General features: G+C 46.5%; 4 protein-coding genes across 6 annotated transcripts; 3 read left to right on the top strand and 1 right to left on the bottom strand.

The window, feature by feature from the left end:
* The first annotated feature begins 4,030 nt into the window (after window positions 1–4,030).
* Window positions 4,031–18,631, top strand: AMACR (alpha-methylacyl-CoA racemase). Of its 2 annotated transcripts, none has more exons than XM_045186369.3 (5): window positions 4,031–4,465; window positions 6,641–6,784; window positions 7,784–7,944; window positions 12,457–12,643; window positions 16,760–18,631. In XM_045186369.3, exons 2-5 carry the CDS (start codon window positions 6,646–6,648, stop codon window positions 17,167–17,169), a joined length of 897 nt encoding a protein of 298 aa, XP_045042304.2. In that variant the 5' UTR covers window positions 4,031–4,465; window positions 6,641–6,645; the 3' UTR covers window positions 17,170–18,631. The 2 variants fall into 2 exon arrangements, with proteins under 2 accessions (XP_045042304.2, XP_045042303.2); XM_045186368.3 differs by having other exon boundaries at window positions 4,036–4,651.
* Window positions 18,632–23,188: 4,557 nt separating this feature from the next.
* On the top strand, window positions 23,189–48,590 carry SLC45A2 (solute carrier family 45 member 2). 2 transcript variants are annotated; one of them, XM_024578568.3, is made up of 7 exons: window positions 23,189–23,679; window positions 25,633–25,809; window positions 34,557–34,882; window positions 39,976–40,119; window positions 40,799–40,922; window positions 45,663–45,877; window positions 48,209–48,590. In XM_024578568.3, exons 1-7 carry the CDS (start codon window positions 23,295–23,297, stop codon window positions 48,431–48,433), a joined length of 1,596 nt encoding a protein of 531 aa, XP_024434336.2. In that variant the 5' UTR covers window positions 23,189–23,294; the 3' UTR covers window positions 48,434–48,590. The 2 variants fall into 2 exon arrangements, with proteins under 2 accessions (XP_024434336.2, XP_053782821.1); XM_053926846.1 differs by having other exon boundaries at window positions 23,215–23,679; window positions 39,976–40,017.
* Window positions 48,591–52,639: 4,049 nt separating this feature from the next.
* Window positions 52,640–59,016, bottom strand: RXFP3 (relaxin family peptide receptor 3). The gene is given in 4 exon segments (XM_024578397.2): window positions 52,640–52,863; window positions 52,866–53,952; window positions 53,954–54,028; window positions 58,945–59,016. Coding segments are annotated over 4 exon segments (1,458 nt in total).
* Window positions 59,017–66,624: 7,608 nt separating this feature from the next.
* On the top strand, window positions 66,625–275,089 carry ADAMTS12 (ADAM metallopeptidase with thrombospondin type 1 motif 12). The gene is made up of 24 exons (XM_024578563.3): window positions 66,625–66,980; window positions 73,669–74,030; window positions 126,883–127,015; window positions 170,356–170,552; window positions 171,266–171,349; window positions 178,800–178,924; window positions 183,698–183,847; window positions 188,483–188,626; window positions 189,175–189,319; window positions 191,216–191,308; window positions 192,772–192,917; window positions 195,460–195,629; window positions 200,786–200,919; window positions 207,782–207,902; window positions 210,840–211,084; window positions 212,542–212,680; window positions 225,981–226,107; window positions 232,820–233,030; window positions 241,504–242,619; window positions 251,567–251,719; window positions 260,064–260,240; window positions 263,226–263,369; window positions 269,415–269,574; window positions 271,054–275,089. The coding sequence occupies exons 1-24, from the start codon at window positions 66,854–66,856 to the stop codon at window positions 271,230–271,232; spliced, it is 4,782 nt and encodes a 1,593-aa protein (XP_024434331.3). The 5' UTR covers window positions 66,625–66,853; the 3' UTR covers window positions 271,233–275,089.
* Window positions 275,090–278,195: the final 3,106 nt, after the last annotated feature.

Raw genomic sequence — 278,195 nt, 5'->3', positions numbered from 1 at the left:
AACTTTCAGTCTCAAAGGTTGTTGTTGAACAAACCCAATGGAGAAAGATAGGTGGAAGAGGGTAAGTGCAGAGATGATAGAATGTAAAAAAGAATGTTTTAATAACCACAGGAGGCAACGGGCGAGGGACTCACAGGGGAGAGAAACAACACCCAGCTCACAGCATCAGACAGCTGCGGGACAGGTGGTATTTTATGGCCAGAGAAATTTCATGCTTTCTTATACTTGGAGTGTTACTTTTAAAAATACCTTTTTGTTCTTTTTTGATTATACAAATACTGTAGAGATTTTATAAAATACATAAAAGCACTTAGTATAAAAATTAATCATCTCACCGAACATAATATCGGCATTTTGAAGTATATATGTCAGTGTTTTCCTGCATATCTTTCTGATTTTTATTTTCAGGAATATAGTATAGAACAAATCATCTCACATTATACTTTTTTATATATTTTTGTATCTTGCTATGGTTTGCCTTAACATATTAAGAATGTTCTCAAATACTATTAAGGATTAATTTATTTAACCTTTTTGGGGAAATATTTTTGCTGTTTCCAGTTTTTTTTTTTTCCGTTATAAATAACTTTATCTCTATCCTGGGTTGTTGACACAAAGCTCCTCAAACTGTTTTAAGTCGGGATGCTAGAAGAATCTTCTAACATTAATCTTTGACTCCAGTTCCTAAAACTCTTGTGATTTTCTAAGCATTAAGAGCACTAGAAGCATCTGTTGTTTTAATATTAGGGCTTTGGCTCTGGTTCCTGACTCAGAGGTCCTAAATCGCTTGGGATTTCTTGGTGATCGCATTTATTTATTTATTTATTTTTAAAGAGGTAACTGTTGGTGAGCTCCCAGATGGGGACCAAACCATGATTCAAAGCTTGGAATTCTCAGTCCCACACTTCCGCTCTCCAGAGAGGGGACAGGAGCTGGAAATGGAGTTAATGATCATATGCCTACATCATGGAGGGTCAATAAAAATCCCTGAAGAATGGGACTTAGAGAACTTCCAGGTTCGTGAAGATATCCACACACTGGGAGGATATCACACCACAACTAAGTATATTGGGACAGAAGCTCCTCTGCTTGGAACCCACTTGGACCTCACCATATGTATTTCTTTGTCTGGCTGTTCATCAGTCCCCCTCATTACATCCTTTATTCTATTATAAACTGGTAAACATGTGTTTTCCTGAGTTCTGTGAGCTGCTCTAGGAAGTACTGAACCCAAGTGGGGGGCCATGGGAATCTCCAATTTTTAGCTGAGTCAGACAGAAGTGGTGGGCAACCTGGGGACCTACTACTGCTCATCGGCATCTGAATGAGGCGCAGTCTCAGGAGGCTGAGTCCTTGGTCTGAGGGGTCTGTGCTGCCTCCGGTTGGTGTCTGAATTGAATTTTATTGTAGGACACCTCGCTGGTGTCCTAGAGGATTGCTGGTGTGGGGGGGGAAAAAGAACCCACACATCTGGAGTCAGACGTGTTATGAGTGTGGCAGTAGTGAAAGTAAAAGAGAAGCACACAGAAGAAGTGAGTTTTCTTACTCTCCCACGTGCGAAATTCATTCACCCTCCTGCAAAGTCCTCAGAGGTGTCATCCCAGTAGGGTGTTAGCTCAAAGTCCAGAATCTCCCATCTACATCAGATCCAGGGGCGGATCAGGCTTTTTGAAGGTAGTTCTTTTAGTTCAGCTCCTTGGGTGCAGCTCCTCTTGATCTGTTGATCTGTAAAATGAGCAAGACCAGGTGTTGCCCTCCAGCCTGATACAGTGGTAGCACAGGGAAAGGATGACAAGTGCAGACATTGCTACTCAAAAAGGGGGAAACGGGGGCACTGCTCCACGACAATCCTAAAATCTAGTCAGCCAGGTATTAGAGGTTCCTTGATTAGCTTTAAAGGCCTGTAAATGCTTCAGTATGTATTTGGAGAAATGAGATTAAGAAAAAAATTGTAATCCCCAAAAGAAAATAATTCCTTACTACCACTTAATTTCTAGTCAGCATTTTAAAGTATTCCTAACTGTCACATAAGTATCTTTCTAAATTATGTTTGTTTAAATCATGATTCAAAATAACATTTATGTCTCACAGTTGATATATCTAAGCCTTGAAATCTGCAATGATTTCTCATTTAATTAATTAATTATCATTTGCTTCCCAATATTGTGGATTTTGCTGCTTATACCTGCTGGTGTGATATGCCATCTTTTTCTATCCCCGTATCATCCTTCTCTGTCCTCTGCATTTACCAACAACAGATGATTGCTTGATTCGACTTAGGCTCAATCTTTTTGCAGGAAAACTTCATGAGTGGTATTATCCATTGCATCATACTAGGAGGTCCATAATATCTTATTGTCTCTTTCTGTGATACTAAAATTGATCAGTGGGTTCAGGGTATCTCAGCCAAATCCACATATTATATAAAATGCCCCCATTAGCTTTTTGCCTAATGTTTTCAGCGGCCATTGATGATTATAACTTAAATGCACTACTTCATTGGCAATTACAAAATAGTGACATTTTAAAAGAAAGACATTCTTTCACTAGCTATTTAGTTATCCTGAAATACTGATCACTTGGAATACAAGATAAATGCCTGATTTTTTCACTTTTATTTGCCAATTTTTATATAGAATGATGAGCTAGTACCCAGGGAACCTCCAAATGCAATTAATAAGGTCTTTTAAAAAGCATTAGTATTAACTTGTGATTTTTCACATATTTGATGTGTTTCAATCCACCACAGTCATTTGAATTTAATGGCCCCATTTTGCTTGTCAATGGGAAGCCTTTCGAGTTAGCACCTCTGTTCTTTTAATGTAGGCTCAGGCTGGTGCAAACCCCCTGCAGTAGAAATGGGGAGACCACTTTGATCACCTGCCTCAGCATTCGAGGCCTGTCCAGAAAGTATCCAGCCGAGCGCTCTGAAAAATGGAGACGTGTATTGAAGAGGATACAAGAAAACTGTATATAGGACAGTAACGTCTCAGCCCCTTCAAAGTAGGCACCTTGAGACACAAGTCTCCCAATTGCCCTCAGCTGAATCTCATCGATGGTCTAAAAATCTCTTCCCTTTCAAAGGTGATTTTAGTTTCAGGAAAAGCCAAAAGTCGAAGGGCATCAACTCTGGGCTGTAGGGAGGGCAAGTCCCCTGGGTGATGCACCGTTTCACCAAAAATCTCTGAACAAGATGTGACGCCTGAGCAGGCATGGTTGGGATGAAGCTGCCAATCAATAGTTACCAAGAGCTGCAGCCTTCTGAATCATCCAGCCAGTTTCAGGGAGAAATGTTTAAGCTTTCGGCAAAATTTGATGCAGATTTGTTGCTCTACTCACTCAGTTATTTTGAAGGAGACCAGGGCCACACAGTACACACGCTCACTCAATGGCGTCTACCACCCCCACTAACTAGTACAGTGAAGTCATCGCTGTTCACACATGCTCCAGTCCACTCTTCTTGGTTGCCAGGTTACATCCCATGTTGCTCAAACCGTTCTCATTTTATTAACAATGGCTGGACTTATTTCAGACAGACATCTTACATAAACCCATATTTATCAAAGGACTAGGGTAGAGATTGCTCTGGCACCCACTTTTGGGTCTATTAAAATTCCAGAACAGTCAAAAATGGTCAGGCCACCTATACAAAAGCTATACAGAGATGAGACAAAATGATTTGTAAATGTAATAGGGCTATTTGTGATGACTTATTTTATTGTACTTACACACAAAAAAGATTGTGCATTAAAATTAAAAACTGGGATCTGTAATTATCCATAGAAATGGCAGGTGACAAATCAAAAATATTTTTAAAGCGCTCTCATTTGGCTCTGATGTTCTTCTGATATTACACATTATACATCTTCCTTAATGTAGCCTGAGCTTTTTTTCTTAAAGGCATATAATCCACAAAGCTTATAACTCAAAATCGAGCGCATCTAGAAGGGATCTCAAGCTGTTTTGTACATGAAATCATCAGTGCCTAGTAAGTAGGAGCAATGAAGACGACAATCTGCAGACTACGGATGAAAATAGCATCGTTCTTATTTATTCACTGTTTATTTCTCCAACAACGGAGAGATGTAGGGGCTCTATGGCACAGCGGCTGGCATCAGAAAGGTGAGGGTAAAAGCGTCCCAAGAGGATGGAGTCAGGCTGGAGAACTTTCAAGGTCAAGCCGGGGGTTAACTCCATACTGGGGTGCGGAGAGAAAAGGAGAGCCACTGGGCGGACTAGCGGCCTTCCACTCTGGGGGGCGGGGCCAGGAAGAGCGCCACTGCGCAGACGCGGCGGCCGCGCCGGCGGAGAAGGGAGGGGGCGCGCGCTCGGCCAGGCCTCCGGGCCGGTTTCGTGGACAAGTCTTCCCACATCCTCTTCCTTTTGACAACAACGCGGGCTACCGTGGCGCTGCGGGGCGTCTCCGTGGTGGAGCTGGCGGGCCTGGCCCCGGGCCCGTTCTGCGGTATGGTCCTGGCGGACTTCGGGGCGCAGGTGGTGCGCGTGGACCGGCCCGGCGCTCCCGGCGAAGTGAGCCGCTTGTCCCGCGGCAAGCGCTCGCTGGCCGTGGACCTGAAGCAGCCGCGGGGAGTGGCCGTGGTGCGGCGCTTGTGCGCCCGGGCGGACGTGGTGCTGGAGCCCTTCCGCCACGGTGAGCCCCGGCCCTGCCCCTCCGCGGTCTCCGACTAAGGGAGGGAGCCCCACTGTTGGAGTCTGCGCACGCCACACCTTGGCCTTGTTAGCGGATGAACCTTCCGTGCCTGTCTGTCTAGACCTTGCGGTTGTACTTGACGTCCTTGGTGATTCGCCACTCGGCACGATCTTCCAGTCCTGGAATCCGAGATGACGGCTGTTGCCCTTTTTCTCCTTACGTCTCCCTCTCTCCGACTTCTTCCCAAGTGTCCCTTTTTCCTAATCGCGTATTTGTATCTGCCTCCTTTGGTTATTTGAGAACGCTATGAGAATCTAACGAAAGTCATAGGCGCTCTGCCCGGAAAACGGCAGAGAGGTACAAAGGCATTTGGCTACATTTCGGGGAGGAGGGGAGCCATCCGCGATCCAAGCTAACACTCCCTGCCTTGAATGCTGGTGTGCCTAAGCTCCGCCTTAATGTTACCTATACTGCTCCCTGGAGCCGCCTTCCCCGTTCCCGTTATTCTCACGTTTTACAGACAGGTGGTGCCCTAGTCTTGACCTGCACGCCCTCTGCGAGAGCTGTAGACTGCAGGAGTACACAGGGCCTGCGTATCTGCGACTGTCCCCCAGGCGCTGCAGCCTCCACGGGTGACCCGAACCCAGGGGGCAAGACTCCCTCCTAAAGTGGCATCTCCTGTATCATTTACCCCGGTGAATGGGACCAATATCCACCCAGTCACCTTCATCAGAAACCTGCGCTTCATCCGTAGCTACAAATCTTACTTTCACTGCACCCATTTTTCCCTCCTTTCCACCACTCGGGATTCCTTCTTTCCATGCCTTCTGCAGCCTGCCTGCCGCTGTTGTAACGACCCTTGTGAAGGTGCTGGCTGGGTCCAGCACCTCGCAGACCCGTGCCCCGACAGCTGTCGGAGTCATCTTGTTCCAGCACAAATCCAGAGCTTCGCCTGGTGTATGGGAGGAAGTCAGTAAACGTTCAGTGAATGGACTGAGTGTCTGTGAGGCACCAGGCATATTTAGATGTGTTAACTCATTTACCCTCACAGCCAGATTGCAGGATAATAATATAATTTAGGATTATATCATAATTTATCATGTCCCATTTGAAGACGAAGGAAGCTCAGATTGGTTGAATGATTTGTGCAGGGTCTTGTAATTAGGAGGGAAATAGAGGTGGGAATGCAGTTGTAACTGCCAGGTGGGAGGATTGTGGCTGCTGCTGAGGAGGAGGACCCGAATTCTTTTGTAATTATTGTCTTAGGAAGACTGCGACAGTGAACGTATCATGCAGTCTTTATTACTTTTTAATTCCAGGAGGCTGTAGGTGCCAGTTACCTGAGTTTCGTATAGTCAACATTGTACTTGCTGATGATGTAGGAGGTTGGAGGCTGTTGTAGCTAACCTTTCTTTCCTGGCTAGTTACCGAGCCTTTTTGTAAAGGCACGGATGCTTTGAAGCCTAGCTCGGACTCGGGCAGGAATCCTGCCAGAAGGAAGAGCTTCTGGGCTGATAGGGAAGATGGAATGTGTACATACCTAAGGGCATCGTGGGGTAGAAGGCGGCAGGCACGGAGGCGGGCATCAGAAAAGAAAAGGTCTGAAAAGGAAGAGCAGTTTTCAAAAGTGAATTGTTGGCCAAATAAAGACCCAGGGTAACTGTTCCGAGAGAACAAACCATTTCTAATAAATTACTATGGAGAGGATTTGAGAAACTAAAGGCACCCACGAAGGGGATGAAGTGCCCGCTATGGGGATGGAAGAGGGCTGGATGTGCCTGAAGGGAAGCGGGTGTGCTGGAAGGAAAGAGCCTTCCCAGGCAGAAGCCATGCATCCCAGAAGTGGTGGCCTCACTCTCTGGTTCTTAACCTATTACAAAACCTCCACATGTTATTACTTGAAGAGCTGTCTTTATGTTTGCCACAAAAAGGGGGGTATACCCACCCTCTGTTCATGTTCCCTTAAAAAGAAGTTACTTTTCTCTTAAGGTGTCATGGAGAAACTCCAGCTCGGCCCAGGGATTCTGCAGAAGGAGAACCCGAAGCTCATCTATGCCAGGTTGAGTGGATTTGGCCAGTCAGGACGGTTCTCCAGGGTAGCAGGCCATGACATCAACTTTTTGGCTTTGTCAGGTACGTTGAAAAAATACTTCCTCTGCACTTTTGTTTCCAGTCAAGATCTACTTAGTTACACCGATTAATTAAAAAGAACCTTTGAAGGTGACTATTTAAATCAGTAAGGAGGGTATGATTGTTTGAAAAGGGTTGGCTTGTCCTGGAGCAGTCCTCAGCTCTTTGCCCTGACTCAACGCACTCGATGGAGAGCACACTCTCACTAGTGACGCACTTACCGCGTTCGTGAGGTCGGTTTCCCAGCAAGCCCCTGCTAGGGAGCTGGGGGCGTGGCTGTAGTAGGGGTGGTTGCTCCACAGTTTGAAAATGCTGATGTAGTTTGATTCCGACACCCGTCTTCCCCCACCTTCATGGAGAATCGTTGCCCCAGTCACCACGCTAGTGGACACGGGACAGCTGTGGCTTTCAGGTCTCACTACCACGTCATCAGAATTTTTGCCAGTAAGAAACTGTTGTAGAGTGGCCTGATTCTAAAATTTAAGAACTGTGTGTTGTTGAGTAAATTGTCTCAAAATTTCCATGAGTACACATTTAAAGGTTGAGGAAAAGAGTGAATATAGAATTGGGTTTTCACGTCTATTTAAAAATTGAATTCCTTTTCTTCTGTGTTTGATTATTTTCTTGCATCTCTTTCTAAAAAGAACAGAAGTGTGTTATACTGTTGTTAAGCCATAAACTGAATTGATTACAATCTTTTTTTGTCCTGGAATCATTTTTCTCATTTTACTCAGTAAGGAAGAACTTAGAAATAAAATTCTGAAAATGTTAGGTGGAATAACGTTTTAGAAAAGAAAAAAACAAAAAACACAAGAAGGAACCTTGTTGGAGGGAAAGCCTATTTATAAATATGCTGAATATGTTTCGAATCGGGAAGGCTTTCTGTACTAGTTTTCACTTGCATCAGCAGCTAGAGACATTAGTTATTCCTCTGAGATGTTCATGTATTTATTCAAACGATACACGAAGTTTGCAGCTAGTGTGCCCTGACTTTCTTTGTAGGCGTCCTGTCAAAACTGGGTAGAAGCGGCGAGAACCCGTATGCTCCACTGAATCTCCTGGCTGACTTTGGGGGCGGCGGCCTCCTGTGTGCCCTGGGCATCGTGATGGCTCTTTTCGAGCGCACCCGCTCTGGCAAAGGGCAGGTCGTCGATGCGAGCATGGTGAGTGGTAGTGGGGGACCGCTAATCCCGCCGGTTGTTCCTAAGGACGACGTAGGGCTGCCTCAAGTCCTTTTCCAAACAAGAATCCAAGTTCCCAAAGATACCTTTGAAAACAACACACACAACTTCATATTCTTTACGTGAGTCAGAATGTCATATCTTGACCACATATTTTTGGAGTCTGTTTTCTAAAATTTGCATGACCCCCCTGATTCTTGAATTTTATTATTAATTTTCCCCAAGCTGTTTCTTGTGATTAGAATATAGTTTTCATGAAATCCTCATTCAGAACTGGGTTCAGGAAGTCTTCCTTAGCAGACAAGATTTTTTTTTTTTAATCCTCATCTGAGGACACGCTTATTGATTTTAGAGGGAGGGGCAGGGGCGGGGAGGGGGAAGAGAGGGAGAGAAACATCAATCCATTGCCTCTTGTATGCGCCCTGACCGCCCTGACCATGCCCCAACCAGGGACCAAGCCCACAACCCAGACGTGTGCCCTGACTGGGAATCGAACCTGTGACCTTTTAGTTTGCAGAACAATGCCCCAACCAACTGAGCCACACTGGCCAGGGCAGCAGAGGATTCTTAAGGATGTTAAGGTGAAATGGACCAGTCTGGACCTTCCTGCTGCACTTTGTAGGGGAGACTTGGACATCATAACCCTTTGCCTTGTGCAGGAGTTAAGTTAGGCACCTTCCCTGCGTGATTTCTTCTAATCCAATTTCATTTGGAATACATTGTTATTTTAAAGAGGAGGAAGCTGAAGCATAGAAATGTGTCCACGGTCTCACAGCTAGTTGGTAAGAGCCCAATCCAGTGCCACTACACATTTGCATCTGGACAGATCTTTGGAGGTAGGATGGGAGTCACACTTGAAGGAGATAAGACTGGAGGCCGAGATGGTTACTGGGTTACTGCCAAGAGATAAGAGCAAGCACTAAAGTAGTTAGTGGTAGAATGGGTCCGGATGTAAGGGACATTTGAGATGTTAAATAGCTGGGATTTGGCGGTGCATTGGCCGTGAGGGGAGAGGGAAGAATCAAGGATGGCTCCCTTATTGATGGCGTGGGTGACTGGTGGATGGTGTCACTGGCACCCTGGGGAGGATTACTGAAGGAAGAGGCAGTGTGACACAGTGGTCCAGAGCACAGATTCTGGTAGCCGACTTCCTCCCTCCCAGCTCTGCCATTTCCGAGCTCTGTGATCTTGGGTACGTTACTTAACCTCTCCGTGCCTCAGTTCTTTGTAAAACGGAGATAATAATAGTGTCTACCACATAGCATCGTCAGAGAACTTAGTGAGTTCAGTGAGTAAACAGTGCCTGGCACTCTGGAAGAATTTGTTGTTATTAGTATTTTTCTCAGAAGAAGAAAAAGAAGAAGAGGAATTCGGTGTCAGTGATTTCAAGTTTCACGTGCCTTTGAGATATCCAGGAGGGATACTTGAAGTTAGAGACTAGAAACAGGTTTCAGTCATTTGGGAGCCACGTGAGACTGTGGCCTACTGGGGGCAGCGGGGGTGGGGTGGGGCAGAACACCAGCATTTGAGGAGTGAGCAGGCAGGAGGGAAGCAAGTGCTGAGGAGAGCGGAGTGGGGGACAAGAGGGAGTGCTGTCAAAGCAAGAGAAAGCTCCAAGAAAAGGAATGGTCAAGGGTCATATGTTGGTGGTGACCTCAAGAGTTTTAAAACTGAAAGTCCTCTAATTGGATTTGTTGTCGGGGACCCTTTGAAAGCTGTTTGCTGCCAGAATCCCTCATCTCTGCAGCCTTGGCTTGCACTTCGCCCTCTCAGGCTAATCACTGGCAGCCTGGTACTGCTTCTGTGCCTTGTGATTCTGCCCTCTGGGTCCATCTCACATTGCCCTTTGTGTCCACTGACCTTCTGTCTCAGCTCCTCGCCCAGTCCCAGCATGCACTGGTAGCCACGGCAGTGCCAACTCCACTTACGACCAGGCAGGTGCAAGGCTAGGTGCTTTACGTCTGCCTCCCCTCCCGGTGCGCAGGCTGCCTGGAGAAGGCGTGTGCACTCTCATCTGGCGTTTGAAGACTTTCAGACTTGGGAGGATAACTGAAAAGTCTCCGTGGTCGGAAGCACTGCACTCTGGCAGGTTGACGCTGCAGCCCATGCTTTCAGTTACTGGCCTCTACTGCCCTCTACTGGTCCCTGTTATCAAAAGGACTTTTCTAAAGACAAACATGGGCCTTCGGAGTTTTGAGGAGAATTTAAGGCTAAGTACTTGCTTAGTAATAATTTGCTAATGGCATGCAATTGCTTATTTGTAGTCAAATATCAGTTAAATATAATTGCTACTTTCATCAGACTGTGTCTAACCAAAGTTCATGATGGTGAGGAAGATGGTCAGGTTTTAGTGCATGTGAGAATGGTGTGAGCTTTATTTGGGGCTTACGTTTGCATTAGGGGACAGTGAGTGTGGGGTAATTTCTCAAGGCCAGATGGTTCGGTCGAGCATCATATTCATTACTTCCCCCACCCCTGCGAACACATGTGATATAAATAGCTTGTAGAAGCTCAGTACCTTATTGTTTTAGGCCAGTGGTTTCCCGATGTTTTTAGCAGTAGCATCCTGTGATGGCCAGGCGTTGTCTCTTCACGGTGCTGTTTCCCTGGAAACTGTGGAGTTAGGATAACTGGAGGACGAGGGGTCTGAGTTGCTGCATTTATCCTTGGTCTGGGGGCGTGCACCTGGCCTGGGGCTGTGCGTTGGCCTGCGGCCTTTGGTCTATTCTACACCATGAGGCCAGCGTGAAAGGCCGGGGGATTGAGGCTGCAGTTTGCCCGTGTTACATGTCGCCACAAATACTGCGTGGGGGTGAGGGGGCAAGGGAGCCATGTGCCCGGGGAGCCTGGCGATCGGAGAGGATCGTACCTGCTGTGACTCTTGTCCTGTACCCTCCCACAGCGCTAAGGAACAGTGGGGTTAGACTAGAGGCTGTGTGTGCCCTGAGTGGACCAGACTGGACCCTAGCTCCATTGGTGCATCTTTTTTCAACAGATGCATCAGTACATCTAGTGTGTAAGAGATTATATATGTGAGTGTATTGTATATAATTGTGTATATCATCATATGTATGTACACACATATGTATAAAATGTGGATGCTTGCTAAGATCTGTGTAACACAGATTGAAAAATTTGCATTGCCATAGGCTACTTAAGCAAACCCCACTATTTTGGTGATGTCAAACATCAGAGCCATAAATTCAGGTGTGCATGAGATTTCAAGTTAAAAAGGAAAACTAGGGTGCATCCAAAGTGATAATTTGCATTTGTTTCACAGCTAGTGTGAGAAATTCCGCACTCACAGTTGGAATGGCCCCTCCATTGGTAACTTCCTGAGACAGGATGCTTTGATGTCTTTCTTCCTGGGGAGCTGGAATCACTGGGATGTAAAAGCCTTAAGGATAGGCAAGCAGTCTTCTCAGCGGCCCAGGGCGTGAAGCCTTGTGGTACTCATAGCTGCGGATGTGAATCCGTTTTGCTGACTTCAGGACCCTGTGGGAAGTTGGCATTCCCAAACTGGTTTGTCTGGACGTAGAACACCCCATACGCATGCCACCCACATTGTTATGTGTACAGGCATACCCTGGAGGAGTTGCGGGCTTGGTTCTCGGCCACGGCAGTAAAGTGGGTATTGTAACCGAGTCACATGAATTCTTTGGCTTCCCGGTCATGTAAAAGTTACGTTTACAGTGTACTGTAATCTATTAAGTGTGCAATAATAGCATTATGTCTAAACAACAGTGTACACACTTTAACATTTTGGTTAAAAAATACTTTATTGCTGAAAATGCTAACCATCCTCTGAGCTTGTTGGAAACATGGTAGCAGTAGACTCGTTCGACTCAGGGTTGCCACGAACCTTCGGTTTATAAGAACCACAGCATCTGTGAAGCGCAGTAGAGTGAGGTATGCCTGCATTTTGATACTTTCTAGTGATCGTTGAAGTTGAGATACAATAAATATTTAAATACAGTTTTCTTGCGCTTGGAGTCAGACTAGAGTGAGCTAAATTTTCCTGTAATGTGATAAACCTTCCAAATGAGATATGCTTCATGTCTGCGTGTGTGTGTTCATAGAGATTGAGACCAGAAGATGGACTTTTAAAAGCCTTTTGCTTTATTTTTAGCTTTTTATCTGGACAGTTTTTAACACACAAAAGTTGAGAGGGTATACTGTAGATGGACTTCCTACTCTGATGTACTTCAGAAATTATCAACATTTTGCCAGTCTTATTTGAAAGGAAGAACAAAAGTAATACCTTGTAGTTTTCTAAACAGTATTTTCTGAACTAAATAGTGTAGACACCCACTATACCAAAAACCTGCACTAATTTAGTTTCTCAAAATATCAAAGAAGTTGTATAATTAGGTATAATCTTCCTATACTCTTAACATAAACAGTTTTGCACAACCATTAAAAAAAAAACCTAAGTAGAAAGTAACCATGCTTTTACAGTTTAATGATCTGGATTTATATTCTGTTTCATTAAAGGTGGAAGGAGCAGCATATCTGAGTTCTTTTTTGTGGAAAACCAGTAAAGTGGGACTGTGGGCGCAACCCCGAGGAGAGAACATGCTAGACGGCGGAGCCCCCTTCTATGGGACTTACCGGACGGCAGACGGGGGGTTCATGGCTGTCGGAGCCCTAGAACCCCAGTTTTACAAGCTGCTGATCAAAGGTAAGGAGCGTTCACACCCCTCCCTGACCGCCCCCTCCTTTTCTGTGGTTGTTCTTTAGCCTCTATTTTGGGGCATTTTGAGATTCATGATGTCATTTATTCCATATCCACTTTATAAGTAACCTCATTATAGCCATCATTACATTATGGAATATTTCCCCCATCTTTTCAATTGACAGGTAATTTTACAGTTCTGGGAAATAACTCAGGATTTTAAAGAATTGATAATCTCTTTTGGGGGAGTTCAGGGTTTTTATTATATTTCACACTCCGAGGCACTGGATATTTATCTTGCCCTTGTGTGCGGTTACCCCGTTCTTCCCTACAAGTGACGGCGTGTTCATCCTGTTCTTTGGTAGACGCCCCTCATGACACTTCAGTGTCAGGTGTCAGCAGGGCACAGCGAGACTTTGGTGAATGCGACTGTGTTGGACTATGATGCTGGACTATGATGCTGAATGCTTCTGTAGTTTACCTTTCCGCAGATTTTTGTCTTGTTGGCACGCTACCTGAAGTTAGCAAGAAGATCTCCTGTCCCTCTTCCCTAATTAAGTAATTGAACTGAAGTTATTTTGTTCTGTGAAATGTTTGAATGTAAAGTTCACTTTACAGGTAATTTCGTATCTAAGAAGTTCTAGAAGATACTCTGAAGTGCTGTGACAAACTGATCACAGCGCACTTATGTTTCAACTTTAAATCAACTTTAAAAAACAGTTTCACTGTTGGGTATGGTAGCTTTCCAGGTGCAGTGTATTATTCAAAGTCATTTGCATATAGCTGAAATGAATGTTATTGCAAGCATCAGAGAGTGTCTTATGGTCAACTGTGTTAACTTCACCAACTTAAATATAGTTGGAAAAACTGTAGAACAGAATGGTTTATGTGGATCACAAGCCTTTTTTGTCCAGAAATTAAAACCAAGGGTAGAAAGGGTTAGTTCAGAATTCTGGACAGGACAATGCTGTACAAAGGGCTGAACGGTGGGAAGAAAACTTCTGCAACGGTGGTGGGTGGCCTTGGAAAGCAGCAGGGACAGAGCATGGTGGGGTTTGCACCTTGTTCACTTAATGCATCATCTATGGAGAATTTAAATATAATGCAAATTGACCAAACTTCAGCCAGCTTTTTAATATCACCATGCACGGGCACTTCTAAGCAAGAGTGATAAAACATACTCACTGAAAAAAAAATGTGTTGCTTTCAGTTCTAAACAATTGCTGCAATTATTGTTGAGTTCTAATAAATGTTAGCATGATTAGCACTTTTTAAAATACTTATCCTTTAGTAAACTTTGCACAGAGGTTGTTCAGGGTACTCCCAATTATACTGTCTCACCCCAGTGTTGTCTTTGAAGAGTTTTACAGTTTCAGGGCTCACATCTAGGTCTCTGATCCACTTTGAGTTTTAATTTTTGGAAATGAGGTAAGGCAGGGATCCAGCTTTGTTCTTTTGCATATGGCCATCCAGTTCTCCCAGCACCATTTGCTGAAAAGACTGCTTTCTCCAGTGAGTAGTCTTTGCATCCTCATTAAAAATCAGTTGGCCACAAATGTAAGGGTTTACGTGTGGGCTCTCATTTCTGTTTCGCTGACCCATGTGGTCATCCTTGTGCCAGCACCACACTGTCTGGATTACTGTTGCCTGTAGGAAGTTTGAAATCAGGAAGTGTGCGTCTTCCAATGCTGTCCTTTTTCAAGTTGTTTTGGCTGCTCAGGGTCCCTTTCATTCTCATACGACTTTTAGGATCAGCCTGCTAATTACTATGAAAAAAGTGAGCTGGGATTTTGATAGGGGTTGTTTTGAGTCAGTACATCCATCTGGGGAATATTGGCATCTTAACAATATTAAGCCTTACGAGCCCTGAATACGGCATGCTTTTCATTAATTTAGGTCTTTCAGTGATGCTTTGTAGTTTTCAATACACAAGGCCTGAGCCACTGTGGTTAACTTTATTATGAAGAATTTCATTCTTCTTGATACTATTGTAAAGATAACATTTTTCAGATCATTCATATAGAAATACATGGTATGTACTGACTTTTGTATTTGACCTTGTTTCCTGTGACCTCATAGGGCTTGTTTATTAGTTCTAGGTGTGGACCTCTTTGAGTTTGTCTTCCTCGACTTCCTTGAGATTCTTGGATGCACAATTAATGTTTTTCTGTCAAATTTGGGAAATTTTAGACATTATTTCTTCAAGGATTTTTTCTTGCCTTTTCTCTCTCTTCTGCTCTGAGATTCCTTAATGCCTATGTTGATATTTATGATGGTGTACCACAGGTCTCTAAGGCTTTGTTTATTTGCCTCTATTATTTTCTTTCTGTTTTTCAGTCTGGGTAAACTCAGTTTACCTCTCTTCAAGCTTACTGATTCCTTCTTCTGTCAGTTTATGTCTGCCATTGACCCTCTCTAATGAAGTTTTCATTTGGTATTGAACTCTTCAGCTTCAGAATTTCTATTTGGCTTGTTTTTAAGAATAATTTCTATCTCTTTATTGATATTCTTTATTTGGTGAAAGACTGTTCTCATGCTTTTCCTTAATTCTTTAGGGATGGTTTCCTTTAGTGCCTTGAAAATATTCAAAGTTGATGGTTGAAAGTCTTTGTTTAGTAAATCCAACATCTGGCTTCCTCAGGGACAGTTTGTATTCATTGATATATATTTTTTTCTTTCTTTTTTTTTTTTTTACTGTGTATGCACCATGCTTTCCTTCCTTTTTGCATGCTTCACAATTTTTTGTTGTAACTGGATATTTTAAATAATGTGATGTGGCAACTCTGGATATCAGATCTCTCCTTTTCCTTCCCCAATCCTGCATTTGTAGTTACTGCTGTTGGTTTATTTAATGACTTTTCTGGACTAAATCTTTATTTTTTTAGCATGTACAGCCACTTATGTCTGCTTGGTTAGCTTAGTGTCAGCTAGTGATTAGACAGACACCCTTAAGTGCCTTGGACCAACAAATCAACTTTCCTTTTCTGAGGAACTCTGCGCCTTCACCTTTTATTTGTTCAGAGACTCAAGGTCAGCCAGAGGTGAAAGATTAGTACCTTCTCCTGTCTCTCCTGGGCATGCTCACTGCCCTGGGCATCTGCATGGATTCTGAACTCTCAGGAATATGTTGGAGCTTTTTAAAGTGCCCTGTGGACATCCTATTCTGCACTCTTTTTTTAAAGTTTTTTTTATCAGCTTTATGTTACTCTCAACAAGTAGTGCCATCTCAGATAGCTATGATGTTAAACAGTTGACACTGATAAATATATATTTTGACAGATGTTCTGGGAACAGGGCTGTTGTGAGTGAGATCAGATAAAGACAGCCCTGCGAATGGAGCCTGTCAGGGAGCCTCCAGACAGGCTAAACAGTGAGATGGGATTTGGGGGGAGCTCCAAATTCACTCTGCCCCCTTCATGCTGGAGAGAAAAGTCTGTGTGCCCCACTGGCGACGGGATGACTGATAACTTTCTGTCCTGTTTGCTGTAAGAACAATTTGCAATGAGTCTTTGATCACTTTACAAGTTTTTGTTCCTAGTCCACAGCAGTGTTTTTAAGAGGGCAATGGATTAAATATCCCTGCCCTCCCAGAGCTCTTTAATTTGATAAAATCCAGAGAAATTAATGTTATTTATAAAATTGCAATCTTGAACTTAATCCTTTATCATTAGGCTTCTTCTTTGAAAATTGAAGGGGACACATGTAAATTGTGTAAATTTTATCGTTTGTAGGGTTTGGGAGCATTATATGCGATGTAAGGTTGTTGTAAATCAACATGACAGATAATAGCATCACAAGGAAACTTCTGTCTGAAAACCTATTCAGAGCGAAGAAATAGATTTCTGCAGACTAGACCATTAAAAGTAGACTACTTTTGATGAAGTGTAAGTAATAAAATCTTGGCGTGGAAAGTCTGTTCGGATTTTTGCTACCCCTACTACCTCTGTCCTCTGCAGCCTTTGGCTCCAGCTGCAAGCTGAGTTTGAATTTCTTCTTTTTACGCCTTTGAGAAGTCCTTATGGAACATCCTACTGGGGACAGTAAGCTTAAAACTCATTTTCACTGATTATAATCATTCCATCCAAAGCATAATAATTTAAGGAATTGTGTTTTTCCTCTCAGGACTTGGGCTAAAGTCTGAGGAACTTCCCGATCAGATGAGCATGACCGATTGGCCAGAAATGAAGAAGAAGTTTGCAGATATATTTGCAAAGAAGACAAAGGCAGAGTGGTGTCAGATCTTCGACGGCACAGATGCGTGCGTGACTCCGGTTCTGACTTTTGACGAGGTTTCCCATCATGACCATAACAAGGAGCGGGGCTCATTTATCACTGACGCGGAGCAGGGTGTGAGTCCCCGCCCTGCACCTCTGCTGTCGAACACCCCAGCCATCCCTTCGTTTGGAAGGGATCCTTTTGTAGGAGAACATACTGAAGAGATACTTAAAGAATTTGGGTTCAGCCAGGAAGAGATTAATCAGCTTCACTCAGATAAAGTTATTGAAAGTAATAAGCTGAGAGCTAATCTCTAAAGTCCAGGCCCCGCAGCTCAGTGAATTCGAATATTACAGTGTGGAACGATTCATACAAACGTATGCATGGAAACAAGAAAGAGCAGGATCACAGCATTTCCAGCTCTTCTAATCCAGAAACAAGAAAGAAGAAACCAATAACCATCACCTTCTGAAACGGTTAACATTAGGGCTTTTGATTTAGGAATGTTTTTCGTGTACCTGTACTAAATTGTGGCATTTTTTCTGCCTTCCATTTACTTGAGAGATTACATTTGTTGATATTAAAACACTTATATACTTATACTTTTAAATGAATTAATATAATGCTGTTTATTAAATAAATCCCCCGCCAAAGTTTACTTGTGAGCTTTTAAGTCTGAAAAGCTATCAAGAAAGTCCTGAAAGTAGCAGTTAGGTAGTGTTTTTTGACTCGTTAAAATATTTTTGGCTCTACTGTTTACCAAAATGAACATCCTTAGATAGAAAAGTCTGATCCTTTTAGTTTGATTAAGGAAATTATTCAGCCAGTGCCTCTGAATTAGAACTTTAGAAGATGTCCCTGAAGCTTCCTTCAGATAACTCCCACCCCTCCATGCAGACCCCTCCGTGGAGAGCCCGGTTCCTCTGTGCAGCTGTGGGCTAGCATCGCCCAGACGGTCCCGTGTCCCGTGCACTGCACTGTCATCCATGCCATAGGCCTGTAGACGCTTCCTCGTTTCCAGTTTCCATCCCCGTCATGCCTCCCTCTGCCCCCAGTAGGCCCTGGCTTACGACTCACTCCACTTAGGCCACTGCCCCAATGTCACCTTACGGGGAGCCCTTTCCTGACCCCCGTCTGGAATAGCAGCCACCTTATCGCTCGCTGTCCCCTCACCAGTTTTATTTTTCTTCACACCGCATACCACTACTGACACACTAACCGCAGCCCTCATTCCCTCTTAACGGGTGCATGCTGGAGTGTGGAAGCTGTGTAACGGACTTGGTAGGCTTTGTCCGCCGCTCAGTCCCCAGTTCCTAGAGTTGTGCCAAGCCCATAGTGAGCACTTTGGGAATGTTGACTGAAGGAGTGAAACTCAGCAGTGACGCTTTCTCAGTTCCACCTCCCTAGCTGAGTTTTTTTTTCAGTGAGAATGTTTTGCCGCTATCATATGGCAGTGCCAGTGCATGGTGAAATTAAAAAGCTGGCTGAAGTTTGGTCAATTTACATTATATTTAAATTCTCCATAGATGATGCATTCAATTAACAAGGTGCAAACTCCATGTGCTCTGTCCCTGCTCTTCGTCCCTCCACCCATCTCTCATTCGTTCGGGCCCCTCTTACTGCTCCCTGGCCTGCTGCTCAGCTTCTCTTTGACTTTGACCTCCAGTGTCATCTCCTTCATTTTTTTTCATTGTGTTTTTGACACCATACTGGTCTTTTTCAGTCCTGTAAAATTCTTAGTACTTTTTTCCCCTATACAATAAAATGTTAACTCATTTATATAGCATTTCAACCCTTTATTTGGTGGGGGGTTTTTTTGTTTGTTTTTTGGTTACTGTAATATACATGGTCACAGGCTAAATAATATATGCATTTTATTTTTATTTTTATTTTTTAATTTTTATTGTTATTCAGTTACAGTTATCTGCATTTTTTTTCCCATCCCTCCACCCCACCCCAGCCAAACCCACCTCCATCCCCCGCCTCCACCCTCCCCCTTGGTTTTGTCCAGCTGTCCTTTATAGTAGTTCCTGTAAACCCCTCTTCCCACTACCCCCTCCCCTCTGGCTATTGTTAGAGTGTTCATAACTTCAATGTCTCTTCAACCCTTTATTTGTAACAAGGCTTCTACCTAGCTGCCCAGGCCCATCCCCACCCCTCTTCTCCCCAGCACTTTATATCCGACTGCCTAAAGTTTCTAAATACACTGTGCTCTTTCTTGCTTCCATTCTTTCCCATATGCTGCAACATTTTCTAGGACTAACAGTGCTCCTGACCCATTTTGCTCCAGCAGACTGATCTAGCAAACCCAGACTTGGTTCAAACACAGTCTTCTTTGTGAAACTTCCCTCCTTTCCCAGCCCTAGGGTGGTTCTGTACAGCGATGATGAACTTGGAGCAGAAAGGCCTTGGTTCACATCTCACTCTGTCATCGTGACATCCAAGGCAATGCCGTGATGTGCCCGGGACATCCTGGGTGCCGGGTGTTGGCTCCTCGCCGTAGGCACTCTTGCTATGTTCCAATGCACCTTGCACGTATCTCCAAGGATAGCAGTTGTTTTTAGTGTAGTTTACGCAACTCTTCACTAGACCACAAACTCCTGGCACACAGAAGAGTCATCTGGAGATGCTGTTAAAGCACGGACTCCTAGACCCCGTCTGTAGAGGCTCTGCTGTAGTGGGTCTAGGGTGGGACCCCATAATTTGCATTTTTACCAGACTTGATTCTAATGCTTCCAGTTCAAAAGTCACACTTTGAGTAGCACTGTTCTAATGGATAGCAACCAAATCCTTTTATCTTTTTAATGTCAGAAGAGGTGCTAATAATCTGTTGAATAGATTGGTGATGAAAAGGATAAGAACAAGTTGGCAAAAAATCTATAAATAGAGGGACTAGCTTAGAGTATTAATTTCTGTGATTAATTAACTCGATGCAAAATGTTTGAATGAAAAATTGGTTTTTGTAGCGTGTGAGCTTTAATGAATAAAAGCATATAAATAAGGTCACTAGCTTTTGTTCGTCACCCATACTTTTTTTCTGGAGTGTAAGACCTTGTGCAGAAAGTGCTACACTTTCTCTCTTTTTAGTAATCTTTTGGCAAACTGTAGGTTTAGAAATAGCCAAGGGTGCAGGTAAGGAGATGGAAACTCTAGTGAAAGAAAAATTATGTTGTTTTTTCACTTAATTTTTAAAACTTAGGTTTATTGGGTAACACTGGTTAATAATATTATAAACAGTCAGGTGTGCTCGTATTGGACACCTGTGTACTCTGCAGCACGCTCCCCACCCAAAGTCCAGTTTCCTCCCATGACCCTGTGTCTGACCCCCTTTGCCCACCACACCCTCTTCCCTCACCGTCTCCCCTCCAGTAACTACCATCCTGTCATCTGACTCTGAGTGTGTTTTTGTTTTATCTGTTTTTTACTTTTTGTTTCATATACCACATATGAGTGAAATCACATGGTGTTTGTCCTTTTCCATGTAAATTATTCTACTTAGCATAATACTCTCAAGAGCCCTCCATGTTGTCGCAAATGCTAATATTCCATTGTATGTACGCACCACCTCCTCTTTCTCTAACCATCCCTCACAGACACGTAGGTTGTTTCCCTGGCTTGGCTGTTGTAAATAATGATGCAGTGAATATAGGGTCACATATATCTTTACAAGTCAGTGTTTTCATATTTTGGGGGTAAATATAGAAGAGGAATTACGGGGCCGTATGATACTACTTTTTGAGAAGCCTTTACACTGGTTTTCATAGTGGCTGCACTAATTTACATTCCCAAAGTAGGAGATATATACTTGAATGCATAGGGGTTATGTCCTTGAATGTATGATTCAGGATGCATTTACTTCTCTTTTGATCCTGCAGTGCAGGAAGTGATGGGGTGCTCCAGACTGTATGGTAATAAATAAAACCAGGCATGCGGAGCAAGGCGACTGTTTGCGTCAAGGCCTCTTGCCTCCGGGTTTCTGTCTTGTGTCTAAGCACATTGCAGGCTTCAGTCACAGTTACACCGGAGTAGTTTATAATTTGCAACATACTTTTACTTACATCAAATAAGGATGCCTTGGACTGCAAGTAACTAAATCCATAACCAGAAAGAAATGTTTTGAGTCACATACCTGGAACCCAGAAGTGAGTTTTTGGGCTGTGTGGATCCAGTCCCTTGGGCCCTGTCTGCACTGTCCCGGCTCTGCTTTGTCCTCAGCACCCTCCACGGGGTTGCCATATCAGCCTGGGAAGCGAGCTCTGGATCCCAGAGCCACACAGCAACGTCCAGAAGAGGAGAGGGAGCCCTTGCGGATCTTATCTCTTGTCTCCTTAGTGGGAGCTAAGTCACAAGCCAGCCCTACACCAGTCTTTGTCAGAGAAGGTAAGGGTATCCTTAGATAAAACCAGCCATCTCCTGGAGCACCCCTGGGCTCTGCTTCCAGGAAGCACATGGGTGTATGAGGGATGGGTGGATTCTGAAATCTAATCTAGGTTCCCTGAGAACTGGGGGAGTGGGGAATGGCTGGGCGGGCAGCCAGCGACAAGACCCGTTAGGTACAACATTTCAGTTGTACTTCCACAGTGGAGAGTCAGGCAGGTTCTCCTTTCACAGGTGAGGACGTGAGGCTCAGGGGGCCCTGACCTCCTCAGTTCAGGTCTCCCTTAGTGGCTCAGTAGTTTCTTCATGGTGCCCCAGGCCTAAAGAAATACCTAACCATTCCATTTATGATGGTGTCCCAACAACTGAAGTATTTATGTCCCAACAAGTAATTGGCTGTTTGAAAAATAGAATACACAAAAATAGAAGTCATATTTTAATTTTTATCTTGTTCTTAATCGCAATCACTAGTGGGTCACGTGCACCTGTACAGCACTACACAGCCTCACGTGTCTGGGAATCAGACACAGGCTACTCTCGCCTTCTGTAGCGTGACCCTACGTCAGACGCGTGAACCGCCTCACAAGTAGCTCATGTGGTGCCCTTGTGAATTCATTGTCGTGCACTGGGGTGCCTCGGTACACAGTTTGGGAAGTGGCATTTTAAGTGCTTCGTTCAGGGAAAGACAGCTAGGGAGAGGCAGAACCAGAATTAAAACTTATATATTCTGACTCCTGACTCCAGCTCTTGCTCTTAAACTATTTTTAGGGCCCTTCCTGTAGGATCCTGTTTTCCCCTGCCACTCAAGTGTTTTCATTTGAACTCAGGCTCCAGCAAGAAAGATAAGACCCACTCCAAGTCTTTAAAATAGAGGAGATTTGGTAGAGAGACCTACACTGCTGGGCAAAGAGCTGAGAGGCCAAGAGGACAGCGAGGCAACCCAGGGAGGAGCGGCACTGGGAAGCCAGGACAACTCTGAATGTCTGCAGTGCCGCATGGAAAGAGTGTCACCAGGGCGCAGGACATGAGGTTCCCTGGAAGAAACGACCCAGGTGGAGACACAAGCCACTTTCAGAGATCTCTCAGGAGAGAGAAAGGGGGCAGGGTGTGGGATTTCTCCCCTTCTCCTGCCCTTGTATTTCACCGATGCCCCCATTGACCACATCCACCTAATAGCCAGAGAGCAACAGAACCTGGGAAATGTAGTTTCTTATGACCCAGAGCAAGGGAGGAAGGGCAAGAAATGGATCTGAGCAAACAGCCAGTTGGCTGGCACTACAAACTATAGTGTATATACTTCATTCAGTAATTCCTTTAGCAAGTATTTGAGGACCTGCTATAGGTGCCAGGCACCGTGGTAGCTGCTGGGGATGCCATTATGGACAGAAAGCCCCTGATCACCACTCACGGGGACCGGAGACTGATTAACCCAGGAGAAATCAGAATGAACACAGACCATCTAACTATAAAGTGTGTTCAGTGCAATGCAGGAGAACACCACGGTGTTGAGATAGCCAGGGATTTTGAGGAAAGGTGCAACCTTCTGCCATTTCGAGTCTGGTTAATTGACTCTTCAGGTGTGTGTGTGTGTGTAGAAACCTCCTGTTAAGGAAAGAACAGAATATTTATATCTAGAAAAAGTTTTTAAAAGATCAACTTCATATTTTGACTCTACACCTGCATATAGGGCTTTATTGTCTCAAAGCTGCGTGTGTGAGACTGTGTGCAGTAGAATGTGCGCGTGTGTTTGTGTGCTGGGGAGAGAAGCAGAGTCGGAGACAGAGACAGAGAGGGGGAGAGCAGTGCAAAGGAAGATTCCTTTAGAAAAGCACTGTAAGGGGCCAGAGGGCTCACAGCAGCTAATCTCTAGCAGGCGTTCTAGGCCCCACCCCCTCTCCCTCATCATAACTTGTGATCTTAGAGGCATGAAAGAATTTGAGCCCTTCCCCCAGCCTCACCATCTCTCTTGGCTGCTCAGCCAGGCACCAAGTCAAATCCAGCGCCCAAACCTGAGGGGCCACGCAGGAGGTGGTGGGCTTGCAGGCAGGTTCCTCACCCAGTGGCCATGGGTGGCAACGGTGGACAGCCTGGTATTGACACTGCTACCTCCCTAGCTGAGGAGTGCCCCTTTGGCTGTGTGGAGCTGCCCAAAAGATCCACAGGCCAGCTCATCATGCACAGCATGGCCATGTTCGGCCGGGAGTTCTGCTACGCGGTGGAGGCGGCCTACGTGACCCCTGTCCTGCTCAGCGTGGGCCTGCCCAGGAGCCTGTACAGCATGGTGTGGCTCCTCAGCCCCGTCCTAGGATTCCTGCTGCAGCCCGTGGTGGGCTCGGCCAGTGACTACTGCCGGGCTGGGTGGGGCCGGCGCAGACCCTACATCCTCACGCTGGGCGTCATGATGCTCTTGGGCATGGCTCTGTACCTCAACGGGGACGCTATTATATCAGGTCAGTGCACTGCGCAAGGTGGGCAGGCAGGGGAAGGGTCCTGTTGTGCAACTCTGTAGAAGTATTTGAATTTCTTTACATGACCTTTAAAAAATTGGTTAGAACCGTTTCTCCTAGATAACAACGAACTTCCAACTTTGAATGACCCAAAGTCTGTGGCTATGGAGCCTTTGCTTTTAGGAACATCAGGATGCATTTTTTTTTTTATTGTGAGGATCTTAAAATAGGGTTCAATTTTTATCTATTTTATCAAATTAAATATTTTCACATATTTATTAATTGCAGTATTTTTGAGCCCAATGTACCTTATTTAGTGCTTTGTCAAATTAACCAGCTGTAACTATTTGTAATAAATTACTTGCGTGTCCAAATAAGGGCTAATTCCGTTCAGAGCACTTTGTAGAGCCTTTCCGTGGGTGCAGGGTATCTGTCTGCCAGCTCAGGGGTCATTCGGGCACTGTGCATCCTGGACAAAACCAAACCTGATGGCGGGCACTTTTTCTAGCCGTTAATCAGCCTCAGTAATCGGTGGTAGTGGATATAAAGTTGCACTGAAAAAAGAATCATGAACATAAAAATAGCACCCAGTTTTAGGCCTTCAAACTTCAGGCCAGCAGAATGTATGGCAATGAGGCAGGACAATTAGTTGTCATGGGCACAAATACATTAACATGGGATAGTTCTGGAAGAATCACAAAAAACCCGATAAGAATGTTGCTCCAGTACTAAAGGACTGGAGGTGAGAAGGGGAGGGTCGGCTTATTTTTACTTATTTTCATATTATAATTTTTTTAAATGTGCATATATTGCATATTGCTTTCTAAACGACTGAAAGCAAGGAAAATGGTTAAGACTGGGTGAACAAATTGTGGCATAGTCGTAGAATGAATGTTATTTAGCTGTGAGAAACTGTGAAACTGTTCTTCGTCAGCTGGGATGCAGATAGGAAGAGCGTTGGTTCTAAATGAGCACGCATACACGATCCTGTTAGAGCTCAAAGGTGTGGTCCTCCAGCCTGGCGCATCTCTGGGGCTCTGGAGTTGCAAGTTTCCAGGCCCCACCTCAAACCTACTGAAGAATCATGGGAGAATCACGGGAGATGGAGCCCAACAATCCATTTTAACAAGTCCCCCGAGTGTTGGCCAAGCAAGCTGAAGTCTGAGAAGCGCTGCGCTAAGGCCCAGATGCACACCTCTCTCTGGTGTGTAGAAGGGCCTAAAGGGAAGTGTGAAGGATGACCATCCCTGGGGGCTGGGCTCTGAGGCAGTGCCCCTGCTTTTCCATATTGTTGGAATGGTTTTCAACAAGCATGCATAATTTCTAAAACCGCTTTAAAGAGATATGATTCCTATACTATAGAAGTCACCATTTAAAAGTGTACAATGCAGTACTTTTTAGTGTATTTGCAAGCTTCTGCCACCATCACCACAATCTAGTGCCACAGCATTTTCATCGTCCCCAAAGGAAACCCAGGAACAGTGCTTATTAGCAGGCACTCCCCATTCTCTCTGCCTCACCAGCGCAAGGCAACCACTCCGTCAGCTCTATAGATTTGCCTTTTCTGGACTTTTACTTGCATAAATTTAAAACCTAAAAAATAATGAAGTTTTAAAAAAAGATTTTATTTATTTATTTTTATATATAGGGGAAGGGAAGGAGAAAGAGAGGAAGAGAAACATCAGTGTGTGGTTGCCTCTTGCACACCACCTACTGGGGACCTGGCCTGCAACCCAGGCATGTGCCCTGACTGGGAATAGAAATGGCAACCCTTTGGTTCACAGGCCTATGCTCAATCCACTGAGCTACACCAGCCAGGGCTGAAGTTTTTATTTGGAAAAACAAAACAAAATGAAAGCAACAGGAGATAATTTGATGAGAGGAAGTTTTGGTGGGAATGAAATGCGAATCATTCCAAACCAAGATTTAAGTAACCGACGTTCCTTTCTCATTTAGCCTTGATTGCTGACCCAAGGAGGAAGCTGATTGGGGCCATAGCCATCACCATGATAGGTGTGGTTCTCTTCGATTTTGCTGCCGACTTCATTGATGGACCCATCAAAGCCTACTTATTTGATGTCTGCTCTCATCAGGACAAGGAGAGGGGCCTCCACTACCATGCCCTCTTCACAGGTAGGGAATATTCCAGAAAGTCTCTCCTCCAGCTCCCAGATGGGGGCACTTCCGCTGAGGCCAGTCCACTTTCTCTGCACGTTGAGTTGTTTGGAGTGAACGGGTCAGTTGATGGGCTGTTCCCGTCACGCGGCCCCATCTCCCAGTGTATTTCTCTAAACAGAGTCAGCTTGTGACCAGGCTGCAGAGCTTTGCAGAGGAAGTTTACATAAAAGCTTTCAGAAGAACCATTTGTGGAGACATTCACAACCAAAATGAAAAGAGGCATTGTGCACTTTACTTTTTGGTTTCTCTCTCTCTCTTTTTTAAGTCAGTAATGTAGCATCAGCATTACTTTGGAGTCTTTTAAAATAGTCGTTTCCTGGGCCCCTCCTCCAGTTATTTTGATTCAGTGTGTTTAGGGTAGGGGCCCAGAAGTTTGCATTTTTAATAAATACCCCAGATGATTCTGTGGCAGATAGCCCAAGAACCACATTTAAAAACAAAAATAGAAACAAACTAAGAAAATCCCCCCCTTTGGAGATTTCTTAGTTATATAAAGAGTTGGCATTTCCTCAACCTCCTGGTTTGAAAGAGGCAGGGCCAGGAGGGTGATGGGGCTGCTCCTGGGGCTTCCTTGGGTTGCTGCTGTGCGGTTCATTTAGAGTTCTGCCACTGAAGTTCAACATACATGTGTAGAGCAGCAGTTAGCACTTTCTGGGACTGCAGCACCATCCTGGCCCATGAGGGGTTTTATACAGTGGGGGGCAGGCGGGCAGACTCTATCAGCCTTCCTTATCTGATCATATTCATAGCCCAGGCAACCTGTTTATTTCTATTTTGATATATGCAGTCTCCTCTGGGGGCTGGGTGTGTCCCATGAGAAGCAGGATCTTGAGTTTTGTGGTTTATGTCTCCATAGCCACGAGCAGTTCCTGCACATGGAAGCCACTGGGTTAATATTTGTTGTTTGAGCAAATGTTTGAATGGTGAATGCTGGAGGACAGAGAGGCCTCCACTCTGGCCCCGTTGACCTTACTGAACCTTAATTACCACCGTAAAGGCCCTACCTCCAAGTGTAGCCGCCTTGTGGGTTAGGGCTTCAACGTGGTCTCTCTCAGTGAAGATGGCAAAAGCTGTCCTAGGATCCCACAGACTTCTGCTTGTTCCTCACTGGTTAGGATTAGATTACACGAGCACCCAGGGCCTGGGAGGTTTGAAAAGTGAGAGGGTTTATTTGGAGGGGTGATGTCCTTAATTTTTGGAGCATGTCCTTAAATCATGCTGGGGTTTTGTTAGCCAGGATAGTTAGCCAATGGGTAACTATCACTGAATAGGCCAAAGTCACCATAGGGGAAATGGGAGGGGATAATGGGGGGAAGAGGGAGAAGGGTTTTTAGGAACAACTACAAGGGACACATGGACAAAACCAAGGTGGCGTGGAATCAGGGGAGGAAGGTGGGGAGGGCTGGGGTGGGGGAGAGGTGGGAGGAAAAGGCAGAAAACTGTACTTGAACAACAATAAAATTTTTAAAAAAGAAGCCAAAGTCAGTAATTGTCACATAGAACACAAACATAACTGCGTATGAGCCTAACGAGAACAATGAGACCAAGACTACTGTGAGAAAGTGATAGCCAGAGCTCCCGAAGCCCCACCTATTTACTAGAAGAATAATAACTAAGTAGTAATTATATCTGAAAGTTATACTCCTGTTCAGTTTTACCTGATCTGCACATTTATTATAGTGCTGTTCTCACTCTCCTGTATTGTAATTCACTCTGTGTTTATCTGACTCCTCTGCAAGACTTGTAAACTCCCCCACAAGAGTTCACCACAAACTCCCCAAGGCTCCTAACTCACTGCTTAGCTGCTGGCTGGCACTTAGAAATGTGAGCTGTGTAAAAGTATATCCTGGCTTCAAAATCCTGCTTGTGTTTTCTGCAATTTTGTATCAAGTTAAACGGCATGGCAAATTACACCAGCGAGATGAATGTGCTCGTTCAGTTACCTTGCATTGCCGAACGACTAACACTGAACTCTGTCTGAACCTTAGCCAACTGTCCAGTTATAGGGGGCCCCTGAGGGTGTGTGGATGGCTCAAAGCTAGTTTTTTCCCCTACTGGGAAAAGAAAGCTTAAAATGTTTTCCTCTTATAAAACAGTACAGTGAAGTCTCACCTTGTTTAAGGCTTAGATTCAAATGTCCCTGCTAAGTGACAATCACAGACGATCTAGATTATTTGTAAACTTCTCTCATATCACCCATGAAATACAATATGCTTTGTTTTGTTTATACAGACCTGCAGAGCGATGGATACATAAAGACAGATCTGTTAGTGTTTGCTCCGGGACATGGGCTCAATGAATGGAATAGCAGATAGGATCACCCATGTTATTAAAACTGTTATTTTGGCCCTGGCCTGGTGGCTCAGCTGGTTGGAGCCTCGCCTCGTAAACCAAAAGGTTGGGGGTTCGATCCCCAGTTGGGGTGCATACTGGCATACAGGAGGCAACCAACTGATGTTCTCTGACTTCGATGTTTCTCTCTCTCTCCCTTCCTGTCTCTCAAAAAGAAAAAAAAAAAATCAATAAGCATACCCTCAGATGAGGATTAAGTAAATAAAACAGAATAAAATATTCTTTTGTCTTTCTTGTATTCTTTCCCTCTCCCTCTTTTCAAAGGGTGAATCGGTAAATTCTGTCGGGTGAAGTGTGGCTGTGTGACTTCACCATAATCGCCTTGCTCTGAATGTCAGGCCACATGAAAAGACGGTGTGAAAAACAGCAGGCACGCTTTGTCAGTCTGCCCGTCTTTGCACACATACATACCAGAGCTCCTAAATTTGCATGAACTTGAAGAGATGGCTACAGCATTCTGCTAGAAACAAGCATCTTATAATAAAGCAAGTTCAGTGTCAGGGCCCATTTGATTTTCACCAACACTAAGATATCATTCCCCCAAGGAATCCAGTCATCTGAGTAAATTGAAATTCTTTTTATTTATTTCAGAGCTGTAGTCCAGGCCCAACAATTTCAAACGCTTTGCAAACAAGGCTCAAAGTGTTCATTGCCAAAATATGTCCTAGCATACTTCTGACGTTTTTATTTTTAAGAAAAGATTCTGGCTCCTAGGGGGACGTTTTTACCCTCCAGCTTCTTCTGCCTCTTATATTTACAGGTAACTTGACCTGCTGTCCAACCCTGGCATATGTTGTAGCCACAGTGGGTTTGGGGGTTCCACCCTTGTCTTCTCACCCCAGACCTTCACTTCTGTGTGCATCTGAGGATGCAAAAGCTGCACTCACCAGTAGGAAATCCCTCCTTTTGTCAAAATGCTTCTCATCACTGGTATTTCTGCTAAATCGAGCCCAAGGCTTTGCCATCCTTGGCAGCGGGCTCCACCTGGTAGTGGGAGGCTGGGATGAAGTATGATGGGAAAGGCTGTCTGGGTTCAATTTTGGGGTCCTCCTCTTCACTGCCAAGAGTTGTAAATATTTACATAATACTAGTTATTAATATTCTGGCAAATGATTTCAGGCCTGGAGCAAGGAACTATTTATAAGGAGTCAGTGCCAAATGTTACTATATATTTCATTTCCTCCAGGCCCACCAGGCTTGCAAAAGTTTTATTTGTAATGATGCATTGAGGAACTGGCTCCATAAATGTCTTTGGAAGAAGAATGGGTAATTTGTAAGGCTCAGCCTCTCGGAACTTTTCTCTGTTTTAGTACTGTAGAGCATGCCTGAGGTTGGCTCTGGTCCGAGTTTGACGACACAGCCTGCCAGCTAGTCCATTTTGGGCCCTTCTTTGTAAAGGCCATTATCTCATGTGGCAGCCGATGTCCTTTGGACGCTCTGGCTCATGGCTCACGGTTTGGCCACTGGCCTGCTGATTGATTCCAGGAGCCCCAAGGAGGCTCAAGTTGGCAGGAGAGATAAACACAGTCTGGATGTGGATGTGGGAGTTGGTGTCAGCCTTTGTTGCAGCTAAAATGACTGGGCTTAGTTCAGAAGACTATCTTTGAAGATGAAATCCTTAGCTTATGCAATGGAAGCAAAAAGGAAAGCATTCAATTAACCCCTACAGGCCCCTGCTGGCTTTTGTCTTATCTGGTGGGGGGGGTGGGGGGGGTGGACATAGCTGAACTCTCTGGATAGTTTCCCCAAGGGCCTGCTATTCCTTCAGGGTATATGTTGTTGTAACTACATCCCACAGTAGTTTGGGGGCAAACAGAACAGTTTCGCCCCTTTTGTCTTCCCACCCCTTCCCCACCTACCTACTCCCGCTCCGAAGAGAACAGGGCATTGGAAACTCTAAGTTATTTGTAGCATGTGTCAAGGTTGTGCTTAACTGACTGGTGAGTGAGCCGACAGGGAAGACATAAAAAGAATAGTTTCCCTGAGTTCTTGCACGGAGTGTGTGTGTGTGTGTGTGTGTGTGAGAGAGAGAGAGAGAGAGAGATTAGCAAAAGAAAAAAGTGCTGGGTTAGGTTAGATCTGATTAACCTTCTACAAGGCAAGAAAGCAATAACTCCTCTATAATTGTTTCAGGGTTATTTTTCTACCAGGCTACAAAAACAGAATACAAATCATAGATCCCTCTTAATATCTGCAAATTAGCCCTAATTTTACAGAACCGCACATCATTGTGCTTTGTCATTTGTGGATTGTTGGTCTAAGTCCTATGGCAATGAAGCCCCACCCCGCAAGAACGCCAGATGAGGGTAGAACAGGTGGACTGGAAAGCGCTCTAGCACCTGGCCACTCTGAGTGATATTTGAACCAGCGACGCTGGCATCATGGGGGGGCCGGAAGGGGATGCAGACTCTCACTCCCTGCCCCAGGTCTTCAGAGTCGGAACCTGTGCTATAGGTTGAATGTGTCCCCGCCCCCCAAATCCATATGTTGAAAATCTAATACCCATCACGATAGTGTGAAGAGGTGAGGCCTAGAGGAGGTGATTAGGTAGGGAGGACTCAGGAATGGCACTCGTGCCCTTATAAAAGAGGCCCTACAAGAGGAAGCTCCTTCCCACTTCCCCTAGGTGAGGTTGCGGTGAAAAGGCAGCTGTCCATGAGGAAGCGGGCTCTCCACAGACACTGGACCTGCCAGTGCCACAATCCAGCCTCCAGGACTATGGGCAATAAATGTGTGTTGTTTTTAAGCTACCAAATCCGTGGTATTTTTGTTATAGCAGCCAAAATGAACTAAGACAACCCACATGCTAACAAAATATCCATACGTGTGATTCATGTGCACATTGAAGTTTAAGAAGCATTGCCCTGGAATGATATTTTATTTTATTTTTTTTACTTTTTTTTATTGTTGTTCAAGTACAGTTTTCTGCCTTTTCCCCCCACCCCTCCCCACCACTCCAGCCCTCCCCACTTCCTTCCCCTGTTCCCCCCGCCCCTTGTTATTGTCCATGTGGAATGATATTTTAAAAATCAGGCACTTAACTATTTTTACTCTTTCCAGGTTTAAGGCACATATTTCTTCCACAATACTTGCCACATACTGCACTAGGTCAGTGGTAAGCCCAGGTCTCAGCCCTGGGCTTAGGTTTTCAACATATGGGTCTTCCCAGGTCAGGGACATGCAGTGGACACTCTGTGTGTGAGCTGTAGCCCCCGTCAGCCACACGGTCACCAGGACATTGCCCAACTGCAGGCTGACGCAAGTGTTCTGAGCACATTTAAGGTGGGCGAGGCGGAGCCACAATCAGTCTCCTATCAAATTACTGTGTTTTCAAGTTATGATGGCATATCGAGACATAACCCCACTGTAAGTCAAGGAGCATCTGTAGTCATTCTCTTTTGCTTCTGGGTGAGGCTTTGGAGTTAGGATTTCTGTAGGAAGTCAGCTGATCACTGGGTTTCGGCCCTGCTTCTGCCTCTGTGTGTGCTAGTGTTACACATGTGTTATCATGGTAACCTTCACAGAAGTCATCCGAGCATGCAGCACCCCCCCGAGTGGAAGAGCCCATCATCGCATGGTCGGAAAGCACACAGAGGGGATGGGAATCAAGCGTCATTCCAAACCCCTTCGTCTCATGCTGTCTCCCGTCACACAGCCCCCGTAGCCTGTGCATTTCTGATTTAACTCAACCTTCTGAGCTCCAGACGTCCTTCTGCCTCTAAAACCTTTGGGTTCATTGCTGTATTGAACTCTTATGAACTTCATTACTAATTAAGAGGAATCCTATGATAGTTATTAAAAATCAACATCATCTTGCTACCATTAACTAAGCATCAATATAAACTCTTCAGAACTCCTCTATACTCTCTAAATACCCAGCTCACAGTTCTAAGTTATTGTTTATTAAAGTTTTTTTGAACGTAGATGTTTACTTATCTGCTTCTCCCAGAATTACCTTCTGGGGAGGAGGGGATGGGGAGCTGTGTCTTATTTATGTCTATATCCACGGAAACTAGTAGGGTCCTTTACATACATTTAGTGTTCAACAAAAATTTATTGAAGTATACTCAACCAGTGGATTTCTAAATAGATTAGGGGATCCTCCAATTATAGAACTCAATTGATGTAGTGTAAATCTATTGTTATATTTATATCTGTACATTTATATTCATAAACTAAAATGACCATTCCATTGAACAGCGGATGATTTATTTTATATGTCAGTTCTTTCAGATGGGCACGAATGTTCTGTTCTATCCTTCCTCTGTTCAACGGAACAATAAGTTTCAAGGAAAGAGGCATAAATGACAGGAGAATTAAGTGACAATATGATAACCATTGATCTGGTTGTAAACGAGAAATAGTTTGAAAAAAGGAAAGTGTACGTTTTTCAGAGGGTTAATTAAGGTCAGGGGTTCTCAACTGGGGGTTATTTTGCCCCCTAGAGGACATCAGGCAATGTCTGGAGACATTTCCGGTTGTCATAACCGGTGGGGAGGAGTTGGAGAGGTCGTTACTGGCAACTACTGGGGAGAGGCCAGAGATGCTGCTGAGAACCCTGCCACACACAGAACAACGCCGCCTGGCAGAATCACCCAGTCCAGATGAAAGGTCGGTAGCGCCGAGACTCAGAAACCCTGACTGAGACAGACCCCTGAATAGTGATTTGCACTCAGGACATTCTGGGTGACTGCTTGGTCTACCGTCACCCGACTTCTGACACCTGGGCATCCCCACGGTCGCACAAGGAGAGTCCCTGTCTAGAGGTGATCCAGAGGTGCCACGGGTCCCGGAATGGAGCTCTGAATCAGCCACAGACTGTGGCTGCCTCGAGGGCCTCGCCTTTCTCTCTGATCCTGGGCACATAACATCCGTGGCAGGTCACCATACATGCCACTTACCTGTTTGTGTACATGCCCTTCAGCCATAACTGGACCACTTATCCCTGTTGGCAGAGAACGTATGTTTAACTCATTGCACACCACTGGCCACAATTTCCCATAATTCCACCTTAATATACACTTTGGCGCTCAGGGCGTGGTCATGATACTTGTTTTTGTAATTCAGTGGCTACAGAGTCGGTCATCTGTAAATGTCCTCTGTGGTAAATCGCAACTATCCAGAATGTGAGGTGGCCAGACTCACTCACTCTCCCACCACTCTGGATAAGTCAGGGTTCACAGGACTCATCACTTGGATTTGTGTTCCTGGGATCAGGGTTTATGTTCACTCAGGTGTTTAGTGTTGGAGGTAGAGAATACCTTGAGTTCTCTTTTCTTCCCCGATTGTCTGGTTTGTGAGAATGTTTTTTTATTTTGGAAATAGAATTAAGGCTTCGTCCACGCAAGAAAAACAAAAACAAAACTAAGCTGATGTGTCCAAGGAGATATTTGTGTTTGGTAAGGCATGATGGGAGGCTGACATTTCAAGGTGTCTGACGTAAGGGGAGGGTTTTGCATCCATCTCCTTACTTCCCTGGGCTTCCCTGAACCCCATGGTGTGTTTCTCCTTCACCCCAGAATTGTCAGAAGCCACTGGTGTTTGCTACCTGGAGGAACATCTGGGGAGCACTTACTGCTTTGGAGCTGAGTAGTATAAAGTCTCATCCTCGCCAGGAGGACAGTAACCTAAAAGAATGAATCACTAATGACAGAATTTCAAATATTATTAGACCATTAGGGCCCGCTCAGTTTTGAGTAGCCCTTCCTCAGGGTCTTTCAAGTCAGACCGTCTTCAATCATAAGCAGATAAAACCAGCACCAGAAAAACTTCAGGTTGGGGTCCTGTGAGATGATAATAGGTTTTGAAACAATCATGTTTAAATTGTGGTTCTTATTGGTTCTGTTGCTATCAACTGCTTCTGACAGAGGAAAGAAGACAGATTCCAAGGCTGTTTGATCTTTGCAAACGTGCGTTCCCTTAGAAAGTTTAATAGATAAGTAATAATACAAATAATTATTTTTATTGATGTCAGAAATTGGGTTTTTGGGGGGCTCCTTAAGGTCAAGTATTTTAGTTTTTAAGCAGTATAGAGAGTATCGTTGTAAAGGCCACAAGAATTCTGATAGTGGCAATATTTACTAAGCACTTGTTATGTCTCGAACCATTTTCCAATTATGACTGTACTAGTAGGTTACTCTTTTACTATGATCCCCATATCGTGAATGAAGAAGTCCAAGGCCACAGAAGTACATGCTAGAGCTGAGCCTTGGACCCACCCTTCCTAACTGTAAGTCTCTTAGCCACTCACTGTGTTACCTCTGCTGTCCACTGAGGGGAAGGGCCCGGGCACAATGGAAAGGGAAGGTGGTTTGCTAACTATGCTAACACAGCTCTTCCTTGCTTTCCAGGTTTTGGAGGTGCCCTGGGCTACCTTTTGGGTGCCGTCGACTGGGCCCATCTGAAACTGGGAAGAGTGCTGGGCACAGAATTCCAGGTCATGTTCTTCTTCTCTGCCTTGGTCCTCATTTTGTGTCTTATTGTTCACCTGTGCAGCATCCCTGAAGCCCCACTTAGAGATGCTGCGAAGCACAGTCTCCCACAGCAAGCCCCCCAGGACCCTCCATTGTCATCAGACAGAATGTACAAGTATGGGTCTGTTGAGAAGGTTAAAAATGGTTATATAATCCCAGAGCTGGCGATGCAGGGAGGAAAAAACAAAAATCCTGCTGAACAGGTAAAGACGCACATTCTTTTTTCTCGGGAAAAATATTCTTGTTCTTGTCCTTCTTATTTTTTATTGTTCTTTCTTTGTTTTGTTTGTGTATTTGATGTGAAGAGTTTTGCGAAGTATCACCGAACCTTCAGATCCCCAATAGCTATCTTGGCCCTAGGTGCTACGATGTTGAGCTTTCAGTTTGAGTTCGTTAACATTCTGTCTTGTTTGCTAACTTGTCTGTGTCTTCCCCACCAGACGGTGAGGGAACTCCCTGAGGGCAGGGGTGGCCTCAGTCCATTTCCCCATTCTATTTTCAATTTATTTTTCAATCACAGTTGGTAGACGACATTATTATATTAGTTTCAGGGGTACAGCATAGTGATCAGACATTTATATGCCTTAGAAAGTGATCGCCATGATGTCAAGTACTACACAGAGGATATAGCTATTTTCTCATTCTTGACATTCACCTTAGTGCCTGGCAGTAGGAAGCTGGCATCAATAGGAAACCAGCATCAGATGTTCTGTTAGTTGTTTGTTGAATGAGTGTGGCAGAAATGGTCATCTGAAATATGGATCTTGCTGGAATTTGTTTCAAATGGATTTGGATCTTGGATTGCAACCCAGGCATGTGCCCTGACTGGGGATTGAACTGGCAACCCTTTGATTTGCAGACTGGCACTCGATCCACTGAGCCACACCAGCCAGGGCTTTAATTTTGAGTCATTTTAAATTCACAACGAAGTTGCCAAGAGAGTAGAGAGAGTTCCTGTCTTCACCAGCTTCTCCCTAACATCTTATATAACCACGGTACATTTGTCAAAACTAAGAAGTTAACATTGGTACAGCTATAAAATAAACAGCAGATATTTCTATTTCATCAGTTTTTCCATTAATGTCCTTTTTCTGTTCCAGAGTCTGATCTAGGGTACCACATTGCATTTAGCTAAGTGATTTATAATGTTTGAAAATTGTGTTTTCTTTCAGTGGCATTTCAAGGAGATATATTTGCTACTCACAGTCAGTAGAAAACCTCATTTCCATTATTCAACTATGTATATGAATAAAGGCTATAAGTCTTAGCAGCTGGTTATGAAAGCCTGTAAATAGTTTTCTCAAGGTTAAGGGCTTTGTTCTATTAGTTGGCTTAGTATTTTCCAAAAATTAATACAAAAGTAAACCTCAATATTGCTTGGGTTTGAATTGGGCAGCTTCTTGCTTATGCAGGGTCTTTCGAAAGGAGCTGGCATGACTGTGTTGGAGTTGGGTTTTTGCAGTATATCGACCTGCCTTCTACCATGCCGCCCCGTGAGGAAATGCCATGGAAGGGGTTAATCTGTTCACCCCCTTCCACTAAGAGCTCCTATTGTGGCATAAGTTTTCCATTATAGGAGGTGTATGTGGAGGAAATAGAAGGTTTGGGGGAGGAAGCCTTCATTTTGCCTTGATCACACAGTAAATAGAGAAAGCATGAGAGTACAGGGCTCTAGAGCCTTGGCTAGTCCACCCTCCGTCCCCCAGGCTGCTTTTCGGGAGCAGCCCCACCTCCTGCCCGTTCTTGGCTAGCAGATCAGGACTCTGAGATTACTAGCTGGACTGCACCCCCTTTGTCGGGTACTTCTGTAAGGCAGCATGGGAATCCTGAGATATCCATGTGATGGGACCCATGCGATCCTCCAAAGGTGTGTATTTTTGAACATTTATTTAAAACAGAATAAAGTAACACACACATACACAGTGATCTCCATTTTGAGAAAAGCTACGCACATACCAAGAAAAAAAATGGATTTGTACCCAAAATGTTAATTGAAATTATTGTCTCTGGGTGATGAGGTAACAGGTGGTTTTAATTTTCTTTTCTATACCCTTCAGTAGATTCAACATTTCTATAATGGACAAGTATTACTTTGAGAGTAAAGAAAAAATGATGTCACGGTTTAAGGAACAAAACAAGACCGGGTTTTCTGAAAGATAAGTAGACATTACCCCGGTGGGTTATCACGGCGCCTTGCCCCATTGGCTGGCTGCGACTCAGTGGAGGCTGTTGCGAGGATCGAATGAAGTCAGCGAATGAAGCCAGCGAGTGGGAGCCCTCTGAAAGGCATAAAAGCCTCCACACTAGAAAGTAAATAAACGCATCAAGTGCAATTAACTTTCTAGCACAGGCCTCATACACAACATCATAAGCTCTGATTGGTTTCATTATTTGCTTTAAAGAAAAAAAAAACAGAGTAACATATCTTAAGCCCAAAGCCACACAGCTGACTCTTCTATTCCGACTGTGCACCTTGGGAGCCTCTAGCTGAGCAATGTCAGGGCCAGGGACCTCACCAATGTTGTTTGTCAAAGCCATTACTTCCCAAACCAAGGCTGGCTTTGCAATTTTAAAGGTGATATATATATTTTTTTAATAATCAAAGGCCTGAATTATTTCGGAGTTCAAACTATAAAATTCCTACCATAAAATTCCCCCATGCCATTATTACTCCCTTCAGTATCTCAGTAGTCTCCTTTTGAGTGTGCCCCTGTGAAGTTCTCTTCCCCACTGATGGCTCTGTGCCTTTCCACTGACAAACCCATCACCCCCAATCTCCAGTGCACAGAGGCACGCAATGCGCGCAGTCCATCCGCTCCCAGGGCGCAGAACCATTGAGAGGGCCTTACCAAGGGAGCCAATGAGTCAGACAATGAGATGCTCGCTGAATTTTCATTCTGAGCGAAAATGCCTGGAGGACCTTTGAATATTTATATTCCCATCTTTTGCAGAAATACTAGGCATAGTTTGAAAATTCATTTATTTTTGGAAGAAAGGAAAAATTAGGTTAACAATGCAAACAGGCTGAAAATTATGTATAAGAGAGAAGCACACTGTATTTTGTCGTGTATAATGCGCACTTTTTTGCCCAAATTTTTGAGGGGAAAATAAGGATGTGCATTATACATGGGTAGTACTAATTCTGTATCTATGTAAATGTTTTTAGTTCTTTTGTTTATGCTCATGCATTAAAAGCGCAACCCTAAAAAAAGTGTAACTCTATAAAGGAATAGCAATTATCTTATGCAAGATAATACCCTGGAATATGACCATAGGTTTTGTTTCTAAATATAAATAAATAAATAATTGAATTAAAAATTAGAACGAGAGATTTTTTTCCTGAAAGTTTGGGCCAAAAAACGTGTGGGTGCACAGTATACATGGGAGCGCATTATACATGTCAAAATAAGTTAACATTTGGAATGAGGCTCAACACTTGCTGGCCTGATGTCCTTTATAAAAAATTTTGCGTTTTGGGTGGAAGGGAAGGAAAGTGAAGATAAATCACTTAGTCTAAGGCATGACAGCCAGGCTGTTGTTCCTCTGACCACACCTTTAGCCGCTCCTTCCCGTAGCCCAGGGAAAGGCAGTCATTCCGCATTGAGGTTGTGCTGTGCTCACCATTTATTTTGACCGGTACCGTATTACATATTCAGAAAGCACTTGTTTTTCCTAGCTCCAAGGGAATACTGTTAAATATAAGGAAATCAGTTTGGTCACATCAGTAGATTAAATATGATAAAAATGATGAATTCAAAAAAATCAATTTATACAACAAAACTACCAATACAATTTTCTGCAAAAAGGAACTAAAAAGCATTGTCATATTAGCTTGAGAGCTATAAACACAATTTGCTGTTAATGTTAAAACAGAGAATCTCAGGAGACTATCTTGTAAATAAACTAGCCAAGATTACATGTCATTATGTCACGATCCAGAATAAATAAAAATCTGGCAAGAAAGACCCATAACCCCAGCATGGTTGATATTCACAGTCCCAGTGTCTCCAGGGCAGCCGACTGCTTGGTATTCCTGACGTTTCTTTTTCTCTTATAGAACAAGATATTCAAGGCTGTTTTACTCTTTGCATTTTAAAACAGCTGTGTCAATAGTTCAATTTTTTTTTATTCTCCATTAAGGCTCCTGATACCAAAAAATGAGAACTTCTGGTTTTACATAATTTTAGTCTAAATTAAAGAACTTTTGCCATATGTATTCAGTGTGTGTGTGTGTGTGTTCTTCAGTATTCTCACTTCTGGCTCAACATAGGGTTTATTTCCATGTGTTGGCTGATGGTGGGATCCATGGAAAGAAGCAGGGAGGAGGTATCTGGCCAAGAGCAGGGAGTCAATTGATTCTCCATATTGGTTTTCTATGGCTACATAACAAATCTCCACAAATTTAGCTGCTTAAAACCACGCCAATTGATGATCTCACAGTTCTGTAGATTAGAAGTCTGGTGGGGCTCCACTGTGTCCTCGCTCAGGGCCTCACAGGGCAGAGATTAAGGTGTCCGTGGAGCTGTATTCTCATCCCAGAGGCTCAGAGAGGGTGAATAGGCTCCTGAGCTCATTCAGGTAGAATCCAGTTCCTCGGGGTTGTAGGACTGAGGTCCCTGTTTTCTTGCTGACTATTGCTAGCAATCATTCTTGTTCCCTGGAGGCCACTTTCATACTCTTTCCATGTGGCTCCATTTACCTTCAAAACTAGCAATTTTCGTGCTTCGAAATGCTCTGACTTCCTCTTCTGCTCCCAGCTGGAAAAAACTCTCTAGTTTTTGAAGGGCTCACGTGATTTGGTTAGGGTCACTCAGATAATCTCCATTTTGATTAACTAAAAGTCCACTGATTAGTAACCTCAATTATATCTGCAAAATCCCTTTGGCAGGTAACAATACGTTAATAATGAGGCAACACCAAGAGATGGAAATCATGGGCTTCTTATAATTTGGTCTATCACATTTTCAGAGTCAAGGAATCTAAGAATTACAATGATCTTGTCCTTATGCAGGGGTTCTGTCATCAAAGATAGAATGCTAGATGTCTCTTGTATCTTAGCCCAAAGCAAGCTCAACTTCCAGTCCCTTTCCCCTGAGGTCCCCAAAGCCCCATTAAGTATTTACACATCCTTAACAGCTCCTAGAGAGCACACTGTGGAAACTTCAGTGCTGTGCACAGAAAGAGCAACTCCGTGTGATGGTTGACTGACAGATATATCACAGGGCTGTGTGCTCTGGCTCCCGCAGCTGGCTGTGTGTTTGTGCTGAGGGTCACACTTGTTTCATGTTTATTCCAGACTCAGAGGACAATGACCATGAAGTCACTGCTGAGGGCACTGGTGAGTATGCCTCCCCACTACCGCTGCCTTTGCATCAGCCACCTCATTGGATGGACCGCCTTCCTTTCCAACATGCTGTTTTTCACAGATTTCATGGGCCAGGTAATGAGCATGTCTGCACACACACTCAGTGACTCGCACACACATCTTTCAGGCAGTGCCCATGGAGCTGCTTCTGGGCTAACCTCTAGAGTGTGGGAAAGGAGCTTTTAAGGAGCTGGCTTACAGACAGATTCTAGAGGCAAGTTACTGCACCCTAGGCAACTAGCGGATACTATGGGACCAGTACTTGATCAAATACATCAAAGAGGGAAAAATCAGCGGGAGCTTTAGCACTCATGGCAGGCTCAATAACGGAGGTGCAGTCTGATCTAGGCCTTGAAGGATGAGTAGGAGTTGGAGAGAGGATAGGAAAAAAAATACTCCAAGCGGGAACAGGAGTGGCACTTGGGGAGATGAGTCAGAAGCCTATTGGCTGTACCAGAAATGGGTGGCAGGGCAGCCTAAGTTGGGTAGGGCCAGCTGTTGGGTAGAAGGACGGGTGTTAAGGATCCAGAGAGATGTTGTTTAGAGTTGACGCAGTAGCACTGGGACTTCCTAAAGGGCCCAGGGTGGCCGGGTGAAAGGATGGACGGGTCACGTGGTCATGGGAGGAGGCGCTCCGCGTCCCAGGAGGGGCCCCCGGGCAGGGCCACGTTGCTCCCAGGGTGGAGGAATAGTGTATGCGAAGGGGCCCCTACCACCCTGCCTCTGTAGCGCAACAGCCCCATCTCTCTCTCAGATCGTGTACCGCGGGAACCCCTACAGTGCGCACAACTCCACGGAGTTCCTCATCTACGAAAGAGGGGTCGAGGTCGGGTGCTGGGGCTTGTGCGTCAATGCCCTGTTTTCCTCGCTCTATTCTTGTAAGTCTCCTCCTCCTCAGGGCGTCTTCCGAAGGGCACTGGGCTAGCGGAATGTTGGATTTTATATTTCTGTATGTACTTTTTGCTTTTTAAAATACCAGAATCTTGATAAATATATGGAGATCAGGGAAAACTATTCCTGTAGAAAGGACCACATGACATATCCTTAGTGAACTCTAGGTGTCACTTTCCTCAGTGACTACTCTGTCCTTATAATCAGAGCGTTCACGGTCAAGGTTCTCTGGAACACAATAGGAAATCTTGCAAACAAGACGGTGAATTGTCGGGTGGACGAGGAACAGAGTCCCGGCAGAGTATTAACTAACAACAGGCCTGTGTTCTACTGGGGGGAGGTCACTGGTGGCATTTCATAGATACACTTATCAGATTTGTAGATGGCACAATGCCAGGTGACAAAATTAGCATGTGAAATGACCTTAGCTTGGGCAGGGTGGTGCGTCCCAGGACCCCTGTTCCGGATTGAGGACTGCGGCTTACCTTCTCATGCCCCAGCTTTCCATGGGCTCTGGGGCCTGTTAACCCCCACTTAGCGAAGTTTCAGCTGCGAGGACACTGTGACCAGTTTTAAATAAGTACCCACAGATGTACCCCAACTCTAGGGCATCACACGGGCTCATCCTGTGCTTGCTGATGTGTATGGAGATCTCCAAGCTCTGTATACATTGAATTAAGTGAAAACTCTTTGTAAAAATACACGCAGTCTGTCCAGAAAGTATCTGGCAATGTAATATACAAAACAGAGACATTAAAGAAGATACAAGGCACAAGAAACATGGTACACAGGACAATGACGCCTCAGTCCCCTTCACATTAGGCACCTTGGGACTTCACACAGTTCTCCCAGCATCTCTTCCACTGTTCAAAACACTGCAAAATCCTTTGCTGGGATCACCATCAGCAGCCCCGTCATATCTTCCTCAATCTCATGAACAATCTGAAATCTCTTTCCTTTCAAAGGCGGTTTTAGTTTTGGGAAAAGTCAGAAGTCACAGGGCACCAAATCTGGGCTGTAGAGGGGCTGAGTCATCTGCGTGATTTGATGTTTCACCAAAAATCTCTGCACAAGATGTGATGCATGAGCAGGCACATTGTTGTGATGAAGCTGCTGGTCATGTGTTGCATTGTCCCTAAAAGCCTTCTGAGTCATCTGAATAGTTTCCACGGAGGAATGGCGAAGCTTAACGTGAAATTTGATGCAGATTCATTGCTCTACTCACTCAGTCATTTTGAATGTGACGGCCACACAGTACACACGCTCACTGACCGGTGTTTACCGCCCCCACTGACTAGTACAGTGATGTCATCATTGTTCACGCATGTGCACTCCGGTCCACTCTCCTTGGCTGCCAGGTCACATCATTATCGTGCCAACTGTTTTCATTATGTTAACAGTGGCTGCACTATTTCCGGACAGACCTCGTGTGCAGCCTTGGCCAGGTGGCTCAGTTGGTTGGAGCGTCATCCTGAAATGCCAAAGTTGTGGATCAGAACCTCCCCCCCCACCCACTCCATCAGTGCACGTACAGGAGCCAACCAAAGAATGCATAACTAAGTGGGACAACAAATCAGTTTTGCTCTCTGCCCTTTCCTTTCTCTCTCTGAAATGAATAAATTTTTAAAAATGCAGATCTGCCATTTGAAATGGATCCCCCTTAGCATTGTGGCGACCTTGTCCCCTATGCAGAGAGAGCTCTAGGCTTTGGACAGGCCCTGGGGATAGCAGGGGCATGGCCCAGGTGAGGGAGGGTTGGCAGTGGGGGGGCAGTCCCTGTTACCATTCTCAAGGGCATTCTGTCATTGAAGTACGCTTGTGGGGGGTGAGGGTGAACTTATGCCATGACCCCTAGTCTGACCTTTAACCCTTTACCTGGTCTTGGCCCAGCAGGAAACCTGCTTTGAGATCAAGAGCCTCTCTTCAAAACGTAGCACAATTGGGAAAGAGGATCTGGCATAAACATATAAGGAATTCTTGAGCCCAGTAATCATAAAACTACAGAGTTCATTATTTTTAAATGTTTTATAACCAAGTAGTGATGCTTAAAGCTTACATTTCCTTAGCACACTCTTTTTCCCCTTCAGAGTATGTGAACTAAAATTCCAGGAGGAAAATTTTAAATACTTAAAATAGAATCAGGGAGCAATAGACTACAGAGTCCAACAGTCCCCCAACCCCTCTGTGCTTCCGAGAGGTGTGGGGGAGCTATTCACGACTACCCTCCTTCTTGTAAGAGGAACACAATTGTCCCCAAGTAATTACCACTTTAATTTCGTGTCCATTTTAACTTTTTCCTCAAAGAATTCCTACTAGTTAGCATAAGTCTAGTTTGAGTTCCTGCATGAATTTCATGGCATTGAAAATTTAAAAGCATATTTTTTCAGGCCCTTTCTATTTAAAAGCCCTATGTACAGCATAAACCATTACTTGAATAGTCTGTCGGAGTTATATTCAATAGCATGCGTGAGTCTCTGAGACCCCACCTAGCCCTGTGGAAGGATCTTCAGGGGCTCCTCGTGCCCACAGGGCCAGGCCTGAGCCCTGAGCCTGGCAGCCCAGGAGGGAGGCCGGGTTCACACTCCCACTTCTGCCACTCCCACTCAGGTGAGCTGCCCTCGTGACTCACTACAGCGACTCTCTCATCTCTGTGTGTTTGCTACTCTCTGGTTTCTTTTTCTAACTGAACTGTTCTTCCTGCCTCCCCACCTAGACCATCCCTAACGATGCCTTCAGACCCAGCGCAAATATGACCTCCTCTGTGGAATCATTCACGTGTTTCCCGCTGCATCCCTCCCCTTCCTAGGCAGAATCGAGCCTTTCCTCACCTCCAGAGCACACTAACAACCCTCTATTTGGGGCTCCTCACATAACATCAGATACAAATTCAAAATTTCTATCAGGATGGAGTTTGGCAATCTGGCTGCTGGGCTGGGGCCTGGGGAATTGGTGATAAGGGACTTGTTTTCAAGCTCTTTTGCATAGCAAGCATCCTTAGATCAGTGAGAATAGCAACACCGAGAACCGAAACATAACCAGCAGTTCATGTCACACACTAGTATTCATAGCTGCTGCTCTAATCCGTCATCTGCCTCCAGCCCGCACTAGGGGCACAGGGAGGGTGTGACCACTAGTGGGAATCTTTACGTTCATTGACTGCTCTTCATGAATGAAGCATTTTGTGCCAGGCTTACAGTCTTCGTACTGAAGTGGCTCCTGTTTCCGAATATCTCTTTATCCTTCTCCGCCTTCTCCTTGGCCGGGCTATATGCGCGGATAAAGAGAGTTTCCCTAAAGAATATTAGTGGTGTTTTTCAGGTACTGAGACACCTCAGATTACATATTCTGCATAAGTGTAATCATTAAGGAAACATCAACAGCCCTAGCTTTATACTGCTCTCGTTCTCAGCCTCAACCACCGCCCTCGGCACGGCGTGGATCTAACAGAGGAGGCAGTGCCACAGCCTCTGTCTTCCATGGATGACCTGCAACTGTGTTTAGTTTCATGGATGACCTGCAACTGTGTTTAGTTCCATGGATGACCTGCAACTGTGTTTAGTTTCATGATTGGTTCAAGTGTCGTACAGAGTAGGTTTCCTGTCTCTGCAGTGTACGTCCAGTAATTATTCACATAATATGGACAGTCTCACTCTTGACTAGACACATTTCAAGCAGCTGTCATTCACTCCCTGGGTTCATGTGACCTACACGTTGGGGCAGGGGAAAGATAAGAAATGTATGTATTTAAAATGACTGATTGAAAAAGGAAGGGATTTTCCCTCCATTGTGGAAAACAATGTAAAACATTTTAAAGCAGAATTTTCAGTTTTTAAGAATGAACTCTGGCACAGGACCTTTATGAGCAAGCCAAGCTTACTTGCTGGGAGGGAGCCCCAGCTGAGAGTCAAGCCCCTTCGGCCCAGCCTGTGTCTGTTGAAAAAACCACAGCCACTGTCAGCTGGGGGTCTTCTCTGTGCTCGGCATTGGGCTGGGTGATTTCAGACATTTAGCTCATTTGATGCTGACAACAGCCCCCCCCAAAGGGCTTTATTAGTCCCATTTTTCAGATGAGGAAGCCGAGGTTTTGAGAACTTCAGGAAGCTGTACATGGAGAGCAAGGGAGCTGGTGATGGGGAGGAGCTGGGGCAGTGGGAGGGGCCGGCAAGTCAGGGGAGGTGTCCGCAGTTGGTGCACATCTTGTACCTCTTTCTCAGGTGTGCAGACAGCACTCGGGTGGGGGTGAAGCAACATTCTGTAAGGCCTGGTTGTTCTAATTTCCTCCCACACACCTGTGGGCCACAGGGCCCAGAAAGGCCTGGGTTGTTATTTGGGTCTGTTAGGCTAGACCCCTGTAAGTCAGAGTGACCCCCCACTTTTCTCCCATGTCCTGCAGCCCCAGGGTCCAGAGCCAAGGCTGGCTTTGCACCACCTCTCCTGCGTCCCGCTGCTATTCAGCTGTCTGCTAAACAGTGCCCGATCCTTCCCTGTGGGAAAGTCAGTCCACCTACCAAGCAATTTCTAGCTCTTCTTTACTCAAGGGATTTAAAACTGATTTCAAAGCCAGCTGTTTTCAAGCACAAATGAGGAAGTTCTTTTGTTCCTTTCTCAGTATCAAACGAAGACTCCTTTGGGAAAAAAAAGTGAACCTTCAAAAGAATGGATTGCGTGAAGTTACTAGCGTTGTGAGGCTCTGCCAGCTGTAATTTCTCCCGCTCTTCTTCCCACAGACTTTCAGAAAGCGTTGGTGTCCTACATCGGATTGAAGGGTCTTTACTTCACGGGGTATTTGCTGTTTGGCCTGGGGACTGGACTTATTGGGCTCTTCCCGAATGTCCACTCCACCCTGGTGTTGTGCGCCTCTTTTGGAGTGATGTCCAGCACCCTGTACACCGTGCCCTTTAACCTCATGGCCGAGTACCACCGAGAGGAGCAGGAGGAGCAGGTGCGCCATGGACACTTGTGCTGGGTGACTCCGGGCTCACCTGTGGGCTGGGGGATTTGGTGGGAAGGTGTAGGGCAGAGCGGGGAAATATGGGTTCTTGAAGGAGCAGCACTAAGATGCTTAGCCAGATGTGACCATGGTCTGGCCAAGCCACGACCACCTGTCCAGCACCCTCTCCTTACTCTGGAGCCCTGTGCACCTGGGAGCAAGCACTAGGGCAGGTGCTGTGACTCCCATCTGTCAGATTGGGAAAAGGGGGCTTTTGGTCCTGCCGAGGGGTCAGCCCACAATCATACCGAGACACAGAAGGGGAACCTGGGGTTTCTAACAAGTGGCCCACATATCCAGGGCACCTGTGGCATTTCTGGGGCCCCAATGCCTGCAAAAACCCATGGTAGGATTTCTGGGGGTCATTGGTTGAGGGTAGGACATGCCCGGGCTACATTTTCCTCAGAAGTCCAGCTGTTGGTAAGTCAGACCCCAAGTGCACAGAGGCAAGCTGGTCGCAGGAGGTCGCTCCCACCAGCTGCCCTGAGGGAGCCCAGCTCCATCTCCACCTGGAGCTCAGGCCAAGGGGCAAGGCCTAAACCGCCCTGAAAGAACACTCGGTTGGGGGTTTCTGTGCTAAGACTCTCATATCCTCTTATCAAAACATGCAACCCTTCCCCCACAAAAGTCCGCTTATAGCCCCTCAATGGGAGCAGAGGTGTGAAACCGAGAGAGGTAACTTGGGGTGTAGTCCTGCTCAGCCTGAAACTGCAAGAACACCGAGCACATACCCCCAAGGCCGCAGCGCAGGCCTCCTCCCCACGGTCTGGCCTGGCCAGCGCCGCGGCGGGGCAGAGTTGCGCCAGGAGTGAACACCTCTGGAACCAGAGTGGTAGCTGTCCCCACCCCTGGCCAGCAGGTCCCCAGTGTTGCAGTGCATGCAGGGGCTTGCTGTTAGAGAGACCGCTGTCCCAGAGAACCATCCCTCCGAGGAGAGAGCTCGGTGGTGCTGGGGCAGAAACACGTGAGCTTCGCACTGAGACGAGCCTGGGTCAAATGCTGCCTCCCCACGCTGCGCTGCATGCCGCTGGGTGTTCGTCACTGGTCCGTTAAATGGTACTTGAAGTCAGTGAGCAGAGCGGCACATTCACAAGGTGCAGCGACCAACCACAGTGGTACATGGCACGGTGCTCTGGGAGCGGCTCCCGCCCGTTCTCTCCACTCTTCCCACCTTCCCTGACCCCTGCATATGACCACTCTTAGGTTCTTGTTTATATTTCCAGTGCTTTTTAATGAAAATTAAGCAATATGAGTGTTTTCTTATATTTTCCTTTATAGTCAAAGGATAATATGCACTTTTTGGCACATTGTTTTTTTTCTTAGTTAATAGTGGAGGAATCATCATTCCAACTCCCAGAGCCTCAGGTTTCTAACCCATCAAAGGGGAATAATATGCCCACCTTGGAGAGCTGTTAGAAAATTAAACACGATGGTGTAGGGGCTCTGCCTAGCAGACTGCCTAACTAGCACCCACACAGACTCAAAACACGGCCGTGAGTATGATTATTATCATGGGGATAATGATCATCTGTGCATCTCGGTGGGGGGGGGCGGTAAGAATGAAACAAAGTAACATGTGAAAGGACCAAACACGCCTGGCACGTGAAAAGTACCCAATAAATGGCACCATTATCGAACAACTAAGACCAAATATCAAATATTAATGCACTAACCGAACATCAGCCATATTCGGAAAGGTTGAATTCCTTTTTTGTGTTGCTTCTCTAATGCATGTCTGCGATTCAACATCCTTCTAAAGATGTTTGAGTTTTCAACACTAAGGGAGGAAAGGAATGGGCTATGTATTGAATTTTACTGTACTGTATTTATTGACCTCTAAGGAAGAGAATGTTACATACATTAACCATTTAACTCCCATAGGTGTTAGCCGTGGATTTCAGACTTTCTAGCAGCTAGGGAAGACAGCGTTAGGTGAGGGGTGGGGAGGCTCAGCGACCTTACAGTCAGGGGTTGGCAAACTGTGGCCAGCTACTTGCTTTCGTACCGCCATTGAACAAAGACTTCTTTCAGAATTTTAAAATGGTTCTTTAAAAAAGTCAGCAGAAAGATAATATTCTGTGACCAGCGAAAACAGCAGGAACTTCAAGGCCAAGGCCGCCTGGTTTCTGTGCTCGGCCGCTTTTGTGCTGCAGCAACAGAGCGCTGAGCAGCCGCAGCCAGCCGGGAGTGTGTGCCGTTGGGGTCTTCACGGAAAGGTTGCCCGCTTCGGCCAGAAGGACAGTTCCTTGTGGGTCACATGCGGTCCCTGTGTTTCCCTTGCAGAGGAAGCAGGCCCAGGGAGGGGGCCCGGACAGCAGCGGAAGAGGGCAGGGCCTGGACTGCGCCACCCTTACCTGCATGGTGCAGCTGGCTCAGGTCCTGGTCGGAGGGGGCCTGGGCTTGCTGGTCAACATGGCCGGCAGCGTCTCCGTCGTGGTGCTCACGGCCTCCTTGGCAGCACTGATTGGCTGTTGCTTTGTGGCTGTCTTTGTGAGATACGTGGATTAGGTCAATAAAGAGACATGTTCCCTAACCTCAGACCTGTGGAGCGCAGGGCAGCAAGTCCGTCTCTTCTTCAGCCGTGCAGGTTTGGGGGCCGCCCTCCGCCTGCCCCGTGTTAGGACCTCAGCTGCGGCAGGGTGCCCGCCCCTCCCTTTCACCCAGCCCTCTGCACAGCAGACCTCGGATTTCCGGCATCATGTGTCTCAGGAGACACTGGGCTATGATGCCTCCCTTCATGGGTGGCCAAGGGCAAGGTGCCGGGGAAACCTGAGAAGCAGACTAATTGTACACACGACCCTTGGATTTACTCCATGATGTGGTGTTTGTTCTTAATGAGGGGTCTTATATAGTCAGGGGCTCATTTTTGTATTCAAATTCACCAGTACTCAAAATGTGGCTGGTGATTTATTTTAGGACATTGATTCGCTCACATTGAATTCATAGTAAACTTGCTTGAAAGCAGTTCATGTCCGTTTATGATGTCCCTGGCGAGTCTGCTTGAGCGTCTCCTGCTGGAGCATCTACCACCTCACGACAGCTCGTTTCGTGGACACAGTGAATGTATTTCTCTCTAGTCTGCACCTCTGTCCCGTGCTCTGGAGCTCACAGGAAGGCCTGCAGAGAAACAGCCCTCGCCCCCATCTCCTGCAGTCTTCGCCAGCTGACGCTGCTTCTCACCAGCCGTCCCCCACCTCTACCCCCACTGCCTCTCACCCACCAGGCTGTCAGCAGCCCTGAGAGGCAGCGCAGTTGGGTAGACAGACCGTGGGCTTTAGAGCTGGGCTGGGTTTGAGTCCTGGCTTTGCTGCTCACTGGCAAACTGCTGAATGTCCCCATGGCACACTGTACATTTGGGGTGATGGTTCCTGCCTGAGAGAGTTGTGACCATTAATAATGCCTAACGCTGACAGAGTGCTTGCCGCTCGCCTAAATGTTCCACCCACTTCAACACAGCAGTCTTGGGAGTGGATGCTGTTGCTGCTCTCAGTTCGTGGATGAGGAAACTGAGGCAGGGAAGCATTACGTGACTCCTCTGAAGCCACACAGGTTGTGTGTGGCCGAGCTGGGCTTTGAACCCTGGCATTCAGGTCCTACGGCACTTAGCCAGGACGCTGGCGCTTGGCCTGCACTGGGTAAGTGACAGCTTTGTCACTATTTTTAAAGGCTCCCCGCCCTGCTCCCCATGCCTCGACCTGCCCTGGCTCTTCGTGTCCGTCTACACACCCCCAGGCCTGCCTGAACCGGGCAGGACAGAGCTCTGCCCACATGATTGTATAAGTTAAAACACATGCACGGCCCTTTTCCTGCCTCATCTCAGAGTCTGGCAGTGCAGTCGTTGCCTCAGATGAATTTCTAATTTACCAAAACTTTGAGTGACAGCGCGAACTTGGAGAAAGGAAATGAGCAGTTTGGGGAACAGAGACATTGGGGTTCGTGCTGCTGCTTCTGTTGACCTCATGTGTGGCAGGAAGGGTGGGTGTGGGCGCGCCCGGGCCCTGCAGTGCTGCTGTCTCGGGTGGTGGTGCTGAGGACAGGAAGCAAGCTCTGCCTGGTCCCGGGAGGCTCTGGGTTCTCTGTCACAGCTCTGCAGGGCCCAGAGCTGGGCCTGCCAAGGAGGGCCTGCATCCACAGCCCCACCCTTCCCCCACCCTCTGCTCTGCACAGCACGGGGAGAGCTTGTGTGTACACTGGCATGCCCCCCACTTCCTACACCTCACCTGCACACAGCCCCTCAGCCACCCTTCCTCACACCTAAGGGTGCCTAGGCTCCCGGGCGAGGTCCACCCTCTGGAGGATGGACTAGAAAAGAACCCATGACGCCTTGTGAACAGACTCTAGGCCATTTAGATAGAGAACTCTGAGGTCCCAGGTCCCAGGAGCATAATCTGGAATGCGGGTGGGGACCAGGCTCCCTGTGGACCCTTTGCCCTGTGGGGAGGGGTGCTTATGGGCAGGGCGGGGGGTGGGGGGGGAGGCAGGGCAGAGTCCTCTGAGAATCCAACACCAGGGCAGTATCAGCCTAAGAGCACAGCCAGAGAGCTGATCCCTCCTCACTGTGCTGCCACCTACCCCTCCCCTCCCTTGCTGTCTCAGACCACGCCTCTCATCTCCCTCATCCTCCTGTCGCTGCTGCTCCGGTTTGCAGGTGGCTGCTGCGGTTTTCTCGATTGCCCCCTTTTCGTTTTAGGAGCCTGGTCTCCGCTGCTACTGGGTTACATACCTGTGACTGGGGCAGTGCTGGGTGTGGGCATCTGGAACACCCGTGTGATCCCGCCACTTCTTTATGTGGGGGGGAGGCAGGGGGTTGGTGAAGGACGGGGCTTACACCCAAGTGGGCACTCCTTCCTGCCCAGTGCTCACACATGCCAGGCTTCTGCAGTCCATCCCGTTGTCTCCAGGTCCCTGATTCCTTCCAGACTGAGGGGTGCCATCTTCTCAAACTTGAGTGTGCTGTTGTTTCACTTAATCCCTGAGCCCTGCTCTCCTTCCCTCCACGTGGGTGCTTCTCATTTTCTGCCACCCACCCAGGTCCCCCTGCCTTCTGTTGGTGTATTCATTCCCAAAGGAAGTTGTCACTTGTTCTTTGGGGAGGGTCACGTGTCAAACTATTGTGTCTTCCCAAGTCTCAACTCCCCGCTGTCTCCCCCCTCACATCATCGAACTTACAGAAGCAAGGTCATGACTGACTCAGGGGCAAACACCAGCTCCCCACCCCTCAGGGTGGGACGGTGAAGGTCAAATGCCCAGAGGACCCCACAGGACACAGGACTCAGCATTATAAAAGAAAGAGCAATGGCCACCTTGCTTTGCCTGCCTGTCCTTGGCCTCTGCAAGGCTTGGAAATGGAATTATTTCCTGAGTTCAGGGTTAATTCCTGAACTGTCCTCCAAGGTCTCTTCTGGTCCTTGAAGATTTTGAAATGGATGTCTGGGCAAGCTGGGAGGGTGTCCTACAGCCGAGGGCCATTGTACCTGGGCTGGCTAGTGGTCAAAAGTAGTCACATCTGGCCAGCCACAAGGCATGGTCTGTACTACAAGTGAAACTCTTTTTCATGTGGAAGGCTGGATGGGCTACTGGGATAAGGAGGGGAGCTAGAGGGTGATATCTCTCTCTCTCTCTCTCTCCCCCCGCCCCTCCCCCCTAGTATCCAAAGTCCCCACTCCCAGTAGCGGGTCTACTCAAACCTTTTCAAGCTCCTTGTCCACAGGGCACGGCCTGGAGTGCAGTGTCCCCAGGCACCCGCAGGGGTCTCCGGAGAACCGGGGGCCCAGGCTGCCTAAGTGCGGCGCACGCACTCACTCTCCCCGGCCCCCCCTTCTCTGAGTGAGCAGTGAGCCCCCATTTCCTGTAGCCGCAGTAGCCTGAGGGGTCTCAGTTCAGCCCCTCAGACACGCTGCCTCCGCTCCCTTCCTCGGTGACTCCAACTCCCCGGCGAAGGCTCTTGCGGGCTGGATACGAGTGCTTTGCCCCAGGACGTTGAGCTCAGGGGTCGTGCGGAGTCCTGGCTGGGCTCCCTGCGAGCCCATCGCCCCGTCCCGGACGATAAACGGTACAGTGGCCCCGCGGGAGGTGCCTCTCTCGCGGTGCTTTTCTTCTTGGGGCGGAGATTATCACTCCTTTCTCCCAGCTCCGAAAAAATTCTTGTCCCCAAACTCTAGGCTGCTGGAGCGGCCACGCCAGCCAGACCTTGGCTCCGCAGCCGTCTCCCTGGCTGAGGCGCGGAGGAAAGGTGTTGGGGTCGGCTCCCTGGCTGGACGCACCTAGAGGACCCTCTCTCGGGCTCCATAAAAGTCGCCGGAATAAATGCGCTCCGTTTCGCTGAGCCCCACTTCCTCGCGCCCCAATTTCTCTACATTCCTGATGCCTTGTCTGCTGCTGGGAACCGCCCCCCACCTCCACTCCACTGCCCAGCGCTGACTGTGTAAGGCAAGGAGAAGAGGACAGGTGCGTGTAGAAAGGGACAGAGGCCGGTGGTCAGGCCCTGCGAGGCTAGTCTCGGCTCCTTTGCCAGCTTCCTCTCTCCTCCTGCATTGGAAGCCTCCCCTCTCGGAGAAAGCCCCCTGGCCTTTCCTCAGGCTGCCCCTCTACGCTTCTTCCCCATCCTTGCCCCACCTACCTCTTGATTTGCCTCCCTCCCCCATCCCCACACCACCCCCTGCGCTCAGGTAGGGCCACTTTGCGGAGACCACGCCCCCTAGGCCTCAGCCTGAGTCAGTCGGCAGAGCTGCTGGGCAGCGGGTCGTAGCGCCCCCCGCTGTAGACCACCACTCCAGGCGGGTAGTAGAGCAGGTCTCGCTCGGAGGCGGGATGGAGAGGCGCCAGGGCCTGCAGCCCCTGATCCTCCGGCTCGGGCTTGGTGGTGGCGGTGAACGGGCGCAGGCTGGCAAGCGAAGGCGACGCGCCGTCCCACAGGAAGCTCTAGAGCGCCTTGCGGAGCGGCGCACGAGGCAGTAGAGGACGGGGTTGAGGCTGCTGTTGGAATGAACCAGGCACACGCTCACGGGGAACGCGTACACCGGGCACAGGAAGTACTCTTGGCTGAACGGCACCGCCTTGAACTTGATGAGGATGCTCCAGGTGGTGAGCGCCTGGTTGGGCAGTCAACACAAGAAGAAGGACAGGACCACGATGGTCACTGACTTGGTGACCTTGGACCGTCTCCGGGCGCTTGCCCCTGCCAGGCCTCCCCCGGCCGCTGAGGCCCCTCCTTGGGTCCCCGCCACGCGGAGGTCGGAGATGAAGCGCACCGGCCGCAGATAACACAGGCTGACGATGCCCAGAGGCAGTAGGAAGCCTAGCGGCACCTTCTGCGAGTTGTAGAGCCCCGGCCAGAACTGCCTATCGCTGCCCAGCAACTTGTCAGGGAAGCGCACCAGGCACAGATCCTCGCTCCTCACCTTGACCGTAGTGGAGACAAAGGCATTGAGCAGCGAGGCCAGCGCTGCCAAAGCCCATATCAACACGCACAGAGCCTTGGCCGAGAAGCAGCAGCTGTCCCCCAGGCTCTGGCCGCTGCAGTCGCCCCAGCCCGGTCCTCGGCTCCGGTGGCTCTTGAGAGCCGAAGCCACAGAGTGGTAGCGCGCCACGCTCACGGAGATGAGGAAGAAGACGCTGGCGTACCTGTTCACGGGCGTCACTATGGATACGATCTTACACACGGCCCTGCCGAAGGGCCATCTGAAGTCGCGAGCGTTCTCCACCGCCCAGAAGGGTAGGGTGAGCACAAACTGAAAGTCCGTCAGCGCCAAGCTGGCCACGAAGAGGTCGATGGGGGACTTGCGCCAGCCCTGCTTGCTCTTCGTCAGGTTGCCCGCCAGCCCCAACGCGCAAACCACCCAGCACACCACGCTGACGAGGATCCGCACCCGGGCCTCGGTGTCCGCACGGTCTGCCCGGCCGCTACCAGAGGGATGCCCTCTCTCCGCGCCGTCAGGCAACTCCAGCCCTAACTCCCACCACAAATCCTGGAGCGGCTGCGACGCGTTGCCGCTCGTGTTGGCTGCCTGCGAAAGGTCCGGGATTGAAGAGACTGAAGAGTTCCGCGAGCTCTTCCCCGCCGGCAGCCGCACCCACGGCGGCTATTGTGGCTGCAGCGGCCACCTGCGTGGGCGGGTTGCTCTTGGTCACGTTCCGGGGGACGTCTTAAGACCTAAGGGAGTCCAGCTCGCCCGGGGTCCCGTTCCTGGGCGAGTGCGCAGGGCGTCCTTGGGAGCTTTCAAAGCAGCGACTGAAGACAGAGTCTAAGAACCGGGAGCCAAGTGCGCCCCGCGTCCCAGAGGTCTGGGGCCGAGACGGGAGTCTTGCGGGTCCCTGCTGCAGTACTCACCTGTCCCCCCAGCGTTTCCCGCTGTCATTTGGGCACCAGCGCACAACCCATCCTGCGCTCAGGACAGCATTGGGGGGCCTGCTCCTTCTATTTCAAATACCTTTGTTGGTTTCTCCAGTTTGGACGAGGTTTCTGTCCTTTGAGAGAAAGAGACAGAGATCCGTCTGCTTCGCTCTGACTCTCTGGAGGTCTGTCCATGTCGCCCTCGCGGCCTCGCGTCTCAGTCTCTCCGCCTCTGTCAACACCCAGCGAGTTGCCCGCCGGCGCTCACGCGGAGTTACACTCGCGGGCGCAAAGCCTAGGCTGGGGACTCCCAGGGAGCATGCGTAAACCCTTGGGCGAGAGGGGGCGCTTTCCGAGGTGCTGAACTTCACCGCCGCGGCCGCGGGGGAGGAGGGAAAGGTGAACAGCAGGCGGAGCCCACTGGCCAGCTCTCCTTTTCTTGCTCCAAGTTCCAAGAGGAAATGGTCCCAACATTTATTTTCCTATGTTGCTAGAGTAAGTCTGCTTTGATTTGCGATCCCCTTTTCCTTCTTATTCCCAAATGTGTTTATCAGATTTCTTTTTCTTCTTCAGTGCCTCTTAATCTTTGAAATCTCATGGAGTGTGGTTCTAACAATGCACGATCTTCTGCCCATTTTTTAAAAAAGCAATGATCATGGCTTCTTTTGATGCTCAGACCCTAACTCTGATGATGGGCTCCTTCTGAACACACAAACGCAAGCTCCTCTTTGCCTTCTTTAATTAGTTGGCCACTTTAATTGGGGTCTGACTGTCAGGATTTTCAAAGGTTCGAGTGTTGCCCTCTCTTTTGGTATATTTTGAGAACTTTCGCTAAGCAGAGCATAAAATCGGTGAGTGGAGCTCACAGACATCAGATACCACCTGTCTAGCTCTCAGCTAAACCATCTTCAACAAACAGGTTACCCACATACACCTGCACTCGCTTTGCCTTGGTGCAGTTGGAATGGAGGATTTCACGGGGCTGTTTTGGATCACTAGCTCCCCATTTCTGCTACTATTATGATAATAACTCTTTACCTGGTGTTTTTCAGACCAAAGGAAGTAAATTCTAAGGAATCTTCTACATTCCTTTGGGCAAAGGGAACTCGTGTAAACCATTTTAATTACTTCTCAAATTGCGGTTTGTTTCAATGAATGCTCAACTGCTCTAGTTTAAGTTACACTTTTAAGGGTAGACTTAAGAAACTTGAAATGTTTTCCTCACTGGAACTAAACAGAAACAAAGTTTCTTAAGCATAATTGTCCTCAGTCTTGATGGGCTGGCGACTTTACTGACAGAGATAAAGAGGTTGTGACTTTAAATCAGAGGATGTGGAAAAAACTTAGTAAAAAAGAAGCATGATACTCAAAACATATGAAGGGAAATGGAAACAATTTTGATTCCAAAGCAAAACAGTTTCAAATAGAGAATACGCTTTACTGTAGAATCTGGACTACTTATTGTGTCCGCTAGGGGGCGCCAGAGCCTTAGTAAAAGCAAAAAACCAACTGAAACCAAACCAAACCACCTCCTTTGAACAGTTCTAATATGGAAAAGCTCAGCTCTCCAATCAACAGATGGCTTCTGTGGACACCTCTTATCCCTGTTTTAATAGCCTCACCTTCAATGTCATTTTTCACTTCATTTTTTACTAGTTATATCTCTATTAAATTTCCATCTCTCTAATATTTCCAGGTACTGCAGAAAAACAAGGAAGTCTGGGACGTACTCTGAAAGCCCTTTGCCTCAGTTTTTTCATATGTGCATGGGAGGACTTGCGACTCGTAGACATTCTGAGGACAGGTGCTGGGCAGGTGACACCAGAGTCGGCTGGGGAGCCTGCAGCCCCTCCCAGCCCCAGAGCTTCTGCTTCTCAGTGGAGTTGGAAAGGCGCGCAAGAATCTGTTTTAAAAAATGTTCTTCCAGGTGATACTAATTTCCCTCAAGTTTGGGAACGTCTGAACTTTTATTCCTTTTCTAACTCTCTATGTTAAAAAAATTAAGTGCCAAAGAAGAATAAATATCCAATGATGGCTTAATGTCCAGTGATGGTTTATCACACCCTGGGGTTAGAAGCAAAGGAAGAGAGGGGGATCTTGCTGAATTTCACTAAAATCACATGTAAGTGCGGCAAGTGACCTTTCTTCATTGTTGGGCTAGGAGGGCCATGTGCCTGAGGCCCGCCAGGCCTTGGGCGCTAGCCAGCACCCGTTCGACAGGGCCCTCAGCAGGAGAGGCTATTCCCAATGTGCCCCTCAGCCAGTGCCACCAGAATACAGATAGCACAGGTCTTTTATCCCACCACAGTTAGGACCTGAGTTCCTACTCCGTGCAAAGCAAAATGTTAGGTGTTTGGAGAAATAACAACAACAACAACAAAGATACAATATAAATAATAACAGAAGCAATGATAACCATTCACATTACACAGCTATTTTGACACTGCATTATTTTCCCAGGGTTGCTGTAACAAATTACTCCACACTGGATGATTTGAAAGAACAGAGACTTATGCGTTTAACATTCTGGAGGCTGGAAGTCAGAATCAAGGTGCTGGTGGAGTTGGCTTCTTTCGCAGACTCAGAGGCAGAAAGCATCCATGCCCTCTCCTCACCTCTGATGGTTCTGAGGAAAATCCTTGGTTTGTAGCCACGACACTCCCATCTCTGTCTCTGTCCTCAGATGACAGTCTCCTCTCTGTGCCTCTGTTTCCTCTCCTTATAATGACAACAGTCATTGAAGTAGGGTCTGCTTTGATTCAGTATGACTTCATCCTACTTAATTGTGTCTGAAGGACCCTCTTTCCAAACAAGGTCACATTCACAGGTGCCAGGGGCTAGAACTTGAACATGCCTTTTTTGTAGGGGTGGGGGGAACGCAATTCTACCTACTACAGATAACACCTGTGTGCACTGTGCAAAAACTTTTATCTGTATTATCTCACTTAATGCTCACAACCAGCGAAGTTGATACTATGATTATTCCAAATCTGATTTCTAGCCCTTAATCCTCAGAACGCCCAATTTTCCATCTAACTGCTGCTTGAGAGTTCTACCTGGCGGCTGATCTTTCATCAGGTTTCTCAATCTCAGCAAATGGCATTGCTGTTCACGTAGATGCTCACGCTAACCCAAGAGTAATCCCTTGTTTCTCATGTCTCCTTGCTCCCAATCTAACCCGGTCTAGTAGGTCCTGTGGGCATGTCCTCAAGAAGGAAAACAAATCCCCCCAAACTGAAAAAGTCCTAAATTCATCTCCTTCTCATTGTTTCTTCATTTCTCTTTCTGTTAGTTATCTCTTAATGAATAAATAGCAATTTGTGTGGAAACTGTGAGGTGTGAAACCACCAGTGTTTATTATCTCACTGTTTCTGTAGGTCACAAGCCCAGGGGCAGCCTGGGCTCAGTGGCTCATGGTCTCCCGTGAGGCTGCAGTCTGCCGTCAGGCAGGGCTTTAGCGGCAGGGTGAGCAAGCTGCCTTGAAGTTCCCTCACATGGCCGCGGGCAGGCCTTGGTCTTTCAGCGGGCGGGATTCTGCACTGGGCTAATTCACAGCACAGCAGGTAGTTTCCACCAGAGTGAGTGATGAGAGAGAGAGAGAGAGCTCAGGATAAAAGCTAAAGTCTTCTTATAACCTAGCATCAGACGTGTCACTTCTGCCGTGTTCTGTTCTTTAGACAGGAGTCAGTAAGTCCCACACTCAGAGAGGGGAGTTGTACAATAATATGGTTACTAGGAGGCAAGAATCACTGGGGGCATCTTAAAGGGTCCAGGAGGGTGGCCGATTGTCAGGACATCCAGCGGAACCCAGGACTCGAAGGGCTGCCCAGATGAGCAGATATTGCAGCAACTCCACAGGGATGGGGCAGCAGGGGTCGAAGTTCAAGCCTGGTCAGGCGGAGAGGGAAACGTGAATAGTCCAGGCTTTCCGGGCGAAACCCTAGAAGGGGCACGTCCTAAGGTAAGTTCTATGCTCTATTCTCAAAAACCAGAAAATACACATTTTCTTTAAGAGTGTAATCACCAAAACAGGCCACATGCTGGGCCAAAATCAAGTTTAAACAAATTTCAAAGGATCGCAATCATGCAGAACATGCATTTTGAGCACAGTGGAATTAATCTAGGAATCAGTGAAGGAATGATAGTGAGAAGTCCTCAAATGTTTCAAAATTAAGAACACAGTTTAAACAACCCAGGATGAAAGAACTAACATTTATAGGATGTTATAAAATAAATCACAAAACTTAAGTAAATCATAATAAAAATATGAAATGTCAAATTTTGCAGGATGCAATTAAAACAGTGTATAGAGGGAAATATAGTTATAAGTTGTTTTTTAAAGGAAAAAGGGTTAAACATCAGTGATCTCAGCTTCCAACTCAAGATATTAGAGAAAAACAAATTAATGTCAAAGGAAGAAGTATGGATACATTAAACATAAGAGCAGAAATCCGTAGCACCCTCTGCTGTGTTGGGGATTAATATTCTAGTTGCTAAATCCTGGAGAGATGAGGGGTGGGGGTTTCAAGCGAGGAACAGAGCAGCCCATGGTGGGGTTACTCGGGGAGGTTGGAGCAGAGGTTGATCAACAGGTAGGGAGATTTGTAAACATTTTTTTAAACTTCTACTGTTATGCTTGCTCACATCAACTAAACACGAATGCGCGGTCTTCCCAGTTTGTTCCCACCTTCCATTGAATGGCAGTTGTCATCTTCTCTTCACCAGCTGCAACATCCCTCATGCTGAACAGCACTGCCATCGCCCCACTAGTCATTCTGGTGTTTTAAATTGTCACCTGAGGACATTTTTTTCATTGCTTTTAGAGAGAGGGGAAGGGAGGAGAGAGAGAGAGAGAGATGAGAGAGAAACACCTATCAGTTACCTCTCATACGTGCCCCAACTGGGGATGGAACCTGCAACCTGGGCATGTGCTCCAACCAGGAATCGAACCTACAACCCTTGTATCTCTGGACACCACTCTAACCAACTGTGGCAGAAGGACCTACCGATGCTTTGTTTCTTCGCAGTCTTAGCCGGGCTGGAGGGGCCTAAATGCACGTTCTGTGCCTTCTTCCCCCCAGGAATTCTGGTGGAGCAGGTCTGGAGTGAGAACCAGATGTTATTTTTGCAAAGTTCCCAGGATTACTCTTGCCTGAAGCCAAGGTTGCAAGACGTGGCCCTAGATTCCCTGGTTTTTTGTGGGGTTTTTTTTTCGTTTGTTTTTGGTGGGGGAGGGGGAGTGGGATGGCACTGGTCATCTTAACTACCTGTAAATTCTAGGCTTGCCTGTAACTATCAGGGACCAAACGGGAGCATCTGTTCCTCAGCTCCCCTCCTTGCTTCACAGTCAGCTTGGAGTCGACATTTCCGTTCCTCTCCTTGTTTCCTTCCCCGGGATCAGAGGAGCTCCCCTAGCATTCACACAGAGGTCAGACCTTTACAAATCAGAGTCCCACTCCCATCTTTGTCAGAGGTGGGTGATCTTGGTCGCCTCCCTGCCACCTTTAACAGGTTTCAGAGAAGCACGTCTCATAGAGAGTTCTGCCGTGCACATTTATCCGTGAGCAGAACCAGAAGAATCACACAACCCATTCTGTAGGTTTAGTGTTTTCATTTCCCCTCAGCCCTTTTGTGAACTTCAACCTCGTGTGCATTAGGCTACTTGAAGTTTTTTCACAGCTCCCTGATGCAGCAGGCTTTAGAAAAATTTAGTCTCTATCTGTGCGTTTCATTTTGTATAGTTCCTATGTCTTCAAGTTCACTAACTGCAGTGTCCAGTCAACTCTTAACACTGTGCAGTGTAGCTTTCCTCTCGGGCATCGTTTTCTTCTTTAACCCCAGAAGTGTGACTTGGGTGTTTCTCTCTCTCCTTCACGTGATCATACTTTCCTCTACCTGCTTAAACCTATGAAATGTAATTATTATAACTTTAAAAATATCCTCATCTGCCAATTCTATCTGTTTGGATTGACTGACTTTTCTCCTCATTTTAAACTGCGTTTTCCTGCTTCTTGCATGCCTGATCCTCTTTGTTTTAATTCAGTGACACATGTGGTGCATTTTGCCTTGTGCACTCAACATTTTTGTACCCTCTAAATATACCTGCACTGGGTTTGGGGTCACATTTAAGTCACTTGTAAAGAGTTTGGGCCTTCTGAAGCCTTGCTTTGAAGCTTCGCCAGCTGAGACCAGGGCAGCCTTTATTCCAGGCCTGATGTTGTCCCCTCCTGCGGCACTGTCCTTCCGATGCCCAGTGTTCTACAAACTCTCTCCCAGTTCCACTGGTGGGAGAGCTCACTGTTCCTGACTTTCCGTGACCCCTGGAACTGACCCACCCAACACTTCCCGGCATTTTCTCCTTCCTCCTGCTGCAGATAGTTTATCCTGTGCATGGGCTGAGCGATACTCAACTAAAGGCTCCAGGGAGCCCGCCGCAAATTTCTGAAACTCCCTCTGTGTGTGCAGCTCTCTCCTGGCCGGGCAGGTCTCCACTCTCTCAAAATCTGTTCTGCAACCTCCTAGCAACTTTGGCTTAACTGTCCCCTCAATTCAGAGACACCATTGAGCTGCTTGGGGTCCCTCTCCCTGCACTGCAACCTGGAAACTCTCACCAGGCAGCAAGCTGAGCTCCTGCAGGGCTCACACCACTAGTTTGCCTTCTCTCAGAGGTTGTGGCCCTGCGCTGCCATGTGTCCATCGTCTGAAAACCATTATTTCATATACTGCACCCATTCGTTTTCAGGCGTTTAAGCTGAAAGGGCACACTGCCTTTCGGTATTCCCATCAAGGCTGACAGTGGGAGTCTCTGGGGCTGGATACTTATGTCCTGTTCGTACAAGGTGGGGGAGTGCCTCTCCAATAGCTCCATCAAGCCACATTGCTTCAATATTCCAGTGAAGAAACATCTGGTGTTTATCACAGACAAAGGCAGATAGAGCACTTTCGGTTGCTGACTTGTGGTGTGAGCTCTTGATGAAATATTGCCTCACTGATCTCAAGGTTCACATTCTTTATAGAAAATAAAATATTTTGAAGGGAATTATATATAGCGTATTCCCTCTTCCTCAGTAAAACTGGGATTTTGGTCCCACTTGGCAAATGCTCACCAGCGAAGTGCCTGCCATCGATTCCTTTTTTTGGCCATATTCCGAGAGCACACGCTGGAGCCAGCACCACGTGCAGAGACGGCGTGCCCAGAAGGCCACCATCGTCCCCTGAGCAGTGGCCAATGTCCCGCCTCCTGCTGAGGTCACACAGCATTTCTGTCCCAACCAGTGTCCCTTAGGTCGATGTTAGCGAACCTCTTCTCGCTGTAGTGACGGTGATTTAGAGAGTTACGTTTGCTTTAAGCAAATCTAAAAGGAGTCCATTTTATCCCTGAGGGCAAAGAGAGGAGGGAAGGGTCCAATACTAAAACCAGAATCTATTTCCCAAGGTCAGATGGAGTTTGAAATACAGGGGTGTCTCCTTAGGCCTCAAAGTAGATCATTCCCCAGCAAGTTCCCCACTCACACCCCTCCTCTGATCAAATATGCATTTACCACTTTTGTCTTTGAGAGAAAGGCAGAAATGAATAAAACACAGTCCCTGAAGTTTATAATCAAGTGCAAAGTCAATCCTAATGAATACTGAGTTTCATTAAGTTCAACCTTGCTGCCTGACATGAGCTCAGTAGCCCACTCTCTGACTCCCCCCTGGGCAACGCCGCCTCTCTCCGCCAGCCCTTCACAGACTGTCCCACGAACTCGATAAACACGCCCCGGGGTCCTTGATTTTCGCACACCAGCCTTCACAGGCTCCATCTGGCTCCACCACCACACACATACCACCCTGCTCACCTTCAAGAGGTGAATCCCAGCCGCTGCATTATTGCAGGAAGCAGGGGACTGAGCCCACACACGGCTTTGCTCTCCGAGGCCTGTCAGGAGACATGGGGAAGGGTTAGCAGGATTTGCCCCGCTGCTGCGGCTCAGCGGACTGAGTGCGGACTTGAGAACCGGGAGGTCGCTGCTTCGTTCCCTGTCAGGACACATGCCTGCGTTGCCCTCCCTGGTTGAGGACCTTCGAGAGGCAACCAATCCGCGTCTCTCTCCTACATCGACGTTTCCGTCCCTCTCTTTCTCGCTCCCTGCCCCCTCTCTAAAAGGGAAACAACTAAAATCTAAAAAAACAGATTTCGCAGGATTTAGCAGGTCAGCAAGGAGTCGCCGTCATCTACCAGACTGGGAGGAGGATGAAGCAGCAAAGGGGGCAACCGCGGCAGGCGCATTGGGAACGCGTGGCCGACGTGGGTAAGGTGTTGGCAATGGCATCTAGCTCTTGGTCACTGTCCCCCGAGTCTCAGGAAAGGGTCTCGGAGAGCAGAGCGTCTGGCTTCCTGTGCTCTGGAGGATCGGGGAGCCGCAGACGCTCAGCTCCAGGCCGGCCCTGCGGGCGAGCTCTGCTGGGACTCTACAAACCCATCTTAGTCCAGGGTGGACTTCAAAGCCAGTCTTCAAAAATTATTTTGATGTGTATGTTTTAAAGTTACTTTCCCTTGAAGAGAAGCACATTCGGTCCCCTGAAATGCAGTTGTCAGACTTAGGGGCCTTGCGTCATTGGATGCAAGAAGAGATCTTTAACGTGACTTAGTGGTGTGTACACATCTGCCTGATTTTAGGCTCGGGGTCCAATTTTCTCTCCACCATTTTCCCAGGGGTCCACAGATAAACTAGAGACAAGGTGAATGATTTGCCCAATTGCGGTAGACCTGTACAATGGACTACTATGCAGAAATGAAAAGGAGCAAAGTGTTGGCAAATGAAACATCCATGAATCTCAAATAATCCTGAGTGAAAGAAGGCACACAAAAGGGAGTACGTGCTGGATGGCTCCATTGATAGGAAATTCTAGGAATGCTAACCAATCTCCTGAGACAGATAGCAGGACAGCGGCTACCTGTGGTCGGGGGTGAGGCAAGTAGGGGCAGGAGGAAGCCTCTGGCTGGACATGCACACACACTCACACACGGGCACACTTATTGTGGTGATGGTTTCACAGGTGTAAATATGTCAACACTTACAAAGTTGCTACTTTAAACACATGTAGTTTATCGTACGTCCATCATACCTCAATGACGCCCAAAAAGAGTGGGTACTGTAACGGGATATCCTTCTTGCTACCTGAACTAATCTCCTTTGCTCACTTCAGAGTTTCTTGGGGGCACAGCTGAAGTTCTGCTCTCAGGGACCCCTAAGAGCGGTAAATGTCAGGGCAATGGCCCTCCGGAACACTGTCTGCTCCTCTGTGAAGAGAGAAGAAGCCCAACCCAGGCCACTCACAGGCTCTGGCGGAGCTCAGCGGGACAAGGTGACACAAGGAGTGTGGTAAACTGGGGCTGTGGGCATTCTTTAGTACTTTCATCCCTCCCCCACACCGGCCTGCAGTGAGGCTCCCTACTCAGGTCGGATTTCAGGGGCACCTATTGAGCTGCATTTACTAGTGAGTGGAGTTCCTTTCTTAACCAAACAAGCTCAATCTTTGGTCTCTGCATCTCATTTTTATTTCTGTGCAGTTGAGTATGTAGAGCTAGGACTCCTTTCCTGCCCCCACCTCCAGTGTGAGCTAGTGAGTCACTCCTTAAAAAAATACCCCCCTTATAGAAGACGGGAGCTCATTTTCCTTATCAGCCCCTGTCCTCCTTAGCCTGCTTATTGTTCTCATCACTGTCTGACATATTACATATTTACTCGTTCTTTTCTCTCCATTCCTCGCTCTCCCACAACCCAAACCGGAGCATATGAAGCACGAGGAAAGGGTCTCTGACTGTTTTATTCATGGCTATATTCCTAGTGTGTGGACAGAGCAGGCAGTCAGGAGATAGTCTTGGGAGAATAAATGAAGTATTCTCTTTTGCTAAGGCAGTAGTGCTCCAAGTTTCCCTGATGCCTTTCATCCCTAATTTCTTCCTCTCCTTGGGAACTGTAGATCCACTCTTCTTAAATTCAGATTTGATCTTTAAGGCAGAATAACATAAAGGGGCTGGTGCCTGTGGGGCTCAGGCCCGACACAGGACCAGCCAGACAGTGGCCACACCCACTGCTCTCAGCCTGGGTGCTAGAGACCACCCTATGGGAGCACTTCATTGTCTGCTAGCTCCTCATTACTGCGCTTCTCTAACTTCCAATTCTATAGCATCCCTATGACGTGCTAAATTATTTTACAGAATGAGAACACATTGTTCCCTGATTTTTTTAAATTTAGAAACAATTTCAAAACTTACAGAAGAGCTGGACGTGAAGTTAAGGAAAGAGCATTTCGTGTTTGGAATCATCTGAGAGCAAGTTGTGCACAAAGACACCCCCCCCCGCCCCCCGCCAACCCTGAAATGTGTATCTCTAACCCATAAGGACATTCTTCAACACAACCACAACCACAGCTGTCACCACCAGGCACTTAGCGGGGGTACCATAGGGCCATGCAGTCCTCTCTCCCCTTTCAAGGCTCACTAATCATTGTTCCAACAATGGCCTTTGTCACCAAGGATCCAACTCGGAGTTGTGCTGCCTTTTGCGGCCATATCTCTTCAGTCTCCTTTAACCTGGAATAGTTTTTCAGTTTTCCTTTCGTGGTCAACTGAAGGGAAAAAGCCGATTAGTTTGTAGACTATCCCTCACGTTCCATTTGCCCCATGTTTCCTCGCAGCGAGAGTCAGGCTACGCATCTTTGGCAGAGAGTTCACAGGAGTGATGCTGTTTTTCTCGCTGAAGCCCATCAAGTAGCACACAGACCTGGTTTTCTACATTACTGATTTCCTGGCCCTTTCCTGCAGGTCTATGATGGGCCCATAATGACGTAACATAAAATGTTCTATTACATGCTGGGGGTTGCAGGGGGCATTAAGGCAGCTAATCAGCTCACTTTAGGATGAGATTATCCTGGAGGGTCCTGGTGCCCCACTGTAATCACGATGGTCCTTACAAATGAAAAGGGAGGGAAAAGAGATGGTGACAGGGTGATGTGACGTGAAAGACTCAACTGACCATCACTCGCTTTGACAATGGGCAAGGAGAAGCATGTGCCAAGGAACAGGGCAGCCTCTAGAAAATGGGAAAGGCAAGAAGACAGATGACCCCTTCCAGACTGTAGCAAGGAATGCAGCTGAGCGAACATCTCCTTGATTTTAGCCCAGTGAGACCCGCCTCACACTTCTGACCCCCAGAGCTGTAAGGTAATCAACTTGTGTGAAGTGGCCACGTTAATGGGACTTTGTAATGGCAATCACAGGAAACTAACGCGTATACCTGGAAGTGTGGTGGTGGGTACGAATCCAGTCTGAAGTTCTGCAGACTCTCCCCGGGGGCCTGTGAGGACCACCTTGGGGTCACTGCTTTGATTTGGCTGCGGGAGCCCTGGGCCTGGTGGATGAGCTGATATCTGAAACCTCTGGCTGAACGCACATGGTTGGCTGGAATCCACGGAGAACCCGCGTGGGGCCAAATTCCTCCTGAATGGAGTAAGGAGGCCTGTTTAAATCCAGAGGTGCAGAATCTTGGCTGGATTATCCCAGTAAATTCTCAGGAAGCCTGGCAAGCTCCCTGGTTGATGGCGTTCTCTCAGGGGGGATGTAAAGCTTAAGCCTCTGAATGGGCACCCCTCGGGGCAGCCTGTTCAGGTGAACTGGGGAAAGACCTGATACCCTCTTGGGCTAGCTTACTTCCTTTGTTCTCCTAGTGTCCTTTTAGGTGAGTGGAGATGGGATAGGAAGCCTGGGGTTATAAAGTAGAAAACCACCAGCAAGACCTACAGGCTCAGAGTGGCTCCTAATGGTTTGGTCAGATCACCTTTTGTACAGAGGAAGGGACTTGTCCAGGGTCAAACTAGCAGATTAGCTCTGACCGTTTCCCTTTGAGTGACTCCGCGAAGAGAAAACTGCTCTATTATTAATTTTGTGAAATGGGAGTCCTAGCTTGCCCTGGAAGAGAACGCCAGAGAGGTCTGGCGAGGGGAGTTCCCTCCGTATCGTGACTAACGTTAGGAAAAGTTGAGAACGTGGAGGAAGAAGGCAGGAAAGGGGGCAGCACTGAGCTGGGGAGGGTGGGGAGTGTGTTGCCTCTGCCCCACCTCTGCGCTCCACCTCCTCCGCCGGCATTTGGGCCTGGGGCCTCCCTCCGGGAGTCCCGCCCAGGGTGGCTCCAGCGGGGCTCCCCTATTTGGCCAGCTCGCCCTGGCCTTGGGCGGGGCGGAGGAGCGCGGGGGTGGGAGTCCGGGAGGAAGATGCGCGGAGCCGGCCGCGAGGTTGGGCGCGGGGGCGGGGGGAAGAGGGGTGGGGATCTGGGGTGGGCTGCGCCCTCCCGCCCCGACCCGTTCCACACCCCGCATCAAACAGTGGCTGTCAGCTGAAATCACTCCCCTTTCAGGAGGAGGAGGGGAAATCAAGGTAACTAGCCCCTCTCTGCTTAAAAATGCGAAGGGAGCTCTAGGCAGCTTTGCCGCCGCTCCTCCCCACTCCCGGACCATGCACCCCGGCGTCTCTCCAATCGGCCACAGGCGAGGACTCAGTTTCTTAAGTTGAGAGCTAAAACTTGGTGACTTTTCTTCTCCCCAACAACTGAATCATGCCCTGTGTCCAGGGGAGGTGGCTTGCAAACCTCTCGGTGGTGGCTCAGCTCCTGACCCTTGGGGGCCTGTGCTATGGCAGACACCCGCAGCCCGGCCAGGTGCGCTTCCCCGACAGGAGGCAAGGTGGGTGGCTTTTCTTCATCTCCTCTGAAAACCGTGGTGGCAAAACCTGTGCAAAGTTGGTGGCGCCCTTTCCCCCTCCCCCAGTGGGCTGAACTCTGCGGAGCCTTTTGGGTGAGCTGTAAGGAATTCGGAGCTCAGAGCTCAGTAACAGTTTCTCAGAATCCTGTGTTGCAGGTGAGGATTCCTTAATTCTTACCGAAGGGTGGTTGTCCCCATCTCAGTTCCCTGGTGCAGCCGCAGTCAGGCCTCCAGAGGGAGCTGGTGAGGCCCCCCCCCCCCCCCACCTTCCCCTTTTGTGTCCTGTGAAGCCGCGCTGCTTCATCCCCTCGTTCTCGGATTCTGAGCACGCAACGTGATTTTTTATAAAAGTTCCAACTGGCTACTGCGGACCTTGCAGCGTTTCTAGTTCACTTTAAACTTCTGGTCAGGGAAGGGGAAATCTGATTCTGCCCTCCTGCTGGGTGAGCTTGGCTGTGTTTTGGTTTCCTGGAAAGATTTAGGGCTGTGTTTTAACAGTCCTTTTGGGGAAAATTTACCACCTTAGGGGTTCTGGTTGCTCTGTTCTGCCTTCCTGATCCCAGCCAGCTGCGTTTCTTTCTGAATTCTGTGAAGCTCGTAATGCCATAGAAAGCACTGGAGCAGTTACGGTACACAACTTGTTGTTGTTAATTATTGTTAAGCCCAACACCCTAGACGGGTGGTACTGTTGCCTGTGCTGTTTTATTGGATTTGGAAGGGTCAGAGACACTTGGCTGTTTGGTGGGGAGTTCATGTGCCTCTGGCAGAAAACTGGCACAGCACTGGCAGTGGTGGCTAGGGCAGTCTGGGTGTCAGTTCACTGGCCACCCGCAACAGCCTCCTGGGTGCGGGGACCGTGGTGACTGCCTCTGTGCTACAGATGAGACAGCTGAAATGGGGAGAGTGTATGGACCTAGCCAGTGGTGGAGGGAGGTTTTGAACCCAGGGAGCTTGACTCCAGAGGCTGGTTCCCTGCAGTGAAGCAGCATTGCCCAATAGCAGTAATGGGGACAACACACACGCACACACACGTGCACACATGCACTCTCTGCACACACACAGAGCACTGGGTTAGCATCCATCAAGTCCTATGTCTGCTGACTGTGCTCAAGTCTTGGGAAGCTGCCACAGCTTCCTGCCCCCTTTGATCCCCAAGACCACTTGGGTGGCGAACATCACAGCACGCCCTTCTTTGCATCTCCACACAGGGGTTTGTGCCTACACTGCAGAGTTCAAACCTGCTGGGGAGCTCATCTGCTGAGACTTCCAGGCCCATCAGATGCCAGACCCTTTGCTTTGCTTGGAAGCTGGAGCCAGCAGCACTGGGGTTGGATGTCAGGCAGCCAGCTCTCGCTTGTGTAAACGGTCCAGATACCGTCTCCTACCCCCAAGTTTAAAATAGCAGCGTTTGTTGTTCTTTGAAAAACAGCCCCTTTGTGAAAAGTCTGTCTTCTGTGGCAGCACAAACAAAGCCTGCAAGCACTTCCCAGGGCATTGGAGATGGCCTGGGTCAAAGACACACATCCTCCTGGGTTGGTTTTCAGCTCTGCCTGCTCGGCATCTTCTTTGTAAGAGAATTTGGCTTAGTGGGGAGCAGACAGCCCAGGGCCTTGCTTTGTCTTCTCTGGAAAGTGGGAGACGGTTGTTTCCGGTGGTCACGTTTAGGGCTATGTACTGAGAGTGTTTGAGATTGAAGAAGAGCTGTAAAGTGCATCGGACTGAGCTTATTAGCATTGCATAGGTATTGAAGGTTTTAAAAATAATTTCAGATTTAAAAAGCGTTTTCACCAAAATATGTGTCCTTAATCCAGGACTAAGTTGAGACAGCAAACTAGTCAGAGAAGAACATTTTGAGGCTTTTGGGGACTAGGATGACCTGGGTTTTGCTTCCAAATGGCCTGCCTGCTGCTTGCCATTAGCCAGTTTCCCCAGACTCCACTGGAACTCTGACAACAGTTTTGAATTGCACCCAGATTCTGAACATTTGAACTTGCGAATTACTTTAGATATCGCTCCTCCCATCCTCTTATTTTTACAGATGAGGAATGGGCAGCCCAGGGGGTCAGTCACCGGTCAACATGCATTTATTGAGCACCTGCCAACTGCCACTTCACCAGAGGGGGGAAGAGTCCCACAGTTGGAAACACATTCAGAACCTAGGTAACCCTCACGTTCCTCCTAGGTCCAAGGGTTGGGCAGAGTCAGGATTCTAGACCGAGGAAAGAGTATGAGAGATAAATCCAGTCCTTTCTGGGACTGGAAACAGGCAGATTTGGCAAACAAGCTCTGCTCAGTATAGTTTCCACATTGCTCGGTCGCGCAGTGCCTTCCACGGGGTTCCCGACCAAGGACCAGAACAGCGGGAAATACTCGTCTTGCTCACGGCCCGCTGCCTCTGTGCGAGGGCCAGTGCTGTCCCCATCGGTGGGTTATTCCCTGGACTGTTTACGAGTCAGTGGTCACTTCTGTGACCGCTTTTGCTCCGACAGCTCTACGAAGCCAACAGGGCAGGCACCTGATCCCGAGTTCGAGATGTGCCCTGGGGCCCCACCTCCTGCAAGGACCTGGGAGCATTTCCACACACACACACACACACACACACACACACACACACACACACACACACGTCAGCACCGTGCATTTGTGCCGTTTGCAACAGCTGTGCGTTCTGCGCGGAGAAGATGATTTGGGATTTGTTCTTCATGTAAGAAGAGACTCCACAGTTTGGGTATTTTGTGTGTGTTGTTAATAATGAGCTACTGTGCTCTGCAGTCAGGTGTCACGGGGTCGGGGGACAAACCCAACCTCCTGCGCCTTAGTTTTGAGGGGACCAACACAGTTCCCCACAGCATTTTCACGTGCACGGTTTTCTATAATAAAAATACAGTCGAAAGATTACAACAATCTACCTTAGAAATAAACATGAAGAATAATCATAGATTTAATCTAAAATGTATGAAAACTGGCAGGTGAATATTTTCTCACCTCACGCTTTTCTTTTGAAGCAGAGGGTAAGAGATCACTTGGTATTTTGTATTTTCAAAAGTGCTTGGACTTATGAAGTATTTGTGTTCAAAATGAATTTTCAACAAGGCAAATCTAAGTGTTCAGGGCTTGTCATTTATTTTCACGGACTCCAGAGTAGCCTGGAATGTCATTTCAGTGTGTCCCAGCCTCCCTCAGCCTGGGTGCTGGTGCTCCGGAGCAGACCCTTGAGGCAGCTGGTGCTTAGCTCAGAAGGGTGGGCTCTGGGGTCAGGTTGCCCAGCACGAATCTTCGCCCCCTTTGTTATCATTATTTTTTTTACAGAGGTGGGAGTTAAAGCTAAGACAAGGGACACCGCTAATACCCACCCCTGAGAACTCTGAGCATCAGACAAGACCGCGTTGGTGTAATTTCAATGCTGTGTTGACCGTAGCAATGGTAACAATCAGGAGCTGTTCTTATTTCCTGACACCTATTTCCCCATCCTTGCCATATTCCCTGTGGACTCTGCTTTCTGTTGGCCAAGGTGGCAGCTACCTAATCTTCCAAACGAAACGCCTGCTGGGAGGAACCTGAGGGGAGTAGGGGCTTTGCCCCTCCCTCCTTTGGAGGTTTACACGTATCTACGGCCACAGAGATCACTGGTAGCCAAGTTGGTGTCTTCAGTACCGACAATAATAGCTAGGGAGTGGTGCATGTCAGGCACTGTTTGAATCTATTACCTGTATTCATACATGGGGTCCCCACACTGCCCTGGGAGGTAGATGCTGTTACTGTGCCCAGGGTCTACACGAGGCAACTATAGTTGGGTCACCAACATTAACCACACTCGTACATGGCCTCCTATTTCCACCCGCCCCTGGGGGCTGACACGGCTGAGCTGCCCCCTTGCAATACATCAGGAGGTGGCGCCAGTCTTATCTCCCATTACTCTGCTCCATAAAGAGGCATTGTTCGCTCCATTTACCGCTGGGCAGACTGAGGCCTCTTAAAGAAGTCAAGCAGTTCTTTGCTTGTTAGAACGTCGTCACCAGGGACAGTGCTGTTACCTCTTCTCTGTTACATTCTCTGCCAAGTGCAAGTGCACGTGTGCACCTGAAGTACAGCGGCAAGAACATGACTGAAACAGGAGGCACAAGATTTTAATCCAGGTAATGCTGCGTATTGGCTCTGTGCCCTCCCTTAGCCTCAGTTTCTTTACCTATGCAATGGGGACAAGGCTCTCTCTCTCATGGTGGTTGTGAGTATTGAGTAAAGAGGGCCTTACGGTGACTGGCTCGCAGCAAGTGCTCATTAAAGGGCTACAGTAATTGTTATCATTGTATTGTCACACAGCTGCCTTGTGCTGGCTCTTTAAAAAACCCATGAGGTTAAAAGCAACTTGGTCAAGGCTATACATTTGTTTGTTCTTGTATTCTTTGGGAAATAGGTGCTTCAGCGTTTCATTTATACTTTCAAAAATTATGTTTAACTCTTAGAGTTGCATCTTCAGAGACAGGCTCTGTAAGGGACATAAGATCTGCTCTTGAGAGAGGGAGTCAGCACCTGGGCCACTGGCCACACACTGGGGCGGGGGGGGGGGGGGGGGGAACCACCACCTGGATATTCAGCTGAATAAGGCTTCTCCTGCCTCCGGCTTCCCTCCACTGCTCTGACCCTGGAGGAGCCAGAGACATCACTACATGTAGTAGAAGAGGAGGGAAGTTACTGAGAGAAGCACTACCAGAAGCCAAGTGTGGCTGCCTCGCCCAGCCTGGCCGGTCCTCTCCTGAGGCCTGAACTTGGGAGGGCAGGGCAGTGCTCTGGTCCTGCAGAGGTCCAGCTAGTCCTTGGGGAGTGGGCGGTGTGGAGGACTGAGCCAATTTGGCTCCTAGTTCTTGGCATAGTAGCATCATTATTTATGCAGAATCCCATTTCCGTTTTATTCGTGTATGCATTTTATCCCCATTCCACACTTTCATTCCTCCCCATAGAAGACCATCTTAATGGGTTCCATGTGTACTTTTTGTTCGCGTATGTCCTGGTGAACTTTGCAGTGTTGTTGCTGTGAGCATGTATTTCCCCTTAGTGTAAGTGGCTCTGTATTAGTTGTTTTGTTTCGTATTTGTCATTGCACATTGTTTTGAAGATCTGCCCGTGTCACTATGTGGTCTGTTGCTCCTCACTGTTGCCGTTGGAAGCAATGGGTCTGGACATTTTGCAACTAAAAATTGAGACAGTGTGTTAGTCCCTAAGGGCGAGACTCTGTGCTCCTTTAAGGTGGAGATGAACCTCTGTACAGTGTGTTTGAAGGTCTTTCATCATTGCACCCCATCAAGTCCAGTTCTTTGAACTAACCAGCTAAAAACGTGGTCACCACTCCATCCATGCTGGGCCCGGCGGAACTCGGCCTCCAAAGGGTGTGGGGATAAATAGCCTAATAAACAAAGGGCATGTGAAATGAGGCTATTCTGGGAGCCACAGAAAGTAAGGAAAGGAGGTGCAGAGAGAACTTCAACCAGAGACATTAGGAGAAAGAGGAGGGAGGATGGGAGTTGGGACTTTAAAGCATGAACAGGAATAAACAGGGTGTTGATAGAGAGTGTGAACAACATAGTAGCTGGGGAAGTGACGGGAGCAAAGTAATACAAGTTAGAATGGGTGAGCACAGCTGGGGGGTGGCAAGTTTGCCCTTTCTCTTCTCCCTCCCTCCTCCCTCCGTCCCTCCTTCTCTCTCTCCTTCCCTCCCTCCTTCCCTCCTTTCCTCCGTCCTTTCTTCCTTCCTTCCTTCCTTCCTTCCTTCCTTCCTTCCTTCCTTCCTTCCTCTGTTCCTCCCTTCCTTCCATTTTTGTTTTATTTTTCTATTTATTTGCCTCAAACAAAGATTAGTTTATCTTACTAATCTTTTGTTAATGTTTGCTTTAAGTCCTTTGTATTCCAGAGTGATAATTACTCCCTAAAATTTAGATTCCTTGTTATTCTCAAACATGAACACAAGGATTTGGAGGCGGGATGTAATGTGAGCGAGTGTATGTGTTCTTGTGTGTGGAAGGAATGAGGGTCCTGTTTCGCACTGTTAAGGTGGCAGTTTTTGTATTTTGTGCCCATGCCTCAGGTCCTCATGGTTCATGTACCCTTTTATTTCGTATATTTTACAAAAATGAAAAAGAAACACCCAAGTTCCTTTAAGCTACATTATGGGCCACTTGTGCTGTTACTGGTGTGAGGCTTGTGAGAGAGTACGTGATGGGCTTGCTGAGTTTTTGCCTTTTCTTCGACCTGACTTAACAGGACTTCCCCAGGGTGTTTAAACTCCTTAATAAAAGGTGAAGTGCTATGATTTGTGTTAATGAACTCTAGACCTGGAATGCTGCTGTTTGTCATACTGATCTTGCCTTCTTCCTAAGACTATGCTTTATGCATTAATTCTCACCTTAAGTTGTCTCTGGTAAACCATCTGACATCCAGAGCCACGCCTCAGTGTCAGCTTAGGTGGTCACACGTCATCAAGGCAGCAGACCCGGGTCAGCTGTTCAGGGAATTTACCATTGACTGTATTCGTATGGCGGAAAGGAGCTTGAAACGTCCAGCCAACAGTGGGGTTTTGCACTGAACAATCTAAAATCTGAGTTCCAAACGGAAGCGCGTGTGCCTTGCTGCAGACTGACCAGGAATCTCTGCTTTATTGTGTCTCCTTCTTTTTCAGAGCATTTCGTCCAGGCCCTGCCGGAGTACCAGGTGGTGGCGCCCGTCCGAGTAGATGCGAGTGGGCATTTTCTGTCGTATGGCTTGAACCACCCCTTCCCCAGCAGCAGGAGGAAGAGGGCTGTGGATGGCCCAGAGGACCGGGTGTACTATAGAATTTCGCATGAGGAGAAGGACCTGTTTTTCAACCTGACGGTCAATCAGGGATTTCTTTCCAAGAGCTACATCGTGGAGAGAAGGCATGGCAACCTCTCCCATGTTAAGATGGTGGCTTCCTCCGGGCCCCCCTGCCATCTCAGGGGCACAGTTCTCCAGCAAGGCACCAGAGTGGGGACTGCAGCCCTCAGTTCCTGCCATGGACTGGTGAGTGCCTGGCTCCGTGCCCTCCCTCCTCTGTAGCCAGCATCTTGATCTGCACACCCCTGCCCGTGGGTGCACAGGTGCATTCAACACATGTAAACTGAGCACTTAAGATGTACTTGGTCCTGGCCTCTAAATGGGTTAAGGGGAAAGTGCATGTAATTAAAGTTGATCAACCTGGGAGGCACGGAGAGTACGGGTCACACTAAAGTCGAGGTGACGGTGACTGCAGCCCGCAGCCGGGTGGAGTACCGCTGCTTTCAGCTGCTCCCAGGCTGGGGAATGGGAAGAGAATGGGCCCTTCTCTATTTCAAATGGCCTCAGGGAGCAATGAGGACAACCATGTGGGCATTTGAGATTCAGATTTCAGATTCCTACTAACTTCAGGAGCACAAAAAAGCAAATATTAACTAATGGAATTATGTGGCCGTAGCCAAGATGGTGGAAAAATTTAGATGCAAATCACTGAATAATTTTTTCCAGAAGAACCAATCCCCTGGGATTATTTTGGAGCCTTTCACATGTAATTGGACAATTAATAGATGGTTATAAAAAAAGCACCAAAAGGCAAATTAAGTTTTTCCGTTTCTGTGAGCACACAAGCTGGCTGGCTTCTAGTTGGTTCGTTCATGTGCCACTTTTCACGGATGCTCACCGAGGGTGGTCCTAGTCAGAAGGGTAGTGGTTGGACTTGTGTCTGCTTTGACCTGATCACCTGTCTGGGGCCTGATCTCCAGGATGTTTATTTTGCCTTTCACCCAGGGGTACCCCCCTACTCAGATTCCCAGGGTGGCGGGCTTAGGAGATGCTGGCTCTCGGCCTCCCACCCCTCAGAGGTAGGAGCTTGCAAGTGGCATCTGGGAGGGCTTTCTGAGGACGGAAGCACTGTCCTGTGCAGCAGGCCATCTGCTTCTCATTGCCACGGCTCAGGGCTGGCATATGCTTTGCTTCGGATGTGGTCATCCTAATGGTGGGGGCTGTGTTCTCTTGGAACCGTCTCTCATTTGAAGTTCATTTAGTGTCCCTAGGAGCAGCCTCAGATGGCTGCAACCTGAACCCCCAAGAAAGGTCACCCATGGCAAGCTGTGGGATGACCACCTTCCTTCACTGGGCTCTGGTCCCCATGCCCTGGAGGCCACTTCCAGGCAGTGAGCCTGTGTCCCCATGTTGGCTAACTCGCCCTCTGTCTGTCTCAACCATTTGCATCACCCTTTCCCCTCAACATTTTTATAACTTTGAAGTCATAGAATTTGTTCCTTTGGGACAGTTTAGTTGATTTGTTCCGCTCTCAGTTCTTTGATGGAGAAACTGTGTTCTTTAATCAATTAGACTCGGAACTCGTCCTCAGTGGGAGCTGTGACCTGTGAGAGTCCCAGTGGGTGGCTTCGGATCTGCTGTTGCCAGGGGCCCTACAGGACTGGCTCTGGGTTAGTTTGTTGTTAGCACTTCAGTTTAGATTTTTACACTGGAGGACAGTCTAAAATGTTAGACTCCACACTGTGCATGATATAGCATTGAGGTTCAGACTCTGTATGGGGTACCCCACTTCCACCAAGGGCTTGGTTTAGGTACCCACCACCTAGGCTGTACCTGAATCAGTAAAGAAGTATTTTTAATTCCTGTTCACAGTGAGGGACAGTCTTTCTCAGCTCATTCTTTATCAAAATAAATGCAGTTCTTGGCTGTATCCTAAACCCCAACCTCAATTCCAGCCTTGCTGGGGAATTCAGCCTGACCCCTTGGTCATGGCTCTCTTCAGAGACAGTTCCCCACTCACCTCTCCTTTCCATTCCCTTTTGCCACATTTAGACCTCCTGTCTTGTTTTGAGCTCAACTGTGGATTACAGATTTGAAAGAGGTATTATGTTAGTTTTAAGTTCAACTCTTTGAAATTCATATGCACGTGTCACAGTTAAAACAGAGAGGCCCCATGTACCCTTTGCCCATCCCCCTCCACCCCCACCCAATGGTATCATTTTGCAAAATTACTCTGTAATATCACAGGCAGGATTTTGCTGTTAATATAGTCAAGATGCCCAACATTGCCATCACAGTCCCCCATGTTGTCCTTTTATAGTCAGGCCCATTTCTTCCTGCCCCCATCCCCTCCTTATGATTACATTTTATGTTTAAGTTCATGATCCATTTTGAGTTAATTTTTGTATAAGATGTGAGACTTAGGTAGAGGTTCATTTCCTCCCTCCCTCCCTCCTTTCCTCCCTTCCTTCCTTCCTTCTCTCCCTCCCTCCCTCCTTCCTTCCTTGCTTCCTTCCTTGTTTTTGCCTGTGGATGTCCAATTGCTCTAGCACCATTTTTAACAAAAGGCTACCTTCCATCCTTTGAATTGTTTCTGCACTTGTCAAAATCAGTTGGGCATAGTTTTGGGAGTCTATTTCTGAATTTTGTGTTCTTTTCCACCAATAGAATCTTCATTAGTATAGATATACAATTAGTCTTGAAATCAAGCAGACTGAATCCTCCCATTTTATTCTTCTTTTTCAAGAATTGTGTTAGTAATTCTAGTTTCTTTGTCTTTCCATATAAATTTTAGAATAATGTGACTACAAAAATCTTACTGGGATTTTTGACAGGAAATTGCATTAAACCTGTATATTAACTTGGGTGGGGAAAGATTGACATTTGCTGTATTTCATCTCCCAATCCATAGACATGGTTGGTCTATTCCAGTTCTACCCATGAGACCTATGTAGGTTGACTGGTAGAACTGAAAGCCCATGAAGTTTGGTCCTCTCTCCTCCCCAAGGTGATAATTATATGGCCTCTTAAGGAAAAATGATAAATCCCACTCTGATGGCATTTCTCATAGGGAATTTCCCAGGGAGCAGTGAGGACCACCCTGGGCATTTGAGATTCAGATTTCAGATTCCTACTAACTTCAGGAGCACAAAGAAGCCAATATTAACTAATAGAATTATGTGACCATAGCCAAGATGTTGGAAAAATTTGGATCCAAATCACTGAGTGATTTTTTCCAGAAGAACCAATCCCCTGGGATTATTTTGGAGTCCTTCACACATAATTAAACAATTAATAGATGGTTATTAAAAAAGAAGTCACCAAAAGCCAAATGAAGTTCCTTCCTTTCTGTGAGCGCATAAGCTGGCTGGCTTCAAGTTCATTTGTTCATGTGCCACAATTCATGGATGCTCACCGAGGGCGGGCCTAGTCAGAAGGGTAATGGTTGGACTGGTGAATGTCAGCAGAACGAAGTCCTGGCACCAGGTGGGAAAGCGCCCTTTTTATGATCCCTTAGCCCCAAGTGGAGCACCTTTTTTGTAATTTGTCTGCCTAGAGGGGTGCCTTTTAAAATTCATCTGTCTGAAGGAGGTGTCTTTTAGAATTTCACCCGTCTCCCCTGCATGCTTACTTGCAATTGCACGAATGTTTGCTACGACAGTAGTCACGGAGGCCCCTACCTACAGGATCTGGCCTGGCTCTCTGGCCCCCAGATGACAGTTACATGGGAACGCACACATCCATCGCCAGCACGTGTCCGGAAGCCTGAGGTGTTCCGTTTCAAGTACCAGTGTGGAGAGGTGGGGTGTCTGTGGGCATTAGTAACAGGTCCCTTTCCACTGAGCTGCAGCAAGACGTGACCAGTTCCCTCTCCCAGCCTCTCCTCTGGTTCAAAGTGAAGAACAAGCTTGTGTCTATTTCCTGAAACCACTGGGTCTTTGCTTCTGATCTCCAGCAAACACCTCCTTGAGCTGCATGCAAAGAGGAGGCCTTCTGCAGAAGACAATTTCACAAAGGCTCAGATCCTGTAAATATGTACAGAGGAGAAACACTTCTCCCATACAAACACCCACATTTGCACTGAAACGTTTCTGCTGAAATGTATTTCCAGTAGCCATGTTGGATGGCAACCCCTGTTTCCATGGGTAGCCATCTTTACACCGAACTGAAAATCTAAATTTTAGTCACCAAAACAAATGGAAGATCTGCTCCAAAAAGAACTTTAATCTTCCTTCTCTTAGGATACAGGACACTATGAAACTTTAGAATAGCTTGCCAGCTTTTAACCAGCAAGGTATTAGCTTTTGCTGGGATATGCTGTTACAATAATTTTAACTCTTCAGATTGTGTTAGGTTCTAATTTTCAGAAATGCAAGAAATAAGTGTTCACTGCGTTTTGCAGTGTAAATGTTACACGTGACATTAGTGTCATTTATTTATTTTTTTGCTTTCTCTTATATACAACATTTACTCGAAATTTATGCATGTAAAAAATATCAGTGATGTCTACAAAGTGCCCAGGTGTTTACAACATTTAATAAATGAAAATATTTGTGGACCTTAAGGCTCTTGGGTAGGACATAAAAATCAGACATATTTCCAACCAAGAACTGAAGAACTTCTTTATAAGTAAACCACTCATTTTGGAAATAAATCGGATACATGCTATTCATGAATTTTAAAATAAGGCAGAATCTGTGGTCTCAAACCACACCACACACATAATTTTTTAATTATATCACATTCTATCAAGTCAGATTGACGTTTAGAAACCCGCGCTGTTTGGTGGCGCCTCTGTTGAGAGGGGTGTGCGTTATACCACATGACTCCCTCAGTCCTTGGTCCTCTTGGGAAGTCCCACTGGTCCCTCTTCCGTACAATCAAAGAATGTAACCGTTTCTGCCCTCTTGTTCTTGAACTCCAGCTGCAGCCTGGGGTGGTATGCCTGAGGAATGAACTCTGTTGGCAGGGCGCTGTGGGAAAACTCTCCCAGCGCGGCTTCTCGCCTTGCTCCCCCATCTGGAAGTTCGTGGCCATTGGCAGGAAACCCTCATTTGCATTGTGGGATGCCTGTGTGTCAGGGTCTGTCGTTCCTCACCTAGGGGAGGGACTGAACTGCTCTGTGTATCTCTAAACTCTGCTCCCAGGCTGAAGCATTCGCCCTGACCCCTGACCTTTGCGGATTGCCTGGTGAGACCCATGCTTACTTAGACATGAGACTGAAGTGGGGGGCTGCGGGTGGGGGGAGAGTCCGCCCCTCACTATTATTGCTTTGTGTTACACACTCATAAACATGAGTGGTTTTCCCCCCCTCTGACTCTGTCTTTCTGCTTACTTTTCCATTCATTGGGTTCATTTTTGTGAGTTCTCAGCATGATGGATTGGAAGTGAGAGAGAGAACTGAAGAACCTGTAGTTCAAGAAGCGGCATTATTTTTTTTTTCTTTTGCTGGGTCTTGAATTAGGGACCTGCCCTGTGGCCCTGGCAGGGTGCAGGAGAAGGAATGCCCCTCAGCTGTCGTGGAGACAAGAGGCCAGTGCTCTGTTTATTAGTGGGCCAAGTACTTGGCTTACAGGTCCACCCCAGTGCAGCATAGCGATGTTACTGCCTTCTTCTGTATATCTCTTCCATGGAGACTGTACTTTGAATCTCATTTCTGTTTTCATTACAGACATTGAAGATTAGGTGTCCAGAGTCTCCCATTATTAATGTTCTAGTATTCCTCTTCTTTTTTGATGCAGGATAAATTGTAGGTCCAGGGAACTTAAATAGTAGCCTTCAGAAAGATCTCGTTTCTTTCAAAAATGTCTCCATTGACTGACAGATATTAAGAAAGACTTTGAGAAGTGAGAAAGCAGGAGACCTGGGTGTTTTCTTTGGTAGTTAAAAGAACGTTTTACTTGGTTGTTGGAGATGATCTTCAGTGTGACGTGATTGATTTATTTTTGACCGGGGTGAACACCTTTGCCTCCTTGATTCTGTGATTTGGATGGATTGAGTCCTTGCTGCCAAATGTGTGGCTCATGGACCAGCAGCCTGGGCAGCCCCTGGGAGCTTGTTAGAAATGCAGACTCCCCAATCCTACCCAGATCTGCTGAATCAGAACCTACATTCTAACAAGATCCCCAGGTGATTCGTATGTGCGTTAAAATTTGACGAACATTGGCCCATCCCACCCAGAGACACTAGTTATACTTGATCACAGCCTTCGAAGTATTACGTTTCTTTGGCAAACACTCGGACACCTAATGATGCTTAGAAACAGTTGTGTGGCGGGGGAATGCTGCCGTTCTAATCAGTGTTGAGGGGTGAAAAAGATAATGAGGTTCAGAAAAAAGACTGCAAAGATCCATGGGACCTTGGGAACCAAATCAGGTAGGTTATAGTGGCCAGCTGTTCCCCCTGTCATCCTTTGCTACTTTTCTGTCCTCCACAGCATTTGGTTATGTTAGGATCCATGTCCTTGGCATGGACAGATCTTCCCAGGACAACTGCTGGCTGCTCTCAGGTTCTTTAGTTCCCATCCCTCTGGCGAGCGTGCCAAGCAGCGCTGTCTTGGTTTAGACTCTTCATCTAAGTCGGGGAGAGACAGGCTTTCCTGGCGCTGGAAGGCTGGTGGGGACACCGTTTAGACTTCACGGCTCCTCCCAAGGGGATGGAGCCTGGTTGATTGTAGGTGTGGCTTAAGAATGAGGAGACCTTGATGTTTATACATATTTCTTTAAGAGATTGCAAGTGTGAAGCTTTTCAGGATGTTACTGAAAGTCTAGGTATAAAAGGGCAATGGCGAAGTAGGGAAGAGGCTTCCTTTCCGGCTTTGTTGAAGCATAGAGGCCGAGAGGGCAGTGCACCCCGTGGATGACAGGGACAGGAGAGGAGACCTCTGCTCCTGGGCCCGGACCACGTCACGTCCGTTCAGTCCTACTTCCTTGACTGCACTGGGGAGTCCCAGGAGGCGTCTTTCCGCTCCATCAACCGCTTATTTGTTAGCCCTGCAATTGCTGTTTGCCTTCTTCATGGCCATACCTGGTTATGTGCTTTTCGAATAGTCAAGCCCAGAAAAATCTTCCTCTAAACACATGTGAAAACCATGACCTTCTGAGATTTCCCAGGGGTGTGTGTTGTTTGATTTTCTTATTTCCCTCCTTGAGATACTTCAGGTGTTCATTTGCAAAGAGTAACTTTCATCCTTCAGTGTTTCCCACCGGCCCCAGCTTCTCTAACCTTCAGAGCTTATGCCCCCACTTTGCGTGTCTTCATGGTTCTGCAGTGCCCTTGGGGGGGGGGGGGGCAGTTAGCAATTCTGAGACACAGATTCATCAGAGTTATCAAATTTCATGCTAATGGTTCCCATTAGATGTCACTGATTTCCCCCTTCCCTAGGCCAGCCACCCGCCGCCCTGTTTACAGACAGATTTTTCTCTGGAAATTTTTCCCTCACTTAATGGATTTCTGGTTTGGCCCTAAGGAGTGAGTCACACAATTTAAAAATGCGCAGCTTCCGCAGTCTCTGACTGGGTCATCAGAGACATTATCTTTCTCCCAAGCAGGCTTCCTTTCTTCTGGCAAGTCTTTGTGTCTCTTCCTTTAAGTTTGCCATTAAATTTGTCTCCTTCCGATCCTCCAACATTCTCAGCTTATCTCCAATGACTGACTTTTTTACCCTGGTTGTGGGTTATTTGGGGCTTTCTTTTTTTGGCTTTCCTTTCTCTCTCTTGGTCTTGCTGTGTTTTAGTGATTTTTTTTTACTGTTCTTTTTACTAGCACATCTGCAGAAGAAACACATGGGGTAAAACTACTAGGTAAAACAGGGTTATATAACTTCTATAACTTACAAGTTACTCAATTTGTATAACTTACATATATTTAGTGTATTTCTGCTTTATAAGACATACTATTTTATAAATATATATTTGACTTATATATCTTCCATGTTATTTAAGTTATATAATTTATATGTTTCTTATCTCTTTTCCAACCTCTGCATAGCTTGACAGGGAGAGAGCCCTGGAAGTGGGCCGCTGGTAGCCGAGCTTCCAGACAAGTGGGAGTTTATTGCAGGTAGGGGAGCAGCCCTGTGTGTGTTACGAGTCGGGGGAAGGAGACAGCTAACGTCAAATAAGTCAACAGAAAGGGCTTTTTATCAGAAGTGATGATTCAGAAGAAATGGGCGAAATCACAGTTGCCGTTACAGACGTAAAAACCTCCCTGACTGCCGTCATTTGAAACTGCAGAGGAGCAGAGGGAACAACGGAGCTCGGAGGCTGTGGGGTGGGCACCCGTGCTGTGTCCCTTCTGAGCGGCTTCTTCTCTGTCTGGAAGGTGGAGATGGCAGTTGACTCGGCAAATGGCCAGGAAAGGGTTTGAGATCTACCAATAGATAGATCCGTCCTCTGGCAAGAATGAGCTTTTCCACTAGTTAATTTTGTTTATATTAAATGGTTTCAGTAAACTATTTAATAAGCAGGCTTTTCTTCCCATTTAATCTTTAGCACCGTCCACTGTAATTTAGGCTTTTATTCATCAAAAGCATTGGACTTGGGGTTGAGAGACTGCTCTTTATGTCTGACTGCTCCCCGCTAGTGGGAGTACTCAGTAAGGCAAGTCCCTTTATACCTGGAGGTCCCAGCTTCCCCATCTGGGACATGAAGGCTGAGCAATTTCTGCCATCTCAACAACCTCAGAAACTCAGACACTGAGCAATTGGCAGTAGAGCCATATACTATCACGTGGCGATGTGTGCAAACACTGGATTTTAATTCATGGGTGGGGAGAAACATCTCTTTAAAAATGGAATCTAAAAGACTAAAAAGTCGGAAAATGTTTAGATGGGAAATAGTGGTCTAGTCCAGGTTGTCCAGGGTGGGTACTTACATTTTCTGTGCTGTGGAAATGGGTGGGTTGCAGAAGGGTGATGCTGATATTAGAGTTTTTCTTGTGATAGTTTTTTAGAAAAATTTTATTTATTGATTTTAGAGAGAGAGAGGAAAGTAGGGGGGAGAGGGAAGGAGAGAGAGAGAAAGAAACATTGATTTGTTGTCCCACTTAGTTATGCATTCATTGACTGATTCTTGTATGTGCCCTGACCGGGGATGGAGCCTGCAACCTTGGTGTATCGGGATGATGCTCTAACCCACTGAGCTACCCGGCCAGGGCCTCCTGTGACAATTCCCCAAGGCTCCCTTGATGAGAGGCAGGTGGCGTCTAGAGCCCCGTGGGTTCTTGAATTAGCTAGATGATGGTCATTAGCTCTGCAACTTTGGGCAAATTATCTCTGAAATTGTAAAAGGAGGCCAAGCTAATACTAATTTTATTGGTTGGTTGTGATGATTAAATAAATATTGAATATGTAACACTGTGCCTTGAACAGAGTGAGTGTTCTAAAAACTAGCCATTATTATTAATGTTGCTGCTACAATTGCAGAATAACTGGAAAATTCAGTGTCCTGAAGAAAATGTCTTCTAACATTCAATAAATAATTTTATTCATTCACATTTATTTGCAGTGCCCTAGAAGTAATATGTACTTTTTTTATTCTTTAGTCTTTTTGGACAAAAAAATTTTAAATTTTCAGTTATTTCTTTTTCTGTAATTTTCTTTACCTTAAGCTTGGCCTTTAAAGTTTTCACTCCTCTGACCCATTTTCTCCTTTATCACTGATCTAGGGTAAGAAAAAATAATCCAGAGGACCCTAAATTTGTTTTTCCTTCACTCATAATAATATTTTTTCAGCAGGCAATAAATTCATATGCTACAAAGGGTGAGATACAGAAGGGCGATTGGCTCATGCGTACAGGCCCCGGGCAGGGAGGAGCCAGGGAAGCCCCGTGGAGGAATTGCAAGAAGGTGGTGTGGCTGGAGAGCAGAGAGCAAGTTAGTCATTTTCCTCTTTCTAATAAAGAAATATTGGGGGGGAAGACTGAAACTGGGTAAACATTGTCTTCCTCATAGGCTTTCAATTCATGCATTCATTTATTTATGCTAGCACAACCTTGTGTCCATACTAATACATCACTATTTATCGCGATGCTCAGTTATCTCAGTTTGGCCTGTGGAAGCCCCTCAGTCTGGCTCCTGTGTCCTTTGCACTTGTCCCCTCATTAGTTGAGTGTTCTGTTGTTTCCAGGTACAATAAGATGTTCTAGGCTCATCCTGTACGTCCCCAGCCCTAGAGTCAGTCATTTCCTCAAGGAGCTCCTGGCCCCTCCCCTGAAGAGGCAAAGGTCTGGGCACTGGATGTGCCATTGCTCTTGGGTGTTGCTGTGCCAGGCTCTCAACGGAAGCCATGTGCGTACATGCCTATGTACATGTGAGTCAAAGCATGCAGTTGCGTCTGTAGGTATTAGCGTCTCTATCTCCATGTAGAATGTCGTGAATTTATACACCAATCCATTTAATTCCTGTCCAGCATTAGAAGGTTCATTCTAGTTTTCTCTCTTTCCAAAACCTGTGAAAACACCTCTGATGGTGACAGAAGTGGCTCCCATTATCCTTGGCCTTGTCACTCATTCGATTAATCCCTGTTTATAGCCAATGTCCCATTGCTGTCATTTCTACGACTTCCTCCTCTCGCGCATGAATGCCTGTCTCACCTCTACTGGGCTCCTGCATTCTATGCTGGCACCCCCGACACCTCATGCAAATGCCCTCTGCCCCCTGCCTGGGCTCTCACCCTCATGCCAGGTCGCTGGGCTTTGATTTCTGAGCAAGGCTGTTTCCCTGTGGGCTTCCTAGGGTTCAGGTGCTGAAACGCAGCGCCATATATATCACTGACCCGACAGCAAGGATGCCTTTCTCTCCTGGTTCGGGTTCTGGGTGCTGCTTCCCTGCACTATGCCTCCTCCTAGGCAGACAGCCTTTCCACTTTGCTCGGACTTGACATTCTGCTCTGCTCTGCTCTGCCTCGGCTCTCCCTGTACCCCCAGCCCCCCTACCCCGGCCCCATATGATGCCTACGTGGCTCTGAAGGGCCTAGAACTGAATTGTTCAGGAAGAGAAAAGGGGAGAGAGAGGGAGAGTAGGGGAGGAAAGAGTACCTTGTCTGTAATTTTACCGTGCGTGTCTGGCTGATCACCAGATGCCTTTTTAATTCAGATATTCGATGAACCCAGGCTGGGCTGGGGACAGATTCCTAGCTCTTCTTGGTGGGCAGACCCACCAAGTCTGGTTCTGCCTTAGGGAGCTGTCCTTGCCTTCGCTTCCTGCCTTGGTGTCCACACCTCACTGTTGCCCGCTTCTTGGTGTGATGCCCAATGTCCTGGCGCCCGAGGGTCTTCTGTCCTTGTGTGTGTCATCTGCAGGCCTCTGCTCCAACTTTTAGAGGGCTTAGCTGGAGAGGCTGCCCCAGTGCCTGGCAGCACGCCTGCTTCCTAGTTCCCTGTGTTTTTTCAGCTGCCCCCGGAGTTTTCTCAATAGTTCTTTATGCAGCGCTGTGAATATTAAACAAACTTTATGCTAGTTTCAGTGTGGAAGAGTCTGCTTCAAAGTTGCAGTGTGCACAACTCCTGTTTTAAATTCCTTTTGCTCTAAAAAGCTTTTCTGAGATAAAGACACTTTTGTTAACCCTCCCTTTGTGAGTAGGTGCAACCCTGTCCGTTGATTTACAGTGGAGCCATCCCCAGAGCAAATTCTGTTTCACCATTGATTCAGCTGTATAATGTGAAGTATATCTCTAAGCAAAGCACCTTGAAAATGTATGTAAGCATTAGAAAGGAAGAATGGAAATCAGTAAACCGAGCTGGAGACCTGGATGGAAAGGGAAGGGGAGCATATTTCACGTCCGTGCTAGGATTGCCAAATATTTTCCTTCTCTTCTGAGTTACTGATGAACGTTTCCAATGACCTGTTGGGCCTATGTACCTGGCTGACCTAACGGAGTAAAATCCTGGTCCTCCTGTTCCTCCAAAGGCACTGCTGAGAGATGGGTCAGGAGACCTGTGTGAGGCTTCTCTGATGCATCGTGTGGGTCATTCCGATCAGAGTGACCATGGAGTCAGAAAGGGGGTGGTGTTAGGAAAGTGAAGAGGTGTCAGGGTCTGGGATGTCATGGCCAGCATGAGGAGTGGTGGGTGGGGAGGGGAGATGGGGGGAACGGAGGAAAGAAACCACAGTGAATTGCATGGAAGAGTCAGTAGGAGGAAATTAAGCTCTAAATGGAGACAACTCTTTTTGAAGGAAAGAAAACTACAGGCCAGGGGATGGAGAGAAACAAAGGGTTACTTTTTCTTTTGCTGGGGGGGAAGCTGGGAGAGGCTTTAGAGGAGCCGCAGGAAGCAGAGGGTAGCCGTACAGAGGGTAGTTGATGAAACAAGGACCCTGAGGAAGAGGGCCCAAGACCCAGACCACAGGGCCGAGTCTTTGCTTTGGTTGGGATGTTTTAAAAAGGTGTGACTTGTATGAAGACTTTTGGGGGTATCCATGCTTTGGTACATTTTCTAGTGAAGAGAAAGCAGTGCCGGGGCATGAAGCATGGGATTGGGGTGTCCTGTGTGGATCTGGGGCATCCCACGTGGATCCGGGGTATCTGGCATGGGTCCGAGGTACCTGGCATGTGTCTGGACCATACAGCCAGGTCCCTGATGTATAGGGTGGCCCTGCACTGCCTTAGAGACAACCTCCTGGAAGTGGAACCAGATGTCACCCCTGGCCACCACAGTGCCCCAGTGCTCCTGGGCAGCTGGGGGCTGCTTCCTTGGCACTTGAGGCTACTGCTCTCCTGGTGACCACACAGGCTGCTCCTTAAGGGCCACTCTCTTCGGTATGCACCCCTGAGCAGACTGTTGGCTCTAGGAAGACACCGGTCCACCTGGAGGCTGTCCCCAGCCCTGGCCAAGGCCTCCACCCACCTCATCTTCTCCACTTCAATCTAGAGGGCAGCATGCTGCTGGGCCTGGTAGGTGGGGAGCTTCCAGGGAGGGGGTGCAGCCTGGGAAAGCGGCAGACCTCCTCCACGGTCAATTCTAGCCTGTAGACGTACTTAACTGCTGCTCGGGGGTACAATCCTGGTGGTAGGTTAGGCTCTAGGCAGGTGTGGGGTCCGCGAGGCTGCCCAGCTGCTGCTTCTTGTGGACGCTGCACAGTGGCGTGCATGCTCACGAAGCACAGCTCAGGTGCCAGGGTGCCCGGGGCAGGCAGAGGGTGTCCAAGACCAGGGCCTGGGGTGTAGATGGGCCAGCGCAATGTCCAGTACCAGTTTCTGGCTCCCTCGTGCTCACACAGGGAGGATGGAAGGGAAGGGATAAAGATGCAGAGAAGCATGAGATTCGGGCACAGGAAGTGAAGGGAGCCCCGGCAGTGCCTGTAAGGGCCGTGGATATCAGGCCCAGGCTGAGGAGGCTGCAGTTCAGGGTGAAACTCCAGTGCTGGCATTTGAGCCAAGAAACTGTGCTGAAGGTCAGCCATAGAACCTGGGCAACTGTGACAGGACTGGGTGTGGAGGCAGCTCAGCTTAGCAGGCATGGAAAGGTCTAGCTTCATGCTTCATGGATCTCTGCATTAAACCACGGGCCTTGGTAGCTGTGGGCCTGAGGCTGATACACTGATTGGATTAGAAACTGAACCAAGGCGAATCTGCTGGCTGAAGATTGTTCCTTCCTGCTGGTTGGCCTGGGGATTCAGTCTCCTAGGACAGAAGACCAGGGTTGCAATAGTACTATGACTGTTTCTGGTTTCAACACCGAACTGGGTATGCCAGGGCCAATTATAGGCTCTTCTTGATTTCATTTAACCTTCACCACAAATCTGAGGTGGTACTGTTGTTACGGTCTGGCTCTTCTTTTACTTAACAGAGAAGTTGAGTACGTTGCTCAAGTTCCCACAGCTGGCGAGAGCTGAGTTGTGATTAAATCCAGGCTGCTGGATCTCCTGACCTGAGCTCTTCAAATGTCTTGGTATCCATGGTTGATTCAAGGGTTGAATGAAGAAACTGAGGCAAGGGCGGGGATAGGAACCCTGCCCAGTGAGAGGAGAGGAATTTGGACCTTGCAGTGGGGTCCTAGAGCCAGCCTGAGCATTCATTGTTAAGTCTCTATGTTATCTCTTTCAAAGCAGAGGTGAAGAACTAAAATAGGCTGAGCCAATCTGGTGATTCCTGGACCTAAATCATGCTGCTTTGTAAAACCTTTGAGAAAATTCACACAAGCAAACAGCCTTCCTGGGCACGTACTCCTTCAACTCAGGCTTGGCGTCTTTCTGCTCACAGAGCCACCTAGGTTTTGTCCAGGGCTGTCTGGGGATGGGGAATTTGGGGTTTGCTTAGAAAAATGCATCTTTTCATCAAAGTACATTTAGGAAAATAGCTTTGGAAAGTGGCAAGGCCATCTTTTTGTATTATCTTTCCCCACTACCAAGTCACTTTATTCTACCCTATTAACACATGAAATTCTCTTATTCCCGTTTCATGAAACTACCAAGCAAAATACTGTCATTTGTTTACAGTTAACATGAATGGTAGAATGGACAAATGCAGAAGAGCAGGCTAAGTTATTGTGTTTTTATTGCTGTGTTTCAGTAAATAACTGCACAGCTTTTTTGATTGGGTAAGATGTGTAGAGATAAGGGTGGGGAGAGTTCAATATTCTCAGGAGTTGTGAAGTGACATAGTCAAATCTAGGAGGTGGGAAGCTTGACTTTTCCACGCATGGGCACCATCTGTTCTGTCTACTTTCCTCATGGTGGAATGTAGACCCCCATTCTCCGGTTCCCTCCCAGCTTGGAGAGCAGGTGGGGGAGGGGCACCCATCACACATTAGACCTGGAAGGGAGATTGACTTGGGATCCTCTGGGGAAAGAAAAGCACCTGGTGTCAGCAAAACACAATAATGCGTAGACTCGGGAAGAGCAAACTGCCCAACAGTAGCAGGCAGCGAAATTCTGATCTAAAGTGTGGTTTGCCTGTGACACAAACCCCCACATGGATTAGCTGATGAAGGACTTCGGAGTTTGGGATGAATGAGCTGTGCTAATAAATAGCTCATACTTCTTATGTTACCAGGCTCTGTTTGGACTGAGTCCTCACTAGATCCCTACAAAATAGGTATTATCATCAACTCCCACTTATAGGCACGGAAACTGAAGCACAAATAAGGTAAGTGACTTTCAAAAGGGCGCACATGGAGAGGAGATTGAGAAAGTACTTCCTGTGGTCTTAATCGGAATATTGGTATGCTATTGTTTTTTTTTTTAAAATCACGGAAGAGTCAAGTTTGAAGAGACCTGTTTTAGGCGCTTCACTTTATGAACGAGGGACCTGCCATTGAGGGGAGTTGGACCCAGAGTGAAGTAGCACCTCAGATGAATGTCAGAAGTGGGGTGTTCCAAGTCTAGTTGTTTTTCAAGCAGAAGAAGAGGAAGTTACCATAACCAGCCTATCACTTCCCAGTGTTTTAGTCAGTTTTCTGGTCTTGGGACACATTTTTTCTGAGGTGTGACCTTCCTGATTTCAAGGTCAGCTCTTCCTTCTTCCTTATATCCTCCTACACACTTCTGTCCCTTCATCACCATCCCAGTCCTCTTCTCCATCTTTTCATTCTTTCTCCCTCTCTCCTCTCCCTGTTATTTCTATTTTTCTCATATCTTTGGGTTCTGTAAGTCTTAGTCTGCATTTAGATTTCCTTTCCTTTTCTCACCTTCTCTTCATTGCCTATTAAAATTTTCTTTTTTATCCTCTGACCCCATTGAGTCTGGCTGATGGGATCTGAGAAACTATATACTTGACATGATCCTTGTGATTGAATATTTTTAGTCTGTAAAGTCTTGGAAGAGTGCTTCATATTTTCTGAATCTGTGTAGTGGCGGTAGACGCCTGTGTGGGTCTCCAGTGGCATTGGAGGAATGTGTCTGTGAGCATCTCTGTGGTGAAGCTGTGGAGAGTAATTAAAAGGCAATGTCATCTTTCATGACTATTCTTCCTCTAGAACATGTGAGAGATGTTACGCAGAACCGCAAATCCTAATTTCATGGTGATACTTTTATGTTCTTAGTTAAGTATAGTTTTTATCTTGCATTCTCTGTTGTATACAACTTTTAAACTTCTTAACAGTAAGTGTTCTGAAAGGCAAGCCTTGCTCGATAGGAAGTCTGTTTCTCTGGGAAAAAGTTACAGGTGAGGTTTTTCACAATAATTAATTCTCAGCAGTGCTCCAATCTCCGGACGTGTTCATGGAGTAATGCTGTAATGGAATCCAAGTACTTGCTGCCGTTGACTTGTCTCCTTGATTGTGTTATTATTATATCCATGCATTCTTTTAAGCTTCTTTCCCCAAATAATCAAGAAGTACCGAGCAGAAAAGTCACTGCCAATGCCGGAAAGCTAATGGAAAGAGCTTTACCTCAGCCCAGGAATCCTGTTCAGCTGGAGACAAAGGCATTCCCTGCCCTACGGGTCAGATTCCTGCAAGAAATAGATGCCTCTGGAGAATTTCTTGTGGGACCCAAGCTGTCGATTGTCATAGGGAATTTGTTTATTTGTGTGGGTGTGGTGAGCAGAACTTTTATGACTTTCTTGTAATACGTATTTGGCTGAATACAGTGGAAATGTGCTTTCCCCAACCCCATTTGCCCCGGGTCTGGGCCCATCATAGTCCTGTTGCTTCTGTCTCCACAGCATAGTTCCGGTTCTTCTCGTACCCCCATGCTCACTCTCACTCTGGTCCGGGCCCCCGTCTCTTCCTTGGTCTTGTCCCTGTTTCCCTTGCCTCTATGTGATTCATTCTACACAGAGAGCTGGAGCAACCTTTTAAGAATATAAATTGGGTCTTGTCTGATGCACTGAAGGCCCTCCAGTGGCTACCCATGGTTCTTAGGATAAAATCCAGGCTGTGGCAGAGGTGGGCACGACCTCCTTCCCTGGCCCCAGCGTTCCCATCCTGCCCGCTGGTCCTCAGGCTTCAGCCACGCTGACTGCTCTGATGTGTTTGGTTGCTGCTGTTTTGGGCTAGAACATTCTTTAAATCATCTGGCTTCTTCTGGTCCTTCAGTTCTTTGCTTACTTATCACCTCCTCTGAGAGGCAGCCTAGCACCCCAAGTCAGGGTCTGCCCCACTTTGTTATTCTCCATTCCCGTTTCATGGTTCCCCAGTTCCCCGGTTCCCCGTTTCTTTCCTCCCCAGGATGCTCTGTAATCTGTGCTTCCTGTTGTCTTAAACCCATCCTCTGCCTGCCTCCTCCACCGGAGCGGAAGGTCTCCCAAGAGCAGCGGCTTCCCTCTGTTGTTCACCCCGTTCTCTGTTACATCCGTAATCTCTGGTGAATACCAAGGAAGATTTATTGAATGAATTGGTTTCTAGTCTCCCAGGTTGTCCAGCTGACTTTCATCTTCTCCTCCCAGAAGTTTTCTGTGGCCCCCGCTATTCAGGTGTTTGCACTGTAAAACAGGATGTTTGGAGACGGCTGGCGGCTGGCACCCACATAGGGAGTGAGTCACCCATCGGACAATGTCCAGGTAGATTTAGGGGAGGGACATTTTCCAGGAGTGGAGGGGATACCTGGCCGCCTTGAAGCCATTCCAAATTGGCACTACCCACTCCCCTAGGCTGAGGGCATCTTCTCATGGCTGGTAAACATTCTTCTGCCAACCACAGCTGGCATGGCCAGAGTCTGCCCTCCCATTCTCTCGGCTTTCTCACTGGGAGAATGCTCTGTGATAGCTTAGTGTACTGAGGATGTGGACTTCAAGAAAACAAAGAACAACACCACAAACATCCACATTTGTATGAGCTTCGATAGCATGTATCTCTCATTTGGGTTTCTGCATAGATTGCTCAGAGAGAGAGAGAGAGAGATGGATGGATAATGGGTGGATATGATCCTCTGTTTGATTGCAGATTTTATCCAGCCACGGGGAAAATCTTGCACTGCTCTGCATTTCCAGTCCTGAGATTATTGCATGCATTTGATTTCTCTAAGCCTCGGTTATCTTAAATCTATTGTAAAATGGGGAAATGGTACTGATTTTGGAAAGTTAGTGTAAGGACTGGAGGTAATGTTTGATACGTCCTTACCTGGCACTGTGGTTCTTCGTCGATGAGCTAATTTGGGGGGCTGTACAGTCATATTTTATTATTCAGCAAATATTTATTGTGGGCCCCACCGGGGATAGAGTAGACTGGACATGGTGCTGGCAGTATGGAGCTTATGGCCCTGAGAGCTGTGAATGGGGCTCTGAAGACAGGCGTGGGCTCCAACCCTGGTGCTGCCACTTCGTAACTGCACAGCCTGGGACGTACAGCTTCTCTGAGTCTCAGTTTCCTCTTTCGTGAAAAACAGAGTAGACTTCATAGGTTGTCCAGAGAATTAAAGGGATAGTATTTGAAAAATGTTTAGCACCATTCATGGGTTATGGAAAGTGCTGAAGAGATAGTAACTTATATTTACATTCTATTGATATTACTTGTATTTATATTCCACTGATATTTTTCTGCTTTTGTGTTGGTCCTCTTCCCTGCAAGTGCCACCTGGGACTTAACTGTTCCCAAGGGTCAGTCTGGCTGTCTTGAGTATCGGTAAGGCCACTCAGCCTTTTCCTTGTGACCCAAATATGTATTTTTAAGCAGACATTTGAAAGAAGAATTCTTGGCCAGCAGCAGCATGTGCGTATAACCAGTTGGAACGTGGTGTCCGAATCCTCCAAAGAAATGGTGACATCTGTTCTAAATTTTGATTTGCCCATGGAATTTGGGTGAACCGTGTGTGTGTGTGGGGGGGCAGTGTTAAGAGGGGTTGATCCGACCTGGGTAGATGGTCGGTCTTTACCCTCCTGCCTCCTTCAGGGGCTTTGTGGGGAAGGGCAGGGCCCCGGAACACCCGCCCAGAGTTCAGAGACGGTCAAGGGTTCCTGAGTGGGGGACAAATAAGTCGCTCCCTGACACATACCTGGCAGTGAGCTCGGTGTTAAGTATGTGGCCGTGCAGGCAAGCCTTTCTATGTTTCTCAAAAATGCTGAGAACTTGTTTTAAAAATAACCTTTATTGTTTTTTCTAAATATAAAAGTAACAAATATTATTGTAGAATATTTGAAACATTCATGAAAATTCTTAAGAGAAAAATGAAATTCTCCCCTTATTCCACCACTTTTGAGCTTAAGTCCAATCGTTTGTGTAACAATTTATGAACTAAAAAAAGCCAGTAGTGCTCTGTGATCTGAGGCTTACTTGGAACTTACTGGAACAAGGCTTTTGTGAGCAGAAATTTTATTTCTTCTCCTTCCCCATCACACCCCACTTTGGTTATTCACTGTTACCATTTCGCACTAAGGTCCGTGTGCCTTTACACAATTAGGAGGCAGTGGCTCACATCTTACTTTATTCATAGTGAATTTTTTATAGCTGTTGTACTCTGGAAGATGTATTAGGGAGAAACAAGTATGTTCCTGGAATCGGTGCTAATAAGAGGGCTATATTGACTGAATTATTTTAAAAAGTAAGAAGAAAAGGTTTACCAAAGGGTGGGGAAATAAACGAGTGGCTTTCCCCCCCCTGAACATTTGGATGTCAGACCAATTTTTCATTCTGGTCTCTGCTTTCCATGGTCATCTCTGGTGCTGTACGAGAGTCAGGAGTGAGCCTTGTCTTTATAAAGAGATAAATGGAGTCGAAGTACGGGTTATATTTAAAAGCAGGGAAATTCAGCTCTTTTGTAAACCGTCATTTGAAATAAGCAAACATTGTATCATTGACCCCAAATTAAAGGGGAAACACCCCCATCCTTGCAATGCTCAGTGGAAGTTTTCTTTCTGAGCATGTGCCGCACCAAGTGATAGAAACTGTGTGTTACTTGTGTTGTGAAGGTTTTAGTGCATAGCACGTTGGCCTGCATGCCAGTTGAATGGAACTCAACGTAAACAAGAAAAGGAAATTCCATTCTGTTTGAGAAATTTACAACTATATTGATTATTTTTGTTTTTCATATTGTAAGTTTGAATAGGGGTACAGTGCCCATGCCCCTAGGCTTTCCCCCCTCTCAAAATGTTTATTTATTGATTAGGTCACTCTCGGCAAAACACATAAGTCAGGTAGGAGCCTCATATAGTGCAAATGAGGAAACTGAGGCATGGTAGACTGCTGGATTCTGGTGATGCTCACACAGCGAGTCGGGGGCACTGCTTAGAACTGGATAAAAGACCCCACTTCCTGTTTCATTGCCCTGTCCACCAGCCTGCGCACCCTCCCACAGAGTCCCAGATTTTGCCTTTAGAAAGCAAACTGCAGATACTGTTTTCTTTTTCTTCCACTTGAACCTTTGCAGATAATTTCTGCTGCAGGTCACAAATGGCAGTGCTGACGATCACCTGGACCCTGAGTCTAAAACCCGCAGAACAGGCCTCGATGCTCAGAAGGTGGGGAGCTGTCCTGGTACCAGCTACCTTCAGGGATCCTGTCTCCTTGTGTTACCACTCTGGGCAGGACCCTCCCTGGGTGTCAGGAGGTACTTGAGAGGACCTGCCCACTTCTAGCTTTGCAACGGCCTTGGCGACGGGGCAGGGCTGTGAGGACTGTCTCTGTTACCTGGGGTTTTCCTATTGGGGAGCAATTCATTTGCCTTGGCAATATATTTTGTTCCCTATGATAGTAATACTGAAAAGTAGCCAGAATAGAAAGGAGATAATGAAGGGGTCAGCTTCATCTACACCCATCATTCTATTACTAACTGAGCAGTACAGTAAACATGGACCATGCAAGCTCTTGCCTTGCAAGAGGTTTCTCCCACGTGGTCTGGGGAGTGAGAAGTCGTCCAAGATGAGGACCAACCAGAGGTGGAAACAGGGCCCTTTGGCTGGAACCAATGATATTCCTCTTGCTATTACTAGTTAATAATGCAGTAAGTCCAGCAAAATATTTGCCTTTGGCTGCTAGACTGCTGTATAGGCTGATCAGTGAGGAACCTTTCACAGGAAAGCTTGACTTAAGGTCATTGTGGATTTTTGCTGGGCAGATAAATCACCTTCATTTAAGAGGCCGGGTGACAGAGTGGTTTTACTGATGGGTTCTGGAGCCAGAGTGTGCGCATGGGACTCCCAGGTCTGTCCCCTTCTCATAGTCTGATTTTGGACAAGATATTCAATCTCTACCTGCCTCAATTTATGTGGATTTAATAGTAGCTATTTTATAGGGTGCAGATTTGATGAGTTAATACGAGTACATGTGTGCTTAAAAGAGTGGCTGGAACATAGTAAATATGGTCCATTGTTTTCTCCTATTATCATTGCAATTCTCCCTTCCAATTCTGGGTGTGTCCTATCTGAATTGTGTATAGGTGTGTGTGCATGGATGTGCACTTCATAGGGCAAGAGTCCATTTGTAGCAGAGTCACAATGGACATCATATAAAAAATATGTTTATTGATTTTAGGGACAGAGGAAGGGAGGTAGAGTGGGCAGAGAGAACCATCGATGTGAAAGAGATACACCGATTGGTTGCCTCTCATGCATGCCCTGATTGGGGATCGAACCTGAAACTTAGGTATGCGCCCTGATTAGTAATCTAACGCCCAACCTTTTGGTGTATGGTATGATTCTCCAACCAACTGAGCCACACTGGCCAGGACTACAGTGGAAATCATTTTGAAAATGAAATTAAATCAGGAGCAAGAGGCCTCAAGTCAGCAAATGCCCACAGTTCCACTACTGGCTTTCTTTGTGGAAGCTGCTGAAAAGGCAGAATGCTTTAACAGGTGGCTTTAAAGTTGTTAGAACCACTCTGGCCCTTGACCTTTTCTTTTTTGCTCTATATCAACCAGCTGCTTTCTTTGGGGGGGGGGTGCTACCCATTTTCTGATTATCTTCTCTTTTGGAAAATAAATATGATCACATAATTGGGCTGGCCTTATGCAAAGTGTGATATGGATCAAATCTGCATTCCGGTTGTCTTGGCGCTTGTCCGCCACTCATCCCTTCCCGCCACCCTTTCCCTCTAACTTCCGAGGGGCTCACAGGTTCATGGTGGCTCCCAGGAGCTCCACTTGGGCCATTTCCCTCAGGTCCACCCTTCCTTGTAGGTACTTCATCTTCCTCCCAAAGTGTCCCACTGTTTCTGCTCCTAAAATCCATCAAAGCCTCAGTCCATAGGACGCTCAGAAATGGCTGCCTCGTCTCCCTCCTGATTTCAATTTATATCCAGTGACCCTGGCCTTTCTCCCAGTCTGGAACGTCTCGCCTACCTTCCTTCATATGTCAGGGTTCGAGACGCTCATGTTTGACTGAGACAGAGGCATGGGCTGACCGAGGAGGTGGCGGAGCGGGCTCCCTGAATGCCACTGAGCAACCTTGAGGCAGGCTGCTGCCCTCCCTCTAAAGGTCTGGGCTTCCCCTCACTGGCCAAATGCATGCCTCAGGGCAGAGGGGCTGGATTCTTTGAGAATGGAGGGAAGCTGGGTGACGTTAGAGTGGGACTGGAAGGGCCCTTCGTAAGGGAGGCTTTGTGCTTGGTGACCCTGGTTACTTAGTTCAGTGGAATCTGTTCACAGCTGTGTAGAGGAATTATTTCCAGGGAGCGAGTTCAAGGGAATGGAGAGGCCCTGGGAGGAATTAATTATTAAGGCCCATGGGGGTTAAAGAAGTCAGGAGCAGCCTGAAGGCCAGGGGTCAGATCCCCCTTCCATGCAGTTCTTGGGAAATCACTTCTGAACTTCCAGGCAGAATTAGAAGTTGAAGGGAGGAGATACAGCAGAAAGTTAGTTGTGCATTGCTTTGGGAAGGTGGGGAGGGAAGGTCCTGGCTGCGTGGGAAGAGAAGAGGAATGGACAGCTTTCCCTGAAAGCTTTAAGAAAGGCCAGTGAATTTAAAGCATTCAATGAAAGATCGTATCTGGCCAAGCAAGGCCTTGTTAGGCAGGCAGGTCAGGATGCCCGATCTCTGAGACCAAGTCCTGCAGAAAGCCTGAGAGTCTTTCTGATTGTTAGGTCCAGGGAAGGCCAGCTTGGAGGGGCACAGCTCATGAGTGCGGTGCCTTAATGGGCTCTCCTCCCATCACTGAAGGCTCTGGCTGAACGAACTGTGCCATTTGCTGATCTCATTGGACCTCATCAATTTTGTGATGAAAAGGATTTTAAGATGGAGTGACGTGTGCTGGAGCGGAACACATTAAGAACGGCGTGGTTAATGCCAGCTGCTGATGTCACCAGGGCTCACGTGGTGTATGTCAGCATGACCCTTTCTCTACTGCCTCCCCCACCAAGTCCAAAGAACTCGGGGTTCCCAAAGAAGCTGACAAGTGAGAGATTAGTGATTGTAACTCGAGGGCCAAATTGGATGTTCAGGACAGTGTCTACTGAGACAGACCCTTTTTAAGTCTCTTCCCACCAACACCTTGAGTCACCTCATCATGTCCCCCTCCAGAGAGGATGGCAGGATTACTTTGGGTTCTCAGCCCAGCCCACGTCCATATTTCTCGTCTTTTCTCTACCCAGAGGGGACTGCTGACAGATGGCGCTAAGGAAACTGGCTTGCAATATGCAGAAAAATAAAATGAGAGAGTTGTATACAAATCTGGGCCTAGGTAGATTAAGGACTGAAATTGGAAAGATAAAAATATGAAGCCAAGAGAAGAAAATACTGGATAATACTTCAGTAACTTAATGGTGGGAAATAGCCCTTAATGAAGATTTCAATAAAGCGCAAATTACAAAGCAAAACGTTGATGAACGCAATTATAAAACATTAAGTATTTCTGAATCAACAGAAGAACATCACATTGGAAGACACCAGAAGAGTCTGCTATCTAAAAAGTATAAGGACTTTTTAGAAAATAATAAGGAAAAAAAAGGGAAACCTAATAGAAAATTTGGCAAAGTATATGAGCAGGCAGTTCACAAAAGGAGAAACCCAATTGGTCGGTAAATACAGGGAGTGGCACTCCAAGTCATCGATTCCGAGAAACGCAAATTAAAAGAACCAGACAACACTTTATACCTGAGAGATGGACGATGATGAGGAAGTTGGTTATGTCAGATCTTAGAAGCAACAGCAAGCAGAAACCCTTGCACAGGGGATATTCTGCTGTGACCGTTTGAGAGCGCAATCTGATAGCCTGCGGTTGAATTAAGTATTCTTAATCCGGTGACCCATCCGTCCTATTCCTGGGTATAGACCCTGGAGGAGTTCTTATGGGATCAGGAGGAAACATCTCTGAGGGACACTTACCATGGTGCTGATTATCAGGGCATTGAAGTCCAACTTAAAAAAATGTGTGCAGAAAATGTGGTGGACACACTATGAAATATTTTGCAGCAGTTAGAAGGAACTTAAACTTAGGTTTATCTACACCAAATGGCTAGATCTTAAGATAAATCTGAGTAAAAATAAATCAGTAATTTGCATGGCATACATAGCACAACACTATTGGTGCAAATTAAACTACCCACACACAACAGGAACATATGTGTTTTGGGGGCCATACACGGATTCAAGGGTACACCTTAATAACAAACAACAGTGTGTCTCTGCATGAAGGGGAATGAGAGAGGAATGGAGATAAAAGGAAGACTGTGGAAGTACTAGTTTTCTATTGCTGACACGCATGATCACACACTTAGCAACGCTGGAACAACACCCATCAAATGGCTCATGGTCCGTAGGTAGAAATTGGGCACAGTCTGTCTGGGCACTCTGCCGAGGGTAGACACGGCGGGAATCAGGGTGTTAGGTTCTCAGCTGGAAGCTGTGGGGAAAAGCCTGTCTCTAAGCTCACTTCCTTGTGGTTGTAGGACTCAGGTCCCTGTTCCCTGGCTGGTTGTAAGCCAGGGACACTGGCAGCTCCTAGGAGCTACGTGTGTTCCTTGCCACAGGGCCCCCTCCAACCTCAAGCCAGCAGTGACACATCAGATCCTCCCATGCTTCCAACCTGCCTTCCCCTGTGACAGGCCAGAGAAAACTCTGCTTTTAAAGCACTTGTTTGATTAGATCATGGCCACTCTGATAATCTCCATAATTTAAGGTCATCTGGTCTTCAGCCTTAATTACAGCAGCAAAATCCCTTCACAGCAGCACCTAGGTGAGTATTCCATGGGGAGACTGGGAGGCGCTGTGCACGTGACAGAGGCTTCCGGCGTCTTCCTCATCCCCCTACCACGCTGCCCAGGGAAGCCCTTTCAGAGCCCCTGATCTCCAGGAAAGGGCTTCACATCTGTTTCTTCATTAGTTTGCGCATTTAACATTCCTAGCCTGTGAAGACATCGTCCTCATCCTAACTCTTGGCTTGGTCTGGGGGTAAATATACCCTAGAACTCACCATAAGGACCCCGATCTTGGTGAGGATGTAATGAGCTGGAGGCAGTCTTGCTATACGCGAAGCCAGTTTAGGTTTATCTAGCTGAAGTCAGTGTTCTAAACCCCATGATATGGTGGGTGACTCTGCTGTGTCAGGGTGCATCATACATTCCCAACAGTCTGCCAAGTATGGCAGGTGCATTCCAGATGGGGTTGATGTTGTTCACCCCTGGCTTTGAAGGATTCGCTTTTCAATTACATTTCCCAGGTCCTGCTAGCCTGGGGCTGTTTTCCTGGCCTCCTGGGCGCCTGGCCTTCTCTGCATCATCTTCTCCCACTGCTTTGCTTGGCCTCGGAAATGCAGCCACCTGACGGTGCACAAGAAAGGTCCTGCCTGAGATGGCAGGTTTCCTGCTGAGTCCACTCTCAAGAGTGGTCAAGCCGTCATAACATCTGCCCATCTCTCTGTCTGCAAAGCGGTCCCAGTGGAAATGCATGGAGTACAAAATAGGAGGAAAGGAAAACACTTTATGCAGCTAGAGCGATTTGAGAATCCCTCTTTTCATCTCCATTTATTCTAGAAGGGACATCAGGGATAAGTTACCTTAGGTTATTGCTATTAATTGCTTTTGTGCCTTTTAAGAGTAATAGGTGAGAATAAAAATGCACATGGAAATTGAAGAAAAAGCCCCCTGGCTTTCAGACTCTGAACTTCCACATTTTCAGTTAATTTCTACACGTTTTAAGGAGCACCTGCGTAGTTATGTATGCGTGATACAGTATTTTTCCAGGCCCCCACCGTGGCTTCCATTGAAGCAGCCCCGTTTTTAACTATTTTATATGTTTATATGTCTGGATGACTTTTCCTTGAAACCATGTGTTCTGCGAACCTGCTGCCAGGAGGTAGCTTTCATTTTCAGCTGTCCTCTTCTGTTTCATAGCTCCTTGAATTCACGAGATGATTTTTGCAAGTAACAGGATACAATAGCTAAATGTCTATATGTTCATGCGGCTGTGTGAAATGATGTACGCAGTTTTTGTAAATGGTCAGCTAGTATGCGTTTCAGTCTTTGCAGGCCATGTGGTCTCTAATACCTGTACTCAATACTCCTGTTATGGTGTGAAAGCAGCCCCAGACACTATGTAAATGAGTGGGCATGACTATGTTTCAGTAAAACTTTATTTACAAAAGCAGGGAGCCATAGGCCATAGTTTGCCAATCCCTGAATTATGTCATTTAAGTCTCATAAGAACCCTCTAGATAGAAACTATTATTATTATTGTCCCCATTTCACAGATGAGGAAACTAAAGTCCAGAGATTTAGCTAATTTGTTTAATGTCCCAGAGCTAAGAAGTAGAAAAGCAGGGTTTGGCTTTTCCCACATGTCTCCAGAATTCAGCTCTTACTTCTTAAGCTATGAATTCTCCTGACTACCTCTGGAAAAGTGATTTATAAAAAAATATTCAGGTCTCATGTTCAATTATTGTGGATTGACTGGAAAGTATAATCTTCCTGATCTGTAAGTACAAAGTGCTAGCTTATCTGTTCATCCATTTCTTCAACATAAATAAGACCCTCCCTTGCTCCTACCTCCCTATGAGACCGCCCTGCCGGATGGTGGTCAAGGGTGGGGTGTCATCAGAGCTGATGCTGAAAGTGCTGCCCAGGCCCGCTCGTCAGGCTCGATCAGCCTCCTGACGGGCTGAGAGCGGGGCCAGGTCTTTATGAGCGGAGTGCTGTGCACAGTGCCAGAGACTTTAATTTCTGTGGATGACTGAGAGCTGTGTAATGCCAGCCAACTGTGTGAGTTACTAAGGGTTATTAGGTTGTAGTATTCATAAACTAAAATTAATGTATTACTGGAGCTTGTTATGCACTCTAATTTGGTTTCTTACTAAGAAGCTCAGGTGCCTGGTAGTACCCCACAATGCAGCAGGGGTCGGGGTGGGGGGGTTGGCTGCCATCCAAACACCTGGTGGCTGTCATTCTGAGGTTTTTGGACAAAAGCATCTTACTGGTTTATCACCAGGGTGGTACTTGCTGTTTGTTTTCATTTGCTACTATTCTCGCTTTTTGTTTTACAAGCTGTGCTTATTATTATTAATTTAGTTGGTTATTTGTTATGTAGTTAATCAAATAATGAGTCATGCACACATTTTCATCAGGAATATTTTTGACATTATGTTTTCAAATAATGAGGTGCAAATTGGATTACCCATACAGTGTTGCTCAAATTTTTGTGACTCATCTCCTCCAAATTTACTAGCAATGTTATCACTATTTTTTCATTAAAATTTTTTTTAAATGGCCAAGTTAGGTGAACTGTGTATTTTTCGTCCCCACTGAGTAGACGGCCATTAAAAAAAGTTTCAGCTCCATGGTTTGAAGAACAAAAGCTGTTTTTTCCTGAGCTCACAGTTATGACGCCTACTGAGAGGCATAAATTGAATATACTCACTTAGAAGAGAAGTGGAAAAACCAGTTTATTCCTTTACTTCCCTTGGAAATGTCTTTTATCACTAAGGTATCTAGGGATATATAGATGAAAATATGTATTTTCATCTTCCTTGTTCTTAAAAGAGGTTTTTTTTTTTTTTAAACACTCCCCTAACTGCACTCAGAAAGCAGCAATCAAATGATAGGCCAGCCCATTCAGTATGGCCAGGGGAGGGTGTGATCCAGTGTGGCGGTGTTTTCTAAGTCCCACTTGCAGAAGTGACCAGCTCGGCCTTTAGAACAAGTCCGAGCCTAGAGTGGAGTGCACTCCGCAGGTGCCGCAGTGGGGGACCCGTGCGGCCAGGTGCTGCCAGCTGTTTCTCTCCACAGCAGTGGGGCCGAGACTCATGGGGGAGGATTGCTTACAGTCTGGCCCAGCTTCCTTTCCCTCTTCTGAACACTGGTCATGAAATCAATTATTGCTTCTTTCTCAATCATAATTTGTGGCACAAAACCATACATTTTAAACTTACCCATTGGACACTATCTAGTCTTTCTTTGCAAAAGAACAAAAATAATTACTATCACATAAAAATTTTAAAGCACTGCATCTCGATCAAATAGTTTTTAAACAACTAGTGAAGAGCTTTGTACTTTCTTTTAAAGCTCCTTTTATGTGTGTGGCGTTTTGTAGATAAATCCTGGGTGGACAAACTTTTCCCCTGTCAGGAGCGTCTGCCCCGTTCATTGCTCTGGCTGTCTGCCAGCTGAAAGTCATCCCATTTTGGCCACTGTCAAAACTCCAGTCTAGTGAAATGGCTTGTCCAGCTTAGTTTCCCTCCCTGAAGAGTTTGGGCCCCCAGGGCGGTCACTAGACTCCTGACCACCGCTGGTTTCTTCCGGGGGCTCTGTGTTCTTGCATGTGGCCAGGAGGGCTTGTCTGGGATTTCAGTGGGTGACTTGAGTCTTCACATAGATATGGGGGTTTTCATCAGGCTTCGTCAGGTCCTCTCTGGGGATCTCCTCAATACTAAGGTTTTTGATCACTGATTGGCAGAAAGGTTGTACAAACTGGATCTTTGGCTGGGCATAGAGGAGACCACTCTAGCTTTCCTGGAATACTATTAGGATTTGCTTGCTAGCTACTTTAACCTGTAACATCCAAATCTTAGTTTCCAGTCACAGTAAGTTTGCTTCTCACTTATATCCCAGCCCACTCTGGGTCGCCATCTCTTTGGGATGGCTGTCTTCCAAGAAATGGCTCCCCTTCCAGTGGTGACTCAGGAATCCAGGTCCCTCATCATGTGGCTTTGCCATGTTAGAGACCTTTCCTTCCCACCCTTCTGAAAAGCTATCAAGGTGGGAGGATGCCTTAGGATATTTTACAGGCCAGGTCAGGAAGTGTCATCCTAGCCATGACTGCATAACTTAACAACAGAGCAAGGGATGCTGGGAATTGAGGTTGTCTTGTGTGCCCAGAAAGAGGATATGGGGTTGGTGAACATCTAGGCAGACTCAGTCACAAATAATGTCACAGTCACCTTTTGGGTGAGTGATTGATGACTAGCAGGGATATGAGGAAAGCTTCTGTATTGCAAAAATATTCTATTTTTTGATCATGGTGGTGATTAGACTGCTATGTTCTTTGTGTGTAAATTCTTTGAGCTGCCCCACTTAAGATCCGTGTGTGTTTTCTGTACATTAACTTGAGCTAAAGAACTAACTTCCCTAAAATTGAATTTCTCATTCTCCTTCTAAAACCTCTACTATCAGTCCTCCCATCAGAGCTAGGAGCTTCCCTTTCCTTGGAGTCTACTCTGACTTCACTCTGCCTTCCTCTTACATCCAAAATCGTCTGTGAATCTGGTTGATTCTACCTTCAGCACCCGTCAGGATTCCAACCACTCTTTCTCCCCCTCCAGAAGCATCATGGTCCATCGTTGTCTGCTCCTGGATTATAGACTCCAAATGGACCTTCCAGCGCTGCCTTCACCCAGCTATAGGCTCTTCTCAGGTCTGTAGCTACATGACCCACTCAAACCATAAAACAAAGCTTCATGGCATTCCTCCCGTGGCCCCCATGTGACTCAGAGTAAAAGCCAGAGTCCCCAACGCAGTTTGCAGGGCTCTGGAGGGTAGAGCCCCATTTCCTCTTGTTTCTCCTCCAGCCACTCTGGTCTCCTTGCTCCTTGAACACAGCCTGCACATTCTCCCCACAGGCCTCTTCCTGATCACTCCCCCCGCCCAAGAAAGCTGCATGACTGGTTTAAAAGGTGATCTCTTTTAAGTTTTTTCTCAGCTGTCACCTTCTCCAGAAGACTTCTCTGGCCCCCCTAATGAAATCGCCGTGCCCTTGTGCTCCCCTGCTGTCCTTTGAATTTCACCTTTGTATAAGTGATTACCTTCTAACAAACTGTATGTTTTCCTCCTTATTATACTTATTATTTGTCTTTCTTCTTTATAAAAACTCCTTGGTGGGGGTTGGGGGTGGTGGCGCTGTTCAAGCAATTTAAAGTCTAGGAAGCTCTACTTTTCATCTTCCAGTTGCAAAGTGCTTTTATATCCCCTTGCTGAGTTTGACTTTTACCCTGTGAGTTGGCAGAAGAGGTACTATGAGCCTCTGACTTTGTGATGTTGTGGAATAGAGAGGAAACTAAGGCTTAGAGATCAAGGTCATGATGCTAGAAAGTGGCAGGGCCAAGACTTGTACTTTGGTCTTCCAGGAACTGACTTCAAGGCCAGTGTTCTTTCTACCGTACACGTCATCCCCTGAGGCAAGCAGCTGTAGCTGAAAGGCAGATGAGAGATTGGTGAGAGTCCAGCAAAGAAGTGGGCCAACGAGCAGAGGGAGTGGCCAGATTTAATTTAGTTATGGAGCCCATGGGGGTGGCGAGCAGTGTGTGGACAACGGAATGACAGAGCCAGGTTTCCCCGGGGGCTGATGTGGGGTCAAGTAAGGACAGTCCTAGCTCTATTCCATGTCTGCGGGCTGGAAGCAGAGCAGGCGAAGGGCAGATCCTTTGGTGCCCAAATCCCTCAACTTTAGGGCACAGTTCCTGGATTGTGATGTTGTACTCTTTGTTTTGTTGGTGTCCATAGATCTTTTGGGGTCTCAGATATTCCAAGGGATTCACATGAGAATCAAGTCTAAATTTCTACAGATTATTTCACTCATGTTTTTGATATTCATTTCCTCCAACTTCCCTTTGAAACAGATTTGAGATGGCTAACGGTGTAACAGGACCAATAGCATAAACATAAAAGGTAAATAGCATATGTGGGGGCATGGGGATGTAATGAGCCAACATTTTTTTCTAGTGAGTTTACTGTGACTGGAACATTTGGATTTGATCATTTGGGGAGCTGAAGAGAAAGTGAAAAGTAGCATTTATTGCCTGATTAAAACATGCTCAATATTTGGTCACAGGGACACTGGGTTTTTAGGGGGCACAATTTAAGGGGAACCCGTCACACAGACCTTGTTTCAGGGATATTGAATTCATTAGTTGATGTGTAGTTTTACAGACTTCTTTTAAAGGCATTTTTTTCTGCAATCATATGCGCGTTCTACTTACGCAGTAGCGCTCTCTGGAGATTAAAATGCAGAAAGTGTGGGTAGGGGGCTTCGGGGGTGGCGGGGAGACTTGCATTGTGAGAATCAGACTCGTGCTTCCACTTTTGCCTGTGCTCTGAGCACTTAGTCAGCATTCCGCAACTTAGCATTTTTCACTGCACTGCTTCTAACCAGATTTTCCCAGTTAAATTTACATTTCCTGAGGATTCAAAGGTCTTCCACTCCTTAGGTACTCCCTCAATGCCAGGTCCAAAATGTTTTAAAAGCTCCAGAGTCTTCAGTCATTTCTCAGCTGAATTTGACTGTGGAGTCAGATCAATGAGCAGATTTGACCTTGAATTCTCATCTAGCATTGTACTGGGTGAGAGATGTACAGGCAGGAAGCCTCTGTTCGAGTCCTGGCTCCAGCACTTATGAGTCATGATCTTGGTTTCCTGTTTGGTGGCCTGGGATATAATGACCCATTTTTCCTGTGACCTTCCCTGTGATACCTTTTGTAGTCACTTCTCAGTGTTAGTCTTAGTTAACCCATAGATAGCATTCGACACAATGATCCCTTTCATTCACATAGTCTCTAGGACACTAAATTCTCCCCAATTACTTACTATGCCATTAGTTGGCTTCATGTGCTGGTTCCTCCTTGACCTCTTAAAGTAGGTGTGCCGGGGGCTCACCCTCCCCCCCTTTTTTTTTTTGCTCATTCTCCTGGTGAACTCACTCAGTTAAACATGCAGGCTGACGACTCCTGATCGGTGGTCCACATTGCTTTCCCTCAGATTGATGTTCATTGAGCTGATTCTTCAACATCCCCACTTGGATGTCCACTAGCCATCTCAGACTTCACACACCCAAGGCTCTGCCCCTCCTCATCCCCTGAACGCTCTCTACTCACAGCTTTCCCAGTGTCAGTTGATGGCTACTTCATCCTTTTGGTTGCTGAAGCCAAAACCTTGGAGTCCTCCTGGACTCCCCTCTTTCTCTCACTCTCCACATGCAGACCATTGGGAGGCTGTTGGCTCTGTCTTTCCAGAAGACCTGCTAATAGTTGGAACCTTGCAGCAGAGAGTGACTGTGGGTATTAATGTTATTTGTTGGTGGCATCCTACGGAAGCGTACCCACACTGGAGTGGTTCCATCAAGTGCACCGTGAACTTCAGTGCATGTAATGGTGAACTTGTGTGATCGCCTTTGGCGTCTTCCCAGGTTACGGCATTCACCGCTTTAGGTTGTGTATAGCACATGCTGTCTCTCTAAATACGAGCTTTTCATTGATGGTATTTATAACCTGTCCCCATGACGTTTCTAAGGCTGTGCGTTGTCTGCCCTCACCACTCGTCCTTTGGGGTTTGTGGTAGTGTTATCTGTGGCTTTGGGTTTGGATATCCTAGTTTGTCTGTTTTTATGGGGAACTTGGCGGGATTTGAAAGCAATTCTATCAATGTCTCTGTCTTCCCAGAATCTATACACCAGATAATTTAAGGGGCCTTTCCCAGCTCCTAGAATGACTGACCACCACCCTTGGACCCTACTGCACCCTGGATCACTATCTCCTAATACCAGTGACACCCGCTGACTTGCTGATTAGTGCTAAGTCTCCTCTGAGGGCAGGGCTTGCTTGTTAACTCTTTGCTCTCCAGTACCTAGTTCAGTGCCTGGCATATACGGTCCCTCAAAAAGCATTTCTTAAATGAAGGAACAGACAAAATTTTGCTGTAACTAGGTCCCATACCTGGAGGAGCAAACTTGTTACCCTGTGTAAACTGCCTAATAATGGCAAATTTATTACCTCTCCCATGAAAGACAAGTCATGGGATAGTTAGTCTGGCAGGCTATTGCTAACATCTATAGCTTGAAAAATACTCAAGGGTTTTATTGGGGGTTGGGAGCAGAGTAAGGAGTCAGAAATGTGGTGTCTTAAAAAAGGAAGGCTAGATTTTTGTTGTTGTTAGTTACCCCTGGATGTTAACTTCAGAAGCCACCAGGGAATGTTGTCGGAAGTCTTCTAAAAACTAAGCAGAGCACTCAGTGAGGACATCGATGAGGAGTCATGGGAAAAGATGCGGCGATAGGGGCCTGGTGGCCCTCCGAGCCATGCCGGGCCTGTTACTGTTATCATAGCGTTGTTGGGACACAGGCCTCTTTGGTGATGAGCACCATCTTCACAGTGACAGGGTGGGTGGCATTCTCCTATGTGACAAATGCTGCTTCCTGTAGTCAGGGTCCGGTTTTGTACTGCACTCAGTTTCACTTACTAGGATGTGGTGGTTTGGGCGTGTGTTCAACAGAGAAACAAACTTCCCCACTCAGCCCCTTTCAGAGGAAACTCGTAGGTCAGTCTGGGCAAGTATCCCCCACTGAGAGCCCCACTCCCCAGTGACAAACTACCTCAGTGATTTGGTGCTGGGAGCGGAAGAAGTGTCACTCACGGCGATGGGAAATACCTTAGCGGTTACTTTTGACCTTTTACTTCACACTGGTATTTTTTGGTCACTTAGCTATCTGATGTCACTGTGAGTGTCTATTCTTCAATGACAGACATTATGTCTCATCTTTGTACCTCATTCTGGCACATGGTAGGTACTGAGTAAATGCTTCTAGAGTGAAGGAGTTGGTTTTGAGGCTCTCATTTTTTTCAGAAAGGAAGCTGCAGAGAAAAGGAAAGAGATCTTTCGTAAGGACAGATGGAATCTGTGTGGGGAATGGCAGAATGAGGAACCTGGTTACAAGTTAAGTGCACTTTCCAGTGTATCACATCACATCATATCACATTCTATTCTATCACATCATGTCATGTCACATCACATCACATCACAAAGTGACATTCTCTAGTTTGTTTAATCTGAGGCTGGACTACCCCGTTATAATGTAAGCACACCAGCTCCCTGAAACAGAAAGCCTTGATTTTGAATCAAGAAATTTGCCAATTTCTGTGGTGTAAATACTCCCCATGGTTGATTTCAAGCTACTCACCCACATTAGTTTCCTGTGGCTGCTGGTTTAAACTTGGTGGTTTCAATCAACAACTATTATTTATTCTCTCACAGTTGTAAAGGCCAACTGTCCAAAATCAGTTCACGGAGCTGAAATCAGGGTGTCAGCAGGAACCTACTCCTTGCCTTTTCTAGCTGCTGGTGGCTGCTGACATTGCTTGGCTTGTGATCCCATCACTCCAGTTTCTGCCTTAGTGCTCACACTGCCTTCTCCTCTTCTGTGGGTGTCTAATCTCCTTCTGTGCCCCTCTCAAAAGCATATATGTGATTGCATTCAGGGACGCCTGGATAATCCCATCTCAAGATCTTTAACTTAATCACTTTTGCAAAGTTCTTTTTGTTTTTGTCATCTAAGTTAACATTAACAGGCTCCAGGAATTAAGATATGATATTTTTTGGAGGGTCATTATTCAAGTAACCACACCTCTTTTTAACAACCAGCTCACAAAATCCTGACTATTTAGCAAATGATTCTCACAAGTAAGTACGAGAGGGGCTACAACACACCACTGAATATAAGCTTCTTGCAGGAGAAGATCAGAGATGACCCCTAAATTCGTATCCTCTGCAGTCCTTAGTTTGGAGCAAGCTGGTATGAGCTAGTGCTTAAAAATGCTTTTGAATTGACTGTGAGAGACCTTAGTGACAACCCAAAGGCTAGTTAGTGGCCAGCCGTTCTGATTGTTTATGTCTAGGAGAGATCTTCAGACTGTGAGAATTGTAGTAGAAACAAATAGTCCAGGGCCTAGGAACATGGTCGAAACTCACAGCTTTGGGAGAGAACCGGCTGGGTCACGGCCAGAGTATGCGCAGTATCACGCTCTGGAGAACCCGCTTATCTGCAGTGACTCATTTTCTGCACGTTCCCTTCACGGCAGTTTTTCCAGTTCTGGGTTTTTTTTCTTTCTTGTTTTTTTCTCACACGCTTTCTCATCTGCCTCACTACACAGAGCTCTTGGGTAGGGATTGTGTGTTATGCTTCCTCATTACCCTTGACCTTCTCACTTCCCTCAATCCTGCAGTGCTACTCCAGTGCCTAGAACTCAATAATGCCTCCAGGATTATTCTGTGATGCATGGCGGACGGGGCTACACAAACTGAAGTGCATGTACCTGCGCGTATGTAAGTCTACTGAATGAGTGAAACCGGAACCAGCCTTGTAGTGTTCTAAAGTTATCAAAACCTGCGACCTGTTGCTCGGGTCTCAGTGCGTGGTTGGCACAGCTTGTGTAGCCTGCTCCTCGCAGAGGCCCAGCCCTGGTGCCAGGAGCACTTTTCAAGAATGTTGGTCACCCACACCTCAGGCCCTGAGCATCCTCTGGCCTTCTGTTCTCTGTTGCTCCTTCACTGAATGACCTCTCCCCAGTTCCAGTTTTATCTGGAATGTGGGAGACGGTGCATGTGGCACGTGAAAGGGGCGCACTGTGAGGCGTCCTCCTGCCCTTCTGGCTGGATCCAGGGCAGTGACCCAGGCACAGCCCCCTTTGTTGGGCTCCACAGTCCGGCTTTCAGATGTTCACTCAGTCATCTGACCAGCAAAGGCAGAGAGACAGGAAGCCAGATGTGATTCGTGTGTGAGTGTGTATGTATATGTATATGTGTAAATCTGCACATACACACATACAGGTGTGTGTGTACATACGTGTACCACATATCTGAATCTAATCAAGCTTCTAGGTCAGTTTACAGAATTACGGGGAACAGGGTTAAGAAAATAGACAAATCCGAATGTGGGACATTCCATGGGACAGCTGACCTGGCTTCTGCAACCAGCCAGTGGCAGGGGGAAAGGCAGGTGGGCCCACTGTCGAATAAAACGGACGTAAGAGACAAAATAACCCACCTCCACGTGTGGACCTTGTCTGTGCCTTATTTCAACAGATCAACTGTAAAGAGACTTTTTCCCCCAGAAAATTGCAGTTTGATTGTTGGTAACACTTAGAAATTATTTCTTAATTTTGTTAGGTGTGATAAAGGCATTGTGGTTATGTTTGAACGTGTCCATAATTTTAAGAGATCCACAGTAGAGTATGGGGTAAAATGACATATTGCCTGGGACTTACTTAAAGATAATTCAGCAGCCGACAGGGGCCTGTCTCAGCTGCAGGTGGCATGAGGGGCAGACCCAGGTGTCTGGTTAGAGGGAGGGGCCCCAGAGCTCGGCAGACCCTCTGCTCCTGAGCGGAGCTGTCACAGGAAAATCTACTTTCTCCTGAGCTGATTGGTTTGTCAGGAACACCAAGTCCTTTCAAGGAAAGGAAAGCAGGCCCTATCTCCCAAGTGCCAGCGGCAGGATGTCAGGAGCCTGGTCTCTGTGTGTGTCAGAACATTGCTGTTGTGCTCACTGTTGCTTTTCTGATCTGCTGGGAGCATGGGCCTGAGCCACTGGCAGTCCCCTCCTCATTGGGCCTGGCTGTTAGTGTCCGCCTTCCTGCCTGAAAGCCCCATGGGGGAGGCCACAGAACACCCCCCCGCCCCGCCCCGGCTTCTTCTGCTAGAATAAAGAAGAGGTGGGGGTGCTTGCTGTTTATCAGGCAGTGGGGCCTGGGTCGCACTGGCTGCCGCATTCCTCCCTCCCTTCGGGTATGGCCCACGCTCAGCCTGCGGGACAGAATGCTTACGCAGTGCCTGCTGGCATTTGGTTGACCAATGTGCCCACATCCACATTTCATGACGCCCATCATGGGGCAGCAGCTGGTCCTCGGGGGATCCAAGGCCCTAGGGTGGAGACAGCCGCTGTCAGGCTGTGCCCTCACTGAGCAGCTGTGGCCTTTCTGCCCTGGGGGGAACTCACACAATGTTCACGACCTATTAAACCTCCTATGTTCCCACAGCTCCTGGTCATGACTCACAGAGCAGAACATACCCGTGTGTGTGTGTGTGTGTGTGTGTGTGTGTGTGTGTGTGTGTGTGAGAGAGAGAGAGAGAGAGAGAGAGAGAGAGAGAGAGAGAGAGAGAGAGAGATTTCTGTGTCCTGAGTCACATTTGCAGTGAGCTGGGACTGCATTCTTCGAGCCTGGGTTTCTGGGCCCCCTGTATGGTGCTGTGGACGCCGTCAGTGCACAGAGGAGGCGCTGCCTGCCCTGCTCCCTAACTGAGGTCCTGGGAGAACAAAGGAGAGTGTGCGGACGTGCTTTAGAAAGTGGGAAGTGTACTACTATGTTAAGTGGGGTTCTCGTGTAATAGGTTTGCTTATGAGAGTCACTTCCTCTTCTTAAATAGCCCTCCTCTTTTTCTAAGACTGTAATCCAAGAATCCTCCCACAGTGGAAGAAATTCAAAATAGCTGCCTGGTGCGCCTAATTTCCGATGTTTCCTCATAATCACTTCCCATTCCTTTCCTCACCAACTCACCTGGATTTCCTGGAGAGTGAAACCCCACAGAACTATCAAGAAGAGAATGACAAAATTTGCTTTTTTTTTTTTTTTTTGCATATTCTACCTGGTATATTTTTCCTGCTTTCCTCCCCCTTCCTTACCCTTCTCCCCTCCCTACCCCACCCTTCTCTTCCTCCTTTCTTGGTACGTTTTCATACCATTCCAGTGAATCATCATCAAACTTAATTAAATTTCTCACCTTGGACATGCTTTTTGTTTTTTGGATAGCCAAAAAGGAAAAGGTGTGGGAGAGAGAGATCCAGACCTCCCCCAAAGGTGCTTGTTTGATGCAGTTGGAGGAGGCGAACTATTCCAAGGTCTGTTACGCGACAGGAACCAGTGCTAGCTGAGCAGATGGCACCACCCTAGCCAGGTGTCCATGTTCCAGGACAGACTGCAGTGTGTCCTGGGCATGATCCACAACCGTGAGCTGGTGATGAAGGCAGGGACAGGGGTGCCCATCTGCTCTGGAGTTAATCGACGTCCTCATGAGGTCATCTTGATTGTGGATGACTAGGAATCCTCTGGTCCCTTCCTCTGAGTGAGGCTCAGAGCACCTTGGTGGCAGGGACTGTTATGTTTGTCTTCAGTTGTCTGTCACGGGAGCGCTCACACACTGGAGACACTCGGTGTCTGTTTAATTCACGTGGAAAAGTGAGAAGAAAACAGCTCTGTTTCTTATCCTGCTTCCCTGTGCCTCTGGGAAATGTTGAAAAAATGTCACTCCCCTTTTCTATAGGTATGACTCTCTGTAACCCCACACGGTGATGTATGTATTAATGATTCCTAGAAGCGGTCACACCTGGGGATCCCCCAGGGACTGGGGCATAGGGAGGGGCAGACGTGGGTAGCTGGTGTGGAAACCGGAAAGAGGCCTTTCCAAGGCTGGACCATGATAGAGGGCCGCCTGTCTACTTTGTGCCATTCAATTCCTGTAGTGTTTGTGCATGGTTCCGATTACCAATGTCACCACCAAACCACATTATGTATGTGGTAGCTAAGGTGGCCGTAGTTGCTTTCTTCTCTCAAGAAACATGTTCTCATTAGCAACGAGCCTTCACTGGAATGGTAAAGGTTTTGTCTACAAATTCTGAACAGTGGTGGGAATTTCAGACAGATTTAGAAAATTTGGCGACGTGAATAGAGCTGGCAGTGACCCTTGGATGGATAGTCACTTTAATTTTCTTTACTCCCCATGTTCTTTCTCCTGCAAAGCTCTTTTTTCTGAAATCAATAAGAACCATTAGCCTTTATCTCTATTAACCTGATTTTTGAGCCATCAGTGAAATAAAGCAATAGCAGATGACTGCAAAAGCTATTTTTAAATGTTTCCTACCTTCCTCCAAGAATGGGGAGCTCCTACTGACTAAGAAATGACAGAATGCTTCAAAAGAGAGGACATTGCTTTTTCCAAGGGGAAGTGTGCTCTGGCAATCACTGAATTGGAAAGACCTGAAGTACTTTCAGCCACAGAGGACCATACCTAGGCACAGCTGTGGCATAGTATGTCTTGGCTAACGTGGAATGAGTATGATTAGGTCGTGATCATAACAGAATGGTTGGCCCTCTCGGTGTCAAGCTCAGAGAGGTCCCTTCCAGTGGACCAGAATCCCCACCAAAGGCAGAGGAATTGGGAGCCTTAATTGTTGGTTTAATTCATTGCAATCAGGTAGGTGTTTGCTGCGCTGGAGGTGGACTGGGTAGACGTAATCAAAAGAGGTTCAGACAAGTTGTCTTCTTCAAGCCATATTTTTTTCCACTGTGCCTTGCCACTATCCCGAAGGTTCCTGGCATTGTGGAACGTGGGCAGTATTTCTTAAACTCTCCGAGAACAAGAATCAACGGTTTTGCTTATTGGAAACAGACTCTGTGGCCCAGGCAGATTAAGGGGGGACTCTCAGGGGCGTCCGTGTGTGGGGCAGTGCACATCAGAACCATCGGGGAGAGTATTTGCAAACTCTGTAGCCCCCCCACAGTAGATGGGGATAGTCTTTGACGTCTGGGTGTCACACTGTGGAGAGGAACACATATATGTGTTTAAAGAATCTTCTTCGATGATTCTAAAATGCTGCTTCCTGTCTTCCTTTCTGCCCCTACCGTCCTCATTGGAGACCCAGCAAGACAGAAGAAAGGAAATAATTTTTTTTAAATATAATGTTTTTCAACAGCTCTATTGAGGTATCATTTACACACCATAAAATTTACCCACTGTAATTGTACAGTTCAGAGATTTTTGGTAAATTTACATAGTTGTGGAATTATTACCAAAATACATTTCTAGAATATTTGTATCTTCCAAAAAAGTTCACTCACGCCTCTTTGCGGTCATTCCTGTTCCCGTCTCCGCCCCAGGCAAATACTGTGCTCTGACTCTCAGGATTAGTGTTTTAAAGAAATTTCATATAATGGAATCATACAAGATATAGTCTTTTGTGTCTGGCTTATTTCACTTAGCATAATATTTTTGAGGTTCATCCATGTTGTTCCATTTATAAGTGTGTTTTTTTTTTTTACTGTGTCAAATATTCCATTGTATTCATATATCATGGTTTGTTTATCTGTTCACCAGCTGATAGGCATTTGTATTGTTTCTAGTTTGGAGCTACTGTGAATAATGCTACTGTGAATATTTGTATATAAGTCCTCATTCTCTTGGGTAGATACTTAGGAGTGGAATTGTTGGTTATATGGATAGTATATTTTAGTCTTTTGGGAAACTTCCAAACTGTTTTCCAAAATAATTGTACCATTTTACATTTCCACCAACAATATACGAGGACTTGAGTACCCTCAAATCCTAGCCTTTTAGAGTATAACTCTGCAAGTAGAGTATAATTCTGCTGCTGTACTTAACATTCCCATGACTGTTTCTAACTTCCAATCTGTGCTCCCCAATCCTTTTCCTTTTCCTCCCAGCTCTCCAAACTCCCTCCCCTCTGGCAGCCATCAGTCTGTTCTCTGAATCTAGGAGTTTGTTTCTGTTTTATTTTGGAGGATTTTTACATCTATGTTTATAAGAAATGTTGGTCTGTAGTTTTTTTGTGATGTCTTTATCAACTTTGATGTCATGGTAATGTGGCTTCAGAAAAGGGGAGGAAGTTTTACCTTCAATTCTGTTCCTAAAGGAGTTTGTATAAGATTGGCATTATTTCTTCCTTAAATGTTTGATAGAATTTACCAGTGGAGCTATTGGGTCTGGGCTTCTCTCTGCAGGAAGATTTTTAACTACTGATTCAAGTTTTTAAAAATGTTATCTATTACATCTTTAAATTGAGTCTTTTCATCTTGTAACCTGAGAGCATAAAGTCTGAGACTAAATGTCCCCAAGAACCCATGTCTGTGGCAATGGGGGTGCTGGTCACTTAATCCCAGAAAACTCTTGCTGTTTCTAAACTCATTTTTGCAGCTGCATTTTGGTAGCTACCACCACAGTGTTCTTGGTAAAAGTAACAAAGACAGAAGAAGAAAAGAGATGAAGGCATGTTCAGTTTGTACCTAGAAACGTCTGCCATCTCACCACCAAGATTCCCTGGTGATGTCACTCCTGTTGGGTAACTTCTAGTAACTTCTGAAATGTTGCTGAAAGTGAGAGGGAAACCCAAATTCACATTCATTAGACTCATTTCTGGAGAGAGCTACACAATGAAAGACGTCAGCCAGGCAGCAAAGGATGCCTGACCCAGGGGGATGAAGTTGGACGTGCACCTCTTGAAGCCGTGTGATTTAAAAAGCAGTTTGAGTATAATATTAGTCTAATGAAGTCCTGGATACTGAGTGATGAAGACTTAATATTTGGTGGTAGAAATACAATCTAGGTTTTTTCGTATACGATCTTTACACAGGAAACTCCCGAACCCTGTTTTTTCCGTGTCCGCCTACCTGAATCACCTGAGCCTACTCTCCTTTCAACTCTTCCAGTTCCTTAATGTGACAGCCTCGTTTTGCAGAGTGCTGGCAGAAAGAAAGCGCCCCATAAAGATCACTTGCACTTTTTGTCTGTGAAAATATGATTGAATCCATTATCCAGATTTCGGTCATTCTAGTAAGTATAGTGGCATTTCCCTAATGACATAGGATATGGCGAATCTTTTCATGGGCTTACTTGACATCTGCATCTCTTCTTTGGTGAGGTGCCTGTTAGGGTCTTTGGCCCGTTTTTCGACTGGATTGTTTGCTTTCTCATTGTTGAGTTTTAAGAGTTCTTTGTTCATTCTGGGTAACAGTTCTTTATCAGATGAGTCTTTTGCAAATATTTTCTCCCAGTCTGTGGCTTGTCTTCTCATTTACTTGATTTGCAGAGCAGAAGTTTTTCATTATGATGAAGTCCAGCTTATTAATTGTTTCTTCAATGGAGTGTGCCTTTGCGTTATATCTAAAAAGGCATCGCCATACCTGAGGTAATTTGTGTTTTTTCCTGTGTTATCTTCTAAGAGTTTTATAATGTGGCATTTTACATTTGGCCCATGATCCATTTTGAATCAATTTTTTGTGAAGTGTGTCTGGTCAAGGTCTAGTAACACCATTTGCTGTGTTGTGTTACCTTTGTTGCTGTGTCGAAGAGCCGTTGACTGTACTTACGTAGGTCTATTTCTAGCTCTGTTTTGTTCTGTTTTGTTCTATCTGTCTGTTCTTCTGCTAGTACCATACTGTCTTGATCAATGTAGCTTCATAGTATGTCTTGAAGTTGGGTGGTGTCGGTTCTCTGCCTTTGTTCTTCTCCTTCAGTGTTGTGTTCACTATTCCGGGTCTTTCACCTCTTTAAATAAACTTGAGAATCAGTTTGTCAATACCCGCAAAAGAATTTGCTCGGATTTTGATTGGGATTGCACTGAATCTGTAGGGCAAGTGGGGAAGAACAGACATCTTGATAACATTGAGTATTCCTGTATATGAACATGGAATACACCTCCATGTCTTCCTGGATTTCATTTATCCGAGTTTTGTAGTTTTTCTCATATAGTTCATATATATTGTTTTGTTAAATTTATACCTAAGTATTTCATTTTGAGGGGTGCTAATATAAATGGTATTGTGTTTTTAATTTCAAATTCCACTTGTCTTTTGCTGGTATATAAGAAGTGATTGACTTTTGTATATAAACCAGTATCTTCCAACCTTGCTATAATTGCTTGTTAGTTTTAGGAGTTAATTTTTGTTGATTCTTTTGAATTTTCTATGTATACAATCCTGTCATCTGCAAACAAAGAAAATTTTAGTTCTTCCTTCTTAACTTTTCTCTTCCTTCCTCCCTGCCTCCCTCCCTCCTTCCCTCCTTCTTTCTTTCTTTCTTTCTCTTTCTTTCTTCTTCCTTTCTTTCAGCATTGACTACAGCTTTGAATGGGATGTTGAAAAGTAGTGGTGAGAGAAGACATATGTGCCTTATGTCTGATCTTAGAGGGAAAGCATCAGATTTCTCATTAAGTATGACGTTAGCTGTAAGGTTTTTTTGTAGAGAGTCTTTGTCAAATGTTTTCTGAAATGCTGAGATGTAGGGTTTTTTTAATCCTCCATGGTATTCTCTGAGCTTCCTGGATCTGTGATTTAGTGTCTGACGTTAAGTTGGGGAAATTGCTGGTCATTATTGTTTCGAATATTTCTTCTGTCATTTTCTTCTTTTTCTTCTCTATCTGGTATTCCCATTATGTGAATGTTACAGCTTTTATAGTTGTCCCAACAATATTTGGATATTTTGTTCTTTTTTCCCAGCCTTTTTTTCCTCTTTGATTTTTAGTTTTAGAGGTTTCTGTTGCTGTATCCTCAAGCTCAGAGTTTTTTCTTCAGCTGCATCCAATCTACTAATAATCCCATCAAAGGCATTCTTCCTTGCTTCTAGTGTTTTTGATGTCTAGCATTTATTTTAGTTCTTTCTTAGGATTTCCATCTCTCTGCTTACATTACCCACCTGTTCTTGCAGGTTGTCGGAATTATTTATTAAAGTTCTTAGCATATTAAATGTAGTTTAAAATTCCTGATCTGATAATTCCAACATTCCTGCCATGTCTGGGGCTGATGCTGGCTCTTTAAATTGTGTCATTTGCGTTTTGATGTGCCTTGTAGTTTTTTTAAAGAAAAATTGTGTATGTTGGAGGTGTGCAACATGATATTTTGTATACAGAGTGAAGTGATTACTCCCGTCAAGCCAATGAATATATCCATGCCTTCATATAGTTAGTATTTTGGGGAGTAATATCTTCCTGAAAGGTGGACATTTGTACCAGGTAAAAGGAACTGCAGTAACCAGTGATGTGGTGGTGAGGTGGAGGAGAAAGAGAAGTATGTGGTCTGTAATCTGGACTGTGGACTTCGCAAGTGTTTCTGCTCTTTTCTCTCCCTTAGGTGGAACAGGGTGGCTGGATTGGGCTGGAGGTGGGGTTCCCCTTCTCCCATGTGGAAGGCCAGAGCTGTTTAGAGTCAGGTATTTTATTTCCCCAGGCAGTTAGGTTCTGATAATATGCCAGTTAGGCTAGGCTCTGGTTAGCTAGTCCCCCTGAAGCAGGCCTTGTTAAGTAAGAAGTACTTGTGTGTTTTAAAGTGGCTCTTTTTGTCCTCCCCCGATGGAAGAAGCACCAGGGGATTTTTCTCTGGTATTTACTGTGGGAACTTGGCCACGCTCCTGGAGGCAAACCTCACATTATTGTAGGGTCTTCCTGGAGTTAACTCTCAGAGTTGTCCACACTGAGTCCCTAGGAGCTCATCAGTCACAGGGTGGTTTTCCTCCCTAGCTCTGCTTCCCACTGTGGCTCCCACTGCCGAGCCTCTGCGTCCCCCTGTGTCCCTCTGCCTGTCTCTCCAGGCCAGGGGTCAGCGGTTCCTCTCATGGATCCTAGAAGAGTTGTTGATTTTTCAGTTTGTTTAGCTTTTTACAAACTCCTTATGAAGCTCCTTTTGTACCTGTTTTGGCTGAATGGATATTTCTTTTTTAGTTACAAGTTTTGATAATAAACATGCATCACTTTAGAAGATTTAGAATATGCAAGAAAGTAAGGGAGGGGAATGACTGTGTTAGAATGGGACCGTGACTGTCTTGGTGAGTGCTTCGCACTCGGCCACTGAGGCTCTGCCTTCGCTTTTCTCTTGTGTCCCTGGGTTGCTCCCTGAAAGGGACTGAGACCCAGTCACTCAAGTCCAGTCATTTCAATTATTTTTCAGGAAACAGATTTCTTGTTACTTGAAGCCAGAGCAATAAAGATCTAATTATTGGTTTTAAACATCAACCATTGAACATGCATCACTGAACAGACACAAGTTGAGCACCTAGAATGTGTTGGGCCGCCATATTCTAAGCAGTGGAGATAAAGCATTGAACAAAGTAGATAAAAACTTCTCCTATTATGAAACGGACATTCTGCTGTGGAGAGTGACATTAGATAGGACTTAACTGGCCAGTATATGCCTATGATCCAGTATACGTAATACGTGCTATGAAGAAAAACAAAGGCGCAGAGATGGATAGGGAGTGCTACGTTGGGAGCTACTTACAATTTTGTTTTTGTGGCCAGGGTAGGATTTTCTAGAAGACGACATCAGAAGTGTATGCATATTTGGGGGAGGGCAGAATTGAAGGGCAGGAGCTGTGAAATACCATATCAGTCCTCCCTCCCCTGCCCGGGTCTGCTGCAAAGCTGCCTCTCTCATTAGACCCCTGTATTCTTCTGAATGTATTGCATATTTCAGGCAGGTCTGAGAAACACTTTTTAAAACATTCTTGCATTGCCACAAAGCCCCAGTAAAAGATGTGGACGTATAATCAATAAAAGCTGGACTTTATCTGGAGTTTCCTGGGAGAAGCTGAGTCACAGGCCCCTCCCCACAAACAGTATACAAGTTAGAAATGAACTAATAGTGAGAAAGCATCCAGCGTTGTTCCCACAGTTTCCCAGAAGGCTCCTGGAAGATTGATACTGGATATGAATGGGGTGCCTTGCTCCCCACAGATTTCAAATTTTCCTATATTCATTTCCTAGTTGGAAGCATCCAGGACCCAGTACTTCGGGCCATTTCCTCCTTCATGACCTCGAGGTCAAACAGACTGTTCTGGGAAGGTCTCTTTGGAACCTTTGGAATGAAGACATGTTTCAAACCATGAGCTCATGCTTTCCATAGGGGACACTTTGTCAGATGGACTGTCACAATATCAGTAAAGCCACCGCCCACCTTCCCCAAGCCTGAGTTTGTTCGAAAGAAAACTGTTAATGAAGCTTCACTGTGATTGGCAGCAAAACAAATGACTGTGGTTACTAAGCTGAGAATGATGGAGGGCATACATATGTATTACTTGCAGATTCGCGTAGTTTTATTTGCCTTTCACTATACCGGTAGGAAGAAGGCAGGGCAGGTATTATAGTTTTCACTTTTCAGCTGCATCTAATTGCTGGGCCTTCAAGCCATTCCTCTCACCTCTTGCATCCCCCCCCACCAAGTCCCTAATCATATACTAAGGTTTCTAGAAAGACAACTAGAGAGAATTGTGTTTCAGCCTTAACAAATTTGACATTTTCTTTGTGTTAATTTGTCAAAAAAAAACGCTAGGGGATGAGATGAACTAGCATCACTATAATTGTTTTAAGGTGAAAACAATAGCCTCATTTTACGTTCTTTCAAATGTTTTAGTCTGTAGCTAAATTTCCGGGGGGCAAAGTTAGTCCTTTCCATCCACCCCAGGGCTAGACCTAGGTTTCATCTCAGTGAGGCAATCTTCTATTATCTAGAGCCGGCGCCCCAGTTCTGGCTGCCACTGTCTCTCCTCTTGCCCTTGATGTCTGTAACTGTATCGAATCAGTTTCCTGCCGTTGCTTTAACAAATCACCACAAGACAAGCTGTGTCGTCGAAAAGAACACAGATTTACCATCTGACAGTTCTGGCGATCCGTGGTTTGACGTGGGTCTCAGCACAAAATCAAGGGTCGACCGTGCTGCGTTTCTTCTGGGGACTTGAGAGTAAACCATTTCCTTACCTTTTCCAGCTTCTAGGGGTCACTTTCGTGGCTTATGGCCCCATTTCTCTCTCCATCTTCAAAGCCAGCAGCATTGGGCCAAGTCTTTTTCCCACTGCCATCTCTCCAGTTCTCTCTGCCTCCCTCTTCCAGGTGTAATAATCCTTTGGTCACATCAGGCCCACCTGGATAATCCAGGCTAATCTCCCACCCCAAGGTCAGATGATTAGTAACCCTAAATCCATTTGCAATCTTAGTCCCCTTTGCCTTGCAAGCTGACCTATTCGCAGATTCTGGGCATCTTTGGTGGGGGTGGGGGAGCTATTATTGAACCTACCGCACATACACTGTTTTGTTTTCAGTTGTCTCCTTTTAATGGTGCATTTTAGTATATAATTTGGGTAGTTTATCACGCTACTAAACGTTTCTGAATGTGGTAATAAGGAAGGTCCTGTTTTCGCCTAAGGAATATTTGAACCCAGTGAATTATAGCCAAGACCCACAATATGCTGTAAAATAAAAGGCACAGACATCCAAAACCTTTTAAATTATTTAGAATAATAATATTCAATCATAAGCCCTGTAAAATAAACATGAATGTATTCTGTCCAATAATTACATATTTTATTTTCATGTACCTAAGATTATAAAGCAGGTAAAAGTACAATTCTACTGTATCATTTAAATATAATTAAACACTCATATCTTGGCAGGTCAAACATCCATAAAATACTCAGTTAATAAGAATTTCTCCCCTTTTTTAGGGTTTAGAAGGGCTTGTGAAAGAGTGATTTTGACCGCACAAAAGCCTCCCAAAACTTAATGGTGTTATTACCTCCCTGAGGCTGGCACCTGTATTCAAAATTACCCCGTTAGAGGCCTGCTTTTCAAAAATTGTCTTCCCTCTCCCTCTGCGCTGTGAAGGTTAAGTGAGTAACTGAGAAGAGGAATATACGAGTGTATCAAATGTATATACAAATTGTATATATGTGTGTATGTATATATACACACATACATTATAGATAGTGTATATATATGTACATCAAATATAACAACTTTTGGAATTACAGAAAAAGGGAAAAAGAGAAAATAACCCCTGTCTTGGTTATAGAGCACGTCCTTCATCACAGGAGGTTCTACAGGACACGCCGTTAGGGGAGGCAGGGCCAGGTCTTCTGCAGGTTGTGAGAGCAGCGAGGCACGTGGCAGCTGCCGGGTGGATGCAGCAGAGAACATCTTTCTGGCTTGGGCTCTGTCTCCTCAAACCACATGAGTTTCTAGGGCTTCCGAGGCTGATAGGCATGATCTTCACGAAGCGATGACATTACCTTAGCATCACCGCAGAGCTGGGGTGTTCCTGGCGGAGTCTTCTCGCTGGCTTTGCTTCTCTGTACTCCGCAGCTTCTGTTTGCCCTTGACTTCTGCCTGAGGGTCCTGGCTGCATGTTAAATTCGAACAAGTTGTTCCGCCTCTTGCAAACCAGCAAGAAGAAAGTTAGCGATTTTGCGAGGCTGTCGTGCCACTGGGACTGGGCCAAGTGTTTTGCAGACTCTAAAAGTGTCATCTTTTTTCTTTACCCTACGAGCATCTGCTCCCCAGAGACCACCACAGTGGAATCTGTAGCTCCTCGAGAGGGACGTCCCTCACCTCCTGCAAGTGCTCTGTGGGGTGCTCTGTGATAAAGGACTGGAGGTTTGTGTTCTGGGCCCAGTGCCACCGGATGCCATGGCTGGTCTCTTGGGCCTTGTGAATACCAAGCCCCTTTCAACATAAACATGCGAAGGAAGTTTATGTTGAACTCTCTACTCTCTTTACTGTCCCTTTTCTACTGTCTCATGGATCTCAGGCTTGTCTCCTGCCTGGGCTGTAAACCTTGAGGGCAGGGGTCACTCTTCCTCTTGGAGCAGAGGGCTGGCCATGCGGTTGATGCAGACTGATACTCGATAAGGTGATTAGGAGGGTACAATTTCATCCTCTTTCCTGTGTATCTAATGGATAACAGGTGGTATCTTTGCCAGCAATCCCTGTGCTATAATGGAGTATCTTGGGTGCCTCTTTCTCCCAAACCAATTTTTTTTTTATGGTCTTGACTATGTCGGTAAGGTTGTCTTCATCCCCATGGGAGGAAACAGCCCGATCTGGTAACTTCCGAAATTTTCAAATGGAAACCAGTTTCTTCCCAGGGCAGGCTGATAGTGTTGGCAGCACTATGCCACAACTGAGGGGCTGCAGTGCAGTTTCCCCTGTGTGAAAATCACCCCCTTGGGTCGTGCAGCTCAGGGCTGTGAGTGCTGGAACTGATTTGGTTCCCTCCTGTGTCTTTTACAACACCATCGCGTTTTACTCTTCAGTCTGCTTGGCTACTCCTGCGGTCCTCCTGAAGGCATGGCAGCGTAAGTGAGCTGTCCCTTCGCGGTTTCTAGGCTGTATGATTCCAGAATACTCTGTCACAAATTCCTTGCAAGATGCTGCCTGTTTCCCACTGGACCCCAAATCATTGTACTAACTGAAGTATAAATGTCAAGTACTTCAAGATGCTTGACACTTCACTGGGAATTGAGGAGAAGGAGGTATTTTTACCCTGACACTAGGAGAGATAAATTGGTTCTAGAGAGTCTGTGAAGGTTCCCCTACACTTCATTAGCAGAGAGCAGTAGAGGTTAGATGCCAGCTGACTCACCTGGGTAGCCCTGCCCTGTCTCAGCCCCACCAGCTGGGCTTGCCTGATGAGTAGGGAGCAAATGAAGAGTCCATTGGAATGGGCTTTGCAAAATCCACCCGCCTTGACAAATCTTTTCCATTGGCCAGTCCCGAATGCTTGAGATACACATTTTCTTTTGTGTCAAGTAATGCTTCCTGTAGAAAATTAAGGATAGGCTTAAAACTAATTCATTAGTATTTAGAATCAGTATAATGGTTACCCTTGGGGGCTGTTATGGACTGGGAGGGGAACGTTGAGTCTCTGCATTTGGGGGTGTTCTGTTTCTCCGTCTAGGTGTTCCCTCTATGGAAGATTTATGGGACTTCACGGTTCTGATTGTACATCTTTCCGTATGTTTACAGTGCTGCAAAAGAAAGTTTATTTAACCCAGCTCTTCCAAGATAATCCTTGGGAAGTATAAATTCACAGCTATTTATACCTTTGTTAAAACAAGGAGGTGAGCTTGTTTCCAAAGGAGAGTGAGCAGTGTGGAGGGGGCAGAGTATACGATAGACAGGGTAAAAGAGCAAATTTGTCTTCTTTGAGCTTCTGTCTGAGGCCCATTGCACCCTGGTTTTTGGGGGAACAGAGTATAAGTCCCCGGTGAAGTGGATACTTTTTCCTCAAGTCCATTTCCATTGTCCTTCAAAGTATGGGAGAGGTGGGCACAGTGTAGAGAAGACTCGAATGAGGGGTGCCATCTTTGGCTCAAATCTAGAACTGGTAATAGAAGGTGACCCTGTTGGGCAGTTAGCCTCGGGGAAGGCTTGCAGCCAGTCCTTCCTTTGCAAAGTAAACGTACATGATTTCTTCCAACGTGACCTGGCTCTGTTTAAATGAGAGAGACCAGTAAACCCTGGCCACCTGGGTACCAGGTGGACACAGCTCTGTGTTCATATATCGGGAGACAGAGGGGAGGTACAGAGCGTTCAGCTAGGAAAAATTCCCACCTCACTCTCCCCTAGTGGATGTCTCCTCATCCCCTGGCCTGCCCGTGACACACACACGGGGTCTGGGGCCAGCAGCCCTGCTTGCACATGAACCAGTGTCCCGCTTCCCTGCCAGCTGGTGAGCCACCCAGCTCCCCTAGGTGTCCATCTAGCTTCGGAGAAATATTTAGGCTGATGTGATTTCTGGGCGCACGCTGCCCAGGCCGGCCTTGTGGAGGAATGCAAGGGGAAGTCATCCTTGAGGAAAACACTTGTTTGGCTTTCAGACGTTCTCATTCATGTTTGCCCATAAAATGGTTATGTGCTCAGCTGGAGTCCCACCTGCTTCTCCTGCATCCCCTGGGTCCAAAATTTGAGTCTGAAGATATACTGATAAATCCTTCTTGTTGGCGATGTTTTTTTCTTTGCAGACATCAGTCAATGTTAGGTTGATAGCTGTGTCACAAAGAGACCCCAAACCAGCCATCCCCGAGGGGTTCTTGACTTCTACTTCGTTTCTATGGAACAAATGAACTTCATTAGCAACAGACACGCTTTCTCCACATGTCCCTGGTCTTTGTCTCAGAGTGGAAATGAACCAAGGCTCAGCACAGCACAAGTCTCTTTCCAGATATTTTACTGCAGTCTGGACCAGCGTCGGTCCTTCCTGCCCCAGAGGTTTGTCCTCAGAGGATGATACCAAGAGAAAATGCCTCCCAAGAAACGTCAGCAACTCTGAAGTCAGATGTAACTACTGCTAGAGTTGGTAGTTAACACATCGCCGCCCTTCATTTGTAAAGCAGTTGGCACAAGCTTTAGCTCATTTGATTCTCCCAGCAGCCCTGTGAGGTAGTAGGCATCACCCCCATGTTGCAGGCTGCGCCACCAATTCAAGGTCACGGAGCTGGTGTTATGACTCCCAGTAAATGTTCCTTTTTTCCTATTCTCCTTGTTGTCAAAGATATTGTAAAGTTAGTAATAAAGATGGGAAGTCAACTGTGGAGATTTATGCGGAGATCTGGTTGTATTACTGGTGCAACGAAGCAAAGATTTTGGAAAGACCCCCAGTGCGGCGCTGTCCAGGGGAGGGCAGCCTCCTTTCAGGGGGCCTCTCTTGGCTCCTGACCGGGCTGCTCAGCTGGTCTGCAGACTCCTCTGCAGAGAGGAGCAGCCCTGGCTTGCTGAAGTATTGTGGGGTGGGGGGTGAGGGGACCGGGAGTATGGAGAGGAGGACCTTGAACTTTGGAGGCCTTTCGCAGTGTCCCAGATCCCCTGATGTTTCCAGGTTTAATTTTGCAAAATTGATATTCATTGGGCTGCTGCTATATTGACTCTGGAGACCCTAATCCAATGAAATGATAGAAAATCTGAGATCGGGAAAGAGCCTGTGATAGATGAGAGTATGGACCAGGCCTTTTCCTAAGAGCTTTGCATGTATTAACTCATTTAATCTTCGCAGCAACCCTTCATTAATCTCCATTTATCAGTTGAGAAAGCTGAAACCGAGCAAGTCATTTGCCCAAGATCACAGAGTTAATAAATAAATGGAGGAGCTGGGATTTGAACTCATTTTAATTCTGGAGTCTGCGTTTCTGATCACCTTAATAGGATGCCTCCAGCAGGTTGTCTAGGGCAAGCCCTGTGCACTCATTGATACAGAATTTAGATCCCAAGAGTTAAGTCCATTCTAGGCGGCCATTAGCAAAGTAGTTTTCTAAGCATCTCACATGGGCACTAAGAAATTTTCCTAAAGAGAAAAGAGAGCTGTAGGATATAACACTTCTAGACCTGACCTCCAAAATGAGCTACACACTGCCCAGCGCTCTCTAGTGCATCGCAAATTCCCGTATCTGTGAAATGCGAGTGCCGCTGCCCCCCAGAAACCCAGAGTCAAACAGCCGTGTGAACAGGTAGGTGGGCTATCCACATAGGAGGGCGGTCCCCCAAAAACCCAGAATTTATTTGTAAAAAATTGTATATTTATTGTTGCATATTTAAACTTCAGTCACCTTCAAAATACTCTCCATTTGATACAATACACCTATTGTGACATTTTTTTTCACTACTCAAAACAGTTTTTGAACTCATCGATTTTGGTGTCTTTTAGTGCTTCTGCCAATTTTTGTTTCACCTCTTCCACATCAGCAAAAGGTTTCCCTTTGAGGCCTTTTTTTATCTGGGGAAACAACAAAAAAAAGGCAGAATTCTTTTTTTGATCTCTGGGGGCGAGATCAGGTGAATAGGGAGGGTGGGGCACCGGGGTCCTGCCATTTTTGGTCAGAAACTGATGAACACTCAGCCTGGTGTGGGCAGGTGTGCTCATAAATCACCCATCATGAAATGGGCAAACATTGAAAGAGTCTTTGAAAAAAATTCACTGAAGCTGAATGCAGCCTCTCACAACAATGCCAGCTGGTACACTGATATAGATGGGTTCCTGGAACACTGCCTAGCAGGGGAAGCCTGTACTACAAGGGGCCTGCCCTCCAGAAGATAATTCTGTTTTTGTTTTTGCCCCCCCCCATCCCCATACAGGTAAATAAATGTTCCACAAAACTGTCAGTGGAATATGGAATACAGGTATATCAACTCTAATAGGGCAGCCAGGAAGCACTGGCTCTTAATTTAAAATTTGTGGATATCCAGCTGTGGTTTTTTTGGGGGGAGGGAAATCCACGAACCTGAAAAACTATATGCTACAATTCGGATAGATGGGTATATGTGCACTTTTTTCATTAGAGTCTCAAAGGGATCCGTGACCCGTAAACATTTAATAACTATGAAGACTTTTCATTAAATTACTTATGTGTAGCTCTTCTGTGAGATCAAATGGCAGCTATGAAAGCATCAGTTTTAGGAGTTTCGGGGATCATCATGATCTATATATTTTTCACTTACTAATTTTCTGTGTGTAGAGAATTGTTTCAAATAAACCTTTCTATTGCATATATTTACAGACCGGACTTTTCCATCTGCCACATGGAGACTTTTTTATCGAGCCTGTCAAAGAGCATCCCTGGGCCGAGGGAGAGCACCACCCACACATCATTTACCGGAGGCAGAGGGAGGCGCCAGCCTGCGGATTAAAGGGTACCGTGGCTTAAAGCTCCTCACTGGGTTGAGGAGTTTGTCCTGCTCTACTCTTGTTCTATCCCAACGTGACCTGTTCTTATTTATTCTGTTATCTCCTCCCCATTCTGTCGCCAAAAACTACGCACCCTTGTATAAATGACTTGGGTTCTCTGTAAGTCTCTGTGCTCTTACCAGAAAAGGAAAAAGACCGTTGCTACATCCTTGCCACTTCCACTTCTGTGACACCTCCTCTGATCAGACACATCTTGGGACAGTCTTGGCATTGTGGATTTTATTCACACACATCTTGTAAACTAGTGATTTTCAAGCACTGTGCCTCAGCACACTGGTGTGCCACAAGAATTTTTAAAACATGCAACACCTGACTGTTTAGTCAGGGGCACTGACCTCTTGACCTCTTTTCCTGAGATTGCCAAGTAAAAAATGACAGCAGCCAACACAACAATAGCTGTCCGGTGTGAAGAGATCAAAATAATAGCTATTGTTTTTCAGATCGGCCAAAAGTCGATATATTTTCCGGTGTGCCACAGAATCTTAGTAGTTAGTTTATGTGTGCCATGAGATGGAAGGGTGGAAAATCACTCCTCTAGAAGAGACTCTCTTCTTATCCTTGCTTAAAACTGCAGGACGTCCTAACTGGACAGCTCTGCCGGCAGGACCTCTGAGAGTGTAGCCTCCTTTTGCAGCAAAGAAGCAACTGGGCTCAGAGAAGGGAGTGAATTTTTCAAAAGCTTCAAGGTAGCTGGTGTTCAGAAGTCAAGGTTCTATTATGCCTCGGACCCTATATTCCTTCACGTTTATTCTTTAACTCTTCCTTGAATATAAATCTTGTTTCATCAGCTACATATCTTGAAAGCACCGTTAGAGTAAGAACCCCCTCCCCCCAAACAGTATGTCACATAGTGGTAGGTGCACAGTAGGAATTCAGTAAATCACCGAAATGAAACGAAGAGTGATTTGTAGCCACATGGGTGAGAGCAGACAACACTAGCCTCTAGTACGTGTAACACTGATGGACAGAAAAGGACATACGCGTTCCCTAAATGTTGAGGAAGCCTCAACTCTGCTTTTACGGTCTTTCAACTGACCATCAGTTGTCCGTGGCCATCTCTCTTCCTAAAACGACACGTTTGATGCAGTGCTTAAATGATAGCAAGAGATTCAAGAATAATCTCATGTGCTTGTGAATGCTCTTAAGGTATACATGGCATTTGGAATTTTAACAACTTGGTCAATTGAAATGAACTTGACCCGGCGGAACGAGGCAATTGCAGTGTGTTTGCCGTGCTCTCCTGCAGGGGTCATGGCTTTGACTCGCAGTAGCCCCGTCACGAGCCGACGTTAAGGGGCACTTTGCACTTAGGTTGCTTGGTGCTGCAGGATTAAATCCTGTGATTGTATCAAGAAAGATCCCCCTTGTGTAAGGTGTTCTGTCTTTGGAATGTTCAAAGCAAGAACACCCTTGGTGTTGGAAAAATATATATTTTAAAAGTATTCTAGTACTTCAGGAGAGAAAATGTATCAATTACTTTCCTCTAAAATATGTCTTTTCGGTTATATTTATTTCCCACATAGAAAGGCGCCCAGGAATTCCACAGTAACTCCCTTTCGGTGTAGCCTGGCGTAGTTAGTTCTTTTCTCCTCCAGGGCTTCGTTGTCATGCTGTTTTGTTACTGACTTGATCAGTTTGAACTAAAATTTCTGAACCTGTGTGCTAGTTTTCTGAGCCTCACGTCTGTCAAATGTTCCCAGAGTTCTTGTTTTCTCCAACCTTCTGGACTCCGTTAAATGACGGGAAAATGCAGCCTGTCTGAATTAAATCTAGAGCAAATTTCACAACTTCATTTAATGGACAACGGTAAAGTGTTCTCTCAGTTTCTTTTAGCAAGACTGTCTCCCACTGGGACTTGCATGGCTTTTGGACGGAAGCGTCTGGGGGACTGTGGTTTTAGGAAGCCGGGGAGTTAACACTGGGTGGGTAGGTTGGGTGAGAGTAGCAACAGGGCCAGCGAAGGCAGAAGGGGTCCAGGCAGGGGAGGTCGGAGTTTGGGGTTTCATGCTTCAGGACTCTAGGCTAGGATCATAGGGTCAGTTTCCTGGCATGTGTTTCGCTGTTTAAAATTTATTCATTCATTCAAGGAACAGCTGTTGGGTCTCTTCTCTGTGCCTGGGGCTCTCTGCAGTTCTGTGGGTACAGTTGCGAATAGGAATAGTTCTCGGTCTGAAGCGCCGTCGGCCTGGGTACAGGACACGGGTATGTAGGGATCCAGTCCTGGATTTATCTTTATAACATATGGTAAGACGGTGAAGAGAAATGGAATCTTAATGCATGCATTAGATTTTTTTTTTTTTACTTTTCATTACTCTACATTATGTTTGTGCCAGGACATGCAGCTGTAATTTGTTTTCTTTGCTGTAGCACTCCGTTATGTGACTCTTTGTCTTTATCCAGTCTCCTATGAATGGGTCGGAATTGCCTGCAGTTTGGGGCTGTTACACGCTCGTTATGTTGCAGAGACCATTCTTGGACATGGTTGTTAGAACACAGGCTCACCGGGTGCCCAAGGGTGTGTGCATAGCAGTGGGATGAGGTCCGTATCGCATAGGATATCTACCTCTGCGACTTCACCAGGGGATGCAGAATTGCTTTCCAAAGCTGACGTTCCAAGGCACTGAATGAGTTTCCACTGCTCCATGTTCTTTCCCGTACTTGGTATTCTCACTTTAAACTTCGTCAGTCTGGTAGATAAGAAGTGGTATATTCTCTGTGCCTAATGTCGAAACTACTTATTTCCAGTTGTGAAGTTGGGCCTCAAATCTGTGGCTTGTGGATGTGGATTCTCCATGAATTGTTTTCTCCCCTGTGCCCAGAGTAGAAGCCCAGAGAGCCACGTTTAGGTTTGCTTACTTGTTTCTTTGTTTTCTGGTTCACTTTTGCACTTCATGCCTAATCTGACTTTTCACCATGTGGGTCCTGAAGTTCCCTGTTTTCTCCAGAGAAACAGCAGGGAGCAGCAGATGCCCCAGGCCAGCAGCTAGCTTCAGAGCCAGGAAGAATTTATATGAAGGGATTTCGTGCAGGGCACTGGATGACGTGACGGTGGGGGCTGGCCGCGCAAACCCAAAGCGCGTGGGCAGCCCTCTGGGAGCCCAGGCTGCAACTCTCAGGAATGGTTCGTGAAAGCAGCCGTGGCCGGGCGGAATCTCTTCCTCTGGGCGCCTCAGCTCTGCTCTTGGAGGTCTTTCGACTGATTGAATCAGGCCTGCCCGATTGTCAAGAGTGATCTTCATCTGAAATCAACCCGTTATGGACTTTAATTACACCTACAAACATCTTCAGCCCAACACCCAGATTGGCGTTTGATTGACTAACTGGGAATGACGGCCTCGCCCGGTTGATACATAAAAAAGGTCATCGTCACCCTGCATGTTTTGCTTTTCTCTCTGAATTCTGAATTTATTTTTCCAGTTTTGGCCTCTGAATAGTCCCTTACATTGCAGGAAATCAAAGTCTTGAGTGAGTTTCTTATGAAAGTCACTTGGAAGTTTTTGAGTTGCTTTTTAAATGGCATGCACAGACATTATTAAATGTTAATATTTAATATTTAGTACTGGTATCTAATAGTTCATATTTAATTATTTAAATAATTTAATATTTAATTTTACTTAAATTTCAACAGATGTTAATTACAGTAATAAAAGCTCATTTCAATTAATTAGCATATCAGATCACTGATATAGTGTGGGGGGATTGTTTATAGTTTTGTTTTGATCTCACGGAAATCCAGTTAGTTGGAGATTGGAAATGACCACCATACACCATACTGAGTCTAAAATGCAGTTTAGTTTTCCTTGGTTAACAACAAACTTCCTTGGTACAATCTGCCTGAGGCTTGTCTTGAATTTCTTGATTGGATAATTGCCTTATGATTATAGCCATTCCACAACGATCCACACTTTGCTTTGCTATAAGGTAACTAACAGTTTAATTGGTGTTCTATACTTTTTATTGGGGTGGTATATGGTTTTTGATTACCTGCCTTCAGAACTGGTAGAAGGACAGGTAAAGGGCTTCAAGGTTTTACCAATAAAAGATAAGAAGACTATTGGAGAGAATTTGGTGAAATATTTATTGTGTGAATATATGGGAGATAAAATGGTAATGTTTGCTTAGTACAGCTATTTTCCACTGGTATGTCGGAAGAATGTTAAAACATGCCACACCTGACTATTCAGTTAGGAGCACTGACTTTTTCCCCTCAGATTGCCAAAAAAAATGACAACAGCCAATACCACAGTAGCCCTCCAGTGTGAATGCTCTGTCTTAAACCGTAACATATAGGTCATATAGAGTTTCATCTTTATTGATGATGCTACATAATAATGTTGTATCTGATTGGTTAATTTTTGATACTAGTAATCCTTGTGTACAAGTATAGGCATCTGATTTTTTAATAAGTCACTTTGGAGAAAAAAGGGTAGGTAATTACTATTATATTTTTGTTTCGGTAATGGTCATTTCGGTAAAAAATATATTTTTGGTGTGCCACAGACTTTTCGTAATTAGTCTGCATGTGCCATGAGATGAAAAAGGTTGAAAATTGTTGGCTTAGTAAAATCCAAGACCAAGACTATAGGAACTCAGAGCACCAGGCACTTCAGCGCAATTGCTCAATAGCTGTGAGATACCCACTTACCCAGTCATGAGCCTTTATTCACCCACCAGACCTCCCATGGTAATTCCTCCCTGCGCATTTCTTCAACCCTTGACAGTCGTCACCTTTGTGCCTTCATCATCTCAGGCGCATAGGTTTCCATCCCCAAACGGGAAGCAGCTTCCCTGGGAGGCATGAGATCCGCTCGGGTTACCTCCCCCAGGATGCTTGGTGCTGAGCACGTGCTGTCCGAGTGGCCAGGACTGCACTGAAGTGCAGGTAACGTCTGGAAGGGCAGGGAACACTGGGGCGTCCACCCTAGGTGTGACGGGGATTTGGGTCCATCTGCGCGGAGGATCAGTTTCAAGTAAAAGGCGGTTCTCTTGCCAGACAGAAAATCCTAAATCTGAAGTCATGTTATCTGAGATGTTGGTTATCTCAGATCTATTGCACGTCCCATAACTGTAGGGAAATGGACAAGGTATCTTAATGAGTACCAGCTCCTAGCTTTGCCCTGGGTCTTTCCTATGCCTTGGGTAGAGAGAGGAGGAGGCTTATCCTGTTCTGACCAACCTCTGGCTTCCTCCTGCTGTCCACAGAGACCCAAGATAACTGTCTGATCTTTCCTTCGCACCCTGTCTGCTCATCCTTGGAGCCAGCCACCAGTGGCCCTACCGGCACAGCGATATTGTCCCTGAAACGTAAATAACTCACCCTCTAGCTTCAAAACTCTGTGTGGCAAATGAACCACTGGTGGGGGTTTTCTTCTTTTATCCATGTCTGCCGTCAACCCGCATCACCAGGCCCTGTCGAGTCTGCCTTCCAAATAGTTTTCTAAACTCTCGGCCTTTCCCAGTGCATAGCTGTGCTGCAGCATCATAACTTCCCACTTGGTTTATGGCAAACCCCCCTAAGTTGTCTACTTGCCCTTGATCTTTCCCATTAGAAGTCAGAGCAATATTTCTAGAACACAGATGAGATCCCATCTTTCCCTTGCTAAAAGCCTGTCAGTGCACCCTGAGCATTAAGACCCAGGTGTTTAATAAGTTTGAGGAAGCTTTTCCCTGTGTGACTCCCGCGTGTTTCTCCAGTTTCGTCTCTTATTACTCCAAGTGCAGCCTGTGCCATCCTGAACCAATCGTTATCCCTCAGGGGAAATGTTAGGTATTTCCTTTGGCCCTTGTGCTTGATTAGGTTCCTTCTGCCTGAAACTTACTCTCTCGCTGTGCTCTACTGACTGACTTCCCTTTAGGACTCGCACATGACATCCTTTAGAAAACCTTGGTGACTGCCCCTCAGTCTGCACTAGATGCCTCTCCCGAGACTTGTGACGCTGGCTACTCCCCCTGCCCCAGGCTTTGCTATGAATGTCGGCCTGCGTCCTTCTCTGGGCAGACAGCTCACCAAGGACAGGGATCACGTCTGCTGATCCACAGGTGTGTCTCCAAGGCCTGGTAGAGTTCCCAGCCAGGTAGGAACTCAAAAATATTGAGCTTATCCATGCTGAACTTAACTATCTCTGACGTGTTTTGTAGCTTATTTGTCGTTGTTTGGTAGCTTCTAAATATACTTTTTAAAAATCTGTGGCTGTTAGTATACACTTAAATTTTATGTGCATGGAGCCAGTTTAACCCATTAGAATGACCACTTTCCTGAAGAAATTTAGTGTATACTCTGAGGCCTTGCTGTTGAAGAAGATATACAGGAGACCAAATGTGGCAATGGTTGGGACTTGCGGCCTGAGGTGGCAGCTGCAAATGACCACTGCAAATTCTTATTTTTGGAAAAAGAAGTGGATGGAGAAGGGGTGGGTGGATGGGTGGATGGATGGACAGATGGATAAGAGAAAGCAAGTGACATTCGTGTACTCAGCCTGCTGTCACCTGTGCCAGGCACTGTGCTAGAAGTGGGAATGTGGTGGTGAAAGTGGTTTCAACCCCGGTGGGACCTAGAGGTGGAGGCCTGAGCCAGCCCTCGGGTAGGAAGGGGCAGGTGTGCTCTCAGGTGAGGTGCTGAGGAGCAGAGGCCTCGGAGGGTGGGCACAGTCGGAGGGGCCAGGGCGGTTTGCTGCGGCCATGCTGCTGTGCGCCTGTGCTGTTGTGAGTCTAAAGCACACCTGGTCTTCAGCTTCCTGTGGGGGTGGGAGGACGGGTTCTCAACCAGTCCACGGAGCACACTGCTGGCATCCTTACAGTCTCAGATGCTGCCTCCTATGAGGGCCCCTCCTCTACATGGACAGCCCTAGGAGGTCGGGTGTGTCCCCTTCCCAGGCTCACTCTGCATTTTGATGTGGCTCCTGGGTGCCTTCTCCTTTCCCCGCTAGGACTTGCCCGACCCTTCCCTGCCTCCGGTTGTTCCTTGATGTGACTCCCCTCAGGGCCTTTGTACTCACTGCTGCCTCTGTCCCCTCTGCCTGGCGTGCCCTGCTCCAGATTGCTGTCTGACTCATTCCCTCGCGCCGTTCAGGGCTCTGCTCGATATCTCCCAATCAGAGACGCCTTTCTTGACCAGATCTAGGATAGCTTTTCCTCCATCACTTTGTAAACTGTTTATCCTGCTTTGGCCACCCCCCTGCCCCCCACAGCACTTGTTATTACCAGATGTGATTTTCTCTATTTATTATTTTACTGGTTTATTATCTATGGTGTCCCCACTAGAATGTAAGCTTCATGAAGCCAGACACTCCCTCACTTTTGCTCACTGCTGAGTCCCCACTGCCTGGGGCAGAGCCTGCTACGGGGGGGCACCAGGTAAATGTTGAGCGACCGAGGGAGTGAATAAACGAGTGAATCACAGCTTCCCTAGGGATCGTCCTGTTGAAATCGTGTTCTGTTCCAGCAGTGGACTCATCTTCATATCTCAGTATCAGGCCCAGCGTCTGACACAGGATGGTTGTTCGGTGAGTGTTTGTCCGTCGAACACTTCTGTATTTGCGGGGGTGAGTGGACTCCCAGCGTTCCTGGGCTGGGGCCACACACTCCAGGAGGCCCCTGAGCCACGGAGGCCAGGCAGGTGTGTGCTGGCAGCTCTGAATGGTAACTATGCCTTTGTCCCAGGGCTTGATCCCTGTGGCTTCGGGGGAAGCACACGTTCCCACCCCCACACAGTCCCATTTCTGCTCAGCAGCTGGAAGTCTCAGAAACACCGTAAGATGGTTTCTTTACAGGGAAGGGAGTTTACTTGTTGTTTTGAGATCACATATTTGAGGAAATTACCAGTGCATTTTATGTTCTAAATCCTCCACCAAAGGCAGAGACGTGGGTCCCCAGGGGACTTTCTGGGCCAATAAGTCAAGGATTAGAACGTTTCAGAACTTTGTTTACATTGGTTTGTATGTCGCTGATTGACTTTCCTTCCTTCGGGGAATATTACTTTGGCACTACCTGCGGGCCACATACTAAGGGACACACCTCTGAACATGCCAAGTTGGACCCTGCCGTCATGGCCATACATTCTAGGGGGAAGAGAACTCAAACACAGATATTATTTTAAAAGTATGGGCATCGTGACGAATGCTGTGCCAGTGTTAGCAGAGGAATCCGATGCGGTCAGGAAGCTTAGAGAAGGCCTCCGTGGATGAGCCATGGGCTGGGCATAGATTCTTAGGGAGCATGAGTCAACTTGCAGGCGCAGCAGAAGAGCGTACACACAGCAAGGGTTCATCAGGGCTGGCTTCATGGCGTGGGGCCACGTGCGGTCGCACAGGTCACCCCCCAGGAGCTCCGTGCTTGGGTTTGGTGCTGGGCAGTAGCCGCCTTGAACTTCTTAATGATTTTATCTTTGAATTGGTGATTTTTATCTTTGAATTGGGGTGACGGAGTGTGTGCTGGGGCCGGAGCCTCTGCTGTTCCACGTTTTTGCCTCCTGCCACCCTCCTGCCTTCCCAGAGTGGGCTCTCGGCCACTGTCTGCTTAGCCCCTCGGCGCTCTGGTCCCACCTGACCTCCTGCTTTCCACTGAGACCCTGTCTGGGGCAGCGACAAGGTCACACCAACGGGGGTGGCCTATGTTCTGTGGTTGCTCCCTGTCCCCAGCAGGGCACACAGGAGGACATTCAGGATGGATTTTTTGGGTCCCCCTTTATATGTAAAGCCTGGTCTGTTTGCTTATCAGTGAGATGAAGGGGTTGGAAGATCTTTATAGACCTCTTTTAAGCTCTTGTTTGTTATGAGTCTGGTCCTGCTTTTATCCTGCAGTGTTTAGAAACAGAGCAGTGTTGACATTCTTCCTAGATACCAGCGTGGTGCAAAACCTGCCAAGTGGGTTTGTACACATGAGTGCTGCACTCGGCGCTCACACTTGAGAGGTGAAGGTGTTGACCTAGGTCTCCACTTTCCTCAGGCGTGGCTCCCAAGTGCTTCCCCCTTGCAGGCCTCCTGCCTCCCTTACACCCTTGCCCCATCCCAAGCTTCCATCCCCCCAAAGCTTAGGAGCACAGGCTGCTGATGCAGGGGCCAGCTGGGGCTGGCATTTCGGGGGCCTCTTAAGCTGAGGCAGCAGAGCTGCAGGTCATGAGTTAGTCCGTGGTTTGCCTGGTTTGTCATCGTGAGTCGGGGCATCGAGAGAAGGAAGTGGCCATCCAGAAACTGAGTCTGGACCCAAGATCCCTAACTTCTGGGAAGGGGGAGAGACGAGACCATGATTCTGTAGCAAGGTTAGGGGGCCTGCTTCTCCGGGCATGGCACATGTGCTCTCTCTCTCTCCTCTCTCTCTAACACACACACGTTTCTCTTGAGACGTGGTGCTTAGTTAAAAAGACTCCACATGTATTTCAGTGATGTCAAACAGTAAGGCTGCTCTAAGTTCAGGATCTCATGTTTTAGCTAAATTCAGCCCAAGTGGGGGGGGGGTGTCCATGTGTGTATTTATATGTGGAGTGTGTGTTTATGTGGTGTGTATATGATGTGTCTTTGTGTGTGTTTGTATGTAGCATGCTTTGTGTTTGTATATTGTGTCTATGTGCATTTATATGTAGTGTTTTGCATGTTTATGTACATTGCGTTTGTGTGTCTCTGTGTATGTGTATACGTAGCATGCGTGTTTAGGTGGTGTGTGTGCATCTTTAAACACACCCATTGCACACTGTTGGCTCCAGGAGACAGCTTGCTCAGCTGTGACGACTCAGGATTTTATGGAAGCTCTTTCCGTTCTCATTAAATACACCATGTTGAAAGCCCAATGTATTCTCTGGGCTGCCGGAGGAGTTCTTTGTTTAACTTAGCTGAGAAGGGAGAACCCAGGCCCCTGGATGAAAGGCTTTCCCCTGCAACTGAGTTATGCTAAGAATAGTGTGGATGTGAGCCTTGCCAGCAGCTGACCAGCCAGGCCCACTTCTGAGGGAACCGCTGCTGAATTTACACAGAAAGGGGCCCAGGGCTTGTTTTCTATGAAGACGCCCCTTCCCACCGCACCCCCTCAGAGAGCACTGAGCTGGGAGTCTGCCCTTCTCAGCAGCTCCTCTGGAACCCCAGACCTTTGCCCTCAGCACTCTCCCCATGGGATCAGCAAGAGGCTGAGGATCTGAGGATTGTCGGTCCTGGTCGGCCAGTCCAGCGCTGTGATGTGAAAACTGACGACAGCGATGCTCCCACGGTGCTCGTGTGGCTGGGCTGAAGACAGCAGCTGTTCCTGCGGGTCTGGTGCACAGACCCGATCGGTACATCAGAGGCCAAGGACTTCTGGCCATGGCACAAGGAGGCGGACCTCCTGAGAGATGAGAGCCGCCGCTCGTTCGCTCGGTCAGGCTTCAGATCTCCTGTGCTCTCATTCGTCTCGGGAATACGCAAGAGACATGTCAGGTTAAGAGAATCAGGACACTTAATTTGCATACCTTCTGTTTGGGGAACAGTCCCCACAGAAAGCATTGTTAGCCTCTGGGAGAAGGGGAACAGAAGCTCCCTGGCTGGAGATGTCCCCACTTTAGACTGAGTAACAGGAGATCAAAGTACAGCCCCTGGGGACAGCAGAGGCACCTGCTCCCAGTTCTGGCTCAGAAAATGCCTCGAACAGGGGTGGGTGAGAGAGCAGGTGCTGGCCTCGCGAGGGGAGAGGCCCTCATCGAACCGCTGGGTGGCTCCATCTCACACACCTTCCCCTGCACCCATTCCAGGGGAGTTCTCTGGGAAGCCAGTTTCAAGGGGCTTCTTCAGGATGGCACTGTTTGTTGGTAGTGTCTGTGTCCACAGCAGCCGGGGGCCAGGTGGAGCCTCAGCAATGGAACCAGGCGTGTTTGAATTCCAACTAAATGGCTGACCTTGAGCAAGTGACTATTCTCCTCCTCCTCCTCTTCCTTCCTGCTTCTGTTTTCTTGTCTGCAAACCCCGGGGATAATGAACATTTCCTACTAAGGTGGGGCAGGGCGGGGTCAGTGGGAGCTCACTGCTCCTGAGCTGCAAGTCCAAGTGCACAGAACTCAGAAAACCCCTAGTATTTTAGTGTTCAGCAAACCCGTTTGGGGGCAAAAATGTGACCTGAATTGATTTGAGGCTGTTTATGGCTTTATCCTAGTTGGTGAGACTAGTTGTACATTTTCTTGTAGATCACAGTTTTGACTTGGGTACCGCACTGGGTGCTGCCAGGGATGTTCAGTAATACAGAGTCAGTGATCCCAACTGCTCTATAAAAAATGTGGCAAAGCACACATAACACAAAATTTACCCTCTGCACCACTTTAAAGTGTACAGTTCAGCAGCATCGTCTACGTTTATACTGTGGACTCTTCGCCCCTTGCAAGACTAAAGCAATGTACCCGATAAACAATTCCCCGTTCTTTCTCTCCCAGCCAACCACCACTCCACTCTCCAGGTTACTTTGTCATCGCGGGAATTCTGAGCTCTAACACACTGGGCCCCCAGGGTTTGAAAAAGGGACGGTGGGCCTTCATGAAGGAAGAGGAATGGCCACCATTTGGCAGAGTCTCCACCCTGCAAGACGTCCTGAAGGGCCCAGTCCCTCTGATCTCGCAGGGACCTTTCCCCAACATCTTCCCAGCCTCGGGCACCCTCCTGTAAAAGGTTGTCGAACACTGAGAGCAGCACCACCGGACTCTGACAGCAAAGAGAGTGGGGACTAGAATGCAGTGCTTAACATACTCCTCTTCTATCATTTCCTTAACCGTCTTTCTGTCACGGAGGAGGGAGCACATGCTTGAGCTTTTGAGTTCCAACCCATGCAGCGTGACATAGGATGCGTTCACAGTGAGAACGCATTCAAATCTTCCTGCAGACGGAGCTTGAGGGGAAGAGGCTGACAGCCCATTCTGACCTTGCTGGAGACCTTTGAAGCTGGGCGGATGCATTTGGCAGAACTCCACAGGTGTGTCATAAAAACAGCACCACTCACCTCATTGTCCTCCAGGAGATCCGCAGCCTGGGGGCCAGCTCTGAGCCCTGGTCTCTGTAACTGGAATGAGTCAGGGGTGGCAGCGGAAGGCCAACTTGGGCTCATCCTCAGGCAGGCTCACCATTGGAAAACCCTACAGCACCGAGTGTCATTATTGGAATGACTTCTCCACACCACACCTCTGATTTTGTGAACCCCCCGGGGGATGGAGGGGTCACTCTGTGCCAGGAGGCTTGTGCTTGCTTTCCCTGTTTATAATCCTGGGGGACAACAGTGGATGCTTTAAAACTTCAAAGCCCACACACTCAAAAATTCAGAGTGTTACAGAGCAAGGCAGGGGGTGGTGGTTCACGATAAATTATTACAGAAAGGATTCCCCCTTTCTGTCTCTGGAGGTTCCTCCCCCCCACACCGACCTGTTAGGTTCGAAATGCCCGCCGCCAGAGGAAAGACATCTCTCAATGCCAGAGACTGGTGAAAAGGAAAGGAATTGTTTATTTAAAAGTTACACAAACTTAGAGTAATGACTTAATGTCTTCAATAAGATACTAAAGTCCTCTAGAATGCCCACAGATGCACAGTCCTTCCCTCTCCCTGTGCCCAGTCCGGGATACCGTGTCTCAGGAAAAGAAGTGGAAGTCCGTGATTCATTACAAAAACCTTCTTGGGGCCCTCCTCTTGGCTGCACCCTGCTTCAATCCCTCCTTTCAGATTTACAACCACTTTATAATCATATAAAGGACAATGGACGAAGGTCTCGTCTTCTTGTAACTGCTTCCGGCTGGACATGGACGTCGTCCTACCTAACTTTGGGTCAGTGGTACCCTGAAAGGGGGGTGCAGCATGGAGGGAGTCCTTCCTGTAAGGGGAAGGACCTCACAGAATCCAAGTCAGTTGGCTGTCACTGGGAAGTTGCAGGCTCGGTGTCCAAAGGCTGGCATTACTTGACAGTTGGCATCCTCGTCGTATTCTGGAGGTGACAGATTTGGCAAGAGAGTTGGAAGGCACAATTAAATCATAATCACTGAATTACGAAGGCAGGCACTTAGGTAAAGAATGGCTTATCTGGAGGAAGGTGTACAAGCATGCTACACCTATCCAAAACCCTGTGGCTCACTACACTTCGCTTGGCTGAGGGGAATATATCAGGATTTCCCTCCTTTCAGATCTCTGGGCCCTTTCTGTCCAGGCTATTTGGACAGAAAAGGGAAAATCAGCTCTGAAGTGAAGCCCACAGACCGCCCGAATCCTTCACCAACCCAACCTCTTAGTTTAAGCAAACCGTTGAGTCTCAGGGGGCGATGATGAAGGTGGGCTCCTTAAGTGAGGCCTATATTGCAACCATTCTCTCAGGTAATGAGGTCATAGGCATACGCCCTATGAAAACAGAAGGAAGAACACACAGGTTAATTCATGCAACAATCCCCAAACCAGTCTCTGTGCCTGCGAGACTGTCTTTTGGGAAGACATTCAGTTGCAAGGCCCTTGCTGCGATGACATCTAACAATGGCAATTTGACAGGTCCCTCGTGCCTGTAAATTAAACATCTTTGGTGATGTTACAAACCCAGTCTCAACTTTCAAATGAAAACAAACTTTCAAGACAGCCACACGATTCTGATGTCCAATACTGAGCATTGTGATTTTCCTTAGACCATGATTTTTCTCCTTAAGATCACTCTCGTTGTTATTAAAGTGACTACTTTGAGTCCAACTTTTAATTTTGCCTGTTTGTTTGCATAAACACACCAAGAGCAGCCTGGATCACCTATGATCTTTAAGTTCACTTTGCTGGAACTCACTCAGGGAACCTTTAGACTGACTTTTCAGTCCGCCCCTTGGGGCACAGAAGCAGAGCCACACATCCGCCACCTGGCTTCACCTGTACCAGTCATTTCCCTCAAATCCTTGAGGCTTCCCTTGTGCCTACAGGTTCCTTTTTAGCCATCTTTCAGGAAAGCAACCTTCGTTCCTTCCCTGGAAAGACTGCCATGAACCACACAACCAACCAAGGTACCAGGCTTCTTCTCGTGGGCTTTTGCTAGCTTCACAAATCAATCCCAGTTCCTCAGGGCTTCCTGGTGACAACCAGAACCCAGACATGCCTCCTTCAGGCATGACATTCCAGTCAAAGTACCGGTTAACAAACCACCATTAATGACTGGTCTTAGTGGATTTATGCAGAGAAACCTTATGTCCTCACTCACTCCTTCAGAATGCCAAGTTCTGGAGGGATCAGGTAGGGAGAAAAATACCAAGTGCGATGGAAAATCCCTTTTCCTTCTGATATCCACCAAGATTGCATCTCCATGCCTTATACCTTCCATTACTAACCCCACATAATTTCTTTCCAAAACTTTCATGCCCTTCAGTTCCAGTCTCTTGGCAGAGACATGCTCCTTTGCCTCAGGCCGAAACACACATCAGGCCCGAATGACCCTTCCTGGGTCCCAAGTGGCAAAGGCATTCTCCCCAACCGGCTACAGGCGACCTTAACTAGGTCTTCAGGTGACCCTAATTAGGTCTTCAGATGACCTTAAATGGGTCTTCAGGTGACCTTTAACAGGTCTTCAGGTACAGGGGGTTTCTGATCAGAAACTGAAGCAAAATGAAACCACATTCCCATGAAACCAAAAAACAAGTAGTTGAGGTTTCCTTTCCTCCAGGTTTAAAACTTTCACAACCTTTCTACATATATATATTTTTTTACTCATCCAGATTTAACCACTATTTCCTTTTAATCCCTGCTCCTTTCCCACACTGGGAAGGACTATACTTAAACTAAAAACCAAGTAGTTAAACTCAGTATCCAGCAGCCAGAAGTCCCTAGCACTGCAGGCACCTTCCACTAAAAGTCCCTAGATTCACAGGGACATCCTGCAGCTTTCTGAAGATTAGACCTTGCAAACGCCCTATAAATCAGATGGTCACCCTTGGACCCCAGTCCATGACCTTCAGAACCAGAGCTTTCCCTATCAGAGCCAGTTGCACAGAGAACCTGACTGGTGCAGTGCCCACACAGCAGCAATACACAGACCATAATCTGAAGACAACCCTCAGCCCACCACCTTGTCCAGTTCCAAGGTGGCAGAACTCTCAGGTGACTCATCATCCAAGATGGAGATGCACAAGGTTGACCCGTCCTCCATGGTGGGGCACTCACGTGGCTCATCCTCCATTTTACCCAAAATGGTGACGCACCCACATGACTTGGTACCCAATCCCCAACACTCATGCAGGCTCGGCTTACAGAGCATAGGGGCTTGCTTCCTCCCCACACCTGAGTACAAGTTCCCTTAGTGCCACCTGGGCTCACTGAACCTGTAAGTGAGCAGCCAGGGGCAACCTGGAAGCAGCACACTAACTGGGAGCAGCACACCAACCAAACCACCACCCACAACTCCATTATTCCCAAGCAGTGTTCAGAAACAAGTCACTTCCCTGCTCCGTTTCGTTTCCTTTTCACCTTTCCGGGCGTGATAAGGCGGCTGATGCCCTCAGGAGGGGTGCAGAGAAACTCTCAGAGACGGGGAAAACTCCCCAGTCTCACTCTCCCACACCTGAGGGGGTCCATCTGCCAGGGGCAATTACAATCCCTTCGTGGTTGCCAAAAACTGTTACAGAGCAGGGCAGGGGGTGGTTCACAATAAATTATTACAGAAAGGATTCCCCCTTTCTGTCTCTGGAGGTTCCTCCCCCCCACGCCCACCTGCTAGGTTCGCAATGCCCGCCGCCAGAGGAAAGACGTCTCTCAATGCCAGAGACTGGTGAAAAGGAAAGGAATTATTTATTTAAAAGTTACACAGACTTAGAGTAATGGCTTAATGTCTTCGATAAGATACTAAAGTCCTTTAGAATACCCACAGATGCACAGTCCTTCCCTCTCCCTGTGCCCAGTCTGGGGTACCGTGTCTCAGGAAAAGAACTAGAAGTCCGTGGTTCAGGCTCCCGGCACCATCAGCTCTGTGGCTGCTGCAATCTCCAGTTAATCCAAAGCCATGTGGCACCTTCTCATGGCCCACCAGCAGGAGTCCTTTCTCCCCTTTTCTTCTTGGCAAAGTCTCTCCTGCTGCCTAAGCCGCGTGGCAAAAAGAAGCACCCCAAAACCACATGGTTCTCTCTACTCTCCTTCAGAACCGTGTGGTCCTTTTCCCCATTTCAGAACCGCGTGGCCCTCTCCCTTTCCCCTCAGAACCGCGTGGTCTTCCCTCTCTTTTACTTCAGAACCACATGGCCCTATTCCTTTCCTCTCAGAACATCGTGGTTCCCTCTCTCTATGGCTGCTGGACCTGGGTTTAAATCCCAGCGTCCATGTTCCTTTGCAGCCCCATTTCTGACTCCTCCTACAGTCAGTTACACCTGCCAGCATTCCCGTATTCTTCCAGCTTTACTGGGCTGCCACAGTAAGTCTGGGCAGGTGTGGCCCCATGGCATGGAGCCAATCATCTCCAAGCTCTCACGCAGGCCCTGTAACCAGGGGGAGTTGCTTCCCAGACCCATCTTGGGTGGAAGTCACTCCCATCTCCCTGGCTCAAAGCAGGGCCACAGCTATTTAACATATCTATGAAACCAGTTAAAGGTTATAGATATGTTAAATGACTGTGCCAGGGGTTAGCTGCAAAGCTCTTGCTACCCAAAACAGCTCTGAATGGCCCTGTTCCATGTGTCCCATCCCCCCTGGCTCAGGCTTGTGGGGGTGAGGACATCCTACATACATTTTTCTAATATTTCCTGGACACCCCGAGTCCTGGACCCCATTACAAATCCCTTCTCGGGGCCCTCCTCTTGGCTGCACCCTGCTTCAAGAGCACTGGGCCCTCTGATGGGTAACCCCTGATAAATAGAGAATAACCTCAGTGCCAGATCTTTCCGTTCTGGGTGTGCTAAAATATGCCGAGAATTGTGTGCTTTCAAAGCAGGTAACGTTAATTTGGATGTCTTCATTACCATGATTACTATTTTTAAAAAGCTGTACGAAACATCTATTCCCAGAAAAAAGAACACTGAACAGATAACTTTTCATGTTATCTGGCCCTGAAAAATCAAACAAATGCTCAGTTTCCAAATGTCAACATGGAACATTGCAATTCGGAGTGACCAGGCTTCCCTTGAGCTCCAGAAGAACTTTCCTTTCCTTTGTGACATCGCTGCCCCTTGGTGGCCTGTGCTGGACACGGGCCGCCCTCTCAGCAGCTTGAAGCTAAAGTGCCTTTTCCTCTCTTGGCCATTAGACAGCAGCTACCTTAGGAAGAACAAGAAAACGGGTGGGGCCCGATCACAGAGGGACCAAGACCAGAATTAGTCTAGCATCTAGACCACAGGCCAAGTTCAGCCTGCCACCTGTTTGGTGTGGCCTGAGAACTAAGAGTGGGTTTTACGTGTTTAAATGGTTACCTTTAAAATGGTTATATGAGTACCTAGAGAATGTCTTTGATTTTACCTCTTGATCCACAAAGCTTACAGCGTTTACCCTCTGGCCCTTCCCTGAAAGGAACTTGCTGACCCCCCAGCTAGGCCGTTGGTTCTCAAAGTGTGGTTCCCTGGCCCGCAGCGCTGGCATCACCTGGGACTCGTCAGAAACCCAAGTTCTCTGGCCCCACAGCAGATAGACTGAAGCAGACACTCTGGGGTGGGGCCCAGTGCCTGTATTTGCGCTGGCCCACGGATGGTTCTAGCGTAGGCCAATGTTCTGAGAACCCCTGATGTAGACTGTTCGTGTGGTCCGTCACTAGTTCGTTCACTTACTCCTTAAAAATGTGGACCCGGTGCAAATCACTCAGCCCCTCCGTGCCTGGGCTCTCCTCAGTACGGGTCATGGGAGGATTGAGAGCTGAGACGCGTAGGACATATCACAGTAGGTGCTCAGTGCGTGCATTATGATTTCAGCTTTATTATGGCTATTGAAAACATTTTACCAGGTCTCAGGTAGTTAAAAATCAAGAGAACCTACCAGAGACCTGAGATTTTGGCAGGAATCATCAAAGTACCTTGCAGAAAGGTGGAAACCAGACATGCTGGTCTAGAAACGAGGGGCCAGGGGCTACAGACCCCATCAGGGTGGTGTGGGTCCTCCTCCAGCCGGGTCTGGGGCGTTTCTCCAGCCCCAACCAGATCCCCCCCCCCCCCCCCCCGTTCTCCATGACCTTTCTTCCAAGAAAATACCCTCTAGTCTCTCCCTGCATTTTTTGGCACCAGCCCCCTTCCTCTCCGGCCTCTAGGGTTTTCATCCTCTCAAGCAACGCCCCATTTCCTCACCCTCACTGACTCTGAACATAAGCACACATACTTTCTTCATTAATCACTATCAGAAATCGGGCTCAGAAAAAGCACTGTCAAGGGATTGGGCTGTTGTGAGGGATGAAAAAAGCTACACTTAAAAAAAAAAGATTTTATTTATTTACTTTTAGAGAGAGGGGAAAGGAAGGAGAAAGAGAAGGAGAGAAACATCGATCAGTTGCCCCTTGCATGCCCCCAGCATGTGCCCTGCCCGGGAATAGAACCAGTGACCTTCTGGTTCGCAGACCAGCACTCAGTCCACTGATTCACACCAGCCAGGGCAAGCTACGTGTGTTTTAACACAGTAAATTGAATGGGTGATGCGTGTTAGCTGCTATTGTTATAATTTGTAAAATCTGTCATTGTTATTCAAAAATATATGGTGACTAAGTGTCAGGATGCTTAATGTCAGGAGAAACTGAGGTTTCTGGCAGACGTCTCTGCTTCTGTCTTCTGATGTAACTTCCGAGTGTGGGCTTTGCAGGGCTGTGTCCTCCCCCCTGACCTGGAAGCACTATGAGCAGTTCAGGCAGAGCCCCTGGGGCCCCTCTTTGCCCAAGGGGACAGCTTTCACCCTAGAGTCCCAAGAGTGATAGAGCTGGCTGCTTCGTTGGAGAGGACTGTTGGTCTCAGCTGCCAGGAGAAGCAGGGAACAGAGCTATTGGTTGTAGAGTGGAGGAGAGAAAGGAGGAATCTGGGACCTTTGCATTTCCTCTGGAGGCTTGGTCACTGGTCACTGTCCAGGGGCTGCTTCCCTGGACAAAAGCTCAGTGTGAGTGTGTGTGAGAGTCCAGGCTTTGACATATCACATGGATCTGGGTGTGAATCTTGACACTGAGTAGCTCTGTGACTGACTGAAGATGAGTTTCTGGAAGTCTCTGAGCCTCACTGTTTTCACCTGTCAAATGTACGGTCCTTGCGTGGCCAAGGTGCTGTGCGAGTTGGAGAGGGCGAAGGGCCCTCGGATGGGGGCTGGTGGGCAGCAGTTGCTTGCTGACGAGTGCCGGGGTCCATCCTCAGCGGGTCTCAGGGTCCCCAAAGGATGAACGGCGCAGGCAAAGAATGAGGGGTCAGACACCAAGTTTGATGCTGGAGAATCACCAGCCCTTGTGGGTCTGACTGAACTCTAAGAGTTTAATCAAGCTTTATTTTTATAGGGATTTGTTATATGACATCAAAGGAACAGGTGCATGGCATGATTTCTCAGGCAGAAAAAGTCTATACAGAAATACCAAGAAAACGTACAGGAAGTTCTACAGATTTGTTCATACTAAACAAAGGTTATTTTGACTAGGAGGGCTATTAATCAGACAACTACAAGTAACTGCATGTACAAAGTTTCAAATGTCTATTGATCATTTGATGTCTAACAAAGTTTTCAGAATTTGGCATAGGTCAAAAAGATACGCTAGACTAGTCAGCAGTTATATGTGAACTATTAAAGGGCCTACGTGGTTAGGCTTTCTAACTCAGCCATCTATCTTCCTGTCTAGGTTCTTTCTTTATGCACTTTGCAGGGAATGATCTTTGTATCTGTTCCCTCGTGCTTAAATCATAATAGTTCACCTATTTTCCTTGCTCTTTTACCCATCTAGTTCCATCAATTATTACTCCTGTCCAAGGTATAGGGAGGCTTGTACTAAGGGGGATATCTAGTAAAACTTTTCTCCATTTTTCGGGCAGCTAGCCTGCCCATTGTTTAATATTAATCTTCCAATACGTAGGAGAAGTAGGCTGTGGAGGGGTTATAAGGGACTTTTGTTCTATGGCTAAGAAATCATTTTGTACAATTGCATTGGAATTCTGCAGATCAGTGGACCCGAAATACAAGTGCTCAAAAATCCCACCACCTAGTAATAGCAAAGATATGCATGCAAGAAGAGATATTCAGGAAGTCCAGCCGCAGCTGCCTCTGCTGTGCAGACACATCTCATCCCTCCCGACTGTGTCAAGGTCGGCTGTTGGTTGGCTCCCGACAGACGAGTGTCCTTGGCTATGTGTGGAGTGGTGGCTTGTGAAATGGCACTGATGACAAATGCTCAGGAAACGCCAGTGCCCTTGGGTTCTTCCGCTGACCACAAAGCCTGCGGGGCTTGTACAAGGTGTGGCCCTGGCCACTGTGTCCGGCTAAAACCAATTCATCCAAAGCTGCCATTAGTTTGCTTGAAAAATTTTAGGTAACAGCTTTAATCAAATTGGATTTAAATATTTTTAATTAAAAGAAATAATATTTTTACTGGTAAAATCTAGAATAATATATTTGAAGAAAATGAAAATTACTCATCATTACATTACCAAAAATAACCACTATTTGTGGATATTTTGTTTATTTTCTATAGTGTAACATATATGACATGATAATATAATTTAATTTTGGATTAAAAATATGATACACTACAATATATAGTGAAACACAATTGGGATGTGCAAAATTTTTCTACACGGCTTATGTAATATTTTCCAGTTATTAAAAACTATTTCAAAACAGTTTTAAGGATTGCTTAAAATGCATCTGTTAGATAGGTCAAATTTCCTAAGTTTAGAAATTTAAAATTTTTTCCAAAATTTGTTACAGTATAATTCTGTATGATTATTAGTCTTGTGTTGCAAATTTTGCCCATGTTTTAAAATATTACCTTAGATTATATTTCTATAAATGAATTACTGGAAATATTTCCAAGTTTTCCCAAAAAAGCAATTTATATTTCTAAAGCAACATATAAAAGTGTCCACTTGTATTCTAATCCGCATTGAGTAATATATATTTTTAGTCCAATCTAGTTTTATGTGCAAAATATCTTTTCTCTCATGACTGCTCTAGTTATTATTTCCTTGAATACGAAATGTGCACATTTGTAACTTAAGATTTTGAGTCATTTAAAATTCTCCCTTAAGAAGCACCTCTCTATAATGTTCTTTTGTCTTTCTTAATCATTAACATTTCTCTTCATAATTCATAAGAGAGCTTTGTATGTATATAATACCTTTGTCATATTTGTGAAAAAATACTTTTCTAGCTTTAAAATTTTTTAATATTTCTTGATAATCCAGGTATTTTAGATTTTAGTTTAGAAGTTTTTCTTTGCATTTTCTTCCATTCTGTCTTTGCTTATGAAGTTCCTTCCCATTCTAGCATCAGATAAGTACTCACCTGTTTTGTTTTCTTCTGGTACTTAGTGCACAGCTCACAGTTGGGTCTTCAGTGCGAAGAGTGGCGGCCAGTATGTGGCACGTGCATCACTGCTTCTGGCCCCCGCGTGTGGGCAGATGTCACTGACCTGTCACAGCTCCCTGTCCTGCTCAGTCGTGATGCGGCCCTCGGCTATTTCTCAGTGCAGCTGCAGCTGTAGCCACTACCAGCCTGTCCAAGTCAGAATGTGAGATTATATCTTTTTGCCATCTTTACCGAAGGCCAAATTTTCTGATATTAACAGTAAGGCTGAATAGTTTTAAAACCCTATAAATCTTGTGTATTCGTGGAATAATGTATAGTCTTGTTCATAGCAACACACAGTCTAATAAGTTGCGATCTTAACATTTCTTGGTCAGGGTCATGAGCTGTCTGCAGACTCCTGGCATCTTTCTACGGAACAGCCGCTGCTGGGACGGGACATCTTATTCCTGTCACTGGATGTGCCCTTCCAACCGACCTCAGTTCTGGGTCTGTCGGCACAGTCCCTGAGAAGGCGCTTGCTCGTGACTGCCTTACTCATCTCCAAGGACGTGACCCCTCATCTTAGTAGACATTACTGACCCCTCTTTGGGAGCTCAACCCCATGCCCCAGCCTCTTTAGCTTTATTATCACTCATACCTTTTCAAGGCGTTAGGTAAGGGCCGTGTCTGAGCATATCTGAAGGAAGTTCAGGGAGTTTCTGTATGTACGCCTGTTGTCTGTAATACTCAGTGTCCTGTAAAATAACAGGCAGAGGGGAAACTGGAATTATTAATTCACGATAATTAAAATAAATTACTGTTTATTGTATGCATGATATTGAGTTAAATACAAATATCATGTATTTAATTCTCACAATAACACTGTGAAGCCATTTTTAATACTCTTCTCTCTTCCTGTTTATAGGTGAGAAAACTGAGGCGGGTCAGCTATCCCCCAACTAGTAAGTGTGGAGCTGGGATCTATAGCCCGTTCTGTCTGGCTCCTGGGCTGTTAACCACATGCTCAGCCCTTGGACTGTCTCTGCTGAGGTAGAGGCCTCTGCATTGCTGTAGAGCTTCAGGAAAATAGTCAGTTTGTCCCGAGTGAGCAGAGCTAAAGCGTCATGCAGAGAGTTGCCCGTCTTTCTTGGCCACGGTTAGGAATTTGTTAAGATAGAGCAATGGAGTCCATGACCTCATACCAGGGTGGGACACAGTGTGAAGTGGGGGCTCCCCCTGAGTGAGCCCGCCGTCTGATGAGGTGGCAGAGGCCCTTTTGCCATTTGACACTTGCTTCCTGTGGATCAGGGGTGGGAACCAGCCTTCAGAAGACCACTGACCGAGTATACCTGTTACTTAAAAAAAATAATAAAATGATAGATTTTTATTCATCCCTTTACAGATTAAGATAATGAATCAAAGTTTAAAAAAATAAAAATAGGCATTTCAACTCTATATTTTAACCATATAAAGGAACAAGTACAAGAGCAGGAGGAAAGGAGACAAAAAAGACAGATTCCATGGTGCTTCCCCCCTCCCCCCTCTCTGTCCATGCCCATCCACCCCTTCCGAAGAGGATCAGCTCTCACCAGACACACACACAATCGATCTCCAGCCCTCTTGCTCTGTTGCCCGAAACTAAGTGTGATGGATCTCACCACTGCTAGCGTCTCTTCCTTTCGTTTGGAGGGAGACTTTGGGAGACTCTGCCACTTGCTAAGAAACAGGATCTGCCTGACCTGCCCGTTGCCAAAATCCCAGATGTTCATCTAGGCGATGCCCCTGGTTCTTCAGAGGACTGCAGAGCATGACCCCACTGCATCTCTTATCTGTCTACCTGTGCACTCCATGGGCTGCCCGTTATTTTCCCATTAAACTCCTTCCATGACTGTGCAAGTTATGGCTGCGTCATAGAACATCTGGAAATTCCATACAGGTATATGAATATAAAGTATCATTACACTCTCATTGCACTGAGCTAACATGGACATCTCCTATTGTGTGCACCTCAGTTTTCCTGTGCACACATACGTGTGTGTATGCTCATTTACAGATATGTGTACACGTGTCCACGCACATGCGCATTTGTAATGAGATACTCTGTCAATGAGACTATCATGAGTGAGATGTTCCATGACTTGTTCAGCCATACCTGACATTCCTGCTTAGTCATTTGGGTCAGGAAATCCTGTCTTTCCCTCCCTGTTCTAACTGGCCTTCCCTCTCTCTGCTGACTACCCTCTGGGAAGGTGGCCTTTCCCACCCTGGGGTGACAGCAGGTTTTGTGGAAGAGCCTGTGTGCCTGGGGCCAGAAGCCCTGCTGCTGTCAGGGACACCGCCCTTCTCTCAGGAAGAAGTGGGGCTTAAAGAGCCCGTGGCCTGGGTGGGGACACCCTAGGGACGCCCGATCTCACCAAATGCCCTGCGGACCAGTCCTGAGCATGTGAGGGCCTCAGGGCAGAAGGCTTGGAGTGCAAAGGTCATGACCCCCTGGAGGGAAAGGGCGGAATTGGGAGGTGGTGAGCGTGGAACACCCATTCTGTCTCCCTTGGTCTGTGGCTGACTCTCACAGGTGAGGCCCCTACCGCCCAGGGCCTGGGTGTGAGCGTCTGGCCCCACAGCAGGCAGTGCCCTGCGGGAAACTGGCTCTCTCCCAGTCTCCCTCACAGCAGCCTTTCCATATCAGCGCCTCTCTGCTCTCCCCCACTTTCTTCTTTGTCAGCCTGTGGATTTGCAGCTGAAATGCATTATTTCAATAAACATCCCCGGTGGTGGAATAACTTCCTCTAGCCTCAGGGAGCCCGTGGCCCACAAAGACGGGGCCTCCTTCTGGGGAGGACGGGGCTCCAGGGCTGCCCAGGGAGCAGGGCGGGAAGTCCAAGACTCACTCACTGGCCAGCTGAGTGTTTCACGGACGCACCAGTGAAGCCAGTGAGTTTTGTTAAATGTATTTGTCCTTTTCTGTAGAAAATATGAGGGATCACGGTCTTGGTGCTTTTGCCCAATCCACCGATATGTTTGGAGTGCCGGGGAACACAGCAGGCAGCATACCCTCAGGGCGCCCACTGTCTCACAGCAAGGCTGATACATAAACAGATCAACATTAAAATAGAAAGCAGTGAATACCAGAAATGGAATTAACCAATGGAATTAGCAATACAAACCAACAGAGGACAGAGGGAAAGATAAAGCGGTCTGTCGGACTCAGACTGATAATAGTTGGAAGGAGCAGGCACCAGGCACATGAAACCCAGGAAAAAGTGCGTTGCAGGAGCAAAGGAACCAAGTCCTCGAGCACACACACCTTGGTGGGTCTGAGGAATTAAAAGGTGGCTTGGTACTGCGAGGGAGACAATGAAGAGAATTAGCTTGGAGAGAGAACCAGAAGCCCTCTTGAATAAACCCGGAGCTAGCACTTAAGTATCCATAACTATCAAGGGCCTTGGAAAGTCTGGAAAATGGAAGTGCCCAGGAAACTGATACATCAGGACAGTCTGTAAGGCTGAGGAGGATTTCATTTGCTTCGGGGTTGCTGTCTTCGAAGGAGAGCTGCTGACAGCCAGAAAACTGCTCTAACCTTCCTCCTGTAGAGACGCAGTGGCAAGGCTGCGAAGTGCCTCCAAGGAGAAGGGAAAGAGGCACGAGCCTGAGGGGCCTGCTCTTGGGTAACTGAGAATGCACTTGGAGATGCAGGGACACGTGTGTGCAGGGATCATCCCAGCCCGCACCTCCAGGCTGGGCCCGACCCTGACCCAGGCTCACGGGGCCCAGGCAGCCCTGAGTCACAGCCCCCAGCACCATGATCTGTGTGGTCTGGGGCAAATGACTCAACCTCTGGGTTTCTGTTTTGTTTCCTCTCTGTAAAATAAAATAATTAGGAGTGTACTTTCTAAGCGAGCAGTGGTTCTTGAACTGAAGCGTGCATTCGAGTCCCCTGTAGACTTGTTGAAACACGGATTGCAGAGCGTCCCTCCCTGGAGTTTCTGGTTCAATAGGGTTCACGTAGGAATTTCATTTCTAATGAGTTCCTGGTGAAGGAGGCTGCTGCTGGCCCCCGAGTCTACTTGCAAAGGGATCTTCCTAAGGTGTCTTCAGCCTGAGTCACGGCTGTGACTGCAAACCTCACAGAGTGAGGACTTCCTCGCTGACCTGTCCGGCAAGGTCATTCACCGCGGCGATTCCTGTGGCTGTTTCCTCCAGGCCTCTCAGTGGTGCCCAACTCCTGGTTCTGTCTCCTGGTCGCTGTGATGTACTCTCACATGCTTCATCTCAGCCCCCTTCTGCCCTCCTCAAACTTGACGTGCCTGTACACCCAGAGCTTTAAGGATATCAGGCAGTTTTGAGCTCTGGGGGAGGGCAACAGAGTTTGAAAATGTAAGGGGGGAAGTTCTGGGTAACACAACATCTCTCTCCTCAGGCTGGATGTGATGATAAGGCAGGGAGGGAGGGGATGGCTCTTGCACCAAATGCCTTTCCTTAAATGTTTGGTCTTATGTGATCAGATAAAGAGAAACTGTGTTTAGAGATCTGGGCAACTGCACTGGGAGGAATTTAAAGTAGAATGTTAAAGCTAGTGGGGTTTTAGAGGTAGCCATCTTGGTGACGTTTAAAAACCAGTGCTTCTGCAGCTTGTCCACAGCTCTGAGACCACCAGGAACATGGTTGAGCTTGAACAGCTAGGGCGAGCTCAGCAGTCTCGGGGGGGCGGGGGGGGGGCGGGTCAGGGGAGGGCGCTTACCTGATTCTCGGGCCTGGAGTGGGTGGTTTCAAGGCCCGCCTTGTGAAGGAGGAAATGGTTGGGTGTGGGAAGAGTTTATGACATCATAGCTTTGGATTGGTGGGCTCCGCAAGGCCAGCATCTTGGAGGGGCTCATGATAAGCAAGCTGTTAATCTTGAGAGCTGAGCTGTTTACTAGAGTCAGAGCCTTGTCCTCTGGGGAGAGGAATGTCCGGAGCTCGCATAGTCCACGTGTTCTCGCTTGGTCTCAGAATTTTTAAAATAGGGATGGAGAGGTACATCTGTTTCCAGTATTGCTCAGCGTAAAGAAGTAAGGGGACTGACGTCAGCTTCAGTTCTCAGGGACCGAGGGGAGCACTTCATGGTGTGGGGTCCCCCCGCACTGTCAACCAACCAGAGCATCTCCACATGTTTCAATTTGGGATCTTGACATCAGATTTCATGGAAAGAAAGGGCTTTATGCTTTGAAAGGGTTCAAAATCCAGAACTATATAAAAAAAAATCCCTTTAGAAAAGAGAGTGTGGAAGCCCACAAAGGAGATGTGAGTGGCCCACAGCCACACTGCTGGGTCACAGCCGGGGAGAGCAGCAGGGGCTGGTGCACAGCTCACTCCAGCTCCACCTGTGTGGAGCCCCCGGGATGGGCCGGAGGATGCCAGACCCCTCCACCAGTCACCACCAAAGTCTCGGTAGTTTTACCCACTGAAGGTGTAAAAATCCTCATATCACACCTGAGGGTCAGGGATTTTCCTATGTCTTCCATCTTTACCACCGGAAACATCTGGTCTCCAGAGCTCTGTGGAAGGAGAGGGAAGAGGGGGCCAGAGCAGTTGGAAACACATGTCACATCCGCGCACAGGCCACTGGCCCGAGCTCAAGTGCGAGGGGCTGGGAAGCAGAGGGGAGCCCACAGCACGCTCAGAGAGCACCCACTGCCACTGTCCTGCCCAGGATCTGGGGTGCATGAGTACTTCATCTTCGCTGTGTTTAGCCCCCAGTTTCTAGAGGAGAAAACTCAAGAGCAGGAGGGATAAACGACTTGGTCGTAACTGATGTGGCCAGCCCTTGAACCCAGATCTGACTTAGGACTAGTGGCTCTTTCTCCCTCCCACCCTGTTAGGGAAGGACAGGAGTGCGGAGGAGGATGTGAGGCCAAAGCCAGCCTGCTGGGAGGTAGCACCCATCTGTGCTCCTTGCAGAGAGGCAGAGAGGCAGACACTGGTGGGCAAGCTGAAGCTGAGGTGCAGGAGATGGAGAGAAAGACTGACAAGATCTTAGTGACAAAAATAAGATTAAACACACAGATAAAATGTTAGCAACTAGGAAGAGATGGGATTATTTCCCTTCCCCTGACACAAAAGGAAGAATAAGAGGTACTTTCTCAACTATAAGGATCCATGGAGCTCACCTTCCTCATCCTGTACACCAAACCTGAGATTGTGATGACAGTGATGGGGCAGGGGGGGCGGTGTTCTGCCCAAGCACAGGGGGTAGCAAAAGAGCAAGGTATGAAGCTGACCCAAGTACATAGGACAGGAGAGGCCGAGCACCTGAGGCCCCCCGTCCACCCTGACTTGGAGGCTGGGATTCTGAGCTGCCTCGGTCACCTTTGCCCCTGCTGGTCACCACACCCCCTGGCTTTTCTCTGGCTGCCCCACCACCCTACTCTGCAATCCCTCTCACTCCTGCAGCTGCATGTTGGGTCCTTCCCCTCTGCTCTGGACCCCGCGAGGCCTCACTGGAGGGCCAGTTTGCCCCTGTTTCCTGCCTCTGCCTTACCCCCTTCCAGACTCGCTCCCGATGAATTCCCCTCCACCCCTTTGGCTTGTTGGTAGAGTAGTTGGCCCCTCCATACTCCTTTCATCCTTCCAGCTCGTGACAGTCCTCGTAGCTAAAATGCACTCACAGGACTCAAGCTCATTTCGATAGTTTGTCCTAGGGGAGAAAACTAGGAAGATCCAGCCTTGTTCAGAGAGGCAGTGAGGCTGCCTCCTAAGTCCATCCCTAACCAGCTCTGAGACTTTGCATGGATTATTTCATCTTTGGGTCTCCTCACTCTCTCTCCTCTGTGAAATGTGGAAAGTAGCTGTTTCTACCTCCTAGGTGTTTCTGAGCATTGCAGTTTGTTAGTGTATGTAAAACACTTGAAACAGTAGTAAGAATACTATAACTGCTTACCATTGTCACGATTGTTACTAAACACACAAGTAACACAATACAAGGTCAATAGTGATAATGGTGTTAATATTTCCTTATTGTAAAGATCTGTATCCTTGCTTTGCTTTATTCTAATAGCACATAATTACTGGTGGGCCATATCGATATTGGAGTTATAATAGCATCTCATTTAATTCAAACATAAGAATGTATCTTACAGAATGGAAGGTGGTCACAGTGTAAGTCACATTGCCATTTTATACTCTTGCCATGGGAAATGCTGCGACCAAAGGAGCGCTTTCTCTCAAGTTATAAGGGAAGTTTTATTGAAGCTGGGATGAGAAGGAGGAAGTCCTGTCACGTCACCATCAAAATGAAAAGTCTTCACATAACGATCCCGCTGCTTGTTTATATTAAGACATCTCAGCCTCAGATCACTGTGAGCAGAGACCCTGGCAGTTGGGGTCAGCCCTTCGGAGGCTCAGAGGACCTGGAGGAAGGGCAGTGCAACTTAATAAGGTGACGGGCTTCACTCTCAGCAACGGCTCTGCTTGCAAACAGAGAGGTGCAAGTGGGGAAGGGGGAGGCCATGGCATAGACCCGGGAGCTGAGATGAATGCAAATTCAGGGTGCAGTGTTAGAGTACTTACTCTGCCACTGACAAGATGGGCTGGGTTGAGAGTTCACTCTGCCATCTCGGCAATATCGTCTGTCCTGGCCACATCTCTGTTACTACCACACTGGCAGCCTCTGAAATACCCACACTTAGCATTTTGCAGGTGGAAATCTAGACTTAGGGGAAAGGGAGCCTCTCGTACTGGGAGATCATGAAGCCCTTTGCTCCAGCCCTCTGGGAGCTGCAGAGCAGGGGAAAGACAAGCGTCCCTCTCCCGATTCATCCTGCCTCTGATCCGAACACCCCACTCCACCTGATGGACTGGATAGGGGATTTTACATTTTTATCCATTCAACTTAGAAAAGAATGTAAGTCACATATCACAAGTGCATAGTTGATAATTTTCACAAACTGAACACACACCTTTTAACTAACACCCAGATCAAGAAACAGAACAAGAAGCACTTTTAACTGAATAGATTACTTTTGCCTTGTTGACACTTCATAGCAATTGAATAACTCAATGTACACACTTTTGTACATGTGTTTTTCCCTCGACATTACACTGATGAGATTCATCTGTAGTGTTGCGTGTGGCTGAAGAGCATTCTCTGCCGTAGAGAATTCCGTCATATGAACGCTATGGACGCGCCTTCGGTAGTTTCCACTCGGCCTGTATGACTGGTGTTGTGGGAACGTTCTAGTACATGACGTTTGGTGAACTCATGTACACATTTTGGAGGGATATATCCACCTCCACACCTAGAAGTGGAATCGCTGGGTCACACAGTATGCATATGTTCCGCTTTAGGTGACACTTGACAGTTTTACAAAGTGAGTGTACCAATTTAGCCTATGGGGGGTTCCATTTGCTCGCCTTTCAACTCCTGTCTCCCTAGATGCTAGGCCAGCATGACCGACTGCTCTTGGAATAAGCAAATATAATTGGGAACATACTTCAAACAGGCCACTCAGCTTTCTTTTCAAAGCAGAGCTAATGTTGCTGTTGCTCACCTCAGCTGCCCTCTGACTGATGAGATTTGTCCTTGAGCCATCAAGTCCCTAGAGACATAAACACTGATCACATTCTTGGCTCTGATTTTCCTCTGACTGCTGAGAGTCCTGTCGAGCATTTGTTGCTGGTGGCTGCTGTCAAAGGACTGAGTCTCCGTGACCTACTTGTGACAAGAAGGGTGAAAGGACTTGGCATGGCTGTTCCTGAATCTGGAAATATACTTCCTAGAATTGAAAATAAAGGCACTTTTTGGAGTTGGCAATCATTTTGGGGGGTGGGAGCTATTAAGTGCCTATTGAAGAAGCTTAATGTGTTCACGCCGGAAATTGCTTTCATTCTCACCAAAGAATTCATCTTCATCCCATTGTCCAACTCACAATTTTAGAAGTATCTGGATGGCTTCCATTGTGGATATTTGTTTTTACAGGCAGCGTATTTCTTGTGAGATGTTTGGCAAACATTTGTAATAAAGATTTTGGATTTGCCTTTGTCAGTACAGATGGATAAGATCACCATGCAAATCAAGCAACAAGTAGCATTGAAATGTTTAAATGAGATATTAGATATAAATGAGTGCTTTGACTCCTCTCTTCCTCTCCCACTCCCCAAATATTTCTTTAGCTTCCATATTTTGATAATTGTTTAGCAATTTTTAAAATTGGGTTTTGAGTAAAAGACTTTTAAAAAATACCATCTATCTACCATGGAGATTTCTCCACTTTGCAGAAAACCAGTAAAATTGTTGCTTTGCATGCTGCCTTTTATTTGTAAGCAAGTAAAGATGACAAGCCAGTAGCTAGGAGTTGAGGAAGGTTTGTCCTATGGGTAAGCTCTTCAGCCAGAAGGGATTTTAAGTGCCGCTTTGAATGGTGCAGCCCATTAAGATTCTTAGAAGTTGATAGTGCTGTGAAATCAGCATCCTTAGTAGATAACTTGTAGCACAGCTGAGGCCACCTGACCATCTTATCACTCCCTGCTTAGCAAAGCAAGTTAACCACATATGCACCTATTTTGTAGTTGAATTTCTAGAAATGAAATTGCTAGGCCAAAGAGTAAAGTACATTTCGAAACTTTAGAATTGCTAAACTGTGGTCCAGAAGGCTTGCATCACTTTTCACTCAGTTAAGTGTACAAGAATGTCTGTTTTTCTCATAGCTGCTTTTAAACCTGTCACAAAAACATATTCTCCTTGGCTTCCTTTGAGAGCCCACTGCTCACAACTCCACTTTGCATTTTCTTAGCCTCTACCTGTTTCTTCTCTGTAGCTCATATTTTGCACCTTCTTATAGCTTACATATTTGTCTACATACATCATCCACCTACCCAACCCATCTACCTTCCTACCTAAGAATGGAAACTCAAGTGGATAGGAGGAATTATTAAGCTCTTATTTGTGGATTTTGGCTGACGTGCAATTTCAGTTTCACAGTAACTAGTGAAGTAGACAGTTTGGGTAAGTTGAAGAATGCCTGTATAATGATAAAGATATCAAGATCAGGACCTTAAAGTATTCAGTGATCAAGGTCTTTTACTTGCTGTAGGACGTGTGGTGAGGGAGGAGCATATTTCCGAGAGCAGATGCAGTGATTAAGAATCAGGTTGGCTGTGTTTATATCTCTGGTCCTCCATGTACTGACTGTGTGGCCTCTAGTAAGGAACTTCTCTCATCTATAAAATGGGGGTAATAGTTGTATTTATCTCATGGGATTATTATGTAGATTAAATGACAATTCATGCAAAGCACTTCTCACGGGGTCTGGCACAGGGCTATTATCATTAGTTCATTGCTTCCCCCTTTTCAATGCACTTACTATTCCATTGAACAAGGAAAGGAAAAGTCTGCTCTCAGTCCCTACATGAGACTCGCTGAAATTTGGATGTCCTTCCAAATTTGGATGTCATAGAGAGTCAGTTTACTTGAAAGGACTGAGCTTTCTGCCTCAAAAAATAAGCAAAATGGTGCTAAAATAAAGTAGCAAGGGAGGGGTGCAAATTTTGTTTTTATCTATTTGAAAACATTGTCTGCTTGAGCCTCAGATTTTCATCTCTTTGATGGACCAGCAGAAAATGGGCGCCTCTCTCTTCTTCCTCATGGCCCATCCGGCGCCCATCCAGTAGGCCTTCAGCGAGGAAACAGGCCACGCAAAGCCCCGTGATGCCGGGACATGGGACAACCAACAGCACCTCTCTCCTGTGACACACACACAAAAAGAACCAAAAAATGATGGAATTTCTTTCTTAATCTCTATTTACACCCGACTTTCCAACCCATAAATCCATAGAGTTTCTTTAACTCTGTGGTGGTCCCGAGACTGTAACTGTATGCATGTCCTTAGATTTTTCCCCTTCCCACACCAATAAAATAAGGATTCTGTTTTGGAAGGCTTGGTGACTCTCTCCCATGCGCTGAGTAGGTTTTAGTCCTACTAGACCAGTTCTTTGGGAGCTTGTATATTGTAGAACGAGGAGAGAGGTGAAAGTGAGGAAGACTTTGAAGCCCTTGAACTTGGGCCGGGGAGGACATTTTCAGGAGAATTTTGAAGGGATGTGAGGAGTTAAAGAGATTGACCCTTGTCACAATGTTTCATTATTACAAATAAATTACTTCAGTTAATTCACTTTTTTAGTGGCTGAGTGTCTTCCTTTGTTCAATTATATCAAAATACAATTTTTAATGAATAAAAAAAGCACACATCTGATAAAAATCATGGTGAGCATGTGTCAGGTTTTAATTACTGCAGTCATGCGGGGACTGGCGGGGTGACAATGCAGGTTCGTAGGAGGACGTGAGAGACTAGTGGGCCTAGAGCCAGTAGGGAAAGACAAGAGAGAACAGCCCCGCAGTAGAGAAGACACTGCAGTAAGGTTGCTAAGTTAGATACACAACGGGCTCATCTCCTCCGAGGCAGTAAACCACAACCTTTGGTGTTATCTTGTGTAGTGGACCAAAAGCATTTGTAGCTTATAAATTTTCTGCAAATGAACATCTATCTTTCAGGTCTGTGAAATGCTGGGGTCCTTATCAGTGGTAAAGAGTCAGTCAAACAACATACATCTGGCGCCTGGAGAGTCCCAGGAACCTTGGGTGGGCTTGTTGGACAACTCCCTGCAAGATAACACATTACCCAGTTATCTTTTTGCTCTTTGAGTTTTGGGTAATTTTTCTTTCTTAAGAGTCCTTTGTATGGTCATGAGCGGTCCCCTCAGACTATTTTTGATCACAAAAAAAGGGCTGGTGTCATTATGTTTTGCCTGCCTCGTTTCCAGAGGAGCAACATATGTAACACATTCCACATAACACATTCTTGTGCAGCCTGTAAATCTACCCCCAGGAGAAGCAGAGCAACTACAGAAGCCAGAGAATTAGCTTTGGTCTGGAGAGTTTGTAAAGAATCTGGGATTTCATCTCAAAAACCTCTGTTCCAAAGACCACTTCCCCAGATGTTGGTTTGAATGATTCTCATATGCTTATTTTTTCCAAAACAAGAGAAACAAAATTAAGAAATTCATCTCCATCCATGTTTCATATTCACATGCCTAAAACCACGTGTGGATTCTCTTCTCGAGGTACCCCCAAGTTGCTAATGTTTTGAGACCACCAGGAAGTGACCCTCCTTACTGCCTGTAAGTCTGCAACTTGTAAGCTACAGAGTAGATACGTACTAACTTCCCAGGGTGGTCTGAACACAGTGAGTAGGTCCACATATGTCACCCAACCTTTGTTACTAAGGAGTGGGCTTGCCATACTGGATAAAGTGGATGTGACTCAGGTGTGACACTCCAGCTAGGGCCTAAATTTAGTAATCAATTTCTCTAATTATATCTCTGAAAATAAAAGAGGACGGATTTCTAGTAAATCTATGCAGATAACTTTCTTGCCACGCAGAGAAAGAAGTCTCAGCAGAAATTGTGGAATTCTGAGCCATGAGAACCAGCTGCCATTTCATAAATGGATCATTTCAGTTTGCAGTTGCATGATTCACCAAACTGAGGGTTAGAGAGACAGTAACGAGAAAGACAAAGGGAGTTTTTAGATGCCTATGTAAAAATGTAATATTTTAGAAAACATTACCAGCACTATATCTTTGAAAAAAACCAAACATAGTTGATTGCTGTCCACAAATCATTCCTGCCTTGTTGAGTCTTGATTAGCCGTCTGCCTTATGATGTTTTCTGCTGCTGGATGCGAAGGGGCACACTCAGTCCCCCGGGGCCTAACAACTGCCCAAGCACTGCCCGTGTTTGCGGGGAAGCCAGAAGCCTAGGCCTCGTAGTCTGAATAGTTGAGGGTACCTGGTACAGTTGCTCCCACTGAGACTCTGAGACCATCCTTCACAGAGCCCCGATTTCTGGCCTCTGCCTCAAGCGAAGGTTTTGGGTGAGCACAAAAGGAAATCAGGAGCCCCCTGTGGAGGACTGCCGGAGGGGATGTGGACTAGTAATAAAACAATGGAATAAAGCCCTCTCCTGGTGCATGATAATAACTTCAGCCCCTCTCCCCTCCTCGGAGGTTGGGGGTAGGGCTGAAACTTCCAAGTTTCTAATCATGGCTGTCTTTTTGTGAGTAGTCCTCATCCTGAAGCTGTCCCGGAGCCCACCAAAAGTCTCCTCATTAGAAAACAAAGATGTTCCTATCACCCAGGACATTCCAAGAGATTTAGGAGCTCTGCGAGAGATGCTCTTACAAGCATCTCTTATTCCTGTAATAATTCGGGAGATTACAGGAGTTTTAGGAGCTCTGTGTCGGGAACCAGGGGCAGAGACCACATGTATATAGTTCGTATTACATCACAACTAGTAACCCTAGAAGCCTCATACTTCTGCAAAAGAACGCTGCGTCTCTTCATGATTTGGCCACTCTCCCTATGACCAGGGCAGCCCCTAGAAGAGTGCCGACCTGGTTTAGAAATACAGAGCGTGCGGTATTATTGCCTAGTCACTCTCAGCCTCCCTCCTGCACGGCAGGGTCTGGCACAGGTGTCAGGACGAAGAAGCCAGTTGGGGGCATTTGGCCATATAGAAAGTTTTATAATGTGACGATGTGATGCATAAAATTACTTTGGCAATAATAATTTTTTCTGAATTGAGGGTCTTGTCTTGAAAAGAGCTATTAAAAGAGAGCAGACGCTGTTTTTCAGACGGAAGCCTAAGCGCCCAGCAACAACGAGCGGCTCCGCTCCACTGCCTATTTATACCGACGAGAACCACGTATCTAAAAATTTGTATGTGAAAATGACGTACTATAAGGAACTTCAGTCTCTCAGCACTCAGGTCTTTGTTCTCTGAAAGTCAAGGCCACATGAAGTCAGCACGAAGCACAAAATTATTCTGGTGATTAGCCAGATCTTTGTTTTCTGGACTAATTATGCAGAAGACAAAGGATAATGTTTACTTCCTCTTGTTAATAGCAGACTGAATGGTCCAAGACTAATCTATCATTTTAATGGAAAGAAAACCACATTCCACTTTTGAATTAATATAGTATTTGGCAGTAAGAAAATCGTGGGGTTTTTTTAAGTGAAAATTGAACCAGATTTGTCAAAGTTTTAAACAAATTTCTTCTCTCAAACTCTTTGTTTGAAAATATGTATGTATGTATGTATGTATGTACATACATGTTCCTCACTGGAGGATGTGTTTATTGATTCAGAGAGAGAGGAAGGAGGGGAGAGAGATTGAGACAGCGATGTGAGGGTTGCCTCCCGCACATGCCCTCACTGAGATCAAACCCGTAACCCAGGCATGTGCTCCGACTGGGAATCAAACCCGCAACCTTTTTGGTGTACAGGACAGTGCTCCAACCAGCTGAGCCACCCAGCCAGGGCTTCTTTCAGACTTTTACATTTGCAGATTTTACAAACTAAGGCAACTAAAATTTCCTTTTCTTCAAACCCCCTTCATCCTGTTCCCATGAGGGTTTTTGGCTCTTGCCATCTTTTTTTCACATTCTGGCACAGCCGGATATTTTATTGTAAGAAGAATTCCGTTTTCACTGACAAACAACGTGTGTTCCATTATCTTCTGTGCACACACACACACACACACAGCACTGCTGGCCTCGGTGCAGTCTCAACCGCCCAGCTCATTCACAACTTTTAACTAAAGTAACCAGTTTCTCTTTCATATTGACAACTCAGAGGTAATCTTTAAGAGCCATCTGTTACAGAAGCACCCTCACAGACTAGCAAAGTTCACGGACACAGAGAACATGACCTACGGCTGGCATGCACATCTCATTTACACACATACACTGAAGGCGGTAGCTTCAAGTCTGCAGCTGAGTCAAGTTCATGTACAGACACAGATACAGGAGTCTGTAACCAACCAACCAGCTCCTGTCTGGGGTTAAAAAAAGAAAAACCCTTGGAAGTCAGTAGACTCTGAGAGTGGTTAATTACTCACTTGACATTTTTAAAGGTGCTTTTCCCATCCTTTAGACATATAACCAGCCATGGGCCGTTACTTTATCCATCACTCAGATACAAACACGTGGTTTCCTAACCAAAGCTCACACCTTTGCCTCTGGTCTCTACCTGGAACACAGGTATCCAATCAAGGGGACCATGCTGTCAAACAGGAAAGGAATTCCTTGTCAGATCATAGTTGATTTTGAGATTCTTGTTCTGAATGATAATAACCAGAATGATTGGGCCCTAGCCCTTTTTTTTTAGGTCTCAGAAATAGCTTTGCTTCTATTAACCCAAGTGGGTTTTTGACATATAAACAATCTGACTTGAAGAACTAATTACGTTTTCCTTCCATAATGGTTAGAACTGGAGCCAAGTTCGTGGAGCAAACATAGCAGTAAAGACAGAAGATAGTAACGGTTTTTAAATTGGTCTCATTTTTTTTTCACTCTTTTTAGCATCTTCCCCTTTGGACTCTTCTTTTTTTCTTGCTATCTTCTAATTTATCTGGCCATCGGGTCCATATTTGGGAGCCACATGACCCCTTTGTGAAGTAAAGCGGATTCTCTCTATAAATCAAACTCCCATGTTGGGTCCATTTCCAAATCCCCGTTTGTGAGGCCTCTTGTAGTTTGAAGGATCAAAGGTTTGAAGGATTAAAGATGCTTTAGAATAAACAAGAAAGAGTTGTAGCTTTAAGTCTGTGTTTTCAAAAAGCTCTTGTAAGAACTAATGGGGACATTATTTTGTACGCCAGTGGTTTCTGTTTACTTGGTTCTATGTTTTGCTTCCTTAGAACTTGATTCCCTCAGCAACGAGGTCCCCGCACTCGCTGCCACTGCTAACTGGCCACATCCCCACACAATAACTCTTGATAAAGCAGTACGCGCCGAGGGGTGCAAGTACAGCTCCCTGATTGGCCCTTTGGATCACACTGATGGGTCCCTTTGTGGCCTTTCACACTATGAGTCAAACTCTAAGCAGGACTCAGTGGGAAGCATCTCCTGTGTATCAGAAACATCAAGTCAGAGCCATGAGACCCCAGATTTCAGGCCTTCCACAATCACAAAACCAGTGTGGAACTTGGGGTATTTGACTCGTATTTGTTTAAAATCAAGATATGAATTCCTACCAAGTTCCCAAATCATTTTAAAGTGAGGCCAAACTACATGGAGTCTAGCCTAGAACAGACCCCCGTTCTGCCATGACCTGAATTGCTGTTGGCCCAGCCGGCGGTCCAGGCAGCGTGCCAGTCCTGAGACCAGATGTCAGGTTGAGTGAGCCAGGGTCTCCGCGCTCAGCCCCGGGAGGATGTTGTGTTAGCTTATCTCATCTGGATCCGAGGCTTTGTCCGAGAGGCAGTCGGTAGGCTCAGCGGGGGTGAGGTCTGAATGGAGAGGCCAGGCAGGCTCATCTTTGACAGTTTATTCCATGAACAATCACAGTTTCTCATCTACTTTAGTGATCTTGGACTTGGCCTTGTCTTCATTCTTTATGTTGTCCAACCTCACTGACTCCTTTCCCCGCCTGTGGCACTACTGAAACCTATAGTAACTCGTCTACTCATGCGCACCCTCAGCTGAACCCCTAGAGTTTGGCTTTGCGGACTCTCCTGCCCCTGTAAAAGACAGGTCCACTGCAAAGAAGAAGATTTTGTGACTTTCCTTTCATAACCTGCTTTCACTCCTCTATGCAAGTTTTCTCACCCCAAGCTTTTATTGCCACCCCTTTAAAGCTTGCCTTGGAGAAGCACTTGAAAGCTCTTTCTCTCTCTGGGGCAGTCTGTGTATTCAGGGCTTATGTGGGGACCTGCTCCCATCATCCAGAGCTCTGAGGTTGCCTGTGCTGGTAACTGACAGTGAGTATGGCAGGGTTTCCAGCCAGTTTTTGCTTATTTGATCATTCTTAATAGTAATAGAGAACATTTGTTAATTTTTACAGTGTGCCAACTGCTGTTATAGGCGTTTTCGGCATCAGCTCATTTCATGCTTATAATAATTCCACAAGACAAATTCCAGTGTTTTCCCTTTTTACAGATGAAGAAACTGGTTCACTCTGGAATTACGGAGAAGTAGGGCTAATTTAGCTTTAAAACTCTGCACGTAGACCTCCTTCTGTGCTCAGAATGCAGGTTAAGCTCCCGATCTCCATGCTGCATGTGTGGTCAGGGTCGTGCTGCCACCGTATTCTCTGTTCCTCCGCGTTTGAAAAGATTCTACAATTCCAGCTCTGTATGCATTTTCAGAGGAGACTTGAAGAGCTGTGAGAGAGGCAGTGATGACATTCATTTAATGGTGTAAATTTTGCATTTTGCCTCTTGTGAGAGAGGACGTTGTTTGTGCATCTGTTGACATAATTCTGTGCTTTCTGGGAGCGAGATGGCAGGGAGTGGTGCTCGGCGCCCGCGGTGTGTTTGGAAGGGCACCAGCTTGCGCTTGTGCGGCCGGGCTCCGGCTCTAGCTCCTGGAGCCTGGCGGGGCCAGCTGCGGCTCAGCAGGCACTTTAATTTAGTTTCCTGAACCACTTGTGGATCCAGAGTGTTTCATGTGTCTCAGAATAATTGAAAAGGAAGCAGAAACAGTTAAGTCAGCTGTAAAAATGGGATGATATCTAGCAACACAGCCAAATAACCAAAGGTCGTTGTCCTGAGAGGAATCAGTAACAAAGAGCTTTGGAGAGTTCCCTGTTGGTTTGGACGGAGAGGCTTGAGTGGGTGGTTGGAAGGGAGAGACGGTTCAGGGTTCTGGAAATAACTTGTGCAGGGCCAGTGAATTACTCAGCAGGCTGTGATTTGGCTGTGGGGACATTGTCTGGGTCTTAGGGGAAGAACATGGCATTGAAAATGGTGGGAGTGGAAATCTTTATTGGAGTCTTCAGTGCAAGAGAGGAGAGGCCGAGATGATGACATCCTTTCTCATGCGCTTCCTTGGTGGCAGTCTCTCAAGGCCGCGTACCTGGTCCTGTCTGTTCAGAGTAGTCTCTTATGTCATTTGCCCCCGTTCACCATGTCCTAACCAATCTCTCTGCTAGTTCCTGGGACCCTGAAGCTGGTTCCTGTTATAGGAATTTCATACTTGCTCTTTTCACTGTCTGGAATGTTCTCCCTCTGTGTCTGCACATGTTTCTCATCATCTGAGTCTCAGCATGCATGTCACTCCCTCAAAGTGTTTCCTCCTGATCACCCTGCTAAGATACCTTCTCCGCCTACACTCTGTCTGTCTCGGCAGCCTCTTCACGTCTTTCATAGTGCAGGCTACAACCTCTAATTCTTTTTATTGCTTTGATGGTGTCGCTTGTTTGGTAACAGTTTTGTATATCAGTGCGAATTTTCTGGCCTGGACAGTTGTGTTGTGATTAGGGAAGGTGGTAACATGTAGGGAGGCTAGGGGAAGGTTCGTGGTAACTTTTACTGGGTTTGCAGGTATTTTACATATCTGAAATTATTTCAATATGAAAAGTGAAGAATACAAAAAACAGATGCAGTCTCTGCCTTCAATTGTGGCCCCTGCCTTCAAAGTACTTACAGTCCTAGTGGTGGAGATTGACATTTACGGAAAAACGTGCAAATGTAAAATTTCTAAGTGTGGTAAGTGCTCCAAAAGGATGTACAGAGTGGGGTGGGAGCAGGATTGTGGGGTATTTATCCTAGTTAGAGGGGTGGGGAAAGAGCGTTTGAGCTGAGATCTGAAGGAGGACGAGCAGTCCGTGAGACGAAGGAGGCAGGGAGAGCGTCCCAGGCAGCACAGCCAGCACACACACAGGCCTGCACTGGCACAGAGCAGGGCACGTTCAAGAAATCAGAACAAGGCCAATGGAGACAGTACTGAGAGAGTGAGGAGAGGAGGAAGGAGAGCGGTCAGAGAATCAGGTAGGCAGTAGAAAAGACAGATTGGGGTGATTTCTAGAGGAGGATATGGGCTTCAGGGAAGGAGGTGTTACCATTAACTTAGCATTTATTACATACCAGGTTCTGTGCTAGAAAGAGCCCTGAAGTAGATGCTGTTGTTAGCCTACGTTTACAGATGGGAAACGTAAGTCACCGCCAACATCACCGAGCAAGTGTGGATTCCAGCTCATCGGTTCTGCTGAGCAAAGCTCTCCAGATCTGACAGGCCCACGAGAGGGTCTGCACTGTCAGCCCTGCCTTTGCCTTTGCTGAGCTGGTTCACTTGAAGCTCACTGTACAGTAGGTTCTCCATCATCCAGAACTGTGGGGTGATGAAGGTTCAGGGGAATTCCACCTTCTGCGTGACTTCCACTTCCACCTGTGCCCCCACGCCTCCTCAGTGTTTAAAAACACAGAAGGTGGTAGAAAGTGTTCCGTGGGACTTGGATGGTCACAGGATTCCCTTCATGACTGAGAAGGCACGTGTGGCTCTTCAAACACATCATCACTGTCAATGCCACGTGACACCGAAGCAAAAAACAAAAAACAAAAAGAATCCCCTTAGTGAAGCTGGGCTGAGTCTAGAGCAAATGCCAAACATTGCTTTATATAAACTATTGATATCAATGCCTTCCTCATTTGGCCAGTTCCTCTCTTTTGTAACTGCGTGTCTAAGGGGAGAGTGCGGTCCCAGTTGTGAATCAGACTGAACTTTGTGCTTGTTAAGGTTCTGTGAACACAGTCATTTAGTGTTGCGTTAATACCATTTCTTCTGTGGGGTGGGCTATGTCTGTTTTTAGCCTTCTATGAATACGCAGAAAATCCATTTGACCCAGTGTGTGCACTACAGGCATCCCTCAGAGGTTGCTGTTGATGGTTGTCACTCTCCCTTAAGTTGACGTTGACAGGAAACCTGAAAAAGGAAAATGACAGGGATGGTTGGGTTTTGTGGCTGCGGGTGGTATTCCATTTTTATCTCAAATGGCTTAAGGCAGATTATGGGAAAGGTACTGTGCTGGTGGGAATGTGGTTTATATCTTTAAATTTTATCCCCACAAGTTAAGCTTCCAGTTGGCAAAGGAATTGGGTGACTAGTCACTGTCCCGATTACCAACCCTGAGTCTGAGTATTTGGAAGGTCAAGACTATGCGTTTGCTCCCGCCCAGAGCACCTTTGCTCTGGCCTGGATGAGCACCTTATTTTTAATTTAATTTTTGACCGTCTAAAACATGCAGAGACCTTCTCAGTAATTCTAGATGTTCAGGTTTGGATAACCTCCTACTGATTCAGGCCTCCCACGTGCCATGCTGCAATGGCGGCTGGTGGTCGAGGCCGTTCCCTTGTGGGCCTCGGGGGGACTCACAGGGAACAAGTGAACCCTGCTCTGTATGGTCCGTAATGGATGTGGATGGAGCTCCATGGGTTCCACTTAGTCAGCGGAGTAGCCAGGCGGCCACAGGCCCAGCTCGTACGGAAGGAAGAAAGAAAGAACAGATTTTGGAATAGGGGAATGAGGGTTCTAAGGTTGGTTGGCTGTTGGGAAGCAGAACTTGGAGAAATTCTGTCATCTTATTCAGGCTTCCCCAGGTTTAGCTATACTCACATGTCTGTGTTTGTGTAATTACTTCTAATTACACGCGTGTCATTTCTACACGGGTGTAGTTCCACTAATCCCATGTGGAATTTCACCTACCCACCAACACAGTGAGGATACTGAACAGTCCGTGCCCACGAGGACCCTAATGCTGCTCCTTAGGGCCCCACCCACCTCCCTCCCTCACTCCCCATCCCTCATTCCTGACCTCTGGCAACGGCTAATCTTCTACATTTTTTGTCATTTCAGAGTTCTATAAATGGAATCACACAATGTGCAACCTTTTGGGACTGGCTTTTTTCACTCAGAATAATTCCCTAAACACTCATCTAAGGCAGTGAATTCCACCCTTTTTCATCTCCCGGCACAAATAATTACTAAATGTCTGTGGCACACCAAAATATGTATTTCTTGCCGATCTGAGAAAAAAAAAGGTATAACTTTGATTCATTCACACTGATGGCTCTTACTGTGTTGGCTGATGTCCTTTCTTTTTGTTTGACAATCTAAGGGAAGGGAGGTCCATGCCCCTGACTAGATAGTCAGGTGGTGCATGTTTGAAAAACGCTTGCAGCTCACTGGTCGAGCATCGCTGTCCTAAGCCGTGCTGGGCTGGCTGAAACCTCTGAGAGCTGACTACCCCTTGAGCTGAGCTTCCTGGTGGTTGAAGTAGCACTTTATTCCGCTGGGTTTTGAACAGACCTCTTTCAAGTTTCAGGGAGTTGCTCGCTAGTTATAGGATTCTGGGATCTCGAGAATGATTCTATTTTTTTTCATGATTCTATAGCCTGTCCTAGGTCTTGCCTTCTAAACTATGACCCTCATTCATTAAATCTTATTCATCCTGAAATCTGTTGGCCACCTTGGACGTTTCCCAGTCCTGCCCTGGATCTCGCAGCTGGTTTTGTACCTTTGTGAAGTAGGATGAACCAAACCACATGCAGCTTTTCCAGCTTGTGTGTTCTCCAGTTTTACGTGTGTTTACTCTGTGGGGAGACAGTGTGGTGTATATGAAAACGCATGATTTTAAGGGCCTAGAAACTCCTGCATCTTACACTGACCTTAAGTAAGTGTAAGGCCACTCTGGGCTTCAGTTTCCCCACTTGCAAAATGGCGACAGCAGTACGTTCCTCAAACAGTCATTGGGATATCAGCTTGGCATTTTAAAGCTGATGCATTGCCTTGCACACAGCAGTCACTGAATAATTTAGAGGAGAAGGAGAAGAAAGAGAATGCTCCCAATCTTGATGGTATTATCTTGTTTATAGTGAGGGACTGAGTTAGTGAAATAGGTAATGATTATTTCAAAGAAGCACTTTCGAACCTCCCTATATGTTTCAAAATTCAGTTGTCTTGCTTATATTCATTTAAGTTGCTCGTTCTTCCATTTCAGTTGTGTGTAAAGAACATTGCATTCACACATTATTAATCACAAAGCATAAGTGAGCAATAGTTGAGAGAGAGAGAGAATTAACTCACTGCCTTCTGTTGGGTGTGCAGACAGCCTTGGCAGCCCCCAGAAGCTGGCCCTGCAGCGAGAGAAGTGGGAGAGGAACACCATGCCCAGCCGCAGCCTCTCCCGGCGTTCCATCAGCAGAGAGCGATGGGTGGAGACACTGGTGGTGGCCGACACGAAGATGGTTGAGTACCACGGCAGTGAGAACGTGGAGTCCTATATCCTCACCATCATGAACATGGTATGTGGGACTCCGTGGAGGGAGGGGCAGCTGGTGAACATGCTCCACACCCAAAATAAGAGACCCTTTTTCCTTATGATTCTTTTACCATAGGTATATGAATCTCTTCCCTGCCTAAGTGACTAAGGATAGAAATTCAGAACGTATTAGTCTTTCTCTGAAAAATGTGTATCCTAGGAAAATTTGTTGTTTTTTCAGTTACATTTTCTACTAGGTATCTATCAAGTGACTCAGTCCTTTCAGTGGGACTTCATTTCACTGTTTTATGTTAGTGCGTAAATGAGTAAACTGAGGCACAGAGAACTAGAACATGATTTCCTCAAGGTAGTCAGAGCTAGAATTGGAATAGAGTTAATGACCCTGAATTTCAAGCTTCCCTTTTGCATTGTTGATGTGTCCTGCCTTCCCAGAGACGGTTAGTCCTGTCGAGATTGGGAAGGTCGTTTGCCTGAGTCACTGATAATACAAGAGAGAAGACCCTCCCTCGGTCAGGGGCAAAGAGAAGAAAGGCAGCAATCCCTTAGGCACACAGACAGTCACTAACCTTGCATGGGCTCGGGGGCGTACCCCGTTCTTCTTTGCACTCCAGCAAAACTTCTGGACCCACAGATTTCATTTGTTTTAAGCACATCACAGTGCTGTCCCCCCTCCCCCTCTGGTATTTATCTGTTGTCGGTTTATACGGGCTAATGGTTTTCCGTGTCTGACTCTAGGTCACTGGGTTGTTCCATAACCCAAGCATTGGCAATGCAATTCACATTGTTGTGGTTCGGCTCATTCTACTTGAAGAAGAAGAGGTAAGGAATAGTTTCCCTCTACCCTTCCGACCTGTATCTTTTCTCCCTACTTCCTTTCTCCAAGACAGCTGTTAATGGACGAGCAAGAGGGCACCAGAAAGGTGCTTAGAAGCCCCTTGAGAGGAAAACAATATATCTGTATTAGTTTCTTGGGAATTCAGTGATGTCAAATTTCTTACTGTGTCCCGCAGAGACTTTCACGGTCCTTCTGGTCTTGCCTTATGTCACCCTTTGCCTTGCGTCCGCCCTCACACTCACTGGACTTTGGGTAGGTTCAGGAACACACAAGGTAATCTTAAGTCTCATGGTCTATGCTCTGGAGGTCCCCAGCGCCTGCAACACCCCTTCCCTCGCTCTGCTCCCGGCTGGCACCTTCCCACCTCTCAGGCCCTGGGGCAGCGCCCCTTCTTCAGAGCGGGCTCAGGGACCAACCTGTTCAAAGCTGCCCCACTACCATTCTCCATCACAGAATGCAGTTCACTTCCGTTGCAGGTACCATTCTCATAGGTCATTAACATTCTGTATATGTGTTTACTCCCTCCTTGCTCCTCTCAGCCACCATCAGAATGTGAATTCCGTGAAGGCAGAAGCTATTTCTTTGTTCTTGTCTATATCCCTAGCACATAACACCTGTGCCTGGGACATGAATGAATGAATGGAGTGAAATTTAGTGAATGAATGAACCAGCGACCTAATAAAATGCCTTTACAATCTACAAAGTTTAACCAGTTGCTAAATATGCAAAGAAGAGCATCATTCACATTGCCAACAGTAAGACACCTGAGGTCAAAATGCCCAGGGCAGGCTTCATTGTATTCTGGGCAGGAGGAGCCTCCCACTCTTCAGTTTGATTTGCAAACAGTAATCTCGAGAGCCTGGATCCATTGTTCTTCTTCTCTCCCTTACCACCACCCACTTTCCTTAGTCATGCAGGTTGGATTCTGGGTGTCTTAGAATACTGATAGATGGATTATTTCCCTGCCTGTGGAGCTTTTTTTAAGAAAATTTATCCCAGACCTTTTTAGAAACCAGGAAAAACAGAAACTATATGTCTTTTCAATATCCAACATGATCTATCTAACTCTGTGGGAATGTAACTGTGTCTGATTATTATTTACTATTGGTTAGGGCCTAGACAAGATCAAGTTAGGGGTTTATATGCAGAAAATTAATAGGGTACAAATGGTTTTTGTCCAGGAGAGATGAAAATGATTTGTGTCCAGCAAGAAGATAACTAGGGAGATTATGGATTGATTGGTCTGTAAAACATTGACTAAATTTTATCCAAATATGTAATTTATTATTTTCTTTTTTAAGTTTTTAAAAAATTTTTATTGTATTTTTTCCCACTATTTAACCCCCCTGCAATCACTTCACTGCTGTCCATCTCCATGAGTCCTTCTTCCTTTTCACTTAATCCCCCCACTCCCTCAGCCTCTCCCCCTCCCTGGCAATAGCTGTCATCCTGCTCTCTCTCTATGAGTCTGTCTCTATTTTGATTGTTAGTTCGGTTTGTTCATTAGAGTCGGCATACGAGTGAAATCATATGGTATTTGTCGTCTCTGACTGGCATATTTCACTGAGCATAATGTTCTCCAGGTCCATCCATGCTGTTGCAAAGGGCAAATTGCTCTTTTTTACAGCTGAGTAGTATTTCCTTATGTAAACATACCGCAAGATTTTTATCCACTCATCTACTGATGGGCACGTGGGCTTCTTCCATATCTTGGCGATTGTAAATAGTGCTGCAATGAACATAGGGGTGCTTATGTTCTTTAGAATTAGTGTTTTGGGTTCCTTTGGATATATTCCCAGAAGTGGGATTGCTGGAAAGGCATGTCAAGTGTATTTGGACATCATGGGCCAAGAAATCAAAAAGTGGCCTCAGATATGAGTTAACTTGCTTTCATTTCTATCCAGGCTCTATCTAACCTTGAACCAAGCTCTCATTTAGGTTTTAGGACCCTAATCCTATCCTTGAGACATTACATTTCCCTCAAGGGCTTGGACTCAGACTTGGCCTCTAGCCCTTTCCACTTTAGACCAATTCATTGGATGGCCTCCCTGCTCCCCTTTCGGGCAGGGGTTGGAGATAGGATTAGACTCTTCCCTCCAACTTTTCCTCCTTTAACCCTTGTGAGCAGTTGACATCGTGGAAACTACAAGATGTACAGTTAGTCCCACCACTTTCTAGCTGTATAACCTTTGGTAGGCTACTTGGCTTGTCTGTGCCTCCTTATCTCCATTTTATTATTTCTTTTGTAAAATGAGGATAATACCATCTACTTCCTGGACTTGCTGTGAGAATCAAATGTGTCAATCCATGTAATAGCATGGATTAATAGTGTGTTAATAGTTACTTGTTAGTATCATTTGTATGATTCCTATCATTACCATCACCGTCATTTAGATCCCCCAACAGTCCTATTATTAGCTCATTTCACAGATAAGGAAACTGTGCCAAAGGCCGAAGCAGGGTGTCCAGCCTTTTGGTGTCTGCACCACACTGGAAGAAGAGTTGTCTTGGGCCACACGTTAAACACATTGCAACACATAATCACAAAAAAACCTCATAATGTTTTAAGTAAATTTATGATTTTGTGTTGGGCTGCATTCATAGCCATCCTGGGCCACACGCAGCCTGTGGGCCACAGGTTGGACACCCCTGGTAAGTTAGGGATATAGGAGGTTGGACACTTCTTTTAAGAACAGGATAGAACCTATACTGGGATGGGACTGAGAGCTAGGTTAAAGCCAGGGTGGCCCTAGGTCACTGTGCCATCCAGGGTGGGGACCAGAGGGTATCAGGCTGGCTTGAAGGATCATCTGTAGGGCTGACAGTCAGGAAGGAGATGAATGTTTCAGAGAGAATGTCCCTCTTGGTCTTGGAGTGATTAAGTGTTGGGTTCACTTTCATGAGACTCTGGAGTTAAAGGCCTGCTAACTTTGGAAATCCAGCCTGACAATTTGCCCTGCCCCCAGGGTGATTTGTGGGTCTGTAATAACCTATGTAACTTCCGCTCTTTCAGGATAAATGTCAGTAATGTCAACAAAGAGTCTGTAGACTGGTTACTCTTAAAACCAAGTATCTGTTCCTCCAATAGTCAGATGAGTTATTCCTTAAGCACATGGGGAGTTTTCAGATTAAACGTTTTACTGCTCTTTTCCTCTGCCCATCTCTTTCTTCCAGGAACCTAAGTCTTGCTAGAAGCACAGTCTGACTATATGTTGAGTCAAAAGCTGCTATTGGGACTTCTCAGAGGAATCAATACACGATTTCTTAAATTTTCATTACAGAGAGAGTTTACAAAGAGACAGAGCAACTTATAACAAAAGCCATGTACTTGCAAAATCATTTTCCAATTCCCCTTTGGGCCTATTTCTGTGAGCTGTCGTTGATTTCCTCTGGGTCAGCTCCCTGCCATGTAAGGTCGCCCACTCAAATGAAAAGGAAAGGGGGAATAGGAAGTGAGTTGGACTCACTTGAGAAAATGAGGTGAGGAAAAATGACACAAGAACAAAGAGGGAAGCCTATTTTTGTTTACAAAGGAAGTGGGAAAAATTAGTGTGGATGGGGTTGGTTTCAACAAGCTCAGATAGTTACAAGGATGCTTCGTGGAACTTGTTTAGCACAACGACCCCCCTGCCCCTCACCGCTCCACGATCACTGTGGACCAGCCCGGTCTCTCTGAGTGCTTTTGTCTCTTGCTCTTGCTTAGGCTGCGTGGTAGCCAGGTGCAGCTAAGTACCCTTCTCAAGGCTCCTGGGATCAAGTGCATTCAAGAAACGAAATAACTAAGTTTCTTGGACTTAACCTCTTAGGAGATTTGGAGATTTAGAGGCTAAGGGGACTGAAGAAACATTGTGCACAAGTAAAACCTCCTGGAGGAGTCATGGCATTTAGTAGAAAAGCAGTAAAGTGTCCTTAAGACTGTGTCACTGAATTTGGATTAAATGCCCCATATCATAGTAGGGGGTTCCAACCTTTTGACGTCTCTGGACCACATTGGAAGAAGAATTGTCTTGGGCTACACACTCAATATACAAGCACTAACAAAAACTGATGAGCAAAAAAAAAGGTTTTAAGTAAGTTTATGATTTTGTGTTGGGTCATATTCATAGCCATCCTGGGCTGCATGCAGCGCATGGGCCATGGGTTGGACACCCCTGCTATAGGAGAATTCTACCCAGGGCAGGGTACCCAGCTGCAAGCTATCAGCAGCTCAGCTATGTGTGCAGCTGCCTTGTTTGTAAAAGGACCCAACAAAAGCAATAGGGAGAAATCATGGATGTTGACTAGGTTAAAGGGGGGAACAGAGGGGAGAAAGACCTACTGGGTGGATAGAGCAGCTTAAAGAAAACAAGGTAGAAACTAGCATGCTGTATGGGAATGTAGGGTGGGGCAGTGGTAATACGAGCAGTTTGACAATTGCTAGAGCATAAATTGTGAGGCTGCAAAAGAAGGGGGAGCTTCCCAGCAGATAGACTTTGAAGGGTCTTGAACCCTGGGTCGTGATATGGGCAGACTTTGATTTTGACTAGGTTGACCTGGCAACAACAAGGAGGATGCAACTAAAGAGAAGGAAGAAAGAAGGAGAGCAATTAAGAGATGCTGTAAGCATAAATCCAAGCATCAAATGATGAGGGTTTGAACTAGGGTGGTTGGGAATGAAGATGGAGAAGAGATAAAATGCGCAGCCCATGATGACAGATTGGGACGCAGGATTTGGGGGGAGAGGAGGCTGACAGGAGGACACCCATGTTTCTAGATTGGGCAACTGGGTTGCTGGGGGTTCCTGTAACTAAGCCAGGGGATGCAGTTAGAACTGCAGGTGAACATGTGGGGAAATGATTTCGGGGATGCTGAGATGGGGGTGCCTTTGGTGGCTCCCAGAAGGAGGTGTCCACCTAGAGATTCGGGCACTGAATCTGAAGTCTAGGACAGATTTGGAATGAGATATGGATTTGAGAGTCAATAGCACAGAGGTGATTTCTCCTAATAGGACAGTGATTGGGGATGAACTAAGCCATGAGCCAACAGAGGGACAGAAGAAGAGCACATTGAGGGGCCTGAGAAGTGATCAGAGAGTCAGAGGGGGACAGAGAGTTGGGGATCCCTGCCTGTGTCGGTCTCCTCCCTGAGGGTGGGAGTGAGCGGTGGAGGAGAACTAAGTAATCATCATAATCTTCCATTGGCTAATTGCTAAAGCTTTCCAGTAACTCAAAGCAAAAGATCGAAAGAAGTCTTCAATGGTTTGGAAACCACTAGTCCTAGACTAGTAGCTGCAAACCCGGGATCTAAGCCCTGCTCTGCCAAAACCTGCTGTGTGACTTGGTTAAGGTACTGCCCCTCTCAGGCCTGGATTTTCTCATCATTTAAATGAGAGGATTGGAGGCAGAGTTTCTAAGGTCCTGCAGGGAAATGGGCTGTTCCTCATGCTGGGAAAACTAGAAGCAGAGTGTATGCTCATGCGCAACCTCTGGAAATGACTATTTTGTCCTGCTGATGACATGTCCTTGCTGACACTGAGTTTGGCTCAGGGACGAGGGAGAGTGGAAGCTTCCCTCTCAAAGCTCCCTCCTGCCTACTGACCCCGGGAAAGCTCCAACCTCTTTCCACCTCCGTAATTTTGTCTTTGCGATGATGTTATAAAGGGGAATTGTACAGTGTGCAGCCTCTTGCAATGAGATTTTTTCATTCAGCATAACTCCCTTGAGATCCTTATAAATTGTGTGTGTCAAGAGGATATTCATATACACTCTTGCTTGAACAGACACGTAGTTTGGTATATAAGGTCTTCCAAATGGCCAGTCCAGCTGATGTAGGAAAGGACGTTCTAGGGAGGCTGGTCAGCAGTTAGAACCACAGCTTCGTCTAGGAGCCCTTGTCCTTGTTGTCTTTCAGCATCTGACCTGAGTGACCTTCAGCTAGTTCTTCACTTCTCTGAGGTTTAGTTCCTCTTATTATGTCATGAACATAACAATGCTTTGTTTACAAATAATGATGTTGACAAGAAGATGCAATTAAATAAGAGAATATATGTGACAATCTGGCAAACATTTCCTTCCTTCCTCTTCTCTTTTTTTCCCTCCCTCCCCCATCTCTTTTATTTCCTTCTCTTTTCTTCTTTTCCTTCCTTTTCCCTTACATTCCTGCTGCATAGAGCACAGGCCAGTGCTCTATGATGGGTGTGGGTCATCGTTTCGGTGGGGTTGCTATGCTAACTACAGTTTGCCTGCCTGTGCTCACCTAGGTCCCCAGAAATCATCCTCCTCATCCTCCATGATCCATCATTTTGCTGGATGATGTCATCATGAGGATTTTTTAAATAATGAAGTGTGTTTTTTCTATTTGAATTCATTATACTAAGCAGTTTGGTGAGCTTTCACGAGTGATCAGCCACCTTTCTGTGTTTTCCTGAAAGGAAGGTGGTCTGTGGTGGTTAACTAGCATGGGTGGGGGGACCTAAAGTCCCTGATGCATGGTTTGATTTGGATGTGGGCCTTAGCAAATTACAGCATAGTGGAGAAGCAAGTCCATAGTTTGAGGTACAAAGTGTGTGACGTCCCTGGGCTGAGCCCAGAGCGATAGGCTGAGATTATAGTGGGCCAATGGAGGTAGTCACTCTCCAGGTAGAACCCACCCTGTACCAGGGATGGCCTGTATAGAGACCCCCCAAAATGGAAAGGAATTTCTCCTTTAGAAATTCAAATGAAACGAGTTCCCTTAGAGCTGACAGCCTGTTTTCTCTCTCCCTCGTCTGACAAGTGTTCACCCAGTTAATTTGAAACAAACCCTCTCCTTCCATCCTCATTAGCAACTGAGGGCCAGATGGATGGCTCAGGAGCCCTAAAATCTGCAGCCTGGGGCATCTTCTACAGCATCCTAATCGCTGTCAGACAACCAGTGATCCTACCTGGTTCTAATGATCCTAACCCTCTGTCCTTCACCTACAGATGTCAAACCGAGAAGATTGGTTGGACAGGGAACCATCCAGTGCAACCCCAGCCTTGTAGGATACCTCCTGAAAGGAAGAAGCTTTTGTTGCAAGTCCATTCATGGTGTATTAGAAATTTTTTGTTTTTAAAAAAAGGCTCTTTGGAATGTAGTGACTGTGGAAGCAGAGAGCCACTGGAAATAGAACTTCAAACAGCTGCTGGTCTTTGCTAATACACTTTAAGTTTTCCTCCCAGAGTTACGTGTCACAGGGGTCATTTTTGCCCTACTGTTCTCCCTTTCAGGTTCTTTTAGTGGGAGGCATGAGAGTCCTAGTGTTTAGAGCTGTCTGTTGGCCCACAGAAGTGCCTGGGCCTCTGCCGAATTCTGCCAGATGTTGGAGGCACCAGGCCAGAGCTCATCTCACTTGGCTGCTGCCGGGGACTAAAGTGATGGGCGCAGATCACAGTGATCTCACCCGTGCTGATGCATCTCTTCCTCTTCTTTCTCCAGCAAGGACTGAAAGTAGTTCACCACGCAGAGAAGACACTGTCTAGCTTCTGTAAGTGGCAGAAGAGCATCAATCCCAAGAGTGACCTCAACCCCGCCCACCACGATGTGGCCGTCCTTCTCACCAGGTACCCCCAAGCCCAGGGGGAAACCGGGCCTGCAAGCCAGGGAGGGCTGGCAAGTGGGAGGGTAGTCAGGTATGCATACTCATGGAATTCTCCTACTCTTTGCTGCTCTTTGGTCCGTGTTTAAGGTAGCTTCTGTGGTCTAAACAACTCCTGACGCCTATGCCAGTGAGGGGCAGTTAGTAAACTTGCTGAATGTGCCCAAAGTCTCCGTGTTAATGAACTGCGTCGGCTGGCCAAATGCTGGCCTCTTCCTAGCCCAACGATGATGTCCTCTTTGAAACCGGCCTCCTTACGCGGCCTTATAAACATCCGGCAGCTTGTCTGCAGATCCTCATTAAAGACTCCTGTTACTTTTAAACATGGGAATTCCAACCCTTTATTTTTAATTGCAGCAATGTTCCTCCAGTTTAGAAACATGCAACTATTTCTACAGAAATCAGTCCTCCTTGTAACTGATCTCTGACTGCTGTTGAGGCCAGAAGATGGGGAGCAGGCCCCCCCCCCTGAAGAGACAGGGTGGTTTGCTCATGCCTGTCTCCCTTTCACCCTCATGAAGGTTCTATGTTGTTGTGATTATTTATACTCCCTGCAGCTCTGATTAAAACCATCAGTCCTTCTAGGGCTCATAGCTGTGAAAAGCGAGTGAACTTTCCTGAAACTGAGGCTCTTGGAAATCTGCATTTGCTCATTGATCCAGTATTTGTTGAGGGCCTACTGTATACCAGATACTATTTTAATCTAGACAAATGAAGGTCTTTCATTAATGGGGGGGGGGGGGGAAGGGAGTTCTCATGAGGCACTCCTGTGAAGATTCAGAGACACCCAGAAATCCAGGGATGCGTAATGAAAGAAGCCCCTCTGCCTGCCCTTCATGCCCTGGCAGGCCCTCTGTGTGTGTGGGGGGGGGCACGTCCCTGCAGAGGACAGGCTGTTTCCGAACACGCTGGCCTGTCGTCTGTCCCTTTGACAGGATAAGCCCAGTGCACAGAACACTTACGAGGATGACAGTCAGCCCCCACCCTGTCCAAACACCTGCCTTACCCTGACCAGAAATTCCAACCATCAGAATCACTGTTTTGAGTGAAAGTATCAAAACTTTGGTGAATGCAAACATGTTCCAAAAGAAGTCTGTGGCACAAACATGCCACATAAGGTCCATTAGGACCTATGACACCTTGGGCGGCTCAACAGCTCCCTGGGGAGATGGGTTAGCGAGGGGGTGGAGTGTGAGCACGGGGGCTCTGGGGAGCCAGCACTGGGGGCCTGGGCAGAAAGCCAGGCAGGGACTTCAGTGCGGGCAGGACCCGTCTGTAGGGAAGAACCCTGGGTTCCAGGACCAGCACTGGCCACCTGGAAACTCCATCTTGCTTATGCCGCCTACCTGAAATCTCATTGCCATAACAGGTAAAGCTGGGACTTAAAACCATGTAGTTTGACTGTCTTAGCCATATTCTTCACTCTTACCCCCAAATAATATGAAGGACTTGCTCTCCTTCTTTTGTTATTATGATAATTTTTCTTTCTTAGAATAAGGGTCTTATTTCAAGCTGTGATGAACCTCACCAGCTCCTAGACAGTGGAGAGTATCTCAGCTTCTAAAGCAGGATTCCTCAACCGCGGCCCCCATGACATGTTGGGCTGGTGATCCTTTGTTGTGCGGGGGTGCCTGTGCCTAGCAGTACATTTAACAGCGTCTCTGGCCCCTACCCTTGAGATGCCAATAATCTTCCTCCAAGATGTCACAACCAAACTGTCTCCAGACATTACCCAGTGTCCCCTAGGATGGGGTGGGAAGCAAAATCACCCCCTCATGAGAACCTCTGGCCTGAAGACACAGGTAGAATGAGGAGGGGAGAGAGGTATAAGGCTGGGCTTGCCTCTGGAGGGCTGTTCTGAGATCCACTTTTGCAGAGTTACCTGTAGAGTTGCAATCAGTAGAAAGTGGCTTTGGCTTGAACACACCCTGTGTAATCGGGCTGGTGGCTACATGCCAAGGCATGTTCTTTTTTTTTTTAAGTATATTTTATGGATTATGCTATTCCAATGGTCCCATTCTTTTTTTCTCCCCTTTCTCCCCCTGCGCCTGGTACCCCAGCCTCCAGCATTCCTCCCTCTCAATTTATGTCCGTGGGTCGTATATGTGAGTTATTTGGCTTCTCCATTTCCTATACTATTTTTAACCTCCCTTTGTCTATTTTGTATCTACCAATTACGCTACTTATTTCCTGTTCCTGTTTCCCTATTCTTCCCCCTTCCCCTCCCTGCTGATAACCCTCCATTTCAGGGATTCTGTTCCTGTTGTAGTTGTTTGCTTAGTTTTTTGGGGGTTTTTTTTGGGGGGGGGTTCAGTTGTTGATAGTTGTGAGTTTGTTATCATTTCACTATTCATACATTTGATCTTCTTTTTCTTAGATAACTCCCCTTAACATTTCATATAATAAGAGTTTGGTCATGATGAACTAAAGGCATATTTTCTCTTACAATAACCCCCATGCCTGGGGGAGGTAGGGCTAATGCCCTTTCAGCAGCTTAAGCTCCTTACCTACAAAAACTGCATTCCTACCATCGTTTTCTTACCCCCTTTTAGCTTCTTTAGCGCTTTATTTAATGGACCTAACTTTCTGCACTATCAGAATGGGCAGGTTAGCAATCGTGGGGGAGCTTTGCCCACAGAGCACCCTCCCACCCCGCCCCCCGTCTGCTGCAGATGAGAATAGGTCTACCAAGACATGATCTGCTTGGGGAGGAAAGGTGGCCTATCTCTCAAAGGAGAAGGGCCAGGAGCCTGTTCCTCAATGGGCTTTTATTGGGTTCAATTTGCACAGGAATACAGGTAAATCTCATCAATCATTGTCAGGCAGTAAGGATCAAACAATAGATAACAAACAAAGAACTCCGAGGGCTTATTCTGAGTCAGGGTCAGTTAGCTAAAGGGCTATAAAACTTTGGGAAACAAACTCATTTCATGCTTGGACCCTTATCAGAAAATTGAGGACAGTCTTAGCAAAGCAGTTTTCACAGAGTTTTATGTATTCTTTCTTAGGCCTGATCGCCCTGGGGAATCCGCCCTTTCCAGTACAGGGCCACACCCACCTCAGGCATTGTTTCAGGCTTAAGTCAGGCAGGGGAAGTAAGGCAGCCAAGAGATGAGGAGACTTCTCGCAGACAGAATGAGGACTCAGGCTATGTCAAAGCCAAGGGGCGAGGGTCCATCACCCCCTTTTCCTATAGCCCCCCAAGTCCTTCCCTGTGGGCCTCTTTGTGACCATGCCTGTCTTAGGTCATCCCTCCCTTGAGGAATCTTACCCATCTTTGGCTAACCAGTCAGGCTCAGGGCCAAGCAGGGTGAAGTAAAGTGGGCAGAGGCGGCATCCCTGCCCGGGGGGATAAGCTTTGTCTCCTTAGTGGCTTATGGTCCCAAGGTCTGTCACTCAGCCTTAGTCATGGTGGTGCACAGCTTCTGAAACCACGCAGGGCGGTTCTCAACAAGCAATAAGCAACCTTCATCTTTTCCCAGCAGCTCCATGCTGACCTAGTAAAAATAGGAATAGTAAAAATAGAAATAGTAAAAAAATGCCTCTTGCAGTAGGAATAGAAAGGTGTTTGGTCAGTCCTACTCAGACCCAGAAATTATTTAGAGTGATTGGGCTGTCTGATCCCACGCAGCCCTCCAGCAGGGAACCACCCAGCAGCTGCCGCCGTTAGTGGGAGTGGGGCTCGTGCCTGTGGCGTGCGTACTGCCCGGCAGCTGCACCCTCCGTCCTGTTGTCCCAGCTGCAGCCTCCTGGACAGCTGAGAATTCACAGTGGTTTCCAAAGGCTGGATGTCTTCCACGGTCCGGCAGACACACAAGCAGACCATGGATTGCCAGAAATGGTGCCGCCCAGAGCCTGTGAGCTGAAGATCTGGAACCAACTAAGGCTCAGACTTGGTTGGCATCGGTGCTCGTCACTCTTGGCAAAGAGTTTTTACTGAACTGAAGAAAACCAAAGACCAATGAATGACTCAAAACGCGTGTCAGCGACTGAAGTGGCTCCCGCCAGGATATGGGAGTGCATTTTTATATTTGAAAGCTGTAACTAGTATTTTGAGAGATCCCGGAGTCTTTCCTTTTTTTTTCCAAGGTAGGGAAATAAGGAGGTCCTGGTGACGAGGGAAAAGATGTTTCTCTCTCTCTCTTCTCTCTCTCTCTCTTTGCGTGTGTTCATTTGCAGTTCATCCCTCCCATGTGCAGTCTTGTTAGGGTGGTAGAGCTGGAGAGGAAATTCATTTGATTTCTGGATGGGTTTATGGGACCAATTGCCTTTTTCATTAGTGAGAGTTTTCATACAAGTTTTGAGCACAGACTAAAGAAAAAAAGCAAAAGAAAAAATTGTTTCACATTGAAAAACCCCAGTTACCACTTGCTGTCCATTCCCTGTGTAAAAGTTCAAATTAACTTCAATTTTCAAGGAACTCCTTCTGTTTTTGAGCAAATACTATAATTTGGCTTCCTGAGATCAAGCACAAAAGCAACTCTAAATAAAGTGTCTGCCATAAATTCTCACATCCTTAGATGTTAGTGAGATTCAATAAGAAAGAGGTGAAATCAGAATAATCTTAATGAATTCACAGTTGCTCCCTATACTCATCTGGACTTTTGAAAAATTATTTTAACCCTGCTTTTCAGATTGTACTGAGTGTGAATTAATACCCGGATTTTCCCAGGCGGGCGTTGTGGGTGTTTCTGTGGCTGTCTGCGTGTTCCTATGCACCTCTGTCCTCTGCTTTCAGGAAAGACATCTGTGCGGGAGTCAACCGCCCCTGCGAGACCCTGGGTCTGTCTCACCTGTCGGGAATGTGCCAGCCTCACCGGAGCTGCAACATCAATGAAGACTCGGGCCTCCCGCTGGCTTTCACCATCGCCCATGAGCTCGGACACAGGTAAGGGGCCCAGGAAACTGAGACCACTCTGCTGTGTTCATGCGTCAGTATCAGATAACAGAAGGGATGGAGAGCACCTTCCCCCCGGGCATCCTCGGGTTGCACTGCGGCTTCAAGTGCCCCTCCGAAACCTCTGCTTTCTCATCTGTCATGTACGAATAATCACAGCTTTAAAGATCCCAATGTCTTCTCTGCCTTGACCTCTCGTGCCGTCTCCATCATAGAGTCCCGGAGGCCACGACAGTCTCTGAATCAAAATGAGGTGCGCAGAAGCAAGGGCAGAGGCTTTAACTCCTCCGATTAACTCAGGAGTAACAATCCCTGGTTAGTTCATGTTAAACAGTGATATATTAACATCATTACAAAAGTCACAAACTGCAACATTTTGTGCCCTTCCTTTATGCCAGATGCTTTGCAATGTGTCATTAAATCACCCCAGTGACCTTGTGAAGTAGATACTACTGTTGGTCTCATTTTACTGACGTGTAAAGGAGAACATTAAATAAATAAGAAAACTGCTATGAATCTGGAAAGACCATCAAACAAACACCGGTTAACAGAAGTCCAAATTGTCCCCAGAACGTGTCACTTTGATGAATTCATTGAAAGCAGGTTTCAGAATGTTTGAGTGAAGAAATAATGAGGATTCTGAATTCCCCAGGTATCAGAGGTCCCCATGGAGGAAAGATCTTAGCTTATTTGTAGCTTAATTTGTTGGTCTATTTACACACTATAAACAAGAACGCACCAGCCTAATTAGAAACTCGGAGCGGGGAGCCATGAAAATGACTCAGCTCTACTCCCTGCCCATCACGTGGCTGCCAGCCTGGAGCTCCTGCTTAGAGAAGATCTAGAAAAGAGATGGGATTGGGAAGAACCCCGGAGACTGGATTATTCCAGGCCTGGCCTCTCTCGGCTGGGCTCTCTCACCTTTTTTACCATGTCATACTGGCACTTTGCAAAATGCCTTTACCTACAGTACAAAGCCAGAGTATTGGCTTGGGAGTTAGAAAAAGTGAGTGCTTATTCTGGCTTTTTCATCAGCCCATATTATGGCCTTAGATAATTCCCTCCACCTCTTCGCATTTGTTTTCTTACCTGTGAAATGAGTAGGTTGAACTAGGTGGTTTCTTAGGTACTGTGATTTCTTTGATCCTTACCAAAGAGCCAGATAAATATGATATATTCTAGTGTTCTTGTTGTTACATGCTGTTGAGTCAGCTTCAACTCCTGGTGACCCTGTGAATGAGTGACACGCACAATGTCCTGTCCCCACCAGCCCTGCCCAGCTCCCATAGACTCATGCCTATGGCTGCATTTATGGAGTCAGTCCATCTCTTATTTGTTTTTCTCTTTTCCTGCTGCCATTTCCCCCCCAGCATTATTGTCTTTTCCAAATATCCCCGCCTTCTCGTGACATTCCCAAAGTTAGCACAGCTTCGGTTTGGTTGTTTTTGCCTCCAGCAATGCTTCAGGCTTCATTTGCTCTGGGACGCACTTGTTCGCCTTTCTGGTGGACCAGGGGATGCGTAGAGTTCTCCTCCAACACCATGTTTCCAGTGCATCTTTTTCCCATCAGCCTTCTTCACTGCTTAGCTTTCACATATGTACATAGTAGTTGGGAATTCAAGGGTGTGGCTGATCTTAACCTTGGTCTCTACTGACAAATCTTTGTTCTCGTGACCTTTTTTAATTCTTACATAGCTGCCCTTCCAAGTTTACTTAGTTGTCAAGAGTTCAGAGACTTGTAATTAAATAATGATTGGGGACAGAATGGTAGGTCTTGCAAAGGCCAGGTCCTAGTTATTGGCACGTTGATAATAAAACTTGACAAAATGAAAATTATTCTCGTGCAAATATATAGGTGTCCTCAATCCTGATATGTGGAGAGATGTGTCCCCGGCAGCCTCCCATCAAGTCGGCTTATCGTGCCAAGCAATGCCAGTATAACTAGATCAAACTGAGACATGATTGCTCAAGACCTTTCCAGCAATGGTGTACTCAAGCTGAGGAAGAGCTGAAAACACATGGCTTAATAAAAGATACTCTCAATTCCTCCCTACTCTGTTCAAAGAATAGATCCTTCATGTCCTTAAATTCAATCTGACCTTGTGAAGAGACTTGGAAATATGCTAGGCAGGTCATGCAAAATCATCTTTTGCTTTTATTTTGAGAGGAAACTGTTAAAATATCCATTTGCAAGGGCTGTGGATTATGTCAGTCATCCATGACCAGGTCTCATATCTCCCTGCTGGGCTCCTGAGTGAGTTTCCAGAAACGAAGCGGCATTCCGGGAGGAAATTTGGAGGGCTGTGTGGACCTGGCATCCTTTCCTTTCAAGTAATGAAAATATGATATAGGCGGACACTTAAAAAGCACTGTCCACCCCATACTCCATCCCCCACTTCCAGTTGGGGGTATATTTTATTTACAGAGCTTGCTCATTGCATACACAAAATGGATCTTGTCTGAATGAGTTAGAAAAGCTGATATTCTCACTTCCATGGTTCTTCTTCTCTGTTGGTTCCACTCCACCCTAAAAAGAATAATAAAAGACAAGGAGTAGACCCATTTCACCAGCTGATTCCCTGAAACCCAGACAATTAACTTGCTATTTCCTGTCTGCAGGTGGGCAAACCCACCTTAAAGGACTTTACACATAAAGACAGTGAAGCAGGCGAATCCTACCCACTCAGGAAGTCCTCTCAGGCTCCAGCGAGCTCCTTTCTCCACGCTGTTTGTCAGGTGGCACCGCAGCTCCCGGGAGGTAGCTTCCAGGAAACAAGATTTCCATCCCTGTGGCCCCAGGTGCTGTCTGTCCTTGTCCCTCCTTTCTCATGGAGCCACTGTTCCCGTGTGACATGAGTGCCCCACCCATTTGGAGAAAGTAGACATCTCCAGAGGGATATTTGCTTAGCAGCACTGCTATTCTCTGGTCCTACGGGAGTGTAAAGGGGGTGAAGCTGGAGGGAAAATGCTTTAATGAGCGGAATACTTCAGAGGGACCACAGTGAGCTTTTGGGGAGCTGATGCACTTTGAGTGTGGGTTTGAATCCACCCAGTTGGTAGCACCCATCCATATGGCTTGTTGTGCTGGGATGTTCAATGCTAGAGAAACCACTGTTCGGGTGCATTTTAGGGCCATGTTTGCAGGGTAGGGGTTTGGCTGATTACAAAGCAGGTGAACTCATGGAATACCTCAGGAGCTGGGAAGGTCTGGATTTGCAGCACCCCGGGGCAGGCCTGCTCAGGCAAAAGCTTTCACTGAATCCCACTCTCTGTGGGTGGTAAGAGCTTCATGGGTTACCTCTCTGACTCCTCTGTGGTTTCGCATTCCTGTGCTGATGGAACGCCATCGCGGTCTGTATGTAAGTCATCGCAGCATAATGCGTTTTTAAAAATGTGAGAAAAGTCAGATCCCTGAAAGACATTCTCTGCAAGAGTTGCTACTGTTAAATGTCAGAGGGTTGAATTTCACTGGCAGAATAAAAGGTCATAATGTTCTCCATTCAGATTTGGAAATTAGAGCCCCATCTCTGGGTTGTAAGCAGCCAGTAAGCAGAGCCCTGTGAAGGGGGTCTTGTGGGATCCCAGAAGGCATATTGGGGTGCTCCTCTGAGGACTAAGCCTACGAACAGACACTTCTGGGGGTGTCTCTTTCCCAGGCACCCGGTTGCTGTGGTGGACAGGTAAGCTCTCAGGGCCCCCCGAGGCCGCTGCACCCACCCGGTCAGCCCTGGCAGTGGGAGGCCAGGGAGCGGACCGAGCGAGACATTGGAGAGAGCACTGCAATAGCAGCACAGAGACCCGCAGAGGGGCTCCTTTTGCCCCGAACCAGCTGCGTGACTTTTGAGAAGTCTCAAACGCGAAGCCTCTTCATCTAGAAAAGGAAAATAAGCTAGACAATGATACAAACAGCACTGAAAATTTTCTTCCATTTATGAAGCCCTTTTTCCAGGTCAGGCACCTGGTTAAGTGGTTCTCAATCATTATTCCACTCAAATCTCACACTACACTGTGACGAGCACCCCGTTTCCTAGGAGAGGAAAATGAGCAAGTTTCGGTAACACGGGTCATCAAGCAGAAGAGCCGGGATTCCAGTCCAGACCGTTTGTCTTCGGAAAGCCTGCTCTTACCCATTGCACTAGGAGGCCTCTCGAATGTCTGTGAATGTGGAGGACTCTTGTGGCAGTACCAGAAAGAAACCCAGCCCCTCAAAGCTCGTGGCCTTTGACAAAGTCTCCCGTAGGCTTTCCCTTTCAAGCTCTCGTTTAAATTATGCTGAAAAGGGAGAAGGGAGGTTTTGCTCCTTGGTGCTGGGGTTACTGCAGCAGAAGAAAGAAAACAGCTTGAGGCAGCATTTGCCCTCCTGACTCTAGACTCAGAGAAATCCAACCGGGAGCTCTATGCTCTCTACCAAACAGAAGTTTCTGATTTAGCCACATGGCTCCCACAGGTGCCTATTTGAAGCAAAGCTTACCTGAGGTGTTCCCTGTGCTTTTTAGTTGAAAATTAGCTATCCCTCTCCAACTTCACAGTCCCCCTTAGTAAGCAGATGCCTCTGTAGCCCTCCATGGGTATTTTCTCCCTGGAGAAACTGTCTCCTTGATATTATGTACCCTGTACCTCCTGCAGCTTCGGCATCCAGCACGACGGGAGGGAAAACGACTGCGAGCCGGTGGGCAGGCACCCGTTCATCATGTCGCGCCAGCTCCAGTACAATCCCAGCCCGCTGACGTGGTCCAAGTGCAGCAAGGAGTATATCACCCGCTTCCTGGAGTAAGTGACAGTGTGTCTCAGAGCAGCCCCATCGGGGCTCCTGAAACCAGAAGTCAGTCTGAGCTTGAATAAGGCCTGGAAAACTCGCAGTTCCTCTCAAGTCACACTATCAGGGTGCCGTCTGTCCCTGAGGTCTAGCTGGGTTCTGCCCTCCAGCCACAGCCAGGGAAATATCCTGTCCCCTGCTTGCTCTGGTCTCAAGGTGGCTCCCTATGAGCTGAGTGTGCATTAAGTCCTTGGGGACTGGCAGGGACAACCAGGAAATGTCACAAGGGGTCACCCAAACCCTACTGGGGGGTAAGATGATGATTTTCTAATTTCACCACTGCTTGTATTTCCTAGATCACATCTGAACTAACAGAGTGGGATGTGGTTTTGGTTTTCTTTTAGAAACCACTATGGACCAGGAGCATTCTCTGCCTCATAGAACTAAAGTTGTCTTGAAGGACAAAGAGTAAACAAGAGGGGTAGGAGCTTCTGTTGAATGAAAGACTAAAGATGAAGGAAATCATAAGCATATGCTCTTATTTCTATTAACTTCTTTTCAGCCGAGGCTGGGGGTTCTGTCTTGATGACATGCCCCAGAAGAAAGGCTTGAAGTCCAAGGTCATTGCTCCTGGGGTGATCTATGATGTACACCACCAATGCCAGCTGCAGTATGGCCCCAACGCTACCTTCTGCCAGGAAGTAGAAGTAAGTGTTGGGTATTGTGGTGCCTCTCGTGGACATGTGTAGGGTTTCCGATCTCCAGTATGCTGGAAGAAGGGCCAGGGCAATATCTGCAAATCCGAAGGTCCAGACACAGAAATGGAAACTTTCTGTTTATGGGAAGGTATCTGTAAGGCAGAAGGATTGATGTTGCAGTCATTTATATTCCTTGACTCTACCTTCTTGGTATTCTGTGGAGCCAGCCATCCTTCGCTACTGGGTGGCGGTAAAGAAAACTCTCTAGTGGGTTTTAAGAATCAGTTATTCACACGTGCGGACTCCATAGCAAACAACTTAATCCCCAGCATTGCTTTCGTTCCTGAATCTCCCGCCTGGTTCAAGAGCGCCACCAGCTCCCATGGCAGGGATAAGACTCACCCCCAATTTCTTTGTCTTTATTTCCAACGTCCAAAAGCTAACTCCTAAAGAGTCTGTGGCCCAGCCCTGGTTTTTCATTCCCATGGCTACTGTCTTGATTGACCTCTGCTCGCTGTTGTAATTACCTCCTACCTCATCTTTCCCCCAATGTTTCTCAAGTTATTCCAGAACCCCCCCCACAAATCTAACCATGGCTCTTCTCTGATATTAAGGTCCCCACTGACCACAGGATAAAGCCCCAACGGCCATGTGAGTGCTATTTGTAAGCTGGATATTGACTCTTCTCCAAACTCAGGCCTTTTAGTGCGACAGTGTAAGTGGTAGCATATGGATGAGGAGAAGCGACTCTCGTTGAGCCCATGCCAGGTTCTGTGCCGTGTGAGTGAGATGGAAAAGATGAGCACTCTAAGATTAGTAAGACATATAGTAGGGAATTGCTTAAAGTATGCTGAACTCATGCATTGAAATACGACATCCAGGCATTGCAACAATATAAAAATTGTGTATCTCTGTGAAAAAAGCAGGTGCGTGTAATATACTGCCCCTTGTGCGTTTGTGCGTTGAGTCCTCTGAAGCTACACAAGCGACTCAGTGATGGCTGCCTCTGTGGATTGTGGAATGGGGTGGGCCGCTGACTTACTTTTTACACCGTACCATTCTGCACCTTTCGGATTGTGTACTGTGGCATATTTTATGTATTAAAAATAGTTTAAAATAAAATACAATGAATAAGGCAGAGTCTCTGCCCTTGAGGAGCTCTGGTAGAGGAGGCAGGTAGGAAATTTTTCATACAACGAGATAAGGACAGAAAAAGAAATAGAGAAAGACTTTGAGGAGACAGTAGATAAATGCTTAGAACAAAGAAAACTGAACAGAGAAGATAAGGTTGGTGGAAACCCCCCCCCCCCCAATCCCTCACTTCTAACGGGCTACTAAATTACACCAATTCTGCCTCCTTAATATCTCTAAACTCTGCCTGTTCCTAGAAAGTGCTCCGGTCCCCTCACTGGTCTCCTTTCTTGGAGGCTGGCAGATTAAACAAGCTGGCTACTTTCAGCAGTAAGCAAGCAAGCCCATGCTTTCTGGGAGGACTGGTTTCCTTTTTCTCCAAGTTACAGCCACCCCAGCTCTTTGCCAATTCCTATCCACAGTGTTTGGATTGGCCTTTGATGGCGGATGTCGCCAGTTACCCTGCCTAAGGGCAGTGACTGTGTGCCACACGTACTGAAATCACAGTCTCGGCACGTAGGAGATGTGCTCTATCTCCCATTTTCTTATTGCCCAGTATGGACTACACACCACTGTTTATGCGTGACGACAAAGTCCAAATGGGTCTGAACGGAGAGTGCTCGAATGGTCTCCTTCCCTCACTCTTGTTCACTGAGAACAGCAGCATTTCTCGTGGGTAGGCGAGTGAGTGTGTATATTTTACCACCACTCTGGAAATGCTTTTGTGCAAGTTTTGAAAATATTAAAAAGTGCAACCTCACATTTGTTTTCCAGAATGTTTGCCAGACACTGTGGTGCTTGGTGAGAGGCTTTTGCCGCTCCAAGCTGGACGCTGCAGCGGACGGGACGCGATGTGGCGAGAAGAAGGTGATGTGTCAGGCTGCGGAAGAGAGGCGGGCGGGCAGTGGGCATTGAGCTGTTAGGGAGAGCTGGGGAGAAGGCCCTGGAGAGCAGCTGTCTCTGGGTGGGCAGAGATCACAGAGGCAGACCAGCCGGAGGGAAGGACTCACTGCTACTTACACCTTGTGAGCCTGCGCTGGGGGCAAGTTGTTTAGGAAAGACACAATTCCACACTGTACTGGCAAAACATCTGTTCCGTCTTTTCCTGATGAACTCTGTGGAGCTTGTGGTTAGTAACATCTGCTGACCTTATTTTGACTTCTTTCCCCTTCATGTTAAACATTAGGAAAGACAGGTCAGTGGTGGCTTCTTTCCAAAGATGATGGGTTTGGGCCACTTGCTCTCTTCTTTTTCATCCTCTGACCTGACCGCATTTCTTGGACATCTGCCCACTCTACTAAGCAGGAAAGCCAGACACCCGAGAGCTCAGAGATGCTAGGTATTCTGTAGACTTCCCGAGCACTGGCTAACACATGCAGCTCCCCGGAGCCGGTAGGGTTTGTTGTGGGCCAAGAATTTGGGTGTTTAGTGGGAATCTTTACACAGCTTGAGTGTGGCCTGACCCATCACTGAGATTTTAGAACTTGGTCAACATGCACAGTGATCAGAAATGAGGAGGACAAAGAGGACAAGAGCTAAAACATGGCCAAATCCTCTAGGTAATGTGGTCATTTCTAACAACCAAGTTGTATTTTCTTACTTTCTTTCCTTTCGTGTTTTGTACTTCACCCTCCTAAACTGAGAGTTGTTGAAGCTTTGCCCTGAAGAGGGAGGGAGTGGATTGTGTGTGTGTGTGTGTCTGTCTGTCTGAATCACTGGAAAGGCCAGAACTAAAAACACTGGGTAGACTTACAGAAAAGGAGAAATTTTTCTTGATACTAGAAAGAACTTCGAATTCTCAGTAAGTCGTAATTTTTGGCAAAGAATGGACTTTTTCCAGGAGGGTCAAGTTATCTGTTGCTGACATTACATACCCATAGAGGCTATAAAGAAGTGTTATTACACTACCAGTCTGCAAAATGTTTGTTACTGTCTACGAGATAAGGAGCTGGAACCAGAGAGGTAAATCAATTACGTCACCAAACAACTATGTTACTGAGCATACCTACTACGCTGACATGCTCTTCACAGCAAGGCGTTCTCATGAAGGAAGCGATGTGTTGATGGACACTCTGGCATGCAGTCTGCCAACCGCACTTTGAGTGACACTCCCGCGTTGGCTGTGGCTAGGCACCCTTAAGTTCCCTCAGTTCCTAAATTCTCTGATTCCTCATGGAGGAAATTCTTTTATGAGCTCGTCTTTGTTCTCCGTGTGATGTTTGACTGTAGGAAGCTTGCTCGGAGGCTTGGGGTCAGACCCCCAGGGTTCCGGGCTCAGCCTGCCATGGCGACCTTCCCGACCCACACTTCTCCTCCTCTTCTCTTTCCAGTGGTGCATGGCTGGCAAGTGTATCACGGTGGGGAAGAAACCAGAGAGCGTCCCCGGAGGCTGGGGCCGCTGGTCCCCCTGGTCCCACTGCTCCAGGACGTGTGGGGCTGGAGCCCAGAGTGCAGAGAGGCTCTGCAACAACCCCGAGTGAGTGCAGCCAAACACGTTCCCCTCCTTCCTGCTAGTGTGACATCAGCGACCCCGAGCCTCCCAAGGGAAATTAAGTGGGCTCCCAAAGACACAAGGGAACCTGAGATGCCTAGAGGGTGAAAAACAGTGGTTCTATTGGATTTCATTTTGGCTTGACACTGGATTCTTGCTAGAACCTGGATAAATAAGATGATTCCATCACTTCAAAAAATAGGCACTTAAAAAAAAAGTGTGATCTGTGTGAAAGCCTCTAGGAAAGTACACATTTAAATTCTCCTAGATAATCCACTCTGTCAGTGAGAGATTCCTTAGCCTCCATTCTGCGGATAAGACTGTAGCTTTCTGTCAATCATAGAGAACACACAATTTTACAAAAATGTTTTTCTTCCTGAGGTAACTAAGAAAATAGCTAGGCACATTTTTGAGGATTATTATTTTTACTGTTTTAGATAAGCATTTTGTAAACCTTAGAGATTCATATTAGCCTTTTAAGGATTCCATAGAAATTATTTCACAAGTGGCCTTCAATTTTTTTTTCATATTTTAAATTTGTATAATGATATTAAATATAAATTAAATTTAAATTCCCTTGTTTTCCAAATATATACATACATATATATAATATTCCTAATTTTACTATTTCTTGGTATACCAGTTCCAAGTATAATTGTTTTAAAGTATACATAGAATGCCTCCTGTAAGTAGAAAATGTATTAAACTTCTTTTACCTTAGTCTGCATTGAAGAGCAAGAGTCACATTTTTAAAAAAGACAAATGATAAATGTTATTACAGTCCCCTGAGTATGTCAGTTTCAAATCTTTTCATCTTCTGTTCATTAATAAATATATTATTATATGTTCATATAGAAACACACACCACATATATCTCATACCTTGTATAATACATTTTTAAGGTTAGTATCTATAAAGAGTTTAATACAGTACCTACAACAAAAATTGTCAGTAAATGGTAGTCATTATAGTCATTATTATGATATTTTTTCATTTCCCCACATATAAGTGTACATTTGAGGAATTTGGACAAAACTGTTTTAAACTTTTACCCTTTGATAAAAGTTGCTTTTTCAAAAATATAAGGTTTATTTGAATCCAAAAATGTAAAACAGGAATTATACTTCATTTTTTTTACAAAAATATCTTTATAGTTTATTTCCAAGTGTCGGAAATTGGAAACAGGACTTGCAGCTTGGGGGCCTGTTAGTGCTACACACCGGCCGCCACCCGTCTGTAGCCTTTTTGGGATAATGGTCAGGGACCTGTGCTTGTCAGAAAAGGGACATCCTTGTTGAGGCACGGAAGGATGATTCTCTAATGGAGCTTCAGGGGGACAATGGTCCTAATTCCCATCTCAGAGGCCACAGTTTGTTGTAGAGTCTCCTCACATGAGCGACCAGGTATGAACTCAGTAGCTGGTTGGCTTAAGTTTGCTGAGAGCAATGCCAGTGGAACCGTCACGGATGCGTGTCAGAGAGTGACCAGTGACCTTGGGGCTGTACCTGAGATGTTAGTCAGCTGTCCAGTGAGAACCCAGCAGGGCTTGGCTCATAAAATGGCCTCAGTGACGTTTGTTGGATGGAGATGGATTGGAGAGATGCCAAGTCAGAGAGTGTCACCCTGTCATGACAAATGGAAAACCTGCCTAATCTGAAATACCAAGGACAGTTCTTTGTGCCGCCTACCGGGCATCAACGACTGAACTCCCTTAGTCAGAAAATCATCTTTGGGAGTGCTGAGTGCAGGAAGCACACACGGTAGGGTAAGGGGGCATCATTGAAGAGGAGAAAGAGATTCCTTCTGGCAGGATTCCAGGAAGGATCATGGTGGAGATGGGATTTATTTGCTCCTTAAAGCACGGGCAGTCTGTGGGTGTCTAGAGCCTTACGAGAGGGGACATCTGTCCAGAGGCACAAAAAAGAAATGTTAAATATGTCTGCTTGCATCACTGGAACAGTGTGCACACGCGGGGAGTGTGGGAGGTAAAGTTGTTACAGTGAATTGAGCCAGGGTCGTGAGGGCCTTGAAGGTCAAGCTCAAGAGGCAGGACTTGATTCTGTGTCCATTGGGTGCCATTAAAGGCATTTATACAAGAAACGAAAATAGTTCAGGTAATTATAAGAGTTAACCAAATAGTGGTATGTATACTAGGCTGCACGAGGAAATAAAGATGGCTAGAGGGGAGCCAGAAATGCAGACAAGGGTTGGGCAAGTTTGGTGATTATGAAAATGAAGAGGAGGAAACAAACAAAAAGTGACAACTGGTGGCAAGGCAACCGACTGCCTGAGGCAGGGGGCCCGACTCTTTCAGAATAGGCAGCTGTACACTTGGGGCTGAATGTTCATGGGCCACCACACAAACAAAAATGTATGAACTTGAAAGAATGAATTTAAAAGGTGGGTTTTGAGGGTGGAGAGAGACATGGTTTGGGAAGGAGTGAGCGTGGCCACGTGCTGGGGGAGTTTGAAATGAAGGTGCTGGCCTCTAAGGAAACTAACAGGACAGCTTGTGTTCCACTGGTAGACCAAAGTTTGGAGGCAAGTACTGCACCGGAGAAAGGAAACGCTACCGCTTGTGCAACGTGCACCCCTGCCGCCCAGGCGCACCAACGTTTCGGCAGATGCAGTGCAGCGAGTTCGACACCGTCCCCTACAAGAATGAGTTCTACAGCTGGTTTCCGGTGTTCAGTCCAGGTGAGGAGCAGGAGCAGCATATTCCAGATCTCGGGCCACAGCCCATATCAGAAAGCGTATGTCAGGGGTCTGTGCCACCCTGCAAAGTTCAACAAAAGAGAGAAATGTACTGTGCAGGTGTTTTATATTTTAGAAGCTAAAATCACTGCTGTGGTTAAGCTGAGCATTAAATGCTGAAGGCCAAATATGTCCAAGTTCTGGGCTGCGCTCTGTGGGAGACAACAGAGAAGCTGATCAGACATAGTGGCTTCCTTCCAGACAGCTGAGGGGCAGCTAAGCGGTGAGTGGGGCGTGCAGGAATCTGGGGACTGATCACTGATGAAAGTGCTTGTTGACGAGCATGTGAAACCGACTGTAATTTTGGGCAGAAAAGGTCATTGTGTGTTTAGAGTAATTTCACAAAAGGCTCCCAAGGAAACAGTTGATGATCTGTTAGTCTGAGTGGCCTTTCTATTGGAAGACAGAACAGGGAAGGCATCCAAATAGTCATTCCATGTGGGCACAGCACAGGCCAAGGAAAGACAGCAGGAATGACTTCATCAGAAACAAATGAGAGCCAGCTCTGGGCCAGAAATGAGCGTGTTGTGTGTACAAGACGGTCTAAGAGGGGTCAAAAGTAAAAGCGAGCATGTAAAGAATGCACGTTAGGGGTGGGGACAGCTGTGGAATGGAATGGCAGCCTTGGCAGTGCAGACCCGAAAGGAAGACCATCATTAACCATTAGCTGTAGACCAACATCAGAAAATATCTGTGCTATTCATGGTTGTTCCCGTGAGGGAGGAAACATAAAAGACTTTCCTGAGCTAAGGAGATTTGAGATAGGTAGTCCACTTTCGGTCTCCAAAGTACTGATAGCTCTTGGTTGTCACGGGCAACGTATGCTTCTTGCCCCTCATTGTTAAGCATCATTCATGCTCTGCAGGAGCCAGTCATTGGTCATTGGTGCAATTTAGCTTCCTGAGCCAGGCATTGAGTATAGGACAACTCATGTATATACTTAAAAAACAAAACAAAACAAAAAAAACCTAATGCTGAAAGACACTACCTTTCCTATATTCTGGACATTCTCTACTGTTGAAACTTTCGGATGCATGCTTCTATGGCCCTAAGTGCGCAGCCTTGCAGAACTGAAGTAGTATAGCCACCCCAGTAGTATGACAGGTACTCAGTGTGGAGATCCCCCCTACCCCACACCAGAGGCAGGGTTGAACTGGTGTGTTCCCAACTCTGATGGCTTGAGCAGTTAGGAAAAAAAGATTTTCAGCTTGGTTATTCATATTTTTACAGGCATTTATCACATGCATACTTTTTGTCTAGCATAGAATAGGTACTGAAGAAATGAGAGTTATAAAAATAGACATAAATTTCACTCATTTTGGAGTGATTGGTTTGCATCCGACACTGGAATGAAGCTGAATAAACTAAAAGATGGAATTAAGCGAAGCTCAGGGCGAGCGCTGCCTGTCCGGCCTCTAAGCCTCCACACTCCGTCCCTGGTTTTCTTTAGGTCCCTGGGCTATTTATTATTTGAGCATAGGAGCTTGCCTGCTGATACTAGTAACTACCACCTTGACCAACACACTGATTTCTGTCCCCTCATCAAACTGTATCCTGCAGAGTTGTTATTTGCTTAGTCGACAGGCATTCCTAATGGTGACAAGTGGGTCATTCATATCAACAACTATGGATGGAGCACCTACTCTGTGCCAGGCATCCAGGGCTCTGTACCCTCCCAGCCCTCCCTCAGAAGTCACTGGAGAGTAAGTTACAGGTTCAGGGGAGTTTTCTGCCCACTCAGTGGACAGTGTTAAGGTTCTTGGTACGTGACCTTTGGGAGACCCGCCAGTGACCGAAGAGGAAGCATAGATTTAAACATTTAGAATAAGCATAGAAACTCCAGCCAATCTTAGAGTTTGCAAACTCAGTTTCATGGAATCCCAGAGCTTCCAACATTGCTTGATACTAATTTCATTTTAAAAATTTAACTATTTTTAAAAGTGCAATGAAGAATAATGCTTACACTCAAAAGTATTGTATGTCAAGTTTTAACATATCAGAAACCACCAATGCATTAACTTACCTAGTAAATTAATTTGGCTTTCTGCATACCTTAAAATAAATCTCTCATCAACACAATTTAACTGAAAAATATCCTGAAATTGCAGGTTGAGTTGTAAACTATTATCATTTACATTTTACAACTATTTGTCCATATGAGTGAAGATTTTTCAATAGTGCGGAACCAAAAACTCACAGAAAAAAATTAGATGCTGCAGCCCATGTAAGTCTGTAACCCCATTCATAAGCTCAGTGTCAAAATTCTGTTCATCTTAGTAGTTTCTATGAATCCCATTAATTCATTTTGAACCATTATATACTTGAACTTACAAAATCTGTGCTTAATGAAATTCTGATCTGCCTTATTGGCAAGGTCTTGCTTGAAGAAAAGAAAAATAACTCTGCTTAAAAGTTTTGAAAATGACTAATCTAGATCAGCCTACTTTCCAATGTAGACATTTTCTTTACCAGCATTCTTGGCACAAAAAAAAAAAAATTCCCCAACTCCACTCGTCACAGCCATGCAGGCACCAGCAGGAAGAGCTGCCACCTGTCCGCTGCATTTTCTGAGGCCGTGCTTACGTCAGCCTGTGACTACACATTATCCCTCTTAGCCCGTCCCCATCCTCTAAGCAAGAAAGAAGCTTAGGCTCAGCGAAGACAGTGACTTATTCAAGGTTATTTGACTAAGAAGCTGATACACACACACACACACACACACAGTAACTTATGCAGATTCCCAGGGACTTCATTAGCCTATATTAATAGAATGTGTTTATATCCTGCATCTCCAATTAGGAAATAACCAGAGTCTGATCTTAATGCCATCACTTTCCTTGAATCTCTCTTCCTTTTTAGGTTTCTTTTTTTTTTTCTCAGAACACCCAAATAACTGTGGATTTAGGCAAATTTAAAAAATTGTTTCTTCTAAATACTTAAGCCCAATTCATGCTTGATGCCAGTGAGGTTTCCAGCAAATATGGGGCCTGACATGCTCCTCGTGGGACAGGGTCCTTCAGGGCCATCTTTCAGGAAGTGTGGCAGATTGGGACTGCTCCTGGGACACAGACACCAAGATGGAGACCAGCGTGCAGGAAGTTCAGCAGCTGTGGAAGGAGAGGGAAGGAGGTGGGCTCAGGCAGGGGCAGGTGCTGGGCTGCATTGCAGCCTTGACAAAGGCCTCCTCCAGCTCCATGGGAGCCCTGAGATGGAATAGACCTCCAGAGCTGCCACACTGCCGGGTGGGGCTGGGGGGTGGTGCTATAGCCAGGTCCCTATGCCCAGCATGGACTGGTCACTGGGTATGGCCTGCCCCTGGAAGGGGGTGACTGTCCTAGGCAGGGAAGCTCTTTTAAGCTGAGGTGTCAATTGAGGGCCACTGCTGGCAGCACTCCCAAGATCTTGAGGGATAGTCCCAGCACCCGGGGACACCTGGGCACAGGCATACAGTTTATTACAAGAATCCTTGGGGTTTAGATAGAAACTGCCTTTAAGGAAAATGTAAGTGTGCCGAGAACCTAGGAGATCTAGCTGAGCCTCTCCTGTCCCAGAGTAGGAATTCCTGGGCTTCAGAATTCTGGAACCAAATCCAAGTCTTATTTAAAGTGTTTCCCTTGCCTCCACCCTTCCTGACAGCCCAGTGCTTCTGAAATGTTTCCCTGGACTTCACTCGCAGGGATGGGTGTTCTCATGTCTTGGAGCAGAATTGCTCCAAGTTCTTCTGCTCCAGTTCGGGCTGTGACAAAGCTAATAGTGCTTCCAGGAATGAAGATTTACAACAATCCATGTCATGCCTTGTCCCCGGAGTCTTCTGGCCCCTTTCCATTGGCGCTTTGCCCAGCGATCTCTCTAGCTCATGTTGACTGTTCATTTTCTCAGACAACTCATCCACAGGGCCTTACATAAAATCAGTTGGTTTTCTTTCTTTAAGCTTTGAGTACATGCTTTGGACCTCTGTCTCAAGTTTGTCCAGAGTTTCAATGTTGGGAGCTCTTGCTCTTGGTTGCCTTTGCGGGTTTTATACTTTTCTTACTTTGCCACGTGGGTTGCTGCACCCTGGAGCAGCGACACCTAGAGCTGTGCATTCTGGCTTTGCACCTGGGGCTCATCTACACTGTGGTGGGTCCATGGCGAATGGCCCTGCAGCCAGTGTCACCGAGCCCTCCGCTTGTCAAACCACCGAGAAACTGAGAGCCCTTCCCATGAGAAGCAGATCAGAAGAGATCCCGAAAGGACTTTTCTGAAGAAGACATTCAGAAGTTCTTCCCTTAAAGAAAACAAGACATTCAAAAGAAAATTCCTATTTGAATTGTTATCATATACATGTATTACTTGTTAAAATTTTTATCTGTTAAGTAAGGTCATGTATCTTTAAAGGTTATCTATCTTTCTGGTTACTCCAAGTACCTATGTATAGGTATGCATTTTGTTAAGTAAATCTTTAGAACAGTTCTGTGCTGGAGAGCGCCCTGTCTTCATTCACAGGGCCTAGAAAATCGAACCTTAGAATGGATTCAGTGTGGGACACAGCATGACGGGATGGACCATTATGATAAGCAGGTTGGCTTCAGCTTCAGCACAAAGCAGGTCCTTTGTTTTTGTGTGGATGTAAATCTGTGTCCAGGGACTTTTTGAGCTTGACGAGAATAAGGGAGAATTTGGGGGAGGGGGTAGGAGTTTTGGTGTCAGTGCGGAGCTGGTCCCATCGGACACAGCCACCTCCAGGGGAGGTGTACGTATTTTGCTGCAAATGGTGGGGCAGGTGTCCCGTTGGCCTGAAAACCTTCATCAGTAGTTGATAGAACTTAACTCCAGGTTAACCCCACTTGCGCAGCGCCTTCCTTTCACAAGCACAGTTCAATGCTGGATTGAAAGTTCTCATCGATAACAAAAGGCATAGTGTTTTACAGCACTCTTCCCAATGTAATTTGTAAAACTCTTTAACTGAGAAGAAGAAAAAAACCCTATTTTTCAGCATGTGTCATAGAAAAGTAAAAGACGGGCATCTCTAGATTAACGACACTCGGGGTCACCAAAAGGGCCCTGGGGGAAGGGTGCTGGGCTGAAAAGCTAAGAGATTTGTCTCTTCTTCCCTTCAGCACACCCTTGTGAGCTCTACTGCCGACCCGTAGATGGCCAGTTTTCCGAGAGAATGCTGGACGCTGTTATTGATGGTACCCCTTGCTTTGAAGGCGGCAACAGCAGAAATGTCTGTATTAATGGCATATGTAAGGTATTGGGTATGTTTCCTTAATCTACAACTTTATAAAATCATGCTTTTATTAATTCAGGAGGTGAGACATTCGAACCTTTTGCTTTGTGGGATTTGCTTGTGTCTGGGTTTTACTTTTGGTAAGAGAGGCGAGACTTCTCAGTGTACATCAGAGACACAGTTTGGAATGGAATACTCTTCTTCCTGCTTTCTTCATTTCTTGATTTGTTGACATGCTCTGGGGTATTATTTTAGGCATGGAGCAGGGGCACATTGAAGAAGAACCAAAGTAAAGGAGGAATTGAGCCCTGACTGGGTAGCTCAGTTGGCTGGGCATCGTCCTGCAAAGCAAAAGTTTGCCAGTTTGATTCCCAGTCAGGGCACATACCTGGGTTCCATCCCCAGTCAAGGTGCATACGAGAGGCAAACTGATGGATATTTCTCTGTCACATCGATGTTTCTCTCACTCCTTTTCTCCCTTCCCCTCTCTCTAAAAAGAAATAAAACCTTTTAAAAATACTTTATAAAGGAGGAATTTTTAGGAAAAGGTAACCCAGATTATTTCAGTGGCATTAAATTATTCATCACTTACTTGCCAACAGAGTCGTTAAATTTTAGGAAAAAACTGAAATCAATAATAGTTTGTATAGTGTTTTTCATAAGGATTTTACATTTAATTATCCACTGATTACTGACGTGATCTCTTAGGAAGAGAGTTAGCATGACCAGGTCTTCTGATTGCTGTTTAACTTTTTCTGACTCTATTAATCACCTCTGCCTTTATATAAATTACTCAGACTTGATTTGTTAATGCTTTTATGTGTACAACCTTTGAAAAACTCCTTCCTGTTGCTCACAGTTTGTTCTACAAGGAAATAATGAACAAGTTTTGTGATCCAACACCCAGGCATAAGTCTCAGTTTAGAGAGAAGGTGTTTTTCATCAATGAAAGAAAAACTATTCTATAGAAATACCTAATTAACTGTTAGTAAAGCATAATGACTTAGCTCTCAGGCCCTAGAATGTGAACTCATTACCATTATTTATTAGCTATATCACTCTATGCATCTTTATGAGGCTTGGTTTTCTTTTATAAAATTGAGATATTACTGTATCTTCCTAGTTGGGTTGTCAAAAAATATTAAATAAGATCATCTGTGTTAAGCCCTAACAGAGCCCTGGCACACAATAAGCTCTTAATACATTTTATTTGTTTTTGCAAATATTTATCATATATTTTTTTCCTACTGGACCAAATCACCACTGTAAAAAGCTCCTGCCCACAAATGTCCAGCACCCTGGGAAAGTGCACTTATCACCTTGAAGTAGCCTTTTGACTTATTCTAGCACTGAGCAAAGCATAGGAGGCAGCGTGTTGATTCCCAGAAACGAGTGAGTGAACTGCAAGCCATAATTAGATTCTCGATTTGAAAAGGCTCAGGCAAAATTCTCTTTCAGACTCAGTAATTACTGCTATATACAAAGAGCCAAAAATAATTAATATGGTTTAGGCTAGATGTGTTTGCCAGAGTAGGAAAACGTTGATTTAGCTCATTCAGACCCAAACAGCCCACGACTGCCCGAAGCAGTGGCTCTCAGGCCTGGCTGCCTGTTGGAATTACCTGGAGAGCCTTTGAAATGACTGATGTCTGGCTCCATCTCAAAACTCAGCATCTCTGGAATTTAGGACCTGGCTATTGATATTTTAAAAACTCCCCAGCTGGTTGCCATATGCGTCTAGGGCTGAGAACTTAACAGGAAGTGGATGTGATGCCAAAACGATCGTTTAGACCTGAATATCTTTGCACACATAGAGGCAGCATCTTTAGCGTGTGACGGAAAACATAGTTGTTTGGGGTCTCAGGCGCCTCTTTTCAAACTAATTAAATTGGTTTAATAGACTAAACCATATTCTTTTGGCTTGCCTTCCTCTTTCTGGAAACCAGTTAAGGCCTTTTAGAAGGTATAACTACCCACTTTCTGTGTGTATCACACTGAGCTAAGTTTTTAAGCTAAAAAATTACTCAAATCAAATTTACCTTAATGGCCTAAGGTAAGGCCATTAAGGTCCAGGTTGTAGACATTTTCAGCTTTGTCAGTCTTATTCATTTGCTACAGGTGTTTTTTTAAAGAGGGAATTGAACATGTATTGAAATAAAAAGATAAGCCATCAGAAAAAAAGTGTATAAGTGTTTGTTTAATCCATCTTCTTTGTGGATATGAAATATATTGGCTTATATTTATGTAAATATTTGTTGCATTTGCTTTTGTGCGTATATTCCACTGTCTATTGTGAATTTATATTTGCCAACATTTTGGCATGTTAGATTTGCAGGTTCTATCATCAAAGGAATTACCAAGGCTGGATCATAACTGAATTTGTTCGAGGAGATAACTACCTGTGCCCGCCCCATTTTTTTAAACTTGGACAGAACTCCTAAACTTGTTGATCAAATATATCAATTTAAACTTTGAACTTTCAGGATATCTCTCATTTTCAATCACAGCTTTCCCAGCTCTGCGACCTTACCGACTGTCTTCGGACAGCCCGCTGCCCTTGCAGGCCTCTCGCCCCTTCTCTGGGCAACCGGCTCTCTGACTTTCAGTCCCTTCACTCTTCCCCCTTCTCCTAGTCAGCATAGCGTTGGCTTAACTTCCTTCCCAGGAACCCTGATCCATCCCATGAGCTGTCCCTGGATTGCTCCTCTTCGCCCCCATCAGTCTCGCATCCCAGGCCCCTGGTTCTCATCAGCTCAACCACAACCCTTTTTTGATCTTAATGTCAGCTTACTATTATGTATTTCCTTAAACAAAAAAGTCAACATTGTGAATTTGTGCCCTTACAAAGTCAGTATCTTCAATCCCTGCTGAGTCTTCACCCCTATATGACAACCTTCCTACCTGTCCCAGGTTAGCTCCCTCTGTCATTCCTCTCAGAAACTGTCCACAACCTTCTTTATCCTCTCAAAAGGCCATCTTGGCCATTTCAGTGATATACTGAATGCCCTACATCGATTTCTCTGGGCCAGATCTTTCTCCAAAATTCCAGATCCTTTCTTTTGACCCTCAAATGTATGGTAAGGAAACTATATTATTGCTACTGTCTCACCCACTTATTAAATGGCAAAACCACTTACCTATCCTTTTCAGTTAAGCATGAATCTTGCCTAACTAACTTCATGCTTAAAGTTTCATTGGCTGGGAATCAGTCTCATTGTAGAACCAGACATTCTTCCAGTCTCTATCTTTGCTCAGGGACTGTAGAAAGAAATGAGGACATTGCAGGTGGATTAGGCCATGGTGCCAGTTCTCAGTTACTTAAGAATTTACAAGTAGAACAATGTTACAAGCCAAAGTGAGGATTAGCAAGAACACCTATTGATTATTCATGCACATCGGGGTAAAGGCCCGATGAAAGGCTGGGACCTAATTTCCCTAATACTCAAGATACTCTTCAGTCCAAATGACAACACCAGGAACTGATGATAGGAAAGGAAATAGTCATCAGAATAAAAAGGCAGCCTATAGTTTTTTGCAAACCATATGCAAATCATATACATATAAGTGATTAATATCCAAATGTATAAGAAACTCCAACTCCACAGCAGAAAAACAAATAACCAGGTTAATAAATGAGCAAAGGACTTGAATAGACATCTCTCCAAATGGCCAACAAGTATATGGAACGGCACTCAGTATCATTAAACATCAGAGAAACACAAACCAAGCCCACAGTAAGATATAGCCTTACCCCTGTTAGGATGGATGTTATAAATAAAACAAAACAAAAAGATAACAAGTGCAGGCGAGGATGTGGAGACACTGGAGCCCTTGTATACTGTTGGTGGGAATGTACAATGGTGCAGGCTCCGTGGAAAACAGTATGGAGGTTCCTCAAAAAAACTAAAAATAGAACTACCATATGTCCCAGAAAATCCACTTCTGGGTGTATATTCGAAAGAATTGAAATCAGCATCTTGAGGAGATATCTGTACTTCCATGTTCATTGCAGCCTAATTAAACTAGCCAAGATACGGAACAACCCAAGTGCCCATCAACAGATGAATGAATAAGAAAATGTGGTATAGACACACCATAGAATATTATCCAGTTTAAGGAAAGAAGGAAATCCTATCACTTGTGACAACATGCATGAGCCTTGAGGACATGACACTAAGTGAAACAAGCCAGTTGCGGAAAGGCAGATGCTACATGATTTCACTTACACGTGACTCTAAAACGTCAGCTGATAGAATAGGATGGTGGCGGCCAAGGGCTGAGGGGAGGGGACAATGGAGAGTTGCTGACCAATGGGTGTAAACTTTCAGTCATGCAAGACGAGTAAGTCCTAGAGATCCGCCGTACAACGTAGTGTCTGTGGTTAACAGTACCGTATGGAGCACCTAACAGCCTGTTAAGAGGATAGCTCTCATGTTAAGTGTTCTTACCACACAAACGCCCACGCAAAGGACACAAGGGAGCGTCTGGAGGTGATGGATATGTCTACAACCTGGCTTATGGAGATGGTTTCACAGGTGTTTGTGTAAGTCCAAATTCATCAAATTGTGCACATTACGTATGTACCTGCAGTATTTTATATATCAGCTACACTCGATTAAACTTTTTACAAGAAAGATATGATGATCTAATGGAAAATTACTATATTTTTCAGACCATAAGACACACGTAGGTTTTAGAGGAGGAAAATAGAAAAAAATTTTTGAAGCAAAAAATGTGGTAAAATATTTAATAACATAAAACCCCACCCCCACCCCAGTGAGCCAGGTAAGCTACATTCAGACTATAAGATGCACCCCCATTTTCCTCCCAAATTTGGGGGGTGTGTCTTATAGTCCAAAAAAATACAGTAAAGGAATCTTCTTTTTCAAAGTGCTGCCCACCCGGGTGGCTGTCTGTGCCCCGAGTGGCCTGAGAAGAGCTGTGCTGGCGCCATTGCCTGCGCTGGGGGCAGCAGCAGGGGCTGCTCTGACCCTTGGAGACGGAAAGGCAGTGCGGTTGCCGGCCCTGTTGCCAGAGCATAGGGTGTGGAAGAGGAGAGTGGTACCTGCTTATTTTCCCCAAGAACCCTTATGTCTGGTGTGCAACAAGGGGGGCTGGCTTCGGCCTGCCCAGGCCCTCTGTTGTGTGCTTATGTCAGTGCTGACTATAACGTGTGCAGCTGACGGGAGAGGCGGTGGGGCGCAGCCTCCATGAGAACCCACTAAATGCACTGGGGACAGCACGCTGGGGGGGGGACGGTGTTTCCGCCCCAGCCCCAGCCCCCATTGCTAGGGAGGAAAGGCGGGCTCACGGCATTCATGTATCTGGCTTTCTTTCCTTTATTATTTACATTTTAAAAAATCGATCCCTTTTTGGTAGAGATTCTAAGAAGACACTTTAAAATTAATGAGCCTCAGACTACATTTCCCTGGCTTATGCCAAGTCACTGAAGGACGGGGGGGTCACCAGGAACATGATTGGTAAAGGTCAACTCCTTAGAGGATGGTCCAGCTTGATGAAAGCCTGTCACATGGGAAGGTTTGGCGTTTTACTCCTACCCACTGAAGCCTTCGCATCCCGAAAATTTCTTTTCTTTCCACTGTGATTAGCATGATCAAAGTGTTTTAATCTCTTAGCACTTTGCTTGTTTCTCAGCCCGTTCAGGTAGCACGCAGTCTGTGGACAAAAAGGGCATTAGAGGAAGGGAGCTGTTTCTGTCAGCGAGCATTAAGTCTCTTTAGCTGGTGGAGGGTGTCTTTAACGACCCAAACTGTTCTTCCTTCCAATTGATTTGAGGTGGCTTTAAAATAAGAAAGAGAATTGCCTTTGAGAGAAAAAAAAAAAATCCTATAGGGCATAATTCTTTCCAAACAGAAAAGAAAAATCTGACTCATAGAATGTGGGACAGGTTTCCCCTTTCTTTCACCACTGACATGTGGTTAAGAGCCTGGGCCATGGAAGAAAGCAAGCCACAGAGAAATTCAACGCAAACCCCTGTGTTTCATGATCTTCGGTCTAAGTTCATGATTCCTTGTATCTGATGCTACCGAGCACTGATGCCCACCTTTTCCAGAATAGGAACTTTAGGATGGGGAACACTTGGCTGTGTGGATGGACCGAGGAGAAGGAATCAGTGGAGAGGGAAAGGTGATGATTCAGGAGGACCCATGGACAGAAAGAACACTAAGAAAGGACTTGGTCCAGCACTCGGGGCAAGGTTATCCTTGGCTCAGAGGAGGAATGGCCAGCTCGTCCTCTGTGGCTGGAGGGAAGGAGGTTAGGGTGGCTGGGATATGGGTCTGTGTGAGTGGCAGTGGGGCCTGTGGTCACAGGAGGCTCTGCAGGGTCTGATGATAGGTCTGCAGGTCAGAGATTTCACCCCTTGTGGACTGGGGTGGTCTCAGCATTAAGCTAGCCTTGCCCTGATGGCTGCTGGTTCACCTGCTGTCCTTGGACAGGAGCCAGAGAGAGTAACCCAGGGGGGGAATGGAAAGGGATTGAGCAACCCAGTTATAGGTGGAGTAATTGCACCACTCCTGGGAAGTCCCCGTAGAGAGGAGGGGCATAAGGTTTGCACATCTCAAAGGGACTCATTATTCCACCAATTTCGATTCCAAGACATTGTCATAGACATTTGGAACTGTGTTCAGTTCTGCCCCTGACTCAGGGGAGAGCCACCCAGTGTGCACCTGTAGCTGCTGTAAGCAGGTATTGCCTTTACTTTCAGTGACTGCTTTGGCTGTTTCTCTGCTGCACCAGGAAAGGGAGACATTTGCGCCCAACCCAATCTCACCAAGAGCGAAGGGGGGAGGGCCAATCAAAGGTCCAAGGTCGGTATGACATCTCCCGCCTGTGTCATTCACCCTCAGCCTCTCTTCTGCAGAGGGTCGGCTGTGACTATGAGATCGATTCCAACGCCACAGAGGATCGCTGCGGTGTGTGCCTTGGGGATGGCTCTGCCTGCCAGACTGTGAGGAAGATGTTTAAGCAGAAAGAAGGATCCGGTAACAAACAAACAAGTAGTTGAAGGGGCAGGGGATTGAGACTGGAGGGCAAGAGTGATGGCTGGTTTTGTTTGTTTTATTTAGCAGATTGTGACTTGCAAAGACTTCAAAATGGGAAAGATGGAAGAAAAGTGATTTTACTGAATGAATATGTTCATCATTCTTAAATAGTCTTACTAACCCTGAACACCTTCCCTCAAAATAGGAAAAATGTCTTGATAACTCTTCACTTTTGCAACTTTTTAATATGATTGCCATTTTTGTACAGAAGGCTCACAAGGGTGAGACCTGCGCGAGAGGGTTTGTTTTTCACCTCTATTCTACCAATCACATTCTCCCATTAAAACACTAGATTAGGATTAGTAAACACTGGTCATAGGTATAGATACTCTCAGCCTAGCTTGTAGATTTTTTCTCTCAGGAACTCAGTTTCCTCATTTTTTAGATAAGGGGATTGGTAGCCATTCCTTTTTACCCAAATAACCATTAACAGGACATTGGTTAAGTAACATCCCATTGCGGACATTGGGATAAATGATAAGTAATATTGGAATTATGTCATTCTTGCAGTTGTTGAAATGCTTAAAAAATATGAAAAGACATTACATTTAAAAGGCAATAGCAGTTCATACAGCATAATGCCACTTCTTTAAAAACTTGTGTATGCATAGAAAATTTCGTAAGAGAACCCAGTAAACTGTTAACTGTAATCATTGATGCAGAGGACTGGGGGCGGAGGGAAATGGAAACTTGTGCATTTCCTTTCACCCCTCTCTCTGCGGTGGGCATTTCGTCACATGCAAGGGAGTCTGCTGGGTATTTTATCATGGTTCTTTTCAAACTCCGCATCACTTTACTTTCATCCTTTGGCTTTCTGCTGGGTGTTCTTTTGCAGACAGGTATTACTTTTGCTCATGGCTAAATCTGTTCGGTTTACATCATCTATCTGCAAACTACCCAGGAGCAGCACTTACCTCACTGAAAGCTTATTTTCTTTTTAAAGCTTTCATTTTAAATTTTGAAATACCTCCCTTTGTATTTGGCAGAATCTGCCCATGATAAACAGTTATAATTTTGGGTTTTCTCTTTTAAGTGGATGATAAAAAGCAAACTGTTTTGTTGTTTTTTTCTATCCAATTATCTTCTGTCTCTTTTTAAAAATCTTTTTCTTTCATTTTTTTGTTTGTTTTTAAACAAGGGGTGAGGTGGTAGCCAGTTGGTTTTCTGCATGAGGAGCCGTGCAGCACCCTAAGTCAGAAAGTAGCTGCAGGCAGCAACACTTCACAGGCGTTTAAAAAACTGTATTAGCTTCAATTGCATGTGATAAATATTTTCACTGAGCTCATTATAAGTTAGTAGCGTTAATCTCCCACCTCAGGTAAGAGTGTGAGGGCCAAATGGAATTAATACAAGACTCACATTTTGGTTCCTCCAGATTATAGCTACCAGTTTGGGGCTGAGGTTTTAGCCTGTACCCAGCTCCTGAGCAAGGCCGTCCTGCTGGCCAGCCCTTTGTCGAGCTGCCAGGACCCCATGCTCCTCTGTGTCTGAGAGAGAGGGAGTGGTCAGGACACTTTCACGTGACAAAGATGAGGGCTTGCTGCTCAGGCCGAAGAACGTACTATATATTCAGTGGAGAAGCAAGACCCAGGATGATCAGTGTCTTACAACCATATCTTTAATGGAGAGGTTGAAGGACTAAAGAACATTTACCTTAGACAAGGGCAAAACAGTAGAATACAGAGCTGGGAGGGACATCAGAGAGCATCTCATTCAAGTCCCTTCATTGTTCAGACAACATTCAGAGAAGTTAAGTAAGTCGATGAACATCACAGAGCTCATTTGTGGCAGCACAGAAACTAGAATCCACTGCTGTGACCCCAGGACCCGTTCCTCCTTTCACAGCGTTGTCCCCAAAGTCCATGCTCCTTCCACTCTACTGCATTAATGAACTGATGCTCCCTAAGAGGATAGATAGGATGGATGCATGAAGTACAGTTCTTAGTGAGGAGTCTGGCAAAGAGAGGAAACATTTACGCATTAGTTCCTTTCCTCCCTGCTGTGCTTCCTACCCTGATAACCAGTAAGCAAGAACACTGGCTAGAGTTGACCGTCACCTTTATATGGATGTCCTCTGTGCTTTTTTTAAAATTGAACTTCCTGGGATGACATTAGTTAATTATAAAGGTTTCAGGTATACAATTCTAAACATATCCTCTGAATGTTGTATTTGGTGTTTACCACCCTGAGTCAAGCCTCCTTCCATCACCTTTACCCCCTTCCTCTGCTTTTTTAGAAGACTGGATTAGAACACATGAGAGTAAAATGTAAGTTCATATTTTAGCAAAACCTAAGAAAAATAAGAAAAAACTGTTTCTAATGAACAAATTATCTAGCAATATAAAAAGTATAAAAAGCTGTGCTTAGAGATGAGTTTCTCATGACAAGCTGTATTCAAGAGCAACAGGGTGGCAATCAACCCAGGATTCCCTCCAGGGTTCTCATCATCGACTTAAGTTATGATTAAGTTACTCCTAAGAATCCGTCTTTAACTTGCAGGCGATGAGGATGAGAACAGGATGTAGCAGCAACAAACGAGGGAGCAGAGATGCTGTTGGAAAGCTAGCTAGGGGATATAAGATTCTGAACTATCAACATAAAATCACAGAAAAATAAATGCTGGACCAACCACAAAAGCTTCAGAGTGCAGTCTGTATTTATTTTACCTCTTCTCACAAAATTGTTTACATTCTGAGTCACAAAGCTCCTGAGAATTCTGCTTGTGGCCAAACGCTTTAAATGTCTTCATAGTTAGTACATTTACCAGTCCCAGCGGCCACCCAGGAGTAGGGCAAGGGGGCTAAATGGTGAAGATCAAACAGATGTGTTCAGGTAAGCTAGCATGCCCCTTTCATTCATTGCGTCTTCTCTCCTTAGGTTATGTTGACATCGGACTGATTCCTAAAGGAGCAAGGGACATACGGGTAATGGAGGTGAAGGGAGCTGGAAACTTTCTGGCCATCAGGAGTGAGGACCCTGAAAAATATTACCTCAATGGAGGCTTTATTATCCAGTGGAATGGGAATTACAAGCTGGCGGGGACTGTGTTTCAGTATGACCGGAAAGGAGACCTGGAGAAACTGATGGCCACCGGTCCCACCAATGAGTCCGTGTGGATCCAGGTAATGAAGAAAGGAAATGCTGACATGTTCATCAGTTAGGAAGTTTCTCATTTTCCTTTCCAAGGTATTTGTTAGGCATGAATTGAGAATCCTTAAAACCTCTTCTAACAAGGAACAGGGAAGCAAGCAACATACTAGTTTTGTGCTGTTAATCCTTCATTGCCTAGAAATTGCTGAAACCCCTGTAATGAAATGCCAGAGGCCTAAAACCATCCACTGGGAGGTTTGAGTTCAGTGTTCAGTGTGGTTGACTCAGGCTGTTTTTCTCAGGGTGACTGTTCATTGGGTATAGAAAAAATGCCATCAGCCTGTGTCGGTGTGGCATGAGTTTCCAAGTAGCTCTCCAGCAGAGGTGGTGAACTGACATGCTTCTTTCACATGTTCTTGTGTGCTTGTCCGCAGGCAAGAGGTTTCACTGTGGGGGAAAGAGTGGTTAGGATATAGGATATTTTGTTCTTCAAAGTCATGAGTGATTTGTGGAGTGCAGTAATTACACCAGTGGAGACAAGGCAGGTTGCAGATAACAGATGGCCCAGGGGAGAGTCAGATCTAACAATATTAGAAATCAGAGGACATCAATTCAGAGCCAGAGATCGGAGCACTTGCGGAAGCTGAAGGTCAAGGCTTGACATCTATGTTTCATAAATGTCAGGAAACCCAATATCTGTCCACATGGGAAAATATTTACATAGAGGAACCCCCAATCCCATGAGGCAACCAATCTACCACTTCCAAGTTTAAGATGAATTCATTTCAGATGTGTTGTATGTAGATTACCTGCAGGTGAGGGAAGTGAGGGGTAGGTCCCAAGCAGGGTATGCCTTGGCTAAAACCCCTCATTATTTTTGTCCCAGAACTGCATACTTTAAAACAACCAAGCAGTCTGAGAACTAGAGAAAGGCATCATAGGCAACAACAGTGATAAAAGTTGATGTTTGCTGAGTGCTAACTGCACAGCAGCTACTGTTCTAATCATATCTAATCACGTTACATTTACTCCTTTGTTTAACTCTCACGAGCACCCTATAGTAGTACTACTACTACCCTCCATTCGCAATGGGGAAGCGAAGGCACGAAGAGATGAAGTAACTTACCCTCAATCGCAAGGTTGGGAAGTGCACAAGGCAGGGGTGACCGACCAGCCTGTTGCCAGAACAGAGCCTGCCTGTCATTCCCTCACGGCAGCTCCCTATGACTAGACCTTCCTGTTTCCATGAACTGAAATTCCCATGGGAATCCAGCCAAGAACTAGTAGAGTGGAGAAGATCATAGATACAGGTGGGTGTAGATGTAAGGGCGGAAGTAGAGGTCGAGGAATATTCACTTACTGGCCTTTGTTCCAGTGCGTGTGTCTACAACTGCTTTAAGACAGTGGACACGGTGTAGTATTTTTATGTGTCTGTGATTTTCAGTGTAAAGTCATGGCAGTTTGGCATGACCCCCCTCTTGCCTTGTAGCTTCTATTCCAGGTGACTAACCCTGGCATCAAGTACGAGTACACAATCCGGAAAGACCACGTTGACAACGACGTGGAGAAGCTGATGTACTTCTGGCAGTATGGCCCCTGGACAGAGTGCAGTGTTACCTGTGGGACAGGTGAGAACCAGCTGCTTCCCCGTGAACCCACGTCAGCTCCAGAGTGGGCCGTGGAGCCATCTGTGGCAGCGGTTTGCCTCTGAGCCCGTGCATCTGCGCCTTCCTCAGAGGGGGCCCGGGGACCCCGTGGGAGTAAGTGTGCAGGTCAGGGACTAAACGGAGGGGCAGTTCTTTCACCAGCTTTATAGACTGGCCTTCATGAAAGGTTTTGTTTAACGAAAAAGTTACACGTCTTTTTAAAAAGCAAAACAGACAGACTTAACACGACCACTGCTCTGGCCGAGGGCCCAAGGACCACAAAAGTCAAGCAGCCCACCCAAAGATATGGGATAAACTGTGGCCAAATACAAAACAAAAACAAAAACAAAAAAACCACCTAAATTCTAGCCCAGTGTTCTTTTTCTGCCAGATGCACTCGGAGAGTAGTTTTCTCTCACAGAGTCAAGTGTCAGGAGAGATTCCTTGCTGGCAAGTATTAGGATGGGATAGGTTTTGCTACGGGAACAAAGAAAATTGTAATCTCAGGAATTCAACACAGTGAAGGCTTATTTTTAACCCATTCCAAGTCTGATGCAGGCTGGGTGGCCCCACTTAATCTCAAAGCTAACATATCTGAAGTGTGTGGTTCCCAGCTTCCCCCACTGGGGGAGAGAGAAAAGGAAGAGGCAGAGACTGCCTCTGATTAATGGCCTTGGCCTCAAAGGGGAACCTGTCTCTTCTGCTCGCCTTTCATTGCTGGGCCTTAGTCCTACGGGCGCGATCTATGTGCAGAGGCAGGCTGGGAGCTAGCTCAGAGAGGCATGGGGACACCGCTAGAGCATAGACTGCCCGCCGTAGGGCCACGTGCTCTTTTCCAAGGCTTCGCCGGCAGGGCTCAGACCCGTCACTCACTTGGAGGGCTTCCATAGTACTGCCGTATGAGGAAGCCTCAGCCTCTCTTTCTCCTTTTGGATCCTGTCTAAGTGTGTCCTGGAACTTTCTGCCTCTAGCCTGTAACTACTGCCTATAAAACGAGGGCAGCTGCAGGGCAAAGTGCCCAAGGCTGCGATGTAGCAAAGAGAACAGAAGTGAAGGAGCGAATGGGCCGGCAGAACCCAGTCCGCTCCTCCACAGGCTCCGTCTCACCACTGGCTGACTTGTCCCCCCACCCCAGTACCCCCTCCCAGTCCCCACCCCAGGAGGTAGTTGTGGAAAGAGATTTAGAGACAGACAATGAGTCATGCACCATCAACCTTACAAACAATTTTTGTATTACCAACTTCTTCCTTTCTTCCTGCAATACAGAAAACCAAAGACTAACTTTCAGAAATCACAGGGATCATACCATATGTTCATTTCAAAATATGTGGTGTTCTGAAAATCCTAAAACTCTGAAGATCTGTCTGGGTCAAAGGTACCGTCTGCGGGGCAGCAGCCACGAGGGTGTCAGTCAGTCAGTCCTGCTGCCCTCTGCCCCGAGCATTTCCACAGGTCCTTCCCCGCCTCCACCCCCACCCCCGCCAGCCCCCACTGCCCAGGAGGAGCAGGCTCAATGAAGAAGCAAAGCAATTTAAGCATAAAATAAGTTGGTGAAAATTATTTCCCTGAGGAGTGGTTGTAAGGAAAATGAAGTCACCAGGACTATTGTTAGAAATACTTCTTCAATTTCTCATTGCCTTGTTTCGGTTCTTTCAGCAAAGCCCGGGATTAAGCTTTAGGCTTAAATCATTGTCCGAGGACACAAAGGAGTGACATCAGACTGGGCAGGGACCCCGCAATAAAACAGGAGAATACCCACCCCACCCCCTTCTACTTCAACATGGAATGAACCCTTTGCATTCACATGTGTATTTCAGAGCATGGGAAATGAAAGATAAATGACCGATATGTACGGTGACCACAAAGATGCATCCCCAGTTAGCTAGGACAAGAGACATCCTTATGAAATGTGAATCAAGCATTATGTTTGGATACGGCCAGTTTGGTCCTTCAGCATTACCTCTGCCTGCTCGGGCCACTATCATTCTGGTTATTAAACTTTAGGAGGAACTATCAGGCAGTTCCAGCCACACTGCCTCTGAGTGACAGTGAGCTCCGGTATTTGGCAGAGAAGACAGACAGCCCGTCGTCTCCTTTCTCAGCTCTCAAACACAGGGAGGGAAATGCCAATCTTCACACAGGATGCACACTGCTCCATATAAAAATGGAAAACTGCCTAAAATGCTGTGCTCAGTGGTGTGTTTTATTTCCTTTAAGAGAACGCTTTCTATATTATAAAAGTTAAAGGCATTACTGAAAATTTAAAACTAAAGTCGCCATCCTTACACAGGCACTTTGGTACTTTGGTTTATTGCCCTTCAATAGTCTTTTTTCTAATCGTAGATGTATATAGGGGCGGGCATATGGAAGTATTCATGTACCTGCACACGTTTTCACTTTCCACCATAACGTGGGTGCCTTCCCCTGTGTGAGTCAATCTTCACAGCTCTCATTTCTAGGGATGCATTATATTTCACTGGCAAGACAAAGCAAGGTTCCCTTAACCAACTCCTTTTTGATCATCACCTCCTGGTGAGCATCGTTTGACCATCCATGTAAAAAAAATGATCTTGTTAGTGTTAATTTGCAGATGGCATTTCTAGTTTCAAAAAGTAGAAAAATTATGATAATGTTAAGAAACTTATACCAGATACATTCCTATAGTAAAAGGACGACAAGCAGGTAATGGTGATCATTTGATTTTGGTTTTAGCACTGTATTATTTTGGTTTTATACTTTTTCACTGGAAAATATTTCAAATGTCCCAGCAAAAGGAAGAATGTGATGGTGAACTGTGTATCCACCGCTCAGCTTTGTCGATCTTACCATGTTTGTTTCGGTGTTCATTTTTAAAGAAAAAGTGCACAGAACACTTGAAGAGCACCCCTTGGTTTTAGTCCTTCTCCTTTCCCCCAGAGGTGACTAGCAGAGGTGAGGAACAAAGAGAGAAGGCCTTTGCTGTGGTCCCGGAAAGTCCTAACAGTGGCCAGGAGGAGAACTCAGGGGGCACAGGGGGGCAAAGTGTACCAACGTGGAGGTATTTAGGAGGGAGACTGGACTGGACTCCCTGGTGCTAGTTCTTCTGCTGGTGGAGAGTGGTTTGAGTATGGGGGAAGGTGGAAGGGCAACACCACTGTGTGCCCTCGGGTAACTGGCTACATGGTGCCGTCCTTCACTGGGACGTGGACAGCGGGACAAGACACAGGTCTGAAGCAGAATTTATGATGACATTTGTCCCATTAAAGTGCCTGTGAGATTTCCAGGTGAAATTGCCCTAAGGCAAGTAAGAGGCTTATTTGAAAAGTGTGTGTCAGACTGCCTGCGTTGGTCAGCTGAGGGCTGCTATAACAGACTATCCTAGACCCAGGGGCTAAGACAGCACACATCTATTTCTCGTTCAGTGTCGGAGGCTGGGAGGTTCAAGGTCAAGGTGCTGGCAGACTCACTTCCTAGTGAGAATCCTTTTCCGGGCTTGCAGATGGCTACCTTCTCACTGTATCCTGACATGGCAGACAGCGAAAGGGACCTCTTATGTCCCTTTCTCTTTTCATAAGGGCGTTAATTCTGTCACGAGCCCCCACCCTCACGACCTGAACCAACCCTCCTCACTTCCCAAAGGCTCCACCTCCCAATACCCTCACACCGGGGTTAGGGCCTCAGTGTATGAGTTTGGAGGGAACCTTCAGTTCATAGTGCTGCCCTATCAACTCTTTTTATCCACAATGAGTTCCTCTTGTAATTATTCTGTTGCTTTTCTTAGCATTAGATTTGTTACATATTTTGGAATTAGAATTCACAGGCTTGATTTGAGTGTGATTTCCTTTCAGTTTCTTTTTCTTTTTTTCTCTTTCCTGCCCCTTCCCCCCTTCTTTCCATGTGCACCCACTTTTTCTAGAATTTTTTGCAGTCTGTTTCCCTGACCACGCTGTGAGACCTCATTTCTGGGCAGGACTAGTCAAGGTTGTTCAGCATTGCTATCTCTTAGGGACGCTGAAGATATTGTCTTGGAGCCAGCAGGCGACGTGGCTGAGCGGCCAGTGGGGTGAAAAGCTGAGTCCTTGTTTTGCCGCCTTCCTGGGCCTGAAACTCACCAACAGTGAAGGCTTTAAAACTTAGTGACGAGGACAGTGTTGTTCCCTCCTCTTGTGGGCACTTTGAGTCCTCAAACTGCAATGGAGCTCAGCACATGGCGGCCACTAATTGCTTCTGGCCCAGAGCCTGGCAGTCCTTTCACGAAAGTCCTGCCGGCCTGCCCTTCTGTGGGGATATTTGCCAAGATTTGAGTGTTGTTTCTTTTTGGTTTTCTCTCTTTAAATCTTCATATTTTATTGTTTAATACTTCTTATAGTTTATATTTTATGTATTACTATTGTGCCTTTGAAGCAAAAGGATGTTTAAGCATAAATTCACTAAGACATTACCTTAGTTTGACTATTTAGAAATTTTTATTGTCTTTGTTCTAGATTACAAATCCATGTTATAAAGTGGCCACACAACGTTATAAATTTAGCTAAATGTCGTAAAGCCAGCTTCTTTTCCATAGCCCACTTTTCAAAGGCCAGGAGGACCCTTGGAGTAGACCAGCGACGATCTTGTCTCCACACTTGTCTCCACTCTCTGTCCTCTCAGCCACATTTGCCTGCCCTCCTGCCTTGTCCCTGGGGTGTGACTTTGGGAGGATGCTGGGGAATTTAGGACCAGCTGTCCTTCAGGAAAAGTTGGAAGGGAGTGGAATAACAAGTGCTTCCATCCATGACAAGAGGCTTGTTGAACAAGTTCACCTGAGTTGCCCATCGAAAGGTCACCCATGAAAGTTCCACCAGTGGATTATCTGTGAAGGAACAGCTGCAGAAATGGCTCGACACAGGTGCTGGCCTTGCTAGGAAGCTTCAGGACTCTGTTAAACGAGAAAATATTTTGGCAAAAACTCAAGATCGCGTTCATAAAAAGTGTAAAAGCCACATTTTTGCCCCACTGCATCTCTAGTACTACAAAACTCTACCAGTTGTAATATATAACATAGAAAATGTCCTGTTTTTTAATAAAATTCATAGTAATGGCACTATTGTTAGAAAATGGGTCATCGCTTCTGAACATGACCTTTTCCAATTTTGTGCTTTGTGGTCGCCTCTGTTCCACATTTTCGAGTTTGTAAGAACAACTGTGGCCGCACAAAAGGGAGAGCATGCTCCCCTGCACTGCCCTGAGCTTTGCGTTTCCCTTTGCCCCACTTGGCTGACTTCCCTCCAGGGTTTATCATTGTCCCTTTGTGCAAGGAACGTTGTGTTCTAGTAGGAAAAGGCAAATATTTTATTTTTAGCATTGTATTATTTTAGTTTTATACTGTTTCACTGGAAAACGTTTCCAATGTCCCAGCAAAATAGGAATGTAAAACCTCCCTGCAAAACTAGAGATTGCTCAAACTCTTCTAGCTGCCTGGGAAGCCAGATTGCGTATGTTGGAAATACATACGTGTAGAACAGATACTTAGGTTTACTGAAACCAGTCCCTGCAGGGTTTATCTGACAGTATCCCTACGAAGGCTCAAAGTAACCGTGTAGTTTGTGGTTTGTTCACATACCACCGATAGATCTGGAGAACCATAACTAGGACACATGCTCCACTATGACCCTGATGTGTCACCACCTACTGATGTTCGGAAGACAGAATTCACCTCCGCGGGAAACCAGAGTCGGTTACGTCTTTGACTTTCTGGAAGTGCACTCGCCCTGGCACTAGTCCGTCTGACTTCATCCGCTGTACTTGTCAGGGGGGATCAACTAAGTCCAGACAATCGCTGGAGGGTACTGTTTTAAATGTAGGACTTCATGAAACTAATAGGAAGACTTATTGAGATGGATTTAAGTACATGCTGTGGAATGAGGAGTTTAACATTTGCATAAATAAAATAAACTTCAAGTTATATACAGTGGAGATCTGATAACCTTCCTGTTGTACTTTTGTGAATGAACCAAAGAGAATCCATAGCCAGAGTGACTAAACTTTTTTTTTAGTGATTCTCCTATCAGGGGTGTCCAACCCACGGCCCGTGGGCCACATGCAGCCCAGGATGGCTATGAATGCAGCCCAACATATAATCATGAATTTACTTAAAACCTTATTTTTGCTCATCAGTTTTTGTTAGTGTTTGCGTAGTTACTGTGTGGCCCAAGACAACTCTTCTTCCAGTGTGGCCCAGAGACACCAAAGGGTTGGACTCCCCTGTGAGTTTGCAGTATACATTTATAGCTCATCCAAATCCACTTTCAAATAGCACTACACCACTTTGTGGGCAGTATGAGTACCTGATAAAAACAAAATAAGCCCAATTCCTCCCTACCTCCCACCCCTTGTGTCATCGCTGCCATTCATGTATGTCATTTACATACAAGAATACATAAGCATATATATACATAAGATATATACATAAACATACATAATCAAATACATTGTTGGTGTTATTATTTTTAACAAACTGTTAGACCAATTCAGAGTAAGGAAAATTAAAATTTTTATTATGGCCTCTTTGATGCTTTTCCATTCTTTATGTAGGTCCAGGTTTCTGATCTATATTACTTTCTTTCTCCCCAATTAACTCTTTTAATGGTTCATCCTTGGCAGGTCTTCTTACAATGAATTTCATCGATTTCTTGTTTATCTAAGAAAGTACTTATCGTTCGCTTTTGAATGATAGTTCCACAGGGTTCAGAGGATGCTAGATTGGTGGGGTTCTCTCTCTACACTTTCACTGTTTGACCCCACTCTCTTCTCCCCAATGATTTCTGAGAGGTCAGATGCGACTCTTTGCTCCTTTATTAGGAAAATGCTTTTCCCCTCTGGCTTCTTTCAGGACTTTTTCTTTAGCTTTGACTTTCTGTGATTTGAAAATGATATGCCTAGGTGTGTGTGATTTTAAAAATGTTTATCCTGCTTGGTGTTTCCTGGATCTGCAGTTTGGTATCTGGCGTGAATGATTTGGTGCAGTTCTGGTTCCTGTGGTGGTTTCTGCTCCCAGAAGCTGTGACTCCTACCCAACTGTCCACCTCTCCGGCCACAGTTGACCCTCTGTCCCTCTCTTCTCTTCCATCCAAGAAGACTGTTGATTTCTCAGTCTATTTGGCTTTTTACTTGTTAGGACAGTGGCAACATCCAACTTCCGTGTGTGGGGAACCACTAACTGCAAATCTTTCCAAGGTGGCTAATCTCATGGTCTGTCGTTCTGCTGGTCTTCTTAGTCCCATCCTTTTTTACCCCATGCAGCCAGCAGAGATGAGTCCCTCCCTTATTTGCAGGCCCTTAGTTTTGTTCTCTAACGCGTGCATTTACTTCTCAATCAGGATCTCTCCATTAGTTTCTGTGAAGGCTTGTCTTGCTCAGTGTGCCCTGAGAAACGCTGACTGCCTGCATTCTCGTTAACCCATGAATATCGTGAGATTCTCAGGCCTCCGATCTTAACTGTGTGTGTTCTCTGATCTGCACGCAGTGGCTGCAGAAGGGACTTAGGAGCAGGAATGGCACTTCTTGACTGTGGTAAATTTTGAAAATAGATCTTTCATAGAACAGAACCATGTCCTGCCTAATTTCATGAAGCCTCCTTCAAGCACCAGCAATGCTCTGGTTTGAGCATTTCTTATAATTTCTGGTAAATTATCCTTGACCGTGACAGCCAATTTATGTAATCAGTTCATTTGGATTTCAGGGGGACAAAAACTATTTGTGTGGAGTCTTCCCAGTGTTCTGAGATGTGTGGCTTTCAGCAATGGATAATAAGAAAATGAAACCTCATTAATTGGTATTCAGTTAATATTTGTGTTTATTGCAATCATGAAAAACCATGAATTGTGTGACTAAGAGCTCAGTTGTTTGCAATGAGGAGGTGGCATCATGGGAGTATGAGGACTGAAGAAGTGGATTTGCTGTGGTCCCTGGTGTCAGAGTGTGGAGCCAACCCCGATCTCACAATCTGTAGGAAACAGAGGTGTGGGGGAGTTAATGCCGATGATTGGGAGAATGGGTTACAAAGAGACTTCAGATTCAGGTTCAAAATCTTTTCTCAAGGACCTAACAGGCATTAAGCACTGTGCCAGAACTTAGGGTACATCATGCACATATCAGGGTATATGCATCTTTTTATCCTCACAGCAGCCTGCGAGTACTGCAGTCTCACGGAACTGAGGCTGGAGAAGGCTAGCGAGATTCCTGATATCACTCAGCAAGACTCTCATCCATTGCTGATTTTGATGGCGGTGGTGTTGATATTGATATTGTGGTTATTCTCAATCACACACACACACACACACACACCCCTCAATGTGTTTGAGCTCTTGTAGTGATGAGACCCAGGTTTGCCCTCACTGAACCCTTATTATGAAGGTTAGATCTGAAAACTCACTGATCAAGAAAATCAGAGATGAAGGGAAGGGGTCAAAGAGCCAGAAATAACAAGGTCAATACTTAGAACTGACACTGAAAGTTGGTAGAGTCAGGATGGATTTGCCAAGAAGACAGTCAGTCGGTTAACAGCTCCTACTCATCCCTTCTTCCTCTGCAGGGAATGTCACTTCTGTATCATTAGGGCGATTCTAGTGACAGTGCCCTCTGCTGATTCACAGAATTATTATCATCTCACATTATTAACATCAATGTGACACCTAGTTGTAGGGTATATTTTTAGATATAAATGTTCATTCAACATTATAAGTTATGTGCTAATGTAAAATTTAACTTGTAGTGCTTTATTTATACTCACTTAAGGGGTTATAAAGAAGGATATCATGTTCTTTGTCAGCATTTCAAAGACTGAGTTTTCAGTACTTAGAATCACTTTCACATGATATGATTAAATATTCAGTGCTTTGAGTATCTTTGATCTTTGGATATAATAGGAAACACTGCAATTTTTTGCCGTAAGTCATTATAGTAAGCTAAGTCTTCAGTTGTTTTTTCCATGCCCTTCCTAAACAATTTTTGGATGAGGAAATTCCTATATGAAATACATTAATTAGGTAATAGGCTACCTCTATTTTAAAGTCCCAATATTCAGTTACAAATATGAAGAGCTATGCCATTGTTCATTTTTTTCCTTGGATATAAGGAACTTTTTCTTTTATCAAGGCAGAAATTCCACTCAATACCATCAGGCTTAGGGGTATGGGAAGATCTTAAAAGTAAAGACTCTTAATTGATCTTTTGCTTCTAGTATCCAAGAAAATTTTCCAAGAACTTATAGCTATGTGGTGATATTCTCATTGCTACATGGAGAAGCTCAGAATCCTATGAGAATCACATTTTGAATTTGCTTCCCATATATTTTGGAATGTGATTGATTTATACGTAATACCATTTTCAAGGAAATACTCCCAGACAGGCAGCTAACCTAGGGCTGAGACAACATATTGATGGACTGGAACCCTTAATTAACCAAAATTTCTTTTCTGGCTGTGTTCGGTGTGTAAGAGAAAGCGATAACAGACAAGCCAAATTAAAAGCCAATATTACTTTTCTCTCTTTAATTTCCAGGAAGAGGTCGAGGTCATATCAATTCAGCCTCACCTTTTGCATCTCCTGCATTTGCAATGTCGCATCATGGTTGCTGCTCTTAAAAGGATAACTTGATTCTCACCCCTTCACGGGCAGTGTTATAATATCCTATGTCAAGAGAACATTCTGTTGTTCTAGCAACTGGTTTACAGAGTAAATTAATGGGTATGGCACTCAAGATTAATGTTTACGATTTTTTACTGCAAAGGAGACATTATCAGTCCAAGTTCCCTTCAGGAAAAATATGGCACACCCAAACTGAATACCTTGGCCACTTTCAAAGGTACGGGTAGTGTTTAGGGAAACAGAGAAAGGTAGTTCATTACCCCTGCCCATTAGCAGTCCAGGGTGGGTCGAATGAGGTTCCCATCCCTGGCCTGAAGAAGTAAGGGAAAGGAGCATTTCTCCAAAGAGAGAGTTTTCATTTCCCAAACCCAACTAGAAGCCACAGCGATCAACAGGATCAGCTTCCCAGGGCTCAGAGCAGGGGCAGAGCGGATCTGGGGGGGACAAACAACAGAAATATAACACAGAAGAAGAGGAGATGAAACACCAGTAAAATCAGTAGTGGTTAGACTACTAGCAAGCCAAGCTGGGTTGCAGCTCTGGGTCCCAACTCGAGAAAGGAAGACAGCTAGCCTTTACCGAGTGCTGTTCCAGCTACTACTGCAATTTACCAAACCAACCTAAATGTAGTGTAATAAAACAACCATCATTTTATAGTGCTCGTGGTTCTGGAGACCAGAAAGTCAGACAGGGCACAGCGGGGATGGCACGTCTCTGCTGCTTGATGTTTGCACCTTGGCTAGGAAGGCTCGCATAGCTGGGGGTGACTCAAATGCCTGGGGGCTGGAATCACTGGGAGCCTTCACTCATGCGACTGGCACCTGGGTGATGACTCAAAGATGGGGCTCCTCTGGAACTGTTACCTGGCCTCTCCCAGGGCACGGGCTTCTTATACCTTGGCAGCTGGAGCATCTCAAGAGTGAGAGAGAGCCACAGGAATCAGACAGAAGCTACATGGCCTTCTATGGCCTGGCCACCAAGCTCACACAGCCACACCCCCGCCATTGGTTCAAGGACAGGGTAGCTAGTCACCCCTGTCTGGATGGAGAGATGGGATGGTCACAGTGTGGGAAGAACTGACTGGAAGAGAGATTATTGTTACAGATATCATTGGAAACTATGACTTGCCACTGAGGCAATATGAATTAATATACTTTTGAACCATTCTGACATTAATTGCTACCAATGATATTCTAGGTAAACCGTACAACTACATTAACTAGAATCCTTTCATCTAAAGTTTCCGGTGATTAAACTTTAACTTTGGTGTCCCTTCGTGGATTATAGATTTTAAAATGTCGAAGACATTTCCAGGAATCAGCTTCCTGCCCTCAGTTTCTGAACGTCTCTGTCGTTTTCTTGCAGTTAGTCAAATGATGTGTAGAACGAAAAGTAGACACTAAAACCCAGAGCCCTTGGATTCTACTTATTTGTTATACTTATTTAACCAGAAATTGTTACGGAATGGAATTGTAGATTACATTTTACCAAGTGAACCCACAAGCACTAGAATTGAGGAAGACGCCTCTGGCCAGTTGTTGCCTTTCTGCAACATGGGAGGAGTCAGGCTATTGGGTTGGGGGGCCTCCTGGAGAATTTGGGCTTTGTATCTGTCATGTGAGAACTCAAGGGCTAGGAGGCCAGAAGATTAATAGTCAACAAGACCATTAATGCCCGCTAAGAAACGGACACATCTGTATTAATTTCCCATTACGCACTCCACAGTCTCTGCCTGGCCAGTCCACCTGTTCATCTCACTGCTGAGCCGGAGGATCGGCCCAGGCAATGTCATTAACATATTCTTCAGGGGGTTTTATTTAATGTTTTGTGCCCTTTTTCTACTTTTGCAGTCAGGAGCCCCGAGCACACTTCTCTTTGTTATTCATGCACAGAAACAAGCCTTTTAGGGATGTTTCCAAACTGTTAGAGTCAGCTCATCATTTCCTTTGATTTTCTGACATCAAGAGTTTGCCAAACTACCCAAAGTTTTGATAAAGCTTCTAAGTGGCTGAGCTTTTTCTATCTTCTATGCGACTGTGGCAGATCCATGTCAGCTTTGCTGGCTTCAGCTCTTCTCCTTCTCACGGTGTCTCAGACTCCTCCCCCGGAGTCTCTGACTGATCAAGACAATGGCTCACACTTGGTGCCATGGTGGTTCTCTTCACAGTGTTGCTTCCAGCTGTCAAAAGTGTTTATTTACATGACGAAAGAAGAATAACACATCATCGATCAGTTCACAAAGCCTATGTGGTTGAAAGGTTACCTCTCTTTTCAAAAAGAATAAAATGCTGTTTCATTTAACAATCACATGTCGTTGACTCATTTTAAAGGATTTGCTTAACTGTTTGTGACTCCTTCTGACGTTTTTAAAGGGTGAGGTTCCATCACTGGTTTTGGAGTGTGTGCACCAGGTTGGGCGATGGGGCTGGGCCGAGCCCACAGGAGGCAGGGCAAGGTGCCGGGTGCAGGAGGGCTGGCTGCAGTCCGGGTCCTGTTGGTGGTGTGGCTGGGGGGAGCCCCTGCCTGCCCTTGCCAGTAAAGGGAGGGGGTGACCATCTTCCTGGTACACTTACGGCCTTTCTAGTTCTGTAGTTCTGGACACAATGAGCCCACTCAAGGTTGACTGTCCTGAGAGCTCAGGGTGACAGCCTTCTGCAAGCTGATTGCTCTTTGCCCTGGGGGCCTCAGTCTTTAGACGCCTCACCCCATGTTTCACATTCAACATTGAAGTGTTATCTCTCTCATGAGGGATGATGGATGATTCTCTTCCTCACTGTCCCTTTACCTTTCAGTCTATGACATACTGACCACTCCTCCAAGTTCTCTTGCTAATGACGTCCTACTTAGCAAAGCCAGCGGTCCTTCTCCTCTCCTAAGCTACGAGGCTTCACTGTGACTCAGTTTCTTCATCTTTCAGATAGTGATAATGGTAGCGTTGACCTCTTTGGGTTGTTGTGGGGTTCTAGTTGTATATTGTAATAGGTAATACATTTTATATATGTTTATGCTTGTATGAGACACACACCCATGGTTTAGAATAGAGCCCAGGACAAGGCAAGCACCACATGAGTTAGCTCTTATTGTATATCCAAGGTCAAGTCCAGCCCACAGATGAGCATGGTTTGCCTGCTACTCCCTGTCTGCTTCTCTTATTCACATTACCTACCTGGTCTCCAGAGGCAGCAGTATCATCAAAACTCTCTGCTTGAAAAACATAACCTCTCAAACGTCACAGCATTATTTTGAATCTGATTCATGTCTTTCAGAGTTTACAAACCCCAACTAATAGAAAGGCCCCTTCCTCCTCTATTCCTTTACTAAACTAATGTAGAAATTGTATTATAATACCTGAGGATGTATGCTTTCCTTGTTTAAATCTCACTTTGTTTTTTATTTGGCAGATGTGTGTTAGTCTTATCTCCACAGCTAGATTGTAATCTGTGGATTAGAGTATATGTTAGTCTGCCTATATTAGCTGTGGTCCTTCCATCCATTGCCAGCTGCAGCCTGAGTGTGGATAACAAGAGGTCCCTGGTTCTCACTGCTACTTTAAGAACCAAATACAGACAACTCTCCCATCAGCTGTGAGCATAATCTCTCTATGTGACCAGGGGCCTGACACCGCACACGTGGGCTCAGGATTCAATGTGTGTGAACCTTTCTGCCCAACCCGCAGGTACCCGCCGCCAGACTGCCCATTGCGTGAGGAAGGGCCATGGCATGGTGAAAGCTACGTTCTGTGACCCGGAAACACAGCCCAATGGGAGACAGAAGAAGTGCCATGAAAAGGACTGTCCCCCCAGGTAAGCAGTGACAGTGGCTGGGGCTTTGTCATTAGAATAAAGGCAGGAAAGTTATTCTGGGAGTCTGTGGCTGTGCTGTGGGAGCCTCTGGCAAGCTGGGAGGGAGGACATTTTCTTCCCAGAGAGCATTTCTTACGAGACAAAGCTGGTGTGTCGTGTGTTTAATTATTTGGTAAGACTAAGCCTCCAAGCATTGTTGAAGACAACGCTACATAGATCACCTGAAGTTCTTCAGTTATTGGGTTTGGCTTTCCTAAGAGCATTTTACCATTGTGACAGCCACCTGCAGACAGCTCACTGACACTTCAGATCCCAGTGCCCACTTGCCCCAAAGGCTGTCGGAAGGGTAGACTTACAAGCCAGGCTTTCTTAACCTAAGCACATTATACCTGGGGCCAGATAGTTCTTTGTCATATGTAGGGTCTGTCTTGTGTGTTACAGGATGTTTAACAGTGTTCCTGGTCTGCATCTATTTAGAGCTTAGTAGCTCCCTGCACCTCCAACCCCCATCCACGTTGTAACAATCAAAATGTCTCCAAATGTCCTCTGGGAAACAAGGCCACCCTTGGTTGGAACCACTGTAATAGAGGTATCCGTCCGCTGCTAATCTTACTGGTTGAAGGTACTGGGATCCTAGAAGGTAGCTTGGATGTTATTATGAGGTGTTTATGTTTAAAGAGAGAGAGAGAGAGAGGAAGAGGGAGGGAGGAAGGAAGGAAAGACTGATGAGGGATGGATGGATTCTGGGGAGTTTCTTCATTCTCTAGTGACCTTAAACGGGGTCTGTATTTAGGCCGCTGATTCCATCAGGCATTTGTTGCAGCCCTAAGAAGACACACTAAGAGTTTGGTTAACAGGAGGAGACTAGTTGGCGTAACATAACAAATCAAATACATGACAGGCTAAATTCTAAAGAAGAGCTAGGTGAATGTGATGAATGCCAAAGAACTAGGTAAAGAAATGAAATGTCCAGACAAGCCAGGGAAGACAAGCCACGGTAGCATCTTGTAGGTTCGAACAGGAGGGACCCAGGGGCTGGGCATTCTCACCTCCGAGTCAGAGGCCTGGTCTCTCCCAAGTTCCATGGGTTCCTGTAGGGAAGAGGTGGGCTGGGAGCAGAGCTGGCCCGCCTCTGCCGAGGCAGGACAGAGGTGCCGCCGCCACCCCACCTCCCTGGAGCTCTGCTGGAAACAACTAGGCACTCCAGGGTTAGGCCAGGGCTAGGCTGTGCGCACCCTTGCAGTTTCTGGGGATCCTTCCTGGGGAAGAGTCAGCCCGGGAAGACGAGCATTTCTTAGAGCTACTGGACAGCCTGCCACTCAGCTGGTCAACTGCCTGTGCTCCCTGTAGCCTTTTCCCTCAAAGTCTAAGGCCCTCCACCAATTAATTCCCTTCGCATTCACTAGATGATAGCGACTGCTGCACACGTGCCTGGGATTCTTGCCTCACTTCTCAAAGCCACTCTCTGGAGGATCGGCTACCTTCTTAAAACCACGGCTGTGCATTTCCTGAATCTAATTTTATCTCTGGGGTTCAGGTTCTCATTCTTACTGTTTTAAATAGTCTGCCTCGGCCTTTGTGTTATCAGCAAATATTTGTTAAGCATCCTTTATTTCCCATGAGAGATACATTGCTGTTAATAACCATATAATACAGGGTCCAGCACAAACAACACCCTTTTTATATCACAAAATCACAAGCATGTAATTCTGTAACATAACAATATCACATTCAAACTCCCCATGTCATTTTAGGTGAAATGTTCAAATTAAAACTATAAATTATTATGCCCATATTATTACACTACCAACCACACTTAAGCAGGTATTACTTCCAGTAATCTAGCTAATAAAATATTGTCCTGAGTTCTGTGAGCCACTCTAGCAAATTATCAACCATGAGGAGGGATCACGGGAACCCCCTCTTTCTAGCCAGTAGGTCAGAAGCACAAGTGACCACATGGACTTACAATCGGTGTCCGTGGGCAGGGCTTGCAGAACTGAGCCCTGGACTCTATAAACAGTTAGTGTCAGAATTGCTGTGTGGAAAATCCAGACGTTTGTTTAAACAGCAGTACTGTGAAAATGGAATTAAACAGTAGGTTTTTTTTAAGCACCAACTTCACTCTTGGCAACGTTTTAGAGATGCTGGTATATTTCCTTTATTGTTCTCAACTATTTGGAAAAATAACTACTATTATGCCCGTTTTACAGAGGAAGAAATGTTCATTACCTCACTCAGTGTCATGCAGCCAGTTGGTGGCAGAGGTTTGAATCCAAGGCTGTCTAGCTATAAGCCTGCTACAGGCAGACCCACTCCCCCACCCCCCGCCCAGGCAGAGGCTGGTACCACTCCTCTCATCTGCGCTGGTCCAAAGCAAAGCCAGCATGGTGCTAGGTGTGGTGCCAACCAACAGATTTTGATGCAGACACTCACTTGCTGAGGCCAAGGCAGAACTGGGGACACTGGCTGTGTAAAGAGATTGTGGATTCGGTATCAGCTCTGTGTTTTATAACAGACATCAGTCTGTAGCTGACATTGTCCAATTCATCTGTAGCTTAAAACTTGGCTTCACAGTTTCCAGAATTCTCTATCCACAAGGGTGGTGATCACTACCTACCTCTGCACTCCAGTTACCAGAGCTGTCTGGTTGGAGGTAACCCTATAATGAGATACAAGCAGGGCTAGAAGGAGACGGGTGTTGGTGCAAGAGTACAGAGTCCAGAAGACAGAAAATGAGCCCAGGCTCAATCCCTGTAGACACAGAGGAGGGACCTTGATAAAGTAATTCTTCAGTGATCCAGTCTGAGCGCTCTGGACTTGAAATTGGCCCTGAATGTGGTCACGCGGTAGCTGAAAACTAGTTCAAAGATAGCCACATCCTGTTCTCTGGAGCCTGCAAATGTTGCCTTATTTGGAAAAAGGGTCTTTGCAGATGTGATTAAGGGTCTTGAAATGGGGAGATTACCCAGGATTACCCACTTGGGCCCTAAATGGGTCATTGCAAGTGTTCTTACGAGAGACAGGCAGAGGGAACACTCGCACCCACACAAACACACACACGAGAAGGCAATGCAAAGTCGCAGCAGAGAGAGATTTGAAGACACTAGCCTTACAGATTGGTGTGGGGCGCCACAAGCCAAGGCATTCTGGCAGCCACCCCAGACTGAAAGAGGCCAGGAACAGCTCTTCCCTGGAGCATCTGGAGAGAGTGCTGCCTGCCTACTCTTTGATTGCATCCCAGGGATTGTGATTTCGGATGTCTGGCCTCCAGAACTTTAGGAAACTAGATTTCTGTTCCTTTGAACTGCCAAGTTTGTGGTAATTTGTCATGGAAACTGACAGGCAGCTGAGTGCAAACACAATGTAAAAGCAGGGCAAGTGCAGAGAAGACCCCGCCACCAGGTCACAGAGGCTCCAAAACTTGGAAAACCACGTGATTAGGGCTTTCTTAAAGCACGTGGCAAAGGATTTTTTTTGAATAGCACACACATGTCACTTCCTAAGGAAGCTTACAGCCAGGAAGGTTATGCACATGCGTCAGCAAGATGGAGCTATAGTTGTCAGGGCTGGGGCGGGCAGGCGTGAGTCTGGACGCCTTGCCCAGTGCCCTGCCTCCTGGTCCCTGCCCATGTGGTCCTTGCCCTCCTTAGGGCTTTGTGGTTACTTGACATCTCTTGATTTCTCACTTCTAAGAGCAGCACTGTTAGAACAAGGTCAGTGATGCATTCCTTCTCTCCCCCAGAATGCTTCTTAAGCTGAGTTCATGGACACAGCTTACTGATTCAGAGCAAAATTTTGAAATGCACCTACTACGCAGCCCCCTCCCACACAACTGCTATGGAGCCTGGCAGTTAGAATGAAAGTACTGATGGCCACATGCAGGAGGAGCTGGGCTACCAGACGGCCACTGTGCATCCCAGCCGGCACCAATGCGGCAGCCAGTGCCCAGGCTTCCTGGTGAGCTGATGCTCATTTTGATGCTTTTACCATTTCACATCGTTGCACTTCAGGGGAGGAAAGCGGCCCACCCTATCCCCCAGCTTCTGCTGCTGTGCTGGAAACGCAATTTCCTCCAAACAATTGGGAAAATATGCTTAAGGAAAAGAGCAAAGTATAAGCAACTTGGCTGTTCTTTTAAAATCTTTGTCATTTGGTAGCACTTTTTACTATTTAAGTACTTTTCCCTCTGTCTGGTACGTATCTATTTCCAAAGTTCTGAGTTTCTTTGAGCCTTTTTCTGCTCATCATTCATGCCTGGGCCTAGTACACAGTCAGTTGTTAAAGGTCAACAAAATGAGCAGATCAAGCCTGAATTGACCCAGTTCAGACCTTAAGCTACAGCCCTCAGAGACAGATATTAATGACCCCGATGGTGTTTTTATAGCCTCAAAAGTAAAATGTTTGTCCTTGTTTTTGTTTTTATACTCAACGTGATACACATACTTACACAAACACATATACACATGTACATGTTTGCTCATTTATGTTTGAAATTTATGATACCCTTATTTAGGAGAAGACTTGACTTCACCTAGCTAAATTAATTGGAATTTCAGTTTTTAAATTTATTTTGCTCTTATGTTGTATGGGTATTCCTTTCTCTGAATTCATCTTTTATTATATTTAATGCATCTGGACTAAAACTTTTGTCAAAAGTAACAACTAGCAAATCACCTTTGGTGCTTCCCTGATGCTATTCATTCATGTGGAAATCAGTTAATGTGGTCAGAAGATTCTGACTTTGGAAACTGCTAACTAAACGTAGCATGTAACAGGTACGATTTCTTCTGAAGGAAGATATGGTGAGCTAGATAGAATTCCATGAAATACTCTGACATAAGGTTAATTTAGAAAAGTCCTTATTTATGATTGAATTATAGCTTCCCCAAATATTCATGAAACAGTCTGGGTAGAGGGTGGATATTTTTCCCAGGTGGCATATGAAGAGATATGGTTTTGGAGAAATTGGATGTCATGTCCTAGGGTAAAGGGGTGGAGAGGAAAATAATAGTTTTTAAGTATCAACCAACCTTTCCTTCCTCCCTTCCTGCCTACCTGACTTCCTGCCTTCCTGTCTTTCTTGTTTTATTTATGAATCTATATCAACATGTCGTAATCACCCCAAGTCCATAGCTTACCTCAGGGTTCGCCCTTCGTGGTGTACATTCCAAATGTTTGGACAAATGCATAAAGAATGACAAACACTCATCATTATAACATCGTGCAGAGTATTTTTACTGCCCCGACAACCCTCTGTGCTCTGCCTGTCCATCTCCCCACTCCCCAGCCCCTGGCAACCACTGCTCTTCTTACTGTGTCTGTGGTTTTGCCTTTTCCAGAGTGTCATGTACTTGGGATCATAGTGCCTGTAGCCTTTTCAGATTGGCTTCTTTCACTTACTAATATGCATTTCAGGTTTCTTCCCATCTTTTCATGGCTTGATAGCTCATTTTTTAGTGTTGACATTTTTTAGGCATTTTCATTGTCTGCATTGAACACAGTTTATCAGTTCACCTATGGAAGGACATCTCGGTTGATTCCAAGTTTTGGCACTGATGAATGAAGTTGCTATAAACATCCACATGCAGGCTTTCTGTGGACATATGTTTGCAACTCCTTTGGGTGAATACCAAGGAGCATATTTACCCAAAGGATGTGAAAACATATTGAGAACCCATTCTTCTTTAATCCCTTCTATGTTACCCCATCGTTTATTCTTGTTAGCAACTCTGTTTGGTTTTTTATACCACTGTATAGATGAGGACACTAGAGGCTCCACATACAGTTTCTAGGTCATTTAACCACAGTGGTGGAGTCTGGACTTGAACCCAGTTCTGTCTACTGAGAAGTCTGTGCTGGTACTACTACATCATGCTGCTGCCCAGCATCTCAGGGTGGACAGGTTCTTGTGCTAAACGCAGAACCCCAGATTGAAAATATTTCTTGCACATTAAAACACAATGAAAATGATACAAACAAGCAAGAAGATCTGACTCTAAAGCTAAATTATCATAGAAATTCACAAAGAAATTAAAGAAAAGAAATCAAATGAATGTGCTTTTTTTAAGAATAAATAAATGTTGATTACTTAGTTGCTATTATTTGCTTTTGCAAGCTTAGTTGAGTACTTTCCTTGGATATGAATTTGAAGTTGCAACATCTTCCTCTGTCACTGAACTTTCATAATGTAAAATCTGAAAAGTTCACACCCATCAGAGTCATTTCCCCTCCCAAAGTGACTTCATACGCAGGACTTAATCTTCATTATTTATGGGTATTGTCCTTCAGTACTAATTTTTGTACATCAAGTTTGGACATTCTATGTTCTTTCCCAAATGAGTGTTTAAGAGAGATCCTTTAAAGGTTCTGAGAATCTAAAAGTAATAAAACATTCTGATACTCCTAATATAAGACATATGTCTTATGTGGTCAATGGCTTCCAGGATGGAGTAGCCTGTTGACAAATACATTCTTTGCAATTAAAGTGTATCTGACTCCAGAAAGAGGTCATTTGAGTCTCTTCTCCCTACTGACTTCTCTGAAATTTGCTTTACATCCTGGCTCAGTAACCTGCACTTTTGTGCCTGGTTTCTCTTTTCAGTGGTTGAATTGAAAAAAACATACACACACACACACACACACACACACACACGTGTGTGTATTGGGAGTTTCTGGTCGTCTTCTCTCACAGGACCATGTGTATCTTCAGGTGGTGGGCCGGGGAGTGGGAAGTGTGTTCGGCGACTTGCGGACCCCATGGAGAGAAGACACGAACGGTGCTGTGCATCCAGACCATGGGCTCCGATGAGCAGGCTCTGCCTGCTAAAGACTGCCAGCATCTGCTGAAGCCCAAGACCCTCGTTTCCTGCAATAGAGACATCTTATGTCCGTCGGACTGGACAGTAGGCAACTGGAGTGAGGTGAGCTCGGGGGTTAAAAGGGAAACTGGCATTTTTTATGCTTCATCAGCACCGCCCATTCCTTGTCATCAACCAATCCAAAGTGACCCTAGAGAAAATGGCACCATGGCCAGCATCTAGCCCCGCTGGCCCATTTCCTGTGTTTTCCACCCAGTATTCTGTCTTGCTTGTTTTCCATTCTTACAGGATCTCCCTCGCACTTGTCCAGGAGTCAGATGCCTGCCAGGGTTGATGAAATCCTCAGAATATTTCTTGGCCTGTTGTTAGGCCATCAGTAGCAAATCAGAGCCTCCCACCCACCCCCACAGCCAGTGTGTCAAACCTTCACCAGTAGTGTTTCACTGGAGCTACTGTAGTAAAGTAAAACCAAAGGGGCGTCACTCTCACGGTGGAATGACGGGCAGCACACTTGACACTTGAAGAGACCCTCCAAGCTCCATCTTTTCAACACGTGTCAAGGCCAGACCTGACCAAGGTTTAGGGTATCTGCTGTTATCAGCCACATAAATTTAAACATGTTTTGCATTTTCTCCAAATTAAGCTGATCTAACAACTAACTCTCTGAGTGTAACTAGAAATTAGTGAGCTAGGTCACGAAAACTCCCAGGCGTCCATGTTCTTTGGGTCACCATGGAACCTGGAACGATCAAGGCTTGTGCTCCCAGAGTCTATACAGGAAGTGGAACCCTTTTACGTCCAAGAACCCTGGAGTCTCCAAGGCCCCACTCTGCTTTCTTATGCACATTTCAGTCAGTGACCTAAAGAATAACTAGGGAAGAAATGCTTTTTAAAAAACGAATGGGGCAAAATTTATGGATGGATGCTGACTTCCCGTGAGCTTCCTTGGGAAGCCACACTTTTCACAATAGCATTACCATTGACCAGGGTATCTGAGGAGCTCCACTGAGAACTCACCTTCAAAGAAAGGGAAAACATTCGATTCAGGAGAATGCCTCAGAAAATCAGTTAGAACTAAGTCTGATGGATAAGGGAGTAATGGGACCAACCTGGATAAGACCTTTTCGTTTATTTGATCGCCCTGGCCAGTGTGGCTCAGTTGATTAGAGCGTCGTCCCACAAACTGAAAGGCCATGGGCTCGATTCCCCAGTCAGAGCACATGCTGGGTTGTGGGTTCAGTCCCTGGTCAGGGGCATGTACAAGAGGCAACAGATCGATGTTTCTCACATTGTTGTTTATCTCCCTCTCTCTCTCCCTCTCTCCCACTCTCTCTAAAAATCAATAAGTATGTCCTCGGGTGAGTATTAAAAAAAAGTGATATTGATTATAAGTAAACAAGATTATTTTTCATTGCTTATAAAGGTACTCAAAGTATTATCTAAAGAGGAATTTGGAAATTTGTATAAGCAAAGGCTCTGTCTCTGAAGATAACTGATTGAAAACAGAAAGCACTCATCTGAACATAGCCACGTTGATAACCTTATTTCCAAAACTCTGTTTCACTAGCTGCTAGTCACAGTTTAGGTTTATTGGCTTCTAATCCTGTTCAGAATGCACTCGGGTCACATAGGTGAAATTTTTTTTTAATGGCACGTATGATCCCTGTATTGTAAGAACTTCCTATCAAATGGAGAGATAGGACAAAAAAGAAAAGAAAAGACAAAGGTACATATGCACAGAAAACATACATGCAAACTAATACAGGCATAGCACTGATACACATGCACATATCAGCAGCAGCCCAGAACATTCTCCATGCTGTTCCCAGGAGGGTACAGTGACAGCCTCTGGTGGCCTATTAATCCACCGCCAACCCAGACAAATTATCGTAGACTACGGTATTGCTGAAGGTGGGGCAAAGGAAGGAGAAAGGGAGGAAGGGGTAAAGGAGAACTCCCAGAGCTGCCCTTCCCTGTCAAGACAGACCGGCCAGCCTGCGCTGCACCAGCTATCAGAGGGGGTGTCCAGTGGGAGCTGGAGGCTGCAGCACCCAGGGAGGGCTTTCCTGCCCCATGACCAGCCCCGCCCCCTCTGAGCTCAGGCTCCCATCCCAATCTCAAATTTTAACTAGAGTCTTCTCCTAGTTTTGCCAGAGCTCCTTTCTGGGCTCAGAGGGTCCAGAAGGGGGCCTCTATATGTTGTAAACAAAGACAAAGTGTCAAAGACTCTGTGGCTCCCGTTTTTACTACATACGCCACTCCAGGGACCAGCCCTGTGAGACGCAGCCAGTCTGGTGGTGCAGGGCAAGGTCTCTGGGACACGAGGTCCAGGGTTCAAGTCCCGCCCTGCACTTACTGGACAGGTGAATTTAATCTCTCAGTGGTCACTCCCCTTTTCTGTGGCTTGTTTTCTCATCCATAAGTGCAGGTGGCGGTAGTACTCAGACTCAAGGGAAGTTAGGAGGAGTAAATGAATTAGTATCTCTAAAGTTCTTGCGGGAGCGGTGCCTGGCACTCAGCAAGCTCTGTACATACAATTATTTGGTAGTAAAGGGAATAGATGGAAATAACAATAATGTCATCTACTGTTTGCTGAGCGCTCTCTACATTCTATCGTTTGTCTCGTTTAACTTTTAAAATAATTCCTGAGGTGGCTAATAGTTCCATTAATTTCCCTATTTCTCCTGGCAGTTAGGCTAATAGATTTAGTGGGAGAGCAATTATTCCAGATTTCCAAGCCCTGGCAAGCCCTAACTGTATGTCCTTGAGCTCATGTTAAAGTTCTTTCAGCCTTTTCTCATTTAGAAAGACAGGGTTAATTTAAAGCTTGAAGATAACCCATGGAGCCCTTCACAAAGGGACTGGCGAATTGTCACTGTTCACTGGTAATTTATTATCAGGCAAGGAGACAAGGGCCTATTTTCCATGCTGCTCTGATTTTGTAAGCCTGTCCCATCAATGGCAACCAAGCATCCTGACGGAGTGGATCTGTGGCCCCTGCACTGGGGGCCATAGACCAGCAGCCGAACTCGGACCATTTTACGCGTGGAGCACTGCAAGCCCGGGGCTTGGCCTGCAGGCACTTCAAGGGCCTGCGCACATGTTAGAGGCGTGGGAAAAGGCTAATACATTGCATCCATGAAAACAGAAGGACTCTGCCAACTCAGAGCTCAATATTTCATTGCACAGTAAGAGCAAATACATATTGAGCATTTAGTACGGGCATCAAACACCTTTATGGTTATTAACACAGTGTCTCCCAATGGCCCTATCAAGCCCCATTTTACAGGGGAAGAAACTGAGGCAGAGAGATGTGCAGAAACTTTCCCATGCTCATCAGCCTCCAAGCATAGAGCCTGGCCTGGGCTCCGAACACTCTGCCATGCTGCATCCTGAAGGTCTGCCAAATGTAACCATGTAACAGCCTTTAGTACCCATAAAAAATGCACTATGTTTGGAAACAATTTCTAGATCCGCTTTTTTCACTTTGCTGCAACTGGAGACCATGCCTAATGATCGCTGAAAAATTGAAGCCACTCATAAATTAATTGTTACCCTCACCAAATATTTTCAAAGGCAAAAGAATGAAAGCCTTTCAAGTGGTTTTTACAGAAAAGGCTTGTATTTCACTTGAGACTAGACATGCTTTTTCATATATTCGATGAGGCATGGGGTGCAGCTCCATAAGCCAATGAGCCCGGGGTCTGTGAAGACCTCTGATCAGCTCTTTCTGCACTTGACAGAAGGCACACAGGCAGACAGATGAACAAAACAGTCTATTAGTCGAGTTACTGGGGAGCTGCGGGGCGCAGAGCTGTTCATTTGGCTGTCAGAGTGCACAGGTGAGCAGACTGACTAAGTGCCAGTTTCTGCAAACGAGCTCTCCTGGCTCTCCAGACAGAAGATGTGGCAGCAGGCTCCAGGGACATGTCTCCTGCCAAAGGGGGAGCCAGTGGGGACTCGTGAGAAGTCCCACCGGAGTTCCTGCCCCTTGAAGGAAGACAGAGCATGGACGGCGAGGAGACATTTCTGAGTCACTTACCTGAGCGGTCCCCAGTTTCAGTTAAAGCCCAAGGAGTCCTGTGGGACAGGATGGCCAATGTCTTAGCCTCCGCCACCTGCTCTTTTGGCATGGGGCATCTGTGAGTGCCGGTGTCTCAGTTCTTCCCAGATGCCAGCAGCCTGTGCTTTGCCAGGCTTCCTGCAGAACAGTCGTGGGCGCTCTCCTGTGAAACAACTATTCCCCAAAAAACTACTTGGGGGCCATGTTGATCCCCTTCACCAGGTCTGATTTTTTATCTAGAGTACTGTATGTGTTTCCCAGGGCTGCCAGAACGAAGTGCCGTGACTGGGGGGGTCCCACAACAGAAGTGCGTTGTCTCACCACTCTGGAGGGTAGACATGCAAGGTCAGGGTGTTGTCAGAGATGGGTCCTTCTGAGGACTGCGAGGGCTGGCAGTCTTCGGTGTCCTTGGCTGCTAGATGCATCACCCTGGTCTGTGCTCCCATCTTCACATGGCATTGTCCCTGTGTGTGTCTCTGTGTCCAGATTTCCTTTTTTATGAGGGACAACCGTCATATGGGACAAGGGTCCACCCTAGTGACCTCATTTTAACTTGACTACCTCTGTAAGGACCCCATCTCAAACAAGACCACATTCTGAAGTACGAGGAAAGAGAGTGAGCAGGGCTTAGGACTCTAAGCAGGGCTTAGGATACAGCTTTTGTTCTGGCGAGTGGGGCGGGGGCGGGGACGGGAGGCGGGGCAGGGGGGCACAATTCGAGCCATAACAGGTACCGAAGTGTTTTAGCTCACTTTCAAAGGCGGTTTTAGTATGAGAAGCAATCATTCACTTATAAATTCCTGAGACTATGCACTGAATGTTTCCTGCCCAGAGCATTAGCTACACCTCTACACAGCCCTTTAGCCCAAACTCTCTGATAACCCCCACGTGTGTTTTGGAATAAACTGTCTTTAGCACTACAGTTCCACACCAGTCGCCAGCCCCTCCCTAATGATGCACCTCGGGTGGGTGGAGTGGGCTAATTTAGCAGCAGACTTCATTCTCAGCGGGCTCCCCGAAAGGCCGTAATCTATGAGGGGTGGCCAGCGAGGGCAAGGTACCTCCCAGGGGACATTAGCAGATTGGCAAGCTGCTTGGCTGGTACAGGGTTCAGAATTATAAGGTAAGGGCATATGATAATTGTAGCAAAAATCAGTTTTGAGAATTCTGAACCCACGGAGGTGAGTTCTAAGTGCGGCGTGTCCTGCATTTATCTCCTCCTATGGGCTCGACAGCTCCTATGGGATAAACACAGTGGGAGGATGCTCAGGCGGAAGTGTGCATTGAGCACGAAACAGCGCTGCCTGTTCTGATGTGACTGGGGGAAAAGCAACTTCATTTCTAGGCCCAGTATACTTGTTAGAGAGTCAACCCTGTCCCACAGGGCACAATATAGCCCAAGGCAAAGGAATGGCATCTATTAGTTATTTAAAAGGGACTGCATCTACTGGGTAACAGAGGCAGATGGGGAGGAATGGTAGGTGTGCTGGAGGACATGTACTCTCAGGCATCCCACGGAACAATAGCTGTGAAGCCCCATGAGATCCGCTGAGCATCACGCAGTCCCCAGTCTCAAGGAATCTGCCTTGGGGGTCAGAGACAGAAGGGACAGAATGTGAAACAGCCGGGGAAGACTCCTGGACTGTTCATGTTCAAGTGCCCAACTATTTGGCAGATAACTTAAAATGTCATTGGAAAGGAAAGTTAAAAATGGATCCGTTTGGTAAAAACATGGATTTTTCAAAACATCTAGAAGTGTATGTTATACAGCAACTACGGGTGGTTTGCAGCTGCTGACACTGATGAAATAGATGATCTGTCCCAGGAATCCTGATGAAGGACTGTCCTGTTAGGGTTCCCCCGAGGCACTCCAGCTGCCTGTGCTTTGGCTACCCCTGCGGAACTCGGGGGGGGGGGGGGGGGGGAGCGAGGCTTTGCCGAAACTTAGGCCATTTGCTCACACAACCCGGCCCCAGGGCTCTGAGCCCCATGGAGGCAGAGGGCCTCTTATGGAGGGACACCGGTGTCCTGCGGAGGTCAAGGAACAGCGTGGGCACTCCCCAGGCAAGAGAGGGTGCCTGGGCCCCGAGAGAGCCCCCAGGAAACTCCCCAGCCGTGGCCACAGCGGCTCCCATTGCCTCCCCAGGCTCCTGCCATGGGCCCTGGTCCAGCTCGCCTGGGCCCAGGTTCGCTGCAGTTGAAAGCCTTTTGCGGACACCAAGAACAGGAGGCCGCCAACACCTTCATGGAGAGTGGGGTTCGAGCTATAGGGGAACGAGGTTGCAGCGGTCACAATCCCTTCTTGGGTGGTTGAGCCGAGACTTTAGAGAGTGGAAGCCGCTCGGTCCAAGTTTCCCGCCTTGGGTCAGGGTGGGGGAGTTTGAGCCCTAGCAAGACTCATAGCCTCCTGGGTGGGGCGCACGCCTGACTCCCCCTGGGAGAACCCGTCCTCGTACGGGGGACCTACCTGCCTGGGCCCGCTCCACCTGGCCCGAACCGTGGCTGGCCCCCAGCCCTGGCCCCCAGCCCCGGCCCCAAGTCCCTAGTTCTCCCCTCAGCACTCTGCCTCTGCAGGGGTGGGAACCTGCTGGGAAGTGTGGTCCATGGGAAAAGTCGCGGTCCTCTGGGTGGCAGGGAGGGCTTCCAGTTCCCCGGACTCGACCCCAGGCACCCTGTGAACCTGGTCTGATATCTCAAGGGTGGGGCCCGTTGCCCCTAGGGAGTATTGTGGTGGGGGGGCCTACCCTGCACCACCCGGCCCCACATCTTGGCCCAAAACCAGCCAGCTGCAGCTCTGACAAAAGCCATATCCTGTGGGCCATCCCCGTGTTCTTCATCCGTAAGGGAACCCCCCTTATGGATGGAAGAACAGGAGGATCTTTGCAGTGGGGAGGATGGGATGGAGGGGTCTGCGGGTTTCCCGCAACTTAGACCAGTTTCTTGCACCACTGCCCCAGGGCTCCGAGCCCCATGGAGGCAGAGGGCCGCTTATCGGGGGATGCAGGTATGCTTCGGAGGGTCAAGGGACGGCGTGGGCACTGTCCAGGCAAGAGACGGCGCCTGGGCACCGAGAGAGCCCCCGGGAACACCCGAGTCCTGGCCTCAGGGGCTCATGTTGTGTCCCACAGCTCCTGCCATAGGGCCAGATCCTGCTCGCCCTGGCCCAGGTTCACCGCAGGTAATGCCTTTTGCGGACACGAAACAGAAGGCCGCGGATTCCTTCACAGAGAAGGGGCTTCGAGCTCTGGAGGACTGAGGGCGAATCCATCACAATCCCTTCTTGGGTGGTTTAGCACAGACATAGAGGGTTGAAGCCGCCTGGTCCAAGTCTTTCACCTCAGAGCAGGGTGGGGGAGTTTCCGCCAAAGCCAGATTCTTAGCCACTCAGGCGTAGTGCAGGCTTGAGTGCCCACGTGAGAACCAGTCCGTGGGCGTGGGTGCCGCCCGCCCGGGCCCGCTCCACCTGGCGCATAACTGTGGCCAGCGCCCCGTCCCGGCCCCGGTTCCCTAGTTCTTCCCTGGACACTCTGCCTTCGCGGAGGGTGAGAGACCTGCCGGGAAGTTTGTTTCATGGGAAAACGCTGGGTCCTCTGGGTGGCAGGGAGAGCATCTGGTTTTATGGACACGATCCCAGAGATCCTGTGAACCTAGCCTGATATCTCAAGGGTCGGGCACGTTGCCCTGAGGGATGCTTGTGGTGGTGGGGCCTGCCCTGCGCTTGCCGGCCCCGCATCTCGGCCGTAACCAGCCTGCAGCCGCTCGGACCAAAGCCATCTCCTGTGGGCCTCCCCTCTGTTCTTCCATCCGTAAGGGGGTTCCCCCCTTCCAGATGGAAGAACAGGGGTATCTTCACAGTGGGTGGGACGGGACAGGGGTGTCTGCTGCCTGCCCGGCCCTGAGTACAGATCGGTGCCATAGTACAGGGCGCACCGAACCCTTTGCAAAGGTTGTCTCTCGCCGTTGATGAACTACCTCCTTCAATTTCAGGAAAGGCCCCGGATCTACATTCATGTGTGAGCATGTCTTAATATGATTCTACATCACGCAGTCAAGTGAAAATGGAGCTTTTTGGGCCCTGGTTTCCTAATATGGAGGGAAATGTTCATTAGATCCCACTTAATAGACTTCAGAGAGCATATAAACATTTTACATTAATATAATAGCATCAGAACCCTAGGAAAGATGTTATCACTATCTCTTTGAAAGGGTAGGTGACTTATTTAAATCTTTCCACTATCCATAGCTCAAAGTCCAGGGAGACTTCACTTACACTGTCGTCATTTGTATTTTCAGTTTCTGGAGGGTGAATCATTGGTCCTGAGCCTCAGCTGGTTTCCAGAAGATGCATATTTCCATGGAAACCTGTAGAAATGCAGAAACAAAATATAAAAGTGTAAAATGTTTTGGCTGCACAGTTCAGTTTCTGTGGGCCTGCCCTGGTTTGTTGTGAACCCAAGTGTGAGAGCCAATGCCGCTTTCCCCCCCAGGATGACAGCTGTCCCTCTTTTCCAGTGTTCTGTGTCCTGTGGCGGCGGAGTGCGGATTCGCAGTGTCACGTGTGCCAAGAACCACAACGAGCCCTGTGACGTGACAAGAAAGCCCAACAGCCGAGCTCTGTGCGGCCTCCAGCAGTGTCCGTCCAGCCGGAGAGCTCCGAACCCCAGCAAAGTGTTCACTGGGAAAAGGCCGCCGACCTCTGAGCGTGACCCTGTAAAGCCCATCCCATCAACAACACCCGGTCCCAGGATGCTGACCACACCCTCAGTGCCTGAGCCTGTGACCGCAAGTGCTGTGGCAGTCAACAACCAAGGTCCTACCCCAGCCTCCAAAGGAGCCCCGGATGGGAATCAGTGGCAGAATAGCTCCACCCACACAGCACTGGACACCGATCATGTCATCTCCACTGGAACTACTTCCCAGCCCATCCTCACCACCTGGCTTCTGAGTATCCAGCCAAAGGAAGAGCATGTTTCCAATGCAGACCCTGGTCCTATCTCAGAGGGAGACCTTTTTGCCACAACTGGGATTGGTTCGGATTTGTCATCTTCCAGCAACCCCATGACTTGGCAGGTGACTCCATTTTACAATACCTTGAGCAAAGAGCCAGACACAGAGGTTCCTAGTGGCTCAGGGGAAGACAGGGAACAGCCTGAGAACACAGATGGAAACGACTCTGTAATATGGACCAAGACCGTAGCACCGGGAAATGATGCTTCAGGGGGAAGAAGTACAGGAATGCCATTTGGACCCCCACCAACACCTTATCTTTGGGGGGCATCCTTGTGGCCACCTGTCAGCACAGTGTCAGAAGGACTGCTACCCAGCCAAGGACCCACTACCCTCAAAAATGGCACACCCAGAGCCGAGGGGATGATCACTGGAAAGCCCACAAACGCTCTTCTCCCCTTGGGGGGAGAGCACCAGCCAGCACCCTCAGAAAAGCCGGTAAACCATGACACCCCAGCACTTCCAAGCAACCTGAACCTGACACAGAGTTCTGAACCAGTCCTGACCGAGGAAGATGCAACCAGTCTGATCGCTGAGGGGTTTCTGCTCAATGTCTCCAATTACAAGCAGCTCTCGAGCGGCCGCAGCTCTGCGCACTGGGTCGTTGGAAACTGGAGTGAGGTAGGAGTTCCATGGCCTGCCCCATGCCTGTGTCTCTCTGGGAAGTAGTGAGGGGTGTTGCATTCTTGTGCTAGTGTCAAAATTGGCTTGTAGGAAATATAATCTAATGTGGAATCAACGTGAAGCAATCAGATTTATGCCTCACCTCCCTCTTTGCCTCCCTAACTCCAAAAACGGAGGGGAAAAAAAGGCTCCAGGGAAGAGAACAGAGGTAGTGAGGTCTGGGTCAGCCAGCTGTGTGATAGTGGAGAATTCAGTTAATCTCACCGTGCCCACTTTGCGTCTGTAGAACAATGAGCCAGTGTAGGTCGTCTCCAGCCTCCCTTCCAGCTGGAAACTGTGCTGACCCTGTGTTGAAGGCCTACTGAAGGGGCACACTTCATTCAGAAAGCTAAAGTTGGAGCCACCGATTTAAACCTGTCAAGTAATAACAGTTAGAACGTAAATGTAACACCACACTCTTTAAACAAATTCTATAGCTCACTGTATTAATGATTTTGGGGGGGGCGGGGTTTTGCTTACAAAAAAATCATTTTGGCTTTCAAACAAGTTAGAATATAGAGGAAAAGAAGATACGTGATGAAAAAATGTTGGCTCCTGTTTTCAGGCTTTAAGAATTTGGCTAGACATGTGTTTTTCCATTTCTTGGCCATAATTCAGAATCATTTCTCACCCATTTGGATTTCAAATGCGCAGTATATGTACTTGTAAAAAATGATTTGACAACTCAGAAGAGGACTTTGTGGCAAGATAATCATTGAGCGTTTTTTTGACCTTTCATGGCTCATGTTTTGTCGCTGAAAGGAAGTGAAGCAATTGTAACTAATATAAAAAAGCAAACATTTAATTTATAAAATCACTTTTATATGCAATCTGTTATTTCCTCCTTTTGACAGCCTGAGGAGCAGGTAGGGTCTGATTTACATCAGTTTATAAACAGAGAAACTAAGATTTCCAATGGTTCAGTGACTTGTCTAAGGACACTTGTCATTTGGATGGTGAGCCTTCTAACTCTTTCCTCTCTAATCTGCTGTCTCCAGCGAATTTCAGCACCAATTAATGACTGAGCTGTATAAAAACATTTGTGTGTGAATGAATCATTATCTTTAGTTACAGAATTGACCACATTGGCAGTAAGGAGGTAAATTCAAGCTTTCGAAAATTTTTGTTCGCACTTGAACTCTGTTTTCACGTTAATTCACGTGTGATTTCTGAAGTAAGTTATCACATCTCCTGTCAGTGTAGCGGCATCTTAGTATCTCCATTTGCGAGTAAAGAGTTCAGGTTCAGGAGGAAAGAAAGACGTTCATGTTTAGAGGAATGGCCTTATGATTCCTGACATTTCAGTCATATTTTCTCCACTGGGAAAGTTCACATGGGCTCTATAATGAGGAGGATGTGGACAGTGAGCATTTATAAAGCATGTGCCATGCTTTAATAGCATGATTTTATGCTAATTAACATGAATTCTCTCATTCAGTCCTCACCACTGCCCAAGGAGATTGGTAGTATTTTCCCCACTTTAGAGATGAGGAAGCTGAAGCTGAGAGACTTGGAGAGCTAGCCAGGATCACACCCCCTCCGGAGTGGTGGAGCAGGGATTCGACCCCAGGCAGGCAGACCTGGTAGCCTCTGACCCATTGCTTTGCAAATGAGGGAATATCACCACTCTGTCTGCCTTCTGTTGTAGCAGTTTCTTCTTTGGTCAGATGGCGCAAAAACAGTGCCAGTTGAAATGTGACCCTGGGTAGACAGATGAGAAAATCACAAAGTTCACAAGAAAGTATTTTAAAATAACGTTGAAGGCTCCATGGTGACTTTCGAGCTCACAGGTCCAAATGGTCCCTATACTGTCACCACAGTTGGTTCAGCCTAGAAATAAAATTGATCTGTTTCCGTTTTGTGAGTAATGTCCTTGAAAGTCGGACCCTCAAATGTACCTTTCTTTTCAAACACGTGGAGCACCCCTAAAGGACAGATAAACAGGCTTGTCGTCCTCCATCCGTCGAAGCAGTCTGGGCAGCATGCGGCCTCTGCAGACTCAAAGACAAAGAGAACGCGGTATGGAAACTGAGGCTGCTAGTTAATTTGTGTGATTTTGTTAATTGGTTCATGGAGATGTAGTCTGAAAGCACCTACAATTAAAGACACTGTGGGCCTTGAGAAGAGTACAAGCTGGGCAAACAGAATATGAAAGAGTAGGTGGTAAAAGGCTTAGGTATAGGGTTGATGTCAGAATAATCAGAGTTTGACATGAGTACCGTATGTATATGACATTAGAAAGTGTGCACACACACACACACATGAGGCTAGACTGTTGTAACAAACAGAACACTGTGGTTCACTACAACAGAAGCTGATTTCTCACTCACATAATGATACGAGGGAATCCCGGGTCTGCAGTGGTGGCCATAGAGAACGAAGCTGTGATGCATGCAGCCATTCGGGAATCCAGGCTGACAGGGGCTCTGCCACCATCCTCCTCTTATCAAATTTGCCCTGGGTCACCATCCTAGTCTCAGGAAGGGGAAAGAGCATGGAGGCATTCCTGTCAGGGGCTTTATGGGCCAGGCCTGAAAGGGGCACGGAACACTTCTGCTCACCCTCCATTGTCTAGAACTCTGTCATGTGACCCAACCCAACTGCAAGGCAACTGAGAAGTGTAATTGAATTAGGTGCCCCGGAAGAAGAGAAGACAGCTTATGGTGGTGAATATCTAGCCATCCCTGCCACTGAATGCTCAGATGACGAGGGGAAGATAAATTCAGAATACCTTTAGGTACAGGGGTGTCCGAACTTTTGACATCTCTGGGCCACACTGGAAGAAGAACAGTTGTCTTGGGCCACACATTAAATACACGGCAACATGTAATCACAAAAAAATCTCATAATGTTTTCAGTAAATTTACGATTGTGTGTTGGGCTGCATTTTCAGCCATCCTGGGCTGAATGCAGCCCACAGGCTGCGGGTTGGACACCCCTGCTTAGAACGTCACATCAGTGGGGCTTTGTGAATAATCAACGTGGGGCGTGGAAGGAGAAGTGGGGAGGGGAGTCTGCCATGACTGTTCAGTTGGAACCCTGGGGGTCTGTCGGGTGGTGCTCCTATAAACCAAAATGTCTCACATCGTGTAGGAGGAGTGAGTCCTGACAGAGGCAAAGAAAGGAGGGATGGCGGCGTTAGTTATAGACCAAGTCACATTGGTGGTACCTCTGGGACATCCAGACAGTAAGCAGCAGATGTTTGTGTGTTTGGGTCTGAGAGTCTTGAGAGGGGTGAAACCTAGAGGTCAGGCTTGGTCGCCAAGACCAGTAGGTGGATGTAGAGCCTTCAGGGGGAAGGAGGTCACCCATTAACCTGCAGGGTGCCAAGGAGGAGTGGGACAGTGATGGGACATTACTCTAGGGAACATCAGCATTTCAAGAAGCTGGCTAACAAAGAGCTCCCATGTGGACGACTAGTAAGGAGTAGTCTAATATTTAAGATGTAAACCAAGAGAAATGGTGCCATGGATGTGTAGGAACATGAGGACTGGCAGTGGACGTGATGGATTTGACCATGAGCAGGTCACTGGTGACTGTGGAGAGAACAGAATTTATGTTGAGATGGAGGAAGGTGCCAAGTTGCAGTCCAGAGGGGAGACCCTGTAAGAAGCTATCACAGCCCGCAGACGGAGGACTCCCCACTCCAGGCCTGTTCATAAGGAAGGACAAGCCCTTCTCCGTCCACAAGTTAATACAAAAATTTGACTGAAAAGTAGCCTTAGGATGACGCAGAAATTATTTTCTTTTCCCACCCTCTTATCTTTTCATCCAATCCCCAAATCCCAAAGCAGTTGTAGAATTAGTGAATTCAAATGTGTTCTAATGCTTTTGTCCTGAAGATATTTAACATGTGATAATTAATTGATAAATATTAATGGATTCTATGAGAAATTACTATATCCAAATAAACTAAACCAAAATGAAAGTACACATCAAACCTGATGATTCTTCGAGCCTAGAGGTTAATCAAGATACACAGAATTAATTCTATCTCAAATGTCATTATTTGACTTTGACAGAAATAAACTGCCTTATTGAATACATCATAGCTCACCAAAAGTTTGGCAACCGTGGTGGAGCCATTGAGAGCTATTAATCCCGGGGAGTTGTCTGGAAAAGGAAATCGGCCCAGACTGCAGTTCATCAAAGCTGCAAGGCTAGAGCAGAGTCCCACACTTGGCGGGGGTTTCCCTCGTGACCGGGCTCGCTGCCGGCTCCCTTCGTGCGTGCAGCTGGTGAAATAGTGCTCAGCACAGAACTGTCCAAGAGGATCAGGACTCAGAAGGAAAACTCTGGGTTTTGAAGGCTCCGTTGTCCTCAGTTTTTTATTTCTGCCCCTTTCTGAAGCTGTTTCTTTAGGATCACCCCTCCCTGTAATGTCATCACTCTCCTCCCAATCACCGAGTCTTAGAAACCCCAGCATCACCTTTGATACCAATCTGCCCCTTGCTACTAAAAGAGCCCTGACAATTTTTCTGCCAGTGTCACCTCATCATTCTGTCATCTCCTCTTTATTTCCTCTTAGTTTAGGGCCCAGTGCTCTCCAATCTAATGAAATGGTAGGAGGCATTTGGAAAAGAGTGGGGATGCTTTTATGCAATGATGGGGGGAGGGGCTGCTATTAGCATTCCACGTCTACCAAAGATGGTAGAAGTCGTACCACATTCGGGGAAGTCCCTTGTAAGAAAGAAGTGTCCGGTGTAAAATGCCACTAGTGCCACCATGGTCAAGAATGAAGGACCCTCTTGTGTGGGACACCTACTGGACACCTCCTTGCCTATCTGTGCACTTCGGTCTCTCCCGTCTCCATTGCTTTCCGCACATCATCACAAGAGATGCCAGACTGCCACATTCATCTTCCTAAAGGAATTTTCTAACCATTCCAAACTCCTGCTCACAAATCTTTAATGTCTCTTCATTACTTGTCAGAGCAGATAAAATCCACTCTAACGTCCAAACGGACTTCCCAACATAATCCAGCTTTCAAACCCAAGCCTCTGCTTTTCCTCAACCCCCTGAAGCTTCAATAAATCTAAACTCAGTTTCTCTGAAACCTTCTGCCATTTTAAATCCTATCTGTTCTTCAGTATCAGCCTTTGAGCTGCTTCTTCCATAAGGCCCTTCCTGACCCTGAAGATGGGAAGGCATTTCTAAACTTCCTTACCCTTGATCTGCGGTCGCCCTCACCACGCCCCACCTCTGTCCCGTGGTGAAGGCTGTTCATGTTCTCCACTGTGCACAGCAGAGTCCTCTAACTCACTGTGATTTCAAATATTAAAGAACAGATGTAAAAACCAAATTAACACTGTGAACAGACATAAAGTGTGTTCATCAAAGCCAGACTGTCTGGGTTTGAGCCCTCCCTGCACCCCATTTTCCTCCTCCATGAAATGAGGAGGATGGTAGGCCTGACTCATAAGTCTGTTAGGAGGTAAAAGGAATGGCTCAGAGGAGGGTCCGGCACATAGGACTGGCCCAGTGTTTGCTCTGACATCTACGTACAAACAGGAAACATGTCACGCAACATGCGGGGGTGTGGCTCTTACTCCAACAGAAATCGCCTCTCATCGAATTGCCTCTTCATTCAGTCGGCTCCCCTGGGCCAGTCAGTTCACTATGCTCTGCAGTCGTGTAAGTTGGGGTGACAGTGTCATCTCCACAGCCTTTCACAGCCCTCCACGTCAGCTCCAGGGCTGAATACCCTGAAACCAGCTCCTTGACCTGAAAATCGGTTCTCGTGTGGCCACTAGCTGTTTCCAGAACCAAGTGAAGTTGTCCCTCAACTTCCTCAGAGTCCTCCCTTCTCGGATCCCAATCTGAATCTACCCTAAGTGGCAGCCCATGGAACCCCATCTACTTCTCCTGCACTCCATGGACTTCCTCCTCCCGGCTCTACTGCTGGATTGCTCTTTGCTGCTTCAGCAGAGACTGTCCAAAGGAAAGAAACCAACACCTGCTCGGGGCATCTGAGTCTAGCAGGACTAGATGCAGAGCCCCAGAGGCAATGTGCACTTATTTGCAGCATAATAAGGTGCAAACAACTGTAGATAGCACTTGGGATTCAGCACCCATGGTCATTGCCAGCCTGGGAATCTGGTCTTCGCAGCTCCTTTCCTGGGTTTGGGAAAATGTCGTTTTCCTCCATGTTGTCATATGAAACTAACAGCATACTGTCTGTGTGGCCTTGAGCATGGCTTCTAAACCCCCTGGGCCCCAGATGTCTGCAAAGCAGGACTCTTCATGCTGACTTCGCGAGTGTGTTGTGTTCAGTAGGGAACACTTGGAGAGCACTGGCCGTGTGCAAGAATCATCTCTGTGGTCCTCACAACAGCCCCGTGAAGGAGGTCCAAGTGTTCCCACCAATTTTTCAGGCTAGGGAAGTTAGGAAACAGCAAATGATCACACAAGTAGCCAACTGCAGAACTTTAATTGTACTCTGCGTCTGAAGGTTATAGAAAATGTAGGAAAGATACCTGTTCTCTTGTTGTATCAGTGGTCTATTGCCAATAACGGTAAATAGCAAACAACCACAGTAAACGTTCGTTTTTGTTCACGAGTCTGTGGGTCAGCTGGGAGGTCCTGCTGAGCTGGACTGAGCTTGGCTGATCTCAGCTTGGCTTGTCATGAAACTGCTGGAGTGTTGGCGGAAGGCCGGCCGCTCTGGGATGGCCTTGGCTGGGTCACCCGGCTCTGTCTCACATGATCTCTCGCGCTGCAGCAGGCTAGCCCAGCTGCCTTCTCATGGCAGAGACGGTCCAAGAGAGAGGACCAAAACACGCAAGGCCACTTGAGAACTGCGCAGCATCACCCACTGCATTTTATTGGCCAAAGTTGCAAGCACAGTCCTGATTCAAGAGCTGGGGAAATAGTGGATCGGCCGAAAAGTCTGTTTAGTTTTTTCCATAAAATAAAAGACGTACAGCAATTCATTTTCACCACCAAGTATTGGATTGGATATTTTGAGTATGTCGGCTATCTCCTGACATTGGCTTCTAGTGGGTAGAGGCCAGGGATACTGCTAAACACCTTCCAATGTATAAGACACCCCCACAACAAAGAATGATCTGGCCACAATGTCAGTAGTACTAAGAAAGTTCACAAACCACTTTTGACACGTTTGATCAGTCACAGCACCTTCTCCATACACTGCATAATCTTCTTTTTGTGTTTCAGTTGCATTTTTACCTTTCTTGAAAAAATAAAGCATAACACACCAAAAATGTTGCATATTTTCTTTCATCTTCAATATTAAAATGGCTGCACAAAAATTTACTGATTTTGATAAGTTTTTTTTAATGCATGCTGGTATGACAGCTGTCACATACAATCTAACAAAATTGTTTCGAATGAAGTTAAAGACAACTAAGACCACTAGAGCCATCATACAGAAAAAACTAGATGAACTTTTTGGCCAGCTCAGTGCAGTCCACTGCCTGATGAGAACAGCAAAGTCCCATCGCAAAGAGCGTGGGTGTGAGCACCAGGGCCACAGGGGTCAGGGATCAGTGCACTTCAGCTGTTATTGTCTCCACTTGTACACATAGTGTCATACAGAGGAGGAGGTGGTAGAAACCTAGGAGAGATAGAAACCAAACCCTAAACAGCCTTAAGGAGGAGGAGAGATTACCTCCATGAGGCGAATGGAAACAACTATGACCTAGGCTGTTTTCTGCTCTTCCCTTCCCATTATTGTACAACGTAGTAAATCCGTCCACCTAGGAGCGCTGTTGGGTTGTATATGTCACAACACAAGAACTTGCACGAAGTAAGACATGACATTATGTGGAGGGTGCAAGTGCAGCGAGAGAAACGTAGAGCCGGTTTTTCTTTATAACTCATCAAAAGAAACTTCCAAAACCGCTATAGGTGGGATTTCCACCCCTTTTTGTATTAGCCCAGAGCTGTGTTTTACATGTTTAGGAACAGCCTCTCCTGAGGTTGGGCGGGGGTGGGGGAGTGCAAGGAAGAGCAGCCAAATGAAAGAATCAAGCATGTAGAATAGAAGAAATTATAAGGGGAAGTTTGTGTAGTTTTCAAGGTGCCCCCCTGCTAAACCGGAGGTATTCAAGAATTGTAAATAAATGAAACATCTTGTGAGGAATGGGCTGTACATGTGGCAAAAGGCAACTGATTCACCACCAGGGGGTCAAGTAGTGAAACGTTGTAGCCTCCTTGTAACTCCTGATGTTGTCTGAGGACCTCAGCATCGGCATCACCTGGGACCTGGGACCTAGTTAGAAATGCGTGCTCTCCAGTGCCACCCCATGCCTCCTGGGACAGAACGTGTGTTTAGCCCAGTGTCCCTGTGATGCCCATGGATACTCAAGATTAAGAAGAACAGCTGGAAGAATATCATACTGTGTTTTGGAGGCAGAAAATCCTAGTCTTACTCCTTGGGCAAGCCAAAGGTGTAAGCCTTGGTTTCCAAGCCTTGTTTTCTGTATAACAATGCCCATCTATATCACAGTTTGTGACGGAGAGGACTAACTGAGATAATGTCACTGCAGTGAGGGACGGATATGAGGTAAGAGGCAGGTGCATGGCCTGATGTCCACTTGGACAACATTGGTATGAAATGTGGCAGTTGGGCACTCAAGCCAGTATAATTTTTAAAGGGAAGCAGATTCTAATTTGCGTTGGGGTTTCCTCCCACATATGTCATGCATTCTCAGCCCTGGCTGTTTATTAGAATCACCTGGGAAATTATTTAAATTACTGACACCCACGCCCTACCAGCTGAGATTCAGATTATTTGCCTGGAGCAGGGGCCCCAGTGCTTGGGTTGCTTAAAAGCTCCAAGGGCACTTGGTGAGCAGCAGAGCCTGGAACTCCTGGCTGCAGAGTGTCAGGGGCTGTGTCTGAGGAAGTGGCACTCAGCTCCGTCTTCTGTCCCCTGCCACAGTGTTCCACCACGTGTGGGCTGGGGGCCTCCTGGCGACGCGTGGAGTGCAGCACCCAGGTGGACGCTGACTGTGCGGCCATTCAGAGGCCTGACCCCGCCAAGAGGTGCCACCTTCGTCCGTGCGCCAGCTGGAGAGTGGGCAACTGGAGCAAGGTAACTTCCCAGGCTCAGTGGTGGGGGAGGGGGTTGGGGGGGTGCTGAGGGTGGAAAGGAGGGGGGAACCAAAGTAACTTCCCAGGCTCAGTGGTGTGCAGGGGGGTGGGGGATCTTCTATAAGCATTTGCTAAAAAAGTAGGTTTCTTGCCTCCCTTCCCACCTCCCTTCTGCCTCACTTTGGTAAAATAGTGGATGAGTCCATCATAGGCATTACCGTAGACCTACTACTCTTGTGTACAATGGTCTTAGAACAAGTACAGAGATTTCTTAACCCACGTGTTCTTATTGGCCTGTCCTTTCCCTTGCCAGACAAACTGGGGGAGGGGAGAGTTAAATTTGCATAATTACCTGCTTGTCCAGGATGAAATATTATTTCTAGATTACTGAAGCTTAGCATTAGAGTGAATAATTACACATTATCTTGTGTATAATTAAATCATGGCTCAGCAGGTGCTCACAAAGCAAGTACTACGTTGAATTTGCCAGACTCAGAATAAAAAGAAATCTGAGCCATACTATAAAGGACACATGGACAAAACCAAGGGGAAGGGTGGAGGTGGGGGAGGGAGGTGGGTTCAGCTGGGGTGGGGTGGAGGGATGGGGAGAAAAGGCATATAACTGTAATTGAATAACAATAAAAATTTTTTAAAAACTTTAAAAAAAAAGAAGAATTTGGTCTTTAAAGTGTATTTCCTGTACCAATCTTTTTCTGTGATTTTATTGTCCTTGCTAATCAGGCTGTGGTTACTCATTTCTTTGTGCTGTCTGCAAAGTTCCTATAAAGGCTGTGTTGGCTTTTAGGATTAGCTAGCCTTGGTGCTTTGGGGCACTAACAAGGACCAGCAGGTCTGTCACCCTGGATGGGGCGGAGCCTGCCCCTGGGGGATTCACCCAGGCTGTAAGACTCTGGTCAGTGGTGGGTTGAGAGCCACCTGGCAGGAGGCAGCTCAGAGGTGGGAGCATGCATACACCCGTTTGCCAAGCAAGCCCAACCCTAGGATGCCCATCAGGCCCCTGTCTTCTCTCTGGGCAGCCAGTTTCCCTGCACAGCCTTGACACAGAAGGGAGAAGGAGCTACCCAGAAGTTTGGCGGGGCTGGAGTCCTCATATAGGGAGAGCTCATGTCTTCCGACATGCAGCGCTGCGAGGTGTCTCCCAGGACATCTCTGGTTCCTGTGGTGGCCTTGCATGGCAGACAGAGGGTAGGATGTCGTGTATCTACTCTAGGCTGCATTTCCCAGAGCGGGGCTCTGATCTTTGGGAGGAGAGGGGAAGTGGGACGAGTCCCTGAGAAAATTACTGGGCTTTTCTTTGTCCACCCCCCACACACCCACCTCCATCCCGCCAACCTCCCTTTCTCTGTTTGCGCACCATTGTTCTTTCAGGGATGAATGCTGGTTCTTGTTTCTTTCTCTGCCAAAGCATAACAAACGCAGGGGCCAACATGGACTAAATGCCTGGCTATAAGTTCTCTTCAATACCCAGAAAAATCTCCAGACACCTCTTCTATCTCTGAGCAAGTCCTGACAGCCCACTTTGCCATCACCGGCACTAATTCTTTCTGTGGAAATGACATGGCCCCTAATGAGGCAGATGCGTGAAATAACTCATGCTTTGCAGAGGTTGCTTCAGTTAAAATCCTAGGAATTCTAGCTGGTGTAAAACCCTGAGTGGGAGGCCTGGAAGCCCTTCTCTGGGGCCCGACCCCCTACAGAAAGCCCTGCTCAGCCCCTGCATCCCTTCCCTGGGTCTCTGGTCTCCTCTCCCTTGTGGCTGGGAGGGTGGCAGGTACTATTAACCCCTACAGCACCCCTGGTGGTTCTGTAGAAGATGTGACTCGCCATCAGGTTCTGCCAGAGTGTGGTCAGCACCACAGCTGGAATCTAATCCTCCACGTTACCCAGTCCTATCAATAAAGAAAATGTCTCTCTCTTTTCTTTTTCCAGGATAATAGACAAACCTCATGTCGGGGATACTGTTTAACTACTAATAGTCAATTGCACCAACGTTTGTTTTTTTCTGACTCTCATTATGGATATTGCATACATGACTCTTTGTTTCCTGGGAATGTTGGTTTAGATTTTACCTTAACTTTTGATGATGAGGAGAGACTCTGTTTCGACTCCCACGTCACTAACCAGGTCATAGGGACTTCTGAAGTGGGCATCATGCATAGGAAAAGTTCAAGGGCCTTTTTAGTTTCACTCCCATCAGGAGTTGGAAGCTCACTCAGGGGCAAACCTCCAAAACCTAGAGTAGGAAAGCGGACCCCTAGTTTTGCCGTAAATATCCAAAGGGTTTAGATTCTTCCAAGTTGACAAGTTTGCTTTAAAAAAAGTTTTTTTTCTAATCCTCACTTGAGGATATGTTCACTGATGAGAGAGAGAGAGAGAGAGAGAGAGAGAGAGAGAGAGAGAGAGAGAAACATCAATAGGAGAGAGAAACACTAATCAGTTGCCTCCTGTACATGCCCTGACCAGGGACTGAACCTGCAACCTTTTGGTTTATGGGACAATTCTCCAACCAACTGAGCCACACCAACCAGGGCACACATTTGCCTTTTTACAGATACTTTCTCAGAGGGAAGAATTCTAATTTTGCCTTGAACCTTCTGCATTATCCCACCGACCTCTACCCCAGATCCAGGGACACTTTAATTCTCATAGGATGACAGGGCAGGCTGTGCCTCACGGGCACCCACCAGCATCGCCCCTGGGGACTGCAGGTTACACCCCCCCCACCCCCAGTAGCTCTCCACTTCAGTCTGAGGTGTAGTTGTTTTACTGGCTTGTATCTCTGGCACCACTCGGGGCCTTGCTGAAAAGCCTGCTCCAACCGCTGTGGACGTTTTCTCTTATGTGACACAAGAGTGAGACCTCACACTCGCATCTCTAGCTTTTCAAGGAACAGAAGTAGTTTTTTCAGAATGGCTTGTTCCTCTTGATGCATTAATGGGTCCAGAACCAACTCAAGGTCATAGTCCTCAGGTTTGTCCCAGAGACAGACTTGGGAAAAAGTAGTTCTGCAGAATCGAATCCTAGAAGCAGCACTGGGCTGGGGATCTGACACATCTGGGTTGGCGCCCCCCACTCCCAACTTGGTCACTGACCAGCGTGTGACACTGGTCCACTCATCTAACCCCTTAGGAGCTTTAGTTTACTCACCTCTGAAAAATGAAGTGGAGAGTAGTGCCTCTGCTTACCTCACAGGGTTGTTAGAAGGATCCAGAGAGAGAGTTGAAACAACTCTGTGAGTGGTAAAGACTGTTCAGGTGAACCCTGGGCAAACCGAGCTCTCCATAAAGATCAGGACAGGCTATCACATGTTTCCTAACCTCTGGCTTCCGGGGGCAGAAGGCCTGTGGACAGGCGACAGTGGAGTAAGTCCTGTCAGCCGAGTGACTGGCTCAAGCAGGCGTCCTCCCCAGTCCTAAGCAGACAAGGTGCTCAAAGTGTCTGTGAACTTCAGAGGACTTGACCTACCTTGGGCGCTGGCATTTGCCAAATACCACCGTGCACCCAGCCTTACATGGGATCTGTAGATAAACAATTGAATTTTCACCTACCACAGAACATTCTTCACAATTAATTCCTTTTGTTTTGAGGAAACGAAAGCTTGGAGTGTTTATATCACTAACACTTGATCACAAAGCTGGTTGTAAATACTCTCAGCTTAAGAAACCATTGCCTGGGGGATGAGTCGTCAATTTAATTACAGCTTTTCGGAAAGAAAGGGAGACCACACGATAAACACGCGCCTCAGCTGTAAGACACGTGGCAACTCAGAACTAACATTTGTATGGGACCTGCGATCCCTGTGGTGGCAGAAGTGCACTAAGTGACACAGCCGAGCTTGAAAACCCCTCGGTCGGTTTGACGCCAAAGCTGCGTGTCGCTCACAGCTCCCGCACGCCCCCCTGGCACGTTTTGCCTGCACCTTCTGAAGTTTTTTAAACTGGTGGCTCGACAGTCTGTTTATTATCTTTCTGAGAATGAGTTCTGCCCTTTTCACGGTTAAAGCTAAGAGATCTTGATTATTTCTGACATGAATTAGAAATACGTTTACATTTTTCTCTTGGAGTGTTCTGTCTTCCCACCTCGGTAGTGTTGCAACTTTATTTTAGTGGCGGTTGACTTTGTTTTCTGTCGCTTTGCTGGAAAATAGAGATAGTGGCAGCTTTTCCTTATGACCTTGGGTTTCATGTGCTTGCTAATATGTTTGCACATATTGCTAGTCTTTCTGTCTGATTCTCCTTCTTGTCTCCATGTTTATTGGATTTTACAGGTTGTTGATGACAGAGCTACATCGTTTTAGATGTGAATTTTTACAACTGAATTAAATAGGAAAAGAGCCATTGTCTTACTAAATACAAACAGTCCCCAGCTTTTATACATAACATGTTCCCAGGAACATAAAGTCCAATGTGCAAAAGTCAAGACAGAATTGCAGGCTATAGGGGAGCTTCCGTCCGCAGAAAGCAAGAGTTGAGCAGCAGGAAGGTGGGTCGTATACGGAGAATCACTGCATTTATTTTACTCTTGATATAATTTGTTGTATGTCTGAACTATCGTTCTGTCTTGATACCCCTGAGGGCTTCAGATTAAGGGATCCCTAAAGAGGAATTCCAATTGAATAGAAGCCTTTGGGGCCCCAGGAAGCATGAACCCAAGAACCCTCTAGTTGAGGGCAGATGTCCAGACCAGATGGCCCCCCACGATGGCTCCACCGCTCTCGATCTCGGCCCATCCCACCTTCTGCTCTCACATTCTGATCAACTCGCTGTTCCTGAACAAGCCTTGTCATTCCGTAGCACCGTGCTTCTGTGTGTGCGGTTCTGTCCACCTTGAATGTCTCCCACCCTGTTTTGCCAGCTGATGGGCATCTGCTCATATAATTCAGCTCAAGCCTTGGGTCCTTTATTCAAGCCTTTTCTGACCTTGTCAGGGAAATTGACCACGTCCTCCGTTGTGCCCTCACTAGATCGTGGACAACTTATGACATAAACCCTTTATTACTTCTGCTCATTTATGAAACTTTTCCCTGCTGCTAGATTGGGATTCCGAGCCTGGAATATAACAAGTGCCCGACAACTGGGAGGAAGGAACTGGGCCGGGGGGCGGGGGAGGTTTGCGGGGAACGGATGGAATGATGAATTTTGGTGCTGTTCAACATAGAATTTTTGGAATGCGTTATTTGATCTTAAGGGTTTTAGGAATCTGTTTAGCATAAGGAAAGGAGCAGAAAAGAATTCTTTCTGTAACCTGGCTTAGTATTTGGCATGCAACTTGGAGAGCAGGAGAGTATTCTTAAATCAAAACAGAGTACAAGTCTAGTGATCCCATACACTTACACCACTCCAGAGTGTCAGAACAGGTTAACCCTCTGCCTTATCCTCCTCCTAATACCAATGGGGAGACAGAGCTCAGGGAAGTGATTGGTCCACAGTTATGCAGCCTGTTGGTGTCAGGGTCATAACTGCGTGCAGCCTCCTGCTCTCCCGATCCGACGTTCCTTAATGTCACTATACTCTTCCGAAGGTGCTGTGTGCATTTCATATGTCAAAAACAACACGGGAGAAATCACTGTGGTTCCTGTTTATGTCTGCCAGTGGCTGCTGTATGCTAGGGGTGTTTTCATTCTCCCTCCGTCTGGTTTGCAGTCGCTCTCAGTTAAACAAACTGATGCGGTAGCTGGAAAATGATTAGACCTGTTTGGTCACAACAGCGCCGTGAGCCAGGCTCTCTGCTCCCATTAGTCTGGCTCCTGTCCTCAGTCTGGCCCACAGGTTAGGAAACGTGAATACAAATGACCCTCCTGTAGGGCAACGAGGAAATCAGTATTAACAATTGGCCTTCAGCACACAAAGGTAAAACAGTGTCCGGAGTGGAGCGATTTAATGTCCTGCCCCCACCCTCGTGCTGACTGAATCAAAGGACTTTTTGAAAGTGGAATAGAAAAGTCATAGCTTTAGTGCGTGTCTTCCCTTATTACTTAGTTCAGCATATTAACACACTCCATTTTTCATTGAACCGGAACCCCCTCTTTACAAAAGGGTAATGCTATTTTGAAATTGAAGAATGTCAGATTATAGAACATAAGAAAATAAAACCCCCTTTTATACTTAAGTCTTATAAAATATCCTCTTCCTAGTGAAGAGCGTTCTTGTCTGAACCATGTGCTACTTCCCAGCAGTCTGTTTGCCAGACAAATGGCTGCTTTGTGTGGAAATTATGAGCCTGCTTCCTCATTTCTTTTGTGGCTGATTTTAAGTTGGCAGTTGATTTTTTCTCTGTGTACTTACAGCACAGCAGGAAAATGAAGTCCCTAATTGTTTGAGGGGGGAGGGCTGTCTTTCAAGTGCTGCTGCTTTCTGAGAGGCTACCCCCGCGGGTGTATGGAAACATTAGAGCATCAGCCTGCCCCCCTATTGCCCTGGCCCACACCTTGCCTTGTTGCAGCCCAAGGACTGAAGCCAGGTGCTTTGGTGCCGTCTTGTCTGGTGGCAGAAGGAGAGGGGGTGGTGTCTTGGGATCTACCTCTACTGAAAGGTTATGAGGCATTTTTTTTCCCAACTACAACCCTACAATTATGACTAGTCCACCATGGCCAGAAAGTGTGATTTTTTACTCAGTAGAGAGGAGGCCTCATGAAATTGTCCCTTGCAGCCATGGGCCCCCTTTGGGAGGGCTGCATTTTCTCGACCAAGACTGCAATGAAGTGGTGGCTGAAAGGGTTAAGAGGGTAAGGGAAGGTGTCCTACATCCCTGCGGTAATCGCACACCTCTGTAGCCCGCTGGCAGCCCCGCTGGCTGCCCTTCCCTCGGAGTTCATACCTTCATTCCGGAGGTCTGTGTGAGGTTTGTACGGACCCTTTCTGCTGCTCCCGGCACCGTGCTAAGTGCTTGGGACACGTTGGTGACCGGGGCAGGTAGGGTTCCAACTTCATGGCAGTGAGAGTCTAGCAGAAGGAGGGACACAATAAGTCAGTTTGTTCCACAATTCCTGTCCCTGCAACAGAAACTGGAAGGATCTGAGGTAAATAAGAGGGAAAGCTTCCTTAGGTGTTCGAGGTATTCAGGGTATTCAAGCAAGGCTTCTCTGGGGTTGCGGGGGCAGGGTGGGTGACACTGAAGCCCAGGCCTAAAGGGAGAGCAGTGGCTGGTGGGTGAAGTGCAGGAGGAACATTCAGGACATAACAGAGAAGCACAGGAGTCTGCCTCTACCTCACCTGCCTCAGGTCCCCATCTGAGTGTGGGCAGTGACCAGACAGGCCAGGCCCGGACTGGCCAGGAGAGACGAGGATGCGGCAGCAGGACAAGCTGAAGGGCATCGGCAGGTAGTAACATTCTGAACAGACTGGAGACCAAGTCTTAGAGGCTCAAGTGGTCATCAGATATTTAGACGGGGGACGGAGTCACTTCCAAAGTCCAAGAGGTCAGACAGCAAATGGGAGTAGTCCGGAATAGGCCAGCAAACTCTGATTGTAGGGGACTGTGGTTTGTCCATGTTTATTATGACCTGAAGGGAGTTACCAGCCGCAGATGGACCACGCCCTTTACTGAGACAGAGCGGGGTGAAGGGGCTGCCACCCAGAAGTGGGCACCTGGGAAGAGGGGTACTGAGGAGGGCCTCTGTCACGGCTTTCAGGGGGCGTGTGCTGAGAAAACTCTGTGACGGCACCTGTATGAGGGAGGATGGGGTTGGGGACAAGGACAGGGTTTGCTCAGTTTGGCGAGTCAAATCCCTGAGCAGTTACTCAATTTACGTCTCTCAGCACAGACCCTTCACTGGAGAAAGCATAGCCTATCTTTCCTTCAGAGTCCCTGAGAGGCAGGTTTGTGGCAGGAGTTGGAGGGGGATGTGGATGTGGCTTGTCAGAGAGGGTCCCCTTGTGGACAGTCTGGTCACCTAGAATGAAGACAGACATCAGAGGGAACCGCTGCCCACTGAGACAGACACTGTGCCAGCAGGGACCCCCACCCCGGGGTCTGTAGTCTTCACGACAGCCCCAGGAGGGAGCAGTTGTGACCCCACTTTACCGACAAGACATCTGAGGCTCAGAACGTGTCTGTGACTTGCCCAAGTGCTTGTGACCAGTGAGTGAAGAATGGGACACCCGCCCAGTTCTCTCAGACAGCGGACCCTCACCCTCCCACACCTCCGTTTTTAACACTCAGGGAGCTCGGTCTCTGGGAGCAGCTTGAGGGACCCCTTCTCTGCAGCGTGTGAGGGAGAACACTTCCCTTGACAGAAAGCCAAGCCTCCTCGTGACTGCAAGTCCCAGGGCTCTGTGGAACCTCCAGGGACTCAGGTCTCCCCTTTCCTCTTGCTCCCCACACAGTGTTCCAGGAACTGCAGCGGCGGCTTCCAGGTCCGGGAGGTTCAGTGTGAGGAGAGCCGGGACCACAGGAGCCTGAGGCCGTTCCACTGCCAGTCCCTGGCCGGCCTTCCTCCCCCTCTGAGCAAGAGCTGTAACCCGCAGCCCTGCGAGGACTGGCGGGTGGAGCCCTGGAGCCAGGTACAGTCCACAGCCCACTGTCAGCACAGCCCGGCCAGTGTGCATGTCTGTGTGTGTGTCACCGGGGGAGGCCTGGCCTGTGTCCTGCCACCAACTGGCCTCCACTCAGGGACCCAACACCGGGGGAGGCTGAGCCGGTCAACAACTTGAAGACTGTGTCCTGTGGTTTCCACTGGGACCAGTCAGTGTCTTCATTAAGGACTGAGTCTCCCCAGGGAGGTGCAGGGGAGTTGGGGTTCCTCGTCGGGAGATGTACATGGACCACTTTGATGACAGCCATTTACATCAGAGCCTCCCATGCCTCTTGTAGGCTTTGTAATCCGGCTGGGGAAACAGATCCTCTCCACACTCAGTCTAGTACAGGTCCCGCCTCCCAGTGAAATGCCCAGACCGTTGCACAGATAAAAAGCGTGTGTGTGTGTGTCTGTGTGTGCATTTGTTTGGGTCCATGTCCTCTGTTTTGTGAGGGCCCAGAGCCTGCTGGGTCTTTGTCCTGCCCCAACCCATGAAAACAAGGTCACCATTCTTTGGTAAAGTGTGATGATCTAACCTGCCAATAGGCAACTGTCTCAGGAGATAAAAATACTAGTCCCCAATACCTCCGTGCATGGTGGGAAAAAGAGAACAAAAGAACCCAGCATATCTTGAGGGTGTCCGAGAGCTAGGCGTTTTACCTGCAGTACCTGGTTTAACTCTCACAGCAGCCTGGATCGGAGGCGTCGTTAACTCCATTTTATGGTGAAGACTGAGACTTACCTGAGTTCGCACATATGAAAGTAAATTGGGGGAGTACTGATTCAGGCCTAAGGCAGATTCCAGTGCCTGTACTCTTTCTGCTGCAGGCCTTAGCCCAGTGGGCACTGAGCAAAGAGCGGGCTGCGGAAAAAGAGTGAATGAAGAACAGTTTTGGAGGAAGCTACCATGGGCCAGGGAGGGAAAGGCAGCAAAAACAACTGTAGGATGTGGAGTTCGGGTCACACTGTGGAAGACTGAGTCACCTAAAGCTACCAAGTGCCTACTGGGCCAAATAGCCACACCAATTTCTAAACCTCTGGGCCAATAGCTGGTGTTTCCTGGGGCAGCAGCCACCCCTGTCCCCTCTTTCTCCTCCTTCTTGCCCAGCTCTGCAGAACATGAAGTACCTGCTGTCCCATGCTCTGGGCTTAGGCCTCCGAGCGCTCGTGTTCGCTGAGCCTGATGATGGCTTCCAGAACCCTGGAGTTTGCAGAGGAGCTTCGATTGCCTTGTCAGGGAAATGGCATTTGTGGGTTCCCAAAGATGAGCAGTTATGGTTATGCAAAAGAGGTATCCTTTATACTTCCTCAGCAGCTCCTGCGAGCCCCGGTCACGAGCCTGTTCTTGGAACAGTGTTCCCGGAAGGCCTCCTACCACCCTCCTTTGTACACTTCTCTGTTCCGAGCAAACCATAACGTTGGAAGTCTTCCCTCTGAGGCCCCGAGCAGTGGAGACGGAAAATGCAAAGGCCAGTTGGGTGTATCCTTGGAGCTGTCGGGGCACTAACATGTTGAGGCGCTTTCCCTGAGCCCCCACGATGCTGCTCTGTCTACACGCAGTGTCTCCTGCCACATGGGGATGCCACGGGCCCCTTCAGTGCATGGAGCCAGCACAGACTGTTGCGTGAAAGATGCCTCTCAGCTGTGGGAAGAATGTCTGCTCTCCAGCGGGTCTCAAACTTTCTTGCCTCAGAATCACCTAGAGGGTTTGTTACCACACAGGTGTCTGGACTGCCCCGCCCCCCACCAGAGTCTCCTATTCAGGGGCCTAGGGTGGGGCTTTAAAATTTGCATTTCTAACAAGTATCCAGAAGCTGCTGGAGCTGCTGATCTGGAGACCACTCTTCAAGGACCACTGGTTTATATCTTCTTCATCTCTTTTTCCTGGAGAGGACTCACCAGGCGGTCCCAAATCTGTCTGTACATGTTAGGTATACCCAAGGGTCCCGATTATGGGATTCCTCTCCTCATGTAATTAAAAACAGAGTGAATAAATGGGAAAAAAGTCCAGCTGACTCTCAAAGTTGGAATGTTGTGAAAGCAACAGGTTGACTTTTTATTGAGCATAAAGGGTTAATTGTGCATCATTTCCATTTCCTGTGGTACCCGATTGATGGGCACGGTGTTGACAACATAGTCGTTTTGTGGTGGTTGCTGTTACCGTGCCCTAATTGAGATTTCTCAAAGCACTGAGCTTTTTCAAAGTACTCAACATGCCTTTCAAAACTTTTTGGTGAATTATTTAATTTCCTCCTAGAAACTTCAGGAAGATGAGACGATATATCTTAAACATGATTTTAGTGAGCAAAAACCTGCCACATTTTAGCATCGAGCCCCTTCGGGAACCCAACTTGTCATTTCAGATTGATTTTGTGAGCTTTGCATCAGAGCCCTGGGCAAACCTGCCAGTTTCCCCATTCCGAATACAGACAATTTAATTCTCAGCTTTATGTTATGGGAAAGGAAGGCTGAATCCCATTGTAACAGGAAAGGAACAAAATTGCATTGCAAATGTGTGCTCCCCACTTAGGCTGTCAGAGCTCATCATAAAGAAGTCTCTATTTTACATTTTGGTTTCCAGACTCTGGTGCCAGAAGGCGAAACACAAACAACAATGGCCATCCTGGGATGATGACTCAATTAGATTTTTGAGCAGGATTCCTTCTGTTTGACCTGTTATTTGACGTTGAACTCTTTGGCATCTTCTGCTTTTTTCTCCTGCTCCTGTCCTCAGAATGTCCTTTGTCAGCCTCCTCCCTTCTCTTTATTTCTGTCCCCACTGTCATCTGAAACAGCTGAGTGGCCGTGCATGGTAAGGGAGCCAAAACGGCTGCTGCAGGTTCCAGTGCAGGTGCCAGCGTCCTTGTAACGCTGGGCACTGACCACAAACACGATGGTTCAAAACCCTTCCCTCATCACTGCAGACGTCTCCCTGTGAGTTTTTCCTGACCTCGTCCCTGTCCTGTGTCAGTGCTCCAGGTCCTGTGGAGGCGGAGTGCAGGAGAGAGCAGTGGCTTGTCCGAGGGGCCTCTGCGATCCCATGAAGAAGCCCGTGTCCACTGCACCCTGCAACGGGCACGCCTGCTGTCACTGGGCCACTGGGACCTGGGACCCGGTAAGAGTCAGCTATGTGCTCTTCAACTTAGTCTTTTAAAAAAGTATTTGTTTCCTTTTGATTTCAAAAGTAATGTGTATATTCATTGTAAGTGTTCAACGTATCCGTGGATTCACAGTGTGTTTCTGTCTGTTCTAGTTCCAGTTCTCTCCCACTGTCCGATAGACCCCTGAGTCTGCTGAAATTCACTCATAGCTGACACGGTGGTCAAGTTTACTGTCTTGGGTTCAAAAGAGAAAAAGACCAAAGACTTTCAAAAGATAAAAGATCGAATACCAAAATTTTCCCAGAGGTGCAAAGCCTAAGGAAGGGCAATTTGGGGCCAGAACATCTTAGAGCCTCTGACTTTCAGAGCAAATGGGAATTGCAAGCACCCTGAAGTTTGAGGCCAAGCCTGACTTAGTGAGTTCCGGGTCTCTCGTTGTCCACAGGTTAATTTGACAGGCGAACAGCCAGTGTGATGGAGAGACAGGTAAAATAATTAAACTATAAATGAGGGAAAGATTTATTATTAGAGTTCATTTATTATATAAATAAAACTACCAGTTTATTGATAAAAGTATTAAAATTAATAAAATTCTTGCATGAGATTCAGCCATCACTATAACTTGCCTTATCCTGGATAGTCTAGAAAATCAAAACTTGAGGCAAAATTGATCCCTTTATTAGGAAATACAATACCGGGGAAGCAGTTGTGATTAAAAAAGGGGGCGGGGAGGAGGCAGGGAAGGGGAGGATCAGACACGTGATGGTACATTAGCAGCCTGACCATTCTTGGTATCAGGAGCAGTTGATTACTCGTTCTAGAAGGTCTTATGTCAATACAAGTTGCATGAACCACTCACTGCCTCTTAGGGCAGTTTGTCCAGGGGCAGGGAGAGAGAAGTCTACTGGCTTCTGTCTCCCAGCACTGGCCTCCCCTCAGACGGCCAGTACTAGTACCCTCATCGTCCTGGGCTAGTCTCGTGTGGGCAGGTGATACTGTGTGGCATGTCTCACTGGCAGCAAGAAAGCCCAGTCGGGAGGTGAGAGGCACACCATTTGGGCACGAGGTACGGCCCAATGGGCCGTGCTTCCATGAAGTTGGTTACCATCTCAACTGGGAAAGGTCAAGTGTCCAGCTGGGAAAGGGGCCCAGAGGCCCTGATATACTGACCCCCTCAACTATAAGTAGTTTTGAAAGTAGCTTGTTCTTATGTCGGTGTATTTTGATGGTTATAACAAAGGCCAGTGCAGTACTTTGCCAGATATTGTCCCCCAGATATTTTGAGGTCGCTATATTCTTCTTAGCAGGTTTCATTGTTCACAGCTGTATAGGTGCCCCAGCACTCCCATGAAGAGTTCAGGTACTGGCATGTACTATATTTTCTTTTGGCTTTTATTGTATTGTTATTTTCACTGATCATTCTTCTCATACATGTGCCTTTTTTACCTGGAACATATTATTTTTCTTTTTTTATTAAATGTATTGGAGTAATATTGGTTAAGAACTTTAAATGAATTTCAGGGACACAACTTTATAATATGACATTTGTACACTCTGTTGTGGGCTCCCCACCCCACGTGTAGTCTCCTTCCACCACCGTATGCCTGACCCCATTACCCTCTTCGTCTCCCCCACCCTTCCCCCCGGTAGCCTCTGTTGTCTGTATGTATAGTTTGTTTTTCCTGTGTTACTTTTGGTTTCCACCCAGCACCTAAATGAACTCATACAGTCCTTGTCCTTTCCCTCTAACTTAGCACATCCTTGAGCTCCCTCCGTGTTGTTGCAAATGGCAGCACTTCGTTTTATTTTGGCTGAGCAGTTCTCCACTGTACGTATGCGCCACATCCCCTCTACCGGGTCCTCTGTCAGAGGACACCTAGCTTGTTTCCACGTCTTGGGTATTGTAAATAATTCTGCGATGAACATAGGGGTACCTGTATCTTTATGAATACGTATTTTCAGATTTTTTAGATGGATAGCAAGAAGAGGGACTGCAGAGTCCTATGGTAGCTCTATTATTAATTTTTTGAGGAACCTCCACACTATTTTCCATAGAGGTTGCACCAATTTACATTTTCCCCAGCAGTGCACCAGGGCTCCCTTTCCACCATGTCCTCTCCAACACCTGTCTTATTGATAACAGCCACTCTAGCAGGTGTGAGGCGGTATCTCTTGTGATTGTGATTTTCATTTCCCTTGTAACTAGTGATGTTGGGCATCTTTTCACCTCTCTGTTGGCCATCTGTGTGTATTCCTTGGATAAGCATCTATTTAGGTCCTCTGCCCATTTTTAATCAGATTGTTTTTTGTTGAGTTATATGAGTTCTTTATATATTTTGGATATTAGCCCTTTATTGGAAGTATCATTTCCAGATATCTTCTCCAATTTGGTTGCTTTTTTGCTTTGTTAATCATTTCTTTTGCTCTGCAGAAGCTTTTTAGTTTGACATAATTCCATTCATTTATTTTTGCTTTTACTTTTCCTTGTCTTTAGGGTTAAGTTCACAAAAAACCCTCAAGATCAAGGTCCAAACTTCAGTTCCTATGTTTTCTTTTGTGTGTGTTATTTGTTCAAGTATTTAATCCATTTTCAGTTAACTTTTGTGTGTGGTGTCAGGTAGCAGGCTCATTCCTTTCTTTTGCATGTAACTTTCTAGTTTTCCCAGCACCATTTGTTGAAGAGACTTTACTTTCCCTATTTTGTGCTTTTGGCTTCTTTGTCAGAAATTAGTTGCCTATGTAAGTGTGAGTTTATTACCTAATTCTCAATTCTGTCCCATTAGTCTCTGTGTCTGTTTTTCTGTCAACACCATACTGTTTTTATTACTGTAGCTTGGTAATATAGTTTGAAATCAGGGAATGTGAAACCTCTGGCTTTGTTCTTTTTTTCTCAGGATTGTTTTGGCTATTGGGGGTCTTTTTTGGCTCCATACAAATTTGAGGATTCTTGTTTTATTTCTGTGAAAAATCCCATTGGAATTTTGATAGTGATTTTATTAAATCTTTATATTGCTTTAGGTAATATGGCAGTTTTAACCATATTAATTCTTCTAATCAGTGAGCATGGAATATTTTTCCATTTTTCAGTGTCTTATTTAATTTCTTTTAACAATGTCTTATAGTTTTCAGTGTACAGTTCCTTCACCTCCTTTGTTAACTTTATTCCTAGGTATTTTAGTCTTTTTTTTATAATTATAAATAGGATCGCTTTCTTCATTTGTCTTTCTGATATTTTGTTGTTAGTATATGTAAACACAAGTCTTTGTATATTGATTTTGTATCCTGCAACTTTACTGTATTTGCTCATTGTTTCTAATAGTTTGGGAGGGGGTGGAGACTTTCGGATTTAATATATGTAGAATTATGCCATCTGCACATAGTGACAGTTTTACTTCTACATTCCCAGTTTGAATGCCTTTATTTCTTTTTCTTGCTTAATTTCTCCAGCTAGGACTTCCAGTACTATGTTGAATAAGTGTTGAGAGCAGCATCCTTGCGTTCTTTCTGATCTTGGAGGGAAAGCTTTCAGTTTTACACCATCAAGGATGATGGTAGCTGAGGGCTTGTCATATATATTTATTCCATTGAGGTACTTTTCTTTAATATCCACATTATTGAGCATTCTTACCTCACATGGATAGTGTGTCTTGTCAAGTGCTTTTTTGCATCTATTGATACGCTCCTGTGATTACCGTCTTTGTCTTGTTAACCTGGTGTCACACGCATCTGTGCACATCAGACCAATCTTGCGTTTGTGGAGTGAACCCCACTTGATCATGATATGTGATCCTTTTAATGTGTTGTTGTATTGGATTTGCTAGTATTTTGTTTAGGATTTTGTGTCTATGTTTATCAGAGAAACTGGCTACCTGTAATTTTCTTTTCTGTATATTGTCTTTGCCTCTTTTTGGTATCAGGATAATGTTGGCCTTGAAAGTTGAGTTGTAAGTATTCCTTCCTTTTCAAAATTTTGGAAGAGGTTAACAGGGATTGGTATTGAACTTTCGTTGGATGTTTGTTAGAATTCACCAGTGAAGCCATCTGGTCCTAGACTTCAGGGGGTTTTTTGGAGAACTTTGATTACTATTTTAATATCTTTACTAGTCATCAGTCTTCTTAGGTTTTCAACTTCTTCATAACTCACTGTAGGGAGGTTGTATATTTCTAAGAAGTTGTCCTTTTATGTCATCAAATCTGGTAGAATTAAGCCTTTTATAGTCTTCTTGTATAAACCTTTGTACTCCTGTGATGTCCTGTCTAACTTCTCTTTCATTTCTGATTTCATTTGAGTGTTCTCTCTCCTCTCCTCCGTGTGCCTAGCCAGAGGTTGTCAGTTTAATTATTTCAAAGAACCAGCTGTTGTTTCATTAATTTTTTCTATTTTTGTTCTCTATTTCATTTATTTCCACTCTGCCTTTTATGGTTTCCTTTCTTCTACTAACTTTGGGCTTCATTTGTTCTTCTTTTTGCAGTTCCTTAGGTATAATGTTAGACTGTTTATTGGGATTTTTCTTGTTTCTTGAGGCAGGCCTGTAATGCCCTTGACTTTCCTCTTATTACCCCTTTCACTGTATCCAAAAAACTTTGGTGTGCTGTATTTTTATTTTCATTTGGGTCTATGGATCTTCTGACCTCTTATTTCTTTAACACAATAATTTTTCAGTAGCATGTTGTTTAATCTCCATATATTTGTGATTTTCCAGCCTTATTCTTGAAGGGAATTTCTAGTTTCACATAGTTGTGGTTGGAAACTATGCTTGGTATGATTTGGGCCTATTGATTTTTCCAGAATTCGCCATGCAGCAGTCTTTTTTGGCCAATCAATCAATGAGGATTTATTGAACGTCAGGCTGTATTTAAGACGTAACCCAATTGCCATGCAGGACAATAAAAGAGGGACTGGCTCCTGCCCTCTGGGAGATTTTGATCGTATAAGAAATGTGATGCTAGAAGTAATAAAACTTGAAATAGAATGTAAATCGCAAAAGTATATGTGGTTCACAACAGCCAAAAGGTGGAGGCAACCCACGTGTCCATCCGTGGATGGATAAACAAAGTGTGGCACACACAGGCAATGGGGTATATTCCACCTTAAAAAAGGAATCCTGGCACATATTACAACATGGAAAAACCCTGAAGACCATAACGCTTGTTGAAATAAACAAGTCACACAGGACAAATATTGCATGATTCCACTTATGGGAGGTACCTGCCGCAGTCAGATTCATAGACACAAAACATAGGACGGTGCTTTCCAGAGTCTGGGGGCAGGGCTGGGCAGGCGGGAGAGGAGACATTATTGTTTAATGGGCACAGGGTTCCCGTCCTAGAGGAGGATGGTGGTAATGACAGCAACATGAATGTGCTGAAGGCACTGAACTGTGTACTTTAAAATGGCTCAATGTCTATTTTATATATTTTACCACAATACACAGAATTTTCAAATGCATACATATACATGGTACATCCAGACACATTTTCTGGCATCCCCAGGAATCATCTTGTCCGAGCTGCCTTCACAGGCCAGCTGCTTGCAGGCGGCCACGTCGTGACCGTCAGTGGGACCTTGTCTGTTAGAGTGGCTGGAGGCCACACGGTCCCGCTAGGCCCATCCAGATTCTCTCTCCTTTCCACCAGGGTTTGCCTCTCCCACTTCCCTTTTTATCCTACTCTTGGCTTTCTTTGGAGCTCTGTTCTCTTTCCTCACAACTGCTGTCCAGCCCCAGATCAAAATGAGTTCAGAGAAACTGCATTACTGAAGCTCCAGGGTCCAGATAGGAATTTTTTTTTTTCCATTTTACTTGTAATTCAACCTCTGTATGCATTCTACAGAGACAACAGTAAATTAAACCAAATTGAGTCCACACAATCTATAACATAGACTCTTCCTAAATTCACATCTCCAAATGATTAGTGCCTTTATTCTCTGACTCCAGCAAGGTTTCCGATAATCGAGACGTTTCCCCACTTGACCACAGTGAGTTAGAGGCGTTCTGCTGGAGCTCCTGGCTGAGTCTGGGGAAGAATTCTGACTTTCTCCATGCACCCCTCTCTTCCAGTGCACTGCTTCCTGCGGAGGTGGCTTTCAGAAGAGGACTGTCCGCTGTGTTTCCTTGGAGGATGATAAAACCGAAGATCAAGACCAATGCCTGTGTGATCATGAACCCAGACCTCCCGAATTCCAAAAATGCAACCAGCAGGCCTGCAGGAAGAGTGCTGGTGAGTGAATGGCTTTGCTCAGGGGCGAGGGGAGCTTTTCACAAATAAGGGGTCCTGTGTGACTCGATTTCTGGGTAGCTGTAGTCAGTCCCTTTTACTGAGCCGGGAGTCTTAATGCTGAAGGGGCTAGCTAGCGTCCCTGGGAGGAAGCTGTCTGACCTGGTGAGGTTTGACTCTAATTCTCCGAGTTTTCTGAAAGTGCATTCACACCGATGCCATTGCACACAGATGAGAATCACTTGTCAAAGACTTCTCAGAGACACTCCATCCTTTCTCAGAAACCCAATCCAGTACTGAATGCCTTTGCTATCAGTCTAGCACACTGTCTTAGGTTCCACAGAAACAGACTCTGAGAAGCAAATGTGTGTGCAAGGGACTCATTTAGAAAAACCTCCTGAGAAGCCCATTAAGGGAATAGGGGAAGCAAGACAGAAGAAAGAGCAAGCACAGCCAGGCTGCCATCCCAGGCACAGTCCAGGCTTCCACCTGGCCCCCCCAGGGGAGCTCCAGGGTATAAGTTATGTCTCAGTAATCTGCTCCTGAAGCCAGGGAGCTGGACTGTCATGCTCTTCAGGCATTGGCCAATGGGTAGCCCAGGGGAAGTAACTTTGCAGGCCTTTAAGGCTCTTTGCATGCAGAGATAGAGCAGCTTCAGTAGGCTGTGGGGAGTCCTCCAAAAGGGCCAGAGTCTCTGGGTGTTAGAGGCTAAAGAATGGGGACACTGGGACTTAATGTGGGGGTGAGAGGACACATAGAAGGAGGGAGATCTGAGTGGTGGAGCATGACTGTTGTCTACTGTTACAGTCAGCATTCACTTTCTAAAAGCATCCCTACTGAATGCTACATGGTCGCCTTCGTCACTGGAAGTGTGCTCAGATGCAGCCTGGAGAGGTTACGTGGCATGTTTGTGATTACACAGTGGGGTGATGTCTGAGCCAGAATGCCAAGTCGGGTCTCCCTTCCACTCTTCACGTGCTGTAACTCCTCAGAGGTGGAAAGAACCCAGCTTTGGAATCACATAACAAGGCAAATAGAAGCATCTGTCTATCTATGTGACCTTGGCAAGTTATTTGACTTTCTGAGCCTCAGTTTTCCTTTTGGGCAGGTCATCCTTCTGCACATCCCAAAGCCCCACAGGGATCATGTCTACTAACGTCCCATTGCCCAACGCGAGTCACAGAACTGAACCCGAAACGCAGAAGTAGAGCAGCATTTATGACCCACCCGGGGACTGTGGCAAGGTAGAATGTTGGACACTGCCACAGGGGCATGAAGAATCATCACTGATAGTTCAGTTTAACACAAACTCTTTGCATGGTGCCTGATACATAACAGGTTCAGTGGACGGCCACTGTTATTATGGATTGTTATGGAACCTCTCTTGGTAGCCATATAAAGTCTTCCATTATTAATAGAAGTCATGCTCATTCACTTACAAAGGATAACCTTTGGTATTTCCTTAACTTTTTTCTCCCACAGATGTGCTTTGCACCAAAGATAACCTATCAGCCAGTTTCTGCCAGACCCTGAAAACCATGCAGAAATGTTCTGTGCCCACCGTGCGGGCTCAGTGCTGCCTGTCGTGCTCCCAGACGCACGCCGTCCACACCCAAAGGCCGAGAAAGCCACAGTCGCTCAAAAGCCCCAATGCGTCCTGAGTCCAGGAGGAAGCCACCGCCACCCTAGACTGCTGCAGCCTGCTGACTGTGACCTCTTCCAACCCCAGGGGCCACCTCTTGGAGGTTTGGCTCTATGCATTTCAGGTCCCACTTGGGGTCCTAACAAAACAAAGTCCACTGTGTTCCGTTAGCCACACAATGTCCCTTGCATTAGGGTGGGTCTGTCACACTTGCTGCTCCCTGATAGCCAGGAGAATGAGGCATCTCCTGGGCTCAGCTCCTGGGAAAGGTGCTAAATTAGGCAATTCTGTGAAAAGTCTTTTTTTCACCCTTCAAAGAGAAAAAGGAAGATACCAGATTTTTCCCAGACTACCTCAAAAGTATCAGGAAACAGAGCTGCACTTATCCAAGGAACAAAGTTTCTTAGTTGACCTTGGTTGAATCATCCTCCCCACCCACCTCTGCTGGGGATGGCTGCTGTTTAAAAAATACCGTGGGAGAGCTCTTAGGAACGTTCCTTAATTCATCCAGGCGGAGGACCCCTTTCTTCACCCAGTATTCAACTAGGGAGGAAGAGAAAGTGCCGGCTGCACCCTCAGTCTGTCCCTGATCCCTGCAGACCCCGTCTCTGGGCAGAGGAAGCAGGCAGAAATTACAGGATTTAGCAAAGCTAAGGGATTCAGGTTATACAGAAGACATTTCTGAGCTGAGGATAATTTCTATGGAAATTCTTAAAAAGCAAATGAAAAGAACAGTTGACCCTTGAACAGCACGGGTTTGAACTGCATGGGTGCACTCACACACAGATTTTTTTCAACTAAGACTTGTACTGTTTTCCACCTGCAGCTGGGGGCTCGTGGATGTGGGTTAGACTCTATGCGCCGATCTGTGCCACTTTATGTAGGGCACTGGAGCATCCACGAATTTCGGTATCTGTGTGGTGGGGGGAGGGGCAGTCCTGGAACCAATACCCCACAGCTCCCAAGGGAAACTTACATTGGGGGGGGGTCAAAAGCTAAATATGTGGATTTTTGACTGCATGGGGTTTGGCACCCCTAACCCCTGCCTTGTTCAAGGGTCAACTAGACTCATATAAGAAAGGGAACGTGGGCCTTTATTCCTCCCACTTTCCCGGGACAGTTCCTTCCCTTGGCAGAAGAGCCTTTCCCTCCTCAACCTACTCCTTGCCCGCATCATCAGCTCAGGGTGAACCGTCTTTCACCACTAGGGGTTTACTCACAGCAGCTGCAAGAGCCTGGTCCCCGGCTGCACCGCCCACCCCAGCTAGAAGAAGGATGCTCCAGATTAAAATATTTCAAAGACCCAGGTAAGCTGTATTAAACACAAGAACCTAGTACAAATTTCTAGCCTGGAGAAAAACTGCTCAAAAGTGAGGTAAAGATGAACTACCCCTCCGTGCACCAGCAGTTACTTTTAAGGGCCTTTTGTTTGGGAGAAATAGGCAAGTCAGGGGGAACCCACAGAGCTGCAGTGAGAGTGAGAAGCCTTCTCCCGGGTGTTCCCACCGGTCAACAGGAGTCAGAGTAGGCTCCAGTCTCAAATTAAAGGCGAATGTCCTAGTTTGGGGTGGAGGGGGGCGCGGCATTTACATGAACTGAACCCAGAGGGAGAGGGTGGGCGGGTGAAGAAGCCCCCAGAACCAGCTCTCGACCGAAGGGAAGGCAGGGATGTGGCCTCTGTGTGACGGGCAGCACGTCTGCAGACTCATACACAGGTACAGCTAATATTCATCACAGAGAGCCAAGCCCATATCTTGAATTATCTATCCGTTCGGCAGAGTGGTGCTATTGAAACACGGTGCTCGTATCTAGATGGGGGCAGAGCTAAAATGAACGTGTAAGTACATGTGGACGTGGGGAAGTCCACAGGCATCTTCTCTTACATGTGTGATGAATGGTGTTGCTGGCCAATGCCAGGTCCATTGCTTGGATACCAGAAGCTTAAAATGGTTATGTTATGTGCTTTTTATCTTTTTCAAGCCATTAGTGTATATTGTTGTGATAAGTTTCCATGGAACACAGAACACTGGGGTTGGGATGCAATTCAGGATAGACCAGAAACAGGAGGAAAGTGGAAATATTTACCTAAAGCCAGGAAATGTATTTCTAGATAATAATTACAGTCTTGTATTCTCTGTCTTCTGATATAAACATTGCTGGCAATGACGATCTCTTGTGAAATAATAGTTTTAGAGAGAAGACGCTTCAATTGTTAGTGATGTGAGTGTAGGAGAACCTGATTTATTTCTAATGAGGCAGTTCGCAGAGACTGTCCCTGAAGTGCAGTGTAGGCTTTCGGGGGGGGGGGGGTGTTAATTTAGTAAACCGGATGGATTTAACCTGGTACTGTACTAGCATAAGGTCATGCGTGTCATCGGAGACCTGATGTGACCAGTCTTACAAAACTCAGGAACAAACTTGGCTTCCTACTGACCTCAACAAATGTAACTAGGCTGGATTTCCCAATACACAAAATGTTATTTATGTCCCATGTGGTCAAGATGGTAGAAAGGTAGGGAGAGCCTGGCCAGGTGCTTTATTTTAGGCCTTTCTCCCGTTTCTCAAAGGCAGAGTAATGGCCCCTAATCATAGACATTCACTTCCCGTATTGAGGCTGTGTTGTGAGACAGTTGCCACGTGGCATCTGTCTGTCTCCACCCCAGGATAAAGACAGCACTTGCTGTCAGAGCTGGCTGATGTGGTTGTTGCCTTGACAACCACTCAGCCTTGGGTCATCCAGGTTCTGACATGTCTCTGTGCTTATAATAAGAGAGGGGCCTTAGACTATCAGGGACCCCAGAGGCAAGAACACAGATGGTGTCCTCACCAATTCTTTGATGCTCACAGAGACCAATGTGATGTGACATTGCTGGTTTATTTCATCCATGTCCTTCCTTCCTTCCTTCCTCCCTTCCTTCCTTCCCAGCTTGAACAAGCAGCTGAGAAGTGTAGGAAGAGACACTGGACACCTGTCCCCTGTGAACCCCACAGGGCTGCCCCGGGGCCTGGTGCTCAAATACCTGACGGCCCTCAAACCCAGTTAGGTTTGCATTGGCATTCACAGTGGTAGAGTTAGCTCTTCTCTGAAAGGTGGTGGCCCAGTTTAATTCTTGAACACAAAACCGACTTCAACACCGTGAGGAAACAATATTTCAAGAGACTAAACAGTGAAACAAGAAATCATTTGGCGATGCGGACCATGGCCTCTTTGTAGGAATGACTTGTTTTATGATGGGCTTTCTGAAACAAGAGCGAACCTCCATCTTATCTCCTGACACCCAATTGGCAGAGTCATCCCAAAGTGATTCTGTCAGACATTTACTGAATGTTTTAGTAAGCTTCATCAAGTTTCTGAAATGCAACCTGAGGGGTTCATATTCTCTCAGATCATAATTTCCCAATCAATTGGCCAAAGTCCTCTAAACTCTGGAAGCTACACATTGCTACCCCGGAGACCGTGGGTCTCCGCCCCCTCCCTGCCGACTCTAAGGTGAAGTCCTGGGACAGCGTACCTGGTGCCCACCACACAGCGACTCGCTTTCAAGAGAGAGAACACGTGACGTGAACTGCCTGGTGCTACAACTCGGCCAACATGTTGGATGCTACTCCTGGTTTTTGTATTGCTAATTCAAATATTATTGATGTTATTAGCATTATTATTATTAGTTTAAGTTATATCATTTTTTTAAACATGGTTGGGAAGCACAATTCTACCTATCACTGTCCTTCAAAATGGTTGTGTGATGTAATGGCCCGATGCATTGCCTCCCTGCATCTCTGTGCTGCTTTGCCAGCCCCAGCCTCAAGGGGCGCCCTGCTGGGCTCCTCAGTATTTAAAACCAGACTGTAATCATAGCCTGCCGATGTGTGGCATCAATAAATGGCCAACTCAGCAATGTTTTTATGTGATTCATTTACCCCTGCTGCGAGATCCCACCCCCCACCACTGGTATCCTGGAGGTTAGCATCATGGAGAAGGATGCTGTCAAATTTTCCCATACTCCTTGCAGATTCCCTCCTACTTCCCTCCTAGATCTGTTTGTTACCAGATGAGTCACAACCCAGGTAAGGTAGAGAACGTAGGTCTCTCCTCATGAAGGATTATGCAACACCTGACAATCTACCACGTGATAACCTGAAGTGATGCCTAAAATTCTCCACAATACCTGATCCAGTGTATTCAGCATTACCTACGCCTCATCCAAATTATGGACATGGTACTTAAGAAAAAGCAACCCGCATCTAGAGGAATTTGTTTTGGAAATCTAATCTTTTCAAAGGTAGTGCAATGCACAGCCCGAGCAACAAGCAAAGGTAGAATTTGGACATACGGACATGGAGCCCGCTCACGGGGATGTTTAAAAGCGTTAAGGCAGGGAGCACCAGGTATCTTCAGCAGGTGATTCCTAGAATGTGGGGGGGGGCACAGATTATGGTAGAAAATGTGTTTTCAGTCAAGAAGACACCACAGAGGATCATGGACACCTCCCTGATGGTACCTTCGGAACTCCTCTCTGTGACTACTCAGTAAATCACGTTCTATAGAGCTCAGCTCAAGTGCTGCTTCCTGAGGAAGCCCATACTTTCCCTGCCAGAAAGTCGCGGCCCTTCTCTGCTCCTTCTTTACCTTGTCCACTTTCCTCTAGAGGGGTTCTTAAAGGTGATTTTTGTCCCCCTGGAGACATTTTCGGCTTTACAACTGGTGGGGGTGGAGGGAGTGCTTCTGACATCTAGTGGGTAGAGGCCAGGGACGCCGATAACATCCTGCAGATGGCTCCTCCCCATGACAGAGAGTCAGCTGGCTCAACATGTCAGAGCTCCTGAAGTTGAGAAACTGCAGCAGAACAAGGATCATCTTGGAATGAGGAGCAGGGTTCTGGCATTGGTAAAACTCAGCTCAGCCCAAAATTCAGACCTCAGAAAAGGACTGAAGAGGAAAAATGATATATCAGGATTCAAAACACATCAGCTTGGTAAAAGCATCTTAATGTTGGAAAGGAGGGATGACAACTCCAAAAGAGTCTTGGACCAGCCCCTGGGGGCCCAGGTCTCCAAACCCGAGAGCCAGAGGCCATGAACCAAAGCAAGCAAAGGGAAAAAGTGACATGTTGGAGGATTGGAATAAACCTCCAAGTGATGTTTCTAACCAAACAATAGACATAATTAGCCAGATTAAAATAGCAGCTTTAGTAATGGTGAAGCTGGCTTGGGGAGCATATCTCAGATGCAAATGGAAAAGGGCTTTCCCATCCTTTTCCACACCTTCAGGGGTCAGGCTCAAGAGGGAAGGGATTCAGGGGTCAGAGCAAGGGAGATAGGGAGAGGGAGAGACAGAGAGGGAGGGAGAGGAATGACGAAGAAGGGAGGAGGGGGAGGAGGACAGGGAGAGGATGAAGAGGACAAGGACTTGGAGCAAGCAGGGTAAAGGGAAAACATGAAAGTCACTAAGAGGGTGTTCCTGCCTTATCCGCCACTGCCCTACCAGGCATTGCCTGCTGCCTCACTGGACAGCCTGCGGGCGCCTCCCTTTAGAGGTAGAGCCTGGCTCACCCCATCTCCAACTTGTTGGGATGGTGCCAGGCCTAGGTGTCCTCAGTGATGGTGCCTGCAGCCTCCACAATGATGAGATGTGGTGCTGGGAGCCAAGGAAGTATAAGGGACCAGGGAGCACAGCCCAGCTGGAGGCCCACATCAGGCAACAGCGCCCAGATGGCAGCCATGATGGTGCCCCTGGCACCGTCACTATACAGCTTCCTCTTTGGCTCCTAGAGCAACTGGAAAACATGCCCACAGCCAGCTATGGAGGCCAGGAAGATGCTGCCTGCAGGAAGGGCCTCAAGAGCACCAGTCCCCAGAAGTTGGTCTCTTGTTGCTCCCAGAAACCTTGGAGAGGAATTTGCAGGGACTGTAATTCCCTCAGAGCAGGAGGGAACGGGAACAGGAACAGGGAAAAACCAACTCTTAACCATCACTAACATTGCATTCTTAACCCCAGGCTGGGAAGCACCTGCTAACAATACCAACTTGCCGTTCCTCTGGACTCAATTCTCTGAGGAGAGGGAAGATATCGTTGGGTATTTCTAGTTCCAGAACTTTGTCCACTGCTTCATACATGATATGTGCTCAAAGAAAATGGGTCGATTACATTCATTCATGCCAGGTTAAGGATCTAAGAAAAACAGCTAAAGTTCTTTTAGCAACTGAGAGGAGGAAGCTTAGTCTAGGTAGAAACTGAAATTAGGAAACCATCTAGAATGAACATGCAGAGCTGATGTAACCATCATAGCTAGTAATGAACCATTCATTATAGGCACCTGAGCATTCAAGTGACCCTGTTGTAATTAAAGTGTTTGGGAACGTGATGTGCCCTGAGAAAGAGCCGGATCTGTCCAGCATCCCACTGACGTCACCCTCCGTCCCCCCGCTGCGCAGTTCCTCGCTGCAGTCCCTCCTGAAGGCTGTCCATTTGCTAACGCAGTAATTCTTGGCACAGTCAGGAAAGGGCTCATGGCTGCTGACTTGCGTTTTCCACTGCGCCCCGATCCCACCACGCTGCACGATCCTGGATCCAATGTATGAGCAGAGTGCCAAGGAAAAGAGTTGTACATTTCCACTCGGAACCCAGAGCCGCCAGTTGCTGAGGATGTCTCACACCATGACTTTGAGGATAGAATGAACAATCCACCCAAGGCTTTCATTGCCTGGCTTGTCACACTAGTCAGACGCAGGGGCTAGGGAGCTGCTCCGACCAGGGGAGATGAACTGCAATGTCCCAGTTATTGGGTTGGCTGAAAAGTTCATCAGCTTCTTCCATAAGATGGATCTAGTAGTGCTTAGTTGTCTCTAATGTCATTCAGAGCAATTTTGTTAGATTGTATTGTGACAGCTGTCATATCAGCATGCACTTAAAAATAAAAACATCAAAATTGGTGAATTTTTGTGTAGCCATTTTAATATTGAAGATGGAAGAAAATATAGGACA

The sequence above is a fragment of the Desmodus rotundus genome, chromosome 1 (genome assembly GCF_022682495.2).
Source record: "Desmodus rotundus isolate HL8 chromosome 1, HLdesRot8A.1, whole genome shotgun sequence".
Classification (NCBI taxonomy): domain Eukaryota; kingdom Metazoa; phylum Chordata; class Mammalia; order Chiroptera; family Phyllostomidae; genus Desmodus; species Desmodus rotundus.
This window is presented reverse-complemented; position numbering and strand designations above follow the sequence as displayed.

What these genes read in the sequence shown, in the direction of transcription:
- ADAMTS12 (XM_024578563.3), top strand. Translation starts at nt 66,854, where the DNA reads ATGCCCTGTGTCCAGGGGAGGTGGCTTGCAAACCTCTCGGTGGTGGCT. An exon ending in CCTTCTGCCAGGAAGTAGAA is followed by an intron (nt 189,320 to 191,215) that starts GTAAGTGTTGGG and finishes TTTGTTTTCCAG; the next exon opens with AATGTTTGCCAGACACTGTG. An exon ending in GGGTGGAGCCCTGGAGCCAG is followed by an intron (nt 260,241 to 263,225) that starts GTACAGTCCACA and finishes GTCCTGTGTCAG; the next exon opens with TGCTCCAGGTCCTGTGGAGG.
- SLC45A2 (XM_024578568.3), top strand. Translation starts at nt 23,295, where the DNA reads ATGGGTGGCAACGGTGGACAGCCTGGTATTGACACTGCTACCTCCCTA. An exon ending in TCACAGATTTCATGGGCCAG is followed by an intron (nt 40,120 to 40,798) that starts GTAATGAGCATG and finishes TCTCTCTCTCAG; the next exon opens with ATCGTGTACCGCGGGAACCC. An exon ending in GTTTTCCTCGCTCTATTCTT is followed by an intron (nt 40,923 to 45,662) that starts GTAAGTCTCCTC and finishes TTCTTCCCACAG; the next exon opens with ACTTTCAGAAAGCGTTGGTG.
- AMACR (XM_045186368.3), top strand. Translation starts at nt 4,468, where the DNA reads ATGGTCCTGGCGGACTTCGGGGCGCAGGTGGTGCGCGTGGACCGGCCC. An exon ending in AGGTCGTCGATGCGAGCATG is followed by an intron (nt 7,945 to 12,456) that starts GTGAGTGGTAGT and finishes GTTTCATTAAAG; the next exon opens with GTGGAAGGAGCAGCATATCT. An exon ending in TTACAAGCTGCTGATCAAAG is followed by an intron (nt 12,644 to 16,759) that starts GTAAGGAGCGTT and finishes TTTTCCTCTCAG; the next exon opens with GACTTGGGCTAAAGTCTGAG.